Source organism: Onychomys torridus, chromosome 13 (genome assembly GCF_903995425.1).
Source record: "Onychomys torridus chromosome 13, mOncTor1.1, whole genome shotgun sequence".
Taxonomy (NCBI): Eukaryota; Metazoa; Chordata; class Mammalia; order Rodentia; family Cricetidae; genus Onychomys; species Onychomys torridus.
Window position 1 is genome coordinate 65,606,213 of NC_050455.1, and position 288,358 is coordinate 65,894,570.

The 288,358-nt window shown below is 46.7% G+C and overlaps 2 protein-coding genes across 5 annotated transcripts in view; one reads left to right on the plus strand and one right to left on the minus strand.

Annotated features, from left to right (window-relative positions):
• Positions 1–7,846: 7,846 nt before the first annotated feature.
• Loxhd1 (lipoxygenase homology domains 1) lies at positions 7,847–166,900 on the plus strand. 3 transcript variants are annotated; one of them, XM_036205229.1, is made up of 41 exons: positions 7,847–7,976; positions 12,225–12,339; positions 20,085–20,165; positions 22,147–22,331; positions 42,683–42,781; positions 51,632–51,780; positions 54,379–54,502; positions 56,008–56,258; positions 60,729–60,864; positions 61,249–61,409; positions 62,376–62,462; positions 63,056–63,191; positions 77,782–77,936; positions 79,168–79,328; positions 82,700–82,776; positions 84,676–84,872; positions 86,945–87,137; positions 89,311–89,471; positions 92,193–92,664; positions 93,138–93,292; positions 95,669–95,802; positions 102,955–103,121; positions 103,860–103,964; positions 105,885–106,013; positions 107,318–107,482; positions 111,447–111,628; positions 114,397–114,513; positions 115,127–115,289; positions 118,791–118,945; positions 122,767–122,976; positions 123,101–123,236; positions 125,049–125,257; positions 126,087–126,272; positions 128,830–128,957; positions 131,710–131,827; positions 133,335–133,509; positions 135,246–135,431; positions 149,984–150,154; positions 154,086–154,218; positions 155,259–155,417; positions 166,420–166,900. In XM_036205229.1, the coding sequence occupies exons 1-41, from the start codon at positions 7,847–7,849 to the stop codon at positions 166,898–166,900; spliced, it is 6,834 nt and encodes a 2,277-aa protein (XP_036061122.1). The 3 variants fall into 3 exon arrangements, with proteins under 3 accessions (XP_036061122.1, XP_036061123.1, XP_036061124.1); XM_036205230.1 differs by lacking the exon at positions 126,087–126,272; XM_036205231.1 differs by lacking the exons at positions 92,193–92,664; positions 93,138–93,292.
• Positions 166,901–182,618: 15,718 nt separating this feature from the next.
• Positions 182,619–288,358, minus strand: part of Rnf165 (ring finger protein 165) — a 115,230-nt gene continuing 9,490 nt past the window's right edge. Inside the window, exons 1-8 of one of the 2 annotated variants that reach the window (XM_036204818.1) lie at positions 214,872–214,890; positions 213,823–214,138; positions 202,532–202,642; positions 195,353–195,482; positions 193,495–193,599; positions 193,112–193,207; positions 189,024–189,130; positions 182,619–188,618 (exon numbers count right to left, since the gene is read on the minus strand). In XM_036204818.1, coding sequence (XP_036060711.1) covers positions 188,501–188,618; positions 189,024–189,130; positions 193,112–193,207; positions 193,495–193,599; positions 195,353–195,482; positions 202,532–202,642; positions 213,823–213,998 — 843 coding nt within the window. In that variant the 5' untranslated portion in view covers positions 213,999–214,138; positions 214,872–214,890 and the 3' untranslated portion in view covers positions 182,619–188,500. Of the gene's footprint in view, positions 188,619–189,023; positions 189,131–193,111; positions 193,208–193,494; positions 193,600–195,352; positions 195,483–202,531; positions 202,643–213,822; positions 214,139–214,871; positions 214,891–288,358 lie in introns of those variants that run through there. The other variant, XM_036204817.1, reaches the window with a different exon arrangement.

The following is a 288,358-nucleotide window of genomic DNA, read 5'->3' on the forward strand; positions in this document are numbered from 1 at the left end:
GGAAAGCAAAAGACTGCAGCTGGCTGGAGATAAAACCCAGGAGCTGGACAGAGGACGAGTCTGAGGCGAAGAGGTGCACCAGGTTCACAGCGTCGACTCAGAGTCAGTTGGTCTTTGACACAGGAAGAGGGCATCATCAGGTCGCCTCTGAAAAGCTCACCCTGGTTGCAGTGTGGGGTGCAGGATTGCTGTGACATGGCCATTCAGGAGGTTCCTGCTGGTGGCTAGGTAGGCCTGTGGGGATGTGGTGATGACCAATGGAGCAATGGCACACAGGGACAGGATGATACACCTAAGGGATAAGTGGAGAAAGAAGACAAGTCCATAAGAGAGTGAGGTGTGACTAGGGAAGGTAGTGTCAGTGACAGCAGTGGCTTCTGAGGGGAGGCACAGATCTTAAGTCTTTGGCCCTCCCCAAGGGTGGTATTATTTGCTGGAGGAGTGAGAGATCTGTGTGGCAAGAGAGAGTCTAGACCTGGCCAAACTGCAGAGGATGCTACTTCCCAAAGGAGGCACTGGACCATGTACAACATTTCCAGATGGATGGGCAGAACATCAGTGAAACTGCTCTTGGGCCCTTATCTTGAGGCAAACACATAATAGGAACGGCAGAGCATGTGGAATTATTATTATTATTATTATTATTTTTTTTTTTTTTTTTTTTTTTTTTTTGAGGTGAAGTCTCACTATCTAGCCCTGGCTAGCCTGGAACTTGCTATGAAGACCAGACTGGCCTCACTCGAACTCACAGATCTACCCATTTCTGCCTCCAAGTACTGGGATAAAAGGTGTGTGCCACCACACCCAGCTAGAATTGTTTAATAAGAGCTTTAATGGAAGGAACTGTGCAGCGAGCCCCCCACCCCCCGTGGGAAGGGTGGCAGTGGCCTCGTTATGACAGTAGCTCTTTCAGGACCAGCCAGAGCAGCTATGGATTCCCACAGTACTGGGACCTGATTCTTGCTCAGGACACCAAGGTGGCCCAGGTGACAGACAGCATTGGGATGATAGAGGGCCATGATTCTGAGGTTTGGTTTCTGGGACATATAGCACACAGATCATCCTTGAGTCATTTAAAGTGGGATTTTGGAAGAAAGTCCTCTCTCAGGGCAAAGAAGACTTAGGAATGGAGGTGGGGTGCACAGTAGGGGAGAGGTGAATTAGACTTGCTATCCCAAGGGGTAACATGTCCATATCTAGGGAGTCTGCTTGGAAGAAAGCCACAGTGTCATGGGAAGAGCCAATGTAATCATCTGTGGGGCACATGGGCAAGTCCTCTGCTGTGGGATGGTCTTTCTGTACTCTGTGAATATGTTTTGCTACCATTGGTTAATAAAGAAGCTGCTGGCCTATGGCAAGGCAGAATAGAGCCAGGTAGAGAATCCAAGAGAGATACACATAGAAGGAAGAGGGGGTTGGAGGAGACACCAGCCCGCCACCCAAGGAGCAACATGTCAACAGACTAGTAACACCATGGCCACATGGCAAAACATAGATTAATAGAAATGGGTCAATCTGAGATGAAAGAGTTAGCTAGCAAGAAGCCTGAGCCACAGACCAAACAGTTGTAATTAATATAAGCCTCTGTGTGTTTACTTGGGGCCACATGGCTGTGGGACACAGGAAAACTTCTGCCTACAGTCCTCCTGTGAAATGGCTCAGCTTTGCGGGAGGGGCAGGCTAGTGTGTGTCCAAACCTGCAGTAGAGGGCAGGCCAGTGTGTGTCTGAACCTGAAGTAGGGGGCAGGGTAGTGTGTGTATGAACCTGCAGCCCCCAAGATAGAGAGATTGAGAAGGTAGAAAGCTGCCATCTCTCTAAGGACAAAGGAAGACGAGCAAATAGTCTGAGTCTCCTGTGTATTGTGGCTCCTGTGATGAACTGTAATGGGCTGTTACTGACAGGAAACACTGTCATCTGTTGTATGTGCAGAACTTCAAAACTGATAGTGAGCTACTTAGTCACAAGTCTGCCTCAGACTTCAGCTACCACCAGGGATCGAACTACCGACGTCATTTCCCCGAGTCTTGCTTGCTCAATGAGTCGGTCCAGCAGTGATTTCAAAGTAGTAAGCTGTGTACAATCACAGAAGCAGGAACAAGCAAGAGGTTTGGGGCAGTTGCCAACAGTTTCACAGGTGTGAATGGTAACGGGGTCTTAGATTCTTGATTGGATCTATCTGAGAAGGGCAGGGCACCGGCAGGTGTATGGGATAGGGGCGTAAGAGTTCCGAGTGTCGTCATGTAGGATGGGTGCAGAGGACTGAGACAGGGCTCGAGCAGTAGACAGCACCAGGTACTGGAGGCCATAAACAGAACCGTGGAACTGACATTTGTTTTCTAGGAAATGGAACAAAAAGAGAGTGAATGCTGTGTCATTTTCTGGAAATGTTGTTCTGTCAGGAGGCTGAGGAGGTGGGTGGCCACCAGGGGGTGCAGTCTCTGGTTGGGACCAGAGACACACAGGGGAAAGGAAGTGAGGAGTTTGCCTTTGACAATGGGGTGACTGTGTGGGCTTCCCGTCAGGATGGTGAGCCATTCAGAAAGAGGAGTAAGGTGTAAATGGGCCACATGGGAGCCACTGTGCTTGTGGGGTGGAGAGTGAAGAGAGAGCCTGCGGGATTTGGGAGAAATTTTAATTCTAAGGGTGTGAGACATCATTAGAGTATGTAAGCTGGGGAGCGACTTGACCTGGCAGAGATTCTAAGTAAAATCCTGTACTTAGCACAGGAGCTCGACAACAGAAGTGGAAGCTTTAGATCTTCTCAGACAGATCCAATAAAGAATCCAAGACCCACTTACTTACCATTTACACCTAGGAATCTGTCCTCAACTGCCCGACCTCACCCTCTACCTCAGGCAGCTGGAGCCAGTAGGAGGTTGGCCTAAAGTGGGTGTGGGAGCTCACATTTCCTGGGGACAGAAAGGCCACCATCCTGCAGTACTGCACTTAGCATTCTCCCCCCACCCCCCTAGGATAAGAGGGCATGAATTCTGAGGTAGAAGACCGGCTGGTACCTTGAGTGAGAAATTAGGAGCACACAGTAAGTCGGGGCCCAAAGGTGGGAGACAACTGTAAGGCTTATGTTCATCGTATTTATGCATGCTCATCTACTCCTACTCCACACTTGTGGTCTGCTCACTCCTTTATCCTTCCTTCCTTCCTTCTTTCCTTCCTTCCTTCCTTTCCTTTCTTTCTTTCTTTCTTTCTTTCTTTCTTTCTTTCTTTCTTTCTTTCTTTGATACAGGGTTTCTCCGTAGTGCCTGATCTGGATTTTGCTCTGTAGCCCAGGCTGGCCTCAAACTCACAGATATCTGCCTCCCGAGTACTGGGATTAAAGGGGTGCATCACTACTGCCTAGCTCCTTTATCATTTCTTGAGAGCAAAATTCTTTCTCTGCTAGGCACTAGAAACTCTCAAGTTAAGCTGGAAGGAACTGCAATATTGGTGATGGTGGGGGTGGGGAGGGGCTCGTGCTAAATCTAGATAGGAGGGTAGTACACTGGGCACCAAGGCCTCCTCTTGCTTTTGCATGTGTAGACTTCAGTTCTGCCTGAGATGAGAGGTGGGTCTGCAAAGCATACCCGAAGTGCTCTCTCCTGCCAAAGGTGTGCAGGGTCCTTAAGAGCCTTGGGTGAGGATCCAGCCAATGGCCAGGCCGGTATCATAGACTAGATCTACCTAGACTGGCATGGGGAAAGTCAGACAAAACAGGACACATGACAGAGAGACATGAATGGAATCTATGATCTGTCTGTGAGTTGTGCAGTACCTCCTCAGGCTTTCTGATGGTCCATCCCTGCCCCCTGCTCCCCACCCTTGCCAGCCTCTGGCCACCACTGGCCTGTTTTCTGCACCTATAGTTTTATCTTTCTGACAGTATTACATAAATGTAACCTTACAGCAAGGGCCTTCTGCATTCCTCACTTAACATAATTCCTTTGAGATTCATCTGTGTAGCATGCATGCCTACTTCTCTTTCTCCTCTTGTTCTCTCTGAGGTAGGATCAAAACCAGGTCTATGCAGCATCCTACTACAGAGTCACACACCAAGTCTAACCTATTCCCTTGCCATTTCCCAGCCCTGCTTATTCCCCTTCAGTTCCGAGCAGTATTCCTCTGTACTGATGTATCTCAATTTGCTTGCCCACTGGCGAATTGATGGACATTGAGATGCTCCTGGTGCTGTTGCGAGTGGAGCGCCTCTGAATGCAGTCATACAGATCATGGACACTAGTTCTCATTAAAATGTGTTGTATTGACTTTTAAGGAACTTCATCCATGCATACAATGTATTTTGTTCATATTCACCCTCCCTCCCACTTCCAACTCCCAACTTCCTCCACCCCTCTCTCTCATAACCTACTGAATCCATTTTGTACTGCCCATATACTACTGGACAAGGTGGGACCATCCACTAGAATGTGGTCAATTTTCAGGTGGCCACACCCCTAAAGAAAACCAGCTTTAAAAAAAGTGGAAAAAAAAGACTAAGCCAGGTGGTGGTGGTGGCGGCGTACGCTTGTAATCCCAGCTCTCGGAAAGCAAAGGCAGGTAGATCTCTGTGAGTTCAAGGCTCTCCTGGTCTACAGTGTGAGATCCAGGACAGCCATGGATACATAGAGAAACCCTGTCATGAGAAACAAAACAAAACAACAGAAGTGAAAACCTGCTCTCCTTCCCCCAAAGGCCATCAACTGTTCACAGCACCACAGCTGGGGCTGGGGACCCATGTGCAGGCAGCCATGGCTGCCGTGAGTGCATGCACACAGCGTCCCCAGAAAATGGAGTGCAGTTTTGTCTGTAGGTAGGTGTCTGGTTGTGTGAATGTGCTTGTAGAACCCCCGTATAGGAGAGCCGTGCTTCTTCCCAAATGTCAGGCACACTTTATGTTCCCTGGTCCAGTATGGCAGGTTCTGCTTTATGTCCAGGCCAGTGTCTGGTTTTGGTTCAGCTCATGATTTTTTTTTTTTTAAATTCACATGTTCTAACGCTATGGGATTCTCTAGAAATACTTTAATTTCTGTCATGAAAAACATTCCAATAAACATTTCATTTGAATGGTATTTCATTAAAAACAAGTTTTGTTACTGTCTCTGACTAGATCCTCAATCATTGTGTGTGTGTGTGTGTGTGTGTGTGTGTGTGTGTGTGTGTGTGTGTGTATGTGCATGCGTCACTACAAAATGAGTTTTGGTTATTTCCAATCTTCAAGGCTCCAGAGGTCAAACCGAGTGACACCAGCAGGGGGCGTATGTCATCTACTATTAAACCACTCTTCATCCGGCTTTTCCACTGTTTCTGATTCTGGGTGTTCCCTCTGCAGAGTAAGGGAGGAAATAGCGTTGCACTTTCCCTGGTGAAGATGTTTGGGGTCAGAGATGTCTTCCCTTGGTAGGGATCTGGGTACCTTAAAAGGACAAAGTGGGAAAGAAGCGTCTCCAAGCATGGGGGAAGGTTCCAGTACTGGCTGCTGTTCCGATGTCCATTCCTTCCATCTATTTGTGAATGGCCCTCTCTTCATTACCCTCTGAAATGTGCTAAGGAATGACATCCATTCTAGAACACTCATTCTGCCTTAAGGTGAGTTCTGTCCAGCCCATACTGCTTTTCTCCTGGGTTCTGAGCCTTGAACCTGTTTGTGTTATTGACTTGCTTGCAATCTTCATCATACATGCATTTCTCTGTTCCATGAACCCAATTTATACCAGGTACAGCACAAGCCCTAAGCATACTTTAGTGAACATGACATGGGCTCTTCTACCCTCAAAGACCTCACAGCTGGGGTTGGGAGGGAGCTGTGTCCACAAGTAATGGGTCCCTGCCCCCTAGACCAGAAACTGGAAGGAAACAGAAGCTCAACCATACACTCACAGCCTGTTCTGGGCTTCCGTGGGCTTGGAGAACTGATGATGTGGAGATACAGAGAGTCACTTCCGGGATGCAGTTCCTTAGAAGCCATGCATGCTCCAGATGACAACTCCTTACCCATGCATATGCAGGCCACACTAAATAGACTCAGGGGACAGTCAATATTTTAAAAATATCCATCTTACTTTTTGAAAGAGAGTCTACCACTGAACTTTGAGCTCATTGGTTTGACTAGACTGGCTGGCCTGCAAGGCCCAGGAACCCATCTGTCTCTACTTTCCCTGTACTGGGGTTACAGATGCATGCCTCGAAACCTGGCTTTTTATGTGGATTTAAGGAGACAGAACTCAAGCCCTCACACTTGCACAGTGGTCTCTTTGCTGATTTACGCATCTTCCCGGCTCCTGGCATCCCTTTTTGCAAAGCACTGATCCATAAGCATCCCACCTCCCTGACCTGATCTCCCTGCATGGGCCCCACCTCCAAGCCTCTCCCAGATACAGGGATTTTTTTTCTCGTGTCAATATTCAACATACAAAATGAGAGAGAAACAGACATCTAGTCTGTTGCAGGAGTTAAGACGCCGATTAACCTTTAATATTCTCTAGAAACTTCTGGTTGATGAAGAGTTTTTCTCCAATGGCCAAATACTCAATAGTGGGTTGTTACTGCCCCTTTATGGATGGGGAAATGGCCTGTGTTCCAGGCTGCACAGCCAGGAGGTAGCACAGATGGGGTTAGTTCTGTCCTTACAGTCACCTGCAAGGGCAGAGGAGCCAGAGTTTCAAGTGAATTGGAATTTTTCTAGCATCTTAATATCTATGTAGAAACCTTATAAGCCTGGGGAGTAAGGTCTCATGGGCATAGGAAGTTCTGCCTGCTGGCTAAGGGTTGGAAAGGATCTCTGACCCTTGTTCTGCCCTGACTCAGAATTCCCCAGTGTTGAGGGTGAAGAGAAGAGGGCCAGGCAGGGGCGGGGGGCTGGTTCTAAAGTGTAGAGAGCAGCAGAGTACCCTGAGGACACTTAGCAGAGTACCCTGAGGACACTTAGCAGAGTACCCTGAGGACACTTATCAGAGTACCCTGAGGATACTTAGCAAAGTACCCTAAGGACACTTGACAAGGCCCTGCAAGTGCATCTTGGCTTATCTGTGCCCCTTCTGTGGCCACCTGAGGACAGGTGGACTTCCTCAAGGTCCTAGGCTCCAGGCTGACTGTGGTGGTAACTCATAAATCAGTGAGCTGCTTTATGGGCTAGCCACATGCCTTGAGGGGCAACAGGCTATGCCTGGAAGAGGGTCACTTCCAGAAGAGAGCATTCTTCTGGGAGATGGAAACAGAGAGCAATCTAACAAGAAGCTGCCCTCTGGGTAAGATGATCAGCACTCATGCATAATGGAGAGAAACTGAACCTCTGTGCCCAGGAGCTTGGTGGATTCCCCCAGCTCTGCCCTCCAGGACCAACCCTGGTCAAGGGCATTGTCCAGTGCTCTCATGGGCTGTGGAGCTCAGGTGTCTCCTTAGAAGTAGGCCGCTACTTGCCCTTGGAGTGGCCTGGAGGGGTCCTGAGTGCCACCCTCCCCACTGTGAGGCCAGGTGGGGTGTGGTTGCTGCGACATCTTGTCACTTGAGTCTCTGCAAAGGGGCATGTGGGAGGAAAGAGGACAACCTTCTCGGTTTCATCAATAAGTGATAGGGCTCAAGGAGAAGCCCGAGGGCAGGCACAGAGTAAGAGCTTAAAGAAAAAGAAAAAAACCTCTGTGTTGGGCTGAAGGGTCAGAGAGGAGAAGAGTGGGGTAAAGCTTTGCGTTGGGGACCCTGGAGACCTAGGGAACAAGGCCAGTGTGATGCATCCTGACCTGGAGTCCTAGGAGGGGCTGAGGGCTCTGCAGTTCTCTGAGTGAGAGGCACAGGTCTAGAGAAGGGATGGAGTTGGACCCGTGAGCTTACTGGGTCCCAGAAGAGGCAGGCGGCAAAATGATGCCCCAGAAGAAAAAGCGGAGGAAGAAAGACATCGACTTTTTGGGCCTGTACGAGGAGGAGCTGCTGAACTACAATTCAGAGGATGACGAAGACGAGCTGGAGCACGAGTACTACAAGGCCAAGGGTAAGGTTGTGGGGGCTGTTCCATCCTCTGTGGAGGGCTTTGCAGGACCAGCCCGCCGCTTACCAGTTCTCTCCACGGCCTGTGAGTCGGGGTTGGGGAGTGCAGGGCCCCACAGCAGCAGGAGATCAGGCGACTTGCTGGTTGGCAGGGCTCCCATGGAACAGAATAGGATTGAGGTGTTGGAACTGCCTCGCCTTCTCAGCTAGCTGCACTGATCTTTTTGAATCAAAAACAAGTCAGACGGAGGACTGGTATGCACACAATATAGGATGCAGAAGTACCTAGAAGAGAACTTAACCTGGAGATATGCATGTGGAACCGCTGATTTAGATCAGGATGGGGCATTTACAGCCCCCCACAGAGCTCCTTTGTACCTCTGCCGGACCTAACAAGTCTCCTGAATCTATCTCTACAAACCGCTCCCCCCCCCCCCCCCCCCCCCCGTTCTTTAACTTCATATAAAAGAAGTCACACGGTATGTACTTTTTGGGGAGCCAGGGTCTCAATATGTAGCTCAGTTCATCTTACTGTTTACTTACTATGTAGACTAGGCTAGCCCTCAGCTCTCAACAGTCCTCATGCCTCAGTTGCCTGGTGCTGGGATTACAGGGGTGAGCTCCGTACTTTGCTGTGTGTATACTTTTGGGACCATTTTCTTTCTCGATTAACATCTTGCCTGAGAGGTTTGTGCAAGCTGTGACGTGAGCCATATTTTGTTCTTTTTATTCACAAATATGATTGCATTTTATAACTACATCACTGGTGATTTGACCATTTCCCTTCTGCCTTTATTTTTGTTCTATTGTGAACAAAGCTGTGCAGGTCTGGGACACACACACACACACACACACACACACACACACACACACACATTTCTCCTGGATTTGTAATTGGAAGTTGAAGTTCTAGGTTACAGGGTGAACATCTGTTCACCTATCAATGCCTATAGCCTCCTGTGCACCCCCATTTTGTAAGAGAGGGACAGTATTTTCGCATTCTGCCCATGCTTGGTATTGCCAGTCCTCTTTATTCCAGCCATTCTGATGGGCATACAGTGGCATCTTCCTGGGATTTTCATTTCCCCGATCAATGATGGTGCTGAACATGTTTATTTGTGTGTCTCCTGTATTTGGTGGTCATTTGAGTATCTTGGGTGACACATTAAGATGTTTTCACACTTTTCAGCATTACTAAAATTTACTATAAAGTACATCTATTTTAAATGTCCTGCTCGACTAGTATATATGACAAGTCAATATAAAGAATATTTATATTAGCGAGACTAAGTTTCCCTGTGTTGCTCCCAGCCAGCTTCCTATTCCCAATTCCAAGAACCACTCTTCTGCCTCCTATACAGTAGGTCATATTTGCTATTGATGGCTTCACTTACATAGCATTGTAAAGAGTAGGTGTTTCATGACTGTGTGATGTGCTACATAGCGCATGTCAGTAGCTCACTGCTTTTCATTGCTGGGTAGTAGCCTAGGGTGTGGAAATACCATGGCTTGTTTACCCATCACCCATTCACCTGCTGACAGACAGTTAGGTAGTTCCTCATTAGGGTCTACTTAGAATAGGTTATTATGAACATTGTGTTCACGGCTTTGTGTGTATCTGTTTTTGTCTCTCTTGGGTCAAAAACCTAAAACTGGAAGGTTTTGATCTTATCATAAGTGACTGTCTATCTTTTAAAGAAATTGTGTATTAAAAGTATGCAGCCTCTGTCTTTCTTATTTATCGACAGGAATTATTCATACTTTCTGGGTGTGAGTCCTTTGTTGGGTGCCTTCCAAATGCTGTGTCTTCATCCATGACTCACTCTGTCCTTCTCTTGATAGCCTTAGCTGTAACCAAGTTCAGATGAGCAACTTCTATATGGCAAGTGTCTGACTTTGGGAGTAGCTGTGTACTCCTGAGTGAGCTAGTGAGTCAGCTCTCCCATCCCTGTTCTGGAGCCTAGATCTTCCTCTTCTCTAAGTTAAGCCCCTCAGGGCCTCTTTCCACAAATTTCAAATGATGTGGCCCTGGCATTTCCTTCAAGCTGGCCATTCTCCTGTGTCTGTTTGACTCAGAGCTGCCCTGTGCTCACACTGATGATGCAGGCAGCACTCAGGGCTGCTGCTGAGCAGGCCCCCTGGAGTGGAGGCTGTGCTGATTCAAGCCTGTCACGAGTCTCATTAGAGACACTCATAGGCTACTTTCTTTCCCCATGCATGGCTCCTCTGCCAAGCTTTGTCAGAACCAGGGATATCCAGTGTTCCTATCACCCCCAGAAACTGCAGATCCCATTCTTCACAGGCAAGGAAGGACCACATTAGAATCAGAGATGCTCCTGAAGGGCTTCAGAATTAACTGCACACTGTGTTCATGGTGCTTGTGCTAATACACTGTCTGCCAAAGGAACAGGTGTCAGCTCTTGGATGAAATGGGCTTTTTCTGCATGAACAATAGCTTCAAAGGAGAAAGGCTATTTATTATTTTTTATGTACCATGGCCTCTACACCTTCAATTCCCAGAATAGTTTCACAAAGCAGATATTAATATCCAGTGTTATAGGCAAATAGGTACTTGTACAGAGCCGTCCTGGTTCCAGGTGGTTACCCCTAGATCTCTGTGGCACTAATGCTCGACACTTTATCCCAGAACACAGAGGCTTATGGGTTTGCAATAGGATGAATAACAATTGGAATGCATTTTTCACAGGCCCAGAATGCTACAGGTGCTCAGAGGGATTCTTACTCTCCACCTTCCACCCTTCAATTTTGCTCCTTTGTACATGGGACAAAACCTTCTGGTAGAATGGGCGGCCAGTTGATAGTTTTGAATAATGAATGTTTAACCTCCAAGTAGCAACCCGATCACAAAGACCTCCTGAAGAGAGCTTAAATATATTCTGCAATGGGGGACCTGTTCTAAAAGGCAAGAAGTAGGAATGAGAATAGGTTCGCAGCAAAAATCAAGTATGATAACGTGCATGAAGCCCCTAGCTCAGGGCTGGGCACTCAGTAAGTCCTCAGTCATTGTTGGTTATGACACAGCACCAAGCATTGGTGTTTGTACATTTCCACAATGTTGTGGACAGCTGGCACATGGGGATTTCAAATACCCTTCCCACATTTGACCAGCTCTTCACATTGCAAATTCCTCCTTCAAAACACAGTCATTTCCTTTTGGTCAGCCTCCCTCACTGCACACATGTGTGGTCGGTTCCCTGAATCAGCGTTTCCAGCCCACGACTGATTCAGAAGTGAGTCTCTTCATAAAACAGGATGGGGACACACATTTCATTTGGAGGTAGGAATAGCAGCTGGATAGGTTGGTGTGTGGCTGTTCCCACTTCTTAGCAGAGGTGATGTGGCTTTGGGGGTGATTGGCTGCAACAACACTGCCCGGGCTGGATCTGTGCTTGATTCTGGGAGTTGATTCCAAAACTGGGTCCAAGACACATTCCTTCAGTGTTGCTTAGACTCCTGGCCATCAAATGCCTCTGCTCATCCTGCTCAGCCTCCTTGGTTATAGCAGATCTTAGTTAGAGTCTCTATTTCTGTGAAGAGATCATGGGATCACAGTAACTCTTATAAGAGAAAATATTTAATTGGAGCTAGCTTACAGTTCAGAGGTTTAGTCCACTATCATCATATCAGGAAACATGACATGGTGCTAGAAAAGGAGCTGAGAATTCTATATCTAGATTGGCATGCAGCAGGAAGAGAGAGAGAGACACTGGACCTGCGTTGAGTTTCTGAAACCTTAAAACCCACCCCCAGTGACACACTTCCTCCAGCAAGGGCACATCTACTCCAACAAGGCCACACCTCCTAATCCTTTCAAACAGTGCCACTCCCTTTGAGTCTGTGGAGGCCATTTTCATTCAAACCACCACACTGCCATCTCTAAGAATCTCGACAGAGTCTCCCTCAGCAAGTATGCAGGTACCGACACCCTGGCACGGAATGGTGTTAGCAACAAGCCATGCAAGCTTCAAAGGGACCAAGAGAGAGGACTCAGTGTTCCTGCCAAAGACTTGGGGCAAACTGCATACTCAGCCCTTAGGTGGCTTACCAAGGCAGAATGAAGCCGGCCTTGTCCCTAAGCTTTCAGAGTCCTCTGCAAAAGCAGTGTCTGGCATTGACAGTGAGCTTTTGATCTTGCTGCAGCAGGAGTTAGTGTGTATTTGACCTAGGTTCAGGGCTGTAAGAATGGGATTCTGGGTTCCCTTCTGAGCCTGCAATCTTTTTCCTTCTCCAGTGTATGAGGTGGTCACAGCCACAGGGGATGTTCGTGGTGCAGGGACAGATGCCAATGTATTCATCACAATCTTTGGAGAGAATGGGCTCTCTCCCAAGCTCCATCTCACCAGCAAGTGAGTACCACTTTGGCTTATTGGGGTCCTGGGACATTAGTTTGTTTGGCCAAGTTCTGGAACCTAATGGTGGCCTTCTTCTCTGTAGAGATGGGACAGTTGGACCACAGCCATGTTGAATGACAAGAGTTCTCTGTCAACAATCTGAGTATCATCTTGAGGATTGCCCAGTGCTTTCCTTCTAATTCTTCCTTGTCTCATTCTAGAATTTGTAAACAGCAATGTTTAGTTTAGATCTCCCAAGGGATACATAGGAATATCCCTTGATACTGGTGAATAAGCAATCAGTACCAAGAACCCTGGGTCTAGGACTAGCTTTGCTGCCCTGCTCCATGTAACTTTGCCAAAATCTCAGGGTCTCCAAGGCCTCAATTTCCTTATCTACCATCCTTGGGCAGTTAAGATAATGAATGTCATACATTTGTGAGGGAGCCATGGTCTTGAGATGCTCTATACTGAGATCTCATGATGGCCAGCATCACACTAAACCTGCCTGGGATCCATGTACTCTCAGTCACATGTCATGTGTATGTGTGTGCTCTGCATACCCCTGTGCCCTTCACTTTTCCATATCCCTTGAGGACAGAGACTGCTGTCTACTCTTTGGTCTGCTCCCTCACTGCACACATGCACAAGCAAGTGAGCACAGAAGACCCAAGAGCGTACTGCAGAATGATAGGATTTCAGAGTTGGCTAGGGGTCTTAGGAGTGGTCTTGCTCACTGGCTTTCACTCAGCCTGTGTTGTCTGGGCAGATGTGAATAACTGGGTCTAGGTCCACTATGCCCTCATCTTTCAGAGCAGCCCCACTTCTCATTATGTGACCCACTGGGTTTCTGAGCAGGATTCTAACTGAGGAAAAAATTCCACAGCCATTTAAATATATGGATCTGTTTTACTCCATTCATAGGAAAACTGAGGCCGGGAGAGAAGCTCACAGTCCTTAAGTGATTCCGTGGGAAATCTGGTCCTTCATTCACATTTGTGGTATAGACATTTTAATTGACTACATGACTTTGTGGCCCAGGAGTATGCGAAAGACTCCCTTCTGGAGCCACTGGTACCACATTGTTGTAGTCTCTAGAGTTTATGGCCTGGTACCTCTTGGGGGAGAAGGGGAAAGTCTGGAGAGGTGAAGTGGCCGTGCTAAGAGCCTGGAGACACTGTGCTTTGCAGGAGACTAGTCTTGTTATGTGTAAGTCCTGAATAAGAGCCCTGGCACCCATAGAGCAATGTTGAGATGGGAATAACACGCTATTTTGTCCATTTCTGCAGAACAGGGTACCTGCCTCCTTGTGCTACTCATGCTAGGCGTGACCCTCGCGGAAGTCTTTCCCTCCTATGATGTGGGCACGGTAAAAGGAATACATGAAATAGTCATCCTTTTTGCCATGCCTCCTACTAGAAGGAGATGCTACTAGCCCTGGGAAGGTGGCCAGCTGGTTTTTGCAGTCTCCAGCCTGCCTTTCAAGTAAAACCATCCTTTTATCTTTTTGTAGTGGGCTCTCAGTTTTCCCTTCTTTTATGTAGCCAGAATCCTTTGCTTCCTTCCCCCCCTGCTTGTCAGTTTACCAAACTTTCTTTCAGGGAGGTCCAGATCACTGATGTAACACACTGGGAAGGGTTGTGGCAGAGTGCCCACCACCAGGGAGCCTGGTTTTCAGCTTTCCCCCTCAATGGGATAAGAACAACTAACTACCTCGAGGCTCAGGTAGGAAAGGTATGGGTGGGTTGACAGAGCCAGGAGGGCATGGGAGCCAGCTTCTCCAGACCAGCCTAGGGACAGGAGTCAGCAATCCCAGAGACCACTGAAGTCTGCTGGGGAGGCTCCTGGAGAGAATCTCTGCGTAGATCCGTGTCACACTGGAAAGCAAAATCATGTGAGTGGATGGAAGCTTGATCCGCTACTCAAGGCAGCTCAACAGCAGCATGAAGGTGGGCATGGGTGGGGATCCCAGCAGGGTGCTGCTGACACCAGAGAGGACTGTGCAGGGAAGTGACGGCTCTGAAGTGGAAATGGGTTTCCTGAGCCTCTGTACTTGTCCTGGGTCATAATGAATAGGCAGAACTCAGCAGATACCTGAAATATCATGTGGCCAGAGTGACATTTCACAGGGAAGGGTATTATGTAGGCTTTTGGTGTTGAAATGAACTCAGATAAGAAAGGAATACAAAAGATAGGTTAGACCCAGAGAAACACTTTGCAAGGGTATGGACAGTGGAGGTTCCATGGGTGGACCCTGCCGGCCCTGCCAGTGAGAGCCATGTTGTTGTGTTAAGGCATATAGGAAAGGCTGGAGGCCAGAGTGGAAGGTTCTGCCTGAAATCCAATCTGTGGATGCTGAGTTCACCATGGCAGCTGATGTCATCTCACTAGTGAGCATTATGGAGGGGAAGCAAGAGGCCAGAATTTGGCCAAAGTAAGAAACAGAGGGAAAAGACTATAAAGAAAACTGTGTAAAATTCTGCCTATGACCTCCCTGCAACTCAAGCTGGACTGAGTTGGGTGTGTGTGTGACTTTCTGAGGGTTTGGGATGCATCACACATGGGTGGCAGCTGAGGTCACCTCTGGGTCCCCATGTAATGCACGATATGCTGCCTCCTCCTCCTCTGTCTCCCCACACTTCACTGTCTGCCAGTTCCTCTCCACACTCAAACCAGCTCTAGGCCTAGCCCTCTGAGTTACCTGCAGCACAAATCCTTGTATACATGCACACATGCACAGACACACACATGCACACACACTTTCACACACACATGCACATGTGTATACACACACACACACACACACACACACACACACACACACACACACACGAGCGCGCTTTTGTATGTAAGACTTCTCTGATGGCTCTGGGCTCCAGAAAGCTTTCACATTGCCCAATGCAAACAAGTCAGTTGTAGCTCTCCCAGTATTAAATTTCAACCTTGATCTTTCTTGGCACACTCCTCCTAAACCCTTTCCATGGCCTCTGGTCATGTCTCTCATCTCTTGTCTCCTGTCCTCCCTTTTTCTGTCTCACCCAGATTTGAGCTCATTCTTGTGCCCTTTCCTGTGTCCTAGAACATAAAATCCCACATGGTTTAGCAGGATTCACCCCTCACCCAATATAACACAATTCTTATTTCAAGAAAATCTTTGCTATCTGACTCCTAGGCAGCAAAGACGATGATGTTCACTTAGTTCCCACATGAGAACTCTCACCCAATCTCCAACCCAGTGAGGTCCCTACAAAATGATTTCCAGAGGGAGTCTCCATCCTCTGGGTTTCCTGTTTTCCCTCTGTTGCCCAGGAGGCTACATGTTTAAGATATGGCAAAAGGATGAGATTTCATGTATTTTATGGATGTTGTTTTTCCTGCTGAGAAGTCACACCCCAGTGTGTGAGAATGTTCCTGGCATTTTAGTTTGGAGGCTCTGCCTAGTTGGTGTCTAAAATGCCAGGTGCAGCCTTCTGAGACTCTCTCTGGGGGAAGTCCCTGCTGAGTGGTGATATGGGAAGTGTACTTTATTTGAGGAAGGTACAGGAGCTATGATGGGGCCCCGCCTCCCCCTGGAAAATGCAAAGAACTTGCATTTCTGTTTCCTTTGGGATTTATAACCTAGCCTTGGTCAGTTTTCTACAGCAATTGTATTCTGGCTTTTTAGGAATGGACATTTCAGACTCAATCCCAGAGCGGGTGGGGCTGGGGATTTGTTTGGTATAGTCCCAGTCTTTCCCTGAGAGTGGACAGTCAGCCACATTTGTCTGTAGCCCTTTCTTCTCTGAAGATGGAGCTTTCCTGTATGCCAAGAACAGGTTGGTCTCTATGGCTGAAGTTAGCATCACATCTGGCCAGGAACCATATCAGCCCCCAATAACATGGCCTTTAAATGGCCTAGAGTGTCCCTGGCTCTGATGGTCAGGTGTATCTTTCCCCTGATTCTCTGCTCCCCACTACAGTGACTGCAAAGTAGCATGGGCTGATTTTTCAATAAGCACAACAGAGCATGACATGTGTTTAGGGTTCCTCTTTGCTGAAGGAAGCTCTTAGAACTTCCAGAATCCTCCTCAGAGGCACCTTGGAAACCAAGCTGCCTTCCTTCATACTCATCTGCTACGGGCCACAGAAATATGAAGTATGAATTCAGCCAACTATGGCAAAGCTACACCTGGAAGAAGCCAAGGGCCTTTCCAGAGGATAAAGCCAGAGCTTAAGGAGTCTTGGTGATATTGGCTTTTGAATATTAGCCTTTTTCTGCTATGAATTTCTCGTGTGCTAGTGTAGCTTTTCCATTCCTGGAACAGTGTGTTTGATCATTCACTGGGCACAATTTCCCCTGGACAATTAAAGTATTTGGATATACATCTCCCTCCCAACTGTGCTAAAAGCAGTCACACAGCCAGGCCCCAAATTTCAGGCCTTTCTGTAATTATTGTCATTAGCAACTTCTGGCCAGGACCTTCTCCGGATGAAAGTATCTTATCTGAGATACTTCACAGACTTTCTAAGAACAGACTGCAGCATCCAGACTGTTAGTTCCTGAGGGAAGATAAAAATCTACAATGAGACAACTTCTCAGGCCTGGCAGATGTGCTAATTAAGCTTAACCTTCTTTCTTCCAAGTGCTATCTTAGTTCTAGATCTTCCTTTAACCATTAACCCAGAACTAAAGGGCTTTTACTTACCAGGTACATCTAGCTTTGATGCAGGTTGCCTAGCTACCGAGCAGACTTGCCCCACCCAATGAGAAAGTGGCAGAGCCAGAGAGCTGTGGGTGGTATGTGTATTTTAAACTGGACCGGGGAGAGAGAAAAGAGAGGATTAGAAGAGAAGACTAGGGGAATGAGATGGAAGATGGAGAAGAGCTAGATGGTGAAGAACAGGATGGGAGAATTAAGATAGAACTTAGAGATATCAGCAGAAAATAGTAGAGAGAAATCAGGCAAGAAAGGTGCTAAGTACGAGAGCAGAAAAGACACTGCAGAGAGAGAGAACTGACTCAGAAGAATAAAGTGAATGGATTAAGGAGTTTCGTGTACTTAGATCCACTCAAGAACCCCTCAGATTAATTAATCCACCACTGGTAGCATCTCTTCTGGAACTCTGGGAAAAGGCTAGAGAGAGGCTATACCTCAATAGTATTCATTACTCATTATTGGCTAAAATGGTCTGGAGACATTTCTCTCCTTGTCCTTTGCTTCCTGTAGTCTGTTTCCCAGGTTCCTTGTACCTTTAGATGACACTTACCATTCTCAGACCTTCAGAGACTGTGTCCTTGGCAGCCTGTGGGCTGGGTTGGGTGTTAGGAGAGAGGTGAGGGGCCCTGAAGCGTGGGGAATCACAAAAACAGTATGTGTTTCTTTCAGAAAATGTGGAAATTCATATAAACAAGAACAAATAAGCCTTTATAGTCTTAGCCTCTAGACACGACATTGTATATTTGTATAAATTATCCCACTCATTGTTTTGAGATGACGATGGTGTCCCATTTGCATTGATTGTTCTGCTCACAGATTCCATCTTAGCATGTTTTTAAGCTTGTATTATAAACTTCGTGTTCTTTTTATAATAGGATTCTTAATAGCTACAAAGCATTCAATCATACAGCTTCCCAGAGTCTATTCCTTAGGGCATTTACTTAATGCAGAAATTTTTGTCGATTTATTCTAAAAATCTGTTACTTTGTGTCCCGTGTTGAAAGAGAAAATACCATTTATTCACTTTTTTTTTGTTTGTTTCTGATTCACAAAATCTTAATGTGAAGAATTGATGTCTGTGTATTTTCCAAGTTATTTCACAGCTGCTGGGACAGAACCAGGGGTTGGGGTGTCCTGTTATTCTCCACAGATGCAACCCCTACAGCAACAGACCTTCATAGCACTGGTTTGGTTTGATTCCATTTTCAACACTGGATGCAGAAACTTTATTTTCCCAGGAAGAAGACTAGCTCGTTCTCTGGAGGAAGCACTTGGTCTGCGCACTTAAAATGGCATTGCTTGGCCCCTCCCTTCCTGCTTGGACGACACCCACTTGGGCTCAGACCCGTGCCACCAGCCTGGGAGTCTCCGTTTCTCTACAACTAACCTAGCCACTCATCACTCCTCTCCCCATTCTCTGTCCCCAGGTTTCTCCTAGGGTTCTCTTTTCCTTGACAAGGCTGTCTTAGTGTATGTCTTCACGGGCTCCGCTCTTTCTTATGAGGTTTGGACCCTGCCCTATTGTGCCCCCGCCTCTTAAGGAAAGATTGTTCCCCAGAGTGGGTCCATTTGCAGAATCCCAGCTTCTGGGCCCTGAAGAACTTGGAAAGACCTCTGTGCCTGACCTTCAGCCCATGGCCTGGGGTAGAAAGCCCTTCACCCCTTTATTTTGAAGAAAACAGATGACCAGTAGTAATTATAAGCTCAGGTTATTTAACTTTCTGTGGCTGTAACAAATACCTAAAATAAACCAGGTAAAAAGAGAAAAGGACTATTTTGCTCTGAAGTTTTTGAGGATCTGGTCCATGATCAGTTGGCTCCATTGCTTTTGGGGACATGGCCAGACAGCACCAGTTGTGAAGGAAACTGTTCAGCGCAGAGCAACCAGGAAGTAAGGCGAGAAAGAAGAGTCCCCATGGGGTCCCAACATCCCCTTCATGGGCCTGTCCTCAGTGACCCAACTTCCCTCCACTGGACCCTACATTCTTTATTATACAGTGCTGGGAATCAAACCCAGGGCCTCATGTATGTCAGAAAAGTGTTCTGTAACTGAGCTACACCCCCATCTCCAACATCTTAAGGTTTCCAATTGGTGACTGGGTATGCATGGGGAATGAGACTTATGTGGACTATTTGAGACACATTTAATGTGTAAAGCATAGCATAGGCAAATGTCTTCCGTGCTTTCCTCTTTTCTGGCCATGTGCTGGCCCCATGAGCCCTGGCTGGAAGGAAGCACAGTCTCTCAACAGAAGGCCCAGCTATGAGACAGTCAAAGCTACTCAGAGGTCTGGGCTCTCATGGCTGGATTCTTAGCCCACATGGAAGATGAAATGGATTCTAGCATGAGACTTAGGTGTCCGCTCCAGAAGATACTCGGACAAGGTGCCTTGAGCCTTCTGTGTGTAAGCGACTTGAGTTTAGGACGTGAAGAAGCTGGGACTGGCCTGGGCGCTACACTCCCTCACGCTTCAGGCGTATTTCCTCTGACTGCACTTTGGCAGATGGCAGTCATGATTACGCTATCCGCTCCCACCTCCACGGTTGCTGGACTAGGGATGGGACAAAGCTTTCCCCATTCTCTTTGGAATGGCAGGACCACAGGTTGCTGCTACCTGAGGTCTGCATTCACTTTGGGTCTGCCATTGCAATTCTCACAGAAAAGGGCAGGTGAGGGTGAGCCGAAAGGGTCCCTGCAGGCAAGAAGTTCCAGGCATCCATCACACCCTCCTTCTCCTCTACCCTGAACAGACCCTGGTTCTTCTACTGCCTAGTGGTTTGCATGTCCACACAATAGCACTGGTCTCACCCACTATGCTTGTGTTAGTGACTCACAGCAATAATCAAAGGCACACCTGGATGTGAGCCTAAGCATGGAGCCTGCCTGCCCTTCCCGCCCGCCTCTCAGACTCTGCCAGAGAGAAAGCTCAGAATGGTAGCTAGTTGCATGCAGCTCTTCCCATGACTGGGCTAAGGAGGGAGAGGAGAACACCAGCCTTTGGCTCTGCTCCTGGTCCCGTGCGACACATTGTGAGTGGGACTAACTGCGCATGTTCACTGCAGGAGTGAATCTGCTTTCGAGAAAGCCAACGTTGACGTATTCCGGGTGCGAACCAATAATGTGGGCCTCATCTATAAAATCAGGTGAGAGTTTGCCCCTGACCACAGTGGTGGTGGGATGATCAAGATTGGCACTTTCTGGATGTTTAATACTCAACTGGCTGACATTTGAGGAATTACTAAGAGCCGGAATTGTGTCCCGTCTTCCCATCCTCCTGCCCCCATCCTGAGTCACAGAGCTCCAAACTGCCCCGCTAGAGACTTGCTTTCACGGGATAGGACAGTTTGATACAATTCTCCATACAGTTAAGACATAAGCTCTGACAGACACTGACCCATGGCAATTGGGAGCAAATCTCTAGGTCCAAGTCCAAGGTCTTGCAAGGCTGGTTTTCAGCTGTGGGATTTTAGACAGTTTATCTTTCCATGCCTCTGCTTCCTCCTCTCTAAAAGTGGTGCTTCATCTATATAATGCTAGGACTCACTGAGTCAGTGCATAGAACAATCACCAAGCACTCAGTGAGAGCTGCGTGGCAAGAAGCCTTTGGATGGAGCATTCCCCTGATGCTGTTCTCGCTGGGGGCGTCTCCATGAATTGTATGAAAAGGGGTGACTTCCAGCCTGCCTCCAGAGGAAGAGCATTCGGTCTTTCTCTAACCACCCCTATTCAGCTTATGCTCACTTGGGTCATCTGTGGTCTGACTGCCCCTAACTGGGGCCTGGACAGGGCTCAAATGCAGCTTTAGTTCAGTCCTGACTTGTCTTTCTCACTAGAAAATTTGGGACCACAGAGTCCCTTTGCTGGGAGAGGAAGAAGACACTAGGGCCACAGGCACTGTTTGTGTGCAGGGGAGGGGATATAAGCAGGGAGGGGGCTCTTGCAGAGAGGTGCAGAGCAGAAGCCGGTATGTGGGAAAGTGACCAAAGTCTTCCTGGGTGTCCAACTCTGTGCCAGGCAGAGGCATGTGACCCTGTAGAGGACAGGCCCAGTGTATCCGGCTGGTCATCTGTTTGTTGGGGTCATGGGCTGTACCGGATGGTAAGTTCCTGGGATAAAGCTTCGAAATGATGGGCCAGGATGAGATGTTCCATGTACCATGATATCATCCAGTGGCCATGTTCTAGAGAAGAAATTAGGCAGAGGTGGGAGCTTTAGGAAGTGAGAAGATTTGGGGCATGGACTCAAAAGAATCTGCATCTGTGTCACCCAGTACAGGAGGCATGTGCCTGTTGTGCATTTAAAATACAGCTGACTCACACCAAGTGTGTTGTGTGGATAAAACAGACACCAGTTTCGTTTGTTTTTGAGACTTAGCAAAAGAAAAATAACGGACAACATATTGTTAATTTTTTACATGGTTATGTGCTAAAATGGTAAGTGGGAAATACAGCGTATTATTAAAATCCACTCTATCCGTGTCTTCATATCTTCAAAACCAAGGCTAGTAGAACAATCTAGAATTGTATGTTTCACTCACATGAACTTTCCATGGGACAGTCTTGTTCTAGAATGGGACCCTTGGATGATGACACTAAGGATGGTGTTGGGGTGAGAGTCACTGAGAGAGGGATTTGATCGACTCAGAGTGAGGGGAGGGGCAGTTTACCCCAAGGGCTGTGTCCTGCCAAGTCCAAAGGTCTAGGTAGCTCCTGCTCTCTGCTTATTCCTTTATGCCCCCCTTTAGTAAGGACTGGATCAGCTGCCTTTTCTATCTTGACTTTGATAGAGGTGATGTGTACAACTCAGGTTGGAGCAGAAAGGGTGCAGGGCTGGCAGAGATCAAGGTTAGGACACAGCACAGGGCCTGGCAGGCACAGATCAAACTGAGACCCCTGGGGACTTGGATTTTCCCATGAAAGAAAACATTTCCCTGTGGCAGTGTGACAATATGACAGTCATTAATATGCGCATCTACCTTGCAAAATATCCCCATTAATAGGAAGCTTAAAGCCAAAGGAAGCAAATGACTGGCCCTCTCTCTGGAGTAACCATTGGGTGCCCTTGTATGGAAGGGGTGACACCCTGGTTCTGCCAGTGAAGTGTGGGTGTTGGCTTCTGCCCCAGGATCGAGCATGACAATACAGGCTTGAATGCCAGCTGGTACCTGGACCGGGTGATAGTGACCGACATGAAGAGGCCCCATCTCCGCTACTATTTCAACTGCAACAGCTGGCTGAGCAAGGTGGAAGGTGACCGCCAGTGGTGCCGTGACCTCCTCGCCAGCTTCGACCCCATGGACATGCCCAGAGGTCAGTAGATATCTTTGTCTTCCCATCATCCCTCCCTGCCTGGGCCTGGCTCCTTACTGTGCTCTGGAAGTCCATCTTCCCCCCACACCATGCTTTCCTCCTGAGTTAGGCCAAGTGAAATCCCATCCGTGCTGGTTAGTATTTGTCTGTGGAAGAGGAAGGGACTTTGGGGCAGGAGAAGAGAGGCAGTTTCCCCATGGCCAGTCATTCAGCAGAGCAACACATTAGCAAAATCGCTGCCCTCTGGCATATGCCCATGCTCTCTCCAGGTCTCCCCCACCCCCAGTCCATCCAGCAGAAGTAAGCATCGCTTCTGGTCACTAGGCTGTGGCTTTCCGTTTCCCTAACTACCTCAGTGTTTCCACCTCTTAAGCAACTTTGATCCCCAGGCATTTCCGTCTATAATCCCTATTGCACTAAACTAGGAACCTCATTGGTTCTTTCAAAAAAATGTTATCAAGGTTTTATTTTCTTATAAAGCCAAATTTCATCATTGCACAAAGTTTAGAAAATAGACACATGAAAATATAAAATAAGAATACTTTAATCCCATCACCTAGAAAAATACCACCCACCAGTGACAGATGCATTAATTTCTAGTCCTTTCCATGCGTATGTGCTATGAAATAATAGGCTGGCATGTCATCTGTTCTATAGCATGGTTATTTCTATACCATTAAATATTACTTAATATTCCTATTTCCAGTGGCCGTGTATGGTCTAGAACAGTGGTTCTCAACCTGTGAGTTGCAATCCCCAAAGACCACCAGAAAACACAGATATATAACAGTAGCAAGATTATAGCCATGAAGGTCATGAAGTAGTAATGAAAATAACTTTATAGTTAGGGTCACCACAACATAAGGAACTGTATTAAAGGGTCACAGCATTAGGAAGGTTGAGAACCACTGGTCTAGAACATGTCATTTGGTCACTGAATCTCTCATCATTGGATATCTATGGTGTGTTTCTCTTCTAAAAAACACACCCAAATGCATTGTTTAGATTTTAAAGCTCTTTCCCTATGATAAATTCCAAAGTGGAATTTCTAAGTCAAACAGTATGCCTATTAGTTAAAGCTTTTAAAAAATTTTATTTGGAGGCCGGGCAGTGGTGGCACATGCCTGTAATCCCAGCACCCGGGAGGCAGAAGCAGGTGGATCTCTGTGAGTTCGAGGCCAGCCAATCTACAGAGCTAGTCTAGGACAGGCTCCAAAGCTACAGAGAAATCCTTTCTCAAAAAACCAAAAAAAAAAAAATTATTTGGTATTTGTGTGTGTGTGTGTGTAGTGCATGTGTGTACAAATGCAAATTTGCCATACTGCCCATGTATGTGGAGATCACAGGACAACTTGAAGGAGTTTATTCTCTCCTCCATGTGGGTTCTAAGAATCAAGTTCACATTGTCAGGCTTGACAACAAATGCCTTGGCCCACTGAACCATCTCACTAGCTTGGTTCAGGGTTTCGATGTGCATTTCCAAATGGCCACAGGAAGTAGATATTGGACCAAGCGCAGCCCCATAAATGCAATACTACCAATACTTGGTTAGTATAGTGTGACTTTTCAGCTGGATCATAAAAGGGCCTTTCAATGTTCTTCTTTGGTTACTAGTTATGATTGAACATTCATGTTCATTGATAGCTGTTCATTTTTAAACTTTTGTTTTTGATAAATTCTTTTATGTATATTTGAGATTTACATGAAGTCATGGAGTTCTGAGATATGTATGGATAGTAAAATGATCTCTCTCTCTCTCTCTCTCTCTCTCTCTCTCTCTCTCTTTGTGTGTGTGTGTGTGTGTGTGTGTATGTGTGTGAGAGCACACTTGAGTGCATGCTCATATGCATGTGGGACTTGTCTGTTCATCGCTCTTTCCTGCCTTTTCCTCTGGGGTGAATTTCACAGATTCTCCTCAAACTGTACACATCTTGAGTTGTCGACAGCATCTGTCAGGTCAGTCCACATCAAACTATCACCTCTTCCTCTTCTCTCCCTCTGTCCTTGAAATTTTCCCACTTTCAGCTTCTCATCTTACCTCCTGCTCTGGCCACACAAAAGTCTGGGGTAGCACCGTTGGAAGAAAAGCTCCTGGAAAGTCCCCCACTAAGAGAGAATGGATGCAGCTCAGTGGCCCTCCAGCTTTCCATGAGAGCCCTGTGCAGCTGACCTGATGCCTGAGCCTTTGAGTGGGCCCAGCCTCATCCCCGGCTGTAGGACACTTGGTCCAGCCTCATCACTGGCTGCAGGACATCAGGCTTTGGTACTTCCAGGCTAGATTCTAGCTAAAGAAATGAAAAGGGGGGAGGTTGGGGATTTAGAGTGCTTGCCTAGCAAGTGTAAGGCTCTGGGTTCGGTCCTCAGCTCTGGTTAAAAAAAAAAAAATGAAATGAAAAGGATCTTCAAATACTGACTCAACTATACCAGCTAACAAAAGGTTAAGGCTTTTTGTTTTTCACCTGGAATCCCACCGACTTGGTACTTGGCTGCTACTGGAGGCCTTTAATGATAAAAATGGGGAAGAAAATTAATTTTTTAATTATTTAAAATATTTAAAACTTGGGTAGTAGGGCAGTAACAGGACAGAGGAAAGGGAACAATTTCAATTTCTTACCGCTGACCCCCAGCACTGCCCAAGGAGATGGTTGTCTCACAGACCTGTTACTCTTTTCTCCACCCCCAAGGGGGGACTGCTTCAAGTTCTGACTGACACTCAACTGAACCTTCTTCTCTCCAGGGAAGGCAGGTGTTCTAGGATGTCCCTGGGACCCTCGGACTCTCGGGCTGAGCAGATCAGTCAGCAGGTAGCCATGGAATGGGAAGGCAGGATGGAGCAGGTCCTGGGAGATCCCACTGGCCAGGATCAGTATTGAGTATCAGGCACAGGAGAGCTTTCCCTGTGGGTAGTAGTGGACCCGCGACAGGGTCTCAGAAGGTCTTTTCCTCTGTAGCTTCCCTTTAAATGCACTTCTCAAGCAAGTGCCCAACATGTTCCCAATGTTCAGAGAGACAGCCTTATTAGTTAGAACTGCCTTCTCCTTCCCTGGAGCCCAGTGAGTAGAAAGAGGACGTTAGGAAAGGCAGAGGCAGGAGGTCACGAAGGAAGTAGGTAGATATTGATCAACCTCACAACTTCATAGAGAGAGGACCTTAAGATGGAAGACCTTACCACTGAGTTCGGTTTCTCAGTTGATCTCAGCAGGTTGAGAAATACCCCGTATGGCTTCTTAAGGAAGTCAGGCAGCACAATCCACCCCAAAAGCCTGTCCTCTGCTTCCCTGAGCCTGGCTGTCAGGCTTTGGGGACCCACAACAGAGGCTCAATTAGGCAGCTCCTTCCCCAATCCACCTGAGGGTCCCCCAACCCTAGTCAGTCCCATTCCACCTTCAAGGGTTTTACCTCCTTCAATCACCATGTACATAAGGCATCACTCTTTCTTATCCACCTTTTAATATCCTTGTGAGCTTGCCTGAAACAAAAGGCATGGCATAAATACTGCTCTCTACAGCTATAAATATCAGCTACACACCAGTACACAGTAATGTGAATACACCTCCTAAGATGATCCTCCTCTATGAATACTGGGATCTCCCAGACCACCCAGTGTACAGATTACACCTGGGGAAACAGCACTGGCTCCTTCTGAAAGCAGAGGAGGCAGAGAAAGAGGAAAGGCAGGAGGTGCCAACCATAATTGCCTCTCTTCTTAAGTCCTTGCTTAATTGGTCCCACATCTTTGAGGATGAGGGTGAGGTGAAGAAGGTCCTCGCAGGAGTTAACTATACCGAAGTTCATCCAAGGCCAATTGAATACTGCTGAAAGGGCTGGGACTAGAGTGGGGGTCAGCCTATCCTCAGATGAATCGCCTCCTGCCTGTATCTTGGGCAGGGCAAGATCAAGAGCAAATTAGTCTGGCTCTGTGAGAGCTCTATGGAGTCATGGAAGCCAGCTGTTCCAACCTCCTGCTGTCCTGGGTGGCCCTCTCCCACCTTCACACCCTTATTGAGTGGCAGACAGTTCTCAGCCTCCCAGGGTGACCCTGCCACTGCAAAGCAGCATTGATGATAAGAAAGCTATGTTTTGAAATTGAACCCTTAGCACTCTCCCTGAGTCTTCTGCTTGTCTGCTCCTGGCCTTGCTTGATAGACAGTATCCGGCCCATACAGGACTTCAGGGAAGTGTTCTCCTGGCTAGAACTCAGTTTTAGAGAGGGGGAGGGGGGTTTCTCCAGGTCAGGTTGAAAACTTCTTTGATTCTACCGTCTTTTTTTTTTTTTTTTCTTTTCTGTTTTTAATTGTAGGGCAACGTGCATGAACAAAAATGACCATTTCAATCATTTTAAGGTTATAGTTTAGTGGCAGTAAGCATACTCAAGGTGTTTTTTTAACCAGCCCATCATCTGTCTCCAGAACCTTCTATCTTTCTACACTGAGACTCTGTCCTTATTAAACTTGAGCATATAGCCTCTCTCTTCCCAGGCCCCAGTCACCTCAGGTCTATTTTCTGTTTCTCTGAATTTGACAATTCTAATAACCTCATGTAGATGGAATTATGCAATAATTGTCCTTTCATACTTGGCTTATTTCACTTAGCACAATGCCTTCAAGCTTCATCCACCCAGTAGCATACGTCAGAACTTAATTTCTTTTTAAGATAAATAATACTTAATTGAATATATACTGAATCTTCACTCATTTTATCTCTGTCTCTCTATATATTGGGTTGTTAGTACCTTTTGGTTGTCACTGATAAAGCTTCTGGGAACATGGGGGTACAGGTTGAGTTGCTGCCTTTCAGCTCTGCTGGATGTACACCAAGGGGTAGGTTATACTTAGGATTAGGTCAACCCTGTATTGAATTTTGAGGAATTCCCATACTGTTTTGGATGGTGGTTGCAACATTTCTGCATCCTCTCCTACAGTGTTGAGAGTTCCAACTTCTCTACATCATGTCCAATGCTTATCATTTTGATAAATACTATCCAGTAGACACGAATTTATATCTCTTTATGGTTCTGACTTACATTTCCATAATGATTCATAATATTGATGATTTCTTCATATGTGCTTCTTGGTCATTTGCATATTTTCATTGGAGAACTATCCATTTAAATCCTTTGCATGCGTTTTAGATCTCAAGTTGCTTGGATTTTGTTCTTGTTGAGTTGTAGGAGTTATTTATTTTTCTAAATATTAACCTTTTATCAGACATAAGATTTATAAATATTTTTCTTCCATCCATCCAGTTGCCTTTTACTCTTGATAACTGACTGTATACTCACAGGTTATTTCTGTTCTTTTTCTATTGGTCAATATATTTATTCTCAAGTTAGTACACTCCTGTTGCTCTAAAATAAGCTTTGAAATCAGAAATTGTGAGACCTGCACTTTTATTCTTTTTCAACATTGTTCTGTCTATCTTGATGATCTACTTCTTTTAATTCATTCTGGATGGTCATTAAATGTTTTTAAACAATCAATTACATCATGTCAACTTTGCAGTCAAAGGTCTCTGTTCACCTGGAAAAAAGAGAGCATCTGCTGCACTCCAAGTTTTTCAATTCCTGCCCAGGACTTAAGGCCACTGGAGAAATATTCTGGGTCCTCCTAACATGTCCCCACATGAACCAGCAGCAGTGGGGTCCCTGTATTGGCTGGCTTTCCCAGCGTGCACTGGGATGGTCCAGGCAGGCAGCACACACAATTAAGCAATTCAGGCACACGTGGAGCTTGCAGAGGGACTTGGCAGCCATCTCTCTGATTGTCTCCCACTTAGAGAGGGTACCAGGGGACCTGGCATCTTCTGGAATTTATGGAAGGCTGGCAGCCACCTCTCCAGCACATTTGCATTTATCATCCCTAGGAACACAGGCTTAGCTATTCAACTGCTTCAGAGGAGCTGTGAATTTTCTGTCCTTCCATCTGCCGCTTGGCATCCCTTCCATTATCACGCATGCCCGACTCTTCCTGGAAGGTTTTCAGTGTCTGGTCTGGAATGACTCCCCCTCTTACAACCTAGAATCAGAGGGGCAGAGCAGCCATGGTGCTGTCTCCAGACCTATGGAAGCCCTGGGCCTGCAGCCAAGTTCAGGCTCCCACTCTCCGAGACACAGCATCCTCCTTAGTAGCTGCCAAAGCAAATCTCTCTGGCTGACAGCGTGGGATGCAACTCCCAGGTGTTTTGAGATGGATAAATAGCTAAGAAATGCCACACTGCAGGGATGGCTGCTTGCCTCTTTAACTCTAATGGCCAAATCTCTCTCTCTCTCCCTCCCTCTCCCTCTCTCTCCCTCCCTCTCCCTCTCTCCCTCCCTCCCTCCCTCCCTCCCTCCCTCCCTCCCTCCCTCCCTCCCTCCCTCTCATCTCTAACTAAGCTTGTACCACTCCCAGAGTAACACTGGGGTGTCTACCTGCCTCCGCCCCACCATCTGCCATTTCCATTGATTCCTAAGGACTTGTGTGAACATCGGCTGGCAATAGGTTTGTGTATATGGGGGACATGTTGTGTGTGGTGTTTATAAAGGCGGCAATAGACAGGTGCCAAGAGCTTTCTCCTGGGAGGCAGAGCTCTTGGGTCTGCGATCACATTTCAGCCACTGTGTGACTTTGGGCAAGTCACTTGTAACTGTCTACATTTCTGCTTCCTTGTCTTGCCAGGAAGCCATACTGGATGTCCCTTGAGGTCCCATATGATGCTGGTTTTCTCTCACGTTGTCTTTCTTGCCTGTCCCAGGTTTCTCCACTCACTGATTTCTGTACCTCTAATGTAACGTTGTCACGTTTGTTGTGACATTCCCAGGCACAGGACCTACATGCAATTGGTAAGCCTGATGCAGAGTTACACAGGCTGAGATCGCAGGGCTGATAGGCCGCCACTGACCCATTTTTGAGGCTGAGGTGGGGTGTAGGGTAATGCTGAAGGATGCAAATATAGAGACATCAGAGCTTGATAAGGTTTGACAAGATAATGATATCTTTGGGGTGCCCCAACATTGGGTCTTTTAGCGTTTGCCTGGGGGGGTCTGTGTAGTCTGGCAGCATGAGCAAGACCTATGTAGATCAACCCTGGCTCAGCCTTTTCCTGCCAGCATGCTGTGTGTTACTCCTAGCTTCTGGCCAGTCTTGGCCCAACCCATACAGTCATCCATCTTGAAAAGTAGAGATGATTGTGTAGCTTAAACTAGTACCTATCCTACACCATATCACTTTGGGAAAGCTCAGCCATCTGAGCATGGGGCAGGCCTCTGAAACCCAGAGTCATATTCTACCCAGGCAGGGAAACCATTCACTGCCCAGGCTGTCAGAACCCATGCTTGATAGCTCACGAACGTGTCACACTTGGACCCTGTCACAAATGGTGGGAGAAAGCCCCTATATCCAGAGGACCCAGGCTTGCCCCTTTCCTGGATCCCAGCTGGCACCTCTTTCCTGGGCTCTGTTAGGAACAAACCTTCTAAGACACATTTAATATTTGATAGATTAATGGTAGGGACAGTTGTAGCCCATCTTGCCGCATGCTTCATAGAGACCAGGAGATGCTGGTAGAGAAAAAAGTTCTCTCAAGAAACATGAGTGTTTTCCTCATCTGAACTGCCAGTCTAATTGCCCTCCACCTTTTGCTATGCCCAACGGCACAGCCAGTCTGGAGGTGGCTCAGGCCCTGGGGACAGGTAGAAATGGACTGTGTTTATTCTCAGCACCAGGACCATTTCTCTCAGGCATCTCCTCAGGTATCTAGGTTATGACTTCATTGCAGCCTGTGCTGTGCCTACACCGTGGTTGGCGCACTGAGTTACAGATGTTCACGACATCTCATTAAGACCATGTCAGGCGTGGTGCCCCACCATTTCGTGTGTCTGAGAAGAGGACAAAGTAAGTGGGGGTTGTGGTTAGCACAGGAAGGCTTGTGTGTAAACTATATTGACCAGCAGTGGATTATGACCTTCCAGAGGACTGTGTGGCACCAACACCCACGCCAAATGACAGTGACTGATGATGGATGACCTGTGACAATAACAGGTCATCTATGCCAGGGGATTAATGCAAAGAAACAACCACCTGGCTCTGCCAGGGAATCCAGTAGTTATGGCATTTCTCATGTTCTTCTGGATACCATTGAATAATTAAACAGTTGTATGGGGTACCAGAGAATAACACCAGAGAGTGAATGAATCATTACTTTTAAAATGCAACACTCTGGCTCAGAAGGCACATGAGGCTCCGAGTTCTGGTTCTGGCTTTCCCAAGCCAGTAGCAATAAGACTTGGGAGCAGACCACAGCTCCTCTTCCATCCATGTCTCCTCTGTAGAATGGCTGGACCGGGTGGTCTGGGGTCCAGCAGGTGTAGGGCAGGGGAGTAGGGCAGGAAGGGATGCCTTTGGTGCCTCTCTTCTGCTGTAAGCATGTCTCCCTCATTTCTTTTCATCCTCTTACCGAGTGACCCCCATACTCTGTGGTTAGAGCCTAGCTGGACCAGTCTACCATTTGCACACTTAGCAGACACTTGAGCGTTGTGATGTTCTCACTGGAACACTTGGCGGTGTTCTTTGAACCGGAAATGTTCCCCCCAGTATGATATTTTGAACACTTGTTTCCCCCAGCTGATGCTGCTGTTTTGGGGAGGCCACAGAACCTCTGGGAAGTGGGGGCCAGGCTGGCAGAGGTGGGTCGCTGGAGGAGAGTGTTGGAAGGTCATGCCTAGCCTCTGCTTTTCTGGTTTACTGTGATGTGCATAGCCTCCATCGCATGATCCTACCTCCACGTTCTGAGCTGTGCTTCTGCACCTTCCCTGCCATGGTGGGCTCTAAGAACCCTCTGAGATAGTGAGCCCAAAGAAACCTTTCTTCCTTTACACCATTTCCATTAGGCTCCATGATCACAAGGATTCAAAGGTCGCTAATACAGGGGCAGTATCAGTTTCTCTCCTCTGAGGTCATCCTGGGACCTGAGCATGAAGCCTGGATGTGGCTTCTCCTACATTCTGAGCTGTCCTGGTTCTTGTGATTGAGATACAGACGGCAGCTTCTGGCCTCTCAGACTTAGAAAGGACTATCAGTGTCACCATCCCCTCTAGGATCCAGGCAGACTAAAGCGACAGCTGTGGATGGGCTCTCAGCCTCCACAACATCTGGAGTTTGCAGGGAGAACCTCCCTTCCCTGCTTTCCTCCCTCTCTCCGACATTTCCCCATCACCTAGCTGCAAACTTTGCCAGTGTTCTGTTGGCTGTGGGTGTTGTTGAGGGGGGATCACCATTCCTTATAACCCTGTGGTAGGGGGCTCCAGTCCTACAGGGACAGGAAAAGGGCCTGGACCTGGAGGGCTGGGGCCAGGCTTGAAACATTCACCTCTTCTGACTTCACCGCTGCTTCCCACCCACCCCATCTGCTCCCACCTAGCACTGCAGAAGATCATCTCCGGAAAGAGTGGGAAGAGAGAACCACTCACAAGGAGGCTTTGCTGAGGCATAAAAGAGAATTTTAGGACTAAAAGGGATTTCATCTACTCCTCCTCCACTTTACAGAAGAGAAAATGGAAACCCAGGGGAGCCAAGTAACCTGCTGTTGGTCGCACAGCCCGACTGTGGTGCTTAGCGGGAGCCCTGGGCTCATGCTGGCTCACATTGCTCTTAAGCATATTCATTCAGTGACTTGATGAATGAACTGCTTTGCTATTTCCATGCACCAAATCCTGTGCACACCGGGGATGTGTGCAACTCTTTCTCTGCAGGCTTAGAGGCTTCAGAAGACAGAGTCAATAACCACAGGGCAGAGAAGAGAACTCCTATGCTCTAAGTGGGGATGGTTTAGGCTAATGGGAGCACAGTGGAAGTGGAATGAGGAGGGATCCATGAAGAAGCTGAGCTCAGGCTGAATTCATGGTGGTGGTGGTAGTGGTGGGGACTTCAATAGAGTGAGAGCCCTTGGGAAAACAATGGGGGCTGTTGGCTGTGTCTTGCCCACACTCTCCACTCCAGCATCACTGAGGCTTCTGCTCTTACCAGGACCACAGCCAGCCACAGGCTCTTCATCTGAGCAGCTGGAACCTTTGGAGAAGGCATAGAATCATAGATTGTCTCCAAACCTGGTTATTTTGATTCTTAAATGGGCATTTTGAAAATAACTTCTTCATTTATGGAAATAGAATATTTTCTATTCCACATTTTGTACCCAAGAAAATGGGAGCTCTTGATCATACCCTGCCTTGGTCCCAACCCCACTGTGTCCAGTCCAGCACCAGTGGATTCCTAGCAGCCCTCCCCTGGATTCCAGGTGTGGTTTGGATTGAGCCCAGGGAGAGTCTCGGAAAGGTACCTACTTCCTGAGTCCACCCCTGGCCTTCGAGCCTCTCTGTATTCCACATTCATTCCTCAATCTTCCCTCTAGCCTCCTGGAGATCTTTGGTGCCAAAGCCAGTACAAAGGCACAGGAAATTGGCAAAGGTTCTCAAGGGCTTCTTTCAAACCAGAGGCTGAGGCTTCCTCCAGTATCAACCCTAGGTGACCTTATTCTTTAGTTCCAGTGATAGGACAAAGCATGGCCAACAAACTCCAAGTACTGAAAAATGTGCAAAAAATAGCAAAATATCATAATTATATCATCTGAAGATGGTGGTAGGTAATTTTTGTTTGGCGCTTAATCATGACAGGCATAATTCTTAACAAATTGTCTACTGTCTGTCTGTCTGTCTGTCTATCTGTCTATCTACCTCTCTCTCTCTCTCTCTCTCTCTATCTATCTATCCATCCATCCATCCATCCATCCATCCACCCACCCACCCACCCACCCACTAACCTACCTACCTATCTATCTATCATAAACTACATTTAATATTCACAATGACCCATGAGGAAGGAATTATATTACTACCCCCCACTTACAGGTGATGTTTCTCAGAGTTACCACTTTGTAAACACGGAGCCAGGAGTTAGCCCATTGCTAGAAACCAGTCCCTATGTAAGATTTCTGTGGAGTGACCCCTTAGTGAAGGTCATTCCCATTCTTTTTCCCCCAAATTTCAATTAATGAATATATTAAACATATTAATTTAGATTTAGATTTGTAACCATGTTTTCACTTAGTACTGTCACACAGTGCAGTCATTTTGAACACATTAATAATAAACTCAGAGTCATCAATAATACACTGGTGTCACATTATGGATAGAAATCAATAAAGCAAGCTGTTGATATCCTTTGACCAAGAACGAGATCAGATCTGAAATCTCTATTTGGCTTTGTCTGTGGCTTCTGATGTCCCCATCTGTCTCTTGTATGGGTCTGAATCTGTCAGACACTTGCCCCATTGCTGCTTTATCTGCCCTTATGTGTCTGTGTGTCTGTCCCTAACAAAGGGCTTTGTTCTCTATTGAACAGCACAGAATGCGTTGTTGAACACGGAGAAGGACTGAACACTTCAACAGTGTTTCACAAGTTTTACAAGTCATTGACTCCAACTGACGACAACCGACCCAGATGACAAACAAATCGATCTTATCAACTAACTGATATCCATATGTTCATGTAGGATATCCAACATTGATGATGCATATTCATTTTATAAGGGTTTTCAACCTATAATTACTGTTCGCAGCAAATGATTATCATAATACACATACATACACATACATGACCTTTGGGTCTGGGGCATGGAAGAGTTCACAACTTAAGATTACAGACACACCTTTACTTAAGTGGTAAGGACTGATTACATGGGAAATCCAAGGCAAGTAAGGTTGGGTTCTCTTAAGGCAAGTTAAACAAATGGGCTGAGCACATAGTAGGATAGCAGTCTTAAAGTCTTCAGAGAACTTCACTGTAGGGCCCAGCAAGAGTCCCAGTCTCTTACAATATAGATGTATTTTCATCACAATGTGTGACCACAGTACAGCATTACCTAATTCTAACCATTTATTTTAAACAGCAGCCCATGAGTGGAAGAACATCACAGCTCACCCATAAGTCTCCTATTTTGGATATTTTAGCATGATTAAGCATTCTGTGCTTGTAGGCACACTGAACAGGACCATTCCTTTCCTGTAAACTGTTATGTGCAGGGATCCCACAGTTGGCATGTGTTCAGACTTCTGCATGTATAATATGTCAGCCACTTGACTCCCAGAAAGGCTGAGCAAAGCTCTAGTTCCTCCTGCTGTAGGTGAGCAGTGTCTGGGAAGACAAACAGTAGCAATGGAGGGAAGCCTGGGACAAGTGGGGCCGTGGATCCCGGGGAAGGAGTGGAGGTGCTTAGGAAAGTTTGCTCAGAGCAGGAGCTGTGGGAACAAGTGGACACCAAGGGACACATGAAGAAAGCTCTGCAGAGCTTGCTGATGAGCTGGCTGAGGTGGGGAGAGCAATGTGAAGCTTCTATACTGTGTCCTACCATGACAGCTTATTACGGAGAAACACACTGTGTATTTATAGAGGTAATGAGGGGGTAGATGATTGTACACAAACAACTATTAGAGACCAAGCATTTTATTCATTTTTTAAATTTGTGTGTGTGTGTGTGTGTGTGTGTGTGTGTGTGTGTGTGTGTGTGTGTTAATGTCTGTGCTGGTACATGTGTGTTCATGTGCATGTAGACACCAAAGGGTCTCTTATTGGCCTGGTACTTGACAACTAGGCTAGGCTAGCTAGCTGATCAACCCCAGAAATCCACCCATTTTTGCCTCCCAAGCACTGGATTGCAAGCATATACTACCATGCCTACTTCTTTTACTGGGTCCTGGGGGTCAAACTCAGGTCCTTTCACATGCAAGGCAAGCACGTCATTGAGCCATCTCTCTCTCTCTATCAATGTACTGTCAACCAGGCTGTGGTGAAATTAAACCCAGAGCCTGTGTTTGAGCATGTAAGTGTCAATGGGCACCCCAGACACCAGTTCAGGAGTGGGTGCACTGTGGGCTCAGGAGTGGGTGCTTTTGAAAGAGCTTGGAATGTGAGCTGATAGAGTATGTGGGAGAGTACTGGTTCAGATCTCTTGAGTTTCAGTTAGACCTAACCATTTCTCAAGTATAAACTTGGTGCAGTTTCTTAGCCTCCTTTCTCCCCATCAGTCAGATGGTGGCATAGTCACTATTTGGCCTGTAGAGTTACATTCTCAGACTGTGACAGAACACATGGCAGTAATGACTAAAGGAAGGAGGGACTGATTTTGGCTCATAGTTTGAGAGGACACAGTCTACCATGGCAGGGAAGACAATGCTGTAGGTAGCCCCATGGCTTTTGGAGGCTTTAGCAGTTGCTTCTCATATGGCACTGACCAGGAAACAGAGATGGCTCAGGCCAGAACCAAGGCCAAGCTATAACCATCTAGCCCTACTGCTACAACCTTACATATTCCAGCTAGGGTCTGCTAGGTAGGCGCCATGTTCAAAAGGATCCTCTACCCTGCAGAATAGCTGGGGCCCAACTGTTTTAAAATACCAGAGTCCACATACAAGCTGCAGTGGGACCCATTGCTGTGAGGACAGAGGTGACAGATGTAACAAGAGGCCCTTGTTTGGGTATGTCTACAATAGCAGTGACCATTTAAAGGAAAATGGAAAACACTGCTCCTATTTGCCAGACCGGAAGAGAGAGAGAATAAAGAAGGGCATTGTGGAGAAAGGCAAAGGAAGAGTTTGCGGGTCTCTGAACTCAGGAGTTCCCAATGCCCATCAGAGGCTCTGGGGAGTATGGAGGAGTCTGGACAAGGAGGGGAGAGGAGACCGGACCTCCCAGAGATGGAAGACACTGGCTCAATCAGGAGGGGCAGGGGCAGGGGCAGGGGCAGAGATAAGGGTCTCTGGGCTGAATTCTCAGGCCAGTGGCCAGCTGCCTACCTGATCTCCCTGACCTGAGCAGGAAGGAGTCCTGTTAGCCTTGTCTGGCTGGGAGAGAACATCCTTACCTCCCAGGAAGCCCTCCATGCACGCCACCTCCCCCTCCCAATCTCTCCCACTGCGTTTTCATCTCCTCCCCCGCACCTCCTGTGATTTCTCTCTTCTAGCACCTCAGCTGGTGTGAGCTACAGGCTGTGGGGTGAAATGACACCACCAGCTTCCCCAGCCCTGTCACAGTCCCGAAGGCTGAGGCTTCAGTCTATGTACACACAGTCCAGGGATGCTTGGAAGGAAGAGAAAGACAAGGTTTACCCGTGACTATTTAAAAACAAAAACCAAAACCAAAAAAACTGGCCATGTGCACAGCTCCAGCCTTGGCTCAAGTGGTGTTGGTGTGAGACAGCCCTCTTCTAGGGCTGCAAAGTTCAGAGACAGGCATGTACTCAACATGCGGCAGGAACATGCCTAGCAGCTTCTCAAGGTTCACCTATACATGCAGACCGAGATCTTGGGGGCCAACTCCTCATCACTGAGCCTCCCCCACCACCAGGGTGCTCTCTGGAGACGTGTTGTGTCGCTGCTGTGTGCTGACTGTTCCAGACAGCGCAGGGGAGGCTGTGGGGGTGGCTGGCACACCAGGCTTAGGCAGCTAGGGCCTGCCAGCTTCTGCCTTTTCTGGAAGCCCACGCAGGCGCTTCCGCTGGCCTCCAGGGACACATTTCCTGTTGGAAGGATGGTAGCCCTTGTGCCTCTGCCTCCAGCCTGCAGAGAGGAAACCTGTGCAAGGCCAGGCATGTGTCTGCATCCACTGAGCAGGACAAGAGGCCATGAGGCACAACTGTCTTTAAATGGAATCTCACTCCACAGCACAGCTTGGGCTGTGGTTGCTTAGTTTTGGAGGGCACTAGGCCGGCTCTGCATGCCTTCTTGTGTGTTGTTCTGAACTTGCACTGACCTTCAGCAAAGGGAGGATGCTGCCCTCGTGGTAGGGATGCAGGCTAAGATGTATTCTTACCACCACACAACTTTAAAAGGAGACACTTCTTATCAGCTAGAGGTTTGTGTACTAACACGATTGTCCAACAGATGGCACCAGAGTGTCTTGAGGAAGGGATTCTTTCGAAATGTGCCTGCCCGGAAGGGCTTATGGTAACCCTGCTGAAAGGGCAGAGTCAGTTTCAGGAGAATTTTTACAAACAGCATGCCTAATGGGCAAATCACAAGCCAATTCTAGAGCTGGCTCAAGAGGCAATCCCCATAGTTTGTCCCTAGGCAGGTTTTTCCACGTTGGTCACTCTCCTTATCCAATTTGACCTTCCCATTCTTTCTGTCTCTGCTCTTTGTCAGCTCAGAGCCAGGCCAGGGATGAAAGGCACGTGTGTGTCAAGTGGGGGTGCACTGGTGCTGTAGTTACGTGTCCTACCGTATTTCTAGGGCCAGCTTACCCTGGATGCTGCATGGTGGACAGAGAGAGCTGGCTCCAAACTACCATCACCCCAGGGACAGGCTCCACACCTGCAGAGAAAGGGACTAGTTTCCAGTCTCTAGAGTCCTGGGCTTCTCCGTCACTGGTTCAAACACCTGTTATCCAGCAGGGACAGCTCACTCTGTGACAGGACAGCTGTGCTCTCATCTGAGGACTGGAGGACCTGAGCACACACATAGAGACCTGGAAACAGCTGAGTGTGTTGATGCACACCTTTAATCTCAGCACTCAGGAGGCAGAGCCAGGTGGATCTCTGTGAGTTCAAGGTCAGCCTGGTCTACAAAGCGAGTTCCAGGACAGCAGGGCTATTATACATGGAGACCCTGTTTTGAAAAACCAAGGGGGCAGGGGCACAAACCTAGCTGTCATCAATTACGTGTGGGCAAAGAATGATTTATATATATTTAAATGATTGAACCTAAAGGAAGAATTCTACGCATGCTAAACAAAATTCTGAGATTCCAGTGACGTGTCAACAAAGAACACTTTACTGGGACACTAGTGCACCCATTTTGTTCATGTAGTATGGTCTATAGCTACTTAAAAACTTTTAAAGATCTCATTGAGGTACAATGCACACTTCAGTGTAGTTTGGTGACTTGGGGAAAGGCACAAAGCCACATAACCACTACCACATGCAAACTATTTCCATCATCCAGAAAGGTCTTCACGTTCCTTTATGGTCAACTCTCCTCACTTACCTCTGGTCTAAAGCATGTGGTTGAGTCATTGCAAAAGAGATCAAATGGTCTACAAACGCCTAAAGTATGTTCTAACTGGCACTTTCTAGAAAAAGTATACTGACCCTACACAGGGCAGGGGAGGCCACTGTGTCTCTTAGGAAGAACCCTGAGTCCAAAGGCAAGAAACGCATGGTTGATAGCAGGTCACCAGGCCATGGGAGTTCTGGTTTCCTTGTCTATAAATGACGATATCAACTGTGCCTGCCCTACCTGTATCACATGACTGACTTCAGAGATGTACAAGTGCTTTGTAAGCTGCAAAGGCCTGCACAGATGCTTAGTCTCGCTCACCCAAGAAAGTGGGTCACTACTGTTGACATGGATGAGATGTGACCTTTCCCTGGGAATCCTCTTCCAGCCCTTTCTTCTTGGCATCTTTCTCCCTGCTTTGCCACATCCTCCTGGCCTTTGGGGAGGGTTTCCTTAAGCCCTCAATGTATCGCCCCTTCACTCTGGACAGTTTCAGGTCACCAGGTTACCAGCCTCAATATGTGTCCTTCATCCAAAGCTGAGGACATCTTCCATCTTATTGACGAACAGATTTTATGGCGAATTATACATACAACAACCCACGTGTGTTAGTTATTTTGTTACTTTGCTGTGACAAAATCCCAGTCAGAACTAAGTTGACGGAAGAAGGGCCTCCAGGCTCCTGGTGTCTGGGGATTTCAGCCTGTCGTGGTAGGGACGGCATCAAGGAGTAGTTCGATGTGCTGGAAACTTGCACACAGCTCCTGGCTGGGAAGCAGAGAGCTCGGGTTAGAATCAGAAGCAGATACCTATCACTCTGAAGACTGGTCCCCTCTGATGCACTTCTGCAACCTAGTGGCCATGTGTCCCCAAGGTTTCATAATAACCTCCCCAAACAGCCCTACCAGCAGGGGACCAACATGTAGGGGACATTTCACATTCAAATGTAATGACCGAATGACCAAATCTGCCTGTGGAGGAAGGCTCCACACACCGCACTGTTTGCTTTTGTACAGATTTGCTTTGTCGATAACACCCCAAGTCACTGGTTGCTCTGGGGGCACTGTGCCCTTGGGCCTTGTTTTGGAAATTGGCAACTTAGATATAGCAGGGAATTATGCTGAAGAGGAAGTGTGTAAAAGGAGGAGGTGGAAAGCAACTAATAATTCTCATTGCCCATTTAAGGGGACTTTGAGAATAACGGCATTGTAAGGTGAACCTCTTTGTTCCTGTGACTTCTCTCATCCTTTCCTTGGTGTGACTACCAGTCACCTAATATCAAAAGTCTGCTGTCACCCAGAAAACCACCTAGAGACTGATAACCCCGTCTTGACCTAGAAAGTTCCAAAGGCCAGAAGAGAGCCCACCCCTTTCTCCAACAGCGCCCACCTAATCTCCAGATCCCTTGGCCCAGATCCATTCTCACTTCAGCTGGAAAGGCACTGAAGTGCCTTTTCTCAGTTCTGGGCTCTTGAACCCTGACCCTGACCTGCTTCCGCTAGCTTCATTCTGGCTTGATACCCAGACTCTCCAGGATCGAGCACAGTGTTTCTGAAGGTCTCTTTCGGCTCCTGCATCTCAGGCTTTCCTTGTGTTGGCCAAGTCATTGCAATGGAGATCAAATGGTCTACCACTCCTACAACATGCCCAACTGGGTATTTTCCAGAAAGATTTTCCTGTGGTTCCCTGGATCTCTTGGCCTCCCTCCTGAGCCAGTGTCAAGGAGTCTGGTGTCTCCACAATCTTTCACCAACGGCACTTCTGCTATAATGTCTCTGACAAGATGAGTCTCCAGCCGACTATGTAATTGCTCAGATGTTGCTAGGAATGGGGCACTCACCCAAAGGGCACCCCATTCCTTTGTAGCTATTTTTTTTTCCTGTTCAAAAATCTTTACGAGTTAAAAATTTCCTCGTATAATCTGGCCTGGTGACGTCAAACCTGTGTTCAATCTGTGTTCTGGAATGATGCAGAACACACTCACTATAGATGTCTCCCTGCTTCTCTTATCCTACCCCTGCTCCACATTGCCTGCGTCCCTGTGAAATCCTTACTGCCAGGTGCTTGGAAACGGCCTCTAGATGCCCCCTGGCATGCCACTTGGGTATTCCCAGCTGCAGTGACCTGACATCTTGCCTTCCTTACGAGGGGTCTTTCTTGCCTCTGTGTGCAGGGAGCCCTCGGGCAGTGCTGGGGAAGGTTGTATGATGGTTTGTGTGAGATGTCCCCATAGACTCGGGCACTGGAACTCTTGGTCCTCAGTTGGTGGAGCTGTTTGGGGATGCTCAGGGGGTGGGGCCTTGCTAGAGGAGTTATGAATTATGTCACTGGAGGCAGGCTTTGAGAGCTTAGAGAGTCGTGTCATTTCGAGGTAGCTCTCCCTGCTTCCTGCTTGTGGTTTGAGATGTGAAGTCTCAGCTGTTTCTGCCACCGCTGTCAGAATTCCCCGTCATGATGGACACGTATCCGTCTTGAACCATAAGCCCACATAAATTCTTTCTTCTGTAAGTTGCCTTGGCCATGGTGTGTTATCACAGCATTTGGAAAGTAACAGATACAGGTTGTGCGTTAAAATAACGTCCCTTCTGACAAGGAGAAGGTAATCAAGGCTATTCGGAGCCTCTGGAACTTGCAAGTGGTAAGAATAGAAACAACTGGCTGTGGCTAAGGTCTTCCTGATGCTTACAAACCACAGGACCTTGAAGCCCTCATGAGAAATATGGTGTCTGCCTTTAACCTATGCTCCAGGCACTCAAGGCCCAAGTTTCAAGCAGTTCCCCATCGGCTTCCCAGGCCTGGCCTCTTCTGAAGGGCTCTGGTTCCAGCTGCTATCTCAAGGGGCATTTGTGGTTAAGAAAGACGAGGTGAGCTCTGATAGCAACTGTTCCTCCTAGAGCCTTCAGCAGGGGACAAGGATCGGAGGACCCCACCCCTGCCCCTGTAGGCTTTGCTGAGTGGAGAAGCCTGGAACATCTGTTATAGGCTTGATGTTCTCATCAGCAAGGAACCAACTGCCAGGCAGTGGAGGGACAGGGGTGTCCTCTGTGCACCCCTTTCAGACACTGTGGCAATCACCCCTCCAGGCTGATCCTGTGCTTCAGAGAGTACCAGAGACGGGAAGCAGGCAGACTTACCTTAGTCCTTTGCTCTCAATGACTTCCTTGGGACTTCATGTTTTAGGAAATTGAATTCGGTTTGCATTCCAACACATTACCCATAGGGCCAGTGGTACACTAGGGGGCTTGGAAGGGAGAAAAGAAAGGAGGAAGGAAGTCCTAAATATATCCCCCTTTCTAAGTGTCAGAAAAATTAGAGGCTTTCTTTCAGGCAACAGCAGACAGGACGAATTAGTCGGCAGCAAAACTCAACGGCATAACACAGATGCCAGCAGAGTTGGAGAAGACAGAGGGCAAATCCCTTTGGAGCCTGGAGGGGGAGGACAGGGAAGGGTCTAGGGAGGAAGTGGGCAAAGGGCCCTCGGCTAGAATAACTAGTTTTTAATCGGCTTAGTGAACTCGGCATGACATATCTGAGGATCCCTTCTACATGCAAACTAGAAAGCCACATAGGAAGGGAAGGGAGACTCATCTCGGTCCACATGTTATTGACACCCAAGAAAATCTGGGAAGAGTCTCCATGCCCTAATCATACACATAATCTTCTGGCAGACTCCTAACGGTGAGGCCTGGTTGAGCTCAACACGCTGTCAAGTCTGTATTGACCCCATCCTATGAGGCCATGACTTAGGCTGTGTTTGGGGTTACGATGAATTGATCTTTGTCCACTGAATGCAGCAATAATATAGGAAGCAGATATGGGTCTTTTAACATGTATTTTGCTACCCACTTTCCATGATTTTAGTCTAGCCTTTGTGTTGTCCATGGCCTTGATATATACAAGTTTTATTTTCATCTCCAGAGTCCAGTCTCCTCAGTGAACTTCAGTATTGTTATACCATGTGGAAAAATGGACAGGAAAAGGTGATAGGGGTGTAGGGGACCCAGTTAGAATCACTTCAGAAATTCAGGGGAGATATGATGGTAGGTGTTGTTTTGGGGTGGTCCTTTGGGAATATGTTAGATGAAAAAAGGAAGTCTCTTACCTATGACCTAAGACTAAACATGGAGTTTAGTGATGACCTTTTGGAGCCAATGTTGAGTGACTTCTGCCCTGTTATTGACAGTAATGATAGTGATAGTGATGATGATAATTCGTTATTATCTGGACATTCCATGGGAAGGATGGATGGTTCGGCAACTATGTATGTACCTATGGCTTTCTCTTCTCGAGATCCTAACGAGGCAAGATTTTTCTCTGTCCTTATTCCCAGGAAACAAGTATGAAATCAAGGTATACACTGGTGACGTGATTGGTGCAGGGACAGATGCTGATGTCTTTATCAATATCTTTGGAGAGTATGGAGACACAGGTAATGAGTTTGAATCGTTTCCTCACAAGCCATACCCAGAACTGCTTCCTAGAGCAGCTGTGTTCTAGAATTCCCAGCTGAGGACAGCAGCTTGAGCCCCTCCCCTTTTGGTCCCTCTGCTAAGCATCTCTCTTCTCTTCTTGTGCTGTGGTTTGCCATGGTTTGTCCTGAACAGTAGGTTGTCTGTCTTAGGTGGTCAAATGTATATATATGCAATAGCTTTCCAAAACACTCTCTCTCTCTCTCTCTCTCTCTCTCTCTCTCTCTCTCTCTCTCTGTCTGTGTGTGTGTGTGTGTGTGTGCAGTGTGATTTTTTTTTTTCAGAATAAGTTATGCCGGTGTTTCTATTGATTAAAATGAAATGAAATAAACCCAAATTTCCCATTTCCAAGAATTTATTCTCACTTAATTTCTTTATTGCCGTAAGCCCCGTGCTTATGTGGATTGTAGTGTGGTATAGACTAATGCAGTGAGTGAAGTGGGATGATACAGAGCGGGACTAAAGGGTAGAGAAGCACTTGGCCTCCCAGGTGGAGTGGAAGCTGCCCACAGACACAGCACAGGTGCTGGAGGAAGTTCAGGTCACAGGCTGGTGAGGGTGAATTTCCTCACTTCTGCCAATTTAGCGGAATAGCATAGGAGACAGAAAAGTTACAGAGATGTGTAAATCTGGGGTGCACTACATCAAAGAATTCAACGTAGATGGCTGAATTATAAGGAATGAAAAAGAACTCTTCAGGTAACAGACATGAAGGAGAAACTCAAAAGCAAAGTATTAGCTATGAATCAAGACTGTGGCTCTGAGAAGGAGCTCATCTATCTAGAAGACAGGTTTTCATGCTCATTGGGGGTCAGAAAAAGAGAAATAGGTCCTGAATGAGGCAAGAGGTTGGAAATTAGGACCGCAATGAGGTCAGGAGCCCGAGTCATGTGGCAGCATCAGTGAAAGGCAAAACAATGGCTCACTGGCACGATCACCATGTCTCTGCCAGAACCCAAAATTAAAAACAAGACAACTGAAAACATATGCAACCCAGGGACTTGAGGTCTGATTGTTACATTAGATGTATGATTTCAGAATCCTTCTCCTCCCACATAGAATATTTGGTTCGGTCTGGGTGTGGTGGCACACACCTTTAAACCCAGCACTTGGGAGGAAGAGGCAGGCTGATCTCTTTAAGTTCTAGGCCAACTTGATCTACATAGTGAGCTCCAGGTCAGTTGGGGCTGTATAATGAGACCCTGTCTCAAAACAACAATATGCAAACAACAGCAAAACCAAATTAGAATACTTGGTTCATAGCAAGTAAATCTCCATTAGCATTCTGCAAAAACCTTTCTAAGACTGCATGAGATTCCCACCAGAGGAAGCGTTGGGGTGAATTCATTTTTTCCCAAACTATAAAACACGTAAGGACACAATCCAGCTCGATGAAGCCACAAACCACACAACAATTGGAATGAAATCCCTAGTGGTTTCAGCTAATGGAGTGACGTGGGGGCAGCCTATAACTTACATATTTTTTTTAACTTACATATTTTAAAGCTGTTAACAGCATGAAGGAAGGAATTGAAGAAGGTAGAGCACCATTAAAAACAACACATTAGGAAAAATAAACAAAACCACAGGAAACGAAAGTATGGCTAGTAAGGATAGACCCCTCATAGGTGAGCTAAAAATGCAATTGTTTATCTTCCTTTAAAGATGGAGGAGAGAATCAGTGAGCAAAGCCCTCAGAGGGAACGCAGGGAGAAAGTGTCGGAAGGGGACAGGAAAAGCCATGAGAGCAGGGGAGGGGGGCGAGGTCTGATAGAGGATGAGCAGGAGTTCTAGAAACAGAGGATATGGGGCACAGGCAAGAGGAAATATTCGAAGAGCCAATGGCACGAGGTTTTTAAAGATCCAACAGATTGAAATCGTCAGTTTAAAGTCATTGAATAGAATCTATGAAGAAACCAAGTGCCGAGAGAAAGATCTTAGAGGCAGTCGATTTGGCAGCTCACTTTCTACAATACCATGTAGCTGGATGGAAGACTTCATCAACAACAGAGGTTATAAACCCACATAATCACAGCTTCAATATTCTCAGCAAGAATGTATCTCAACCAGTAATTCCATACCAGAAAAGCTATCATTCCAAGTGGGGGTGGGTTGGAATTAACAACTGTTTATTCTAGCAATGAGAAATGGGATTTATGTGTCCTACACTCATGATTAAAACAGCCACTACTATATACTCTTGGATGTGGTGGCCCATAACTGAAAATTCCAGCACCTGGGAGACTGAAGCAATAGAAACAGGTGTTTGAGGTTAGCCTGGGCTACACATTGAGTTCAAGACCAGCCTAGCTTACATATGAAGGAAGACCTCTGTCTCTCTTTCACACAAAAGTGAACAACACTGATAGCCATGTAACAAATTTAAGTGAGCAGTAATTTAGCATGAATCTTAAAGGTACTTGTTAATAAAATCAAACCTGGAGCCAGGAATTGAGGTGAATGATGGAAGGTCAGAGAAGCAGAACAAGCCACAGCTTCCTCACCTTGGCAGTTCCTCAGCTGATCCTGTTTCCTCTGACTGGAAGCCTCTGAGTCCTCATCCAGAATGAATCTCAGCTGAACTGCTGCTAGAAGCTTGAACGCTTAACCAGTCAAAATGCTTCTAGTTTCTGGTCTTCACACCTTATAAATCTTTCTGTTTCTGCTGTTACTCCCTGGGATTAAAAGCTTGCTTTCTGGGATTAAAGGTGTGATTCACCACGCTCGGCTGTATCCTTGAACAGATGGATTTCTGCCTCTGGAATGCTAGGATTAAAGGTGTGTGCTACCACTGCCTATCCTCATGTTTAATATTGTGGCTGTTCTGTTTCTGACCCCAGATAAATTTATTAGGGTGCACAATATTTCAAGGAACAAATACCACCACACAGTAACCATAAATGTAACCGTGACTAACACAAGGGGCATGAGGAATGTTTACCCAAAATATTTAAGATCAATATTTGAGAAGGAAATTGGACAAAGCATTATAAAGATTGTCTGTTACCCATCTCCCCATCCCCAGATGAGTTCAACTGTCAACTGCAGACTTCATTAAGCTAAGTGTGAATATTAAAATCATAACAGCAAACACCCAAAGTAGAAATGTATAATCCATAAGTGAGCAGAATGAATAAAAGAGAACAAAGATACACTCAGTAGATCCGAGTGAAGCAACGAGGAAACCCGGCTGACAGCAAACGTAAATACATTGATTATCACGGGACTGGGGAAGTCTTTTAACGAAGATCAGATGGTCTGGCCAGACACACATAATCCCAGCACTTTGAAGGTGGTCCAGGAGAACTGGAGTTTGAGGCCAACCTGAGCTACTAACATGATTCTCTTTCAAAAAAAGATATTCTCATATTATATCAAAATAAAGAAAAAATACAGCTTAACCATATGAGAGGAGAAATTTGGGGATGGATCAGGCAACATGAAGTATTCTGGGAAAATCTCACCAACAGGAAGGAGGCTGGAATAACACTATACATATTCACCAATGTAAAGATGTAAGCAAACTGCTTTGTTAGAAGAGAGAAGTTGGTCAGTGGTGGCACACACCTTTAATCCCAGCACTTGAGAGGCAGAAGCAGACAGATACCTGTGAGTCTGAGGCCAGCCTGTTTTACAGAGCGAGTTCCAGGACAGCCAAGGCAGTTACACAGAGAAACTCTGTCTCAAAATAACAAAGAAGAAGAGGATGAGGAGGAAGAAAAGAAAGGCATGTTACTGATGTCATCACTACCACCACCATCATCATCATTATCACCATCATCATCTGGTACAGAATATGTTGCAAGATGCTTCACAGTGCTGATAGCAGGTGTGGAAGGAAGCCTCTGACCTCTGCCTCATTTTAGGCTGTCTAGGAAGGATGTAGCCAGGTAAGATGGTAGATTTTGAAGAGGGGTACTAACCTAGGGGTTGAGAATATTCAAGCTGCATCATTGGAAAAGCATTTCTCTCTGTCCTGGAGTCAGAGTCTCACAAGGGTATGACCTGGAAGAATCTTGACACCAATTCCAATTTTCTGTGTTAACATTCATACCTGGTAAAGCACAAGGCTCTCCCTTGGCATGATAAGAAGTTGGGGTCCATGCCCTGTTAATGTCACTGTATGTCCTTAGCCTGGTCCTTCATCTCAGAATCCTACAAGGTTTGCTTGTCTCAAGGACTTTCAGAAAGCCAGTTTTCAGCACTAGAGCAATGAGAGCATCCATTAAAATTTAATCAGAACTCCAGACCCACTAATTGTTTATGTAAAAAACTACCAGATATTCAAGAAATAGTTAATGTCCATCTACCATAAATTATTTTAAAGAAAAGAAAAAGAGGTAATTCATCTAGTTCATTTTATGAATTTTGATGAAAATATCAGGCAGATAAAATTAAGAGAGAAGTAAATATTCATTTATGAAAAAACTCCAAATCCTAAAAAAATATTAGCACACTAAATTTCTAAATAAACATATGAATAAGTGATAATGTTCTGTTTTACAAGTTTTATTTCAGGAAGTCAACAGTAATTTAACACTAGGCAGCCTATTCATTGATTTTTATCATAGTAGCATATTCAAAAAGAAAAAAATAGAATTATCTTAGATATATTTGAGCTAATTATGATTTGTATTCATTACAGTCCTAGAAGGCCTAAAGCTAGGAAAAAAGACAAGATTATGAAATAAAAGTTAGACTGGATGGTGTGGTGTGCAACTTTAATTCCAGCACTTGGGAGACAGAGGCAGGTAGATCTTTGAGTCTGAGGCCAGCCTGGTCTGTCTCAAAAAACCAAAAAAAGGAAAGAAGGAAGGAAGGAAGGAAGGAAGGAAGGAAGGAAGGAAGGAAGGAAGGAAGGAAGGAAGAAAAGCAATAATGATTGAAGATGAAAGAAGAGACTTGTTCTCCTCCCCCTCCCTTCCCTTTTCCTCCCTTCCCTTCCCTTCCTCCCCTCTCTTCCCCTCCCTTTTGTTCTTCCTTCTCTCTCTCTCTCTCTCTCTCTCTCTCTCTCTCTCTCTCTCTCTCTCTGCCTTGTGATGTAACAGAGATGCCTTCCGAATGCTGGGATTATAGGTATGTGCTACAACAAGCTATTAACAAGCTTTTGTTTTCATAAGCAGCGTCACCCACCAAATCCAGGAAGATTTATATAGGTTAAAGATCATCAGAACTAACAGAAATCAAACTTTACTAAAGACAGTAGATTAAAAATTAGTAAGAAAAGTACTAAAACAAACAACTTAAATACTTAGTGTAAAACATGCTATTTACATTAGAAATTAGTTCATAAGAATGAGTCTGGAGGGAGGTTTTTGAAAGATATGCAGGAATATACAAATAAATGAAGAGATGTGTCCGTGATGAGAAAAGACCTGCACTCACTAAGATGCCATGCTTGCTGGTTCTTTTTATAAGAGCAAAGCCAACACATGAAGCTTAGGCTACTATTAAAATGTAGAGCCATGAAGAGTTAGATATTGCCAAGATAGCTTTGAAAAACCGGAAACCATATCAACAGTGTCGGTCAGTTGACTCAGCAGGTAACAGTACTTGCCACCAAATTGGACAACCTGAGTTCTATTCCTGAGACCCCCACAGTGGAGAAAGACAACTGACCCCTGTAAGTTGTCCTCTGACCTGTACAACGGCACACACATACGGACCATACTGTGCTTGCTTCCTCTGCACACAAAAAAATAAATGTGATGTGTAAAAATAGAAAACAGTATGAACAACAATAATAATGTGAGATGTTTACCCTGCTAGAAATTAAGATAGTGTAGATATTTTTAAATTTTAAGCTACAGTTATTCAGTTTGTCTAATGTGTGTGTGAGAAACACGTGTGCTGTGGCACATGTGTGGAGGTGGGAAGACAACTTTTTTGAGTTGGTTTTGCCTTTTCATCACGTGGGTCCCAGGAATCTAACCCAGGTTGTCCAGCTTAGCAGCAAATGGCCTTATGAACTGAGCCATCTCACCAGCCCAATCATAGATCTTTAAAAACTAAAACAGGCCAGGCAGTGGTAGTGCACGCCTTTAAGCCCAGCATTCAGGATCCAGAGGCAGGTGGATCTCTGTGAGTTTGAGGCCAGCCTGGTCTACAGAGAGAGTTCCAGGACAGGCACCAAAACTACACAGAGAAAACCTGTCTCAAAAAACCAAACCAACCAACCAAACAAACAAACAAACAACAAAAACAAAAACATTTGTGTGAAGAAGGACAAATAAAATTGTCCAATGGAGCAGAATAAAGAGCCTAGAAATACATAGAAAGATAGCATTATAAATTATAAATCTGAGGGCAAAGAGAAGATGTTTAATTACTGGTGTTTGAACAATTGTCTAGCCATCTGAGAAAAGATGAAATTAGATTTTTATCTTCCCCAATGCACAAAAATAACTTCCAGATGGGCTAAAGACTTAAATGTGAAAAAAATTATCAGAATTTTTGAAAGAAATTCTAAGATATTAATTTTTAATTTTAATCTTAATTTAGGGATGCAATTTAATAGACAATTTACCAAACATGCACGCGCATGTGCGCGTGCACACCCACACATTTACACGTGTACTCACATGCACATACACATGCATGTGCATGGACATGCATCAAAGAAAATAACAAATGGTCTAAAAATTTTTTCAACACAGAGTCTCTCTGTGTAACAGCCCTGGCTGTCCTGGAACTCCCTCTGTAGACCAGGCTAGCCTTGAACTCACAGAGATCCTCCTGCCTCTGCCTTCTAAGTGCTGGGATTAAAGGCATGTGCCATCATCGCCCGGCACTTTTTTTTTTAGTTTAAGAAATTTTTAAAAAACGGAACAAAAGATATGAGAAAAATGACTGAGCCACATTGCCTAAATGACACAGAATATCTATGTATATATGTCATATGGTCAAACTCTCAAAAAAGTAAGGGAATATAAATTAAAACTATAATGAGATAGCATTCTACACGGAACACGAATTTTAAAGCACAGATCTTGGGCAGTGGAAATGCCTGTACATTGTGGGTGGAAATCAGCATTTATTGTAAGCATTAAAATGTAAGCATTTTAAAGAGCTGTGTTACCTGATAAAGTAAAGGTGAGCGTACACCAGATCAACAACTGTCCCTGTGTATGAGTGTGCAGCACAGTTTTTACCAGTGTGCAGAGGGAGGGCACAAAGCCAAGCTGTCCATTTCGGTGACATTTGCAATAGTTAAGTCAGGAACAACTCAATGGCATGCCCGGAGAAGAAAGCAGGGTGGCTCTTTGTCACTTGGCTCCAATAGGACGATTAATGAACAAACTGTCCCCAGCATCCACAGGGCACTCTCAGCAGCCTGCTGCTAACTGAGAGAATGAGATTCCACAAAGAGGGCAGCAATCCTAGCCACAGTGGCATGGCCACAGTGCCTGCTGTGCTTCCGGGCTGCCCAACATGTGAAAACGCAGATCTCACTCACAGACACCCTGTGACACAGTCACTGTTGTTAGCCTCACTGTGAAGATGAAGGGCTTGAGGCGGAGAGATGTGCTCTATGCCATCATTTATGTACAAATCAGAAATGGCCACAAGTGGCCTATGTCTCTTAGAGATGCTAATGTATACATGCTAATGATTCTGGGATGATGTATACCAAGATGAGGGGCGAGTAGGAGAGAGAGATGAACAGGGAAGCCTTGCACATGCCGACTGGGTTTGCTTCTTTAAAAAAAAAAAAAGTGAAAGGTCTGAGAGCCAGAGAGATGGCTCAGGGCTTCAGAGCACTTGCTGCTCTTGCAGAGGACCTGAATTCTGTTCCCAGCACCTATATGGTGTCACAACCCTCTGTGACTCCAGTTCCATGGGTTCTAGCACCCTCTGGGGTTCCCTTGGGCACCAGCCACACACATAGTGAATTTACATACATGCACTCATGCACATAAAATAAAAACAAATAATTCTTTTGGAAAGAAAGAGAGAGAAAGGAAGGAAGAAAGAACGAAGTATCTGGAGCAAACTAGACAAAATGTTAACAATTGCTACACCTCTCACATCTGGGTGGTGAGTACCTGAATACTGGTAATTATTTTCTATATTTCTTGATGCCAAATGTAAATTTAGAAAGATTTAAGCAAAAAGTTGGCACTTTGATGGGTTGAGAAAGCCTAGCATGTGCACTCATGGTCACAGGGATGTGACCGCAGAGAATGGCAGAGGAACAGGTTAGAACGGACTCGAAGCTTTGTGTCCACTGCCCACATGACTTCAGACAAATTGTCCAATTTCTAAGTCTCTGTTTCTTCATTTGTAAGACCAAGATAATAGTGCATCCTTGTTGGGTTATAGCTAGGAGTATGAGATAAAGACCCGTGTCAGACACCAACAGTGTCTGCTGATAGTTGCTGGCATTGTGTCCAGGACAGGGGGAGCAAATGGGGCCAGGCTCCCAGCAGCAGCAGCCCCAATGCCAAGGGCCATGTCCACTGCTCCAGTTTAGGACAAGCAATGGACAAAAACAAGACGGGACCTCAAGTCTTAGGGTAGGGGTACAGCTTAGACCATAGGGGCAAAGACCGCAGAATAAGGTTGAAATGAAAAACCCAGTTATGAGACCCAGGCACCAGCCACACAGGAGGCAAATGGGCTTTGCCAGAGGCTGGATGGATGTAAGGAACTGTTAGATCCCAACAGGGAGCCGCCCTTGACTTTGTAAGAGCTCTTTCAGTGGGTGGACGTTAAGGCCTCCAGTTCTCCAGTTCTTCTTTCTTCTCTTCTCTTCTGTTTTTTTTTTTTTTTTTTTTTTTTTTTTAACTTTCTTGCTTCTGTGAAATCAGGAGAGCGTAGGCTGGAAAACGAAAAGGACAACTTTGAAAAGGGAGCTGAAGACAAGTTCACACTGGATGCCCCGGATTTGGGGCAGCTGATGAAGATCAATGTGGGCCACAACAACAAGGGAGGGTCTGCAGGTTGGTTCCTGTCCAAGGTAGGTTCAGCAGCTTGTCTGCAGTCCCTGAGGTGGGAGGGGATGTCTGGCTTTTCAGAGGCCTAAAACTGAGCCTAACTTTCCATCTCGATTTGCCTGCCTCTACTCTGTTGTTTAAGTCCACTGGCCATCGATGCTGCCCCCCTGGAGGCCAACAAGATTGACCTTGTTAAAACTTTTAGAATCCTGCCAGGCCGTGGTGGCGAACGCCTTTAATCCCAGCACTTGGGAGGCAGAGGCAGGTGGATCTTTGTGAGTTTGAGGCCAGCCTGGTCTACCGAGCGAGATCCAGGAAAGGCACAAAGCTGCACAGAGAAACCCTGTCTCGAAAAACAAAACAAAACAAAAACAAACAAAAAAAACTTCTAGATTCCAGTTCTCCCCTCTAACCCAGTCAAGGCCTAACTCTCCTTTATGGTTCAACTTGGAGCTCCTGACCTAATTGCTCTATGTGTGTGGTCCCCTCATCTGTACAGAACAGAACCCTGGTCACTAGGCTGGAACAGTGAGGGAAGTGTTCCATCATTCTAGCACTAAGTGTGGAGGGCATTTAGTCACAGTTGACACTCTGGATTGGCCTGAACATATTGACTTCAAGCCCACTCCATTATTTCACTCTGGTGTCCTCAGACTGCGTGGGAGGAAGGGAAGGCTGTGTAGACCAGGGTCAGGGAGGAAGTGAGGGCTGTGTAGACCAGGGTCAGGGAGGAAGTGAGGACAGTGTAGACCAGGGTCAGGGAGGAAGTGAGGACAGTGTAGACCAGGGTCAGGGAGGAAGTGAGGACAGTGTAGACCAGGGTCAGGGAGGAAGTGAGGGCTGTGTAGACCAGGGTCAGGGAGGAAGTGAGGACAGTGTAGACCAGGGTCAGGGAGGAAGTGAGGGCTGTGTAGACCAGGGTCAGGGAGGAAGTGAGGGCTGTGTAGACCAGGGTCAGGGAGGAAGTGAGGGCTGTGTAGACCAGGGTCAGGGAGGAAGTGAGGGCTGTGTAGACCAGGGTCAGGGAGGAAGTGAGGGCTGTGTAGACCAGGGTCAGGGAGGAAGTGAGGGCTGTGTAGACCAGGGTCAGGGAGGAAGTGAGGGCTGTATAGACCAGGGTCATTTGATGCATCTCTGGCCCATTTAGAAAGGATAAACAAGAAATTACCTGTTTGGTAGCTTCAGCCTTTCCTCTCCATTTTAGGGGTGTCTTACCTTTACCTTTTTAGTCTTTACACTGGTGTTATAAAACGGCATTCAGTGGCTTTGGGGGGTTTGAGCCAAGGTGAAAAGACAGCCATACATATGGGTGGCCAAGGGGCAAGGCAGAAAGTTACTGACACCATGCAGGCAGGGCATCCATGTGGAAAGGTTTATTAAAGGAGGAGGGGTGAGGGGATAGAGAGAAAGAGGGCGGGGGAGAGAGAAAGAGAGGGAGAAGGAGAAAAGGGGGAGAGAGAGAGAAAGGGAGAGAAGGGGGGGTTTTCCGTTAAAGGGGACCTTGCATAAGATGATGTCAGGATGCTAGGTGGATCCCCAGGGGGTGGGACAGGATGCTAACAATTGGGAAGTCTTGCCCTGTGGTATGTTGTGTCTCTGCAGCCACAGGATAGAGTTAGCTCCACTGTGAACAGGGCCCATCACCATAAACAGGGCCATTCACCGTGAACAGGCCCCTTCCCTTTTCTGAACTTAGTCTCACCTATAGGGACTCATCACTCTAGCTTCCTCTTGCCTCTCAGAAGATCTGCTTTTCTTATGAGTTTGTTGGCAGGTGGAGAATATTCCTTCTGAATAATGGCTCTTGCTTTTCAACATGAACACATGCACACACATACACACACTCACACACCACACACACCCACACACACACACCACACACCACACACACACACACAAACCACACACACACACACCACACACACACACCACACACACCAAACAAACAAAACAAAACCCTATGGTATATTCTTTCACTATTCATAATAGAGTACATTTTTCTTTCTGCTCTTGTTTTGTAGCTGGGTCCATTTTGGGAGGTACTTTCAGTTCTCCAGTATGTTCTAAAAGTCATACCATCACCAACCGAGCTTCTGGTTGTTTTGCTGGGGAGGCTTCATTTATGGCCACTTACATTTGCCTAACTGGCAGGGACTGATGCTTTATGACATGACTGTCAGGTCCCAGGATTCCTTGTGCCTGGTTTCAGTCCACCGTTTCCCCTTGCATAGATTCTGCTTCTCACCAGTAAGGTCAGAAGTCCGACCTTCAGCAGGGGGGGAGCAATCATCTCATATGCCAGTCTTCAAATCCCCACCCCCAGTTCTTTCATCCCAACCCACCAAGCATACCCCGGTACACTTCTTGCTTCAATTTTCTAAAATGCCTCCAAGCAGTGGAGGATTAGTGGCTGGGATTCAAGGAGGGGTGACTGCCAATCATCCCTGGATGGCTGTATGAGGATTTCCTAGTAGCTGTGTTCTGTGACCAGCTCTCCTTGAGGTATGAGGAGACTCAAGTGTGTTCTCAGTGTATACTCCAGGGACTGGATGAGGTGGTAAATTACTGGGTGTGCCCTCAGTGACACATAAGCATGTTCTTTCTTCTTTTCTCCTTCTCAGATTATCATTGAAGATATTGGGAACAAGAGGAAATATGATTTCCCTCTTAACCGCTGGCTGGCACTAGATGAAGATGATGGCAAAATCCAAAGAGACATCTTAGTGGGCGGGGCCGAGACCACAGGTAGGCTGGAGAGCAGTGAGGCCCCAGCGGAATCATCCTTTCTTCTCAGGGGTCAGTGATCATGTCTGTGGGCTTATGACTGTGGTCAAGTGGGAGCCATCTGGGTTTGAGGACGGCATCTTTGATGCCCTAGAAAATGGTCTGGTTCTCTAGGTTGCAGCCGAGGCTGTGGATATCGGAGGATACAGGGTGATGACCCTAGGCATCACTAGCTATAGACAGAGGGAACTAAAAGAAGCCAGAAGGGGAATTCGTGACCCTCTTACATTGTATATAATCCGTAGAGCCACCTACAGCATAGGCATTGTCTTGTTCCCAACTCACAGATGAGAAAACGGAGACATAAGAAGTTAAGAAAGCTGTCCAGGGTCACATAGCTTGTTGAAGACAGACTGGGTATTTGGTCTGCCTCCTGAAGTCCCCTTACCACAAGTTCCACAGGAAACCTCCATCCCTCAGCCTGCCTGAGATGGTCATTGGGGTTCTAGAAAACTTGTGTGTGCTTTACAAATCTGAGAATTTGCTTGTCTGCCAAAGTCCATCTCTCCCTTTGACTGGAGACACAGGCAGAGTTGTACAGTGTAACATGTAGATTGCAACACAGATTGGCTCCGGGTGGCCCATCAGGAGATTCTTCAACACTCTTTTCCCATCACTTTGTAGTCCTTGCATTGCCCCTGCTGCACCTGCCCATGACCACCTGCCCATGCTTCATCCTAATACCCATACCTTCTGCTCTTCTGGACATCTTCATCTGAGTATCTGCCCCTCTCCCTCTCCTCTCCTCTCCTCTCCCTACCATGTCTGCTGTTTTCTTTGTTCTTAAGCCCTGGGACAGAACAAAAGAATGCCAGAAAGCCCTTCACAGAACTTCCGGTTCAAATGCTGCTGCTCTCTCTTTTTTTTTCTTTTTGCCCTATTTAGGAGTTTACTTAGCCCTGGGTGATTCTTCTGCATAATTCCAAGGGCTCACAAGGCCTCCTGACTGATCAAAACCCAGGATGACCCAACTTATAGTGACCCTCACTCTTCCTCAGCCTGGGTGGGAAGGGAGATGTCAGTGCCCTCTCTCAAAAGTTATATTTTCCAGCAAAAGAGCAAGCTAAATGAACTAGATAGGTCAGATATAAATCTCCATCAATGGACTTGACTGTTATAATTAGATTAGACATAAGAAAATTTATCTAGCAGCTATTAATAATGTACACACGGTAATTAACATTAATAATACGGACTGTTCTTAGAAGCTCAACTTCCTCCTTCTCTTTGTTTCTCATAATCAGTGCTGACAGTTTCCTGAAATAACAGGATCCCCAAACTCACATATACTAACACACAACGTTGAAAACCAAAATGAGGTTGTGAGGGGCACTGGATGTGGTCTGAGTGAGTGACACATCAGGGACACATGGGTGTGTGGTAGAGTAGTGCCACAGACAAGATAGAAATGGGGGTATTGTGACGCAGTCCACTTCGAACCCTCTCTGCCTCTCTTTCCACGGCAGCCATAACGTATGTTGTCACCGTCTTCACTGGGGATATCCGTGGAGCTGGAACCAAATCTAAAATCTACTTGGTCATGTATGGAGCCCGAGGGAATAAGAACAGTGGGAAAATCTTCCTGGAGGGTGGCGTGTTCGACCGGGGCCGCACAGACATCTTCCACATCGACCTGGCTGTCCTCCTCAGCCCCCTGAGCCGGGTCTCCATAGGGCATGGCAATGTAGGCGTCAACCGAGGCTGGTACTGCGAGAAGGTAAGGTGCCAACATGTGAGCATTCTCGGGTTCAGCTGCTTCTTCAACCTCTCCGTACAAACTCTACCCTGCATCCCTGTGATGGCTTCTCTCAGTTGTCAACTACATCGGGAATGAACTAAAAGCCCGTGCCGCCCGTGCCGCCGGGCACACCTGTGAGGGATGTTTTAGTTAATTAGATAATTTGAGGTAGGAAGGCCCATCGTAAATCTGGGCCACGTCTTCTGGAGGCAGCCCTTACACAGGACAAGGAAGAAGGAAGCTCTGCTTGCCTTCACTCTCGCTAGCAAATCCATTCCTTTGCTGCATCTTCAGGATTCCAGTGTATACTGAAGAGCAGTCGATACACTCAGCCGTGTGTGCTGCAAAACCACTGATTCTTGGACTTCCTGTTGGTAGACAGCCATTGTTGGGCTGTCTGGGCCACAGCCTATATGCCACTCTAATAAATCCCATTTATATGTGTGTATATACATGTATGTATATGTACATACACACATATACCTATATAATCATTCCGTATATAATCATTCCATCAGTTCCCTTTCTCTAGAGGACTCTGACCACAACAGTCTTATTTTCTACTTTTCTTAAACCAATCAGTTGTAGAGGATATAGTACTCCCTTGTACAAGATCATGCCCATCTTTATTAGTCTTGTTGGTAGGGATTTATGGGAGTGGAGGCTGTCTCCAAACACAGCATTGGTTAACATAGGTGTATACCCGCCAGTTACAGATGACATGTGGCGGTGTTTCCCCTTGGCTTATGAAACAATTAACAACAATTTTAAAATGTATCTATGGGACCTGTACATTGCCTTGAGTCCAGCCTGGCCTGACAGAAAGTTCTCATTCAATAGGTCCCTGTCTCATGAAGAAAGAGAAGGAGAGAAAGAAAATTATAATTTAGTTAATCAGCTTTTCCCTTATGTTTAATGCTTCCTGTATTGTTGGGGAAGTCTATTTATCTTAAAGCTATGAAAATACGGGGATGGGGGCTGGAGAGATGGCTCAGCAGTTAAGAGCACTAGCTGCTCTTCCAGAGGGCCTGAGTTCAGCTACCAGCACCCACATGGTGGCTCACAATCATCTGCAACTCCAATTCCAGGGGATCTGACACCCTCTTCTGTTCTTCAGGCTGCCCAGATACAGTGCACAAACATACATGTGGACCAATACTCATATTCATTTAATAAATAATAAAAATTGTTTAAAGATATGTAAATATACTTCTACATTCCATTCTGAACACGGTAAAGTTTGGCTTTCCTAGCCACGTTTAATCTGCTTGCAATTATTTTTTGTGAGGCAGATTTTTTCCATGTATATATCGAAATATTTTAGCCATATTTATTAAAGGATTTACAAACTACAGTAAAGTTCTAGGGCTAGAGAGATGGCTCAGCAGTAAAGAGCCTCACTGCTTTTGCAGTAGGCCTGGGTTTGGTTCTCAGCACCTACTGGTGACTTACAACTGTCTGTAACTTCAGCTCCAGGGATTCTATTGCCCTCATCTGGCCTCCACAGGTACTGCACACACATGGTGCACATAAATACATGCAAGCAAAACACTGGCACACAAATAAGCACATTTTAAGAATAATATACCTGAACTTCAACCCAGATGTACTGAGTCAGATTTTCCAAGATTCTGGATATTTAACAAGTTTTACAGATTTAGGTGGGAGGATACAGGGGGCTAAACTCAGGGCCTCATGCAAACTATGCAGTGCTCTGCCACTGAGCTATATCCTTGGTCCTTATCTTCCTCTCCCTCCGTCCTCCACTCCATCTCTCTGTCTCTCTGTTTCTGTCTCCCTCTCTCTGTATCTCTTTCTTTGTCTCTTTTATAAGTTTTGAGACAGAGTCTCACTGTCTTCCAGGTTGGCCGTGTACTCACTCTACATCCCAGGCAGACTCTCCAGTAACTGAGACTACAGACCAGTACTGTCAGGACTTAACTTGATAGTTCTTGTCATTAAGGATGTTTGGGAAGCGATGATTTAGTTTCAGTGGGAAATGAAGCTTTGTTTTTTTCCCATTGAAAGTAAAATCAGTGCTCTCCAAAACAAACAAACAAACAAACAAACAAAGCAAACAAAAACCAGCTCCATTATGCTTTCTACTCTGTCCCATGTATTGATTTAGTCTGTTTCTGTACCAATACAGCATTCACTGTCTTCATTATATATAGTTGTACCATTTCTGCTAGGGCAAATTAAACACAGATTATTCCTATTTCTCAGGGGGAGATTGACATCTGTCCTCATTTACTGCCCCTTAAGAGTTTTAGAATCTGCTCCCCAAGTTGATGAAGTGTCAACTGGATCTACAGAGTCCTTTGGAAAACTAATATTTTCAATATACCAACTCCCCTTATCTTAAAATTTAGGTCTTTAGGGTTGGGGATTTAGTTCAGTGGTAGAGCACTTGCCTAGCAAGTGCAAGACCCTGGGTTCGATCCTCAGCTCAAAAAAAATTTTTTTAGGTCCTTAAATTGTTTTTCTATGTAGTGTTTTCTTCTTCAAGAGAGTATATGTCTGTGTTGGATATAATCATATAGATCTTACAATTTCTGTCATAAATGCTCTTAAAACTTATCTTTTCTAACTATGTGTTGCTGATTAAATATCCATGTACTGAGCTTACATGTAACCATCTTTTAAAGGTTGCATTAATTTTAATCACTTCTCCATATATTCTTTGGATGTCTTCTCTGTCAGCAGGTCTTACAGAGCTTGGTTGGTCTTCAGGCTCCTTGCCCACAGAGAAGCTTACTATTTCTTCTTAAATTTTGAACACATAGCCTCACATCTACAGTAGAATGTTGAACAGAAGGTTGAATAGTGTATGTCACTGTTTTGTTTCTAGTTGTGTGTGAGATTGTGGGTGGGCATCAAGCCTAGGGCATCATGCACACTAAGCTCTACCTCTAAACTGCATCGCCAATCTTTGTGTTTTCTGTAAAGGCGACTGCTTCTAATGTTTTATTTCGTTAATTATGTTTGAAGGTTTCGGTATGTGTTATTAAACTGATTAAATGCATTCTTTTCTGTTTCTTCAATATTGAGTTGTTTTCTGAGCAGGTGTTGAGTTCTCTTTAATGCTGTTTTCTGTCTGTAGTGAGTTAGTCCTGTGATCTTTCTGTTCCATTAAGTTGATACATTGTACCCTGGATGACTGCACTCTCTAATGCTTAGGCAACACTGCACTGCTTCTTTAGGCTAAACTCAGTGATGGCGGGTTGGATTTTACATGTTCTTGTCACTGATTTGCCAACACTTGATATAAAAATATTCTATGCAAGTGACACTGACCTCTTAGTTTCCTTTATTATCACTGCTTTTAATAATAGAAATATTATTTTATTAAAAATCATCTTTTAAAAACATACTTTAATATGATTTTACTCATAAAATACATTCTATATGATGTGCTCTTAAGTGGTGGAGAACATTCACAACATGCATTGCACCAACAAATGAATTTAAAAGTTTGGTTTTGTTTATTTGATTGTAGTAGTTATCTTAGATATTTGAATCTTCTATATCCTTGGTGATATTTCTTCTTTATTTTCTTTCTTTTTTAAAGTCTATCAATTGCTAAGAAAATCTTCTGAAGTTTCCCACCTCTATAGCAGGTACTTCAGTTTCTTTTCCTAGAATTAAGCATCTTTGCTGGGCATGGCTTGAGGCTATTAGACACAGACAACCCTTCCTTGTTAATTGAATCCTTACCATTGTCTAACATAAGGGTTAAGAGTCCAGTTAAGGAAGGTACAGTCAACTGCGGTCACTTCAACTGACAACAGGAGCCACTGAAGTGATGATACTAGATTCTCGAGCAGTGACTCTTAGCCTAGAGAAGATTCTGCAGTGTCCAGGATGTTCCTTCTGATGGCTGCATTGTGAGGGCTGAGAGGGCAGGACTCCATGTTCTAAACCCATACACTCTGAGTATGGATGGTAAAGGATAGGGGACAGGATTTAAAGAGGAAAGTCTAGGGGAAGGCATTTGGCTCCATACTGCATTTTAGATATGAACTGATTAGCTTTTGTATGCTTCACTTTTTTTCTACAAAAATTCATCGGGTGGTCTAGGCCATTTGGTTTACATTCACAGATTTTATGGCTCACATGCATAAATGTGGCATCCAAAGAGGATACAATATATAGAAGAAAAAGATTTAGGATCTAAGCTGGTGAGTTGGAGGATAGATGACAGCTACTTCGAAAGACTTTTCTTTAAAATAGTAATTTTAAAAAAGTATTCTTCATCTGCAAAATATGTCTTGAAAGAGGTATCTTTTTTTATTAAGACTTGATGAGAAAGGTAACAGGGAAAGTGCCATTCTTTGAAGGTTCTAGCACAGATACCTGTGCACTTGGTGCTGGGGAGGCCACTAAGCACTGTGAGCGGATCCTGTCAGTGGACCTAAAACAGGAGACTCTTGCCGTCTGTCTTGCCAGGTGGTGGTCCTGTGCCCCTTCACAGGCATCCAGCAGACGTTCCCCTGCAGCAACTGGCTGGATGAGAAGAAAGCAGATGGGCTGATCGAGCGGCAGCTCTATGAGATGGTGTCTCTGAGGAAGAAGCGGCTGAAAAGTAAGTGTGAGGGACCCAGAAGTAGGTACAGTCCATGCACTGTTGGGGAGAATACTCCAGTATCCCCAAACTGAAGGAGCTGCTGTAATGGACACAGGGTTAAACTGAGTGATTCACTACAATGAACTCTGAATATACTAGTCATAGGATGGCGGACTCATCTCTTCCCCACTGCTAAAATGTAGTAAGTCTTTAGGCATTAATAAGACACTTACCTTATTACCTGTAATAGCAAGGGACTCAGCTTTATATTCGGCACTTGTTTAGTGGGTTCTAAGAACAGACACAATCGTGTATAAACTCCAGTCCTAATAATTTGATTTTTTCCCCTCCTTCTCCTCCCCGACACTTGGAGTTCATGATTCACCCTGGCCTGTGTTGTAGAATTTCCTTGGTCCCTTTGGGTCTGGACGACTGATCTGAAGAAAGCTGGTACCAACTCACCCATCTTCATCCAGATTTATGGGCAGAAGGGGCGGACAGATGAGATTCTCCTGAATCCCAACAACAAATGGTTCAAACCAGGCATCATCGAGAAGTTTAGGGTAGGAAGGGGATGGGATGGGAGGGGAGGGAGATGGGAAAAGAGATGAGAGAGATACAGGACATGAGGATTCCAGTTTTCCATACCAGATTTTGGACCCAGTTTAAAGACAAAAAGGTACCTCAGAGACTTTGGGCAGCAGTGACAAATTTGATGATTTATAGGCAATTTATTGAAAGCAATACAATCTATGTCTGCCCTTCTATCTGAAATAGTCTAAGGTGAAGCCTGTGGGTGGGCAGAGCAAAGGATAGAATGCTTGGAGCATTCAGGAGTAGCGTGAGTGGGGCAATCGTGGGCTCAGGGAAACATGTTAGATGGCTCAACCTGGCTGCATTCAACATAAGGCCCGACTTTTAAGGGGAAACATGAATTTTAGAGCATATGAAAGAAAATCCAGCTTTGAACTTTGCAGTATGTACACAGAGCAAGTCTTTGCCCTCAAAAGTGCTGCTTCGACCTTTGGGGAGAAGAATCTGTAATTGGCTGCTGTCCTCTCTGAGCGCCCCACTGATACCTCTATTCTACTATCAAATTCATTGGTCTTTATGTATTTGTCTTCCCTGCCAGACTCGGGCCCCTGGGGAAAGGGCATGGCTGCTGTATTGATCTTTTTGTCTGTCTCGGTGCCCAGTAGACTCCTGGGGCTGTGGCCCTGTGCTAATTTGCAGGGCTGCCATATGAATTTTGTTCCTGGAAGATCTCTTGGCTGAATCCCACTGTGGGTCAGTTATTTTTGTTCAGTTTTGCCAGCTCAGACTGAACACTAGTTTCACATAGCCATCTTGGTCCCATGAGCCACTGGTTACCAGAAACATGAGGGAATAGAATGAGTGTAGCTAGAAAGCAAACCCATCCTTACTAAGAAAAAGCAGCCAAAGGAGCACCCACCTACCTGTAGTCAGTTATGAGGACAGATGTATTTCCATGACAGCGTCCACACAGAATGTTTAATTTTTCCTTGTAGATGGAGCTCCCAGATCTCGGCAGGTTTTATAAGATTCGGGCATGGCATGATAGGCAGAACCCTGGCTCTGGATGGCATTTAGAAAAGGTAATACCTCAGAGGATTGGGAAGAGCCACAGCCATACTCCTTCATGATTATGCCATATATATTTACCTCTGTATTTGTTAGGATTGGAGGTGGGAAGAGCAGACATGGGCTGTATGTTGGGGACAGTTAGAGAGAGGTCTTCCAAAGTAAACAGAGAAACTGCTCAGGTGTCCATAGGTTTACATTCTGCCCTGTAATCCAGAAGTTAGTTGAATGTAGACTTCTAAGAAGCCAGGGAAAGAAAGAGAAGGCTGATTATCTTGCCTTCCCCAAGAGTCAGGTGAGGAGATGATTTGGCTTTCCCTAAGATGAGCTAGCAGAGAAGGTGTGGTGGCGCACACCTTTAATCCCAGCACTTGGAGGCAGAGGCAGGCTGATCTGTGAGATGGAGGCCAACTTGGTCTACAAAGAGAGTGCCAGGATTACACAGAGAAACCCTGTCTTTAAAAAATCAGACTAAACTAAACTAATATAAAACCAAGTAAACACAAAACTTAAAAAAAAAAAAAAAGACAGTAGAATGAGGATTCCAGGCCATGGGTGGAAATCCCTGGTAGATCCACTCGCCTACCTCAAGACTACCTCATTGTAGATGACCCTGATGAATACTCTGAATAAGGACAAGTATAACTTCAACTGCAATCGCTGGCTGGATGCCAATGAGGATGACAATGAGATTGTGAGGGAAATGACTGCAGAAGGCCCAACTGTGCGGAGGATCATGGGGAGTAAGTATGGAGCTGCTTGCTGTCCTGAGGAGGTGGCAGGGCTTTACTTGGTGGGCTAGTGGGGACCTGAATTCTTGTCTAGTGTGCATCATCCACCGTCTCAGAATGCTACAGTGGACTAATTAGGTTCCAGCCTCAAGACTGGCTGGAAGCATCCATTCCAGACCATGGTACTAGGAATTGTCTCTGATGAGTATGATATGGGGTAAAGGAGATGTATAGGTCTTTGAGCTGGTCATAAGAGGACAAGGGGAGTCTGCACTAAACAACAGTTACCCAGAGCCTCCTTGAAATTAAAGGGAATAACTTCTTCAAATTGTGAGATTTGGTGAATTCTCTCCACACAGTAAGGCTGGATCTGGATTTTTATGACACACTAACCACAGAACACTCATGTCCAAAAGACCTAGTAACAGCTCAAAGTAGAACTGGGGAAGCTCCTGCCTTGGTCAGACAGTTGATTATAGGCAGTCAGACCTAGAACAGGTCTTTAACTTATTGGTTCAATGACTGTTAATCCTGAGATGCTACCCCTACTTTTGTATATTCAGTAATATTTGTTTTGAAAACAAAACTATCATCTCTCTTTACATGAGATAACATCAAATGGTTTCCGTCCAATGGAGGCTTGGTAGAATGCATAGTCTGTCAAGGCAGAAATGCATCTGGTCTTACCTGATCTGTGTGTTTATGCCAGCATTGTGTCTGCAGGTCTCAGGTAGAGGGTCCTGGGACCTAGTCACTATCTGAGTCCTTCGAACCAGCTCTTACAATTTTAGCTCCTTGTTTTCCTCTCCTGAAGTTACCTAGCACTTCAATCTCTGAGCATTTGGTGGGGAGAGGTTGCTTTTTGAAGCTTTTCACAGCTTCAAACCACCTTTCTCAGGGTGCCTTATCTCTTATCTTACCAGGGGACTTGTTGACCTGCACATTGCTGGGCTCTGGGATAGAATTTCCAATTCATTGGGTCTGCATTAGGACCCCAGAACATGTTTGTCTTAGTTGGGGTTTCGATTGCTGTGAAGAGACACCATGACCACAGCAACTTTTATAAAGAAAAGTTGTTAATTGGGATGGCTGATTTACAATTTCAGAGGTTTGGTCCATTATCATGATGGGGAGCATGGCAGCATGCAGGCAGACATGGTCCTGGAGAAGCAGCTGAGAGTGCTTCATCTTGCAGGCAACAGGAAGTCAACTGACTGTCACACTGAAGGAAGCTTGAGCAAAAGGGACCTCAAAGCGCCCCCTCTTCCTCCAACAAGGCCACACCTCCTAATAGTGCCACCTTTGGGGGCCATTTTCTTTTAATTTACCACAATGCTTACCCAGCAAATTTTGAAAATAGCACTGCATAACCCACTCCCACTCCCCACCAAACCACACTGAGAACCACCATCACTGAGGATGTCCCATTTCTCTGCTGTTTTAAATTCCAGAATTTTCTTGCTGTTTCTGTTCTTGTCTCTTCCATCAGACATTTTGGTTCAATCTTTAAAGTCATTTAGATTCTCATTTTAGTGAGGTTATCCAAAGGAAACATCTGCCAGTTTAACCTAGAATGCCCAGAATGTTCTTTGGTCTGTGCCTCAATTGAAGCATGACTTTCTCTCAAGAATCCTCTGTTTTTGGTCATCAAAATCCATGGGGGACAGAGTAGAGGCACATCCTCTCGACTCACTCTTGCATCTCCAGACCCTTGCTGTAGGCTCTTGGGACCCTCCTCCCCCAGTGAAGGTAGTGACATCAACTTTTGGTGTCCCATGGTCCTAAGGTCATATGTTGGCTTTCTGGGGCAGCTGTAACAAAACGTTGAATTGTGAATTTGGTAGCTTACACAACAGGAATTTGTTTTCAAGTAGTTCTGGGTGCTACAATCCAAGATCAAGATGTTTTCAAGGTTCATCTCTCCTGGCATCTTTCTCCTCCACCTAGAGGCAACAGTACTTGGGTCCTCAGGTCTTCTGGGTGCCTGCTCATCTATGTTCTTGTCTCTTCCTCTCACAAAGATGTCAGCAGAATGGATGAGGTCCCACCCATACAGCCTCATTTTACCTTAATTATCTTTTAAAGTTGCCATCTCCCAAAGGTCTTAGAAATCCTAGGGGTTAGAATCTCATCAAATGAATTTGGGTTTCAGTGCAGCCCATAATAGGCAATATCTCTTAAAGCATGCTTAAGGGTCAATTTATATGAATTTCCCCATGGTGTTTATTAAAATGCTGGTTCCTGGGCCAAAACCCAGCTATGCTAATTGTAGTCCTAGGGCTATGCTTGGTGTGTTAGTTAGGAAAGAGTCCCAATGAGCCATTATTTTGATCAGGTTGACCTGTGGACACGTCTTTTGGGATTTGTCTTGATTGTTAATTGATTAGGAACATCTATTGACTGGGTCCTACACTGTAAGAATGAGCAGGAAGCCGCTAAGGCTTGTTTATTCTCTCATTGCTCGTGACTGTGGATGTGGTGTGACTAGCTGCCTGAGTTCCTGCCTTGACGTCCCTGAAACAATGGACCATAACCTGGAATCATAAGCCACCTAAACCCTTTCTTCCCAAAGCTGGTTTTGATTAGGGTATTTGTCCCAGCAACAGAAATGGACACGGCTAATGAGAATGTTAGATAGAGCACCTCTTGCCTTTCCCAGCCTTTGTGGGACCCGATCCATCACCGAGTCCCTCTGGCACCATTGTCTCCACATTGTGCCAGGGTCATTCCATTCTCAGTGTGAGGGGATCAGTTTGAGAATCAAATCCACATATGATTATCCGTGCAGAGAAAAAGCTCTAAAATCAGGTAGAGAATGAGTGGACTAGACAGATGATAAGCTCATTATATCACTTGAAAGGGGAACTGCAGGGCGTGGTGTGTAAATGCCATGGAAACCAGCTGTGGTAAACTTCCCACCTGGGCAGCCATTGTCCGAAAGGCAAAGTCCATCCAAGCCAGGGCAAGGAGTCTCACAGTAGAGGTCGTGGGAGGAGATGGTTTCCACAGACTCCATATTGGCTGTGCATAGAATGCAGGCTTTTGTGGCTGTAATTTGAGTGTTGTGCTGTTAAAGAACCATTTTAATGAGGAAAACAAAATAGTGATTAATATAGACAGAATTGCCGTCTGTCTGTCCTGGCTATAAAGACAGTCTGATGCCCTGTGCCAGTTTTTGGTGGTTCTTTGGCACCTCTGCTAACTCAAATTCCTTGAACTCACTTGCTCTTTTTGGCTCATAAAAATTTCCTTTCCTGCTTAGAGCACATCCCTGTCTTTTCTCAGATCTCCTGTGGTCCACACTGTTCCTTGGACCACTACTCAGAGCCAAAGGCAATGTCCCATTCCTCTAGTAGGTAACAAATAATGTGCATGGCTGGGCTGTGGTGGCACAGGACTTTAATCCCACCATTTGGGAGGAAGAGGCAGGCAGATCTCTGAGTTTGAGGCCAGCCTGGTCTACAGAGGGAGTTCCAGGACAGGCACCAAAGCTACACAGAGAAACCCTGCCTTGGAAAAAAAAAATAATATGCATGGTTTCCCAGAGACCTTTAATGGAGAGTCTTGCAGTCATGTACAAAGAGTAAATACCAATTTAAAATCAATCCTTAGCATCTGAAGCTGTGTGTTCCCAGTTTACTTACAAAATCATGGCCAGCCAAATAAGCAATTAATGTCATGCCTGGTTGTTCAGAGGATATGGGGAGTGATCGTACTGATTAGAGATGAGGAAAAAGCATGCACCAACTCACAATTATTTCCACCTAGCCTTTCCCTCAGGAGATGGCAACATAAATGAGATTCACTTTCTCCTCTTTGATTACACACTCCTGATGAGTGGGCAAGAGTCTGTTGGACATGAGTGTTGAATATTGTTGCTACTCGTTAATCAGATTGAGCCATAATTTTTAAATTAAAGCCCAAGAGGCTCTGGCACTTGCCCATCTGTTTACCATCTCTCACTGCTGATGACTAGCAATGTAATTATGTCCAATTGTCCACAGTGTCTTGCCAGGCAGAGTTTGGGACCTCAGTGTCTGGTGGGCTCAGAGGGACCCTTTCAGAGTAAGGGCTTGTCAGGACTTCCAAAGGAACAGATCTTAGACCTCTGGGACAAAGGGGATGAGGATCCCCAGGATTGGGATTTCTATGTTTGTTACCATTTTGCTTTCGGGAATTTTCCAGCAACATGACTACAAAAGCAAGACTAACCAGCAAATCAGGCTGGAACAAGGATAAGGTTGGAGGTTTTGATTTTCCCTTGGTTTCTTGTGTTGGCACACAACAGCCAATCTGTCCATTCCTCTTGTTATCATATCATATCACTGAGAACATGTTCCAGTCTGCTTTCTGTCAGTGTGACCAAAAAGCTGAGTTTAAACAAGGTAAAGGGAGGAAGTATTCCTTTTATCTCCCAGTTTCGGAGGGTTTAGTTCATGGGTGTTCCCGGCATGTGGGGAAGTGGCAGGAGGCATGTGGCAAACCAAAGTCACGTGGAAACTAGGAAACATGGTAATAGAGAGGTGGAGATGGAGAAGAAAGGGGCAAGTACAAAAATATAGCCTTCAAGGCATGCCTCCCAAGATCTATTTCCTCCAAGAGGCCCCACCTCACAAATTTTCCACCACCTTAGCAGCCTAATGTAGGAATCCATGAATGAATTATGAGACCAAAATCCTTATGGTCCTGTCACTCCCAAAGTCCTTCCTCTGAACAACACTGGGGACTGAGCTTTTGACATATGAGATTTTGGTGGTACACATAAGATCCAGACCCTAGCATAACATGTACAGCACTACTTATACAAAGGCATGTAGCATTTGAATTTTGAAAGTTTCCTGTGGGAGGCAGGGATGATTTAATTTTGAGAAATGTGATTCTGTGCGGGAGGTAATCTTGGGGGGCAAGAGATGTTTTCCTGAACTTCAACCATGCTTTAAGTGTCTACCAGAACCTGTTTTACTCAAGGCAGGCCTCCATGTACAATGCTTTTTCGCCTTCTGACAAATGCTTTGGCACAGACACCACATCTTCACGAGCCCACATGGTTCATGGTCAGATTGATTTTTCAGATGTCCCTATATGGAAATGAGTGCATTATTAAAATTGATTTTGTGCACTGTACTTCCCAGTGATTTGTCTCACTTCTGACATATTTCATATTCACTCTAGGTGGAGTATCAGTGAATAATGTTTCTTTTTAAAAACAGCTTTATTGAAATAAATTCATGTGTCATTCATTCCACAAACTAAAAGTTCACAAGCCATGACTTTTGATCTGTATTCGGCGGATCTGTACATCCATCAGCACCGTCAACTTCCAGAACATTTTCAAAGCCCTGAAGAAACCCCATGCCCATTAGCAGCCACACTTTCCCCCACTTAACTCTTGCCTTTGACAACCACTAATCTGGTTTGGGTTTCAGCAGCTTCGTCTCCTCTAACAAATGGAGTCACACATGTTTACTTCCATTAGTGTGTGCTCGAGGTCCCCCATCTTACAATGTATTGGTGTTTTTTGTGTATTTATTTAGTGTATGAGTGTGCAGGTTTGTGCATGCCCTGGCTCACATATGACCATTAAAGGAGAATTCTTGAGAGTTGGTTGTATCCTGACACTTTGTGGGAGCCAGGGATCCAATTCATGCCACCAGCCCTGTGTACCAGTACCTCTACCTACTAAACCGTATTTCTGGCCCATCATTTCCTTTAATGGTACTCCATTGTGTGGATGTAACATGCTCAACCGTTGAGCACTTAAGTTGTTTCTGCTTCTTGGTTATTGTGAGCATTGCTGCCCTGGCATTCATGCTCGTGTTTTTGTATAAACATGCTTTCTGGTCTTTGGATGTGTAACCTGAGTCAGATGGTAACTCTCCTTGTAACCTTTTGAGCAACTGTTGAGCTATTTTTCAAAAGATAGGCATATTTTCACCAGTATCATGGGAGGTTCCTACTTGTCTAGATCTTGCCCACTCTTGCTGTCTTCCTTTTTGAGGGTTACTTTGCCATGTTACATGAGTTTGAGGAAAATCTTATCAAGTTCGACAAAGAAGTCAACTGTGATTCTAATAGGGATTGCATCAGAGTAGTTCTGTTTGGGGACTATTGATGTATTAACAATATTAAATCACACAGTCCATAGACATGGACATTTCCATGTCCATTTATTGAACCTTTAATCTCAATACTATTTTGTAATTTTTAAAGTATAAAATTTTTACTTGTTTAGCTAAATTCATTTCTAAATATTTTGTTCTTTTAAAAAGACATTTATTTCCATTTTTACTTTTATGTATGTAAGCACGCATGTGTACACATGCACATCATATGTCTGAGTGCCTGTAGAAACCAGAATAGGCATCACAGGCAATTGTGAGTCACCTGAAGTGGGAGCTAGGAACCAAACTTGGAGCTTCTGGAAGTGTAGATTTCTGATTTTCTCACCTCTACTTCTCAAGTGCACGATTACAGGCATGTGCTGCCACATCCAGTTTGTGCAGTGCTGAGGACTGAGGCTTTGACCTTGTTAGTCAAGGACTCTTCGAACTGAACTACATCCTCAGTCCAGAAATGGTTTCTTAATTTCATTTTCCAGTTATTTATTATGAAAGAGTAGATTTTATACTCTACGACTTTGCTGAACTTTTGGAGGCTCCCTTATGACTCTCTAAATACACAGTCCTGTCATCCACGAGGAGACGCAGCTTTCCTGTGGCCTTTACACAGCCTGGATGCCAGGGTAACTTCGCTCATCTTATTGCCTTGCTCGAAGATTTCTAGAATCATGTTGAACTTTTAAGTGTAGGTGTTTCATAGATGACCTTTATGAGCTGAAATTCCCTTTTGTTCCTTTTTGAAAATGGGTTTTTATCATGAAAGGGTATGTCAACTTCTTTTTGTGTGTCTATTGAGATGATCATGTGATTTTTGGTTTTTATTCTATTAGCATGACATATTACATTAATTGGTTTTTAGAAGTTAAACCAAGTTATAATCCTGGGATAAATTCTATCTTGTCATAGTGTCTGATTCTGTGTGAACTCCAATTAGGCATTTTATTTTATTTAACTTCTTACTATATCAAACATTTCTTATTTAAGTTATACATTTGATTCTTATTGAAAATAATGTATACAAAATATTCTGATCATGGTTTCCCTTCCCTTATTTTCTCCCAAATCCTCCCCACCTCTCCACCTATCCAATTCTTTCTTTCTTTCTCTCTCTTTAGAAAATAAACAGTATTGTAAAATGAATAAACCAGAATTTAAAAACACAAAGAAAAAGCACAAGAAACACACACACACACACACACACACACACAGAGAGAGAGAGAGAGAGAGAGAGAGAGAGAGAGAGAGAGAGAGAACCAAAACCCCAAAACATAACATTGCAAAGTATTATATACAAGCAAAAGACTAACAAGGTTAAAAAAAACAAAAAACAGCAATGCAGTCTGAGACAAAAAAAAAAAAAAATCTCTAAAATCACCATTCAGGTTGTTTTGTGTTGGTTATCTATTGCTGGGCATGGGGCATTCCCTCCAGTCAGACTCCATTGAATAAAACTGATTTTTTCCTTTGCATGTATTTGTCAATTGGAGATAGCTTTTTAATTAGAAATGAGAGCTTATATTTACTTCCCCCTCTCAGTGCTGGGAACCCCTCTGGCCCAAAACTGTGTAGTCTCTGTGCATGCTGACACGTCTTTGTAAGTTCATACATGTAACAATCTTGTTGTGTCTGGAAGACACTATTTTCTTGATGTCATCCATCCCCCCTGGCTCTTAGGATCTTTCTGTCTCCTCTTCTGCATAGTTCCTTAGCCTTGGTGGGAAGAAATGATGAAGGCATCTCATTTAGGATTGAGTGTTCCAAGGTCTCTTACACTCTGCACATTGTCCAGTTATTGGTCTCTGAATTAGTCCACATCTTTGGAAAGAAGCAGCTTCTCTTATGATGGCTGAGTGAGACACTGATCTATGGGTATAGCAGAATGTCATCAGGAGTCATTTTATTGTTATGTTCCTTTTGTAGAACAATAGTATTTGGCTTTCCCCTAAGCCTGTGGCCTATCTAGTCTCAGGTTCTTGGTCACCTGAGAAACTTGGTAGCTTCAGGCTTGGGTTCCATCTCATGGAATAAGCCTTAAATGCAATAAGACAGTGGTTGGTTATTCCCACCTTGTTTGTACCACTATTGCATCATAGTATCACGCAGGCAGGTCACCATTGCAGATCACAGGGTTTATAGCTGGGTTGATTTTTACCTTTCTACTCTGGTAGCATGCAGAGTACCTTCCAGTACCATAAATGTTAGTCAGTAGGGGAAACGGCTCTAGTGAGACACCAGCTCAACTTCTTCATGTTCAGGGAGTTGTTATGTAAGTGTTGTCTTTAGCACTAGGGCCTTGCCGTCAGTTCGTGTAGAGTACCAATAGCCTTAGAATAGTCTTGAGTTGTTTGGGGATTTTCATGGGTTCCCCTTAGCCAACAATTCAGTTATATGTAACTCACTCCTGGAACTGGAGGTGTCGCTTTGTGGCAAAAGATGTCTAGTTGGGGCTTTGTCTCTTCTGCTATTTGGTGACTCCATTTAGATTTCATATCTAAATGACATTTCTATTGTGGTAGGTTTCCATATGACCTCTAAATGGTATCAGTTGTTCCTCTTCATATTCTCTCTCTTCCCTACTTCTTCCCTCCTTCTCTCCATTTAATCCTTTTGTTCCAGTCTCTCCATAATGATATTTTCTATTCCCCCTTCCTTTTGAGATCCTTCCTGCCCCCAGTCCTTGCTCTACATCTAATCTCTGTGATTATACAGATTGTAGCATGCCTATCAAAGGCTTAAAAGCTAACATTCATATAGAAGAGAATGAATATTATATTTGTCTTTTGGGGTCTGGGTCACCTCACTCAGGGATTTTTTCTAGCTTTATATATTTACTTGCAAATTTCATGATTTCGTTTTTAAACAGATGGATAATATTCCACTATGTAATGTGTCACATTTTCTTTATTCATCTATTGATGGACATCTAGGTTGTTCCCAATTTCTGACTGATATGAATAGAGCAGCAATGAACATGGGTGAGCCAGTGTCTCTGTGGTAGGATGCAGAGTCCCTTGGGTATATGCTCAAGAGTGGTGTAGCTGGATCTTGAGGTAGATCTATTTCCAGTTTCCTGAGAAACCATCACACTGATTCATAGTGTATAATTCTTTTTAAATTAACATAATTTCTTTATTGATTCCTTGGGAATTTGTTGTTGTTGTTTTTTGTTTGTTTGTTTGTTTTTTGGAGCTGAGGATTGAACCCAGAGCCTTGCACTTGCTAGTCAAACGCTCTACCACTGAGCTAAATCCCCAACCATGCACCCTAATTCCACTCACTTCCCAGTCTCCCAATATTCTCCCCTCACCCCTGCAGTGTCTCCACAGAAGGAAATTTTTAGAAAATCAAACCAAAACAAAGCAAACAAAACAAACAAACAAACAAACCACTCTTCACTTCTCCATTTTTCCCCTGCCTCTCCAACACCTCTTCATTTGTCCTGGTGACACTGGGAGTGATCTCACATAGTACCCCCTTTTGTCCAATCAGCTTTACTAGCAAATGTTCATTACAATGAGTCATTGGTCTGGTTCAAGGCCTCTGGTTTCTGCTATACCATCGTCACTGGATCCTCACCAAAACTACTCTAAGATATCCCACAGCCACCCCGAGTCATGGAGATGCCTCGAATATTGTTCTATAGGACCAATCCCTTCACGAGCTCCAGCCGGTCCTAGATAATGTAGATGTTAGGGAGGGCCAACCCAAGGCATGACTGTGGGCCTGGGTGGTAGCTGAGCTGGTCAGTCTGGGCCACTGGGTTCCTCAGACACCTGCCTGAGCAGAATTCCATAGTGCATAAATCCTTATCTGCATTGCAATATTTGGTTTACAGCTATTGTGTTGAGAATTTTTGCATTTATATTCATAAGAGACACTGGTCTGTAGATTTATTTTCTTATTATGTCATTGCCAGCTTTGGTACTAAGAATGTGTGGGCTTCATAAAATGAATCCCCTAAGATGATTACTACCCTTTGTTACAAACTTGGCTGGAATGAGTCGCCCAGGAGAGTGAGATACACCTCTGGGTATATCTTTTAAGTCATTTCAAAGAGGATTAACTAAGAAGGAAAGGGTCACCTTCATTGAAGAGATGTCATTCCATGGGCTTAGGGCTTAGATGGAACCAAAGAGGGAAAAGGAAAAGGTTGTCTAAGCATTGGCTTGTTGCTCCTGTCTGTGCCATCAAGTCTGAACAGGAAGCCTCACACTCTGGCTGCCACCGCCATGAGCTGCTGCCACGGGCTGTATTCTCCTACACTGTGAGCTGACATAAGCCTCTGCTTCATGAACTTGCTTTTGTGTTTGGCTATAGCAATGGGAGAAACAACTAGTAGAGAACACTGGCACTTAGGAGTCAGGCTGTTGTTGTTGTAGCGGGAAACCTGAGCATGTGGTTCTTAAGCCTTTGGAACTGGTTTGAGGAAGGAATATGGGTGAGTTTGGAAGTGAAGGCTGGGGAAGCCCCAGAATTCTGTAAGCTGTTTCAGCAGGAGAAAGGAAGACCAGGCTGCCAGTAGAAACGTTAACGGGCAAGGTTATACTTAGAAGGGTTCACAAGGAAATAATGATGCTATCAAGAATGGAGCTAGAGGCCATGCATGTTCTGTTCTGACCAAGAAACTGGCTGCATTCTACCTATATCCTGAAAACTCGGTTGGGGCTGAATTAAAAAGCAATGGAGTAATTTACTTCATGGGAAGAAACTTCAAACTTGAGTGGAGCATGCAGGCTCTGGCATGGTTTACTGCTTACTGCGTTTAGTGAGGTCTGTAGTGAGAATTCAAAGCATAAAGTGGACCAGAAAGAAGTGAGAAAAAAAAAAAACCCACATAGTTTGGAAAGAAAAGGAGTGTCGATCCAGTTAAGGTCACAGGCAAGGCAGGTGTGGACAGTGTGGTATTATTAACACTAAAGTAAATCAGGGACCTTACACCTGGACAAAAGTAAGTGTGCCTCAGGTGTGAGATCCTACTCACAGAATTGTAAGATTGTGGTACTGCTTGGAGTTTGACTGGGTACATTTGGCATTATGAGATGAGCATAGATAGGTCTTTTGGTCAAGGGTAGAGCATTATGGATTACAGAGTTGTGTTTAAATGTCAAGTTGACAAGGATTGGATTTGTGATGATTAATCTTCATCATCAATCTGACTAGGTTTAGAATCACCATGGAGACTGACATACACTTCTGGGTATGTCTTGAGGGTATTTTAGAGGAGATTAAGGGAGAGAGACCTACCCAGATTGAGAGAGGCCCACACAGAATGATGTGGAACCATCACATGAGCCAAGGGGTAGACAGAGCAATAGAGGGAAAGGAGGAAGGGAACAGAACATGAGCACTCACATCGCTGCTCCTGAGCCCATTTGTGGATGAGGGAGCAACTTCATGCTTCTGCGGTCACAGCTGAAAGCACTCTTTCAAATGCCTTCCTGCTGGGATGGGCTGAGTCCCTTTCACCCCTGAACCAAAATAAACATCTTCTCCCTTAAGTGTCTTCTCATAACTCGAAGAAAAGTAAATTAATATACCGACTCTTCTCTTGCTACACACTCTTTAGAAATTTTTTTTCTTTACATGTATAGTAGCTTTCTGCAGTAAGACATGCAGTAAGGGCACGGGCTTTTCTTTGTGAGTAGTTTTTTTTGTTTGTTTTTGTTTTTTAAATCATTCAATCTTTTTACTCTATGAGTCTGTCCCATCGCAAGTCAGTTTTGGTGGTCATTCTTTACCTTCAACCTACTTATGCTGCAGGATCTAAAGTACATCTCTTTGTGGGGAGATATTTAGATCCATATCCATTTGGACAGTCTCTGTTTAGCAGATTCCCTTTTGATGTTCAACGAACGACAGTTTTCAAACGTTTCGTCTTGTCCTTTCTGCCTCACACCTAAGCAGGCTGGTGGGAACACATGGGCCTCTGTCCGTCGGCCCTGGTGGGAATTTTGTGCTACCTGGATTATTACAGGATCATTTCACCCCAATCTCACCCCTTACCAACCATAAATCCTCAAGCTCTTCGCTGCCTCAATACATCTGTGGACCTTCTTCGAAGCCTGTGAAGCTCCCAGAGGCCCTCCTTGTGTCAACAATGCATCTTACGTTGGCTGGCTGTGCGTAGTGTCATTGGCCTCCGTCTCTGCAGGCTGCCCACCGTAGTCTGATGTTTTTGGTTGAAACATTAAGTGCATTTCCAAATAATACATCACATTTAATGTAATTACCAATATGGTAAGATTTACATCTGTTATGTTTTCTATAGCTTGTATTTTTGGCTCCCTCAGTTCTTACATTATTATTATTATTATTATTATTATTATTATTATTATTATTATTTTAGGATAGAAGAGGTACCACACTTAACCATGTAGGGATAGTGTTGTTGGTTATTTTTTACTCTTTCGGGAGGCCGACCACCCAAGCTCCCAAATAAACAACACACAGAGGCTTTTTCTTACTTATGAAAACCTGGCCTTAGCTTGGCTTGGTTCTTGCCAGCTTTCCTTAACTTAACTTAGCCCACCTACCTTTGGCCTCTGGGCTTTTCCCATTCTCTTACTTCTGTAAATCTTACTCTTACTCACGCTTGCTGTGTGGCTGGGTGGCTGGCCCCTGGAGTGCTCTCCTTCTCTGGCTGCTCCTTTGTTTCCCAGATTTCTCCCTCTATATATTCCCTCGGCCTGCCAGCCCCATCTATCTTTTCTCCTGCCTTGCTGATTGGCCAGTTCTTTATTAGATCATCAGGTGTTTTAGACAGGCACAGTCACACAGCTTCACAGAGTTAAACAAATGCAGCATAAACAAAAGTAACACACCTTACAATAATATTCCACAATAGGAGAGGCACTTCTTTAACATTACATAGATTTTATAAGCACCATCTCTCTTTCTTTGTTGCTTCTTTTACTACATATTATTTCAGTTACTTTCTAAATAGTCTCCCCCAAATTACAATCCACAGCTTAACTTAGAACAACATAGTTCAAAGTAGCGTCAACTTAATTTTAGTAATGTATAAACTTCACCCCATGCACTTTCCTACATACAGTTGTTGTCATTTAAACTGTGCCTTTGCCTGGGATATGTGACACCCTACACGGAAATTTTGTATTTTTACATATGGAAGACGCATCAGTGCGTTTTTATAGCTATTATTCTCTGCTGTTGTGTTTTTATATAAACTATGAGAAGACATGTTTAAAATGGAAAAATACATGTACAGTATCATCGTCATTATTGCTTTATCTTTTCTCCTAATACTCCAGTGAATTCAAGTTACTGTCTAATGTGAAGATCTCCCATTAATACTTGTTACAGAGAATGCCTTTTATTGACGGAAGATTCCTGAAGTACTTGTTCGTTTTGGAATGCTTTAATTTCTCTTTCATCCCCAAAGGGTAGTTTTAGTGGATATAGAATCCTTGGATAATGGTCATTTTCTTTCAGCTTATTGAAAGCATCCCACTGCTTTCTGGTTTCCATAGTTTTGGATAAAAAGTTGTTGGTTAATTTTTATGGCGTATCCCCTGTGCTCAATTTCCTGCTGCTCCTTTTTAAGATTTCTTCTTTGTCTTTGGCTCTTAGAAGTTTTATTATGATGTGTTTACAAGTAAATCTCTTTGGATTTTTTCCTATTCAGAGTTCATTTTATGTAAAATGTCAAATATACAGATTAATGTTTTTAACTCAAATTTGGGGAGTTTGGGACCATTTTATCTTCAAATATTCTTTCAATCCTTGTCTACATCTTCCTCATCATTGCTCCCACCAGATTTCATGGCTTTAAATAGAATGCATCTGCCTATGATGACTAAAGTCTTATCACCAGACCTGGGCCCTCCAGATGTATTTAACTGCCATCTCGACTTCCGTTTTGTAAACATCTAACTGGCATCTCAAATGTATAGTGACCAGAACAGAACCTTGATTTCCATTCCCAAACTCACCCCTACCACAGCTCTCCTCCACCTTATTAACAATTCTATCCACTCGCTGCCAAGACCAAAACATGGCTTCTCCTTCTCTTTTTCTTGATTACCTATCTGGTCTATCACCAAGAAGTGCCTTCAAATTACACCACCTGCCTGTTGCTTTCTCTCTATTTCCACTGAACTAGTTCTAGGTGCTGCTTTTCTTCCCCTCGGACTCCACAGGGAGTTCATCAACAACTCAGTTTTAAGAAGGGTCTTCCCTCTGAAAATTAAGGTGTGGGAAGTCTGAAGCCGGCCTCAGAAATTTGAATTCTTGTAAACATTTCCCATGGGTTTCTGATGATTGACAGACATGAAGGGTCTCTCTGGTTTGTCTAAACCAAGGCTTAGCATGAGTTAGCTCCCAAGTGGCTCACTGCAGTGGGGTTTGGGAAATTGAGTTGAGGGACGAGGTCATCCCAGGTAACAGCTAAAAGAGGTGGATGCAGAGGTTAGGTACAGGAGCAGAGACAGACAGCCAATGGTGTCCCCTTTTCTGTCTGTCAGTGGCCCGATACCGTGTGACTGTATGCACAGGGGAACTTGAAGGTGCGGGAACAGATGCCAATGTCTACCTCTGCCTTTTTGGTGATGTGGGGGACACAGGGGAGCGACTACTTTACAACTGCAGGAACAACACCGACCTGTTTGAAAAAGGCAATGTAAGTTGCAGTGATGAGCTGCCTTCCTCCCAGCCCACCCCAGCTTTGTCTTCCTATCTTCCCTGTTCTTTCAAAGTAGAGCTAATGGCTGGTGTCAGGACCTCAACAATGAGGTAACATCTGTCCTGGGTGAGGGGAGTGGGGTCCTAGGGACTCCAGGTAGGAGCCACTTGAAAGACACAGAGATATCTGGTTGATTGAATCCTTGAGCAAATTTGGCTCACTGTCATTGACGGCAACTACAAGGCTCCCAGTATTATGCACCTAGAAGCTGGAGAGCCACTGTGGAGAAATTGTGGTCTCCTACCCTCCCCTCAGGTTGGGAAGGATGATGGGCATCTCAAGTGTATCCTAGAGGAACCAGGCTGGGAGAAAATAGAAGATAATACACATTTTCTATTAGACATGGTCACTGAGGGAAGCTTGTTCATATCTTCCTTCCTTCCTTCCCTCCTTCCTCCCTTCCTCCCTCCCTCTCTTCCTTCCTTCCTTCCTTCCTTCTTTAATTTCTTCCTTCAAGAAACCAAGAAAAACACCAGACATGGGTGTGAAAGAACTGAGATCTATTGCTAGCCACAATACAGTGTATCAGGTATCCCCCTAGGTCACCACAACCATCACGTGGCTTTAATCTGGGCCAAAGGGCTGCAAACAAGTGGAGAAAGTGTCATATAGGTCTAGGGAAAGTCAGCCTTGGGCCACTCACGGCCCTCTCCTATACTTTGCTTGTATCTAAATGAAGGCAAGGATGCCAACCTGTGCCTCACCATTGTGGAGGTTATGGAGGACTGATAGACTGCACAGGGTCAGATGTGGTCCTCAGCACACAGTAGATGCCCAGGAAAGGGTCGTTGTTCCAGTGATGTGAAGTGGGGGATGTGTGGGTGGAAGGGATTTGTAGATTCTCTGTATCTCCTTCCTCCATTTTTTCTTGGCACGAGAGAATTCAAGTAGAAGACTGAGACAGCTCAAGGGTGAGCATTTGAAGGCTGTGCTGGTAAAGCCCTTCTGAGCAGGAAACTGTAGGTAGGCTTTGCTCCACCTGGGGAGGGGTAAAGAGGCCATGGTTGCATGTATTTTATATTTCTGTTCCCTATGGTAGCTTGTGTGTCCCCGTGAAAGAATTGTAGCTCATCTTTTCAGCTCTGCCCTTGCATTTCTGGAGTATGCTGGTGTTGGGTCTCAGGGGAGTCACTGTCTACGTGACTTTGCTGTCTTTTCTTTCCCAAAGGCTGATGAGTTTACCATTGAGTCTGTCACCATGAGGAAGGTGAGGCGAGTGAGGGTCAGACATGATGGCAAAGGCTCCGGTAGTGGCTGGTACCTGGACAGGGTGCTGGTGAGAGAGGAAGGGCAGCCCGAGAGCGACAACGTCGAGTTCCCCTGCCTCAGGTATGCGTGTCCTCTGCCTTCCTATCTTCCAGCTGGTGTTAGAGAAAGACTCATCCTCTCCCATGGAGCAGTGGGGAAAACAGTGGTTCAGAACGGCACTCGGTGAAGGAGTGAAGTGGCCTTGTAGGAGGTGTGTAGACCTGAGCCTCACATTTCTACCCCACCCCTGCTGGGCAGAGGCGCTCCAGTGGACATCTAGTGCCAACATGATGCTTTTTCTCATAAAAACAAACAAACCAAAAAAGCCCTGACATTTCTTTAATTTAAATGATTTGTTAGAGGGTTAGCCAGATGTAGAATGAAATATGGATACAAGTTGGATTTTTTTGTTTTTGTTTTGTTTTGGTTTGGTTTGGTTCTTTTGTTTTTGTTTTTGTTTTGTTTTTGGGGTTTTTTGGTTTTTTGTTTTTGTTTTTTTGTTTTTTTTGTTGTTGTTTTTTTGGTTTTTTTTCCGAGACATGGTTTCTCTGTGTAGCTCTGGCTGTCCTGGAACTCACTCTGTAAACAAGGCTGGCCTTGAACTCACAGAGATTCGCCTGCCTCTGCCTCCCTGAGTGCTGGGATTAAAGTCATACACCACCACCGTCTGCCTGGATTTCTGTTTGAGTAATCTGATCACATTTCTTGCCTGGTTTCACCATTTCAAGGAATCTGACTTTGTTTGCATTTCCTTCTCTCAAGAGCGAGGAAAAGTTTCTGCACTATTTTTTTTAAAGTGTTCCTTGCACAACCAGCAGCTCCTGGTGATTCCTAAAGTTGCCAAAAGAGGCATTTTAGAACAAGGAGAAATATCAGTGTTTTGTGAAAACCCACTGGCTCTCATTCACCTGTGTTAATACCTAGGAGGAGCACACTGCCAGATTAACTTGGGGCCTGAGACCACACACTGATTCATTTTTCATCTGAGCTGTGTAACTCCCATAGTAGGGAGGGCAAAGTAATTCTGAGCTATTTTAAGTGTGTGTGTGTGTGTGTGTGTGTGTGTGTGTGTACATGCCTGTGAGCTCCAGGGAAAGAGTCATGGAGCTACCAGCATGCTAACATCCATTTAGCAGCACCTCATGACAAAACTAGGTTGAAGCATTTGAAGCTGAAAGGAAACAGCTTTTTAAAACTATATCTATTAATACTTCTAAGTATTCAGGTAGCAACAAAAGCATGTGTCATGGTTTCCTTTTACCTCTTGGGAGGGGCTAGGGATAGATAAATGGAGTTGACAAGGAATAACAGGTGAGATTTTCTGATGACTGCTGGACTATCTGTTTCCACTCATGGCCAGACAACATCCCAGCCATCCCTCCTATGGGCTCTGTGACTATGGGAGCCATCAGTGACCTTAGCAAGACAGAGAAGGAGAAAGTCCCAATGGTTCAATTTAAGGGACGGTAGCTAACAGTCTGTGGTTCCCAAATCCTCTATCACCATTGCTGGGGATGACACCATGAATCTGAATCTATGTGTCTGGAACATCTTTTGCATCTTTCTGAACCACAGCCCTATAGCCTACATAAATGAGCAGCATTTTAGTGTTTGCCAATACAAGCCGACAGCAAGGTCCCTGGGGAGTGGGAGCCCTTGGGATTTGGGTATGAAATAAGTAAGAAGAGCTGAGGAAAGCATGGTTTTATCTCACTGTCCCTGGGAAGGGGTCATTATTCAGGAGGCCCGAGCTACATGCCAGAAGGGGCAGAGAGGAGGTGACACCTTGGCTTCCTTTATGAGCTGTAGGCCCTGGCTTCCTTTACAGGCTTATGTGTTGGTTTGAATGCATTAACGACAAATTCAAGTCACCAATAATGCATAGGTGCAACATCAAGGGAAATAAATTAAAAAGCTTACCCTTTGCTGGGATGTTGTGTATGCTGTGAATGAGTTGCTCTGATTGGTTGATAAATAAAAAACTGATTGGCCAGTAGTCAGGCAGGAAGTATAGGTGGGATAAACAGACAAGGAGAATTCTGGGAAGAGGAAGGCTGAGTCAGGAGATGCTAGCCTGCTGTCCAGGGAGCAACATGTAATGGCATACAGGTAAAGCCACAAAACACATGGTGACATATAGATTAACAGAAAAGGGATGAGTTTAAATGTAAGAGCTAGTCAGTAGTTAGCCTGAGCTAATGGCCAAGCAGTTATAAATAAGCCTCTGTGTGATTATTTTATAAGCAGGGACCAGGCAGCATGGGAGAAACTTTCAGCTACAACCCTTGGCATAATTTAATCTATAGAGAGACCAGTTTGAACTCTTTACTCCCTCTTCCCAGTTTTTCCTGTTGTTCCAGTCTGTCTGTTGTGTGGGTTTGAATCTGCAAAGCACCGCTGCTGGATTTTCCACCCTTTTTTCTTTAAGTTTGGATTGTGGTGCACCAGAATCGGAACCTCTTCACTCTTTCCCAGTTTCAGAACTCCCACATTGCATCCCATGGCTCTCTGTAGGGTCATGCTCCACAGTTTAAGAAGCCAGACCCTAGAGAGCAGTGACGGGCACTAGGTTACAAACTAGCCTACCTATGGGATATATATAACGTGTACTTGCACAACAGGCTTACTTTTCCGGCTTGGCCTCTGAGTTCTAAGGGAAAGATGCCTTGCAGGTGGATGTCCCCTATTTCTTCCTCTGACGAACAGCCAACAGAGGGCTGGAGCCACTGCTCAGTATGACATATTGATGAGACATAGATATCAACCCCAAGCCCTGAAAACCAGACTGGCCTTTTCCTGAGGTCAAATCTCATCCATCTTTGGAGATTCCTGTTCAACTTCCTTGCCACAGGTCCTTCTCCTTTCTCTGAGTCCTTACAGCACTTCCTTTGTTCAAGCCTACCCTCTGTGCCTCATTTAGTCTATGCTATCTCCTTGGTCATGCTGTGGGCTGTCAGCAGCCTGAGCTGTGTTATCCTAGTGTCTCTCTTTCTGCTTTCTCCCAGATAGAGCCCCGTCACAGCGCCACACACAGGTGACCCTGAGAAGATGTGTTTGACAATAACAGTGACCTTTCGTCATGGTCCTGTGGCCTGTCCTTGCCAACCTCATTTACCGGCAACTCTGTCTCTCACTTGCTGTATTCCATCTACATGGGCCTTTCAGCAACTCTTGGACTTCCATCCCAAGCTATGTCTTTCCCTCGGGATGCTCCTCTCTCTTTTCCTGGCCAACGTCTTGTCATCTTTCCAATCTCAGCCAGCCATCAACCTTCTCCAGAAAGTCTTCCTCTGGTATACATTGGAATACTTTGCTAGGAGATCTCAAAGACCCACTTTCTTTTGCTGAACTCAAAACTCTGGGCCTCTTGGTGACTCTGCATGAGGGATGTGATGGTTGGAGTGTTGCCTGTTCCATTCAGAGAACTAACAGTCCACCTCATTTCTCCCAAGGTGGCTGGACAAGGATAAGGATGATGGGCAGCTGGTTCGAGAGTTGCTTCCCAGTGACAGTAATGCTACACTCAAGAGTGAGTTGTCTCCATGACCAAGTGATGGGTGTCCCGAGGGCATGTCAGGTGCCTCTTCAGCTAAATAGGACCTAGACTTTCAGAGAAGACACATCTTCACTTTGTTTCATGAAAACAGCACAGGGTGGTGGAGAAAAGAGGCATTGATGGAGGTCTGGAAACTTCTCATGTGTCTGTGTTTGAATGCTCTGTCCAAGCATGGCCATGGTGTTAGGCCCTGAATGAATATGAGTCAGCAGAGCAATAAGAACAATAGCACCAGCTGATGGCACCAAGCACGGGGACCCTGGTTTGTGAGAAAAATGCATTTTTTTAAAGCTGAGGCTCAAACCCAGGGCCTTGCGCTTGCTAGGCAAGCGCTCTACCACTGAGCTAAATCCCCAGAAATGCATTTTGAAGGGACTGTTAAATGAGGACTTTTAAACTGCTGAGCATTGTCCTGGAGCTCTGGAGTTTTCCTTACTAGTGATATGTGTCCAGATGCTGTGGTCTAACCATGCACTTTAGATAATGTTTAAAAGGGACACACCTCCAGAGTCCAGTAGCGCAGCACTCCATGTTTCCCTGGTGTAACTCATCTGAGCCCTGCAATAACTCCAGAGGGAGGCAGCTGTCCATTTGTCGTAAGGGGAAACCAAGGCCTGGAAGATGTAGATACTAACATTTACCTTTACTAAGGTCAGATCACACAGTTGAACTAGAACATCCAGTGAAGGGCTCAATGTCACAAAGCCTAAGAACTAGAAAGAAGCTCACGAGGAGAGGTCACTCATGTTTACAATAAGAGGATATGTGCCCCATGACCGGAACACTCAGGCCTGTGGTTGCTGATGGAACCGGGATGAGTTCCCAGAACATCTCTACCTTAGATTGCTGTTCCTCCCACTGCAGCAGGCTCCCATTCCACCGTGTAGACAGACTCACCCTCCTGCTCTCCTAGTCAGAGCCTTGGAAAGGTTTATATAGGAAAGGACATAAGGAAGAAGTCTTCTGGTTCTTGCTGCATCTTCAGCAGCAAAGTCATCTGTTTCTCCTAGTGCCTGTGGATGTCCCTGGTGGAGCTGAGCTGACAGGTGGCTGCAGATGGCCCCAGGGGAGCTCTGTTGCAGATGGGCCCAGGCATGGGGTCTTGCCTTATTTTCTCTAGACTACATCCTAGTGGGAAGAGCCTACAGGAGAAATGAATGACTGGCCTTTAACATGCTCTTTGTTGTCTAAGAAACACACCCTGGAGCCTGCTGGACAACTAGAGCTTGGCTGGTGTTGTCCCATAACTTACGTTTTCCTCTGGTGTTCTTCATTCCACACACAGGCTGGTGCAGAGATTTCTGGGAGATAAAGTGGGATAACATTGCACGGTGTCCTATAAGGGGAGGGAGCAGCTTTAAATACATACCAAGATTTTATGCCTGGATGGTGACTTTATTGTTACCATCTTGTGTCAAATGCCTGACCTTCTGAGCTCTACATCCCTTGCCTGTAAGGTTGGAATGAGAATACTTAGCAATAATAGCATAGAACGTTTGCCCAACGTGATAAGTACTGGAAAGCTCAATTGCCTTTAGTGCTGGTTCCTCACCCATCAGAAGCTGGATCAGAGGATTTCTGGAGATGCTTTGAGACTCTAGAGTGTGGGTGTTCTTGCCTAAAACTTACTTTCCTCACGGTCATCTACTACAGAACAGGAAGAGGCAGGGCCCTGGTTTTATAGATGAGGGGGCTCCACAGAGATGGAGGGAGCCCCTCTACTACCAGTTACAGGATCCGGGCTCCAGGTCCCAGTGTCCTGACTCCTAGCCTGGGTCTTCCCTGGCTATAGATTGTCCCCTTCTTTCCAACACCTCGATCCTTGTACAACCTGCACTAACTTCCTGTCTCTCTCTGCCTTGGCATGTTCAGACTTTCGCTATCACATCAGTGTGAAGACCGGGGATGTCTCTGGGGCCAGCACAGATTCTAGGGTGTACATCAAACTCTACGGAGAGAAATCTGACACCATCAAGCAGGTTCTTCTTGTCTCCGACAACAACCTCAAAGACTACTTTGAACGTGGCCGGGTAGATGAGTTCACGCTGGAGACTCTGAACATTGGAACTGTAAGTGTCCATCCCAGAATCAGATGATATTGTGTCCCCATGTTCCTACATTGGCCCACATGTGTCCACATACACATTCACATCTGCACTGATGTGCACATAGGTGAGCCCATTTTGAAGAATGAGAACCACACTCTTAGTGGTTGCTAGAGAGTATCTTGTTTCCCCCATGGACAAATAGCTGCAGATACATGAGCAGTAGTTATGCTTGTAGAGCATCTTTGAGGCTGTAATACACATTTTTAGTAACATTACCCCCAACATTTTTACCTACAGTCCTGGATTAATATAGATGGAGCATGGATGCTGAAGAGGGGGCGCTGGATTCAGGGAGGGAAAAGAAAGAAGGAAGGACCAAAGGGAGGGGATAAAATATTTCCCAATTCTGGATTTGAGTGTGTGTCTCCAAATGTCACTTGATGAGCACTGGGGTGGGGCATGCCCTTTGCAAACTCATCCCTGCCTTTCCTCCCCTGTGGGCTTCCCCCTCTTTCATGTGAACCCTCTTCTCTCATCAACCTGCACTCTAGGGAGAGGTCTTGTAGTCATTACCCCTTGAGGTGAATTAACTCCAAATAGATTTACATTTTAAGCTGAATTAATAATTATGAAATGATAAATTTTTCCCTTTCCCGAAGGATTTCTGGGTGCCCGAGGGGAGGGGGTTGACAGTAGAGGACCATGGAGACTTGCCCTCATGTTAGTGAAACTCTCTCAGTGAAGAGTGTGGCCAAGAGCTTGGGAGCCTAGCATTTCCAGACTCACCATGTGCAAGTTATTTAACCTTGTCTTTATCAATTGTCTCATTCCCAATGATGGAGATGCCATGGGGATTAGTATTAGTATTAAATTTGTTAGAATACCCACACACGTACAGTCAGGCCTCAGTACACACTGCTGAACGATTACTCCTCTCCAGTCTGAGGGGATGTAGAACTGAGTGACAGCTCTTGTCTTCTGGGAGCTTCCAGTCATGTCTGACAACAGACACCTGCCCTTGTTCTAACCCTTCCTTTCTCTCTACCTGGAACTGTGACAGTCCCGGCACCACAGAAAAGCAATGGCATCCCCCTGACTGGTCAGGCATCCCGGAGGGCCGTCAGGCTTTATAAACTGAAAACTGAGCAATTTCAGGGACTCCATATACTCAGCTGTGAGAGCTGTGACGGTGTTTCCCAAACAGCTGCAAAGAAGCCCTTAGCATGTGTGAGAGCAAAAACCAGGGCTTGAGTGGACAGTTTTCTAAATGTGGACTTTGAGCATCAGACATAGGTAGTGCCATCACCCACCCAACCAACCCATAAAGCAGCACAAAGGAAGAGTCAAGGCTGGAAGGGTTCTTAGAGGCCATCTGCTAATCCCATCTACTGTTACAATTAACCTGTATACAACATTTCCACAAGAATGACAGCTGTTCAAACCCCGAGAAACCAAATACACATAAGGACGATGATGGGGCCATCTGAGCTCTCATCCTTAGTTGCCCACAGGCGAAGATGTCACCGTGTCAAATATCGAAGCAAGTGAAGCTAGACTGTTCACAGACAGAGAACAATGTTCCCTGGGTCCGAGAATAAGAGGAGGATTCGGCACAGAACCACCCTGTTAGGAGAGGCTGTCTGCAAATTCTCTCACCCTACAGGGAGGGAATGACAAGGTGATGATGCAGAAATGTGCACCACTGTCTGACTTCCAATCAAAGCAAAGCAGTGATAGTTGTAGGACATGTGGAGCACTTAACTGCTCCTGCGGCCACAGGCCTTTTTTAAAAGTACCTAACAGAGTCCAAAGTCTTTGTCAACTCTGCCCACTACTCGCTTCTCACAGCTGACGGTGGAAGCGAGTTAGACTGAAAAGAAGAGGGTAGAGCCTCTGGGCAGGAATGACCACCTGAGTAGGCTGTTTCCCAGGGTCCTCATTGCCAGGACAGGCAGGATCAGAGCCCTCTCCCAAGGTGCTGGAGGCCCTAGTTGAAGGGAGATTTTTGCACCAGTACCTGGAGAGATGGAGGTGGAGGCATGAATATTTCTGCACACTGCTGTTCACACATCCTTCCTGGAGTTTCCTTCCAGATCAACAGGCTGGTGATTGGGCACGACAGCACAGGCATGCATGCAGGCTGGTTCCTGGGCAGCGTCCAGATCCGAGTGCCCCGCCAAGGCAAGCAGTATACCTTCCCTGCCAACCGCTGGCTGGATAAGAACCAGGCTGATGGGCGTCTGGAGGTGGAGCTTTATCCCAGCGAGGTCGTGGAGATCCAGAAATGTATGAAAGAGGCTGGGTGGGCCCTGTGCACCTCAGCATTACTCCCTTGTTCAATGGGGGAGGAGGAAGGATGGAATCAGAGGATGGAGGGGCCAACGGAAAGCAGGCCATGTGGTGACTGAGTTTTGTCTCCCTGTGGTGGGGAAAAGAGACACAGTGGTGTGTGTGTGTGTGTGTGTGTGTGTGTGTGTGTGTTGGGGGATGCATTCCTGTGGTCTCTAGCACTGTGTTTTTGGGAGGCAACAAGGGTTTGTTTCACAGATGACAAATGAGAGGACCCTGTGGGTAGAACTTTTATCTTGGAGAAATACAGAAGAAGAAAAAATAGGAAATGTTTATTCTCAACCCTGTGGAGAGCTGTGGGACATAATCTACATCTTTCCTTAGGAAAACCAACAGAGGAGGTCGGACTTTTCTTTTAATAAATGTCTATTGAGGTTTCTCCAGCCAGTCCCACCTTGGGCTTTGTGAAGGTAGCTGTTAACAAAACAGACCAAAGTCGTGTCCTTGTGAGAGAGAGAGTGAGCAGACTGTCTAAGTGGGAAGTGGGAGCTCGGGGGAGGATGGAGCAGTGAGAGAGTGGTGGTAGGGTGAGTGGACAGGCCTTGTGAGCAGCTTTTTCTGAGCAGCAGAAGGTCAGGATGGCCCTGGCCCTGTCTTCCAGTATCTGTGAGTTGAGCCCTCACTCATGGTAGGGCGGAGGCTCCCAAGGGTGCCCAGAGGCTGTGGCCCACATCCCATTTATTCACGGCCACTCTATATCCATATCTCTCCTGAGGGCAGATGTTTGTAGCTTTCTTCCCACAGCCTTCTTCTCAGGAATTCTCTTAAGAAGCAACATAAAGCTGAGGCGACTCTCCTTCAGCCAGAACGGCATGTGCTTGCTGACCAAACATGGCCAGCTGGGTTAGGATCCCCAGCACTTCCCAAAGAGCTAGGTGTGACGGTACATGTCTGCAATCCCAGCGCTGAGTGGGTCAGAGGGAAAGGAGAACAGCGAGTCTCGTGAGCTCGCTGGCCAGGTAGTCAACTGGCTAAGTTAATAAGCTAAGGTTTTGGTAAAAGACCCAGTCTCAAAAAAATTAAGGTGGAGAGTGAGAGAGGATGACACTCCATGTACACACACACACACACACACACACACACACACACACACACACACAACCCACAAAACAAAACAAAACAAAAACTAGCTTTACCTAAAAAGCAATCCCGATATTGTCTTCTACCAAGTCTTGGAGTACTCCTATCAGTAGACACATGGTGCCATAGACCTTTAGGGAGACACATCTACTCCATTTGCATGCCTCTAGTGCTACCTACCGTTACCATGTTTCCACTACCCTCTAATACCTTGGTAAATATCATTTCAAAACACGCACAGCCTCTTCTGGGCAGGACATGTTCTGAAAGGTGCTTCTATTTAAATGAGCACTATTGTTCCAACCGCTTGTCCTTTACTAAAATGAAGGAAAATAAATGCAACTTTTGCTTCCTCCTGCCCTGTTGTATCTGCCCAGCATCAGCAGCTTTGTAATTTAATTTAATTTTTGTTGCTACAGTGTAGCATTGCAATAATATAGTAGTAGTAGTCTATAGTATTTTAAATCATATGAATTGGCTAACAGTTCTATACTCCACGAGTTCAGTACTAATGTACTGGCATCTGATGAGAGCTCTCTTGATGCATTCTAACATGGCAGATAGGGATGGAGAAAGAAGGGGACACACTCAGTCTCAGCCAGAAGGGTTGAACCCTCACAGCCTGATCACTTCTTAAGCCTCTATATCTTATAATAGCAATTAGATTTCAGTATGAGTCTTAGAGGGAACAAACTGTAGCAGGCAGGCAGATAACAGTGCCAGCTGGTACATGAAGTCCCCCTCACTTCTGATTTCCAAGGACACATGTGTTGCAATGGATGACTAGATGTCACAGTCGATTGCATAGGTTTGCCATTTTGACAACCCACTCAATTCCTCTAAGCCTAAGCTTGTCCATCTGCAAAATGTAGGCTCCGTGCATTGGGAATGTTAGAGAAGACGATGCCTGTGAAGGATCAGGCATGCGGGATGGCCTTGGGAAGTGCATGTGGGAAGGGTGGGGAAATGGTTATTGCTATCATTGTTGTCATTACTAAATGCCCCATTTCTCCTGCATGTGTCCACCTAGTGGTCCACTACGAGGTTGAGGTTTGGACAGGGGACGTAGGTGGTGCAGGCACCACTTCCCGAGTCTATGTGCAGATCTATGGCGAAGAAGGCAAGACTGAAATACTCTTCCTCTCCAGCCGCTCCAAAGTTTTTGATCGGGCATCCAAGGACATATTCCAGGTGTGTGAGAGTGAGGCAACAGGGTGCCAACAGAGGACTAGCAGTTGATATGGTGGTGCCCTGGGTAGTCTTATTTCCTCACCCAACACCCACTGGAGAACAGGTTGCCTCCCTGGAGCTGAATGGGAGATGTTCCCTGGAGAACTAAACTTCCCTTGGGTTCATGGGGGATTCTTGGAAGCAAGGATCAGTGTAGAGTTTTGAACGGAGAAGGAGCAAACATGGATGTTTGCCCATGTTCTACCTTGTGCCCATGAATGGTAACTTCTTTCTTGGACTTGAGTTTGAGGGCCTGCAATGACTAGGAGTCCTTCCTGGCCTTATACCTGAGTCACCTGGTGATCTTTGAGAAAAAGTACTGCCTCATTCATACTAGACAAATCAGTCTTTGGAAGTGGGTGTGTTCTCTGAGATGACTTTCTATTGGAAGTTCAATCAGTGATTCCAATACACTGTTCAGTCTGCAGTGATTAGTTCTTTCACCCAGGATGGCACCAGGGCTGGTCCCTCTGCCCATTCCCTGTCTATGGCTCTGATTCTGAACTTCTCCCAGGCTGGTGACAAGTCCATATTTCTTAGGCAGGCTCCTGAGAGGTAGCAGGGTTTGCTAATGAGTTTTTAATGTCCTTGAGCCTCCTCTCTCCACACTGCAAGTCTTTGCCTAGAAGGAAAAAAAGACATAAATGTGAGCATATTGTTGGTAAGGCAAGAGGTACAGAACCACTGCGTATTTTATGCTGGATATGAAAGCATTTGTGTATGTATATATGTGTACAAGCACATGTGTGCATCACAGACATGTGTGTAGAGGAAGCATGCTTATGCTGGGTGTTCCATGTGTGTTTTTGTACCACAAACACCTTGGTCTTTGGTGAAAAGCCTTCTCCAATGCCCAGGAAAGGTCATGAGTTGGGGCCAGGCCAGGGTCACAAATGTCTGGAAGATTGCAGGCACAGGGCCCTCATTGGGTCACATGTCTTCATACACTAATGAGAGGCCCAAGCCTGTGTATCTGACCTTTTGGGACCTCCTCAGCTTCCTCATCGGTATAATCCAGCTTTGTAATTACTGCCTGGCTGGCTTCACAGTCCCCATAGCAATAAGAAGAACCAGTGTCAGATATGCAGTCATAGAAATGTAATTGAACAGAGCACAGTTCCCATCCCCTGAGTAACAAGAGAAAGTCTGCTCCTTACAAAGGTGGGTTAGCTCCATTGTGTTTCTGAATGTGAAGCCAGGAGAGCTGTGTCTTCTGGGTCTGGAATTAAAGGGTAGGACACTGAACCATGGGGCAGCTTTGGGCCTCAGATCATTGGCACTCAAATGGGAGGACTGGTGGAACTTGACTTTGATAAGAGTCCAACATGAAGACGGCTCAATGTCAAGGTGCTCCAGAGAGCCAAGCACACTTCATGTTGAGCTCCCCACAAAGTCTGAACCTCAGACCCCTCTTCCTGAGAGTGCGGGACCCATGACACAGTGACAGTGAATTCGAGGTGGAGCCACTGTGCCCTAGGCCCACCAGAAGAGACTCCAAATGATGATCTGTGTCCTTAAAGGGAACTCATGGCTTGTATTAATTTCTTTTCTCATTACTGTGACAAAATACTGGGAAAAAAAAATCAACCTAAGGACAAAAAGGTGTATTTCTATTTATGGTTTAAAATTGATAGAGTCCATCACGACAAAGAAGGCATGGTGGCAGGGGTGTGAGGCAGCTGGACACATTGCGTCACAGTGGCCAAGCAGAAAGCAGCAGGGGAAGTGGCTGGGTTATAACAACTTGAGGTCCACTCCTAGTCACTCAGTCCCTTCAACAGGGCCTTACCTCTTAAAGGTCTCACAATCCTCCAAAGACTGCCAGCTGAAGACTGGGTGTTCAGGCCTAGGAGCCTACGGGGCTCATTTCATTGTCAGAACACAGCACAGCTCCAGAGTATCTGGGTGGCAGGATAGAACCAAGGCCAGCTAAGTCCTGGGCCCCCTTTGAGCTCAAGAGTCTGGTAAACCAAGGTTATGTGATTGGGAGGGATAGGGACCTCAGAGAAAATGGGTGAGGATTTTGTTTATTTGTTACCAAAAAGAAACATACTTCTTTGCTTCTTGCTAAATGGTATCTTCCTAATTGTGTTCACATGAAGATGTTGTCTGTGGTTTTTGTTTTTTGTTTTTTTTAATTTTTTGTTTTCTTTTTGTTTGTTTGTTTTTGTTTTTGTTTTTGTTTTTTGTTTTGTTTTGTTTTTTTGGAGGCAGGGTTTCTCTGTGTAGCCCTGGCTGTCCTGGAACTCACTCTGTAGGCAGGTTGGTCTGGAACTCACAGAGAGATCCCCCTGCCTCTGCCTTCTGAGTGCTGGGATTAAAGGCATGAGCAACCACTGCTGCCAGGCTCTTGTCTGTGTGTTTTTAAGGTAATAATGAGGCCCAGGATTGTGAATAGGAGGTAAGAAGGGAATAGCCACAGGCCTGGCAGGATGAGGGAGCTGTATGAGCCAGGATACAGAAGAAAGAGTAGGGCGAAAGAGAGGAAAAGCAGGGAGATGAACTCCACAGGAGTTAGAAACGTTTTTCCTTAAGCCTGGGGAAGGGCCAGACACAGTGGGAGAGAGGGAACTTTCAAACTTCTGAGCGGGAGCCCAGACCTCTCTACACTGAAGCTCAGCACTGGGGGAGGCAGGGAGGACGGCAGGGGCCATGTCAGCCACCGCCCTGCACTTTGCACAGCTGGAAGCGGCAGATGTGGGCGAGATCTACAAGATCCGACTGGGACACACAGGCGAGGGCTTTGGGCCCAGCTGGTTCGTGGACACGGTGTGGCTGCGGCACTTGGTGGTGCAGGAGGTGAACCTGACACCCGAGGAGGAGGCCCGGAAGAAGAAGGAGAAGGACAAACTGCGGCAGCTGCTGAAGAAGGAGAGGCTGAAGGCCAAGCTGCAGAGAAAGAAGAAGAAAAAGAAGAAAGGCAGCGATGAGGAGGATGAGGGCGATGAGGAGGAGTCCTCGTCAGAAGAGTCCTCATCTGAAGAGGAAGAAGAGGAAGAGACAGAGGAGGAAGAGGAAGAGGAGGAGTTTGGGCCAGGGATGCAGGAAGTGATCGAACAGTACAAGTTTGAAGCCAACCGCTGGCTGGCCCGGGGCAAGGAGGACAATGAGCTTGTCGTGGAATTGGTCCCAGCCGGTCGGCCTGGTCCTGAGCGTAAGCCTGGAAAGGGGCGGGGGGGGGGGGGGGGGATGACACATTTCCACTAAAGGGACCAAGGAGGTGGCAGGGTGACTCAGTGTCTCTCAGGTAGAGACTGAGTAGGTGGGACCCCACTGTGGTTCACAAATAGCTCTCCTGACCTGCACCTGGAAAGCAACCATTGACCCCTCTGTTTGGAGCTAAGCACTACCTTGACCTGTGCCTCTTAAGGGGAAACATTGGCTTTGTTAGGGACTTTCACACATCTTGATATATCCAAATATGGGGGTAAGGTAGGAGGATTGCTGAGGCCCAGTAGCTCTTGGTGTCATGGCAAGTGCAAGTCTTGGATGGGAGGAGGGTACGCTGGTATGGCCATAGCAGTAGACCCTTCCAGCTTCCAGGGTCTACCTGGTTCCAAGAGCCCGGGCCACTGCTCTACCTTGTGTCCCTGGTGTTCTCAATGCTGCATCTCTCTGTGTCTCTAGCCAATACCTACGAGGTCCAGGTGATCACAGGGAACGTGCCCAAGGCTGGCACTGATGCCAACGTCTACCTGACCATCTATGGTGAGGAATATGGGGACACAGGGGAGCGGCCCCTGAAGAAATCAGACAAGTCCAACAAGTTTGAGCAGGGCCAGGTAGAGTGAGAGCTTTCTGGGCCTGGGTGGGTGAGAGCCTGATAGGGAACAGTTTGCCCACAGCAGCCTCAGCCAGTATTATGTCTGCTGTGTGTCTAACAGGGTATTGCATTCAGTCTAGTGAGGCCGCAGCTAGCCTTCTGTGGGCACCAGTATTTTGTGGAGAGTTGTGAAAACACTCTAGGTAGAATCCCGTAGGCTAGTTGGTCCTCAGGGTCAGCTAGAGAATACTGTATTTAGACACGAAGTGAGCTTTAATATACATATTTATTTATGTTTTTTGTGTATGGGTGTTTTTGCTTGCATGTGTGTCTGTGCACTGTGTGCATTCTATTCCCACAAAGGTCATAAGAGGGCATTAGATCTCCTAGGACTGGAGTCATAGGCAGCTATACACTACCACGTGGGCTGGGAATCCAATCAGTCTTCTAGAAGAGGGACGAATGTTCTTAACTACTGAGCCATTTCTCCAGCCCCTGAGTTTGAACCCAGCCTTGATTCAAAATTTTTTCTTTGCTTTTACATACCAACCCCTCCCTCCCCTTCTCCTGCTCTCCCCCTCACGTACCCCCATCCCACCCCATGCCCTCCTCATAAGGGGTAAGGCCTCCCTTGGATAGTCAACACAGGCTGGCATGTCAAGTTGGGGCAGGACCTAGCTGCCCCTCGTTGCATCAAGACTGAGTGAGGCATCACACCACAGGGAATGTCACCCTCCTATTCTTGCTCCTCTCTCCAGACCAGGTTCTCTTGTCAACACAGGAAGGGACAATAAATCAAATCTATGAAAATAGTTTCCAGCTCATGCCGTAAGCTTTTCCTTACCCTTTCCACCCCATGCTTCCTTTCAGCATCCCTCCCACGATTCAGTACTGGGTTTTGTTTCTGCATCTTAGTACCTTACCTTGGCAAGTTACAGCCATTGTATTCCTGGATTGGGGCATCACTGTAGAGGGCAGATGGGTAGAGTTGCTGCAATCGGTGTTAACACTGCATGCGTGTTGGATAATAGAACAGCCATGTGCCATGTAACATTTCAGTTGACAATGAATGGCATATGTGATGTGGTCCCCTAAGTGTATATCACCCAGTGACATCACACCATCTCAATTTGTGTAAGCACATAGTGTGATATTTGCATAGTGACAAAATTTACCTTGCAACATGTTTCTCAGAACATTATCCCTATTCTTAAATGCCCATGACTATATTGTATTGAAGTTAACACAAGTTTGATCATTGTATGGTGTTAAATGAGAATGTCCTTGTTATTAGGGGTCCACATTGAAATATTTAGGAATAAAGGATTATAGTATTTACCACCTGCTTTAAATTGATGTGAAAAAAAGGGCAAAGAAAGTAAGATCATACGAGAGAGAGACAAAATAGAGTAATCCAACTAATGTTGCATGTAGGGGCAGCATCTAAGAGAAGGCAGGCCATGGTTATATCTATTTCTGAAAGGTTTCTGAAGTTTTGAGATCTTTTTTAAAATAAAGAGTCCAGAAGATCCCACTCACTTACTGGGTCTCTGTTTTACCTCCTTTCTCTGATGCATATGGCGACCCACAGAAGTCTGTGAACCACAGAATACATGACTCACATTCCACTCATCTTCCACCAAAGTGAGGGGCATGTCCAAATCTTCTTTTCTGTAGTCTCCTTGGGTTTTCTCAGGACTGGCTCATGGAAGAGGTTCACACAAACAGGGCTGAAGGAGATTGTGCACATATGCACACTAAGAATAGGGTCTAAGTATACCCTTCTCTGATTCTTCCCAAATGTGAAATCCATCCAAGCAGTCGAGGCACATGCCTTTAATCCCAGCACTTGGGAGGCAGAGGCAGGTGAATCTGTGAGTCTGAGGCCAGCCTGGTTTACGGAGCAAGTTCCAGGATAGCCAAGGTTACACAAAAGAAACCCTGTCTGAAAAACAAAAACAAACAAACAAACAACAACAAAAACCAAACATGAAATCCAGCTCACTTGTCTCTCTTCTGCCTCTCTCAAGGCCATTGTCTTTCTCCTTCCATTTTCTTTAATACAGTGCAAGTGAGAAAATGTCCTCATAGGCCCTGTTTATAAAGCAACAGTGTAAGAACTGGGCATAGCAGTGCACACCAGTAACCTTAGCTCTTGGGAGGCAGAGGCAGGAGGATGACAAGTTCAAGACGAACCTAAACTTTAATGCGGAGCTCAAAAAACCCAAAAAGTATGGTGCTAACAAGACCAAGGAGCTGCATTTTCCTCACCAACCCCTGGTTGCTTTGGGTTCTATGATCTTCCTTTGGGTACTTGAGACAGGAGCTGAAGGCAGTGGTGGGGGGAGGGGAGGACATGTGTTGCTCCTCTGAGTCATGCTTTCTCTACTCCTAGACAGATACCTTCACCATCTATGCCATTGACCTGGGGGCTCTGACCAAGATTCGGATTCGCCATGACAACACAGGCAACAGGCCAGGCTGGTTCCTGGACAGGGTAGACATCACTGACATGAACAGTGAGATCACGTGAGTGGGACTGAGGGGAGTGAGAGGAGACACTAGTGCCTGGCACTAAACTGGCCCTAGAGAGAGGACCAGGTATTGGGAGGTGATGTCTGAGGGTGAGGGTGGGTTGGCCAAGGCCAGGATGACCATCAAGGAATCATGGTGGGCATTGCCTTTCTTCTCTCCCTCCCAGAAGTTCTTGCCCTGTCAGAAAACAGTCCTATAGAACACCCACTTCAGCATCTCACCCAAACTCTCCATGGAGAAATCAACTTACAGCACCCAGTTTTCATGCTCTAGGGGCCAGAGATCAGCAACATTTTCTAAAACATTTCCAGTTTTGAACAGCATTCGATCCCTGTAGAAGGCTCTCTGCTGGAAAAGCACAAGCTGAGCCTTAGCTGAGCATACTGGTGCACAGCTTTAATCCCAGCACTCAAGAGGCAGAGGAAGAGGCAGAGGCAGAGGCAGAGGAATCTCTGTGAGTTCAGTGCCAGCTTGGTCTACAAAGTGAGTTCTAGGCCAGCCAGAGATAGTAAGACCCTGTCTCAAAACAAAAAAAAGCAACCTAAAATGATGCTGAAATGGGAAATCTTGCTGTCTGCCAATCAAACTTTATTTGTGCACACTGAAATTTGAATTTCATGCCCCCAAATGCTATTTATCTTTCTACTTTTTCTTCTCAACCAGATGCAAAATCCATGGTTAGCATGATGTATGTGAGCAGGTGGTAGACTGAACTGGTACCTGTTGGAGACTTGTAGTAGTTACCCTCTGACCTAGGCTGGGAAGAAGGTATTTGGTCCTCCCTATAGACAAAGGAGCTCTTGCACCCTGGGAGGTTAAGCCCTAGCCCCATATCTTAGTTAGGATTTGTATTGCTATAAAGAGACACCATGACCATGGCAACTCTTATAAAGAAAGCATTTAACTGGGGTGGCTCGCTTACTGTTTCAGAGGTTCAGTCCATTGTCATCATGATAGGGAGCATGGTGTTCAGGCAGACATGGTGCTGGAGCTGAGAGTGCTACATCTTGCAGGCAACAGGAAGTCAACTTAAGGTCACATTGAGGGAAGTTTGAGCAAAGCAGTCCTCAAAGCCCGCCCCCACAGTGACACGTTTCCTCCAACAAGGTCACACCTCCTAATAGTGCCACTCCCTTTGGGGGCCATTTTCTTTCAAACTACCACATTCCACTCCCTGGTCCCCAAAGGCTTATAGCCATATCATAATGCAAAAAAATGCATTCAGTTTAACTTCAAAAATCTCCATAATCTATAGCAGTCTCAAACTTGTTACAAAGTCCAAAGTCTCTTCTGTAATCCCTCTGTAAAAATCAAAACAAAAAAGCAGATCCTATACTTCCAACATATAATGGTACAGGACATACACTACCATTCCAAACCTCAGGGAAGGGAGCATAGTGAGGAAATACTGGAGCAAAGCAAGACTGAAAACCAACTGGGCAAATTCCAAACTCTTTATCTTCATGTCTGATGTAAAAACTCTCTTCAGATCTCCAACTTCATTCAGGTTTGACTACAACACACGTCTTTCTCTTGGGTTGGTTCCACTTCCTGTGGCAGCTCTCCCTGGCATGTACTCCCCAACTCTGGCATCTCTAACATGTTCAGGTCTCCAAGGCTTCAACTTCACAGCTTCTCTACTAGGAATCCATTCAGGGACATCTCTGACATATGTCTGGCCTTAGTGGCTTTATTCCAAAGCTCTTTCTTCTATCCTTGACTCTAAAGCCAGAACCACGTGACCAAAGCTGCTGAGTTCTGCTGCTTACAGGGGCTGGAACATGCCCCCCCTCATTCGATTACATCTACACCAGCTTTCTGTCCTTCACTGCTTGGCTGTCCTGAAACTTGCTCTGTAGACTAGGCTGGCCTCAGACTCAGAGATTTGCTAGCCACTGCCTTCCCAGTGCTGGGATTAAAGGTATGCCCCACCATACCCTGCTCTAAGCTTCTCTTAAGTTCCCTTTTACAAGTTGGAAACTTAACTGAGTGGGATCCTTCCCAAAGGTCACCACTCCCTTTATTCCACTCCTTAATCCATTTTTCTCCTTGAACAGAGGATTTATCTCCATTCCACTTTCTGGTACTTTTTTTCTCCTCAAATATTTTCCCCTGCTTAGCTTGCTCCTTTTCATTGTGAATCTTCATTAGAGTTACCATTAATATTCATACAACTGAGTCTATACTAGGCTGTTTTGAGATTTCTTCTGCCAATGGAATTAATCCAAAACTCTTCACTTTAGCCTCAGCAAACTTTTTGGACAAGAGCAAAAGGTAGCTACTTTCTTCGCCAAAATACCACAAGAACAATCTCCAGGCAACATACTAAAATTCTCCTCTGAAACCTCTTGAGTGAACCCTCCATAATTCAAATAACTCTTAGTGCCTATGTCTTCCATGCTTTTACTAGTATGGTTCATTAAGCAGTGCTTAAAGCATGCCATTGCTTTCATAACCCGAAGTACCAAAGCCCAAATTCCTCCAAACCAACACATGGTCAGGCCTATCACAACAATGCACTCCTGGTACCAACTTCTGTCTTAGTTAGGGTTCTATTGTTGTGAAAAGACACCATGACCATGGCAACTCTTATAAATAAAAAACATTTGTCTGGGGTGGCTTGTTTACAATTTCAGAGGTTCAGTCCATTGTCATCATGATAGGGAGCATGGGGGCGTGCAGGCAGATGTGGTCCTGGAGCTGAGAGTGCTACATCTTGCAGGCAACAGGAAGTCAACTGATGTCACACTGAGGGAAGCTTGAGCAAATGAGACCTCAAAGCCCAACCCCACAGTGACATGTTTCCTCCAACAAGGCCACACCTCCTAATAGTGCTGCTCCCTTTGAGGGACATTTTCTTTCAAACCACCACACTCCAGAACCAGCTGGTGCCAGAGTAAGGCCTGGTATCCAGACCACTGATATGAGCTGTGGTGTATTTCCTACCACTAGGTCACACTGCCTCCTGGATGAGGGAATCTAGAGTAACTGAGCTGAAAGAAGGTTCTTCCATGTGGAGTTAAGTGGTAATAGGGTAAAAAGCAGGCTAGCTCTGGAATGGTGTCAGGACTGCTGAGGGCTGACAGTATGTGAAATTTAGTAAGCACTTAATAACTAAATGTGTGTTGGATACATTTCTTAGACTGCAGCTTGCTGTCTCATCCTATTCTCCCCAAACCCTACCTGGTCATTTCAAGGGCACCTGACGCACACCTCACAGATAACTCAGTATTCTGGTTGCCAAAGCAATCCTGTGATGAAGACCACAGGGTCCTGACCTGGGTGGATCCCCTGCCTATCCATGCTAGGGTACCCAGCACATGCTGCTGCCTCTCTAACAAACTGACTTAGTGGTGCTGCCCTGCTTACTTCCCAAGATGCCCCTGCAAGTCAAAGGCAAAAGCTCAGAAAGGACAGGCTGGAGAGAGACGCACCCAGCGTCCCATCCGGCTCAGTCAGGGTTAGTTTCTCTGTTCCGTTGATTTGACATTTCTGGCCCAGCCCAACAATTTAAAAATTATTGTAGCTTTGTAGTCTATTTGAATGTCTGTCAGCACGTGTCCTCTTTCATTATCCTGTAAGAATATTAGCTATTCTTACCTTTTCCAAATCAAGACATTAAGTGATTTGGAAGAAAAAAAAAAACCGAAAAGCTCTTCTTGGGAGTTTGATTGTTCTGCCATTAAATGAATGTGTGGGGAATTGTATATTTAGAAATTAAAGTGCCACCCCCTGGGTACATCCCTTCTCCTGTCCAACTGTTCCTTTGTGCGCCTCAGTCATTTGCAACCATTTTCTACTCTGACGGCTGCGGGTTCTGGTTAAGTCCATGTCCCGGCAGAGTGAGTTTCTGTCTCTCACTGGTCTTTGCTTCCTTCCTCATCTCTCCGTCCCGCCCCTTGTTTTTTCTGTGCACGAGTCTCTGGTTTGTTCTTCATGAGTGAGAAGCCCTCTTCAGTGAGGGCTGTCATGAGCTGGCTTCAACAGCCTTCACACTGACGATGAGCAGAGCTTCATCTAGGAGAAAGAGAAATCAACAGAAGACAGAATCACAGCAGTGGATCTCCCGGAAACACTGCTTGCCTTGAGAGGTCCCAGCACCTTCCCTGGGCTCTCCCAGCCTTTACAGGGCAGGGAAATGCCCAGTAGTCAGGGGGTTGAGAACACTCACGCCATCCTTACCTGACTGAGGACCGAGGTAGCAACCTCCCTTCCAACTGGTTCTCCTGGATCCCTCTTTCTCACGCCCACCCCCAACCTGCTAGCTGAATGTGGTGGCCCCTGGCTCAGATGAGCATGAATCTGAGTCTGTGGTGCCATTCTGAAGATTAACCCTTCTGGTCACAACCTCCTGACTTGCCATCTTGTGTCACCCAGACCAGAATCCTGCAGGCCTTTGCCATAAAACCTACAGAGGCTCCTGTCTCCTATAGGATGAACAAACGCATGTCCCGGCTGCCTTCTATACTCTCTCCATTCTGGTCCCAGCCTGCCCTGCCCCCTACCTTCATTTTGCTCAGTTCATGTTATTCCTTGAGCCAAACAAAAATGGATCTTCCTGGAGCCTTTACATTGGTGGTCCCTTCTGCTTGGCATCCCCCACCCCCCAGCTCCCTGTCCCTGTGTTTAGTCAGGTCTCTACCCAGGTGTTACTGCTTTGTGGACCCCTGGCATGCCCTCTCTAGCCTTTCCTCTGGATCCCTTTTTATCTGGCCTATTTAGCCGTTATCATTTCTCCACAGTGGCACATGTAAGAAGTGACTTCCTCTCTGTTGTCACTATTGTGGTCCCCCAGCATCCAGAAGAAAGCTTAGCTGAGTAATGGCCAAGTTCAAAGTTTCTGAGTTCTAGACTGATGCTATTGCCATTAGCAGCACTATCTGCTACTTGTACTTGATATTGTCCTGTTGTTAGCTTACACACAAAACTGGGAAGTACCATCTCAGTCCATTTACTCATTTGTTTGGGGGCATTCATTGTACAGCAAGATGTATACTTAGCCTTCTTCTTGCTTTTAATTTGAAGCCAGGTCTCACTAAGTTACCTGGACTTCTGATCCCCCTACCCCAGCCTTCCTGGTAGTGGGGATTCAGGTTCAGTGCCAACAGGCCCTGTTAACTATTTATACCTAACAGTGCTCGACTGTGCAATCTCTTTAGTCAACTTTTACTTTCAAGTAAGGTGTGTGTGTGTGTGTGTGTGTGTGTGTGTGTGTGTGTGTAAACGGGTCCCAAGCTCCAATTCCATGTGCCCCTCCTATTCACTCAGCCTGGAGCTCCTTCCCGCCTCCTCCTGGTCTGAGCTGTGTGCTTTGCCTCTCTGATCCAGAACACCTGCTTGCCCTGTGCTTCATTTCTTACCAGTCTTTGCCTGCTATGTATTCTGGCTCCGGAGACCTGCTTGAGCCAGACTTCTGTGCGAGGACAGAAGGGTCACTAGGGCCAGTACCCCTGGACTTACATGTGTGGTTATTCACCCTGGGAGAAAGAAGGCTAAATATCCCATTTCCAGCCCTGCCCTGGCTCCGGCTGAGATCTGCTTCTTCCTGTTGGAAGCAGATTCCAAGGGGAGGTCTGCTGGCTGGCACTGCAGCCGTGAGCGTGGCGGCCTTCAGAATCCTGCTGCAGGTGTCTCAGGGACAATGGAGTCCCACCAAGTGGAAGCATGTGGTGGTGCAGTGTGAATCCAGCAGGTGCCAGTGAGAGGAGGGAGCCTTTCCTTTCTAGTTTCTGCTCCCGCCCCCTTTACCTCCTAGACTCTTTCTCTGAGAGTCTGTCTGTCTGTCTGCTTCTGCCCTTGCCCTTGCTGGCTCCCATTGTTTCTGTCACAGCCCACCGCTCCCTTACTTCTCTCTGCCGTAATTTAGAACAACAGCCTATTATCCTTGAGTCGTCTGACTGAGTGAAAGTTTAACCTGCGAACCCACACATTTAAAGCTTGAGAAGCAGAGTGGTGCCCGTCTCCCACAGAAGCACCTCCATGGCTGTCTACTCCGTGTCTCCCCAGTGCAGCGACTCTTGCCCCAACCCCCAGTCCATCAGTATAGAATGGTCTTCCTCACCCATCTGAGTGCGGGGCTGACATCACACCCTCTGATCTTCTTCTCTAACATTTGGAGGTGCTGAGGACACAGACAGCAAGAGGAGACACTTTCTGGGATACTGCCCACCCCAGAGCTGCACTAGTTCATAAATGGCCCTTTTGTTCACATCAGGGCAAGGAGACGAGGTGCAGACAGAGAGCAATGGCCCCCAGCTTGCAGAGGGGCTGCATCCTCAGATCCCTTGAGCTGCTCTGGAGCTTACATTGACCTACAGCCTCCAAGGGAGCCCTGGAGTGGCTGAGGAGAAAGAAAGGGAAGGAAGGAAAGAGGCAAGAGCAACCAATAGTGGTTGAGTTAGCAAATTCCTACAGAGAGCCTGCCCTTAGCCACACAAGCATGTTCCAAACAGCAGGTGGAATACACACAAAAACACCATCCATTGTTTGTGCAAAATCCAAACGTGACTGGGAGTCCCTGGCCCTCCATGAGCTAAATCTGACAATCTAGGAAGGAATTTGCTCAAGATCACACAAGGATTAGCTGGAGTCGGGCGACAGGAACCAGAGCACTGAACTGTAGAAGTGAGTCCTTAGTAACCCACCTACCCCTCATGCTGGCCCATCCTCTCCAGGCCCCTCCATTGTACTGAGTACTGCTTTTTCCATGGAGGAGTCTTCATGGACATCCTCTCCCCTGATGGCTGCGAGGTCACTTTCTACTCCTTAGATACACTCTGTAGCCCCCCAAAGCATACTTGGTTTATGCCATCAAAGCCCATGGACCCCATACATGGTTGTGGAACACCTTCCTTGGGCAGCCCCGTACCAGAGGAGCCGACTCAGATTGCCCAAGAAGGGGTGATAACAGTTCTTACAAGCCCCTCTCTTTTTAGATTTCTTCACCGAGTGTATCATGGACTGAGCATGTCTCTGGGTTTATTATTTATCTCAGGCAGACTTGTAGGTATCTCCTAGACTGGGAAGAATGGGAGAGCAATGCTGTGGAGGTCAGACAGGGGAGACTCAGCCCCATGGAGGGCCCTCACTCTTAGCCTGTGCCAACATTACAAAGACACCCCAATCTTCCTTACCCTACCCCCACAGGTACTACTTCCCATGCCAGCGGTGGCTAGCAGTGGAGGAGGATGATGGCCAGCTGTCCAGGGAGCTGTTGCCAGTGGATGAGTCCTATGTGCTACCCAGCGAAGATGAGGAGGGTGGGGGACACGGTGATAATAACCCCCTTGACAACATGGCCCTGGAACAAAAAGGTTTCTTATATTAGAGATGATTTCTCCCATCCCCCATTGTCTCTTCTCTCCTCCCTCCATTTCCTCCCCCGCCTCCCCACTTCTGTCTCTCTTTCCCTTTCCCCTCCTCTGGTCTCTTCCCTACATATGGGCTCTGGGAACCTCCTCCTGTTACTCTAGCTGCCTGTCCTCTCCCCCTCCACGGAGAGGTTGTAAGGTTGTGGGGGGCAGGCTCCCCTGTGGTTAGCACAGGGCCTGGACTAAGGAGATTGCTATTCAGAACAGAATGATTGAGCTGGCTCCCACTTATCTTTTGCCTTCCCTCCAGGCACATGTCTAGGCTCCTGAGGGAAAAAAAAGTATTAGCAGAAGCTGTCAGGAGGCCCATGATGCTTATCTCCAGCTCTGAAGCCCCACCCACGCTGGAGAGGTCAGGGAGGTCAGACTCCTGCTATAGGAGTCACCTCCTGTCTCCTTGACCGTGTCCCACCTCTACAGACCAAGGGCTTGCTGTAGGCAGGGCAGGGACATTTCTATGTCGTTAGGGAGTTTCTAGAAAAGGAACCAAGGAGAGCCGTTTGCAGAACTGCCCGTGTGAACCGATACTTGCTTGTTGCTGACCGTGGCACTCACAGGTGCAGACCCGACATGGGAGGAACTGGAATGGCAGAGCCACAGTGGATCGAGGAGCCTCCTCTCCCACTTCTTGGGATTGCCAGGTGATCCACAGTTCACGTTTCTGTCCTCTTCTCCTGGCAGATAAGTCAACTACGTTTTCCGTGACCATAAAGACTGGGGACAAGAAGAATGCGGGCACAGATGCCAACGTCTTCATCACGCTCTTTGGCACCCAAGATGACAATGGTAAGAAAGGAACATGGCATTTTTCTGGGAACCCTGGCAGACTTAGCAGAAGGTTCCCAGGAAGTCCAGGCCACACCCATCCTTCAGCAGAACATAGTACTGGGTCCCATGAGACAAAGTCGGGGGCTGCTCCTGTTGTAGCAGCAAAGGAGCCCTTGCCCTAACTGTACTCCAATAATCACCTGGAAGAAAGAACTCTTTCAAATCCAATAAAACCCAGCCCTGGGGGTCCCAGGGTCCCCCACTCTAAGGTCTTCAGGGAGTGTCAGAATTATTCCAGAAGCTGGATGGGAAGTCAGCGGAGGTGGCATCTTCAATTTGGTATTCTGCTCCATCTTCCCTGGGCCATTCTGCCTGAGTCTAGAAAGGAAACAATTCTTCAAGCAGTCTTCATGCGTTAGCTAGAGGCTTTGTGCTGAGTACCTCTGAAGAGGGAATGAGGTTAATCCCTGACTGTGAGGAGTTTCCATTCTAGGGCAACGGTGGGTGTGCTAATACAGAGCATGACTCTGAAGCCTGATTGATTGGTTCAAATTTCCATTCCAGAATTGGCTGTGTGATCAGGGACAAGTTGCTCAGGCACTCTGTGCCTTAGGTTTCCTCATTTGTGAAACAGAGATAAAACTCTATGTGGGTGTCAGGACTGTGAGTTGCATTACATAGAACACTTACAATCTGGGGATCAAAGGTCATTCTATAAACATCAATTGTCACTAGTACTTAGTAGGTTGAATAAAGCAAATGGTATATAACGAATAAGGTCACAGCTGATCATCAATGTGCTTGTGATGGTTCCTGAGTCATTTTCAAGGGAAGTGAAGGGCTCTGGCCACTGTCCTTCCTCCCCTGTGGCTTTTTGTTATCAATCACATTCCTGAGCACTCAGGCCTCACAGTAGCCCTGCAGGGAGAGCACCAGGCCACCTTTCTGACATTTGAGGAACCCAAAGCATAGACAGCAGTTTCCCAGGACCACTGGACGGCAGGAGGCAGAGCTGGGCCCCAGGATCTGTCTGTCTGTCTGAGCTCTCAAGTCAGTCTTCCAGAAGGTTTTCTGCGTGGGGGACTGGACCTGGGGTGATGGGACCTCAGGGCGGCATGGTACCGAGGAGGTAGGAGAGGATGGTGAAGATGGGGCCACCTCAGGTTTCAGGCCGACACCATAGCTAGTCCCCAATTCAGTGTCAGGGACAGCCAGTCTCTCTCCTGAGCCCAGGTGAATCTCCAGAGAACTTTTGCACATTGCATCCCCACAGGGATCTCTGATAGTCCGTGAGTGTGGGGAAGGTGACTTTGTCACTGGCTCTGTCCCCATGCAGAGAACTGCAAGGCTTGTGGAAGAATCCACGCTGGCTGCAGCCCTGCGGCTGTCTCCTGGATGAGCATGGAGATGGCTTTTCTTTAGATACAGACTGGGAATTGCAAGTATACATGAAATGGTTTTTTAAAGATCAATAAAAGAACACACACACACCACACCACACATCACACACTATACATGCATACACACATCATAGACATACCACACACACCCCACACAAACACCATACTGGCATACACATATATACATATACCCCAGGCACATATCATACACACATACACACACCACATATCACACATACACACACGATACACACATGTCACACACCACACATGCATACACACACCATACACATACCACACACATACCACACACCACACAAACACCATACTCACATACATATATATACCATACACACACACACACACACACACACACACACACACACACACACACACACAGTGGGAGGTATGACACCTTTGATGGTTTGATTGAGATTCAGAAGTTTCGCCATTACAAGGAAGAAGAAAGGATAGTGGGTGAGCCAGGTTGGGAAAGTCTCAGAGCCATTCAGTCACGCTAGGATTATCTGGTTGGCAGGAATAACCCTTCTGAAGTCCTCCAAGACCAACAGTGACAAGTTTGAACGGGACAGCATTGAAATCTTCACTGTGGAGACGCTGGATCTGGGAGACCTGTGGAAAGTTAGGATCGGCCATGACAACACAGGTCTGGCTTCCCTCCCTTCCATCCTCCGGCAGAACTAGAGAGCCCACAGACAAGTCAGGGTACACAACTTCCACACTAACATAGTGTCTCAGTCCCACTCGCCTGGTGGAGCCATGGCTGCCGATCCTGGGCTTGTTGATGTGCACTGGGACCTGGACACAGGCGACCTGGGAAGCCTTCCTCCAGATCCCACCACAGTAGTTTGAATGTGTGACTGGATTTGAATGCCCCTGAGACAGCTTAATGGGTCTCTAACCTGATGGTGCGCTGAAGTCACCCAGAGTGGGAGGGGATATTAGAACATGGCTCCTAGCTCCAACTTGGGGCTATGAGAATGTGCTTACCTTTCAAGTCTCTTGATCATGCATAGTTGTTAGCCTAGGAACCCCAGTTGAGGAACCAATGAACCATCTGGTCCTTCATGGAATCCACTGACAAAGCAGCCAGAAAAAGGGTGTGTCTATATTTTTTTTATGGTAAAGTAGGACTTTTTGCTGTCCCCCCAAACTACTGCTTCTTAGCTTGAGGAAGAGATCCCATTCTAGAAGCAGGCGCTGTTGGGACTGTGAGATAAGGATCTACCTGGTTTCCATTTCCTTCCCTAAGCTGAGGTCTGCTGCCCCACTTTTATGCATCACAAACAGAACCAGGAAACTGTGAACATCACCTCCAGCATATGCTGAGATGATAAAGTCTCCACAAACACAGGCTTCCTCTGCATCCCTGAGCTCCTTGTTTGGAACTTTGCCCACCCTGGATAGCATTTTGCTTCCCTGGTTCAGGCTTGCATGCCCTTCTGTTACCTCCTCCCCATGCCTCTCCAAGGCCAGCAATGTCAAGTGCCACTCTGCTTTTCTGTCACTGTCCCTGGTTTCACTGGTCCAAACCGGAGTGTGATGCAGTTTTAGCCATGCACACATCTTCATAAGAGTCATCTTGCACACATCTTCATAAGAGTCATCTTGGCAATAGGACTGACGGAGCTCTGGGTGACATCATCAAGAAAGGAAGGGTGTGGGAGTCTCTGAGCTCACCTGCAGGAAGCCATATTGAACACACTCTTTTTTTTTTTTCAAGACAGGGTTTCTCTGTGTGGCTTTGCACCTTTCCTGGAACTCACTCTGTAACACAGGCTGACCTCAAACTCACAGAGATCTCTGCCTCCCAAGTGCTGGGACTAAAGGCATGTACCACCACCACCTGGCACTGTACACACTCTTAATGGGCTCGCTCTCTCTCTCTCTCTCTCTCTCTCTCTCTCTCTATCTCTCTCTCTCTCTCTCTGTCTTTCTCTTCATCTACAGGCAAGGCCCCAGGCTGGTTTGTAGACTGGGTAGAGGTGGACGCTCCATCTCTTGGAAAGTGCATGACCTTCCCCTGTGGCCGCTGGCTGGCCAAGAATGAGGACGACGGGACCATCGTCAGGGACCTCTTCCATGCAGAACTCCAGACAAGGCTTTACACACCATGTAGGAATCCTCATGGCAAGGCTGCCTCTCTTGGGGGACCCCAGAACCTGTCAAGCCTAGCCCCAGATCCTCCTCCACAGTTGACCTGGGACCAAACCCACCTCAGAGATTCCGTTCAGCTCTCTTGGCCCTTCCTCAAATGTCCTGAGCTCTGGGGTCAAGGGAGGAGTACTGTGGGTCTAGTCCTGAACCCCCCAAAAGATAATAAGGGATTTATTGTAAACTCAACCCCATGCCAGCTGATGACAATATGTCATCTTGCCTCTTTGGGACTCAGTTTCCTCATCAACAAATAGGGACAGTGATGCAGGGTGACGAATATTGAACTAGTGGTCATGAGGAGCCACGATCTACCCCATCAATACTCATTCCATTCTGTTAAGCCAGAAACATGCCCACTCTGAGAGTTTCTGCTGTGTGTGTGTGTGTGTGTGTGTGTGTGTGTGTGTGTGTGTGTGTGTGTGTGTTGGAGGGGGGGTTGAGAGTAAATGCAATCCCTTTCACTGGACAAACCAAAGCAGGAGATGGGTGAGTTGTGAAAATGCCCACACCTAATGTTCATGTGCATATAAGTCTGCCCTGGGTGCTGAGACCCAGACCGAAACCAGACAAACTGAAAATCTGTCAGAATTTGACGAAATCTGAAACCAACATGGAGCATTCAATATTTTTTTTTTCTAGCTAAACAATGAACGACACTAAAACATGTTCCTCAAATAACTCAGCTCCCAGCATGACGGGTCAACCAAGTTTCACTTTGCTTAAACAGTCAAAGTGGGAACCAGCAGGCCAAACCAACTTTCCAGTCCAAAGCCTGAAATGAAGTGATCTTTCCCATAGTCAAGGCTTGGCTCTAGCTACCGCCCCAGTGGCCTGAACGTCAGACTGGACTGAGGCTCAGAACCGACAGCAGGATTGAGTGGGGTTCTGTGAGCAGGAGCACCCCTCTCCCTTCCTGCACCTGACCAGGCCATGTTTTGTATTGCACCAGTTTGAGATTTTTTTTTCTGTAGTCTGACAGAGTACACACTGTCCCTTGTATCTTTGCGTATTGGTTCCAGGATCCTTGCAGATGGCATTAGATGTTTAGGTCTTTGCTGTGACATGCTGTAACATCTACAGCAGGTGAATCTTGGACTCATAGTTGCTTTCTTTTTAAAAATGGGTGGCATGTGGAAAGAACTGCAGCCTGAGAGGGAGCAAGGAAGGAGGGATCTGATCAGACCTACTTCTAGGGTGAGGGGGACCCACAGTCAAGGAGCTCCAGGCTGCCAGGAAGCCTTGTTCCTAGGGAGCAAACAGCTCTTTCAGTCAGGGGTCTGGAAAAGTGTCTCAGAAACCAGACGTCATAGTTGGTCAAGATTGCCCTATACACATGAAACCGGGAAGAACAGACCGGCACAGCCTACATAGGAGCCTACAGTTCAAGTCAAGCTGTTTCTGAATATTCTTGATAAACATACTCATAACAGTCCATACTTAAAAGAACAAAACCATAAATCTAGCTAACCTCACCATACAGCTGAGAAAACAGAGTCAGAAGTACACAGCTCGGACAAGAGCAGAGCCAGGAACCAGGGACCGGGAACCGGGAACCAGGAGCCAAATTTGGGCCCAGGCCTGGAAAAGGATGGGCTAGGGCCTGCTGGACGTCTCTGCAGCCTTTCCTTCTGCTGCTGCTGTTGGCAAAGCCCTAATCCTACTGCCATCTAGCTCTCAGGCTCCCAGGCCCTAGTCCAGGGATAAGGAAGGCCAGGGAAGGACCTGCATAGCAGACAGGACCTTCTTCACTCCTGAGGGCCTGGCAAGGCTGGGTTTCTATTTCCCAACAAGCTGTAAGTTTGTCTTTTTCAGCCTGGTGGGCCCGTGGTCACTTCTACGAACCACCTCACCCCATGGCTTGTGGTTAGGTTGTGGTCATTTCTTCCAGTTCAGCCCAGAAGCAGCTCTAAAGTCAGACAAGTTTGGGCTTGGGTTCCACCATATGACCCTGAACAAGTTACTTCATCCCTCTGAACTTGCTTTCTCTGCTGATAAAATGGGTGCAGTAATACCCACTCCATTGGATGAAAATGATGGCCAAGGGTAGTGTTGAATACGGTCTACAACATGTTCTCCATGGCCGAGACTAACACTACCACAGGTATGGATGCCTCTGTCCTTCTTCAGGGACTCCCTTTTAGTACACTGAAGCAGATTCCTCCTCTGGAGAAGGTTAGGATCAATCAAGACTCAGTAGCTCCTAATATGGATGGCTTCCTTTAAGACCCAAGAGTGTTAGATACTGTATATTTCCTGAGAACTCCTCTAGGGTTTTAATGAATGTTTCCTTCTTCCCTTCCTTCCTTCCTTCCTTCCTTCCTTCCTTCCTTCCTTCCTTCCTTCCTTCCTTCCTTCTTCTCCTCCTCCCTCCCTCCCTCCCTCCCTCCATTATATGTGATATTCTCTCTCTCTCTCTCTCTCTCTCTCTCTCTCTCTCTCTCTCTGTGTGTGTGTGTGTGTGTGTGTGTGTGTGTGTGTGTGTGTGTGTGTGTGTGTGATGGGATGTATTTACTTGATAGTGTAGGTTTGTGTACATGTATGTGGCTGCATGTTGAGGCCAGACATCAATGCTGTGTGTCTCCTTAATTGCTTTGTACCTCTTATTTTTCAAGGTAGGGTCTCTCACTGAACCTGCAGCTCATCAATTTGACTAGGCTAACTAGCCAGTGAACTTCAGGGGTCCACCCTTCTCTGTCCTAGCCCCCTTTCCCCTGCTGGTGTCAGGGATAGGCATGTGACCCACTGCCTAGCTTTTTGTGTATTCTGGGGATCTGAATTCAGGTCCTCATGATTACTTGCATGGCAGACATTTTACCAGCTCTCTTCCCAGTCTGTATTCATATTCTCCCTCCCCTTCCCGCTCTCTTTATATGTGTGTGTGTGTGTGTGTGTGTGTGTGTGTGTGTGTGCCTGTGTGTATATGTGTGTATGTAGATAGACAGATAAATAGATAGGTAGATGATATAGATATAGATTTCTCTGTGCCCAGAAACCTAATATTCATTCATATACCTGGGATTCAAACAAACATGTCAGGCTGTGTGGTATATCATAGTGTTTTCTGTTCAGAATACTACTGACCACTCATTAACCTCATTTCATAACCTGCTAATGAATCTCACCCTGTAGCCGACACTGTTGTTTTAGCTTACTAGCTTCAAACTGTAGTATAAGGTGTGAATTAGACCCGCCACACAGACAATCTGAAGAGGGTCTTAGGAATCTTTACTTATTGATCCCTCCAAGAGCTCCTGTAGTGAAGATCCTCAGCCCACATGGAAACATGCTGGTCACTTGTCACGGAGCACTTGTACCAGGAAGTCACTTGTTAGCAGCCCTAATGTGCCAACCGTCCTTTAAGGACAGATAGTCCTATAGCTGCTGAGTAAACCTGATGAATCCCTCTCCTCCTGGCCACTCCTCTCTACGAAACAGCTATAAAGCCAGGGAAGCTGATTGAGAGGCCAGGTGTGACACAGACTGGTTCAAGGGAGCTGGAAGGTTTGGAGTCTTGAGGGTTCTGAGAGCAATGAACAGGATGAGAAGAGACTAGAATGTCACCACTGCAGCCTGGCTGACCTGACTGGCGATTCACCTCTGAAATCCAAACCTCCGAGTCCTGCTAAGCCTTATGCTGAGGACACTTTAACGGAAACTAAGACTCCTAAGTAACTTGCTCCAGGCCTCACTGATCAAGTTAGGTCCTATATTTGAACTTGAGCTCCTCAAATTGCATAATCTGTATCTTCAGCCAGTCTGATGTAGTAGCTCCACTGTCTGAAGGATCAGGGGCTGTCTATGGACACTAGGCAAGAGAAACTCTATGAAAGGCCACTGGTACTGTCAAGAACTTGACCTCACCTATGCCGTCTTCTGTTTCCTTCCTGCCACCCCGGGCCTTGCCCTCTGCCCTCCTTCTCAGTTGTCCCTTATGAGATCACCCTCTACACCAGTGATGTCTTTGCCGCTGGGACCGACGCCAACATCTTCATAGTCATCTACGGCTGTGATGCTGTGTGTACCCGTCAGAAGTTCCTGTGTACCAACAAGAGGGAGCAGAAGCTGTTCTTCGAGAGGAAGTCTGCCTCCCGCTTCATTGTGGAGGTACCTGGCTCCGTGCACCACCACAGAGGGGCTGGGTCAAGAGTAGCCTTTCGTCTAGATGGGCCACACACAGCTAATGGGGGACGAGCAGTTTGTCCAGCCAGATGGGAGGATGATAAAGCTAGCTGGACCTTCTTGGAGAGATGTCAGGATTAATGGTGATGACAAGTGACCAGGACCCGGGGAAAGAGGAGGCATACCAACAGGATATCTTCCTGCTTCTACCATGCATGCAGCATGGCTTCCAGGCAGACAGGAGCTGGGGTGCTGGCTGGGTAGTCCCAATCTCTCAGAGGGGATCACGCGGGGCTGTGTCTCCCCCTTGGCTTTAGAGCTGCAGCAACTGGACACAGACCTGCTATGTGTTTCCACAGCTCCTGTCAGGCCTGGGCAAGGGGTTCCATCATCTGATGTTTACCGGGATGTGGGTTCCAGCGCCGTGGAACTCCCACATCCCTTTTTGGAGAGCAGCTCATTATGTCTTCCCTGTCTTCTTTTGTGAGCTAGCTTAGGCGGGAGACACAACAGAAGAGCCCAGACTGCCTGCAAGGAAGTTGTAGTATAGTTGGGGAGCTAAGTACTCTACACAAGATAGAAAATCTAGTGACTGTTGCCCCCACTGGCCCTGAGGGGCAGAGGCACTAACATATGGGATTTATCTATGTTCACTCACTGGACCCTTATAACAATTCCGTACTATCCTGGAGAGACATCCCTGGGAGGTAAGTGCTCAATGGTCCATGGATGGAAACAGGCAAACATGGAGCTTGAAGTCACAGGGGAATGTGAAGGGACTTAGGAAGAGAGTAGCAATGACACCAGCCTGGGAGAGAAGCCAGGAACCCCGGAAGCCTCAACTCTCTAGGTAATGGGGACCAGTGCTGACATGTCTATATATTCTGGTGGGAAACAAAGTGCCTAGCTTGCTCTTGTTGTCCTCAGCCAGCTGCTGCCCCAGAGATATAGCTTCCTCCCCACCCTCTCTAGGCAGAGTCAGCTTTGGTGGGAGGTCTGTCACAGTAAATTCAGGGCTGGTTCACTTGTCTGTACACGGCTAACATCTCTCTACAAAAGGTGATATGGTGGTTGTATCACAGAGTGTGACATCATCAGTGCCCAGCTCAGACCTCAGCCGGACTTGTGCTTTCATCAGTGAGGTCCCATTAGTAGGCAGCTATAGTTTGCCAGTTAATTTGCTATTGATTTTTTCTCAACTTTCTGGGTCTTAGGGGAACATGGGAGCTTGGAAACAAAGGAAAAGACTTTGTCTCCTAGCCTGTCTTTCCTGCCTACGTCTTTCACCTCTCTACTCTTTTATGATGGAGCCTCAGTCCACAACTCACCTCCTTTCGGTCCTGACCCTGCGTTAGCCAGTAGCAAACTGTTCCCTCTCTCTGTAGCCCACCCTGAGGGGTTGGATGGGAGAAGAATGCAGACAGAAACTCCCCAGCTCTTGGGAAGCATCAGCTCTATTCTAAGCCCTCAATATGGACCAAGGCATTGGGTCCTCGTGACAGTTCCAAGAGGGCAGCAGCACATTAATCCCATCTCACATGTAAGCACCCAGAGCAAGAAAGGTTGTGACCTACTAAGGTGGCATCATGCAGTGAATCTAGGGTCACAACAGCTCCAGAGCTTTCTTAGGGCTTCACCCCTCCCAAGGAAGAATGTCAAGGCCTTTTCTGATGGCCAGGTCTCCTGAGCCCGTGTAGGAGGCCCACCACCCCTGACCAGCAGTCCTCAGAAAGCCTCTTTACTGTCTGAGGTGCCACAGCCAAGACAGTCCCCTGATGAAAACAACTCAGTGCTTGGTGTAGGACTAAAGTCACAGAGGTGTCATGGACATCACAGACCTCAAAGCCTTTGGGACAGGGAAGAAAAAAGAAGCCCTGGATAGAAGTGCCAGGGGACTCTTTATTTCCTGGCCACTTCAGGCAGTGAGTTTGTCAGTTGAGATGCTGGGGGCCACAACCTTCACTTGGGCATCTGTACTTCTCTGGCAGGTGATGATACTATCTATTAAAAATCTCTACAGCCCTGACATCACTTGGAAGCTCTGGCCTTTGTTCAGTGACTCTGAGTCCTTTGGGCTTGCAAGGCCTCTAAGGACCATTTGTAGCCATGGATTCTGTTCTCTGGTTCAGAGCAGGTGGCAGGTAGTGGAACATCTTGGAAGGACAGCAAGGTCATGGCAGCTGTGGCATCCTTGTCAACTACGGAGTAGCATGGTGCTCGGCCAGGCACTTAGAGATAGAGAACAGGTGACACAAAGAAACATGCTGGGGTCTTTGATCTAGTCATGACATCATTGGGCTGCCCCACCCATGACCCTGACCTTGGCTGACTAAGACACCATTTTCTGTAAGTTTGAGTGAGTAGAATTTGTAGGAGCAGAGAGAAAGAATTACTGAAAGGGAGAGGCTCTTATGAGTTGGAGGATTTGGACATGGTCTATACTAGATCTCTTCTGAGACCCAACTCAATTCTCAGAGAATGTGCTACTATAGCATCAAGTCATGGAGGATGGGAAAGAGTCGGACACCTCTGAAGGATCTGAGCACTCAAATCACATCAGTTAAGTCAAGACTGAGGAGGGAAGCATTAGCATGGTATGTGCAGAGGAGGGTCTTGGCCTAGCTGGTCAGCAGAAACTTGAGGAAAGCAATTAAACTCCAGAAGTTCATAGGGACCTGAAGATGCATGCCCCAGGGAGACATGATGTGACTGAAACCCTTCTGCTAACACTTAGTGCCTTTTTCTTTATAAAGTTAGAAGATGTTGGTGAAATCATTGAGAAAATCCGGATTGGTCATGATAACACAGGCATAAACCCTGGGTGGCACTGCTCCCACGTGGACATCCGCAGGCTCCTCCCCGATAAAGACGTGAGTTTGAGATGTGACTGTCCCACTGCTTCATCCATCTTTTTCCAGAATGAGTTCACAGCAGATTGACTTGATGTTTGCCTCAGCCTCCAGGGCATGTTAACTAGCTCAGGTCCAGGGCAAATTCTTCCGGTGGTCAAGGAAAAGAGTTCAGGCAATCTAGTCTGGTCTGTGTTTCTGCCAAAGCCACAGGACCAGTGAGTGACCAGCATGTCCTTGCTTCTACTCAGGGTCAACTCAAGAGGAAAATCAACCCTGAGCAACTCAGAAAACATGCAAACTTTCACAGTTAAAAGACAGTGACAAGATGAATTTAAAAACACAGAGCCCTCTATTCACCCACTGACCCCAAGTGTCAGAGACAGGGTACAGATATTTATTTTTAAGTGACCCAGGAAGTAGATCTTGCAAAAGCTAATGCCTCCTGCTGTGGTTGTACAAGTATCTCAGGCTAGGTCTCCTGAAACCAGGTCAGGAAGGTCCCCTGTCTTTTCATATTTGAAGGAACATCTTCTTTATCTTTGGTTCCCATAAACATGAGCATGCTGGTGAACCCCTGGAGCTGGTGTCTCCCACCTCACAGACTAATCTTCCTCCTTTCTCCTCCCCACAGGGCACAGAGACCTTGACTTTCCCATGTGATCGATGGCTTGCCACCTCTGAGGATGACAAGAAGACCATCCGAGAACTGGTCCCTTATGACATCTTCACCGAGAAGTACATGAAAGATGGGTCCTTAAGACAAGTCTACAAGGAAGTGGAGGAGCCTCTGGACAGTAAGTGTGTATGGGAGGGGTGGCCTTTGTCACACAGGCAGCTCCAGGACCACATCCCTCCTCGCAGAGCATCAGCCCCTGCCAGTTGAGCATCCTCACACACGAGGATGGTCTACATTATCACTGGACAGCTAAGGCTCATAGAGGTTATGTAACCTGCCAGGTTCACACAGCTGGTAGATGGCAAAGAGTCCTGCCTATTTCACTGTGAACTTCGCAGTCCCTTCCTGCCTCTACAGCATGGCACATCCCAATGGGTCATCCTCCCTGGATTATCCTGCTCCTGGCTTTCTGCATGCTCGGTTTATTTGGCCACTAGTTGCTGTGGTGTGGTCCTTTCGAATCTTGCAGGGCAGCCTAGGGCTGGAGTGCAGCTCAGGGAGAGAGTATTTGCCTAAAGTGTGAGGCTCTGTTTTGAAACCCTGTATCGTAAAAGAAGATTTTTTTAAGACATAAAAACAAGGTAGAAATCTCCTAGCAAGGCATGTTTAAGGGGTTAGGTCCAGCTCCTGGATGTGTGTGAGTTCACAGGGTTTTATTTTCTGTGTGAACTAGTCACTGTCATCTGTGGATGTTATTTCTAAGCAGGATTTGAATCATCCTGACCACCCACTTCTTGTGCTTCTTCCTCCCTTTGGTCTCTGTGACCATATTCTGGTTATCTTCCTCCCTCCCTAAATAGTCTGCTTAGTGCTAGGTCCTTTCTTGTGCCTACTGGCGTTCAAGGTTCTCTCCTCAGCCTTCTCTTCTTCCTGCATGGTGGCACACACATGTGCATGCACACACATGAATCCTTCCTTTACCACATGGATAGCATTGTCCAGGTTGCCCCCTGTGTCACTCACCAGCCACTCAGCCCTGAGTAAACTTTAACGATTCGATAATGTCATCTGTAAAGTTTCTACCACTGATGATACACAAAAGATACCCATAGTCCTCTTCAACTGGGCAGTCTACACAGACTACAGAAAATCCAAGAACTTGGAAAACTAACCCAAATTTATGGTGTCATAGTTTTTGGAAAAAACTGGAGTAAAACCCAGGATTCCAGTAAAATCTAAGATTTTCTTATGAAACTGGTGGAGGCGGGGCCCAGATCTTCCTGTTGGTGAGAGTCAAAAGACAAGAGGCAAACATATGTCCTTTTTATGGAAAACAGTGGCAGCCCCTGATTTCCTTTCACCTGAGCCATCTTGCCCAAAGTGAGTCTCTCTCCAGCCATATCGCTTTCTCTGAATTTTCGTTGCTATTCAGTCAAGGAGATGTGTCTCTTTTTCACTTGGACCCCAGATGGACACCCTGGGCTGCCGTTCCCAGCAACACTCTTGAGATGTTCTCTATAAATCATACTCCACAGAACCCACTCTGAGGTTTCTAAGGAAACACCTCTTCCCTGACAAGCTGGGTGGCCTGGGTGGGATGGGAGGGAGGAGGATCCAGAAATAGCTGGATCCCGCATCCTCATATTGCTCAGCATCAGAAGCTGAATTGGTTTTCTTAGTTCCCGAAGGACCAGAGGGAAGCAGCAGGAGGTGGAGTGGGGGTGTTAGAAGGCCATCCAGTCAGCCCCAAGGACGCAGCATCCCACTCTGGGACAAGGGCTCCTAGGAAAGACGTTCTAACAGGTCCACCCACCCATGACAATTTCAAACGTGGAGCAGGCTTGAATGCAGCCAGAAGTGAAGGGGGATGCGGGGAGAAGCCCGTCATCAACTGTTGTGTCTAAGCTGTGACAAGATTCCTAATGTTGCCTCACATTGGTGTTGGCCTGACAGACTTGGGGAATGCTGTCTTCTCATTTAAGCAACACAGAGACTATTTCATCATCAGTTACTGAGGCCCATGACATGCTTGCTGGTTCTGCACCAAGCTGAGCATGATGGAGCTGGAGCCAATGGGACTGGTCCTGGACCCTTGTCTGTATCAGGGGACATGCCTCTGACCATCAGGTCTTATGAAGCACCAGGGGCTTTGAAGAATGAGTGACTATGAAGAGGGGGAAGGTGAGGGTGGCTTTGGAGAAGGGGATAGTACAGGAGGGATCAAGTCCCACTCAGATGTGGGAATGTGTGATGCTGGGGTCTAGTCTCAGTGGAGGTAGCCTTTGGGTGATAGGAGCTAGAAGTTTGAAGCGCAGGGCCCTGGGTTGAAGATAAAGACTCATGAGGTCAAGGGAAACAAACGCAGGCTGTGAAAAATGAGAGAAGAGGGAGCAAGGTGGAAGAGTTTAGTGGCCATGACTGCGTGGAAGATGAGGAGCCCAAGAGAGCCAGAAGGAAGCACTGTGCTGTGGAAAAGAAGAAGGGCACACCAGGAACCATGTGTGGGTGTGAGCGTGTCTGTAACTGTGGGTGCAAGCTGCCCACAGCACACTGCTTTGCTACACTGAGTTAGAGGTGGCTGTGGGCCCACATGCAGGGATTGGAAAGAAAGCCCGTCTCAGCCACTATAAGAAAGAACCATTTTCTAAGGTCTTGTAAGTCCCTGGGGTCCACAGGAATGGCTCTCAGTCCAGTGTAGGTATCACACCGTCCTAGTCCTCCTACCATCCAGTGCCAGTGCACTCTGGATCTGTGTCAACACTCAGGGGTCATTTCTCTGGGTGACTAAAACCAGCCCTTCAGGAACACTTCGTCCTCCCAGATTCCAGCCACTACTTGAAAAGCTTCCTCCCCATCCTGTTCTCTTTGGGACAGTTCAGCCAAGTCCTGTGATCCTTGGCCTGAAATTCCAAATTCCCCAGGTCGAAGGGCTACAGAGAAGGGAAGGAAGTCTTCCAAGGGTCTGTGGAAGCATGTGGAGGACTTGCTTGTCGACAGGTCTGGAGGCTGGGGACACAGCTCTCTAATTATAACAGCTATCTAATAGCTGTCCTTGCTGAGCCAGAGCAGCAGAACAAAACCAAGACACCCCAATCTCCTCAAGATCTCTGTATACTAGTCACCCCGATACTGAACTCTTTCCTAGGCACCATGGGGTCAAAGGATAAAGCATCACTCACTGGCTCTGGGAGAAAGAGTTTGCCTGGGGTACTAGGACAAGGTGAAGTGTACCAGTAGGCTGAAGAATAAATCAAAATAAAGAAGGAAGGAGGGTGATTGAAACTACTACTACTCCTCACACACACACACACACACACACACACACTCTTCAGTTGTGTCAACACTAATTAGATGGGAAGGTTTGCCTCAGTGCCATAGTGATGACATACTTAAGGTCCTTGGAGTGGACCCTGTGGGTGGATGGTTTGGGGGACACTCCAAAAACTCCATCTTTTGCTTCTCTGAGAGCCTCCCGAGTCCAGATCTGATGAGTGACTCCTGAGTGATGGCCCCATACAGTGTGCAACTGACCATGCATAGCCAAGTAGCGAGGACAAGACGCTGCTGCTTCAGGGCCTGGACCAGACCTTTGTGTACAAACAAACTCTGCTCCCTAGAGCTAATGTGCTGCCGCCCTTCTCTTCCCTCTGTCTGTCTGCCTGTCCAACTTGATGGGCAGTTGTGTTGTACTCGGTACAGATCTTCACAGGGAACGTTCCTGGGGCAGGGACAGATGCCAAGGTCTACATCACCATCTACGGAGACCTCGGGGACACTGGGGAGCGGTACCTTGGCAAATCAGAGAACCGCACCAACAAGTTTGAGAGAGGAACGGTAGGAAAGACATGCTTGGTTCATACCGCCTGTCTCCTCTCTGGGTCTAGTCATCTGAATGCCAGATCTTCTGGTCCTGAGGGGGTCCTGAAACTCTGTGGGGTGTCTTACATCCTCCTTTGGGCATTTTGACAAATATAGTGCTATTTGTCGCGCATCGCTATAAGGCATAAGATGTGGGGGTTATTGTCCCGTATTTGTGCGGGCCACTCCAGCCAAGTGCATCTCCTCTTTCTGGGGTACCTCAGCGTTTTAAGTTACTGGCTAGGCTGGCGCGTGCGATGTCGGGAGAGCCTCAGGTACGGCATTAGCGCCTCTAAACTCTAGGTCCTATGTGTCGCCCTTGGCTTATTATGGTGTCACGTGTCTTCTAGAAGGGAGCCACAGTTGGTCCATTGTAGTATTGTGCCATTTGATGCACAGTGAATGAAGACGGCTCAGAGTGCTGTTCAGGGTGGGCTGGCACGTCATTGACCGATGAGTCTTGATTAGGAGACAGCTGATAACACTCTAGGGAGTTTGCTTGTACCCTTTGGCAGAACTCGCGTCCTGAGTACTGCATTCACGCGGCGTCCAGTCTGACCTGGGGTTACGTCTAGATGTTACAAGTAGTGGACACCATCTAGGGATGGAGAATCAGATATAAAGCGTGTTGTACAGAGCAGAGGACCTCAGGAACAATATAAATAATACTGGGGAGCAGAAGGGCTCCTCACTATCACCCAGGTAGACTCTCCTTGACCAGGCCTGTGTATTGAGAGCCAAACATGCTCTCTACCAAGGTTCTGTGACTATTAAACGGCTGGGAAGTCACGTGGCCAGTCAGTATCTGCGGCGCTTCTGGCTCTGATGTGCTGTGATTTACAAGGAGGACAAGTCCATCCAAATCTTCCCTTCATGCAGCTCAGCTTCCCTCTCGCACCGCAGCTCCTCTCCCTGCTGCGTGCCCCACCACACCCTTGACTTGATCCTCTGTTCTCTTCCTTTATCTCCATGTGCCTAAGTCTACCCAAAACCCCACAGGCCAGGGATCTCCGAGGAGAGCAGACATGGAACTGGTCTGGCTGCAGTCTTGCCCATGGCCATGCGTGTGCAGTTACCCATGCATGCCCCCAAGGGCCTGACTCTCAGCCAGACAGGCCTTTTTACTGAAGCACCTGCTACTAGTGAGGAGGGAATTAGCCCTAGAACAAATAGCAGGTGTCCTGTAAGTGGATCTGTAGTGCCTAGTGGCCCCACGTGCCAGGCTCTTAGAAGGAGCCTGGCCTGGCTGCTGGGTCCTCAGAAGGTATGTCCCAACGTTCTTATTAGTTGTCTAGATAAAAACCGCCAGCCTTTAACTTCAATGTCTTGCTTCTGAATCATGAATAATAATGTGATTCCCAATTAGACCTCTGTACTGAGAAAGAGGAAATGTACATCATACCAGGGAAGATAATTTACAAGTCTCTCTCTCTCTCTCTCTCTCTCTCTCTCTCTCTCTCTCTCTCTCTCTCTCTCTCTCTCTGTCACACACACACACACACACACACACACACACAGAGAGAGAGAGAGAGAGAGAGAGAGAGAGAGAGAGAGAGAGAGAGAGAGAACGAACAAGAGATGCAACTGTACTTAGGAGAGGACCTATCTTGCGCTTTCCATTTTGGAGAAACAGAAAGCCAAAGAGGCCAAAGTGGATTCCTATGGTGTCCTTGGCTCTGTACTAGGGTCACATTTGATCAAGTACCCAGACAATAGGCTCAGATCATCTGGACTTAGATACTAGTTCTAATACTAATTGGTTATGTAATATTGGGAAAGTTACTTAACATCTCTTCATCTCATAAAATAGTTTTGAGTGACTATGAAAGCCAGCTGAGTTAAACCATGAAATACCCAACTGTGCCCAGTTGGCTCACCATGCTGTGCCTTGTTAAGGCTTGGGAGAGCTCCCCTGCCCCAACCTGCCATGGATGCCTGCTGTTGATGTCTGGTAAATGTATTGATATAATAGCAGTGTGTCACATGTGGCTGATGGACAGACTTTTGTTCATGCCAGAACCTGGCAAAGAATAGGTGCTCAACAAATACACACAGAATAAGTGGGCGAAAATAATGGTATCTATTCTCAAAGTTCAAATTCAGTGCTCTCTCTCTCTCTCTCTCTCTCTCTCTCTCTCTCACCACTATAACGAGTCTGCCCCATCACATTCTCTTTGCTTCTTTTGGTTTTGGTTTTGTTGTTTGGAGTTTTTGCTGGTTTGTTTTGCTGGGGTCTTTTGAGACATGGTCTCGCTCTATAGCCCAGGTTGACTCAGAGCTCCCTGTGTTAACCGAGCTGACCTGGAACTCATGACAGTCTTCCTGTCTCCACTTCCCAAGTGCTGGAACTACAGACATTGGCCACCACGCCCAGTTCTTCTGATTTTGTTGCCCCGGAAGAAGAACTGAAGGTGCACCTTCCTGGTTTCTTGTGCAATCCTGAATTCATTGCTGAGGATTCGAAAGCTTCCGTTTCTCTAGCCACTCACTCTGGGAACCAGGAGTCATACTTTTTTGTTTGTTTGTTTTTTGGGGTTTTTTTTGTTGTTTTTTTGTTTTGTTTTGTTTTTTCAAGACAGGGTTTCTCTGTATAGCTTTGTGCCTTTTCTGGAACTCATTTTGTAGACTAGGCCTCAAACTCACAAAGATCCACCTGCCTCTGCCTCCCGAGTGCTGGGATTAAAGGTGTGCGCCACCACTGCCTGGCCAGGAATCATTCTTGATGCCATCTTCTTATCAACATCCTTTCCCTGCCCAGATTCAACCAGTTGCCTGATCTGAGAGAGTCTCCCATGAGCATCCTGCTCCATCACCACCAGCCCCTCTCTCATCTGCCTCTGCACTGACCCCATCCTGGTCTCCCCAGAACATGCTACCAGCCCACCAGTCAGCCCATCCAATGCTAGCAGAGCCCTCACTACCTATGATCCCCCAGGGACACACAGATTGTGGGTATCACCAAATCTGCCATGGTTATCTGCAACTTTCAGGACCTGCCCTGCACAGCCCACCTGCCATGTCCCCAGCAGGCCACTAAACATATTTTGAAGAGTAGCCACACAGCCTCCTCTATGCCTTCCCACATGTTTTCTCTGTATTCATGCCCATATGCCATAGACGCTCCACGTGGTAGTGCAGTGGTGTGGTTTCTCCTTTGCCTACAAGGCATAGTACTGTGAATGCCTTTCATCTTGCCTTTGGCATTTCGGTGGGATGCAGTGGAACTCTTTCTACACCATGATATTCAAACAGAGATGGGGCTGGCTTTTCTTTGTAACCACACACAGATCCACACCATGGAGAATGTTGTCCCACAATTACTCTGCTCTTCCCAACAGGTGAGGCCCCAGATGGCCTCTGATTTCCCTGTATTAGAGCTGTCCTTGTTAAGATCTTCCTTTCACACAGAGGCAACCAAGAGGAGGGTGTGCTCAATTTAACTCCAGTGAACTCAATGGTTGCAGTTTCTGGTTAACAGAAATGGGCCAATATCCCTCATCTGCATTGGTCATAGCCTTCAAGCATTTCGCATGGTTTGTGAAACACTTTCTTCCAAACACCCATAGGCTCATCCCGAGAAAAGTCTTGGCAAAGGCAGTTTTCCCCAAGGAGGGGCACACAGGAATGGACTATATAATGGGGGCAGTTAGGAAATGAGCCTTGAACTTGGATTTCAATTTGGTTCTAGAGTGGATCCCCATCTGGGAATGTCTACCCAACTCAGTAATTAGGTGGATGTGGTTGGTGGGGCTTAAAGTGAGGTGTTCCTGCTAAGTCCCCATGCTTGGACTCTCCAGGCTGACACCTTCATCATTGAGGCTGCTGACCTGGGTGTCATCTACAAGATCAAGCTCCGCCATGACAACACCAAATGGTGTGCAGACTGGTATGTGGAGAAGGTGGAGATCTGGAATGACACCAACGAGGACGAGTTTCTATTCCTGTGTGGGCGCTGGCTATCCCTGAAGAAGGAGGATGGGCGGCTGGAGAGGCTCTTTTATGAGAAGGTACCACGAGGGGTACTGGACCTTCATGCAACCACAGCCTCTTGTCCTTTCTATGCCCAGGGAAGGTCCTTGGAGCGGAAGGTGCCAGTGCTGCTGTGAGCCCAGGCTGTGCTTTTCCTTGCAGGAGTACACGGGCGACCGCAGCAGCAACTGCAGCAGCCCTGCTGACTTCTGGGAGATTGCCCTGAGTTCCAAGATGGCAGATGTGGACATTGCCACGGTGACAGGACCCATGGCTGACTATGTTCAGGATGGCCCTGGTAAGCAGAGCAGGGAGCTCTTTGGAAGACGAACAGGCACAGGCTTCAAACTGTTCTCAGACAGGCTCTGGCTCCAGCCCCACTGTTACTGGTGAAGTGGGTCTTGAGCTTTGTACTTTGCAGCGTTCACATGTACAGCAGCTCTGTGAGGTGAGCAGGCAGAGAGACACCCCCTCCAAATGAAACAATGGATAGAGTTTTGGTGATGGTCTCCTTCATCCACCAGAAGGGTATTGTTCTAAATTCTGCCCTCATCCAGACTCTTACACCATGATTTCTGGCCAGGTGAGCTGGGACAACCCAACAGATAGCAGGGCCAGCTGTGGAAATCTGCCACCCAAAGTGTGATGTAGTATGTATTGGTGTCCAGGAAAGAGGTCCCAAGCTGTTATTTGGGGACTTAAAATCCATTCGGACAACAAACCAGCTTTGGATAGATCATTCTCTTGGCCTTTGTGCCTGTACCTCCATAAAGCAGTATCATAACTCCTAGAGAAATTCATTTTACCAATCATATTTTTGAGATAAGACCATGCTATGCTTATTTCCTGAACATTTAAAAACCCTGCCTTCTTAGATTTAAGAGTGTCATGAGCACAATGTCTCCCTCTAGGAAAGCGTGGCATAGGTCTATGGGGCCAGCAGAGATTGACATTCTATCTACATGCCACCTTATCACTGTGTGAAAAATGGCAGGATCCACAAAGTGGCTGTCCTGAGATCACCTGTGGAGAGGGCAGGGGAGCTAAATAAGGCATATGCTGGTAGAGAGTCCCACACTAGTGACTCCAGCCAGGAGAGGCTGATCTGGACAGCTCTCAGAGAGATACACAACCTAAACCTACTGCAGCATGGCCATGTCTCCTGTTAGCTGGGATGACAGGCCAGAAGACAGGTTCTTAACTTGTTGATTCCTGACTGCAAATGACAGGGACCTGGAGACAGTAACCTAAACAGCTTCAGAATGTTTCTAGTACATAAAATCAAAGGCAATCCATCTAAAGCTAATGCAACAGCTCTGTGATGATACCCAGGGAGCTAGGTTCCTACAACCTGCTCACTTTGAAACCTCATAAAAGGCTCCTAGGTTGAAGGCCACCCAAGGTCACCTTCCAAGATGAGAGCTGAAGCGCTACCCATCACATCCACAACCTCAGCAGAATGGATAGAAGGGCATTCCAGGAGAGCCAGACCTTAAAACAATTACCCCAGAATCCCATGCAGCAATCACTAGCTTACCTATAGGACCACCCCTAGTGGAAGGAAAATGGGTTTTGGTTGATGTTTAGAATCTAAGCTACATGACCTAAATGAATTTGTCTGCTGACCACCCTAACTGGTTTGGTTTGGAAATGGATGCCTTTTAGGACTTCCCTCAGCTGTGTTACAGGTATAAGACACTTGGGTTAGTATTCCCCAATTTCCACTTTCTGTGAGACCTTCCTTCTCAACAGTGGTTAGTGTTTTTTTGGCATCTAACCCCCAGGCCTGGTAGAAAGTTGCCTTTATACTTCCTTGCCTGGTAGGGAAAGAGTCAAGTAAGATAATTGGCCAACCAGGCTTTCAGAAGCTTGACACTCCAAGGGGCACAAAGAACATTCTCTTGGGTCTTCCCATTGGGCATGACTGCCTCATGCCTGTAGAGCAGACGCATACCACCATGAACTTGCAGCCTCTCTGGAAGGCTTTGTTGTACTTGGCCTCTGAGCAAGGAAGGAGACAACCCTCCCAAGGTCATTTCAAGTCCCCAAGCGCATAGGACAGCACCTTTGCCCATGGGGCCCGTTGTGACGTTACCTCCATCTCTTGCAGTGATTCCCTACTATGTGTCAGTGACCACTGGGAAGCACAAGGATGCAGCCACGGATAGCCGAGCCTTCATCTTGCTCATTGGGGAAGATGATGAGCGCAGCAACCGCATTTGGCTGGACTACCCTCAGGGGAAGCGAGGCTTCAGCTGTGGCTCCGTGGAAGAGTTCTACGTCGGTGGCTTAGATGTGGGCATCATCAAGAAAATAGAGGTGCTGGCTCTAGATCCCCATGATAGTGACTGCCCCTGGGAAGTGAAAAAAAACAAAAAAACAACAAACTAGTCAGCATGCAGGGGTGGGGAGCTGAGAGCAGACAGAACAGAACAAAGATCTTAGTTAGAGGCAGCTCTCCAGCCTCCACCATCAGTGTGTGTGTGTGTGTGTGTGTGTGTGTGTGTGTGTGTGACCTCAAGTTCCCCATTTTCTGCTCATTCAGTAGAGATACCCTGTGTTCTCATTTTCTCATTGCTATGTAACAAATTACCACCAAGTTGGTGATGGAAATTAACTCAGGTGCATGCACTATCCTGGATCAGGAGTCTAGCTGAGACTTTTCAAGGGCTCCTGAGTTGAGAGCAAAGTGTGACCAGGTCTATGATAGTTTCTTGAGTCTCCATCCTTTTCCAAGCCAACTAGCTGTTGCCCAAATCCATTCTCTTGCTGCTGTAGGACTGAGGCCTTTGGTTCCTGTCAGTCCCTGCCTTGAGGCACTCACCAAAACCAGTCAGTGTTGATCGAGGCCAGTAGGAGACACGATCTCTCTCGCTTCCAACATCTCTGACTTCTTCCAGCCTTAGCATCCATATTCTCTCTTAAAGAGCTCACCTCATGAGGTCAGACCCACCCAGGGTCATGTTTTGATTAGCCCAGAGACCTGCTCAATCTCCTCTGCTCCGAGGAAGGTCCTCTGGCTGGTGAGTGTCCAGCATATTGGGAGGAAACACTGAGGGTAAGAGCACAAGACAGGCAGAGGTCACTGAGCAGGGAAGACTTTTTTCTCAGCTCTGCCCAGATCCTCACAGGGATGTGTATCTCACAGCTGGGCCATGATGGAGCCTCCCCTGAGAGCTGCTGGCTGGTAGAAGAGCTGTGCTTGGCGGTGCCCACCCAGGGTACCAAATATACACTACGCTGCAATTGTTGGCTTGCCAAGGACCGAGGCGATGGCGTCACCTCCCGTGTCTTTGACCTCCTGGATGCCATGGTGGTGAACATTGGGGTGAAGGTATGTGTGTGCCCTGCAAGTAGGAGACACAAGAAAGATTAAAGTGAGGGGTATAGGAGAGTCATCACTGGGCCTGGAAAGATGATTGGACTCACTTATCTCAAGCCAGGAGACTGCTCTCTTTTGGTCTGATGTTGTGTGACATCAGGGAACTCTCCTGGTGTCTCTGGGCCTTGGTCTTCACCTATGCCACATGCAGATAAGATTTCCCTCCGTTGCCTGTTCTGTGCTCAGTTTTGGCCAAAACTAATGAGATCACTAACCATCCCTGAAGAGCTTTGGATGGTGTCAGCTTTGCCCAGATATGCATTTTTATTGCTCTTCACACCCACAGCATAGCATCAGGAGCAAAGGACCCCAGAGACTAGGGCCCTCTGGATCTCACAGTATAGAGGAACTGGTCACATGACCCATTGTAGCTAGAAAATCCAAGATGACATGAGTTTTACTTTCTGTCTAATGGGTTACATGAGCTGGTGATCAGTGTCAGGCAGGAGGCAGGTAGCCCACAGACACATATCTAGTTGGTGATCCAGAGACCTCCTGGTCACCTGACCCTGTGCTTCTCTTTCTCCCACATGAGCTGTGGAGCCAACAGCAGCCCAGCTCTATTCAGTCAGGCCACCTATCAAGGTCAAGGCCAAGAAGGCCTCCTGTTCTGTGATGGGAGCAGCAAGAGGGGATATATCCTGCACCCCAAGCCTCAATAAGGCTCTATACCCTAAGATCCTCCACAGGAAATTGTGCATGTGCTGGCCCATCCCCTGCAGACACGTGGGGGGGGCACTTTCTACAATGTAGACATCTTCCTTTGTGGCCAATGGATGGCGTGAGTGAACCTTCTGCTTATCCCAGGCTTCTGCCCTGACCCACTTCCCAGCCTCTGAGTGTCTTTGAGGCACGCCCCCTGACTCACACCATCTCTGCGCAGCCCCAGCTCCTCCCAGCTCAGTCTAGGAAAATGAAGATCCACACCCCGCCATTCACAGAGCAAAGAAGACAGGCTAGCCACTTATACAAACTGCAGGGCCCTTTGAACTGGCCTCTCTCCAGGACACCAGCCATTATGATAGGAACCCTGCTTCCATCTCTCCTTTGGAAACACTCCAAGGACACAAAGAGGCACGTGTCTGTGAATGGAGAGAATGAGGAGCACAGAACACAGGGGCTAGCAGGGCATGACCTCAGAAGCTGGTCTCTTCCAAGCCATCAACACCCTCACTTTGACCTTTCTATGTTTTGTGCCTATGTGGATAAGAGCAAGAAGGGGTCAGGTTTCTGCCCACTAGGCCTACCTGTCCATGATCCACAATGATGCCCTGTGCTCTACTGTGAGCCAAGCTCTCCCATGCTACTCCTGCCCTTGTTGTGCCTTGGAGAAGAGGCCGGATACTGCCAAAAACAAACAAACAAACAAACAAAAAAGCACCTATCTGGAGCAGTGGCCAGGACGTGACTACAGCCACACAGCACAGTTCACAGTCCAAGCCCCCTGAAGAGCATGGGGATTAGGCAGTTGCTCAGGGAAGACAGAAGGTGGTGGGTTTGCCGTCTCTCTACCTCTCCCAAACTCTCAGAGCTACTTGTTGGCCTGTGGGTACCTGTCATAAAGGGATGAGTAAAACCCAGGACCCCAGCATCCAACACACAGGTGATACCTTCACCCAGAGCCACCTCTCAGGAAGAGCCTCTGAAATGCTTCAACTCAGACACCCAGGAAGGGCAAGCTCCTCCCTCCCTCCAGGGTCTGAAGATAAAGGGAGTCTGGTCCTTTAGGAGAAAAATCCCAATCTAAAGTGGAAATTGTATGAACAGGTAGTTTCCCACTTCATACATGGCTTGAGGCAAAACTCTCCAGGCCACCCTCCCCACCATGACATTCCTTGCTCACAGACATCAGGGGCAAGCTGGCTGTGGCAGGAAGTCAGGGACACTTACAACCACTGCAGTACCCACACATGTATGGCCTTATCATGCCATATCATACCCATGGCACCATACCACACAGATGGTGCCATACTGTATACATGTATGGCTGTATCATACACATGGCACCATAGCATATACTTGTAAAGCCATACCACACATGTGGTAGGCCCTGCACCAGCACCAATGGTATCTGAGCCACCTATGTATCTCATGATTCTATAAGGAGTGTCTCCACATTGCTCTATAGAGGGAGCAAGGATAGGGTATCTGTCCCAGGTAAAAAGCTAGTGGAGGGCAGACCTGGATTTGGATGGAGCTCTGAATGCTCCCAAGACCACTTTCCTGCCTTAGCATGCACATACATGGATGGGCTCACAGAGAACTAGTGAAATCCATTGCCTGCCATGTCTCTGCCAGACCCACCCCCCCCCCAGCTGGGTGAGTGTGGTGGGACCAGGAATGGCTGGCCTGGCTCTGCTTCCTCAGACATGTCCAGTCAACTGTGCTAGATTCTGCTCAGAGCTGCAGGGCTTGAAGGAGTGTCTCTTCTCCCCGGGGACACTGAGATAGGATGGGTGGTTTGGTGGGTGGGGCTGAGGGTCAGGAACTCATCCCTCTTTCATGGCAGGTGCTTTATGAAATGACAGTCTGGACTGGTGACGTGGTCGGGGGAGGCACTGACTCCAATATCTTTATGACCCTCTATGGCATCAACGGGAGCACGGAAGAGGTGCAGCTGGACAAAAAGAAGGCCAGGTACCCAGACGGGCCTTAACCCCTCGCCCTGCTCACACCCAACCTCCACCTAACTTGGTCCTCAGCCAGACTGGCTCTGCCCCCCCTACTGTACACCACAAGGCCTCTTAACTGCTTTACATTGGTTGCTCTTTTCCAACACTTTTTTTCTTTCAAGAGCCAGATAATATCCCTCCTCCAGGAAGTCTTCCTTGACTACCAAAGCCATAGCAATTTTCCTCCTTAAAACAAGCAAACAAAAAAACTTTATTTTATTTTATGTGCATGAGTATTTCACCGGAATGTTATGTTATGTACCACCACGTGGGTGCCTAATGCCCATAGAGACCAGAAGAGGGTATTGGATATGCTGGGACTGGAGCTACAGATAGTTGTGGACTCCCATGTGGATGATGGGAATAGAACCCTGGTCTTCTGGAACAGTGGCCAGCATTCTTAGCCTCTAAACCATCTCTTCCACCCAGTTCTTTCTTTCTTTTGTTCACCCATTTGGTCTCTCAAAAATGTTCACCTTAAAGTTGACATTGCTGCGTCATTTCCGGGTTCTGTTCCATGCGCTGTCCATGGGAGAAACCCTCAGTGGGAGAAGGAGCATGAGGGATGCATGGAATTCTACTTCTGTGACTTTCCTGCATCTAAGATGATTGCAAAATAGAAGTGATAAGCTATTAAAACATTATCAAATGGTCTGGGAGGGCGATGATGGTCGTGATGAAGGTGACGATGGGGACTGGGCTACTGAAGTGATAAGGACCAGGCAGATGTTTCTCCCCATAGACAGAGCAGCCCATCCTTGGGGTCTGGTAAGGATCCTTCCCCCTTCTCTTAGAACTTCCACTTTCTTGTCCTGCAGTTCCCATGGTGACAGCCTTGGGAATGGCTGATGTTGAGTACCCACTTCATGCCAGGCCCTGCTGAAAGAGCCCTGCCACTTATTTTAATTCAGGGTACCCCTTTGCTCTGCACTGTTAGTGTCTCCCATTTATAGTGAAGTCCTGAGTCGCAGAGAGATGAAGCAAATAGTCCAAGGACACCAGGGCTTGAACTCAGAAAGCTCAGGAATAAACAAAGCCCAATGGGAACAGAGGCTATTTACTTAAAGCTTGCTGTAACAGAGGCCAGGTGACATAGTCAGATACGGTAAGGTGGGAAGATGGATGGTGAGGCATCACTGAGGCACGGGGAGAAGAACTGGGCATCTCATATGACTGAATTACAGTCCTAAGCTGGGAAACTGGAACCAAATCAGGAAGATGGTCGTCGCTGAACAAGTGGCCATTATGAGCCAGGTGCCAAAGAGGCTGTGGGTTGGACCTTGATTTCTAGGCATGGGCTGGCTATGGCCCCAGCATGTTTGGTCTCTACTAGTCTCTTCTCTCTATTCCAACACTAAGCCTCACCCAACTCCAATTTCTGGGATTTTCCCTAGCTGATTCTCTTGTTCTTATGTTCCACCCAATCTTCAGGTGCCCAAAGTCTAATTGCTAATGGAGGGTGGGAAGGAGGGGGAACACCCGCAGGAACAAATTCCAGAGCTGTGGCTTGCAGTTCTGTCAGAAAAGAGACCACGCTATACACGCTCCGGGACCTGGTTAGGTGAAAGGACTTTCTCTCTCGAAAGGTTATACTGAGAGAGGAGCTGCATTTCCTACTTAATCTAGTATAAAGCTCCTCTCTGAACCATGCTTTGCTTTGCTGCATCTGCTCCCAGGAGGCATTGCACCATGCCTGAGAGGCCCTGTTGGGGGTGTCTTGGTGGTAGATGAGGACAGAAAGAGCACTGGCCATGAGGTACATATACATCATGGGGCTGGGTAAGGAAACACCCCAAGAAAAGCTGTGTGGCCAAGAGGGAGGCCAGCAGACACGTGCGTATGCACATACGTGGACAGAGGAACTGTGGGAGTGCTTGAAGTACTCAAAAAGGAGAGGTGACCTGGAACGAACGCTGTCTCCAGGACGAGCAAGGCCTTGCTCTCACTTTGTGGTACTCAGGGTCTCACTGCACGGGGTGTGGTCTTGTACCCAAAGAAGCAGAGCAGTCGCCCTCTGGAGCTGCTTCTTTGGGAGCACCTGCACCACCCCAGGGGCCCTTGAGCAGTATCATCAAATCAGTCCACAGCTAAGCAAGCAGTCAGGCCCTATGGCAAGGACGACAAGACTAAAGAGGACATCTCTGAGACGATGCAGCGTGAGACAGGAGAGCAGCAGCCCCCAAAGCAATGCTAACTTCAATTTGCTGCCTCTTTACAACTGGCGGGAATATGGACCAACCCAGAGCCACCGTGCTCAGCTGTACAGTTGCACACAGAGAAACGAGGCTAATCCATCTTCTAGCGTTGGGCAGTGTATCACCTGCTGTACCCTTCAGGCAAGCTTGTCACTCATAGACTGTCCCCTGAAGCTTTTCCAGTGTGAACTTCATTTTACCCTTAAAGTTGGCATCACATCCATTGGCTCTCTGGGATAGCTTTGTGAAATCGCAGGGGGAGTGTCATCCTCCCCAGATTACAAGTGAGGGATTCCAGTCCCAGAAAGGAAGGTCAGAAACTAGCTGATGAGAACAGAACTCAAATCTGGTGACTCTTGGTTCAGGGCTCTATCTATCATCAGCCAAGCCTGCTTAACCCAGTCTTCTAGGATCCTAACTGGTGTGCAGAAGATAGGCAATTGGGGAATTGCTGGGAGTGATAGGTGTCTGGTCTATGGCCAGGGCCAGCTTACCAACTTCCTTTCTTTGCTCCACCCCCAGGTTTGAGCGGGAACAAAACGACACCTTCATCATGGAGATCCTGGATATCGCTCCCTTTACCAAGATGCGCATCCGCATTGATGGGATGGGGAGCCGACCAGAGTGGTTCCTGGAGAGGGTAATGTGATGCCCTTCCTCTGTCCCTGCCCACCTCTTCTCCATGCTATTGGGTTATAAGTGACCTTGTAATGCCGCTATCCTGACCATGGACTTTGGTGTGAATTAATCGGGGAGTGAAGCTTTATTTGTGTCTCATAAGAGCTGAATTACTTCCAGAGAACACAGCACAGCGGGCAGAGCCTGGGATAGGGAAGGTTCGGGGTGAGTTAATACTCTGGGACAAGAGATGTGCAGGGATTAGGAGAGAAGCAGACGAGTCAGTGAGAGCTGGGTGGGCGGTGGGCTTTCCGTGTCCCTGTAATTACACAGTTAAGTAGCTTTCTTCCTCCCTGTCTTCTCCCTCTGGAGGAGCCTGAGCCCACCAGGCAGCCAGGCTGTGGCCCATCTCTGGGCTCCCGGGCAGGCTGAGAGCTTTCTGGATGGGGATGACAAGAAACTTAAACAACAACAACAACAACAACAACAAAAAAAAAAAAAAAAAAAAAAAACAGACTGTGTGAAGTCTGTTTTACCTCCATCTCTCCCACCCTCATCACACAGCATACAGAGCACACCACACACCACACACCACACACAGCTGCAGGCTCAGCTTCTCCCAAGCAAAGAAGGTGGCTGTGTTTCCTCATCACCATTTGCTTAACTCCCCTGGCCTTGTAGGACCCTGACACTGGTCGACACTCACTGTTGTGGAGCAGAGGGCTCCCAGCACACAGCTCGGCTTGCTATGTTTTCATGAGATACAGATGACAGCTCCACAGGCATGCCCCTGTGTCAAATGGGCTGGCGCTGGTGTCAGGTGACCGTCTTGTACAGTGTGAGACAGTTTCTTGTAGCTGTGTAACAAAGATCCAGAATTCTGTGGGGAAGAAGAGCAGGAATCAAGGTATGGACAGGCCATGTGCTCTCCCAAGACTCCACAAAGGATCTGACCTTGGCTGTCCTCAAGCTCTCCCAGCTGCTAGACAGCACTCTCGCCGTGTACACGTCCTGTTTTGCTTAGAGCCCACCTTGTAGCCTCATCTTAACTGATTACAACCCTAGTTTAAATAAGTCATACCTTGAGATGATGATTGGGACTTCAATAGACACTCGGGATGGGAGGAACATGGTTGAGTTTATAATAAAATCCTTCGGCAAGCTTGTCCTTCATTCACCAAAGGCCGACTGTCCTGGTTCTCCTCAAGCTCCCCCTACCCTGTGGAGCCATTGCAGACTTTCCCAGAGCCAACAACATTGCATCCACACCACCCTGGCAAACATCAGTGTCCTGCTCCCAGGCTGACAATGGCTTGATTCAGCAAACATTTTCTTCTATACACATTCTAGGCATTGCTGTGGAAGCCTTTTCAGATACATTTCCAATTTCCAGATCACGTGGGACTTTCAGCAAAACACATAAGCAGAGCCCTTCCCACACCCAAGAGTCTGAATCAGGGGGCTTGGGATGGGGGTTCATGGAATGGTGCTTGGGTAAGAGAGTGCATTTCTTCATGGCCCCTCTCCAGATCCTGCTGAAGAACATGGACACAGGAGACCTGACCATGTTCTATTATGGAGACTGGTTATCCCAGAGGAAGGGCAAGAAGACACTGGTGTGTGAAATGTGTGCAGTCATTGACGGAGAGGAGATGATGGAGTGGACCTCCTACACAGTCTCTGTGAAGACCAGTGACATCCTGGGTAGGTTGTGGCCTCTTGCCTCCTGTCCCCTTGTCTTCCACTATTGAATCATGACTTGAGACTGGATTCTGACCAGGGCATTTTTCTTCACATAACCTGAAGCCAAATCATCTCCACAGCATGTCCCTTTCTGTGGACACAAAGTATTTCTTCACAGTGGCCAAAGTGGTTTCTTCCCTGCCCCCTCACAGAAATGGAGAAGGTAATTTCAGGGACACAGCCTCTGCTTGGCTCAGAGCCCTGCAGCTTCCTGCCACTGCTGGATGCCTCTCACCCAGTGCTCTGCACCTTGGCAATCCATACCTCACAGTCATCTATGTTTGACTCTGGCCTGGGGCCTGGGGATGGAGCTGTGACCTCCAGGGCCCCCACAAATCGGACAGTCTGGTGGAGCTACCACACCATTAGGTGAGGTCAAGACAGATGTTAGCCCAGACACTTCTGGGGAACCAGAGTGGGGAGCCTTACCCATATAAATCTGGGCAAGAGTCACAGGCGTATTCCAGAAGTCAAAAGTCAAGTCCAGAAAGACAAATGGAGCCACTGAGCTGGTAGGATGCCCAGAGGAAGGGCTTCTAAGCAAAGAGAGGGAATGCCTCTCATCTAGTCAGGAGACAGTGCCTCCTGCTTTTCTCCCTCCTCTAGCCAAGGCCTCTCTCCAAGGACCGTTAAGAAGAATTTGGCAGACTCATTCACATCCACCATAGATGACTCATTGATCTTGGTAGCTTACACTTTCAACAGAGCAGTTTGCCAAAGAGATGGGTCAGTAAATCTGGCAGAGTTTGTTTCTAGCATGCTCCTTCTCCCTTTCTCCCCATAGTGGACCTTCCTCTTTATTGCTTGAAATTCCCAGTGTCCACATGCTTTGAAGGTCCTCTTTTCATTCCTTCGTGATGTGCTTTCAGGAAAACAGTGAAATTCATTGGTAGCAACAGATGCGTAGCAGAGCAGCCTCAGACACCTCTTCCAGGACCTCTGGCTTCTTAACAATGGCCACTGCCTATTTGAAGCACTTCCCTGGGAACAGGTGCAGTTTTTGCTAAGCATTCATGTTGCTCTGATTGCAGTTGGACCAACAGTAACTGCAACATGCAAAGAGAAGGCGAGGGATAGAACTGGACACCTTGTAAGCACCAGCACTTACCTGATATAGCCAATGAGAAATGACTTTTAAGCAGACCAGGATGGAGGGGTCTCAGCAAGACTGAGGCTGAGACAAGTTTATTCCCAGCATCATACTCTTATCAGAAACAGAATATAATTACAGTTGCCACTGTACAATACAATGGAAGTTGCCAGGATATGATGATGTTTGCAAGCTACACAAGGAACGTATGATTAATGTCTGAGACCAATTGTCCTGTCAAGCTTCTGTGTACCTCATTGACTTTTAGGGGACACAGAGAATCACAAGGCAGCCTGAATGCTTCACTGCCTGAGAGGGTGCCTCCGTTTCTTAGAAATTTAAAGGCACACAGTGCCCCAGGAGCTATGGACTCTAAGCTAAAAAACCTATAATGTATGTCTCTCAAGGTAGCTCGACCAGGCCAACTCCATGGTTCCCTGCAACACCTCAGAGGTCCAGACCACTTCCAACCTTTCTGGTCCTTACCCCTAGTTTCATGGATTCTAGACTCTGTCCCCCTGTGCTCCAGGAGTCTGGGAATAAGGCCATAGCAGAGGGCTTTGTGAAGAGATCCTGGTTCCCAGAGCCTCACCTGTGTATTTCCCAGGAGCAGGCACGGATGCCAATGTGTTCATCATCATCTTTGGGGAGAATGGGGACAGTGGGACCCTGGCCCTGAAGCAGTCAGCCAACTGGAACAAGTTTGAGCGGAACAACACAGATACCTTCAACTTCTCTGACATGCTGAGCCTGGGCCACCTCTGCAAGCTGAGGGTCTGGCATGACAACAAAGGTAGCTACTACCTGGCACCAGGGTGGCAGAGGGTAGCCCTTCCTGGGACAGCGCTCCCCAGTCCTCTACATCTCTGGGCGAGTAGACCCTGATTACCCCAGCAGGAAGTCAATTCAGCCATGGATTGCACCATTTGGGGGGACCATCCATTAGACGTCCTGTGTTCCTAGGCCGTTCTTATGCCTGGAGCTTAGTTCTTCCTGCTTTCTCCGGGGGGGGTGGGGTGATGTGTCTTCATTTTTGCAATATCAGAGTATGAATTCTAGTTAGTTCAGGCATAAAAATTAAGAAGAAAAGGGATTGGGCTGAGTTAGTAGCTCAAGTGTAGCATAATTGCTTAGCATGTGCAAGGCCCTGTATTCTATCCCTGGAATGGAGTGGGGGAGTAGAGAGGAGGAAGGGAGGGAGGGAAGAAAGGAAGGGAAGAAAGAAAGAAAGGAGGGAAGGAAGGGAGGAAGGAAGGAAAGAAAGAAGAAAGGAAAGAAAGAATTAAGGCAGGAAGGAAGGAAGGAGGGATGGAAGGAGGGAAGGAAAGAAAGAAAGAAAGAAAGAAAGAAAGAAAGAAAGAAAGAAAGAAAGAAAGAAAGAAAGAAAGAAAAAGAAAGAAAGAAGAAAGGAAAGAAAGAAAGAAGGAAGGAAGGAAGGAAGGAAGGAAGGAAGGAAGGAAGGAAGGAAGGAACCTCACCGAGTCCACTTTCTATGGATTTTCTATCAGTCTTACAACCCTGAGTCTAAATGTAGCTATATTCGCTTGTAAATTTAAGTAAGATACAAGCCAAGTGAGAACTTTACTTTGTAACTCCAAGGTGCTTAGGGAGACTTTGTCCATTGCTGTCATGGTGTCCATGGCCTCCTCACTCCTTTGCTCACTGTTTTGTTCTCTACAGGCATCACATCTCTTTACTCTGGCTTTGCACCTGCCACTCCTACTGGATATCAGAGTTGAAGGTTCATTACCGGACTTACCCACCTCTATGCTTGCGGCTTCCCCCAACTCTCCTCTAGTGTCTGGAGTCAAAACTAGCTTCCCCTAAGCTGCCCACTCCAGGCCCTCTCATGCCTTTGCTGTACCCTCACCTCCCACAGAGCTGTCCTGAGGCCACCTGCCTCACTTCACCTCCTCAGATCTTGATGTAGCTCATTGCTGGCAAACCCAGTTCAGCCACTGGCTGAACCTCCAGGAGGAGCAGTGATACTGATTCCTTTCAACATGGGGTCACAGTCAAAGCACTTCCCATGTGGCAATAAGCTGAGATGGAGCAGAGAAAGCAGCTGCTCTTTAAAACAAAGACATGATGATGAAGATGTGCCCAGCAATTCACAGTTGTCAGGTTTCCTGTACTTATTCAGTCATTCGTGACCTGAACATCTAATGTGTTCCTGGTGGACCTGGGACCCTGTGAGCTAGGGAGAGCTGCAAACTTTTGATCATTTGGTGTGCCTTGTGACTTTATGTAACAAAGACTTGCCACTGACTCTCTACTCTGTAACCAAAGAACATCAAGGCCTTAGTATGTCCACTCCAGGACCACAGAGCAGCAATTGGATCAGCCAGCATCCGCAGCAGGGATTCTGTTGCTGCTTCGACCCACCATGTCCATCCTGCTGATCATAATTCTGCGCCTTTACTGCCCCATGCCAGAGAGCCAGGAAGGGAGATGGTGGCATAAGGGATATCATCCTCTACCTGTTTGCTTCTTCATCAGAGTGTATAGGTAGGGGTCTCATTCTCACAAGGTGCAGTGCTGAGGAACTCTTCTTCCTCACTTGTCACTGTGACGAAGTATTTGACAAAACTGAGTAAGGGAGGAAGGATTTCTTCTGATCCATGCCAGAGCCTTCAGTCCCTGCTCACTCAGCCAGCTCCCTTGTGAGGAACATTATCATGGAGGAAGGGTGTGGCCAAGGAAAGTTGCTCATCTCACAGCAGCCAAGAGAAGCAGAGAGGAATCCAGGAAGGGGCCTAAGCACTTGTCTTCCAATAACTTCCCCCAAACAACCCACTCTTCTCCACCAGGCTTCGCCCAGCACAGACCCACCACCTCCCATACACCTGTTCACATTTTAAATTTATTCATTAGGTCCAAGACTGTGCTTTGTTAACCTCCTGGTATATTCAGTTTTAAATCGAGATCAGTCACCTCAGGTGGCATCACAAGTCTTTGGAGAGATGCGTACCTGTGAGACTGTCTCACATATCCATAGTAAATCTCTCCTCTTCCACAGAGGAGCCATCACAAAGATTCCAAGTATTTTCCTCCACTGCCATCTGTCATGATCGTCCTATCAGTCATTGGATAACAGTCCAAAGTCTGAATGAATGAATGAATGAATGAATGATGCCATCCATGGTCTCTAAGACATTTTGTTCCAGATACTTCAAGAGATCAGGCTCAGCCTCTATCATGATAAGCCACAGTGACTCACTCAGTTAAGACAGGTGTGAAAACCCCAAGCCACATGTGTGTATGTGTGTGTGCACAGGCCTCATTAGAAACACCTAGCAGACTAGACTGGTGGGGGCAGCATGGAAGGGGAGTGTGAATGCAGTGGGAACTGGGTAAGCAACAACCAGATGTCTCAGAACCCCAAGTCCTCCAACCCTGTTCCATCATAGCCTCCATCTCAGAAGCAGCAGCACCAACATGGCTGAGGAGGAAGGGTTGGGATCCTTGGCAACCCAACCTATGGGCCACACTGTGAGACGGGGTTCCTTGATAACTCCAGTCAAGGCTGAAAAGAAGGCAGAGAGGAAATTTGTGTCAACTAAACCCATTTCCTATTTTCAAAAATGGAAGACCACACCAGGACCATTACAATGTGTGTTTCATTTATGGGACTAGGGCAGGGGATGACCAGAAAGACTGGGGATGTTTAGGAAAGACCACGCTTTTGGAGAAATCAGCTCTCTTTTGGAAACCATGTAACTGTCCAAGGTACTGACTTCTCTAGATTCAGTTCACTCTGGATTCTAGAGCCTGTTAGGGGGTTTGATGATGATTTGTTCTTCTTGTTCTTCTTCTTCTTCTTGTTCTTGTTCTTGTTCTTCTTGTTCTTGTTCTTGTTCTTGTTCTTCTTGTTCTTGTTCTTGTTCTTCTTCTTCTTCTTCTTCTTCTTCTTCTTCTTCTTCTTCTTCTTCTTCTTCATCTCCTTCTTCTCCTTCTCCTTCTTCTCCTCCTCCTCCCCTTCCCCCTTCTTCCCCTTCTTCCTCTTCCCCTTCCTCCTCCTCCTTCTATTTCTCCTTATCCATTTTCTTTTTTGCTTCCTTCCTTCCCTCTTTTGTTTCTTCCATTTTTATTTTTGTTAGGGTTATTTGTTTGTTTGTTTGTTTGTTTTTGAAGTCTCACACTGTTGCTCATTCTGGCAGAGAACTCACTGTGTACTCCATTCTGGCCTGACAATCCTCTGGCCTCAATCTCATGAGTGTTGGGATTACAAATGTGACTACATCTAGGTGTGGCTATCTTCATCCTGGCCTAAGGTACTCAGATGCTTGGCAAGGTGGTTCATATCTCATGCATCCCACCCCAAACTGACAGTACAAAGGGCACAGGACTGCTGGCCCATTGTCAGAGATCACACCTCTGTCCTCCATACATAAAAACTCCATCTTATCCCTATATACCTATTTGCAGGTATGTAAATCTGAGCACTATATATCTATTATTTCTCATCTATTTTCTCCTCATCTATTTTCTTCTATCCCTGTGATGTCTTCTTCTATCTTCCTTCACTGTGTGTTTCTCACAAAGAAACTTCTAGAGTCCTCTTGGATGTTTCTGACTTCATGCTATACCCTTCCTTCCAACCCAAGAAAGTAGAGGCTCACATCTCTGATAAGAATATTAGGTCTTACTGGAGCATTTCAAGAGTCAAAGATAACATTTCTTTCTAGTGTTGTCCAAGTTTACATGTTTCTTTTGGTTGGGGGACAGGATTAATCTTCATTGGTATGATCACTCTTTAAACAAATGATGAGCCCAGGCCCTTAACAGCTCTAACAATCCCCCATGATTTGAATGTTGATGTCAGTTCTTAAATTGGCTAGCCAATGTCACTAAGTACTTTTGTGAGTCCCAGTCTATGACTGACTGACCTCATTGCTTTACAACTGTGACAAGATGGGACATCATGGCAGGAGTTATGGCTGAGCAAAACCACCCATATTAGAACCCAGGACACAAAATAAGGAGCCCACCATCCCCCCCCCAGGAACTTCATCATGTCCTACCTCTTAAAGATTCCACAGCTTCCCAATAGTACCACCATGGGAACCAAGCCATCAACCATGGGTCTTTTAGGAAACAGTTAAGATCCAAACAATGGCAGGATTGAAGCCATGGATAAGGTTGAATGAGAGAAAATACAGCTCAAGCAGAGCCAGGGTGGCTAAGTGAAGGTTGTAGAGAAGTCGAGCATTTGAGTTGGATAACTAAAGGGAAGGAAGAGAAGGGGATGGAGAAATTATCTCTACAGCTTTGGCTTCTAAACTAGAATGTGTTTGGGAAGGAGGGATCCATCTAGGGGACTCCACTGCTGAAGATTACCCACTGCTCCTGAGAGCCCAAGCTGGTTCTGACTCCATAGTTTCTTAGACATAAATTTAATAGAGGAAATAGGAAGCAGCATTTGTTTTCAAATAATGATGCAGTTTAAAATGTTTTAAATGTTTCTTTGGGGCAGGAGATAGTTCAATGGTTAAGAGCACTTGCTGCTCTTACAAAGCACTCAGATCCAGTTCCCAGCACCTACATGGCATCCCACAACTGTCTGTAACTCTAGTTCCAGAGGATCTGATGCCCTCTTCTGGCCTCCATGGGCATGAAGCATGCATATGGTACATATGCATACACAGATGCAGGCAAAACACTCACACACCTAAACTAAAAATAAATAAATCCTAAAATAAAATATCTGTTCCTCTCTACAAATTCCCAGAATTCCTGCATGAGAAGTTTTGTTACACAGCAACATATTTCAGGCCTGCAATGGAGAGCATGAAGATGGACAGGCTTCTGTGGTTTATGAATTCAGGTTCATCAGACAAAAGTGTTTCATTTGTCTCCTGAGAGACCCTCTCCACCCTACACAAAGCCAGGGAATCCCTCTCAGAAAGCCACACATACTCTCTTTGCTTTTTGGCCTTGTTATCATAGGGAATTGCCTTTTTATTTCTGACACTTCCATTCCATTCAGAAAATAATGTAGTACATTTGAGTTTAAGTGATAGAAAGGTTTTCTCTTTTCTCTACTCTTCCTTTTGACATCACTCAGTGTTTGTAGGCCAACCCTTGTTTAAATACTGTCTTGCATGATTTTGACTAAATCAAGTTTTTCATACATCGATACCCAAGAGATAGTTTCATATCCACAATTCCCTTCTTCTGCTACGCTGTTATGTGTCCCTCAGAATCCAGGTTAGTTATCAAGTTCTTTGTAAACTTTCCCAACTACCCTAAATGAACTTAGATGCCCTCTGTTCCCACTCCTCTGCTTTCTACATATACCTCTATTTGTAGTGTGCTGATTGTAACTGTCTTTCTTGCCAATTACCATCGACAGATTTCCTATCTTTCAAGGATGGGGACCTTGTTTGATTGGCATTCCCAGTACTAAGTTTGTACTTAGTAGGTCCCTAATAGTTATAAGAGTGAGCAAACAGGTCAATGTTCTACATCAGCTTTTTGCAGCTTCTGGATCTGGGATGAATGGCTGCAGACCTTCTCTAGTCATCCTTGGAGATCTCTTTCTCTTTTCTAGGTATTTGAACAGTTTCCAGATGTAGTGCATCAAACCTGATATTTAGTAAAGTGTTTGTAAGGGCAGCTTCTCTTGGGTGTTGTAGACCCAATTGTGTCTTCTGTTCCCCCAAATTCTTGCTCACCCAGAACCAGAATCAGGACACAATGGAGTCTTTACAGATAGAACTAGTTTTAAATGATATCATCATTGATCTAGAGTGGATCTGAAACCCAAAGGTGATGTGTGTTCCTACAAGAAAAAGAGAGATCATGGAAGGACTCAGAAACATAATCATGTGAGGCAACATGGGATCAGAGGTGGAGCTAGCCAGCAGTTACAAGCCAAGAAACATCAAGGATTGCTGGGAGTCACTGAAGCCAAGAAAAATCAGAGGAGCTTTGTCAAAGACAATAGCCAGGGACACAGCTTACCTTCAGAATTCTAGTCTCCAGAATCATGAGATTATACATTCCTGTTGTTTTTCTAAACATCAATCTGTAGTGATTTCTCTGTGGTAGCTCCATGAAAATAAAACAGCAAGGATGAACCTTTAAGGGCCAATGAAGATTTGCCTAGGGTCTCAGTTCAGTCATGGGCCCGCTGCAGAGAATCTACTTCAGGATCTGCTGATGATGAAAGAGAGTCAAGGCCACTAGGACCCAGGAAAACACAGAAAACCAGAGTTCCATCATGAGAAGCTAACTATCACAACTTAACTACAACAAAGGTTGAATGGTTTAGTCAGAATGCTTAAGATGATATCAACTTTTGTAAGTTGGGTCTCCACAGTCTTGAAATCAATGTTGTGGAAACTGGGAGACAGAAATGAGCTGTTCTCTAAGCTTGAAAAAGGGAAACAGTCATCATTGACTAGCTTTGACTCCCACTCTGGACGTCTCACTTAATTCCAGCCACAAGTATTCTGTTTTATGTTGTGATCCCAAGCATGCATCCAGCCATAACTGTATTTCCTTTTTGCTGGTTAGAAAGCTCCTTTATGTCTTCACCCTCTCACTGAAACTTATTGTCCAGCCATGTATGAACTCCCTCAAAAACAGTTGACCAATATGTGACTGAATTCTGTCTCCTTTAATTGACTACCTCATTTAGGGTTTCCATTGTTGTGAAGGAACACCACGACTAAAATCAACTCAAGGAGAAAAGGATTTATTTCAGTTTTAGTTTCTATCACCTAAGAAATTCAGGGCAGGAACTCAAGGCAGGAACCTGGAGGCAGGAACTGATGCAGAACCCATGGAGAAATGCTGCTTAGTGCCTTGCTTATCATGGCTTTCTCAGCCTGTTCTCATAAAGTACACAGGACCACAAGTCAATAGGTAGTACCACCCATAGTGAACTGGGTCCACCCACATCAATCATTAATCAAGAAAATGTACCATGGCCTTGCCCTTAGGCCAATCTGTTGGGGGCATATTCTCTGTTGAGATTTCCTTTTCCAAACTGATTTTAATTTTTTGTCAAGTTGCAATAAAACAAGCCAGCATTCTTGACTTGCAGCTCCATGAGTTCCATCTTGACCATTGTTCTTACCCTGGCGTCAATCCACTACCTGTTATATAACAGGGAATTAATATGGTTCAGTAGAATTTAATTACACCTTTATTTAAGGCTCTCAGATCCTTCCTTGTATGTCTTGCCCTCATCATAAGAGATTCAGTTTCCTCCAGGACTAAAGATTTCTTTGTATAATAATAATAATAATAATAATAATAATAATAATAATAATAATAAGAAGAAGAAGAAGAAGAAGAAGAAGAAGAAGGCCCTGGCCATAAACCTCAGCTGAGCTCATAATTAAGTCCTCTAGATGCCTACATCCCTTATACAGACAGTTATTACATACATGTCTAGACTGTCTTGGCTGTCTTGATTTATATTCTATTGTGAAAAACCCAGCATCCAATTAGCCAGTTTCTTCTCTCTCATTGCTGTCAAAAGCTTTCAAGGGGAGGGAGGGCATTCAGCACTGTGGACAGCGCCAGCCCCTGTGCACAGTAACCAGATGCTATAAACTTTCATTAGATCCCAGAGTCCCCAGAGAGCTTGACACTGATTCTTGCTTTGGATATCAAAGACTATCTGATGGCCCTGTCCTATGCTGACTCTTGGATACAAAGAAATTCTGAGTTGTTGATGTGATCCTCTTCCCCTTGTAGGCAGAGAGAAGAGGCATCCTTTCCAGCCAGACTTTGGTCCTGAAAGCAGGCTAATACCATGGGCAGGTGAACCTATGTAGTTGGGACACAAGTTCTGAGAAAAAGCAGGTCCTCACCTCAGTTCCTCTCTGCAGGGACTTTCTTTTTCAAGGATGGAGATTTAGATGTTCATAGGTGCTAAAGCTGCTGAGCATGTCATTAACAGCTCTCTATGCCATGCTTTCTTCATATTAAAATTTCCCCCCCAACTCCATCTTTTCCTTGCATAGAAATTTTTGAGGATAAATGGGTTTTGTCTGAGATTCCTCCACCAGAGGGTAAAGATTCTAAACAAATATATAAGTGAGGTTACAAATGTTTAGTTAACTTAAATCATAGTGTTCTTCTCATCCCTAGATCTGTTACTGGGGTTGTTAAATTAGTAAAACTTTTGAACTCCTGGCATGGTTGTTCAGTCTAGTGAAAACTTTTGAATATGCACAAAAGTGAAGAAAACACAACTTTACCTTTTGGTTTGGTCCTCCATTCTTGACCCCTCTCTGGCTGCCAGAGGATATGAAGCTAAATCCTAAACCCCATGCCACCTCACCCCAAACACATTCACATGCAGTGTGTTTCTCCTTTGGAAATGGACACTTTTCTGTAAAACCACACCATCGTCATCCACACTTAACAATGATTTGTTTCAATCCCTACTGTATAATACATTTTCCCAGTGAATGTCATAGGAAATCTTACTCGTAAACGCATGTGGGGGACACAGGGAAGTATACTGAATATTGAAGAAATGCTACATATTGATATGGTAGTATGTGGGAAGAAGTCTCGCTCACACTGGTGCTAGCATTACATTCGGGGTTCAGTATCGCAAGCCTGGTTGCTCCACTGTAAATGTCCTTTGTAACTCTCTATCTAATGGCTTCATCTGGTGATGATCAATTAGAATTCCAAATGTGATGTTATAATTCTGTCATTTCTTTTCCACTTAGCAGCTAGGGGTTTTGTTTTTAAAAATTTGTCCTTAGGCTATTTGATTGCCATGAAATACAGTTTGAAGAGGAAAATCAAGATAAATGATTTGTTCTTCTACTTAATTCTAATTACCCAGATAGCTTTTACAGTACTGAACAAATTGGAAAAAAAAGTGTTTGTTGTCTAAATCATCTTGCTCTTCTTGCTTCCTCTGGTTAAATGAAAACTCTGCTTAGTAAAAAATTTTTAACTACAACATGATAGACATTGTTTAGTACTATTAGATCCTAGAAATTGGAAGGACCTCAGAAATCATCAAAGGGATGCTGCAGTGTGCTCACTTAGGCAGATGCACTGAGAGCTTAATACAGATCTGCCAGATCCCAGGGGTTTGCCTGAGGCAGCCTCCAAGATGAGGCCCTTGTGAGTGTTTGGGGAAGATAATAGCTAGAGTCTTGTATTCTTCCATACCTGGTGCTCTCTGATGGCTCCATAGCTCACTTTAAACCACCCATGATCTTGCTAAGGAAATGTGAATCACCCAGATGGGCTTTTTGCTTCTTACAAGTTATTTTTAGGGAAGGTGTTGCTTGGTGAAGTGAATCTTTCTACCTGAGAAGAATCTCAATGGTTTGCACTGGATAAAAATACTGACAGTTGACTTTTTGAAAGTGAAAATAATTTATCGCTTCTGTGATCATTGAATACTAAGTAATATGATTAAGAGGTCATAAGACATGTTTCTCAACCCATGAAGTTATAGAGGTAAGATCCGAATATAAAAATAATCTTAAAAGAGTTAAGGCATAGTTACAACCCCAGCAGCAAAGATTTCTCTGGATATCAATGTTTATGACCAAGAGAACAAACCTGTTATGGTTTGAATCAGAAATGTCCCCCATGGGCTTATATTTTAAACAATCTCTAGTTAGCAGAACTATTTTTAAGGCTGTGGAATCTTTAGGAAGCTGGACCTGGCTGGAGGAGATAGGGACTGCTGCCATTTTTTCTGAGTCTGCCGTCCTGTAAGAGTCCTTACTATCCTTCCCTGCTGTGAAAATGCCACCATGCCTTCCCTGCTGGGAGGACCCCATCCTCTGAAACAGTGGGCCCAAATGAACCCTCCCTTAAGTTGTTCCAGTCAGGTATTTGGGTCATGGTGATGATCAAAGTATCTAATACAGTGCTCAAGGAATGGTGTGGGCATGGGGACAGCTGAGAGGCTCAGGGGCATTGAGAGCCATGTTGTGCTGAGAACAGGCAGGTACTGAGCACAGGGGAATAACTTGGAGCCATAATGAGGAGAGAGGAGATGCCAAATGCATGCCTAATGATTCTACCTCTGAAGGGTTGATTGAAATGGGCTAAAGGAAGAACAGAGCCCTTCATCCCACCAAATGTGGAAAGCCACTAGACTCTCGGGCAGTAAGTAGCATGTGGAGGTCCATACTGTTGCCAGCCTTCCTCTCCTTCCGCCTGTCACCTCCTATCTGGAACACTGGGACCCCACAGTAGTTCAGAGTTGCTAGACTTTTTACTCAAAGTGAATTGTAGGACATTGGGGGTATAATACTCAACAGTACTAGGACAGACCATTCCTCTGAGGTAAATCCCTCTTCCAGAACTCTCACCACTGCTGTCTTCCTTTCCCTCCTATTCAGGCTTGGTGTGGGCTCCTATCCATGAGGTTTATTAGATAACATGTGTAGATCAGGCCAGCCGTTTCATCTCAGGGTCTTGTAACCTCGTTGACGGAGACAAACAGTTGCACTATAAATGACGTGAAAACACAATGACTTCAGATTATCTGGTGGTGAGTATATGGAGACTGAGAGCAAGTGGTGAAGCATGAGGAAGTCCTGCAGCCAGAGCACCTTCCCAGAGACCTCAGGGGGCAGCAATGGCACTTAGAGCCTGGAGACCATCACATCAGACAGTGGATAAACAAGGTTTCATTGATCAAGGTATCGGCAGTGCAATACAGGTGAAGAAGTGGAAAGGGATCCAGTGTGTCACTCTACACAGCTCTCTGTGAGCAGCCTGTGATTTTTTTTTTCTTGGACTGATGAGAAGCCACTGGTGCATTTATGAGGTGAAATGGCAAAATCTGACATGTGACTTTAAAAGATTGTTATATGCAGGGTGTTGCTAAGAGCACCATGCACAAGAGAAAAAGTTGGGGAATTCGGCAGCTATCCAGCAGCAAGGACAAGCGTTTTGTTATCTGTGCAGCTCTGACAAAAAAAAAAAAAAAAAACAGGACACACATCTGCATTCCACTGTGGCAACCTGTGGAGAGCCTTTACTCTCTGCATGTACAAGCATGGGGACATCAAAAGAGGGACTTGGCAAAAACTGAGTTCTTTAACACTTAGTTTCAGGTGATTCTCTATGGGTCCCCCAGGGAACTGGTGTTGTCCATCAGCTGGGCATTACAACATTTCCAAAGCAGGGTAAGAAAATCAACAGAGAATGCAAGTCTTCTTTTATATTAAGGGGGTTGGGGTTAGTCTATTGTTTAGTGGAAAGAATTGCATTGCTTAATTCTAATTGGAAAGGGGAATTGGGTGTGGGGTGAGACAGCCTACACACACACACACACACACACACACACACACACACACACACACCCTACTCATGGCAAAACAGGGCAAGGAAAAGCCCAGCTTCTCTTCCATTTGGATCTCTTTCAACACCACCAGCCATGTGTCTTCTCTTCTCTGCCTGCTGCCTCCTTTCTGCATTCTAGTGAGAAGCCTTGAGAGAATGACTCTATCCACCTCATTTCATCATCTCCATGCTGCACGCATGGAGGCTTGCTAAGTTCTGTGATCAGCTCCATGGTACTACCAGGAACCATCTCTAATATGCAGCCAATCCATAAACTTACAGATGGTACTAGCCCTAATTTGTAGAAAATTGAGAAAGATGTATCAAGTGCAAAGAAAGTTCATGAACAAACTAACTCACCTCACTGCTGTATAATGCAACAGAAGTGTTAGCTCTCACTGTTTCCTTCTTCAGTAAAGACCTGATTTCACAAAAAAAAAAAAAGAAAAAGAAAAAGAAATACAGTGAGAGATAAACAACACCGAAGGCCTTTGAAAAAGCCATATGGAAACCTACAGCTGCAGGAACTTCTTGAAATAGACACACAACTTATAAAAGGAATCTGAATGGAGTTACCTCGCACCAGGAAGTAATGCCTCTCCAGGTGTCATAGGCTACGAAGCACAAGGCCCTGTGCTAAGTGTGGGTTACTTCCATTCAAGCTATGGGTAAGTGGAGGTTCCATAAACCCACAAAGTAATACAAACTATTGCCCTTGCCAATTTGATACTAAGATCTTGCTTTGGAGACACCATATACTTGAGTCATATAAGGGCCAGAGAAATCAAGGATGTGCTAACCTGGAGCCTTCCTCCCTGGTGGCTAGTTCTCATAGTGACAGAGGTGCTGTGATGGGAGAGAAAAGTCAACAGCAGTCTTACCCAGCTATGAACACTGAGATATTGAATAATGACTAGCGTGGCATGATATTCCCATTGCTACAGTGGTGGCACAAGTGTTTTGAGGATAACCAACTGCTTTATTAGATTTAAAACCTATTCCTCAAGACAGAACTGATATCTGATACTATGAACTGGGCCAAAAACCCAGGGCTGGGCAGGCTAGAAGTCCTAAGGGAGAATTCAGCTTAATGGACATAGTATTAAATTGCTCCCTCAGTATTTGTCTTTATACAAATAGATTAGTACATTGCTCAGCCTTCATCAGAGAAGTATCTTTTTACAATACATGTTGATTAATACAGAGGCTAATAACAAAAGCACAGAGAATATGTAGAGTCCTCAATCTTTCGTGTGGCTCAGGGATTGTCACAGAAGATGAAGAAGGAAGATTGTGAGAGCCAGAGGTAGTAGAAAACTTCTGTGAAACAGTATCTTATGAATATGACTGGGGTGTTGCACACATGAACTCACAGGGGCTGTGACTTTATGTGTAGGACCTATGTAAGAGCAAGCCAGGCCAAACTGCAGCATGGTTGAGGAGGAGCTTACAAAGCTCCAGCTCCAGAGCTATTGGCAGTTGGTGGATGCCAGGGAAGAGGGAGTTAGCTTTCTTCAGTTCATCCCTGATCAGGCTACCCATGTTCCAGGGCATGGCCCAACACCTGTTTGCATAGTGGCAGCACTAAGTATACATAGTGCGTTTCTGAAAAAAATCTCTGAAGTTGGGAGGGAAATATGGTGAGGAGTGTGGATGGGGAATATGTGAGGGACAGTGATGGAGGGGTGGGGGTAGATTGGATCAAAACACTTTGTATTTATGTAGGGGATTCTCAAACACTATTTTTGAAAGTTTGAATAGTGCCAGCCTATGTATCCCACCCATGAACTTAGCACCCTGGACTCTATAACACTTTTATATACTCTTGGGAGCAGGGAAGGATCTCTAGCAGTGTTGCTTTGGACAATGTCTAATCTGAGAGAAGCTTTTTTTTTTTTTTTTTTTTTTTTTTTGGTGATAGTGGAACTGCCGCCAGAGCCCTAGGTGGCCTGAGAGACAGGGGTGTAGGAATAAAACCCAACTGTGTGCTGCTGGTGGGACTGCCTTGTGGGTGTGTTATGAGTAGCAAACATCATCATATAGCCTGCCAGAGCTCTGGGGTTGCTTTCTCTGTGGGGCCTGTGATGCTCCACGATCCTAATGAGTTTGAGTTAGAGGGTGCTGAAAACAGTGTAAGTCACACACAGCTGTCAAAGCAAACCCACATTGGCCCACACTGCCAGCTCTGCTGTGGTAGGGACACTTCTGTGCTCACTGTCAGCCCAAGATATGTCAAATTCAAGAACACATCCCAAGAAGTGGCAGCTTCTGGGCCCTTCAATGACTACAGAACAGTTCAGCCAAGAACCCTCAATGCAAGCTATATTTATTCATCCAGCATTCATTGAGCAACTAGTGATCTGCCAGTTATAGGCTGAGCCCTAAAAACCCTATCAAGACTCAGTCTGCACTCAAGCATCCCTGGTCACAGGGAAGAGACACATGTAAATAAGAGCAGCACAAATCTGAAAGTGTGTACCCAAGATAGATGCAGAGTACCACAGAGCATGGGCACTCTTGATACTGCCCCTAGAGTGATGTGGGGATGGGGGAACATCAGGGAAGGATTCCTGGTGGAGATAAAACCTCCTGGTGGAGATAAAACCTGAACTGATTAGGAAGGATCATTGACAGGAGCTTGGTGAACACAGATCAGAAAGCAACAGAAGCCATCCTTCAGTTAAGAGGCTCCCAAAAGGTCTAGAATACCTCCACCATGAATCAGATGGAATCAATAAGCCTTTTTCTTATGGAAATGTCCATGTTGGATAGATTCTCAGTGAAAGATGTTTGCAGGAGGGAAGTAGTGCAGTTTCTTGGAGCCCACAACTAACATTTCATATGTAAGACCTCTAAGCATTTTGCAAAGACCCCTGTGTTCCTCAGATTGAAGGAGTCCTTAAAACTGCCTAATCCAACTGGTCATTTCATCAACCAGAATACCAGACCACAGAGAGGACAAGGAACTTGTCCAGGGTCACATAGCTATGGATGTGGGAGGTCTTGACAGGGAGAGGGGGCACTTCCCACCTGCAGTCCTTTCTTCCACAGGGATATTCCCTGGCTGGCACCTGAACTATGTTGATGTGAAGGACAACTCCCGTGACGAGACTTTCCGTTTCCAGTGTGACTGCTGGTTGTCCAAGAGTGAGGGTGACAGACAAACCGTCCGCGACTTCGCATGCGCCAACAATGAGATCCGTGATGAGCTGGAAGAGACCAGTACGTGGTGGGACTGTGTGGGCCCAGCCCACTGTGACATCAGGGCTTACCTTCCTAGTTGAGGGAGGGCTTGCTCAAGGGGGTAGGGGGTTGAGTAGGAATGGGAAGGTTCCATGTGACTACAGGAGAAATTCCTCAGTAAACCCCCAAAGAGTGAATTCTTAGAACTGCTGAGATACTCATGGCCCTGAATCACAGGTACTAATGAAAGAAAACCCACTGGGGATAGGCTCTCCCTGAGCCAAGGGCTGGGCAGGGCAGCTGTGACACTCTCTCAGGCAATGTTTATGTCATGGATTGTTCCAATCGATGTGTGTGATAATGACTGCCAACCTAGAGTTTCTAGAAACAGAAGTCAGGGAGAGCCAGGGTCCCCACCAGCCACTCCCTCCCACGGAGGAGACAGAGAAAGAGTGAGTGATCAGTCCCTGGGGTGAATGGCCATCAAACTTTAGAAGACACTTCTTTAATACCCAAGACAACATCTGGGCCCCATGATGAGAAGAAAGCTCACCCAAAGGCAGAACCCAACTGAAGAAGGGTTTTTCAAGCAGTTATTAAGGCAGCTCCCCACACCTCAGCATCTTAGCACCACACAGTTTCTTTCTCACTTCTCAATGTATAGTCCAGTGTGGGAGTGAGGTGAGCTATCTTCTGTAGTGTGATGTAGGGGCCTAAGCTCCTGCCATCTGTTTCTCTGCCATTTCTAAGACGTGGCTTCCACATTTTTCCCAAAAGGGAACTAGAAGACCCTCTCCTCTGCGGTCCCAGCATGCTAACCTGTATTTTACTTGGGAGAACTAGTCTCACAGCTCTGTCAGCTGAAAGGGGACCTGGGAACTGAGCCCTGACTGGACAGCTCTTTGCATAACCACTATATACTGTAAGAGGGAAGTGAGCTTCTTGACTTGAAAACTACCTCCCATCTCTGGCGGGCCATCCAAATGGCCCCAGGGTCAACTTAGCTCTCTTGAGAGGTGGTGAACATTGTGAGCTTGGGAGCATCCTCAAATGGAAACAGTGCCCCTTTGCTGAGTTTTCTGTAGGGTAGAGATCTCACACCAGAACAGAGGATGTGTTCTCCTCTGCTGTAATTGTACTTTCTAAGGAGTTATTGGGTGCCCAGTTTGGTTTTGGATGCTGTGGGTGATACACCTTGCTTTGTGACCTATCCAGATCCAGGGTGGTGTCACCCTATGCAGTACTGTGGATCTTGGAGCTCAGTGAACTGATGCTTGGTAAATATATGTGGTGCTCTCTTTGCACAGAGCCTTGTGATGCACTCAGAGGGGGGAAGCTTAAGCTCCTCACACAAAGCTAAGATGAGCAATGGAGACTGCTCAGACCATTGGTGTTTAGTAGAGGAATACTCGGCAAAGCCCGTCTCCGTTGCCAAGTCTCTCTCTCAGATTTCCAAACAGCCAAATAGCTGCAATTACTTGCAGGATTTGGGCTCTTGGGGGAGGAGTGAGTTCTGTTGATGTGGGAAATAGGAGAGTATGCGCAGGGAGCCAGGAGAGGGCCTGGACCCACCTGTCAATACTGTGAGTGTGCAGGGAGCAGCATGGAACCATCTGTGCTGCTCACATGGGGACAGACAGGTAGCTATACCTTTGTTCCCAGGTGGCAGCTGGCCCTGGAGGTGTCATGCACTGAACTTGATCCCCACTCTTAGCTGCTTTTTATTTAATGTTGAGACAAATCCATACTGAGCAGTTTGAAGTGCCATGCCTTACTCTGACTTCAGAAGACCCTCCTGGACTTTGCCTGCTGGTGACCCTGGGTCATTTTGGGTACTCAGACTATGAGTATAAAGAGCCCCTTGGTCTTAAATAAAGCCTCATCTGTGTGAAGGCATTCTACACCACACTCTCCTTAATCCCTGGAAACCCCACATCTACCCTAAGGAGAAGGCAGGTTGCAATGTACACTTCTGTGTCAAAAAGTAAAGAAAACAGAAATTCAGAATGGTTATGCAAGGCCCACTGCATGGCTCTAGGATGCCTTCTCCCTATTGGGCTTGGCTGGCACTGCTGATCTATCAAATGCCCGTATCAGCCAGCATCCCATTTACAGGCTTCATCTCCAATGCTCTGAAGTACCCCCAGAAGCTGTTCCAGCCATCTGGCAAGCATTCACCCCTGTAGGTAATGCCAACATACACCCAGAGCCAAGAACCACCAGCACTTTTCATGTGTAAGCCTAATGCCCAAGCCTTCAGGCATTGCATTATTTTTCCAGGGTCTGGCTGAATCAGTGCGATTGCATGCTCATGTGTGCAAATGTTCACAAGCATACACCTGGGAGGCCACATTTCTCTCCTGCTGGAACACCTCAGGCTGAAGGGTGCCTTTGCCTTCCCAGCCTTCCATTTTCCTACCTGCTACACTTAACACCCTTTAGGTTTGCTTTGTCGGTTTATTTGCACTGTTTCTAGCTCCAGTACATTCCTCTGCTGGCCAGTCCCTGGGGATGGAATATTTGCTGCTCCGCCAGGCGGTAGAATCCACCCTCACATGTGTCCGTGAAGCATCCATCCTCCAGTGGTCCTAACAGAAGCTGCTGGGATGGCATACGTTTAAAAACTGTATCTTTGCTGTATTTGGTCCCAGAACTTGGACGCCTGACATGGCTCTGGCTCCAACTTTACTGTCCCCAGAGGTGCTGCTGATATCAGTGTGACTCCTCCTTTCTTCTCAGCTTGATTTCCCCCATATGTTAACTTAGTGCAAGTTTCCATGGACCCCAGGAAGATGGCTGCTGGCAGCATCAGCCTGGATTCTTAATGCTCAATAGCCTCAGAGAAAGAGGAAAGAGCATGTCCGTGGGGCTCAGTCCATCCCAGCATGTGGCAGGGAGTTCTCGGGTATATAAGAGTCCTGACAATGGGAGGCAGTAAAGTTTTGCATGCCAACCAGAAGCACACTGTCCCCCCCCTCCCCCTGTCATTTTCCCATGGCTGTCATGTGTTTCTGTCCAGCCCCCTTTTCTAGCATCCTCAAGCACTGCATGCACATTGTGCATAGACATACATGCAGATAAAATACCGTGAACACAAAACAAAAATAAATGAAATTTTAAAATGTATTCACTAAGGGCCTACCATGTGCCAGGCACTGTTCTTGGCAGTTGGAAATTTGTTAATGACCATATCTGCCCTTGTGGAGTCTGTACTCACTCAGGTAGGGGGAGGAGGTGCAATAAGCAATCGTGGATACATGAAATGATGAGAACAAGAGGAATTAGCAGTGAGGCAAGGCAGACCAGAAGTGTTGGAGACCAGGCTACCCCTTTAATTAGGGCACTAGCATAGGCCTCCCTAAGAAGGCGATATGGAAATAAATGAAAGGCGGTGAGGAGCTAGTGGAGAGAGGGAGCGTGGCAGAGCCCTGAGCAGGAGCTGGGAGGTCAGGTGCTGGAGATAGGAAGAGAGTGCATCCTAGGAGCCGAGATAGGAGAAGGCACGAAAACAGCTTCTCTCGGAATGCAGCAGCATCCTGGTCCTTGGCTACAGAGCTATTGTGTTTTGTCTTATGGATGGTCAGTGTTGAGCTGGATGCCTGGGGCTAGAAAGTGAATTCTAGCCACCCGTCTGGTACTCCCGACACTTGGCAGCCTCTATACAAGGATGGTGGACACGTGCTAATGTTCTATATAGCATTTCAGTAGCTCATCGGCTGTGAGAACCAGACCCCAAGGTCTCCTAATCCCAACTTCGTGATTCCTTCACTATGGCAGCCGCATTCCCATGTCTACCAGCAAAGGGGCTGCCCACTGCCATCCCAGGTCACCAGTCCTGGTTACAGTGCCCGGGTCTCAGCAAGACCCAGACTGTGGTCTAAGGCCAGAGAAAAGTCTCTGAGAGAAAGGAACTGGCTGGTGGCAGGCAGCTGCTTCCTACTGCTGACCCTCTCCCACCTCCTCCCTGCAGCCTACGAGATTGTCATAGAAACTGGCAACGGAGGCGAAACCAGGGAGAATGTCTGGCTCATCTTGGAGGGCAGGAAGAACAGATCCAAGGAGTTCCTTGTGGAAAATTCTTCCAGACAGCGGGCCTTTCGGAAGTAAGAAGGATGCTTGATGGAATGGGGGTGGGGAGGGTAATCCAGAGATCCCAGTCACCTCCCCCACTGAGTGCTCTACAAATGGGTCTAACCAGAAAGAATTTGCTGAGTACCTACTATGTGCCAGACCTGTAATTCCCTTATAAGTATTCTCCCACATCCCAACCCAGAGCTCTCCCCCTGCTTCTCCTGAGGCCTCAGCGGCTGTGTTCACTTCATCTCTGTCCCTGACAGAACTTAAGTCTCCATTTCCCTCCGCTCAGCTTCCTTTATCTCAGTCCATTCAAGCCACCCTATGAAACTGGGTGCCTTACAAACAACTGACGTCTCTTCCCCATGTTCTTGAGGCTGCAGATTTGGTATCCACTAACACTCGCCTGGTTCACAGATGGGGGTCTTCTCACTGTGTCCTCATGCAGCAGAAGGGATGCAGGAGCTCCGTTGTTTTATAAGACTCCATTCACAAAATCTCCACCCTCACCACTTACTCACCTTCCAAAGGCCCAGCTCCAAACTCCATCACACAGGATTAGGTTTCAACGGGCAAACTTGATAGGATAGCCCATTCTGTTTACCTCAACCTTTTATTCAAATCCCCCTTCCATGAGGACAGAGTCTGTGCTCCTCAGACCAATGCCAACGGACTGCCCACACCCTGCCTTCTCATTACCATGTCCTTATGGGTTCAAATTCCATCCAAGTAGATCTCTGAATACCCAACTACTCTCATGGTAAGGTTTTTCAAAAACAGGAGGGTTCTTCCTCCTCTCTCTGCAGTTCCATACCTAGCTCTTCACCCTCCTTCAAGGTCCAGGCTGCTTAGTGGGCCATTTACATGCTGGAACCAGGCAGCTGGCAGGGCTTTTCCTTTGTCACTGTCTTGATTTAAAACTAGCCTGGATCCCTCAAGGAGTGCTACGCTGGCTGTGGTATTGCATGTTTCTTCCATATCATCCTGGAATACAATAGGCTTTTCAATAAATGCTTGCCTCCATCACCAGGCATGGGCAGCACACTGATCACATCTTGGTTTTCTGCAGGGGGACCACAGACACATTCGAGTTTGACAGCATCTTCTTGGGAGACATTGCCTCCCTCTGCGTGGGCCACCTGGCCAGGGAGGACCGGTTCATCCCCAAGAGAGAGCTAGTATGGCATGTCAAGACAATCACCATCACTGAGATGGAGTATGGAAATGTGTATGTACAGAGCTGAACCTGGGGTGCAGTGGGAACTTCATGCATGGGCGAGAGGGCAATGTGTGGGAAGGCGTGTTTTTCAATACCAAGGTTACCCTATTCATGAATATAAACCTGTAAGACAGGAAGGGAAGAAGCAGCTGTTATGTGCTAGGACAGTGGTTCTCAACCTTCCCAGTGCTGCTACCTTTTAATACAGTTCCTCATGTTGTGGTGATCCCCAACCGTAAAAGCATTTTCATTGCTACTGCATAACTGTAATTATGCTACTGTTATGAGTTGTAATATAAATATCTGTGTTTTCTGATGGCCTTAGGTAACCCCTGTGAAATTGCTGTTCATCCCCCCCAAAGGGTCAAGACCCACAGGTTGAGAAACGCTGTGCTAGAGTTATCTGAACTATGTATGTATCTACCACCAGAGACAGCAGATAGACTAGGTGACCTTGGGTGTCTCCTGCCTTTTAATCCAGGGAGATTTCTTTACAAGAACTCCAAGAAAGGCACACAGAGGCAGATACAGGAGCCTTTTCTTCCTTCCTTCTATCATTTCTTCTTTTCTTCCTTCCTCCCTCCTTCCCTTCCCTTCCCTTCCCTTCCTTTCCCTTTCCTTCTCCTTCCTTCCTTCCTTCCTTCCTTCCTTCCTTCCTTCCTTCTGCAATGACACAGCAATGATGCTCGCATGCCCATGGCTTAGGAGATCCCTATGAGGATGTCTCTTATGGACAAGAACAAGCCAGCCAGGCAATTCAGTAGCACACTTGCCTGTGACTTTGCATCTCTGCCATCAGGGTCTTCTGGAGACTTAGCCATTTCTGGGAGAGTAAGAGCCTTAGTTACCTAGGCAACACAGGCACAACTGACAATTGGTATAGTTGAAACCACTTGGTACTGTCACAGCAAGCCAGGAAAGGCCCTAAGGCAGTGGTCCTCAAGCTGTGGGTCTTGACCGCTTTGGGGATTGAACTGCCCTTTCACAGGGGTCATCTATGACCCTTGGAAAACACAGACATTTACATTACTATTCATGAAAGTAGCAAAATTATAATTATGGAATAGCAACAAAAATAATTTTGTGGTTGAGGATCACCACAAAATGAGGAACTGTATTAAGGGATCACAGCATTAGAAAGGCTGAGAACCACCAGTCTAAGGCACTGGAAGGCCTGGGAGAGGCTGAGAGGAAGCCGGGGAAGCCTAGTGGGGAGAGCCATGGCCAAGGCTTACCTGGTGGGATAAGATAGAGTTATATGTGGGCCATAAGGCTAGAGTGCCACTGACTGCTTGTAGGCCATCTCACCCAGGGCCACTGCTGGCCTTTTTCCCACCATGTTGCTTCCTGGAACTGTCCCTGATCACTCCACACAGTCCCTCCTTTCCCTGGGAAGGAGGTCACTGCCCACACAAAAGCAACAGCCAGGTAGCTCCATCTCCTGTGACTCAAGTAAGTAGTGTCTTCAGTAATAGGCTCTCACCATCTTGTTTCAGTGAATGAAGATGAGCAATGGCACTACCTTGTATTGTTTGGGGGTCTAAGGGACCCCAGTGACCAACACCTGCATTAACCCTCTGTATTGGGTAACCTTATTAAATATATACATATATATATATATATATATGCAGTGTGCTTTTTATTCTGGGGATGGAACCTAGAGCCATGTGCACGCTACGTAAGCATTCTGTCTGAGCTGCATCACCGCCCTTGGCATTCTTGCTCATCATTAACACCCACAGAGTTCCCGTGCAAGGACACACAGAGAGGCTTTTATCTATTTTTTTAAAAAATCAAAATCATATACTGTTTGATCCGAATAGTTTATCCAACAGATAATCACTATAAAATTCAAATAAGACCAAAGAGTGGGGAAAAGACAGCACCATTTCCCTAGGTCCTACCCATCAGAGGCAGCCATCGGGAGCATGTTGAGGAGCTCATTCTCCCCGATACTTTCCTGATCCCTGTGGACACAGTGTCCATAGAAGGCTGACTGTGCTATGCCTGAGTTTTAAGCCAGTTCATTTCTTTTATGCTCACTGTTTTCACCCTTAGCCTCACAGGCTCTCCCCACATCCAGCCAGAGTCCTTGACCCCACTGGCTTTGAGTCCCACATCTTGGGTGGTGTCTCCAGTTCTATTAGGAAATGTGTCCTTGTATCTGTACCGGGGAATTTTTTTAGCCATTTAAAATAATGATCTAAATGTGTACCAGATGACTTGGAGCAACTCCCAGGAAGTATTATCAAGTGAGGAAACCAAGATGCAGGAAAACACGTTTTGTACGACGCCTTGCAGAAAAGAGAACACTGACGTCCCCATATGTCTGTGTGTACGTGGGTCTGTCAGAAGGGGTGGAAGGGAGGAAGTTTGGCAGGCTGCACCCTCGGCTGTTATGTGGGTTATCTAAGGTAAAGGTGCTGCAGTAGGAACCAGAGAGAAAGGAGATATAGCCAAACAGAAAGGAAGAGAGAGACCACGTTTGGAAACCCATGTATGTGACCATACAATTTGTGCATTTACATCAAATTATGGATATTCCTGAATCTATGCAAAAAACACCACATTTTAAAAGAATTTTAAACTGAACAATGAATGTGCATCTCCTTTGAAGATATTCTGGTATGTTAAAAAAAATCCAAATACATCAAGAGATAAATCTGTGGAGGAAAGATTTCAAAACAACAAAAATTTTCTGTGAGGCACCTTCATTTTTTTCCTTCAAAATTTCTTCCTTCCTTTCTTTCCAATTAAATTTTTTTTTATTGGCATCAAGGGCCTGAGAGGTGGCTCAGCAGGTAAAAGTACTTGTCACCAAGCCTGCTAACCTTAGCTTTCTCCCTGAGCCACACCAGGTAGAAAGAGAGAGCTCACTCCCACACCTTGTCCTCTGACCTCCACAGGGACAGCACGGCAGGGGTTTGCCCTCATTCAAGCACACAGATGCAAAACTGTGTTTGGTTCTTTATTTTCACCTATTCACAGCATATGGTATTGGGTTTCGTGAGGTCAGTTTCTTTCAAATAGACCATGGATTGTTACCGTATCCACCCTCTTCCCCTTCTCTCTGTACCCCTTTCTGCCTGTCCCTTGCCTCCCTCAGGCTTCCCTCCACCTCAGAGACACACATAACTGTTCACGTATCTATTTTATAAAGAAAAACCAGGATCTCTAAAGGAGGGGACATGTGAATTTTAGTAGTTTGGAGTTTGGCTTATTTTTTTAATATGATGATTTCTGGCTGTGTCTGTTTCCCAGAAAATGACTTTTCTTCGTGGCTCATGGAAACTCCATTGTGTGTGCATGCCATATTCTTTCACCCATTCACATCGACAGGTACCGAGGCCGATTTCATAACATGCTTCCTGTGCACAGTGCTGTGGGGAACAGTGGGGAGCGCTGACTTAGAATCCTTGAAGTTTATACCCAGGAGGAGCCATGCCTGGGTCCTGTGATGATTCCATTTTCAGTTTTGTGGGCAATCCTATCCTGACTTTCACAGTGGCCAGACAGTTTGCATCCCACCAGCAGTGTATAAAGCTCCCCTCCCCCACAGCCTCATCAGCTTTTTGTAGCTATTTGTTGTCCTTGTTACAGCATTTGGACCAGATATGGAGTCTCAGTGTAGTCTTGATGTCATTTCCCTGATGGCTAAGAGTGCTGAACACTTCCTTTATTTCTGGGCCATTTTTACTGCATCCTTTAATAAATGCTTATTTTATTCCTCCATGTATTGACTAGGTTGTCACTTCTTTGGATTTAGTGAGTTTTTTTTTAAGTTCTTTATATATTCTGGATAATAATCCTCTGGCAGATGTAAAAGAAACAAAGAGTCTCTCCCATCCTGTGTGGGCTGTCACTTCTCTCTGCCGATCTTTTCCTTTGTGGTACCTTTAGATTTATTTTACTTTATTTTATATTTTATTTCATTTTATACATGTGAGTGTTTTGGCTACATGTATGTATGTGCACACATGTGTGCCTAGTGCCCACAGAGGTCAGAAGAATGTGTCTGATCACCTAGAACTGGAGCAACAGATGGTTTGTAAGCCGCCATGTGGGTGCTGGAATTGAACCCTGGGAATTAAAGACTCTGAACTCTCAGAGCCAACTCTCCAGCCCCTGCTGAACTTCTAATTTCATGTGATCTCACTTGCCAGTTCTTGGTGTTTGCCCCTGAGCTACTAGAGACCCTTTGAGAGAGTCCCTGCCTGTGTTCATATCTTGAAAGCCCTCCCCTCCTGTCCTCTAACAGTGTCAGAGTTTCAGGTCTCCCAATAAAGTTTGCATCCCTCTGGAGATGATGGTGTGACATGGAACTCTACAATGCCATCCTTCTGCATATGAATATCCAATTTTCCTAGCACAGTTTTCTGAAGAGGCTGTCTGTTCTCTGATGTCTGTTGTCTGGTAGCTTGTTAATAAATAAAATTGGGTGTCGTCTACAGCTGTAGATTTAAGTCTGGACCCTTAAATCTTTCCCACTATGTTTTTTTTTTTTTTCCCCTGTGGGTACCGAACAACTTTTGTTACTGTGGCTCTGAACTGTAGCTTGAAAGTGGTTGAGTATAACTCGAGCATTTCCATTTTGCTTGGGGTGATTTTGTGTGATCCAGGGCCCTCTGTGTGCTTCTGGGTTAGTTTTAGGATTTTTTTTTTCTATTTTTGTAAAGAATGCCATTGAAGTTTGATGGGGATTGCAACAAATCTAAATCCATTTTCACTAACTTGATCCCACTGATCCATTCTTCCCTTGCCTTCACTTCCTTTGCTCCTTTTAGTTTTCCTAGCAGAAGTTTTCAGCTGTGTTTTTTTTTTTTTTATTGTGCTACTTTGCTGACAGTGCTTATCAGTTCTGAGTGTTCTACCAGAGTCTTGGTGCCCTTAATGTACAATATTGTAGCATCTGCAGATATGAATAGTTTGACTTCTTTCTTTCATGTATGTCTGTGTTCCTTTTGTTTTTTTTTTCTCTTGTCTTGGTGCTCTAAGACTTCAAAGACTGTATTGAATAAACATGGAGAAAGCGGGCACCCTCGTCTCATTCCTGACTTTAGTGGGAATGTCTTGAGTTTTTCCCTATCTAATGCAATGTTAAATACAAGTTTGTCATAAATAATCCTTATTACATCATCCTATTCTTAGTTTCTTCTGGGATTTTTGTCATGAAGGGATGTTGGAATTTGTCAGAAAATCTTTTCTGCAATCACTGAGATGATTATGTGATTTCTATCCTTGAATCTATAATGTGGCGTATTATATTTATTGATTTATGGTGTTGAATTACTTTACATCCCTGGAACAAGGCCCACTTGGGTATGGTGCATGATCTTTCTGGTGTATGACTGGATACAGTTTACAAGTAATTTGTCTATATTCATCAGGGAGATGAGCCTGTGGGGTGTGTGTGTGTGTGTGTGTGTGTGTGTGTGTGTGTGTGTGTGTCCCATCTGGCTTTAATTTCAGTGTAATCCTACCATTTTAAAATGAGTCTGGTAGCTTTCCTTTCCTTTCTTGTTTATGGACTACACTGAAGAACAACCACCTTAGCTCCTCTTTATATGTCAGGTGGAATTTACCAGTGAATCCATCGGGGCCTGGCCTTGAGAAACTCCACACTTATGCTTCCATCTCAGTGCCTGCTATACATCTATTTAAGTTGTTTATATCATCTAGGTTTAGTTTTTGTAAGTGTGTGTGTGTGTGTGTGTGTGTGTGTGTGTGTGTGTGTATGTGTGTGTATGTATGTATGTGTGTGTATGTATGTGTGTGTATGTGTGTGTATGTATATATGTGTGTGTGTATGTATGTATGTGTGTGTGTGTGTGTGTGTGTGTGTGTGTGTGTGTGTGTGTGTGTGTGTGTGTGTGTGTAGGAACTTGTCTGTTCTGTATTTTCATTTTTTGAATACACACAGAGAGGAGGAGCTGGGGGAGAGTTGGAGGACAGCTTGTGGAAGTCGGTTCTCCCTTCCCACCAGGTGAGTTCCAGATATTGAACTCAGCTTGTCAGGCCTGCTAGCAAGCACCCTTACCACCTGGCTATCTTACAAGTTCAAATACAAGTTTTCAAAGTATGCTGTAGTAATCTTCTGAATTTCGTTGGTATCTGTTGTAATATCTCCCTTTTGATCTCTAGTTCTATTGCTTTGGGTCTTCTCTTCCAGCTGTTTGCTTGGCTAAAGGTTTGTCAGTCCTGTTTATCTTTATGAACAACCAACTCCTTACTTCATTGATTCTTTGCATTATTTTTTTGGTTTTCATTTCCTTTATTTCTGCTGTATCTTTTTATTTCTCTCTATCTACTGATTTGGGTTTGACTTGCTCTGGTTTTTCCCTGGCCTTAGGGTGCATCATTAAGCTCTCTGTATTTGAGACCTCTCTGATTTTTTAAAAGTAAGCATTTGCAGACATAAATATCCCAATCCTGCTTTTATCATGTGCCACAGGTTCTAGTAGATTATAGTTTTGTTTTCATTTGATTCTAGAAAATTTTAAATTACCCTCTTGGTCTTCTGGATGCCTCTTTTATCATTCAATAGTGTGTTATTCAATCTCTATGAGTTATGTTCTATCATTTCTCTTGGTGTTGATTTTATTTTGTTGTAATAAGACAAGACACAATGAAGAAGAATGGGGAGGGTATATGTTAGGGTTTGAAGTGAGCACGGGAAAGGAAGAAGTGTTGGAATCAAATTATAGTCTCAAAAATTAAAACAGATAGAATATAAGAAATTACTTGACTTTTCTTGTACTTTTAAGGTTTGTTTAGTGTCCTCAAATGTCATCTATTTTAGGGAGAGCTACATGGGCTTCTGAGAAAAATGTGTTCTGCAGTGTTTGGGTGGAATATTCTGTAGCTGTCTGTTAAGTCCATTTGATCTGCAGTGGCATTTAGCTGTGATGTTTCTTTGGTGGCTTTTGTTAGTTTAGTTGTGTCTGTCAGATGACCTATTGATTGGTGAGAGTAGGGTACTATATTGTGCTGAGGTGAAGCTGTACTTTTAAGTCCATTGGTGTCTGTTTGATGAAGCCAGTGTGTCAGTACTCAATGCATATAGGTTTACAATTACAATATCCTCTTGGTAGACTGTGCCTTAGTACACAAGGTTTACAATTACAATATACACTTAGTAGACTATGCCTTAGTACACAAGGTTTACAATTACAATATACACTTGGTAAACCGTCCCTTAATCAATACAAAGTAACCTTCATTGTCTCCTCTAATTAATTTTGGTTTGATGCCTACTTGGCCAGCTATTAGTATTACTGTGCCTGCTTGTTTTCTAGTTTCTTTTGTGTGGAATATCGTTTTTCATTCTTCCACATTGAAGCTGTGCTCATATATTCCAGTGAGGTGGGTTTCTTGTGGGCAATAAATAGATGGGCCTGATTTTTGAATTCAGTCTACCAGTCTGTGTCTTTTGATTAGAGGATCAAGACGGTTGCTATCCATAGTTATTACTGGAAGCTTTGCACTGACTATTGCCTTCTGGCTACTTTGTGGTAGTTGGTACTTCCCTTCTCCTTATTGCTTATATGCCGTTCTAGTGTAGTTTGTTCTTTCCTGTGACCGCATGGATATTCTTTCACTACAGTAGAGAGACTCCTTCAGATATCCTCTGTAGTACTGCCTTAGTGGTCATTAATTTCTTTAGCTTGTTTTATCATGTAAGCTTTTCTTTTTCTTTAAATTATAAAGGGTAATTTTGCTGAATGTAGTAATCAGGGTCAGTAGTTATTGCCTTTCAGACCTCAAATATACTGTCGCATGCTCTCCTGGGTTTCAAAATTTCTGTTGAGAAGTCTGCAACACCAATGGAGTTGCCTTTCTATGTGACTTGGTCCTTTTCTCTTGAAGCTTTCAAATCATCTCTGTAGACTTAATGTTTTATTTAAAGTTTGATGTAGGAAATTTCTTTTCTGGTCCTTTATGTCTGCATTCTCAATGGCTCTTATGTCTTGTTGGTCATCGCTTGCTTCAGGTTAAACAGCTTTCTGCTGTGCTTTTATTCACTATGGTTTCTATGCCTCTAGTTTGAACCCCCCCTCTTCTATGTTCATGTCTTTGATGGCATCTCTTAGGCCTCGGGTGTTCTGTTGTGCTTTCTTATTATTTTATCTTTGTGATTTTCTCACTGTTTTAATTTGTGTACTTCATATCCAAGTCCTGATATTCAGTCTTCCACTTAATTTATTCCATTGGTGAGTCTCTCCACTGAAGATTTTCTTCCTTAGTGAGCTTTTCACTTCCATTCTCCCTCTCCCCATTTTTTATAGTATTTCTCTCTATTGAATTTCACTTTACTATGCTGTATTGACATCTTTATTTTATTCTTCAGGGTGTGTGTGTGTGTGTGTGTGTGTGTGTGTGTGTGTGTGTTTACTCTTTGTGATTATTCTGGGGTGTATTTGTGTCCCCTTTGAGTTTGTGCAATGTTCTTATCATTTTAATTATTACCTAAGATTACATCTCATCCAAGTTCATTATAGTACACTATGGTGGAATCAGTGATTTTCAGGAGTTTCATTGCTGTTTTGTTTTGTTTTGTTTTGTTTTGTTTTAAGATATATTTCTTGTGTTTCTACATTGGGTTTTATGCATTAGGTTGAAAGTTGGATGCTTTTGATCTTACTTTGAATTATTTGTTCAGTCTAACTATTTGGAATATTCAGGTAGTGGTAGGCTATGGAAGGGTCAATATGTCATTTATGCTCACTGACCCAGTTTGTATGCTTACACTCCAGCTTTGCTGCAAGAGTAGAAGCCTGTCTTCAAAGTGACTGCAAACAATATATGGACCTCTGAAAATACAGTAGCAGTCCAATAAAAACAATCACCCTTCAACATCAATAATTTGGAGGGAATAAGAAGCACAGATAGAATGTCATGTCCTAAGATATCAGTTACTTCAGGTAGGGAGGGAAGTAAACCAGAGAGTAATGCTAGAAGTTAGTATTAGAGCAATGGAGAAAATACAAGAGGAGATACATAGGAGAACAAAATGGATAAGGGAGATGATAAGGCAGCTCCAAGTGACTATCAAGTCAAAAGGAGATTGCTAAAGAATGCAGTCGGGGCTGAGCAATGGCTCAGTCAGTGTTTGCCATGCAAGCATGAGGACCTGAGTTTGATTCCCCGAACCCACAGAAAAGCCTGGCATGGTATCACCCACTTGTAATCCCACTGCTGGGAAAGCAGAGACAGCCAAGTCTCTGAGGTCCAGTGGCCAGCCAACCTAGTCTAATCAGTGAGAGACCCTGACTCAAAAAGAGACCTACTCAGGTAGCTCAGGTAGGTAGCACCTGAAGAATTACATCTAAGGTTGACCTATGGCCTCTACATGTGTGGGCCAACATATGTTTGAAGAGAGAGAGAGAGAGAGAGAGAGAGAGAGAGAGAGAGAGAGGCAATTAGCAGCCTAAAACAATCCCAATACTTGGGAAACTGAGGCAAGGAGACTCCCAATCCCACACCAACCTGTGCAATCTATCCCTTACAGGATTTGGGTGCTGACTCTGCCGTGTGAGGACTCCGGAGTTTTCATAGAGGAAGGGCATTGGTGCTAGTCATTTCGGGGGTGGCTCACAGGCAGAGGACCTTCCTGTGCGTGTTCTGGTGTGCCCAGAACATGAGTGATGCTACTGCCTCTGTGGGCTCTCACTTAGGAAGATGCTTGGCACAGGTGCCAGCCTGTCCTGTGTGTGTTCTCACAGGAGTGGGGTGCTGGTATCAATCCTTCCTCTGAGAGGTTCTCCTGGAGGTACAGCAGGTGCAGGTCCTGCCTCTGTGATGGTCCTGTTTCTATGTGTCCAGTGGGGACTGTGGCTCAGACTAAACTGCCCCTTTGCAGAACACTGTGCGATTTTGAGTCACAGTTTCTTCCTCTATCTGATCTAGAGGTATTCTGCCAGCAACATTTCAGTCTCATCCTGGACACTTGCTGTGGGTTCCCAGTGTGAACTGAGCAGCTGCCCCAGCGGGGATCTCCTAAAGCTGACTCCTTGCCACTGCTACCCTAGAGTGCCTCTTAGGCTGGCTGCTCCCCAACTGCCACGAGGGTGTTCACCTCCGGGCACACTCTTCCACTGTTGCATTCCTGAAGTCATTAGCAAGCGCCAGGACTGCTTATTTCAAAATCTGCTGAATTATTAGTGTTGTGAGACTGTTTCCTGGGGAGATGAGCAAACAGCTCTTCACTCCAGATAGGAAACCAATGGCAGAAGGAAGAAAAGATTCCATCCATGTCTAGACTGGTCAACCAGTGCAGTGAATTTAACTGGGGTTACTTAAGGGAGCACAGGAAAGTGTGAGCTGCTAAATAACTGGAGAGAAACTTTCTCCCCCAGGAATTGATAGCCTAACTCCTCAGAGAGAGGTAGGGCTTCATGAGACCCTCCCCTCTGAACCATTAACTGCCTATAAAATCTCAAAGAGGGGCAGGATCTTATTAGCACCATGCCTCCAGCAATGGTTAACTGCCTATAAATGCTCAGGAAGGGCTGGGACCTGCCGTGTCCCTCTCCCACTCCATGGTGGAATGATAATGGGCTTCATCTTGTGCTGGTCTCCTGTGAGAGTTCAAAAGGGGCTGGAAGACAGCAAGCTACAACAATCTGCACTGGGAAGAACCCATAGCAATTGTTTATTCCAAACCTAGGGAGCAAGAAACACAGAGGCCAGTTAGCAGGCCCCTGATGTTTATCCTGAAGAGGATGGTGATTTGGACCAAAGCAGAGATGCTAGGGGATGGGGTAGGGGGACAGACTGGCTTGTTCTAGTTCTAGGTACCTTTGAAAAACAGGGCCAACAGGTTTGGGTTACAGATTGCATGTGGCATATGAGGAATGAGGAAAGGGTTAGAACAAGGAGCAACAGGAAGGATGGGGTGTCCAGCCTTACTGGGAATCTTGGGTGGAATGATGACTGGAGGCTATGTGAGAACGGTGACCCTCTGCAGGCGTCTCCTGAGCTGACTCCTGTCTGCTCCTTAATGCCCTTCCAGGTACTTCTTTAACTGTGACTGCCTCATCCCCCTCAAGAGAAAGAGGAAGTACTTCAAGGTATTTGAGGTTACTAAGACAACAGAGAGCTTCGCCAGTAAGATCCAGAGCCTGGTACCAGTCAAGTACGAGATCATCGTGACAACCGGCTACGAACCAGGAGCAGGCACAGACGCCAACATCTTTGTGACCATCTTTGGAGCTAATGGGGACACGGGCAAGCGGGAACTGAAGCAGAAAATGCGCAACCTCTTCGAGAGGGGCAGCACTGACCGCTTCTTCCTGGAGACTCTAGAGCTGGGAGAGCTGCGTAAGGTCCGGCTGGAGCATGATGGTAGCGGCTACTACTCAGGCTGGCTGGTGGAGAAGGTGGAGGTCACCAACACGAGCACTGGAGTGGCCACCATCTTCTCTTGTGGCAGGTGGCTAGACAAGTCTCGGGGGGATGGACTCACCTGGCGAGAACTCTTCCCATCTGTCTGAGATGCTCGGCCACACCTTTTGCACCCCACCCTGTGTTCATCAGCCATCTCCCAAGGCCTCCAGGGGTGGGGCTACGGAAGAAGATCTGAGGTCTCCACTCATCAGAGGCTGATCCTTGAAAGTGACTGTGGGATCCTCCACTTTTCTGTCTCTCAGACATACAAGAATTATATTTGTCACAAGTCATAATCCATGACTGTACAAACTTTTTTGTTCTTCAAGACAGGGTTTCTCTGTGTGCCTGTCCTGGAACTCGCTCTGTAGACCAGGCTGGCCTCGAACTCATAGAGATCCACCTGGCACTGCCTCCTGAGTGCTGGGATTAAAGGCATGCACCACTGCCACCCAGCAAACTATTTTTTTTAAATTTCCTTTCCTTTTAATAGCAGTGGTGCCCAGGCTGGGGCTTGCTGTGGGGTGTGGATGGAAAATCGGGGCTTTACTCAGGGGAGATAAGTGGAGACGAAGAGATTATCAAGATGTGTATTTTAAGCAAAAACTAATTAACACTTTTTTCCCAAAAAAGCTGAGCTAATTAAATTATTACCAACCACACCCCACAGAGAGCTCATCTGAGCATCTGTGTGCTAAGAAATGTATGTTTCCCCCCCCAGTTCCAACAAATCCAGAGGCAAATGCACAAAAACATCAGGAGTAAGTAAACATTGAGGGACTTATGAGCCTGTGAAGTAGATAATTATTTCCACCACTTAACAGAGACCAAGAGAATGGGTGCTCTCAGCTCCTGACACCTGATCTTCCCCACCTCCACCTCCATCTGTCTGTCTCTCCGTTTCTCTACCAGCCCCCTGTTCTGCTCCTCTCAGCACCCCCAACCCCATCACAATGTAGAGAGGATCCTCAACTCAGAGTCCACACCACTTCTCTGTCACATCCCTCTCACAAGAGCTCCGTGGTGGTCTCACTGTGGAATGTGGCATCTTTCTCCATCCCTGTCTCAAGGGAAGGAAGCATCTTGTGCTTTGTTCTGTTAATAATGTGCTGCCTAACTCTTGGCTTGCTGCTCTTGGCATGAGGCAAGCCAGGCTCCACCATGTACAATATATAGCCAAGTTTCTCGTCATCTTCTACCTGCCCTGCTTGCTTTGTGTTCCTTAGAGGGCTTGTCAGGATCTGAGGAAGCCATTACTGGAAACTCCCAATTAAACTATTGATGTTTTTGTTCACTTGGGTGTACGTTTGCCCACCCCCACCTCCCCCACCCACCCACTCCTCAGGCTCCTGAGACCTGGACCACCTCTAGCTTGGGAAAGTCTTACAGCTCTAAGCCCAGAATGCAGCTCTCCAGCAGCGCCTCACGTCTGCCTTCCCTCTTGTGCCCCACCCCAGGCTCTCCTCCCTGCTCTACATTTCCTTGCTACCCATCCACACCTCCATTTCACCAGGCCCTGTGTTTTATGTTCTTCGTTTCAGTTCAAGGTCTTTATTGACTGCCATGAAATCCTTCCATTATCTCTCCCTCAACATGTATCTGGGAGGCCAATGAATGGTATGTTGGGGCGGGGGTGCCTCTCAAACTAGACCATCAGTCTTCAAGAAGGACCAGAAGGTCTAATTCATCTCTGTAGCCCTAGAACTTATAACAAGGCCTAGGGCATGGTGTGTGCATTAAACCTATGTGGCACTGGAAGAGTAGTATATGGAAGGAAGAACAAGTGAGTGAATACATTCTTGCTTATGTAAATAAGTGGGTGGTAGATGGAGGAGAGAGAGGATGGATGGATGGGTGGGTGGGTGGGTGGGTGGATGGGTGGATGGATAGGTGGATGGGTGGATGGATGGGATAGTGATTGGTGGATGGAGGAATAAATGGTTTGGATAGGTAAATTATCAGTGAATGGATAGGTGGTTAGATGTGCTGTTCAGAGGGTAAATGGATATATATGAACAGTCAAATTAGTTTCAGAGCTTATAATACCCTCCCCTCTCTGCTGAGACTTATGTTGGCTCAAGATCTTGGAGATGTCCAATTCATCACTTAGAGTCAGAATTCTTTCAAGAGCAAACCATTCTTGATCTTGATCCTTCAACTACTCCCCATGAACCCTTCCTAGCCAGTCTAGTCATTTCTCCAAAGATCTGTTGCCTAATTTTTTTTTGCAACATACCTTACCATTAATGGAATTCCTAAGTACATTAATACCAGATTAAAAATTGTACTTGAAATATGCATATTATATATTAGCTGACAGTTTCCACAAGCTTACCTCTGGAGTGTATGAAAGAAGATTGTTCAGGGGAATCCCATATTAAGCCCTTTGTCTCAGGGAACTCTTGTGTATTTCTGGGGTTGGAGAAAGTGAATACCAGAAGTCCTGGTTCAGTCTTGAGCTATTCATTTCTTGAAAACTGATAGAAGAGTTTACTGGGCTTATAGTTTCCCAGGGTGAGTCCATGACCATCATGATAGGGAGCATGGCGGCAGGCAGGCAGGTATGGTGCTGGAGCAATAGCTGAGAACTTACATGTTGAGATAACAACCACAAAATAGAGAAAGAGGTAATAGGGAATGATGTAAGCTTTTGAAACCTCAAACCCTGCCCCGTGACACACCTCTTCCAACAAGGCCACACCCCTAATCCTTCCCAAACAGTTCCACCCACTGGGGGCCAAGCATTCAAACACATGAGCCTAGCTATGAAGGCCATTCTCATTCAAGCCACCGTGCTAGGCAATGCTGGGGAAAGAATGGTAAGCAGTAAAAACTCTGACCTCCTGGTACTTACAGTCTATTAATTAACAGACACCCCTGGAATATGATGTCAAGACTTGAATATGGGGTAAGAGTCTGGGTCAAATCCTGTGTCCTCCTAGCTCTATAACGCTGGGCAAGTCATGGAAATTCCCTCTGCCTCCATTTCCCTTGGAACTAGGAACTAGGAACAAAGCCAATGTTTTAAGTACCCAGCTTAGCAGGTTTATGTGAGGGCCTAGGAAGTGTGACTTCCCCATCCTCCAGGAGCTGGTGATAGATGCTCGGTCACTGCTTTCATGCTCTACCCAGCTATGGTCTCTACAGGAACAAGAATCAAGCCTAAGCCTTTCTCTCCTCAGAAAGAGGCTACATCCTGGAAGCCACCCTACCACCGTGGAGGGAGAGGCTTCCTGGGAGTTACCAGGATGCCTTCAGCCTCAGGAGTAATCAGTGAACTAGGGGCCAAACTATAAAGATGAGCATTGATTTCAAGGTCGGCCATGCTTCCTCTTCCCTGGTATTCCCAGCCAGCCTCCTGCCCAGCAAGCACACTTTTGACTTTGTCTCTGCTCTGTCCTCCCAGATCTCTGGGCTCCTGCCCATGCACCACATCTTTAGCAGAAGACTCCCATGTCCAGGGAGCTGATTCCTTATAACAGCTGGTGAGGCTGAAATGCATCCTCCTCCCACCCCACCCCATCCTTCTGGAAATTACAGAAAAAAGTTCTGTAAATGCCTTAACGTTACAGAACCTTCTGGAAATGCCTTTAATCACACCTGCACCAGGCAAAGGAACATTCCAGCCCAGCGTGGTTGCTGGATTTTGCTCACAAACTAGGTCTTCCTCTAGACCTCTCACTCATGCTGTCAGCATTCAGGAGCTAGGTGCTTCGACCCCATACCCTTTCTCTTTCAGAATTGTCTTGACCTCTGCCCAGAAAGCCACATCTTCAGTCCACTGAAGGACACCAGCACTTGTGTGACCCTGTTGGCTTGCTTGGGGAATTCTGAGGCTCTTATCTTTTCTTCTGATCACTGGTCCCTATACCCATGCAAGAAATAGAACATACTCCCCAAGAGTAGGCGAGAGTGGACGTCAGAGTCTTAGAGTACAGAGCCAGGACTTTCATGTTCAGGTGTGCAGCCAAGTGAGGTAACTCAGGCCCTTAGCCCCAGCACTTGGGTGGCGGGGTGGGGGTGGGGGTGAGGGTGGGGGGTTTGGCAGAGGCAGAGGCAGATAGACCTCTGTAAGTTTGGAGCTTTCCAGGCCAGCCAGAACTATACAGTGAGACACTGTCAAAACAAAACAAAACAATAAAACAGCAAACAAAAAAACCAATAAGGTGTAATAAGGTGTGCAGGTCTTGTTCCGCCATCCCTGAGGCGATGGTCCCTGGTCCAGGGTGACCCATCAAGCTTCTCAGAAAGCAGATGAATCCTTATCAGAAGCATGGGCACAGAAGCACTCAGGAAGGCCCAGCAGGAGTGGTGTGGGAAAAAGCCCAGGGCTCTAACTGCTCATTAGACTGGATCAGCTCACCTCCTTGTAGGTGCCCACCCCCCACCTCCCTGGGGACACTCTAGTGTCCCTTGTCCTGGAGATGCTTCGTCACACTGGCTCCTTGATCCCTAAAATGTGTTAGTTTTCTTGGCCAGTTGGTTTCATCCCACTGACCCGCTTCCATCTTGTGAGACTTTGAGACATCTATTGTCTCCTACACCAGTAGATCAAGCGTTTCTTATTGTGTGATCCTTGGCCACAGTTTTCAGAGAAAACAAGTTTTAATCTTCAATTTAAGTGGAGTTATCTCCAAGTTTTGCTTTCCATATTCTGGTTGTAGATGAACAATGAATAAATTCAGACTAAACATCGCCCTAATTAGAACATTTGAAATCCAAAGTATTCTAAAATCTGAAACTTTTTGAATGCTGATATGATACCACAGGTGGGAAATTCCATAGCCAACTTCCTGAAGGGTTTCTGTCAAAATACAGGTGCACTAAAAATATGGCACAAAGTTACCTTTGGGCTGTGTATCTAAGGTTCATATGAGACATGAGTGAATTTTTATGTTTTAACTTGGGTCCTATCCCTAAGATATCTCATTATGTATATGCAGATATAATGCAAATGTCTGAAGTACTTCTGGCCTCCAGCATTTCACATGAGTGACGCTGATGCACCCAAGTACACACATGCACATACGTGTGTGTATATAAAATTTTACTTCATGTATTATTGTCATTAGCTAACTAAGTCAGAACCACTAACTATGGTGGTGTGTTTCCTGTAATCTCAGCACTCGGGAGACCAAGGCAGAAGGATTGCTAGTTCGAACTCAATCTGGCCTATATGTGATAAAACCCTGTGTCAGAAACAAAACAACAACAAAAATAAAGACTCCTCTCTTAAAGTCATCGATACAGAAACATAAATAAAAACACATCTCTAATTTTTAATAAAACATAAAACACCGGTCTCTAAACAGGAACTCAAATCCAATGCAGATTTAAATAAGTACTAATGAGAAACCAGAGACAGACTCATCTGCCCACCCTCCACATGAAAGCTAGAAGGTACTCAACTCTGCTGATGGACAAGCAGCTCTTTCATGTCACATGGATGCTTCTGTTGCCAGGAGAAAAGCAGGACCATAGAAGGTCTATTACCATAGGTCACATGGGCCCCTACCCCTCATCACTAGGCTCCTTTCCCACCTCCTTTGCTGCTGCCCAAGTCTTGTTCCATGTCCCATACGGAGACCTCCACAGTGTGGTGAGCATTAGATGCCTGGTACCAACCCACCTTTGAGTACTCACAATGCTGTTTTGGATTCCACATCATCAGAGCTGAGAAAACACATATCTGGACTAAGCTGGGTTTACTTTCACCAAAATCTTGGATGAAAAGAGCTTTCTAGCCTGCCACCTGAGAAAAATCAGCCAGGGAGGCTTTGGTTGAACCTACTTAGAGCACAAGTGTTTTCTAGGCTTCATGCAACCGTTTATGTGTAAATAGCTTGTGCTAATAGCAGAGGGTTTTTATCTTTAAAACAGACCCCCAGGGATATTTATTTGGAAATACTTTGTTAGGGATTATTCGGAAGCAATTCAACTATAGTTCTCTCCAAATAGACTTGAATGCAGAATTGTTCCTAAATTGTTGAGGAAGGATGGAGCTCAACCAGCCACCCCTGTAAAAGAGAGAGAGAGAGAGAGAGAGAGAGAGAGAGAGAGAGAGAGAGAGAGAGAGAGCTTGCTACCTGTGTGAGCCCTCATTCCCCCAGAGATGCTGGAGTGGAATGAGCAGCTGGGGAGATGGAAACTCCATCTTCCTTTTGTTTGCTTGACTATCAGCTCTAGTGAGGAGCACGGCCAGAGAAGAGATGGCATACTAACCCATCTGCCCGTTACAGAGCAAGTCCAGCAAAAAACCCGGGGCCCTGTCACTAGCAGGGAAAGATGGGTGCGAAGGGAGCTTTTTCCCAAAAGGCACTGTTTTCCCTTCCTGTTGGACTTGGGATTAGGACTGCTGTGGTGCAGAATCCCATGGGAACTGCAGATAGAAGAAAGTCTTCTTGTTGGGGCCAGGACTGTGGTGAGGTCGGCAATATGTTCAGGTGGGAAATGGAAGAAGGCCCCCATTCTTGTGAGCCAGGCTTGCACGTGCTTGCACCGAGGTTGGACACCTCTTTAATTTTTGCATCCTGAACCTGACCTTGTCCCAGTGGCCCTGCTTTTCACCTAGCTTAGGGAAGGGGCTTATTGAAAAGCAAAGCAGGTGGGTTGAGACCCAAGGCCAGGCCTTTCCCTGGGAGCTTCTCAAAGGTGTCCTTCAATTCTTTCTTAGGATGGAGAGAACAGGAATAGGTGCACCAGCCAAGCCTGGACGCAGTAGCCTGGCGATAACCAAGTGTGCCAGAGCCCCCCTCTTCACACGCTTTCATCCCTCGGGACTTTGTTGTCCTGCTTCTCCACCTGTGGCCTCAGCCAGAGAGAAGGCCCACAGGGACTCAAACAATAAAACTTGTTGAGGAACCCCTAGGGGAGGGTAGTGGCCAGCCCACAGAAGCTAGCTCTCCCTTTAAAATGGAGGAGATAGAACCACTTGGATGGTCAGTGCCTAGAAAGGGGAAGAGCTACCAAACGGCAGAAAATGATAGAAGGCACAGAAAACCTAAAAACATTGAAACTCTCCTAGCAGAATTTGGAAAGAAATCTTCCTCTTTCTCCAAGATGAAGTCTTGTCTTTCCTTGAGATTCCCAAAGAGAAAGCACAAACAAGACGTGTCAGAAAATTAAAGCACAGAGCACAGGGTTGTTCACCTGATATCACAGAAAGAAGCCTTGGGATCAGTTGCACATCAAGGGTCCACGCTAGAGAGAGACACAGTGTGGAGCAATAAATCTCTGTCCTGTGTTCTTGTTCCATATGCCGTCTGTGACAGGAAGTCAGCACTGTCAGAACATGAACCACAGGACAGCACTCCTTGTGCACACTAATGAGGAAGACACCTGGCCCCTGGCAGAACTGTCTCAGGCTCCAGACAAGCCATACACTGCCTCTATTGTCTTGTGGTTAGTTTCAAGGACATCTTGAAAAAATATTGATGTCAAGAAATCTGTGTAAGTTTTTACACAATGAAATGCTTTTAAGACATCCCCTTGATCCTTTACATTGAACCTCAGAATGTGGGGTACCCACATCTCTGAAGGAAAGTCAAACCTGTGTCCTACAGAACTTTTAAGTCACACACACACACACACACACACACACACACACACACACACACACACACACTAATGAGACTGTCTTGGGCAGAATTTCTCAGAAGACTCTAGCAGAAGTTTTTGGGTTTTTTCCCCCCTTTGGAAGATGATTTTGTAATCGAGCACTATGAACTTTTGCTGGTAGAGCTAAAGTGGGTGAGATTAGACCTCGCTGGATCTGGAAGAGGGTGACTCTCCAGGGGAACCTTGAAGGCAGCTCCTATATGACTTGCATCCCCATACAAAGGCCATCCGAATGTGTCACCTGAGCAGTGGGCAGAGAGGTGTGGGCAGGCCTGCAGAAGAGAAAGCTGATCACCTCACAGAAAACATGGACATTCTTCCTACCACGGGAGCAGTTTGCCAGAGACAGGGAGCAGAGCAGGAAATTGACAAGGGACAATAGCGACAACAGCAAAGGCCTCCACATTGAAGCCGAGTTTCAGAGAAAAGTCTCATCAGGGCTTGGAGACGACGGCTCAAGGTGGTAGGACTATGCAGCTGTCCAACATCAGGAGGGAATTCATGCTCAGCTGGGGTAAACCGAAGGCCAAGGTCCATCGGTTGATGCCCAAACGTCAAGCCCAAACACAAGGATGAAGGTGTTAGATGCTGGCGACGGGAAGCAGAGCTGCGGCTCTCTGTGTGATAACATGCCTGAGGGTGAAAATGAAAGCAGAGCTCTGTGGGCTGAGGATCAGAAAGAAAAGACTCTCCAAGTGCAAGGGACACCTTTATACTAATAATCCAGGGAAGTGTGCTGAGCCAAGCTCGGCCAATCTAAGGTATCCAGCTAGTTTCTTTATTTTTATTTATTTATTTATTTTTATTATTATATTTGTGTTTTAATTTTACACATCAGCCATGGGTTCCCCTGTCCTCCCCACTCCCGCCCCCACCTCCACCCCCTCCATCCCTTCCCCTCCATTCCCATCTTTCTTTATATAGTGCAGTTTCCTATGTGTGTAAGATGCCCATATAGGGGACGATGGGGGACCCACACAACTATCCTTCTACAGAAAACCTGCCCCATTTATCATGAAGAACCTCCAACACCCTCTGATGTGGTCCTGGGATCAAATTCTTGTGGTTCTACTCTTTCAGTTGATTTTTCTCCAGAAACACCTACAGTTGCCCAAATCCTAGTGTCTCACCATCTGATCCAATAGAAGTCCCTCTTGTTGAGCTCGGTGCAAGGAGACAGGAAGACAATTCGGGGTCCCCAAGGAATAGGAAAGTCATCATCATTCCTCCAGTGGGTTATTTGCCACATAACACAAAATGCCTCTCTAGTTACATGTACAAACTTGAAATGCATGGACCGTCACGGACTGGGGATGCTAACAGTAGCCCCCTAGGCAACTTAGCGGAACACACAGCCTGTCAGTGTGCGTCCTTCCGAGACCATCACAGCCCAGCTTTCTTCTTAAGTACTTTCTTTTCTCAAGTAGTGGGATTGCTGTGAGAATTCGTCTCTGAGACTGAAGACAGGAGAATGAAAGCCACATTAAACCTTCCTGGCTGTGTTTGTCAGTGCCAAAGCAGAACCTTACCGCACTGTAACAATCTGTGTGCTTCTAAAGTGTGTGAGCAATGAACCCAGTGGAAACACCATCGTCTCCAACTGCGTCAGATGAGCTCCATCATGGCCTTTCAAAGGCGATGTCATCTGGAAACAACAATGGCTTTTAGGGATGCATACGCAGTAATGAACCTTTCTGTAGCTTCCTATCCAACCTGATGATTTTGACTCAGTTGATCCATTCTAATTTGACTCATTACAAAGCACTGAAATGCTGTACAAGAGATGTTTTTCAAGTTATGCGTAGTGTGTCTCTTAATAGATACTATAGGTATCTACATACAGATTTGAACACAAAACCAAAGAAATACTTTTTAAGCAACTACTTCGAATCTAGGTCCTTGGGATAACATTTATTATTATTATTATTATTATTATTATTATTATTATTATTATTATTATTTTAAAACTTGTCTTTTAGCCTGCTTCCTCTAAACCCTCATATTTTAAACCCAGATCCTAAACTGCAGTGGACTGGACAGTTACCCCTGGTTTTATTAATACACATCTCACAGAATCTTACCAATTTCCTTCAGCTTCTGCCATTTTGTTTCTACCTGAAAATTAAAAACACTGGGGTTGGGGGGGAGGCTGAGCATTTAATGGTGCTTCAAAACCAGGGCAGGAGCTTAAAGGTGTGCCTCGGTCAGTAGAGAATTTCCCTACCCTTCACAAAAGCCCTGGGTTTGATCCCCAGCAACACGTAAGCCAAGTTTGGCGGTGCACACCTGCACCTCAGCATTCAGGAGACAGAGGCAGGAGGGGCAGAAGCTCCTTAGATACATAGAACATGTGAGGCCTGCCTGGACACACGAGACCCTGTCTCAGGTATATATGGGACATAAATGTTACGGCCCAAGGCACAGACTCACATCCCTAGTCTTAGTCTTTTTGTTCCTTTGATTCTGGTCTGGCCGAGACACACCATCTATCTGCTCTTCCTTACCAGTTGCTAGGGATGTGAGGTGTCACTGACTCTGCCACGTTCATCAGCAGAGGCAATGAGGTTCATCTGCAATCAGGACTGGCATGTGATGGCTCCTCATGCTGCCTCTAGGATTTACAGGGCTCACTGGGACGCCCCTCCCCAGGTGGAGTGTTTAGACGGCCCTTTTCTGGCATTCATTCTTTACAGAATGTAGTAGGGGGTCACTGCTGCACTTTACTGGACCACTACAATATCCGTGTGAAAACCATGCCAAGTACTAATCGTCATCTATGATTTGATCTTTACAGAGAGTTCCAAATATTTTTCTTTTTCAGGGAAAACAAAGTCAGGTTCATGGTAAATAAAGGTCAGTGCTGTCTTCCAAGTATTCTGTTATCCCAGTGACTGCAACACCAACAAAGCTTTGGGAACTCCAGGATGGTACAGCTGTGCTACTTTAGGGCTTGTTTCCGGTTAGCCTTAAAAGTAGGAACTATTACACGATGGTTCCTTCTATTGCAAGTTGAAGCTTTAAGGTTTTGAAGTATTGAGATCTGCCTATAAATGAAGGCAACATTCATTTACTTAGTGAATGTGACAATATTTTTATGTGTGTAATGAATCTAATGTCGTTTTAGTGACTTGGTAATGATGTTGTGAGGTAGGTAACACAAACTTAGATTTCAGTTAAACACCCCACTGAAACCCAGAGTCCTGACAACATGTCTGGGCTCTTGATTTAGATCACATGGAAGCCATTTGCTCTACTCATAGATTGGTGCCTAACCCAACTGTTATCAGAGAGGCTTCACCCAGCTACTGATGGAAACAGATGCAGAGACCCACATCCAAACATCAGACAGAGCTCAGGGAATCTTTCAGAAGATGGGGAGAATTGTAGGACCCAGTGGTGTCAAGGACACCACAAGGAAACTCACAGAATCAATTAACCTGGGCTCATGGGGCTCACAGAGACTGAACGGACAACCAGGGAGCCTGCATGGGACTGATCTAGGCATTCTGCATGGATGTTACAGTTGTGTAACTTGGTCTTCGTGTGAGACTCTTAACAGATAGGGTTTGTCTGTTGACTCTGTTGACTGCTTTTGGGACCCATTCCTCCACTGGATTTCCTCATCCAACCTTGGTGAAGAAGGGGGTGCCTGGTCTCATTGCAGCTTGATATACCTTGGCAGGCTGATATCCATGGGAGGCCTGCCAATATCTGAAGAGAAACAGTGGAGGAAGAGTGGGTGGGGTGTGGGGAGAGGAGGCAAGGAGGCTGGGAAGGAGGAGGGAGGGGAAGCTTTGGTTAGGATGTAAAAACAAGAAAAATTTTTAAAAAGAAAAAGAAAAAAAAAATAATGACATTCCAAGAATGGGGATGGGGTGGGAATGTAACTGAGGAAACCAGGCATGGTGGTGCTTTTAATCCCAGCACTCAGGAGGCAGAGGCAGAAAGAGTTCTGTGAGTTTGAGGCCAGTCTAGTCTACAAAGCCAGTTCCAGGACTGCTAGGGCTGTTACACAGAGAAACTCTGTCTTGAAAAACCAACCCCTCCCCCCAAAAAATGTAGCTGAGGGCATTCATTCTGATTTTTAAACTATGATTCTATAACCAAACTGACCAGTTTAGTTTATGGTTGTCAAAGCTATGCTGTTCCAAAAAGTTTAGACATCAACAGTAGCAGACACAGTAGACACACATATGTAACACACACACACACACACACACACACACACACACACACACACACATACACACACAGCATTTTTATGACACCTATGTCATTCTTTTCTTTATACTTATTTGATGTGATTGTTTTCAACTTGCTTTAAAAGTTTAAAAGTATAAAATAAAGGCCAATGAAACAGATACTATTAATTATTCCAATTTCAATAGATGGAGAAAGTGAGGCCTAGAGAGTTTAAGTAACCTTCCCAAAGTCACAGAGCTACCAGGTGAGATGGGATACCCACAGCAAGGACTTTTCATCAGATGAAATTTAAGAAGAAGACTCCCAGCCACAGTTCAAAAACAGTGTCACTATTAGGTCTTTGTGAAAAACTCTCCCCTTCCGATGCCAATGGGGATTGAAAGCCCAATATGGCCAGCTTTGGCAAGCATTAATGTAAGCCTAGGAACTGCAGCCATGTGGTTGGATTCTCCAGAAGGTAATGTATGGCAACTGCTTTTTCAAGTATGTTTGAGAATGTGTCACCCAGACACCTAGGAGATTAAGGATAACACTGAGGATCACTGACCTCCATTTATTAACAGTAGCATGCCAGCTAAGCATTTTCATTCTCACAATCCTATTCAAGCTGGAGTAGTACCTACTTCAGGAGTGGCTGTGTGCAACATTTTTTGGCCTCCTAATATTCATTTAGCCCCCTTTGAAGATACCTTAAAATTTGTGAGTCTGAATGTAGCCATTATGAGACCATTAGTTCTGCTCCTTGTGAGCTGCCTGTTTTTTCTTTATGGTTCTTAGTTGTTCTTTTGCAGAGCTGCCAGCTTAAGTCATGCTGGGATCAAGAATAATGGGCCTCAGCGGTTTGTGTTCCTAGAGTTCTGTCCATGCCAATGGATACCCACATGCTCCAAAAGAGAATTTGACATCACTGCTGCCATTGTTGCTGGTATAACAGTGGCGACCACTGCTATTACTGTTTCAGGGATTGCCATCTCATAACTGGTTACTACAGCTAGCACAGTGGGGACCCTGGCAGCAAAGGTAGCTACCACAGTTAATTAATCTTTCATTCTATTGGACATGACAAATTTAAATCAATAGTTATATACATTTCAATTGGCCTTGAAAGGTATAAATTTACAAACTCAAGTTCCATTTGCTCTCAGGATACCATCTTACAAGTAAGACTGGTTACGGAAGGGAATGGCTCAGTTGCCTTTAACCTACCGGCTATGAGTGGGTTAAGACTTCTGTTGGTCTTTTCTGTGTCAAACACACAGATTGCAAGCCCAGCGCCACTTAGAGATCTTTGGCAACAGTTAACTCTGCAGCTCTCACACAATTGAGCCTGTATGATAGTGAGTATTCAGAGATGGGTAATGCCTGGGGGGGGCGCTCACCAACCTAAGACAGAGCACCTGTGTGACCTGGACAGGTGTCTCCATGATGGGTAAGGTGACCTGCTGATGTCCCATGCAACCTAAGTCAGAAGCTCATTTTTTAGTAAAAGGGGGGGACCTGTAGGTCCCTAGCCCGTTTTGGGTAACTGTTGCCTTGCTTGCTGACCTTGACCTTGATATCCTCCCTATGCTAATTCTCTGAGAGATTCCACCCTCCTGAAAGCTTAAGGGAAGCTCCTTGTCTGTGTATCCAGCATATTGGGCGTTAACAGCTTAGATGAAAGATTGTAAAACATCAGGAGCAGGGGGTGGGGTGGGGATTTAGCTCAATGGCAGAGCGCTTGCCTAACAAGCACAAGGCCTGGGGTTCGATCCTCAGCTCAAAAAAAAAAAAAAACAAACAAAAACAAAAACAAAAACAACAACAAAAACCATCAGAAGCAAAGTTCTGCCATCCGGGGATCCCCCATTGTGCTGTAAGTCTATACGTATTTAAGACCTCCTCCCTCCTTCAATAAATAGCATTGGACATTTAAAAAAAAAAAAACAGAAGAAGAAGAAGAAGAGGGGGTCAAGAACATGATGGGGAAACCCACAGGGACAGCTGACCAGTGCTAGTTGGAGCTGACTGACTCTAGACCGACAGCTCGGGAACCTACATTGGACCAAACTAGGCCTGCTGAATGTAGGTTACAGTTATGTGGCTGGATCTGTTTGTGGGGTCCCTGGCAGTAGGACCAGGACTTATCCCAGGTGCACGAACTGACTTTTTGGAGCCCATTCCCTGTGGTGGGATACCTTGCTCAGCCTTGATACAATGGGGAGGGGCTAGGCTCTCCTTCAACTTGGTATGCCAGACTTTGTTGACTACCATGGGAGGCCTTACCCACTCTGAGGAGTGGATGGGGGCAGAGTGGGAGGGAGGTGAGGAGGCAGGAGAAGGGGAAGGAGGGGGACATGAGGTTGGTATGTAAAATGGAAAAAAAAATTAATAAATCAACATATTTAATTAATTAAAAAAAAACAGTGTCACACATGTGTGGGCAAAGACACGTATTTGCCATGTCTGAGACAGGAAGGTACCCAATATGAGAAGGATGAGAACAGAAGGGGCTTCTAGGACTGGAGAGCGGGCACAGCAGAAGCTGGAGGCAGGGTGTGTCCTGGAGGCACTGAGGAGGCCCAGGAGTAAAGACTGACTCTGCTCCTCCATAGTCAGAGTTCATGGAGCCTGGAGAGAATTCACCCAAGTGCTTCCTGAGAAACCACTTTCCTCCCACCTGAGCATCAGGAAAAACCAGGAAGGCTCAATGGGTGTTGAGTGGATGTCAAGTCCAGGAGGGAAGCTGATCCCAACCCCTACTGATGCCACAACCCTGCCCCTGCTCCATCTAAAGTATAAAAAGGAAGGAGCTAGAAGGAGCTAGGTCTGCAGAGACCTGGACTAGAGCTAGACCTAATGAGCCACTCTGATGGCACCGAGGAGAGGCAGTGTTTCGCCCTTGTTCACATGGCAGGCGTGGCAGCTGGCTGGTAAGATGAGGCCTAAGGCGCCTGGCTCGTGGTTCCAAAGGAAAAGAAATGCAAGGAAAACAAAAAAAAAACCCACAGACAGAATTTGGCTCATCTGGTTGAACATGAACTATGAATTTAAATGGCTCATTAACATAATGTAACTTATGGGCTTTAATAACAATGTGTCAATATTGGCTCGTGTACTGCACTAATGAACGCTGTTAACACCAGAGCAGGGTAGTGGGGGGGGTGGGGCAGTAGCATGGATATTCTCTGCAATTTACCCGTATTGTTTCCTATGAACCTAAAACCACTCTCTTAAAAATGTCTATTGCTTAAAAAAAAAAATAGAAAAAAAGTTGGTTGTTATGGTCTGTTTGTAGCTTATGAAATAAAGTGATTTTTCAGGCCTCTGAGACCACACACTTTTGGAAATAGTCCCTGGCCCATGAGCTTGGGCTCTTCCAACAGGGTAGAAACCCACCCCAGCTGTGTAAATCAAGCTCTGTTTTGCTGCAGAACAAGTAAATAGACTCAGTTCAAACATATAACAGGGTGTTTGAAAGTTGGTCAAAACTGGGACCTTCCCCTTTGAAAATCTATAAAGTTTGGAAAACAGGTGGTTGATGCCCGGCCACAGGAGAGACGCCACTGAGAAACAAAGAGAGAGAAAAAAGGAACCTGTCAGTCAGCTTTCTTTTGCTGTGTCAAAAGGCCTGGGAGTAATCAATGGACAAGAAGAAAAGGATTACTCGGGCCCACAGTTTTGAGGGTTTGGCCCACAGTTGCCAGCCTGCTGCTTTGGGGCCATCGGGGGAGCAGGACCCCTTGACAAGAGAGAGGCTGAGGGAGTTACTGCAAAGGTGGCTTGCAAGGAGAGAAGAGGAGGCTAAGTTCCCAGGACACGGCCAGGAGGCCCCAGCCACCATAACCTAACAGCCTTCCACCAAACTCCACCTCATAAAGGTTCCCACTTCTCAGTAGCACCGAGCTGGGAACCAACACACCACGTGAGCCTTCACAGGACACTCTGGGCAGCTGAAGCTCTTCTGCCGGTTCCCTCCCGCATGCCTTAGGCAAGCCCAGAGACAAACACTCTGCACTCATGGCGTGTAGTTAGCAATGCAGTTCATTTTTATTAGTTATAAATAAAGTACAAAAAAATCCACCCAAAGTGAATCTAAGCATTTACACAACTCCTAATGTCTCCGCCTGTTCATTGATGCACTATTGCTTCAATAGTCATAATAAATATTTTTCTAGCTTTCTGCTATAAAATAGTCTATGTAGCAAAATGTTGCACAGCACAACAGAACAGAACAGCAGGAAAGTTACAAAAAAGGGACAATCCACACTGGAGATAATCCTTTCACTTACCTGGGGCAATACATGACCCCTTGGAGAGCCTGGTGTGGCCCTCTCCACAGCTGAGGGGGGGAAGACCTCATCCCAGAGTGGGGAGGCTCAAGGGCAGGTCATAGCCAGCCAGAGCACAGGGCCTGTCCTACTCTGGCCCCACACAACAGCGTAGCATGCCCATGCAGAGCCCTGTGGGGCAGGGGGCAGTGTCTGCCAGGCCTGGCAGTGTGGTGATTGTGCTCCACCAGCGTGGTGGGTGGCTCCACAGGCCATCTCCGAGAAAAGCATGGCTCCGGGGTAGAGGCAGAAGAGAAGCTAGACAGCAGCAAGCGAGAGGCCCCACCCCAAGGGGTGGGGCTGAAGGACCACATCTGGTCTAGCCACACAGGTGAGTGGTGTGGCGACCCCAGGTCGTCTTTATTTTCTCTCCTTGCGGGAACTATGCAAACCCACGGGGCCTCCTGTGGAGGGTGGAGCTACCCACCAGGCAAAGGCAGTGATGTCAAGAGCCAAGAAGGGGGGAGGGGGGAGTTAGGAAAGAAAGGAAAGAGGAGGGTCGGCATGCCAGGGTTCCAGCCCACTCACAGGCTTAATCCAGGGCCCACTTCCTCAAGGCCTCCTTGCCAGCACTCTGACACAGATTTGGGAGGCTGGAGGCAGTGCTCTAACTGCCCAGCAGGTTCTCCTGTCTGCAGCCTCTGTGGAACACAGGCAGAGGGGGTGGGGTGGGGAGAAGGCATGACATAATTCTGTATCTCAGTCAAATAGGGATGTCCCAACCATAAAGGCTCCAGACAAGCCTGGGGGAGAAAGGATCCCAAACACCATAGTCTGGATCTTCTATCCGCTCCTTCTCTCGGGCAATAGGACAAGGATCTTGGCTCAGTCTTGGATTGACCACCTAACCTCGAGACAGTCCATGTTTCATACCCAAGGATGTTATCTACCTAACTGGCCTCCTTGCCACCTGCGGGATGCAGTATTGAAGTGGACCCTGTGGGTGGCTGCTCTGACCAGATCTCTAAGGTAATTCTGAATGGTTCCCTCTGCTCTCCGTTTCTCTCCTTCCCCTCCCTCCATCCTTCCCTCTTTCATCTCTCCTGAGAGAGAGAATCATCCTTGGGGTCTTGCCTGGGACTGTATCATATTCTTTCTGAATTGGGGGACCCAAGAGATCACCCATCTTGTCCCCCTCTCTAGGAAGAGAAAACTGGCTCAGCCACACCAGGGACTTGCCCTGGATCACAGGGAGCCTGCTGTGGAGCTGGTCTGAAAGCCAAAGCCTTTGCCATTAGCCTCCACCTAATACCACAGGCTCTTTGTCTTTCAGATGACATGCCTGCTGTGTCTGAAGGACCCCAATTCTGGAACTTCAGTGAGTGGGAGCCCAGGTATAGCCAGTGACCTCCCTTGCCCTGAGACTGTCCTCAGGGGATGGAGGAGGAGTGGGCTTGAGGATGGGGAAGGGGGAGGGAGGGACGGAAAGCAGGCTTGAGGTGGGAAAGAGGGCTGGGGGAGGGGGCCAAGGGTGGCAAGTGAAAGGATTACCCCAGCCTGCTGACGAGTGCAAATTATATTCATATATGTGCTAAATACAGTCACTATATTGGAGCTTTTCACTAGATCACAGCATACAGAATCAAAGGTTTGCATTTCGTATGGAATGTACCCAAAGAGGCCAGCACCACAGTAGGTCAGCTTGCAATCACACACCCTGATAGTTTGGACGAAATAAAGTTCGCAGACTTGTATTTAAAATGGGTTGTTTTTTTTTTCAGTTTGTTTTCGCGGTTGTCATCGTACCAATGCATGCAAAGCATTCCACTCCCAGAAACGACGCCAAAATGAGGTAATAGGAGCAATAAAAAACATTAGTATCCTTTCTAAATAAATAAATTATAATTAAAAATGCAAAACAACTATAAAAATAATTAAATAAGAACCCACGATATCTACAAGTTAGTCATAAATTATGATTGTTAAATATAAGGCATTTAAACTCACAAAACCCTGTAAACTAGCAACGTGCCATGTTTTTTATTTTTTGTGTTTTTTTTTTTCTTTTTTTGTTTTTCTATCAGCTGAAATCGCTCTAGCATTTGCTCTACGCGCGCAGGAGATGAAACACAAGAGGACCTGACAGGCGTTGCTACAGCCCCACATGGGGAACATCTGTCCCGCAGGAGGGGCGGCTTGGGGGATTTCCTCAGGAAAAAAAAAAAAGTCTGGTGCTTTTTCTTCACCATTGAAAAAACTGTGCTTGTTCGTTAGGCGTAAAGAGTTAAGAATGCTTGCACGGAGGCTGGGGGCCTTTGCAGAGAGGAGCTTGAGGCCTGTCACAGGTGGTGGCAAGGGTGACTGGGGGGGGGGGGTGCTGGGGGCTTGACCAGGTGGAGGAATGTGCAGCCCCTGCTGCCCTCTGCCTGTGCCCAGCTGGATTCGTGGCGTTGGGTTGATTGGTGTCCTAGGTGGACCTGCTGCGCCATGGCTGCGGTTGGTTAGGAGGCCCAACTTGAACCTGAGGCCGCTGTCAAAGGCACTCATGCGTCTCAGTCAGAAAAGGGTCTGAGTCCCTTGAGTTGAGCAGGAGAACTACATATGTCTCTCTCCTGGAGATGGTAGATGTGAGATGCTGAGGCCTGGCCCTGCTTCTTCTCCCCCTCTTTTCTGGCTCCCTGGCCAGTCTGGGGACCAGGAGCAGAGAGGTATTAGCTTTCCTCCACCCAATCAGCAGTCCCGAAACGAAAACTGGAGGGTTCTAAGTGCTACTCCAGCCCCTACCTTCAGGGCTCAAGGACCCTAGGTAGGTGGGAAGGGGAGGGGGTGGCAGGATCAACCCCTTCCCTGCCCAGGTCCTAATGTTAACCTGGGGCATTCAAAGAGCTTGCACAAATGGGAGCAAGGAGAAACCATCCTACCCTCCCCCTCAGCCTGCGTGCCTCAGCCTCTGAAGCAGATACACGTGGGCCCAGAAGGCCTCTCAGCAGCATGGGCAGCACACAGCTCTACAGCTTGAAAGATGTGTTGATATTAGAAAGCATCACAGGACGTGTGCATTGGGAGAAATTTAGTGAGCATCAAATCCAACCTCCTTAGGTCGCAGCTGAGGAAGCTGAGGCCCAGCAGGGTAAGGGGTGTGGGTGGAGGTCTCAGTATTTCCCAGTTTGCCAGTGAAGAGCCAGGACTAGAATCGGGAACATTGGTTCCAGTTCTCTCCTGGGTCCCTGCCAGTCTCCCTTCCCTGCCAGCCTTGCAGGACAGACTCAAAAGAAAGACAGAGAATGAGCGGCCTTGGAGAGCAATGGCCTGCCTGGACCACCCCAACCACCTCTGAGCCACAGCCATCCTCTGGTGAAATCTTGGTTTTGATACAGCCCTCGAGGAGGGAGGAACAGGTGAGAATTCACAAGCTCTGGTGGCTTTTGGTCAGCAGCTCCCTGACTCATTTCTTCCCCACCTGCTGGGTATCCAGCCTTTGCACTAGAGACATTGTTGATGCAACTGGAGTTGGAAAAGACCACGCTCAGCAGTAATCTTCGAGTGGGATGTGTCCCGCTCCTCTGGTCCTTTCATAATCCCATCAGGCAAAGACATCGTCTTCATGATCATCTTCCTCAACACTTGCCCCAGTAGGCACTCAACAGAGATTTTATGAGACATTAGAAGATGGATCCTGGGAGTAGCCTTCATCTGGATAGTGGGTAGGCAGCCATTCCTTCATGATGGTGTCAGTTGTGCTAGAAGGATCCCCCTCAAATCCAATTATCCTGTCAATTTTGGTCCTGATTCATCCTCGTGGAATTTCTTCCTTTATCTGACCAGCACCCTAGTTCCTTGATAAGAGGGCACTGAGATTGCCTAGGGGTTGAGGTCAGGGTAGATTCTGAGGACAGTGCAAATGAAGGATGAGGAGGAGGGCTGTGGGCAAAGGAAGGTTGCAGAACACCAGGTCACCTGGCATTTTCTGCACATGATTAAGAGCTACATTTGGGTTAGAATTTGGCAGAAATTTGCCCACCTCCAATATTCATTCCATCCTTTCATCTCTCTGAAAAACTGTGGAGTAGTACAGAACGCATGCTGTACCACGGTGTCACTGTAACTTTCCATCCCCTTCTCTACTCCAACCACTACACCCTCTGAGGCTCTCACGAGACGGGAGAGAGCAAGCACACAATTGGCTGGATAGTGTTAATTCTCAGATCTGGGTGAAGCAGAAGGAATGGAGGTCATGGGGACACATTGTTGTCTCTCCCCACTGGAACTGAGGCACCGAGAAAGAAAGGGACTTTCCCAAGATTACAGAAGAGCCAGAGGCTCAAGAGGGCGGGGACACAGCCTCCCAGCATAGCCAAGGAGTCTCATAGCAAGGGCCACCTCTGAGGGACTGACCAGGCAGGATCATGAAGGACACTCAAGTTACTCCCAAGGCTATGGACTTGACCTCAGCCCTGAGTGCTCGCTGAGAGCGCTTTGGCCAAGTGTATACTGCCAATGCTATTTCATCTGTATCATCTGGTTAATTGTTTGCATAGGGAGGCAGTGGCTACATTGCCTCTTTGTGGCAAGATGAGAGCTCAGGATAAAGTTAGGAATTGGAGTGTGCAGGGGGCTGCCGGCTCCCAGGAACATGGGGCAGCTGTGGCTGGAGGCTGTGTCTTCCCTGGTTCAGTGTGGAACCTAGGAAGACAGCTGGGGCCAAGCAATGGGCCCTAGGACTGGGGAGCCCACCTTGAAAAGGACCCCCTTCACCAGCGAGAGCTCTGCTCTCTTCACCTTGCCTAAAAGCCTCCGAAACCCAGTGAGACCACACCTGTTCTTTTTAAGCCCCACCCCTTCTCAGACGCCCCTCCCACACTCCGTGCACTGTAAACATGAGAAAAACAAAGCCCAAGGAAAACAAAAACAAAAACAAAAAAACAACAAACGAGAACCCCCCTCCCGCCTCCCAACCTGGGTGAAAAATTATCATCCTTTTTCACCGTAAACAGGATTTGGCTTTTTTTTTTTTTTTTCACCTTTGATTCCTTTTTTTTTTTTTCCTTTTCGCTCATAAAGACGGGAAGATTGGGGCTGTCGTTGGTTGGTTGGTTCGGTCAGGCACCAAAACAAGAAACTCAATGAGAAATATTTGGTGCAAGTTCGGTAATAGCGACATGTCCACCACAGATGACTAGAGCACCACACACGACATTTTTCTTAAGCTAACATGCTCCGGCTGCCATCCACAGAATAGCTAGAGACCCCTACATGGTTTCTACGTGGTCAAGAGGTATATACACAATCCTTCAAAGGACAGGATTGAGGGGCCGATCACCAGCTAGTACCCTCGAGATCACATCTAGTTCTCAGCAGCTGGGCCCCCCCTTCCCGCCCCTGCTCTGGGCACGGCCAGCTCCCGCCCCCTGCACAGCAAGGCGATGAGGCAGTCACCATTCTGGATGGGTGGGTCCTCCCCACCCCTCCTCTCCCTCAGACACTGGTACCAACTCCTCTTTCCACAAAATGTGCTTGCAGGCTTCTTCTCTACGTCAAATGGCTCAGAAGGCAAAGTTTGGCTGCAAGGGCTATGGCCGTGGGGGAGGGGGAGGACCTGGTGAAGGAAATGGGGCATTCACTGGCTAGCTTCCTCCCTCAGCTGTCGGCTCCCAGCTGTGTCTCAATGTCCACTCGGCAGATGGGGCATTTCTTGCTCATGGCGAGCCACTGGTCCACACACAGTTGGTGGAAGAGATGCATACAAGGTAGACGTCTGGAAAAGAGGAGAGTCAGGTGACCAGCAGCGGGACAAGGTGTTGGGAACCACTGGGGACTTGATAAAGGGGGCTCTTGGAACCCAGACCCTGGAGTGAGGCTGTGGCTGAGACGGAAACCATGACTGGGAGTAACTCTCAAAATATTCTTCAATAAAGGCCTTGGCTTTGTCTTAGACCACCCAAAGCCATCACACTTTGTCTCCACAACCCCATGTTCACCGTTACCACATCAAAACTAGTCCACACTCTGCTTTACTAGTATAACCAGGAAACACTGTAGCATGGTTGGCACCCTAAGGTACATGCCAACTAAGTGCTTCCTTCCTTGAGCATGCAGTGCAGGGACAGGTCACTAACACCCATGAGAGAAGGGGCAGGAACTCAAAGAAGGGGCCTCTTACCTCACATCTTCTCCATCCTCCAACATAGACAAACAAATGGTGCATTTCTCATCTGTATCTGACTCCTCCCCCTCGTCTCTCTTCCCCTTGCTGTCCTGGGGTCTTCGCTGTGAGTAGAGGGAAAAAAAATATTGAGTTGCCTGGTACAGACTCCTGATGGCCACTGGCTTTCGTCCACAGCCTCCTCTCACTCTGGTAGTCTCTGCCTTCCCTAGAGGTCAGTCTCTTCAAGTACTCATCCCTAACTCCTCATTCTTGCTTCTGGAGAGAGAAGGCTAAAATCAAGTGAGGAAGAGGGCAATAGACTGCTGCTGGTTGTCCTGGACACTGTGTTTGGAAAGGAGTCGGGATCCTAGTCATTATGTGCTTTGTAAAGCTACAGTCTGTGAATTTTGGCTTCCCCTGTCCACTCCCTCTCACACCCTGCCCAACATGTACCCCTACCTCTAGGTCCAGAATGCTTCATTCATTCATTCATCCATTCATTCACACACATTCCTCATTCACTCTTTCCACTGATGTCCATTCATCTGCTCTCATTATTTCTCCACCACCCTGTAATTTGTACCACGTGGTTCTAAACTGTTCTCTATAGTTGTATTTCTCTCCCTAGCCAGAAAGTTCCCTTAAGCTACTGAGGGATAGCTCTAGTATAAGGTTAGACACTGTGTTGCTACTGTGCAACTTCCTGATTTACACATTTCTCTCCATAATTCTATGTTAATTATTATTTGACAACAGTTAAGCGCTCTGCAGAATGTTTTCAAGTGATACATGTGGCCAAGTACAAGGCATGCCATTGCTGTTTAATAAATATTCTGGGGAAGGAAAAATCTAACCACTGAATTAATTCTGTCCATCTTCCATGTCCCCATCCCCACACTGCAGACATCAGATCTAAGTCTGAGAGTAACCACAGATAGAAAATCATCCATTCTTCCCTCTCTCCAGGGGCAAGCAAACCACAAAGTCATTTTGCAAAAAGATACGTGGAGTCACAGATGAAGACCAGAGAATGACATTGGGGCCAGGCCTAGATGTCAGGACTACCTACTCTGGTTGGGAGCTCAAAAGCTCCCTGCTCTGGTTTTGTGTGGGGGTGCTCTGCCCCAGCTAGAACATACAAGGAAGCCTGTCGCCTCCATGTGATGCCTCTTTCATGTGCCCCATGTACCAGCTGCAAATGATGCCAGGCTTCTGCAAGGTCCCTTTATCCAGAAAGCCAAGCTGTCTCCATTGTCCTAGGTGTTTGCCATGCATTATTTTTAGCATTAGTAGGGTCATAACAACCTGCCTGCTGGAGGGGCAGCAGTTTTTGGGGTAGGACTGGCCCTACTAGAGAAGAAATGACCAACAAAACAATGTTAAGCCCCAACCATATTCCTAGTTTCTATTGCTTTTCTCCAGCGTTTTTTCATGATTTCCTTTGTGTCATAACTTCAGTTCAACAGTATCTTGTTTAGCTATTTCTAATCTGTATTTTTCTCTCCTTTTGCATCACATTTCTCATTTTCAATCTTTAATCTCTCAGATATTTCTTTTTCTCCATTATCTACAGAACTTTGTGTTGTGGAATATTATTTTAACGAGGCAGTGATGTCTCACATTTGTTTCTGCTGTGGAATATTTCTTTAACTGTGTAAAGGTGTGTTACATTTGTTTCTGCTGCCTTTGTTTAATTCTGTAAAGATGTGTTGCTGTTTCATCTTGGCTGCCTAAGACACCTGGTTGGCCTAATAAAAAGCCAAATGGCCAATAACTAGGCAAGAGAGGGATAGGCGGGGCTTGCAGGCAGAGAGAACAAGTATGAGGAGAAATCTGGGCTCAGGAAAAGAACAAAGAGAGTGAGGGAGGAAGAGAGGGACACACCCATGGCCAAAAGCCAGACAGCTGCCAGCCAGATGTGGAGATAGCATGAATGTTAAGACACACAGAAAGGAAGGAAGGAGAAAGGGAGGGAGGAAGGAAGGAAGGAAGGAAGGAAGGAAGGAAGGAAGGAAGGTAAAAAGTCCCGAGGCAAAAATGTAGATGAAGAGAAACAGGCTAAGTTATAAGAGCTAGCAAGAAATGAGCCTAAGCTAAGGCCGAGCACTCATAACTAATATTAAGTCTCGGTGCCGTGATGTGGGAGCTGGTTGGTGGCCCAAAAGAAAACGCCTGCTACAACTTAGATTTAACTTCAACCTTTTTCAGCATTTATTTAATATTCACTATTCATCTACCTTCACATTTCATCAACGTTTCTTTATAACTTTGATAATCTTAGTTTTCTGTTGTTTTTGTTTTTTGGCTTTTCAAAGTAAGGTCTTACTGTGTAGTGTTGACTATCCTGTAACTCAGAGATTCCCCTGCCTCTGCCTCCCAAGTTCTGTGATTAAAGGTGTGCACTTCCAGGCCTGGCTTGATAACCTTGATTGTTTTGTACTTCACTTTCATTCCCCTTCCTATTCTTATTTCTTTCATTTAGTCCTATTTTAATGTCTATATAGTCTATTTATTATTAGTTAAAATATACTTTTTGTTTTATACTATTTTAGTCTGTTAAAAATTTTAAATTGTTTTAACATTGAATTTGCATTCTAAAGTTTATGAACATTTTCTTATCTTACATTCTTCCTATTTCTTCTCTACAATATTTTCCTCATGGTTCTCTCTTGAGTTTTAATCCTCCTAATTTTTTTTTTCTCACTGATTCAGCCCCCTAAGCTCATATATAGCCAGGGTTCTAGGGCACAGATCACAAGCAGGAGGTGGCCCCACCTCACAGCTTCTCCTTATATGAATATCTCATCTTATATGGTAGACTTGTGACAAATGATGAACCAATACTGGCCATAATTAGCTGAAGCCCGTTAGTTTCCAGGAGTTAAGGGCTGGATCTGAAATGTTAAAGGTTTCACTGCACGCTGACGGCTTTGAAAAGTGACTGGATCCTCAGGGTGGTGGTCTTATTAATTGATTAATCCACTGATGCATCCTAATTATAGGTGATGGGAACTAGGAGATAGGACCCAGTTGGAAGAAGTAGGTCATTGGGGTGTTCCCTGGAAGGGTATACCTCTTTCCCAGAATCTGCACCTTCTCAGTTTCCTAACTACAGGCCTCGCCATAGTCCCAGAACCAGAGACAAGAAACCACAGACAAACTTCTCAAACTTGGAACCCAGATGAACCTTCCTTCATGACAGTTGTTTTTCTCAGGGATTTTGCCACAGTGACAGGCAAGCTAACTAACTCAGAGATCCCATGAGCCTTGTGTTTTTGGTAAATGCATAATGTCACCTGTTTGCGTTAGGATGCCATATAGAATAATTGGCTGCGCTAACAAAATCCCTGGCACTCTGCCTATCCCGCCCCCCACAATGGCAACCCCTCATCTTTCCTCTTTTTATTCTTTCTGTATGTTGTTTGCCAGAATGCCAAATAGTTCAGAGTATACAGTTTACAGCCTGTGGGGCTGTCTCCTTTCACCTTTTAGTGTGTACTTAAGCTCCCTCCACATCTTTTCATAGCTCATGAATTATCTCTTTATGGACACTTATTTATTTACTTATTAAAGAACATTTTGGCTTCTTGCAGGTTTTCATTGAAATCACGTTTTAAAAGCTCATGTTTCTGGGTGCCAGCCTTATAGATTCTACTGCTAAGGTCAGTGGGTACAGTCCATAGTTCTGAAACTTTCAAATGCCCCCAGAAGAGCCTAATCCCACACCATTTAGAGGCCTTGTTTATCCATTTGTTCTTATGAGAGAGGACTTTGAATTATTTTCTAAGGCATTTTCTATTACTCTTGTGTGCAGGAACCCCTTTGCCCCCAGACTGATAAAAACAATGATTATCTATACACTGATGCATGCACAAATACACACGCATGACCACTCTAACCAACACACTCAGCCTTTCTCCCATCCTCCCTCCTGACCACACCTGCTGTGAGCCAATGAGACAATCCTGAGGAGCCATCTAACCAGAGCGGAGGCTTCTGGGCTTTAGATGGTGTCCCCTGCAGATGGCCAGGCTGGCTCAAGCAGACAAGCTGACAACTCTCTTCCCACCCCCTGCCCATGCAGCCGGTCTCCGCAGCCTCACCTTCTTGTACTTGTGGGGGAAGGTGAACCTCTCGATGGTGTTCTGTACGGCTCCCCGAGTCACGTTTCCCAACCTGTCCTCGAGCTGCAGCAGCTCCTGCAAAAAGGAAAAGACAAGCATGTGTGCTCGGCGTGTACAAATACATATAAACAACATGAGAAGGATGAGCAAGCGGAGGATGTGTGCAGGACGCAGTCACGCTGCCAGCCGGAAGCACTTGTGTCGTGTGGGAAGCTGCACTTTCTCTTCACGTCCTCTTTCTCTCTTACTTTCCATCCCAGGACTTCCCACCACCCGCGTCTACCCACCGACAAGGGCAGGCAGAGAGAACGCCTTGTGAATGGTAGCTCGCCAACTAGTCAGTGCCATACAGGGCAACATACCTCGTAGCTCTCCCGAACAGCAGAGGTGTGTCGACTAGGATTTAGCCCCTGGAGAGCGAGGAAGTGAAGCTGTGGGTAAGGGTAGTTTCGAATTTCATGGACAACCTGAGAGGGAGAAAACAGTTTTGGAGAGAGTGAGCATCCCAGGCTTCTCCAGGGACCAACAGACAACTCCTCCTCCCTCAGCCACCAGACAGCACTCCCGTGACCTACTGCAGACAGCAGGGTTGTCCCTCCCCTCTCCTTTCCTGCCCCACTCCTGAAGAGCCAAGCTTGTGCGTAGACACTGATAACCATCAACACAGGGGCGCTGACCCTGACTGAGCTCCAGCTGCACCCTAGCGCCCTGTTGAAAGCTCCCTGTGACTAAGCAGTTTAACTGCCCCCCCCATGGAAACTGCAGGTCCAATCATAAATCCCCATTTTTCTGAGGGGGATGACTAAGGCACAGGTAGATTAAACAATCAGCTCATGTCACCCAAGCAAGTGACAGAGTCAAGACACAGGCCTCAGCAGCTAAGTGTCAGGAACTTCCTCTACTCTACTCAAGAGCAACAGGATGGCTACCGGTCGGTGTCAGGGCCAAAAATGTCAGTAACCAAGGTAAATAGTATTGGAACGCAGTGTGTCTAAGTCAAAATGAATTTTTACAAACCCATGAGGAACAAAACATTAGTCTTTTAAATGCAGACTCTAGCCCCAACCTGGCTGATCTCTGGTTGTTTTTTTTTTTTCAGCCTTCCATAACCCTGGCTAGGAGTCAAGCCAGATGCCATCAAGCTTCCCATTGCACACACTGGGGCCAATGATCTAAACTCTCGAGGCCTCAGTTTGCCAATGTGCAAATGGACATAATGCCTGCTTGTACGGGGTACTGGCAGGAGGAAGTAAGACTAGTTCTATGAGATGTTCATACTCCTGTCTGGGAGGTACTAAGTGCTCCTTCCCAAGCCACGGGCGGGGTGGCTAATGAGAGAATCCAGGGCTGAGGAGGGAGATTTCTGTTTGGAGACAGCAACAAGAGTTTCTCTTGGTATTGTGTGTCTCTTGCAACCCCAAACCCAACCTGAGTTTTGTAGCACATTCGGGGTTCTACAGCCCCAAGAGGGCTGCTCCTGGGGAGGGGGTGGCCTGAGTCTACAGGGAGCCTGAGTCCCTCTAGGCTCTCTTGTGACCCTCGCACCAACCCTGTGAGAGTCACACAGAGTGGTGTCTACATTCCGTCTCACAAACAAAGTAAAGTCATGCTCAGGGAGACAGAGGTATGGGGGCGAGGGGAGCAGGGGCAAAGGTCAGGTTCAGGTGTTGTTCCTCCTGAGCTGCCCTTTTTGTTTTATGAGACTGAGGTTCTCAGTAGCGCACCATCAGCTCACTGATAAGGCTCGGCTGGCAAGCCAGTGAACCCCAGGGATCTGCTTGCCTCCACTTCCCCAGCTTTAGTGTTAGAAACACACACCATTATGCCTGGCTTTGTGTGTGTGTGTGTGTGTGTGTGTACTGGGAATCAAACTCAGGTCCTCATGCTTGTCCAGCAAGCATCTTACTGACTGAGCCATCTGCCCAGCCCCAGGGCAGTGTTTGCGCACTGGGCATTTCCCCAGACGACAGCCTGCCATCTGCCTCTTCTACCCGACACCCCTCAGCAGTGCTGGCTTTTGGACTAGTCACTTGCTCCGTTTCATCTTTCTCAAGCTGTAACAAGCTCTGGGGCTGAGAGTGGAGGGCAGCTGCTGGTCTGCCTGGAAGCCAGGACTCAGAGGACCCTGGGCACTGGAGAGCCGTGGCCTCACCTCACCACTAGCATGCAGTGGGCAGTGAGCAAGTTCATATCCCCCCGCCCCAGGACTCTGTGACTTACCATCTGTGTGGAGGAAGAGTTTCTGGGGAAGTGGTGCATTCGAGGAGTTGCTAGGTAATGCTGATAGTGCTGAGGGATGGGCCGCACCTGGAACTGGGCAGGACTCAAGCCGGCATCCACACTGAGATCCCTGTAGAGACACAGCCTCGTGAGCTACAAGTTGGGGGAGGCACCAACCGGTTTCAGAAGAGGTCTCACACACCACCTTGGGCCAAAGGCAGAACACACGCTTCGGACTCTGCCCCTCCGAGTGGGAGAAAATGGCGTTAATAAATCTTCCTACAAGCTGTTTACCCACAACGAACTGTCTCCATGTCCCTCCTGGACCTGCATCTAAGACCTTTCAGTCTGAAGCACCTGCAGTGGCCCAGAACCACAAGAACCATTTTTTCAAGAACCATGTCTAATGCTCCCTTCCAAGGAAGAGTCTAAATGGATACTAAGAAAAGAAAGCCAAGGCCAGACTGAGGATGGGCAGTGGCCATATTTTCACCACTCAATAAAACCACAGGTGAGGGACACCCCCCACACACACCACTGCTCTTCCTACAGTCTAGAAAGGACTCCTAGCCCACCCTGTCACTCCTAAAAGTTTAGAAAAACTCACTTCATTTAAACATGAGTTTCACTAAAACATTTCCAAATTTGATGGAAACTATAAACCTACAAATGATTAACAAATTTCAACAGTGTCATGCAAAGAAAATAACCCCAAAGTACATAATAATCACATTTGAAAAAACAATAAAGATAAAAACAATTAAAATTAACCTGAGATTAAAGAAGAAGGCCCCTCAGATAGAGAAGCTGGGTACTAATTATCATAGAAGCAGCCAGGAGAGAAAGAGATGGCATCGATAAGAAAAAATAAACTATCAAGCATAAAGTCTACACCCAGCAAAAAATGATTTTCAAAATGAAGGTGAAGTAAAGCTTCTTCGGCTGAGCAAAGGCTGAAAGGAGGTAGTACCAGTGTCACAAGAAATAGTCAAGTAAGATCTGCAGACAGGGAGAAAATGATGCCAGGTAAAAACTTAGATCCATACAAAGGAACAAAGAGAAATCGGCCGCTAACGAGAAATAGAGCCAATTTTGGATCTGTGGAGAAAATGCAAGAGGAGAAACTGGAACATTCTGTCGTAACCAAAGGAAGGAACGCTACTGATGTGCACCAGGGTCACGGCAGAAAGAATCTTCCAGAAGAGGCTTCCAGGTTTGGATAACGTGCACAAGTCAGTAATTATAATGACAAAAAGATATTGAAGCCTGTGAAATATATATTAAATGTGGGCTGAGATGATGCTAGACAAAACCATCCTCTCTGAAGGGTGCTGAGGGACCAGCTCCTAACCCAGGAGACTAGTAAACAAAGAGAAGACACAAGCGTCTGCCTTGCCAAGGTACTCAGAGTAACCAAATGGCTGATGAGGGTCATTTCTCATAGTGAAGTTTTCCAGCACGCATCTGAATAAGGAATTATTAAATTACCTGTCACCATTTTGCATCTTCCAAAGAAATAAAGACCCAGGCAGAGGTCATCAATTTCTGCCAACATTACAGAAAGACAGGCAGCCGCACAGAGTACTTTCTGGTAGAAAAACAGTGGTGTTTCCAAAGTGTTTCTGCTAAGAAATAAGAGATGGAGAGGGAGGAAAAGAAAGGGAGGGGAAGGGGAGAGAAAAAAGAGAGAGGGAGAGGGAGAGAAAGGAGAGAGAGAGGAAGGGAGGGAAAGAGAGAGGGGGAGAGAGGGAGAGAGAGATATCTGGGAACTTTTTTTTTGCCCAAGAAGGTGTCCAGGCCAGAAACACACACTGGTGTTTGAGAAAGACTGGTGTTCTCAGGTGGAGGACTCGCTCACTTCCTGCAGGGAGCTGAGGTCTCTGACATTTGTGGCACAGTGTCCTGAAGAGGAGGTCATTGCATCAAATGAGAGTTCCAGAAGTCTGTGGTGTCCTCTTGAGTCTTTACTGAACAGTAAGTTAAGTGGTTAGGGCATGGTTTCTCAACCTGTGGGTTGCAACCCCTGGGCTGACCCTTTTAGAGGAATTTGCATATCAGATATCAAATACCTGTATATCAGATATTTACATCACAATTCACAGCAGCAGCAAAATTACCATTGTGAAGTAGCAACACAAATAATATTAGCCAGGCAGTGGTGGTGCACGCCTTTAATCCCAGCACTTGGGAGGCAGAGCCAGACGGAACTCTGTGAGTTTGAGGCCAGCCTGGACTACAGAGTGAGTTCCAGGAAAGGCTCAAAGCTATACAGAGAAACCCTGTCTCGGAAAAAAAAAAACAAAAGAAAGAATTTTATAGTTGGGGTTCACCCCAACATAAGGAACTGTATTAAAGGGTAGCAACATTAGGAAGGTTGAAGACGGCTGTGTGGGGTGACATCCCACCGGATGAGCAAAGTACCCATGGAAATAATGATTCCTAGAATTTAGACAGATCAAAAGACATTTGAATTCTGTTTGAGAATGAGACTTCTTGCTCATCACTAAGGGCCTTTGGTAGACTTCAGAACACTCTTTTAAAGCTGGCCTCTAAGCTTTATTAGGGCAGATCTAGAGTACTTGCTGATTTAGGGACACTTGAGTTCTGCTGTAATAAGACTTAACAAGCCTCCAAAGACTCCAACAAATCCCCAAGTGCTATTTACCAGAACAAAACCCCATATTCCATAAATGACCAAAGAAAATCCAGTTACTCAACAATCTATAGCTCACAATGTCCACAATTCAGCAGGAAATAACTGGTAGTGATAAAAGAGAAGGATAATATGTCCTACAGTGGGGGCGGGGGGATCAGACCACAGAAATACCCCGACACTAGAAAGCGACAGTGGTGGCCGAATTAGCAAATAAAGACGCCAAAGTAGCTATTATAACCACATCCAAGTGCATAGAGAGAACCACAAACATAGGGAAGAGGTTTCAGACAATGGCGTAAAGGAGCTTTTTGGGATGAAAAATGCAATGTTTAAAATGAACTTCCCTGGGTTGGGTCAACACCAGGTTAAGACTAGTGATTTAAACACCCAGCAATGAAAATAGTCTAATGAAGCATACAGACAAAAAGGAAGAGAAATTTAAACCTCAGTGACACTGTCGAGTGAGCAGCCTGATGGGTAAACAAGGATCGCCCTCTCCAAAGGGCCAAAGGAAGGTTAAAGAAAAGAAACATGTTAGAAAAACTTGCAAAACAGATTTCCAAAACTGCTGAAAAGCAAAAGGACACAGATTCAAAACCCTCAGCATCTTTCAAGCAGAACTACAAAAAGAGAATCTGCCTAAGATACATAAATGCCTAGAAAATACTAATAAAATTCTAACACCAGCCCAAGGAAACAGAAGAACCATGAACAGAGAGAAGAATTTCAGATTTTTTTGTTTTTGTTTTTGTTTTTTCAAGACAGGGTTTCTCTGTATAGCTTTGGAGCCTGTCCTGGAACTTGTTCTGTAGACCAGGCTGGCCTACAGAGCGAGATCCAGGTCAGGCACCAAAACAACACAGAGAAACCCTGTCTCGGAAAAAAACAAAAATGAATTTCAGATTTTCTACTAGTCATAAAGCAAACCAAAAAACCATGGAATGATATTCTTAAAGAAAAAAATTACCGTTAACACAGAAGCCTGTACACAGCAAAAATGTCTTTCAGAATGAAGTGGAATAAGATATTTTAAGACAACCAAATTTGACAGTGCCGCTGACCAGCATAAGAAGAAATAATAAAGGAAATGCTCCAGACTGAAGAAAAGTACAGGTAGAAACTCAGATCTAATCAGAGGAATAAAAACTTCTGGATATTCAGATTATATAAGAAATATAAAAGGTTCTTCCCAGCCATTAATTTTTCTCTTTGAGGTCTGGTTGTTTAAAAGTGGGCACTAGCGAACATTTTCTATAAAGAGTCACATAGTGACTATTTTAGGCTTCAAGACCCATATATTCTCTAGCACAGCAACTAACTATTCAAAAGCAGCCATAGACCATTTGTAAACCAATAGGCATGGCTGTGTTCTAACAAAACTACTTCAAAACAAAACAAAATAAAACAAGGATTGGGCCAGATTTGACCTATACTCCATAGTTTGCCAGGCAAACTGGTTTAAAGCAAAAATTATAGCAATGTATGTGTCAATTATATATGCACATATTCATATATGCATGTGTATACACCCATAGAAGGAATAAGAAACAATATAAAAGGAGAAATGTAAGTATACCGTTATTAGTATATGGTTCCATTTCACACAAAGCGGTATAGTCTACTTAAGGTAGAGTGACTATATACATATTTATAATTAATAAGTACATTGATAAAATAAACAAAATAGTGACACAACTGTGAATCTAGCATTTATTTTTAACACTCAACCAACCCAAACTAAGGTACACAATAGACAAAAAAGACAAGGCAATCAGAAAACGAAGTACAAGACAGTAGATTCAGCCTTAACTATATGGATAATTATAATAAATGTAAATGTTCTATATATGCCTACTAACAAACACAGACTTTCATCCAGAAAACAACAGCCAACTATTTGCTATTTTTAAAACAAAGTCATAAAAAAGCAAAAAGTGGCTGGGCATGGTGACACCTGACAAGGATGGAGACCTTGGGCCATGGCTCACGTTCAAGGTCAGGTTTTAGACAGGGATAGTCTTAGGCCAGGACATCCACTTGGAGAACTGATGGGGAAGGTATGGTATCCCAAAGTAAGACCAGGATAGCCTTAAACATGGGACTGGACCAGGCCTGAGGCCAATTCCTCAGAATGACCCAGGGCAGAATTCAGTGGCTTCTGATGGCATGAAAGGAAAGGACTGGGTAGGTGGTTGTTACAGACAACTCCTTCCCTCCCCAGAGAGCTCTCCAGAGGGTTAGAGGAGCTTCCCCTATGGTGCATTTCCTGTCATCTAATTACTAGGCTGTGTCCTAGAAGACAAGCCTGCTCCATAGAGAAGAGAATGGGGATACAGTTAACATGAATAATTGACAAGACAAAACAAACAACAAACAACAAACAAAAACAACAACAAAACTTCCAGGAAAAAAAAAAAAAACCTTCTCACCATTGGGTCTACCCTTGTGGAAGCAGAGCTCATTACAGGGAGAAGAATCTGCTGCCCAGAGGCGGAGGGGGGGGGGGGAGTCCACACGAGACTGTGGAATATGGACCAGCCTCCCGGATTCCTATTCTTAGTGTTTCTCAGGGTAGCAGGGAATGCAGAGAGGTTGAAAAGAGAAATAAGACCAGGTTTGGATGGATAAGCAAGCTAAGGACAGGGATTAAACATCGCACTGCTCCTGACTCCTCCTGCTGCAGAGTCCCACATGCGTGTCAGCCCCTGTGTTTGTGTTCAAGGGCTCCGGGTGCTCCATGTGTGCTGAATTGAATCAAACTGAATTGACTTGACTGCTGAGGGATAGAACTGAATCCAGACTGCAATTAAATCTTCCTAATTTGAATCTACTAATTGGGAAAAGGCTGGGCGGAAGTGGGCAGTAGTGTGATCCATCTTTCAAGAGATTGTTCGGTTTTAATGGGGAGTATCTGAGGATGCTGAGGATGGGAGTCGACAGAACATGCTTACAGCACTCTTTCTGGCCCCCAGAAGCACAGGAATCAGTTCCAGCTGTAGAGGAAGGGGCTCCCAAAGCCGCCCTGACCTAACCAGCTTTCCTGGCCCAATGTGCGGAAGACATACACTGGCGTGGCAGCTTTTAAAAATAGCCGGGCGGTGGTGGTGCACGCCTTTAGTCCCAGCACTCGGGAGGCAGAGGCAGGTGGATCTCTGTGAGTTCGAGGCCAGCCTGGGCTACAGAGTGAGTTCCAGAAAAGGCTCCAAAACTACACAGAGAAACCCTGTCTTGGGGGAAAAAAAAAAGTCATTGCTCCTTTTCCAATGAGGAATATTCTCCCCACCCCCTCTTGTGTTCTTTATCTAAAAGTTGAAAGAAAAGCAAAGAATTCCAGGATACACTTCACCGACATTCCCCACAAAGCCACCATTACAGCCTATCTGTTTTTCTCTGTGATTCTTTATGTGCACATGAGAATACACACACATACACACACACACACACACACACACACACACACACACACACACACACACACGCTGATCCCTCAGATCAGCTGTGCCCACTTGAGCATCAATCAAGATAGGGCCTGTGGACTGTGGACATTCCCTCAGAGAAGGAGGGATGGAGAGGATCCCTGAACTTCCTTCCCACTGAAGCTGCTTTGGGGTCACCTGCGTACCTGTAACCAGCTCTCCACCTGTACACTGTAAGGAAACCAATAAACTCGTTGGTTCTCAAGGGGAAACTTTGGTGAAGTCAGACTTTTCATTTGTCGTATGGACCTTGAAGGAAGTGAGTAGACACTGGTCCATTTCCTCAGGAGAGGAATTTTAGCAACAACTCCTCAGAAATCCACTGCAGGCATGATGAAATAACCAGTGATCTTCACGTCTTCTTAAATTATCTGAAGGAGTCTAGTCTGACTCTAGTTAAGACCAGCTCTTTCCTGGGTGACAGCTGGAGAAGTGAATGGGCTACCAAATCCCAGAAGCATGGGTGACTGGAAGACTTCCTAAGGGCCACCTGTCCCTAATACACAACACCCTCCCTCTTCCTCTCTAGTGCCTCTCCACAGTCCCTCCCTTACCTCTGACCTCAGCCCAAGTCACACCCCCTTTACTGTCTTGCCGATAAGTTCTATCATTTCTCTGTGGATTCTTACTGACCACCCCCTCCAGGAAGCCTTCCCAGACCACCCTGGCACCTCTGTGTTCTCCTCCCAAGCTGTCCTCTAGAGTCTACTGGTTTGTAGCCCTACTGAGCTTGGGAAATGCTTCACATACTGTCTCCCTTCTTTCTGGCAGGGCCATCAAGCCTCGCACTTGGCCAGGCTAGTGTTCGGTTACACTGAGCTCCTACCTGCAAACTGGCCCTGTGGGTGACTGAAAGGGACACCAAGGCTAAGTAGACTGGGGTCTCACTTGCTTCATTCAAAAGTGAAGACTGGGTCTAGCCTGCACCATTGGAAAGTGATACAAAACAGGAACTCCGTGGGTCTGGCGTGATCTCTGTCCTCCCTCCTCCACTCCCCAGCATCCCACTCACCCACCCACTCACCCACCCACCCACTCACTCCTTACCAGTCAGTGCCCTCAGCCAGATACCGGGGCTGAGGGGTCTGCAGTTGGTGGCCAAAGTCAAAGCTGGGGTGGAGACGGTGGGGGTGAACAGACACTCGATCCTGACTCCGCCTGCACAGAAAGAAAGACACCTTTGTGTTAGAGGCTGCCTGGGCCAGCCGGGCTCCTAAAGCTCTGAGTGATGCTCCCTCCACCGACTGAGGATGCCCCCCCTCTGCCTCCCCCACAGAGACTAAAGTTCTCAAATGCCAGGGAATTTCCCAGGTGAGCAGACTGTTCCCCTGAACACTTCCTCTGCCCCCACCATTCTCTTCTCTCTGCCACACTCTTCCAAGGCCCAGGTCAGAGTTCTCCCTCTCCAGGAAGACTTCCCTGAATACCAAATCACTGCAGCCTTTCTCCTTGACTTCCCACAACACTGTCTGGCTGTCCCAGCCATCCCAGACATCTAGTCACCAATGTTTAAGGACCTATCTGTCACCGAGCCTGAGTTCTCCCAAGCACCCTTGGGAGTCAGTGAAGCCCTTTAGGTAGCTTGAGAGGGAATTTTTTTTTTCCTTTTCACTCTCTTGAAAGCAAACAGTGGAACTTTCCAGAAACTTTGTGACATAGGACTCTTCAAGATCTAGTACAGAAGCAGACGTGAGGGTGCAGATAAGTTCTGTCAAGCTGTGCATCACAGAGGCTTACAAATCCATTTTGAGTGGTTCTTCTCACTAAACTGATACATGGCCATTTTCCATAAGAATTATTTTATAGCCCTGGGAATGCACAGGTCACTCCAGCTAGGGAAGCATGCAGGCCGACTGCAGATCTCCACTCTCCCCCTCTCTCCAGATCCAACCCCTGGGTCTCATCCCCAGCTCTGTAGCAGACCACCTGTTGTGCCTTGCCCTCACCTCTGTCCCATTCCCCAGGGACAAGCAGATCCTGGTGGAGCACTCTGCTATCCTCCCTCCTGTGGACTCCCTTAGCATCCCTACCTAGCCCATTTCTAAGGGTCAGCTCCCAATACTAGAAACACATTTTACCTGGAACCCCCAGTGGCCACAGCTATCAGGATCCCAGAAGAATGTCCTACCAGGCCACACACAGCCACCACACTCTCCTAAGAACCAGAGAGGAAAAAGGACCCAAGGAACAAAACACCTAACATAGACAAGACCAGATATCAGCACCTAGAATTACAATCTTCCCAAACCCAGATGCCTAGATACTAGTGTAAAAACACAATCAGTAACAGCCAGGATGATATGTCTTCACCAGAGACCAGTTCCTGAGAACTCCAAAATAGCTGAAACAAGACAAAGACCTTCAAACAGCCTTTATGGGCATGATAGAGGCCTTTAAAGAGGAGATTAATAAATTCCTTGAAAAATTCTATGAAAACACAAACAATGGAAAGAAAAGAAATAAAACCATTCAAGATCTGAAAGTGGAAACAGATTCAATTAAGAAAACCCAAACTGAGGGAATTATGGAAATGAAAAATTTAGGAACTCAAACAGGAGCCTCAGAGGCAAGCATCATGAACAGAATACAAGAGATGGAAGGGGAAATCTCAGGCACTGAAGACCCAATAGATGAGATGAATACCTCACTCAAAGAAAATGTTAAATATAAAAAATCCTGGCACAAAACAACCAGGAAATCTGGGACACCCTGAAAGAATGAAATCTATGAATAATAGGAATAGAGGAAGAAGAAGAAATCCAGGTTAAAAGGTTCAGAAAATATTTTCGTCAAAATCACAGAAGAAAATTTCCCTAACCTAAAGAAGGAGATGCCTATCCAGATACAAGAAGCATACAGAACACCAAATAAACTGGACCAGGAAAAAAAAAGTTGCCTTGGCACATATAGAAAAAAAAAAAGAAATAAAATTAAAAGCTACAAGGGGAAAAAGACCAAGTAACATATAAAGGTAGACCTATTAGAATTACATCTGACTTATTAATGGAGACTTTAAAAGTTCTATAAACACTAAGAGACCACAGATGCCAGCTCAGACTACTATACCCAGCAAAACTTTCAGTCACCATAGATGGAAAAAATAAGACATTCCATGATAAAACCAAATTTAAACAATGTCTCTCTACAAATCCAGCCTGAAGAAGGTGTTAAAAACAAAATGCCAACCTAAAGAGGTTAACCACATCCAAGAAAACACAAGAAATAAATAAACCCAGACCAGCAAATCAAACACACACACACACACACACACACACACACACACACACACCAGGACAGCCAGAAACACATGGTGAGATCCTGTCTTAAAATAAGAAGAAATAAATTTCTAGAATTGAATGAAAATGAATATTCACAATAACCAAACTTAGGGGACACAATGTAGAAGGTTCTAAGAGGTATGTAAGTTCACAGAACTAAATGTCTACATTTAAAAAATTGGAGAGATCCCACTAGTAACTTAACAGCACACCAGAAAGCTCTAGAACAAAAAGAAGAAATCACACTCAAAAGGAGTAGATGACAAGATATAATCAAACTCAGGGGTAGAGTCAATAAAATAGAAATAAACAACAAATAAATAAAAAACACAATACAGAGAATTAATGAAACAAAGAGTTGGTTCTTTGAAAAAAATATATGACTGGCAAACCTTTATCCAAATTAAAGTAGAAAGAATATCCAAATTCATAAACTTAGAGATGAAAGGAGGAAAGAAGAATATTACAACAGACACTGAGGAAATCCAGAGAATCATAAGGACACTTTAAAAAATGTACTCCACTAAATTGGAAAATCTAAAAGAAATGGATCATTTTCTCAACAAATAACACTTGCCAAAGTTAAATCAAGATCAGATAAGCAATTTAAACAGACCTATAACTCCCTAGTAAAATAAAAACAGTTATTAAAACTTTCCCAACCAAAAAAAAAAAAAAAAAAAACCTCAGGGCCAAATGGTTTTGGCACAGAATTCTACCAGACTTTCAAAGAAAAGTTAATGACAATACTTCTCAAATTATTTCACAAAACAGAAACAGAAAGGACATTGCCTAATTTATTTTATGAGGCCAGGGTTACCCTGACACCCAAATCACATAAAGACCTAACAGAGAAAAGGAATTGTAAACCAGTTTCTCTTATGAACATAGATGCAAAATTTTACAATAAAATACTTGCAAACTGAATCCAAGAATACAACAAAAAGATCATCCACTATGATCAAGTAGGCTTCATACCGGAGATGGCAGGGATGGTTCAACGTACATTTAAAAAAAAATGCAATCCACAATATAAACAAACTGAAAAAAAATTACATGATCATCTCATTAGCTGTAGAAAAGGCCTCTGACAAAATCCAGCATCCTTCATGATAAAAGTCCTGGAGAGATTAGAGATACAATGGACATATTTAAATGTCATAAAGGCAGTTTGCAGCAATCCCAGAGCCAACATCAACTTAAATGGAGAGAAACTCAAAGCAATTTCATTAAAATCAGGAACAAGACAAGGTTGTCCACTCTCTTCATACATATTCAATATAGTATTTGAAGTCTTAGAATATAAGACAACTGAAAGAGATCAAGAGGATACAAATTGGAAAGTAAGAAATCCAATTATCTTTATTTGCAGGTGATTACAATAGGCTGCAATAATGACCCTAACAATTCCACCAGGAAATTCCCAGCTGATAAACACTTCTAGCAAAGTAGCTGGACACAAAATTGTTTGACAAAAATCAGTAGCCCTCCTATATACAAATAGGAAGTAGACTGAGAAAGAAATCAAGGAGAAAAATACCATTTCACAGTAACCTCAAAAATATAAAATATCAGGAACAGATGCCAGGAAATTACCAAGTTGAGAGCTGAAATCAATAAAATAGAAATAAAGAGAACAATACAAAAAATTAATGAAACAAAGAGTTGGTTCTTTGAGAAAATCAGCAAAATAGACAAGTCCTTATCCAAACTTACCAAAAGACAGAGAGAGAGCATCCAAATTAACAAAATCAGAAATGAAAAGGGGCACATAACAACAGACAATGAGGAAATCCAGAGAATTATCAGGTCATACTTCAAAAACCTCTACTCTACAAAATTGGAAAATATAAAAGAAATGGAAATTTTTCTGGATAGGTACCACATACCTAAGTGAAATCAAGACCAGATAAACCATTCAAATAGTCCAATAACACCCAAGGAAATAGAATCAGTCATTAAAAGTCTCTCAACCAAAAAAAGCCCCGGACCAGATGGTTTCAGTGCAGAATTTTACCAGATCTTCAAAGAAGACTTAATACCAATACTCTTTAAATTGTTCCACACAATAGAAGCAGAAGGAATATTACCAAACTCCTTCTATCAGGCTACAATTGCCCTGATTCCTAAACCAAACAAAGATGCAACAAAGAAAGATAACTGAAGACCGATCTCCCTCATGAACATTGATGCAAAAATACTCAATAAAATACTGGCAAACAGACTCCAAGAACACATCAAAACAATTATCCACCATGATCAAGTAGGCTTCATCCCAGGGATGCAAGGGTGGTTCAACATACGAAAGTCCATCAATGTAATACACCATATAAACAAACTCAAAGAAAAAAACCACATGATCATCTCACTAGACACAGAAAAAGCATTTGACAAAATCCAACACCCCTTCATGATAAAGGTCTTGGAGCGATCAGGAATACAGGGAACATACCTAAACATAATAAAGGCAATCTACAGAAAGCCAACAGCCAACATCAAATTAAATGGAGAGAAACTCAAAGCAATACCACTAAAATCAGGAACAAGGCAAGGCTGTCCCCTCTCCCCATACTTATTCAATATAGTACTTGAAGTTCTAGCCAGAGCAATAAGACAACATAAGGTGATTAAGGGGATACAAATTGGAAAGGAAGAAGTCAAGCTTTCCCTATTTGCAGATGACATGATAGTATACATGAGTGACCCCAAAAATTCAATCAAGGAACTGATACAGCTTATAAACACCTTCAGCAACATAGCAGGATACAAGATCAACTCAAAAAAATCAGTAGCCCTCCTATATACAATAGACAAACAGGCTGAGAATGAAATCAGAGATACATCGCCCTTTACAATAGCCACAAATGATATAAAATACCTTGGGGTTACTCTAACTAAGCATGTGAAGGACCTATATGACAAGAACTTTAAGTCCCTGAAAAAAGAAATTGAAGAAGATGTCAGAAAATGGAAAGAGAGAAAGATCTCCCATGCTCATGGATAGGCAGGATTAACATAGTAAAAATGGCAATCTTACCAAAAAGCAATCTACAGATTCAATGCAATCCCCATCAAATTACCAACACAATTCTTCACAGACCTGGAAAGAATAATACTCAATTTCATATGGAAAAACAAAAAACCCAGGATAGCCAAAAGAATCCTCTACAATAAAACAACCTCTGGAGGCATCACAATCACTAACCTCAAGCTCTACTATAGAGCTACAGTAATAAAAACAGCTTGGTACTGGCATAAAACGCGACATGTGGACCAATAGAATCGAATGGAAGACCCTGACATTAACCCGCACACCTATGAACATATAATTTTTGACAAAGAAGCCAAAAATGTACAATGGATAAAAGAAAGCATCTTCAACAAATGGTGCTGGCATAACTGGATGTCAACATGTAGAAGGCTGCAAATAGATCCATATCTGTCACTGTGCACAAAACTTAAGTCCAAGTGGATCAAAGACCTCAACATAAATCCAGTTACTCTGAACCTGATAGAGGAGAAAGTATTCTTGAACACATTGGCACCGGAGATCACTTTCTAAATATAACACCAGTAGCTCAGACACTGAGAGAAACAATCAATCAATGTGACCTGTTGAAACTGAGGAGCTTTTGTAGAGCAAAGGACATGGTCAACAAGACAAAGCCACAACCTACAGAATGGGAAAAGGTCTTCACCAACCCCACATCTGACAGAGGGCTGATATCCAGAATATACAAAGATCTTAAGAAATTAGACATCAAAATGCCTAACAGTCCAATTAAGAAGTGGGCTATAGAACTAAACAGAGAATTCTCAACAGAGGAAGCTCAAATGGCTGAAAGACATTTAAGGAATTGCTCAACATCCCTAATTGTCCAGGAAATGCAAATCAAAACGACTCTGAGATACCACCTTACACCTGTCAGAATAGCTAAGATCAAAAATGCAGAAGACAGCTTATGCTAGAGAGGATGTGGAGCAAGGGGAACTCTCCTCCACTGCTGGTGGGAATGCAAGCTTGTACAGCCACTTTGGAAATCAATATGGCGCTTCCTTAGAAAATTGGAAATCCATCTCCCCCAAGACCCAGCAATAGCACTCTTGGGCATATACCCAAGGAATGTTCAATCATACCCCAAGGGCATTTGCTCAGCTATGTTCATATCAGCATTGTTTGTAATAGCCAGAACCTAGAAATACCCTAGATGCCCTTCAACTGAAGAATGGATAAAGAAAATATGGTACATATACACAATGGAGTACTACTCAGCAGAGAAAAACAATGACATCATGAGGTTTGCAAGCAAATGGAGGGATCTAGAAAAAATCATCCTGAGTGAGGTAACCCAGACTCAGAAAGACAAACATAGTATGTACTCACTCATAGTAGGATACTAGATGTAAAACAAAGATGACTAGACTGCTACACAACTCGAGGGAGGCTACCTAGAAAACGGGACCCTAGGAAAGACACAGGGATTGCCCAATGATAGAGAAATTAATGATATCTACATGAACAACCTGGACGACAGTAGGAGTAATGAAGGGCAAGGTTCGAGGGAAAGAGAGCTTAGGGGATCAGGAGATCCCAGCTGGATCAAGAACAGAAAGGGAGAACAAGGAATAACAGACCATGATAAATGAAGACCACATGAGAACAGGAAGAAGCAAAGTGCTAGAGAGGCCCCCAGAAATCCACAATGATACAGCCACTGTAGACTACTGGCAATGGTTGAGAGAAAGCCTGATCTGACCTAGTCTGGTGATCAGATGGCCAAACACCCTAATGGTCATGCTGGAACTCTCATCCAATAACTGGTGGAAGTGGCTGCAGAGATCCTCAGCCAGGCCCCAAGTGAAGCTCCAGGAGTCCAATTGTCAAGAAAGAGGAGGGATTGTAAGTGTGTGAATTGTTGAGACCAAGATGGGAAAAGCACAGGGACAAATAGCCAAAATAATGGAAACACATGAATTCTGAACCAAGGGCTGTGGAGCCCCCAGCTGGACCAGGCCCTCTGGATAAGTGAGACAATTGAATAGCTTGAACTGTTTGGGAGGCACCCAGGCAGTTGGACCCAGACCTGTCCTTAGTGCATGAGCTGGCTGTTTGGAACCTTGGGCTTACACAGGGACACTTTGCTCAGCCTGGAATGGGGGGATTGGACCTGCCTGTACTGAATCCACCAGGTTGAATTGAATCCCTATGGGAGTCTTGGCCCTGGAGGAGATAGGAATGGAGGGGAGGGGCTGGGGGGGAAGGTGGGGGCAGGGGTAGGAGAGGGGAGGACAGATGAACCCATGACTGATATGTAAAATTAAAACACAAATATAATAAGTAAAATTTGAAAATATCAAAAAAATAAAATATCTTGATGTAACTCTAAGCTTGTGTGATAAAAACTTTAAGACATTGAAGAAAGAAATTGAAGAAGATAACAGAAGATGGAAAGATGCTCATGGATTGGTAGGATTAATATGGTAAAAATGGTCATGCTACCAAAAGCAACTACAGATTCAAAATTCCACAAAATTCTTCACAGATCTTGAAAGGATAATTTTCAGCTTCATATGGAAACACACACACACACACACACGCACACACACACACAAACCAAAAAATACAAAACAATCCTGTATAATAAAGAACTGTAGGAGCTATCCATATCCCTGGTTTCAAATTGTATTACAGAGCTATAGTAATAAAAACAGCATAATACTGGCACAAAAACAGACACATTGAACAATGGAATTGAATGAAGACCAGACATGAATGCACACACCTATGGACACCTGACTTTTTATAAAGAAGCCAGAAATACACACTGGAAAAAAGACATCATCTTCAACAAATAGTGCTGATCACTGGGGATGTCTGCTTGTAGATGAATACTTATCATCCTGCACAAAACTCAGTTCCAAGAGGATCAAGAACTGCAATATAAAAACCAGAAACACTGAACCTAACAGAAGAGAAAATGGGTAACGCCTTGAACTCATTGGCACAGGAGACAACTTCCTGAACAGAACACCGATAGCACAGGCACTAAGATGAACAATTAATAAATGAGACCTCATGAAACTGAAAAGCTTCTGTAAAGCAAAGGACACCAGTTTTTGGACAAAGCAGTAGCCTATAAAATGGGAAAAGACTTTGTTTTTTCAACTACACATCTGAAAGAGAACTAATATCCAAAATATATAAAGAACTAAACACAAACAAACAAACAAAAAACAACCCACAACTAGTTATCAAGAAAACAAATAATCCAATTAAAAATGGGTACAGATCTAAACAGAATTCTCAGTAAAGGAAAGTTGAAGGCTGAGAAACACTTACATGTTCAACATCCATAAGTCAACAAGGACATGCCAATCAAAACTACTTTGAGATTCCATCTCATACCAGTCAGAGTGGCTAAGATCAACAAAACAAGTGACAGCTCATGCTGGTGAGGATGTGGAGTAAGGGGAACACTCCTCCATTGCTTGTACAGTCACTATGGAAATCAGTGTGGTGGTTCATCAGAAAGCTGGGAATCAATCTACCTCAAGATTCTGGTATACCACTCTTGTGCACATACCCAAAGGATGCTTCATCATACCACAGAGACATTTGCTCAGCCATATTCATAGCAGCTTTGTTCATGATAGCGAGCAATTGGAAACAAACTAGATATCCCTCAACAGAAGAACAGATAAAGAAAAGGTGGTACATTTACACAATGAAGTATTACTCAGTGGTTTAAAAAAAATAGATCATTAAATGCTCAGGTAAATGCTTGGAAGTAGAAAAATCATCCTGGGTGAAGTATCCCAGAACCAAAAATACAAATACAGTATGTATTTACTTATATGTGGATATTAGCTCTTAAGTCAATGATAACCAAGATACAATCCACAGAACCACAAGAGGTTAGGTATAGAGTAAGGGACTAGAGGGGTCAGACAGATCTCACTAGGAAAGAGAAAGAATTTATGGATGGTGGGGTGGGGGCCTGGAACAGGAAAATCAAGTGGAAGTGGGAAGAAGGTAATGAGGGAGAAACAGCTAAAATGAAGGGTCATTTGAAGAGTCGTACGGAATCTTAATACAGTAAAAGCATCCAAAAATACATACATATATGAGGGCAACCTAAATGAAACTGACAAATAGTGGGGGAGACAGAGCCCCAGCTGGATATCTCTTATCACAAAATGAAGCTTCCACTACCAGGACTGGGTTACATATAATTGAGTTGTTGGCCAAAGGGGTCCCATGGGAGTCCCCAAACAACCCAGGCTGTTACCAAGACTACAGGTTGTTCTCCACAAAATGAAAGCAAGGCCCCATTGCAGAAGACACCTACACAACTCATTGAACATGGAGAAGTTGAGCTGGTGCCTACATGGAGCCTTCCTCCTATATTCTAGTGTTTCTGGCACAGGAAGGTACTCTGCAGGCTACCAAAAGTGGACCATAAACACCAACCCAGCCACAAACCCTTTCATCTACCATGCTGTCCTGCCTGCAAGATATGCTATTGCAATGGTGGCACAAAGCTGGTGGGAGTGACCAACCAACACCTAATTCAACTTGAGGCTCACTCCATGAGATGGAACCCATACCTGACACTGCTTGGGTGACCAAGATCTAGACAGTCCTGGGACCTAAGGTGAACTCAAATACTACTGTTTTTTTAAAAAAAAATAATAATAAATTAAAAGGCAATAAAATGACTCCTAATGACATTCTACTATACGCATAGATTGGTGCCTTGTTCAGCCGTCATCAGAGAAGCTGTCTTCTGCAACAGATGGGAACAAATGCAGACATCCCAGCCAGACATGAGAGAGAGAGAGAGAGAGAGAGAGAGAGAGAGAGAGAGAGAGAGAGAGAATGAGACAGAGACAGAGAGAGAGACAGAGAAAGACTTTGGAACACACAGCTCTAAAGGGACCCTGAGGAAGAGGAGGTGGAGAAGACACCAGGATAACAAGGCCCTCAAAATCAACATGATCAAAGCTCGTATGAACTCACAAACTGAGGCAAATGCACAGGGCCTGACCTGGTCTGCACCAGGTCCTCTGCATATATATTATGGCTCCTAGGTTAGTATTTTTATGGGATTCTTGAGTGGGCGTCTGATTCTTGTGTCTTTTCTTGGGCTCTTTTGTTCCTGCTGTTGCTCCAATTCTGACTTATTGTTTGTTTTATCTTATTACATTATATTATATTATTATCCCTTAGAACCCTGTTTGTTTTCTAATGAGAGACAGAAAGGGAGTGGATCCCGATAGGAAGGGAGGTGAGGAGGAACTTGGAGGAGTAGAGGGAGGGGAAACCATAATCGGGATATATGATGTGAGGAAAAAAATCTATTTTCAATAAAAGGAAAAGAATTAAAAATTAAAAAGAGAACATTTTACAAATTTAGCGTGAGGAGTCTATTGTTATTTTAATGAATTAATAGATACTTTAAAATTTCTAACTTGGTAAACCCATATAAGCAGAAGTTTTTCGTAGCCATTAACTTCTAGTGTGAAAAGGGCCCTGAAACCCAGTAGACTGAGAGGCACCCGGCTGTGCGCATCCACTTCTTTTTCTTTACAGCTGAGACTCAGAGAAGGGTACTGACTTGCCATCAGGACTTTTGGTCACTGCTAATTTAATTCGGTGTCATGGTGTACAGACAGTCTCCAGCTCTAGCCTCCAACTAGACGTTGGCCCTTGGGAGACTAGAGCTGCAACCAGTCCTTTACCTTTGGTATTCTGGTTTGGTTTGAGGAAAATCAGAATCAGGCCACCATGAGAGCCGCAAGGGACTTGAGAAACCTTTAGTCAAATCTCCTACGCTGCAAACGTTCACCATGAGCGTCACTGCTTACCAAGCCTCTGACCCTGAACCTGGGTGACTTGAGTAGTAGACTCTGGCCTGAATGAATGCCACTCACTGAGGCAAAAACCACCCCTGCAGAACCACTTGCGACTGCATCCAAGCTTGGTTGAAATAAACCCGGGTCCCAGCCCTTACCCCCTCCACGGCCCCGCCCTCTTGCCTCGGCCCCGCCCCTGCCGACCTGGGATGGGAGACGAGCCTGCGGTGCTGAGCTTCCAGGAGCTGCTGCTGCAGCAGGTATTGCTGGTGCAGGGCCTGAGGTAGGAAGGAGGGACCTGTGACGTCCTGGAACTGCAGGGTGGGCAGCGGGGTCAGCGACTGGTGCAGCGCGCCGCTGTGCTGGTGGGCCGGGGCCATGTGGGCGCTGAGGCCCGGCTGCGACTGCACGGGGTGCGCCAGCGGGAAGTCCGGGGCTAGCTGCTGCGGCTGCGGGGGACCCAGGTGGAAGTGGCGGCAGGAGGTAGCGTGAGGATGCTGAGACCTTTGAAAGGGGGCACCTGCAAAGGCAAAAGACAAAGGGGTCTCGGTGAGGATCTACAAAGGGCTCTCCCACCTGAGCGGGGTCCCCGCCCCTGGGCTACCTGAAGCTGATGAAAGGCAAGACCTTCCTAACACCTAAAGATGGTGTGCCACCATCTTTAACGCTCCCATGTTAAGGTTCTGGGTGCGTTAGCAGGGGGAAGAGTGTTTTAATGAACAGAGAAGCGACCTTGTTTATAAATAGCACACGTGTTAAAGGGGTTTAACGGCCCCTAAAGCCGGCCTGGCTTTCTTGAATTAGACTCCTTCCATGCAATTTCTTATGTGCACATGGAGAAAATTCAGGGTGACTTAGCTAAGCCCTGGTTTGATGGAACAAGTTCTATTCTATCATAAGCAGCTAAAATTTTGTGTTGCAGTTTTAAGCCAGGAGGGATCACAGTAAATGACCTTTGAAAATACCGATCAAGCCTGGCGTTGTTGGCTCAGGCCTTTAATCCCAGAACTCGGGAGGCGAACACCAGCCTGGGCTACATAGTGAGTTCTAGGACAGTCAAGGCTATGTAGAAAGACCTTGTCTCAAAGGGGGGAAAGGGGCAAAATAAAAAGTTTAGTCAAAAAATAAAATATCAATCTGTTTATTATAAAATTAGACTTTACTTAGAAGCAAACAAATCCAGATATAAACTAGACTCCAGTTATATCTAACTGAGGACCCAGTATTTTGTGAATAGAATTGAGCTTAATTACAAAGTTTTGCAGATGCTGGGATGGACAACGGAGCATCAGCACTAGAGAAGTCCTCCCACGAGGCAGCCAGCAGATTGACACTACAGAAAGATCCTCAGGGGAATTCCTGTTAAAAGTGATAGATATAGATTCAGCCGGGTGGTGGTGGTGGTGGTGGTGGTGGTGGTGGTGGTGGTGGTGGTGGTGGTGGTGGAGCACACCTTTAATCCAAGCACTTGGGAGACAGAGGCAGTCAGGTCTCTGTGAGTTCAAGGCCAGCCTGGTCAACAAAAACGAGTTCCAGGACAGCCAGGATTGTTAAACAGAGAAACTTTCTCTTAAAAAAAAAAAAAAAAAAAGCCCACAAACAAACACCTAGTAGCTTCAATACACATCTGCCTCTTCCCCAGACTCACTAACATAAGAACAGAAGGGTAGGGACAGAGAGAACAGGAGAGGTGACATCATTTGACAACAGACATCAACAGAATTTGGAAAGCAGATGGAGGAATTAGCAAAACTGAGAAACTGGAGACCCAGCACCTACCAAAGGGTCAAGGTCAGTCAACCAGCCGTAGGCAGATGCCCTGTGAGGCTGAAGGGTCAGCAATGGAGGCACCAGCTGCTTTGGAAGGCGGAGACTAAGCAGAGGGGGAGGGAAGCTAGGTGGCTCCCTGGGCAGCTAACAGGCACAGCGCCTCCCCTTTCCCAGCCTCCCAGAAAGGTCCCAGTGCATGGGGGAGGGACCCTAGGCACAGAGGCAGGGGCACAAAGCCAGACAGGGCCAAGTGGAAATCTACCCAAACTGACGGGACTTTGGGAACCCACTTTCTTCTGTCACCAAATACGTGATGTCGCTCTGCACTCAACACAGGTACATCGCCGGGCTGGAAGCTGGGGGCTGCTTCTTCAAAGGAAGTTGTTGGTCCCGTAAGTGCCCTACAGGTGCTTATGGTTCAGAACACCCCAATAAAATGTCTAGCTCCCCAGCAGCCTCTGTATCCTGAAGCCCATTTACTGGAAAATTATTTCTCCTACGTGTGCACAGAGCTTCTAAACAGCGTTTAATGACCTACTCTGACATAACCAGGCTATCCAAAGGTGACCAGTCTTCTGAAGAAGGCAAAAAGTGAAGGGAGAGAACAAACCGACTTTGATATGAGAAAGAAAAAGAAAATCCAGGAGAAGAGAGATAATACAAAAAAATTCCAATGTCTTTTGTGAAGTAAGATATGGGATCCGTAACAACAGGAAGTGCTCTCAAAATGAACAATAGCAGAGATGGAGAGAGCCTGGAAATTAAATTCACACAGGGTAAAATCTGGGGTAGAACAGAAAAGTCCTCCAGAGGGCCTGCCGGAGGGAAAGCCGAGAACACTTCCCAGGATGCAGATGAGACAGAACTCTGCACTTCACTTGTAAGGAAGAGGACAGCGGGGATACTGAGGAGAGGATTATGGGGGAAACCGTTTAAGAAATACTTCCCAGATGGAAGGTCTGCTTTTCCAGCTAGGAAAGGTGGTCTCAGTGATGACAAGAACCGCACACTAGGACATACGATGAAATGTGCAATCAATAAAGACAAAGAGGCAGTTCTAGAACCCTCCGGAAGGAGAGTGCACAGACCTGCAGTCACAGGTCGGAACACCGTAATGTACTCTCAAATATGTTATGGTATGATACCATTAGATATTAGAAGATTAAAAATTATAGAGCAAGGGCCTTCAGGTATTTGGGGCAGAGATTAGACGCAAAAGCTAGGATTCTGTGTCTGGACAAACCATTAACCAACTGTGAGGGCAGAAAAAAGCCACCTTAGGGTTTGTTTGTTGACAGAGTCTCATGTAGCCCAGGCTACCCTCTGTTGGAAAGAACAAAAATGGAGAGGTTTTTTTTCTTAACAGATATTGGTGAGACTAAAGCTCTGCCGTAGAACTGTGTGAGACACACAGGTAATTTTTAAAATTTCATATCAAAACAGACAGGTAAAATATTTTAACTCTCATAAATTAAAGAGGTTCAATAGAAATGAGCCGAGGTGAAATTGCTCTTCAGGTGAGCTTTATTGGGAGAGAGAGCCTTGCAAACATGGTGGCCATGACTGGGCTTAAAATGGGAGCACGCTGGAAGAGATACAGCATCGCTGCATAAGCAGCATCCAGGGGCCTTGAAGCCCTTCCAACCTGGAAAACTAAGAGCATTTCTGATTCTTACAGGTATTCAAACGGTGCATGGACTCCATAGCACATGGTCTAGCCTGGCCTACTTGCCAGGAGTTAGAAGGCAGGAAGGCACTGGGGCTATAGTTTAAACTTCCCTTGGACCTGGATAGCTAGAGGGGAAGGCTAGGCTTGTCCCCCACACACCTGCCACCCTGACACCCTCTGTGGAGGGCTGTGTGCTCTCAAGGTGCCGGCCAGCCCTTTGTCCTGAGGGACAGATTGATGGGCAGAGAGGCAGCTGAAGGGTCTGTGACCTCATTGTCCAGAACAGTAGTTCTAAACCTATGGGTCAGGACCCCTTTGATGATCACCTAGGACCATCTGCATATCAGATATTTGCATTACCATTCACCACAGTAGCAAAACTACAGTTGTGAAGTAGCAACAAAAACAATTTTATGGTTGGGGGTCACCACAACAACAAACTGTATTAAAGGGTTGCAGCATTAGGAAGGTTGAGAACCGCTGCTTTAGAACTTACTGTGTTCAAGGATGACCTTGAACTCCTGATCCTCCTGCCTCTGTCTCCAGAGTGCTAGGATTATAGGTATGCACCACCATGCCTGGTCCAAACTTTCTCTCCTCCTTCTGTAAAAGGTACTGACACATATTTAGAATAAAATAAAATAAAATAATGAAATAGGAGGCCATACTCTGAACAGGTGGGGTAGTCCCAAGCATACAGCTGCTCAGGACTCTGAACAGGCTGGAGAATCTAAAAAGTTGTCTGGGAAGAGGAAGATGGAAATAGTATTTGAAGGAATTTTACACATTGATTAGACTTCTATAAGAATTGCATAAATACCGTAAGAAGCGAGGCAACCATAAAGGGGTGGTGACCATCTCCAGGGAATAAAAAGTTATGTAAGCAAGTGTAATTATTACACACTACTTGTACACAATGAACAATATATACTAGCCATAAAACAAATAATAAGCTATATTAGAACAAAAATAGTGTGATTAACATAAGCAATGGTTAGGAATGTTAAACAAATAGCAATCACATGGTTTAGTTCAAAATTTACATAATAATGTACATAATCAGGAAGTAAATGTCCAGCTGGAAAGGGTTGGAAGCATAGGGCCCTGGGGAATTTGACTCTAGAAGAGAAGGTAGAGGCAGACAGTAATTGTTTGGCTAAAGTTATCTCAGATGGCAGTACGATGCATATCTCGTACATTTTTTGTAACCTACATATTTGAAAAGTAATACGAAAATTAAAATATATTCCTCCAAGTCTGTCAGAGAAGATTTGCCTAAAACATCAATTCCCATGAGCATTTGGATAAGTCAGGTCCCTCAGCCATATGAATACGGGCTTCAGGGTATCCAGAGACTGGAGCCTGGGAGGGCAGACGCCAGTTCCTCCTTCTCCAGCCTCCATCCATCATCACACACAATAAGAGGAGTAGCAAGCCAGCAAGACAGAGGGAGAGGGGGCCTGAAGAAGGAATAAAAGGTGCTCTGAGAAGACTCAAGGGCTGAAGACAAGTGGGACTACCCAGGGAAGAAAGAAATGTTAGTTTTTAAAGGATATTGGTGAGACTCAAGCCAGCTCTGCCGTAGAATTATGTGAGACACACACAGGTAATTTTAAATTTTCACATCAAAAGAGACAGGTAAAATTAATTTTAGTAACATGTAAAAACATACCTCAAATGGTCTTTTAATGTGTATTCAGTATAAGAGTGTTTTGACCTGTGTTCTGTCCTGTTTTCACACAAGTCTCCACAGCTGGCTGTGTGTTTGCCCTTCCAATACCTTCCATCCAGTGTAGTCTGAGGTGTGTGACTTCCCTGTGGACAGTGCAGCTATCAGGGAGAAGCCAACACCACAGAGCTCAGCCCTCCAGCCTTTCCCAGATGGGATGGGGATCCCTCTCCCTCCTGCCTGAGAAACCTGCATGTCATAGCCAGGTGTTAAAGTTTCCTTCTTCGAGTCTTCCTAAGTCTGTATGGTGTGGATGGATGCTCAGTGGATGCCTGGAGGTCTGCCAGGTTACAGGAGGAAGTGAGCGGGGAAAACAGAGGGGCTAAGGGGCTGGGGCCCACTGAACTCAAACCTGCTCAAAATTGACCCAGACAGAGAGGAGTAAGGAGGCCCTAGATGAACCATGGGTTTAGTAAGGGTTGGGCGGGGAAGATCAGGCCAGCTGGCCAGTGTCTTCTACCCCTGCCCTGCCGGAGTCTGTCTTGCCGTCAGGAGCAGCCGCTGCCCTCCCATCCCATAGTCCCTCCTGCTCCTTGACGGGGGTTCACACTTCTGCAGCCTCTAGCTGGCACACGTGAAAGGGAAGACAGATGCTCATCTCCAGAACGCACAGTATACTAAAGGAAGGTGGACTAAAGCACCTGTCCAATAACACTAAATGCAAGCTTTGCCTGCAGAGGACTCTTCTGTTGTGGGACCAGGCATTCCCAGTTCACCCCTATCCCCAGGTTGTTCCTGGGCCTCATCACCTACACAAAAGTACACAGAAGCTGGGAACACCCCAGCTAAGCCCTATGTCATGTAGTCTTCGTGGCAGTACTGTGTAACAGCTGCTCAGTTTGGTCTCCAAAATCAACAGTGAAACTCAGGGGAATGTGGAGTCTTTGACAAGCCAAAGGCCAGCGATATCGGAACAACCCTGACATCTTCAAGTCCCCCGCCCTTTAGTAGACAACCCACATTTTTTCCCATTAGAGTCATTCCATGCCATTAAAAAATAATTTCCAGATGTCCCTGATTATTCTATGCATTTATCATATTTCCCCAGGGTTAAAATGCCACCAACTGAAAGATTCATCATGAACTAAATAACATTTTCAGTGAGTGAGGAAATAAACAAAATAAACCCCACCATATTAAATAAACACATCAATTATAAGACACAAATTACAATCAGAAGGGGGAGAAATGTATGTCTTAGGATTGTGGAAATTGATGTTGACAATTACCACCTCTTGAGACTTGGCCAGGAGCAGTGCAACAGTCGGGGGCTGAGCCCAAGTGCTGCAGGAGCAGGGCTGGGGGTGGGAAGCTCAGGCCAGGCCTGAACAACTGGGACCAGGGAAGCCCACAGGTGTGTGGCTCACCTGCTGCTCACCTGGTACACATGGGACATGAGACAGGTGTTCCATAAACGCCTAGAAACTGATTGCTTCATGCCTCCCAGGCAAGGAACCCAAAGAAGGCAGCAGCTGGAGAGTGGGTGGATCTGAGGGCTGGAGAATCCACACAGCCCCAGTGGGAGGGAGGGAAAGAGGCAGGAGATTTGGAAAACACAGGGCCAAGGGCTTGTGGAAAGATAGACAATGGTGGCAAGCTCTCAAGTCTAAAAGGTCTGCTAATTTGCATAGGACACACCCCTCAGAGTGAGTGACAGATGGATAGTTAAGTCTCGATGTCTCCTGAAAGCCAAGGTGAGAAGACAGGGCAGAAGCCAAAGGAGCTAGGACCCTCGACTAGCAGTCAAAGAAGCTGTGGTCTGAATGCCTGTATCTTCAAATCCCAACTCCCAGTGTGGTTGTATTAGGAGGTAGGGCCTTTGGGGGGTGATTAACTCTCATAAAGGGATTGATATCTTTTGAAAAGAGACCCCAGAGAGCTCACTGGCCCTCCACAGTGTAAGGACACAGCTAGAAGTCACCATCCATGAAAAAGCCTCCCCAGACAGTGTCTGCCAGCGTCTTGACCTTGGACTGCCAGACTCCAGAACTGTGAGCAATAGATGTCTGTTCTTTACAGGTTACCCAGTTTATGGTATTTTGTTATAGTAGTCCAAGGGGTTCAGGATGGGCCCCCAACAGAGGACAGTTGTGACAGTTCATCTTTATTGTCAACTGGTGCACTGAGAATCACCGTGTAAATAACCCTCTAGATTGGCTATGAGGAGTTACCCAGATTGGCTTAATTGAGGTGAAAAGCCCCCCTCAAAAAAGTGGGTGGTGCCATTCTATAGGCTGGGGTCCTAGAATGAATAAAAAGGAGAGAAGAAAGCTGGGCATGGCATTTGTCTCTTTGTTTCCTGATTGTAAACACAATGTTACCAGCCACCTCTGTTCATACCATCATGTCTTCCCCTCCATGATAAACTGCATCCCCTTGAATTGTGAGCCCAAATAAACCGTTCCTTCCTAAATCACTTTTGTCGGGTATTTCGTTGTAGTAAAAAGATAATTTAACTAATACAAGGGTGATGCAGAGACAGGAAAAGGGTACTTAGAGGATACCCTGCTTTGTCTGAAGCCCTCTCTGAACTGTGTGTGAAGGCAGTGAAGGCAGAACTGGACCTAGGTGGGAGTGGAGGACCAGAGTGCTCAGTACTGAGGTCTCAGAAGACCAACAGAAGTTCCTCCAGGCGGGGAAAAGCCTGTATTCCAGGGGCCACTACCTCATCTTCCTAAAACCCAAGTTCTGAGCATTCTATTGCCACCAAGCTCTCTCCCTGCTCCTCTCTCTGCCTGTGTCATCTTCTTTCTCATCTTTCAGGTTCCCCCCTCCCCCACACTACCCACCCCCAGGGTCCGTGCTTGCCTCTGGCCTCTCTATGACTGCTCTGTATCCCAGACAGTGGCACCTTCCCTCCTAAGCTGTCATATCCTGTCCACCCTTAACTACCAGGGCAGACAACAAGTGTCCTTGGAGCCCTCCAAGCTCTTCCCTAATCTCGAAATCAGCCTTGGGCTTGACTTGTGGGGTTCATCTGCCGTACGTGGCATTTGTTTGAACAAGAACGTCACCTCCGATGAAAGCTATGGAATGATTGTTTTCAGGGCAAATGGCATTTGGCAATTGTACTTCCTCTTTAGAGGCTTAGACACATTCGATGAGGTAACAGGGAATAAGAGAAGGGAGAAGAGGGAAAAGCAAGGGGGTAGGAAAAGGGAAGGAAGCAGAAAAACCTCCATTATCTTAGAGAAAGTGAGGACTAGGTGTCCAGCTGGTAAGGAAATCAATTCTTCATGATACCGTCAACTATTCCAACTAAATGAGGCCAAGATGGTGAGGCCTTCACTCCAACGATGAGGAAGGGCCTTGAGTCCACAAAAGCTGGGATGGTATGTCTTAGGGCTCTCTGACACTTGGAACCAGACTTTAGACACACTGAGTGCCCTGCCTGTCCCTCTACAGAATCCTCATACACTCATCCATGTCCACACATGATCATCCCAGAGATGAGTTCTCCTGCAGACCTGGCTGCTGAACAGGAATAGCCTGCCTGGGCCCTGGGGGCTCCATCTCCCCTTCCTTTCCCATGCATTTCCCAAGCTCCCCTAGGAATACATCTATTCCAGCCTAAGGAAATAACTGTGAGTTGGCCAAACATCTGCCTCTAGATGTCATGTGGAAAGATATAGAGGTGCCACAGGATGGCACACAGTGAGATGGTGCAGGCTATGCTGGTCAGCAGCTCCAGGCCCTTTCTCTGGCCTGAGATCAGGGACAAGTTCAAGAGCATGACAAAAATGAGAGCCTCTCTAGCATGACAAATTGTACTGGATTTCCAGAAATCCCCACAGAAAAGGCTTCAAGGCCTTGCCTTTAACAGAGCTTAACTGACAGAAGGGCAGAAGCGTCTTGAGTTCTGGGAACCATTCAGAAACCTTGTATTAAGAAGGACATTCCAGGTGGATCTCTGTGAGTTTGAGGCCAGCCTGGGCTGCCAAGTGAGTTCCAGGAAAGGCTGTCTCAAAAAAAAAAAAAGAAAGAAAGAAAAAAAAGACCAACCCCTAATCCCTAATGATGGAGAGTGGGGTTGTGAGGCTACTCAAATGATGTGGCAGGAGAAATAGATGAAAATCTAGTTGTAAGCAGGGAAGCAGTCAGAGCCATCATCAAAAAGACAAAGCCTTCTGACAGGGAGATTGGGGTCCACATCAGGAGGGGCTTTGTCCCCCAAAGTTCCTGACCACTGAAAGTGCCACAGAGAAGGGAGTGAGTGCCAGCTGGGGGAATGCTTTCTGGACTCTCCAGAAAGATAGCACAAGTTCCCTGCATTATTCTACCCCTTGCTCCAATTTTTTGTGTGTAGGTTAATCATTGGTGAAGTTGCCAACTGGTCAACCCCAAGTACAATGGCGTTGGTGCTGGGGGAGGATGCAAGAAGCTGAGCAGTAGGGAGAGTAGCCTGAGGTCCTCAGGGGCTGAAAGCCTGGCACATGAGCCACAGCACGAGGAGATGCAAGCCCCTCTTCAGAGCTCCCTAACACCGATTCCACGAGCCCCCTTCCCCTGGGACAATACAGTCTGCAATCCTGTTTCCTATATTCTGACGGCATCCTGGGAGATGTTCAGATTGGACTCCTTAGGACAAGGGAATGTATCCCTTGTGATTCATTCAGAAGCAGATGCTTGGGGAAGTGCCACAGGAAAGAGGAGGAAGGGTACCCAGTGGAGAGTTGTGAATGACAGCCTGGGAGTCTGGGGTACATTTGGAAGTAACTTCATGACTACAGCCAGGCAAATTGGAGATGAAGAAAATGAAAGTGGGCCATCTGCCCAGAACCCAGCTGCCTAGGCCCCTCTTCCAGGCTCCCTCACCTCCAGGTAACTCTCTTCAGCTATTCTGCTCTGATCAGCCCTAAGAGACCTATTTCCAGTCTGAGCCTCTTGGGCGGCCAGATGTCTGCTCTCCTCCTTCTCAATATTTTGGTTTGCCTGTCCAATGGAGGCTTAGACAGGAAGTGATATGCCCAAAGGGGTCCTTTGCAGCCCGGAGCAGCTTTGTGATGCTTCCCCTGGGCCAGTCTTTGATCTCTGATGAAAAGCTCAGCTTCTCCCAGGGAGCTGGATTCCTTCTCTCAGAATGTTGCAGGGAGGGGACTGTGCAGTCTGAGGGAACCGATTTGTCCATGGTTTTGAGGCAACTAAGCAGTAGGCTTCCATCTAGCAGCAAGGACCAATGTCGTGACTCCATTTGCCAGAAGAGAGGGAGTATAGAGAGGTGGGTGGTCAGAGACAGGATGTAATCACAGAAAAGAAAACATCCTTTCTCCATTTAAAGACATTAAGATGTCTGCAAGTGCTCATTCCCACTACAGACACAGCAGAACACTTTCTGGAAGGCATCTGAGTCCAAAGACCATGCTACATGAGGATAGAACTAGGTCTGGCTCATTCACCTCCATCCCGGCATCTGGCAACAGATACCAACACACACAAAAGCCCCACTCAATGAAGAGATGAGTGAGGACATATGGACGAATGTGTGTAAGAAGTAACATTGGGCTGCAAATTTCAGGAGAGTTCAAGTCCACTCCTCCTGATGTTTGAACCCTGTGTGGATGTGTAGATGTTGGGGGTGAGGGAGGAGATGTCAGTCATTCAAATAGACACAGGCAGGGAGACTAGCCTTGAAGAAATGCAGAAAGACCATTCTTTGCAATGAGCATAGTCATGTGACCAGTGCACGAAGCATCAGTCAGTGTGAGTCACCATCAACTAGCCCAGAGAAAGAAGTGCTTTCAGAGCCAGAGAGGAAGCTTCCTGCTGCCACCATGGCAGAGGTAGAAAGCCTGTTCCACAAAGGCATTAGTTGGTGGTGTAGTTTAGAGGTGGCATCACGCCAAAGCCTCACATTCCCAAGGCAACGTTCAGAGACAGGACTCTCGGAAAGAGATTGGGTCAGGAGTGTCTAAACTCACCAGTGGACTTTTCCACTGCTGGATTCATCATTGGAGAGATGACTGGGAGGTGTGGAAACGGTGGTAAGTGGGGCATGAATGGAGGAAGTGAATTGCTGTGAGGGGGGTTGTCTTTGAGGGCTGTATCTTGTGCTCAGCCTCTGGCTGCTTCCTGGCTGACATGAGATGAGCAGCTTCTGTCATATGCTCATGTGTCTCTGATGTTCTGTCTCACTTCAAGCCCAAAGCAATGGAGCGAAGCAACCATGAATGGAAATCTCTGAAACCATGTGCCAATAAATAAGTTTTGCCTGCCTTAAGGTATTTTTCTCAGACATTTGTCACAACAATGCAGTGCCAGCACAGTCAACTTACATAAATCAGAAAGTCTTCTCAGGTCATGAGTTCAGAGAATTTCCTAACTTATATCCTTTAATAAAGACTCAAGCTAAGGCTGTGTGGTGGTGGTGCATGCCTTTAATCCCAGCACTAGGGAGGCAGAGGCAGGCGGATCTCTGTGAGTTCAAGGCCAGCCTGGTCTACAGAGTGAGTTCCAGGACAGCCAGGGCTACACAGTGAATAGTGAAATCATGTCTCAAAAAAGAGAAAGAAAGAAAGAGAGAGAGAGAGAGAGAGAGAGAGAGAGAGAGAAGAGGAGAGGAGAGGAGAGGAGAGAGAGAGAGAAAGGAAGGAAGGAAGGAAGGAAGGAAGGAAGGAAGGAAGGAAGGAAGGAAGGAAGAAAGAAAGAAAGAAAGAAAGAAAGAAAGAAAGAAAGAAAGAAAGAAAGAAAGGGGGAGGGGAGAGACTCAACAATATTCTTAAGAAAAAGGGAAACCTCCAAACCCAACATCTTCCCAGATGTGTCCACTTTAAACATCGCTCACCTTACTGTGTGCTCAGAGCAGTGGAGCAAGCTCCCTCTGGAGGCTGCAGAGCATGGCTTATACACACCCAGGCCAAACTGACCCATGTGGACAGGACAAACAACAACATACTCCCTTGGCCTCCACTGCTCCCAGAGAATTCTGACTCAGATCACTGCTCCTCTCTCTGCCTGGATCTGACCACTGTGCAGTGATGAAGAAGGGTGGCAGAGATGAACTCTGGGGGTGTCTTTTCTCAGGGGAATCTGTTTCAAGAGATCATATTCTGGGATTTCAGACAACAGTCTGGTCAAGCACTGCTGTTCCAGCCTCCCGATCTTCAAAAAAAAAAACAAAAACAAAAAACAAAAAAACAGCTGAGGGGTGACGGGGTATCTGCTTGCCTTTGGAGGGAGCCAGAGTCAGTTAAATTCCCAACCAGTACCTCCATCTAGCACTCCAGTGTGTGTGTGTGTGTGTGTGTGTGTGTGTGTGTGTGTGTGTGTGTGTGTGTGTGTTTCTGTATCTGTGTGTCTGTATGTCTCTGTGTGTGTACAAGAGAGCGAGAGATAGAGACAGAGAGACACAGAGAAAGGATGTTGGTAGAAATAAAAGAGGGAAGAGAAAGGAAGGTGGGAGAGAGATAAGGTTATAAAGAACAGGAAGGGAGATAATAAAAGAGAGAGAGAAGGGAGGGTGGGAGGGAGGCGGGAGAGGGAAGAGGATACCTGGGAACCAGAGAGCTGAAGGTTTCTCGTAGCTGGCAGATCCCAGAGGCCAGTCTTGCAGCAAGGCCCATTTCTGGTCCTCTCATGTGACTCCCTCAGCCCTTTGGCTGTCTCTGGTTTGTACTGTGACTAGCCCTGTCTTACCTTTCCCCAAGCAGACCCATGTTAGCTGGACCTTGTTGCCTCTGCTAACCATTTAGAATCCTACGTAGTTATTTCAGGCCAGCATCCCTTCCACCAAGCCATTCACCTGGACCAAGAAGTCCCTCATGGTCAGCTTTCCTGCCCTCAGGAGAATAAGTGAGGCAGATACCTTCTTATCTCTGATTCCAGCTTCTAATCATCAGGGTGAGCTTTTAGCATTCTGTCTGACTGAGGTGACAGGGTAACACTGTGATGGATGTCTCACCAAGTAGAAACATTTCCAGCCTCTATTGGGCTAGCCCAGAGCTCCCTGCAGACACTGAGCTTGGGTGCCTTTCTGGAACTGGAGCTACCCCTGTAGTGGGTAGCCATTCCAGCATTGGCCTGGAAGTTCCAACCCCCATTGAGGCTTCGGTAATGGTCATGCCTACAAGGGGGGCCGAGAGAGTACACTGAAGACTCAGGATCCAAATGAGAAGGATCTCTTGGTGCCCGGACCCTGGATGTTGGGGGTAGACCGAGCAGACTATGCCATACCCTTCCCAGACCCTGCAATCTACCTATCCCTTCATTTGTAAGTTATCCCACAAAATAAACCTCCCTTTTAACTACATGGAATGGCCTTAATAATTTCACCAATATACCCCATATTATGAGAGCATCTATTCCTCTCTGCCAGCCCCCCTTTCAGTCCAGCAGACAGCAGTCTGCCAACAACAGCACCCCAAGCTGGTACCACCTTAGGGGAGACCTAGGGACTCCACTCTGGGGAACCATGGTGCTGTAAGAGCATCCCCAATAGAACCAAACACTCAGGGAGGAGATTGTTGCTTTGGATTAACTACTGATGCACTCATCCATTTTCAGAGTGGAGATGTGTAAAAAGGGGTAATACATTAAATCCGTACTGTGCAGGGTTGGGGAGTGGGAAACCATGGCAACCAACATCAAATGAGGTAGCAGGGCTGGGGCACAAAGCCTAGTTCCACCCCAGCAGCTGAGGAGCCAACAAAGTGCATGATTGCTCTCTCTGGGTCACACTGTCATGCCACAAAATTAGATGACACTCAGAACTTGACTTGCTCATTCAGAATAATAAGGTTATAAGAAACAAGAGGAATGTGATTACATGCCTACTGTGTGCAAGCAATCTTCTAGATGTAAGGAGTTACAGCCACAAGCAAAACAGTCAAAACCCTTGGCCCTGAGGAAATGTGATCTCCTGCTGTGCTCCAGTGGTTGCCACATGAGAAAGGTGGCTAGTTCAACAATAAGCACTGCATAGACTAGACTCTAGAGACTTAATATGAACTTACATAAAAACAAAACTAAAAACTCTTTAAATTGATTACATGTTCAAGTTCTATTTTAGATATAGTAAATAGTGCATATTATTAAAATTAATTTCACCTTTTTGTTTTTATTTTTATTCAGTTGCTATAAAAGTTTAAATTAAAAAAGTGTCTTGTATTATATCTTCAAGGACTATGGTCTAGACACTGAGTAGATACGGAAGAATTTAAGTCTCTTATTGATGATGGTGGTGATGGTGTAGCTATGCATAGACCAAAAGTAGGGAAGGATGAGACAAGGGACATCCAGTTGTAAACAGGTTGGCCAGGAAAGCCTTCACTGGGAAGGTACCTTTTGCAAAAAAAAAAAAAAAAAAAGAATGAGGCAGATGACTAAGCAGGAAGATAACCAAACAGAGGCAGATGGACTATGTGTGCAATGCCCCATGGTGAGAGTGGTCCTGGAGACATACTAGGAGATTTGTATGGTGGGATTTCAGTGAGACCAATCTTGGTGCTGGGTTTTGGATCATTCAGGACCTTATTGATTATACGTATTGACTCCCACTCTGAATTTGATTAGGAGCCAAGAAATGAAAGAATGTGATTGTCTCCAAGGGAAAAACAGCAACTGAACAGAAGATAATGGTGTCTTGGGCCAGGACAGTAATTCTGCAGGAGCAAGGACTGGCTGGGTCCAAAATATTCTGTTCTAGGTAGAGGTAGACAGCTTTATGTGCAGATTCGACACGGAACATGAAAGACAGAGGACAAGGAGAGTCCCTGATCTCTTTACTTGAGCAACTAAAACAATGGTATAGTTGATACTGCAAACATGGCTGCCTCCTCCCCTATGGTCACCCACCAAAGCTCCTCCTGTCAAGAACTATTTCCTATCTTTTGAAGCTAGTTTGGTCGTGTGACTGACTTTGGCCAAGAAACTATAGCAGAAGTGATCCCATGCCAATTCTGAGCCTAGACCTCAAAAGACTTTGAAGTTGTGTCTGTCTCTCAGTATCTCGTCTGTCTCTCTCCTCACTCAGCCACCACCATGAACATAAGCACGGGCTAACTACTGCAGAATGAGAGGTCACATGAGGCAGACGGTCCTAGTTGAGTCCACCTTAAGCCAGCCTGCTGTAGCTGTTTAGCAGCTGAGCACAGATATATAGGTAGGCCCAGATAAGATTGAAACGACTTCCTACACAAGCCATGTCCAAGCAAGTTGAACAAATAGTGTTTCTTCCTAGGTCAAACTTAACCATTCTGATGATATTGCCATTTAGTGAGGTGGAGATTGCATTTTGAGTTCTGTCCTAATTGGTCTGAACATTACATTAATCTAAATATTTAGTAAAAGCCTGCTCTTCATCTTCTCTCCATGAAACACCCAGATAATCCTCAACATGGAGCTAGACGGCAGATGGGGCATGTGAGTGGCTGAACAAAATGGGTGGATGGATGTATGGATGGATGGATGTATGGATGGATGGATGGATGAATGGATGAATGGATGGATGGGTGGATGGATGAATGGATGGTGCGTGAGTAAACAGATGGATAGATGGATGGGTGGTAGGTGAGTTGGATGGCTGGATTGAAGGATAGTGGGTGAGTTGATGAATGGATGGGAGAATGGACAAATGGCAGGTGAGTGGATGGATAGATAAGAGAATGGATGGATGGAAGGTGAGTGGATGAATGGATGGGAGGATAGATGATGGCAGGGGTAGATGAATAGATGGGAAAATGGATGGTAAGTGGGTGGATGAATGGATGAGAGGATGGATGAATGGCAGGTGGGTGGATGAATGGATGGGAGAATGGATGGATAGCAGGTGGGTGGATGGATAAAGGGAAGGATGGGTGGTGGATGGTTTATTAATTGGATCTCTGATCACTAGGGCCCTATCACCTTTCTCCTGACAGAGGGAGAAGGGCACATCTTGTCTCCCTGCCCACTGCTCTCTTGAATTTGCTGATGGCCCTTGATTTCCTAGAACTTTGAGAATGCAACTCATGAGCTAACAACAAAGTGTGAAACCTGCAGATCCCGAATTTTCTTTAGAACAGGAGTACTGACTTTTAGCTTGTTTTGACATCCCACACCCGGCCTCTCCCAGACGTGCTAGCAAACAGACAAATCAATTGTTTTGAATTTTTCTCCCTCACCACCCCCACACCATGTTAATTAGCAGCAAAAGTGCCTGCAGCAAAGTCAAGAAAGCTGAGGACAAAGCCTAGTGGGGGGCAGCCAGCCTGCACAGCACTGGGCTCCCTAACTCTCCCTTGCACTCCGGTTTTAGTGCTCCATGCTCAACCTCCCACCCAGGTGCTCCAGCTCTCCTGTAAACTTGCTCTGTGGTGGCCTCTTGATGGCACTGGGTCACTTGATGTCTTAGAAAGCTTTTGCAGCTCTGCTCCACAGCTATCCAAGGCAGATCAGCCCTATTTCAAAGACAAGATATAGCCTCATGGGGTCAGAGATATGAAGCCTGGGTCAGGGACTTGAAGCCTGTGGGTCTGGTTCCAAGCCTGCCTTTCATTCCCTGTCATCACTGTCAAACCTGTGCTCTGTGTAAAAGGTAGGCTGCTGGGGGGCTCCTGGAGACAGTCACTGGGGGATCACGGTTGAATCCTAATAGATCAAGGTCAGACGAGCACCAGTAGGGAGGACTCTCCCCAAACTGCTCCAGTACAGTGGAGTGATCTGACTTCTGTCCCCTCCCTGCCCCATCCTCTGGGCATAGGCTCCAGACGTTTTTGCAGTTGTGGGATTTCCCTGAGCCTAGAATAAAGGTCCAGCAGGAAGTGTGGCTTAGATGAGGCCCTGATCATTTACGTTCTCCTGCAGCCCTGGGTGTCTTCCTGGCTTCCCAATTACAACGCTGCAACAACATAAAATGGACCCCAAGCAAACCCGGTGTCTGTAGCCTCCTTCCCACCCTTCTGCTGAGGCAAGAGAAGCCCTGGGGATCTTGATTCCACAAGCTGTATATGACCTTCTGAACTCAGGGGTTGGGGTGAAAGTATATGTGGTGTGTGTGTGGGTGTGTGTGTGTGTGTGTGTGTGTGTGTGTGTGTATACAAACAGAAAGTGGATGGCCTGAGCATCCACCTATCCCATGAGACAGTCACCCTGCTTATTGGTAATGCCTACAGAATCCTAGGTTTCTAAGCCAAGGACTTTTGGGTTCTTAGATGGGGTCTCGTTATATAGCCCACACAGGTCTGGAACTCACAGTCTTCCTGCCTTAGCCTCCTGAGTCTTGAGGGTATAGGCTGCGACACTGTCCCTGGCTCCAATAACTTTTCAATTAAGCAACTGCTCTATGCCAGCACAATATAGAGGCTTCCTTGAGGACATGTCAGACTATATCTGCCTGGGAAGTCAGGCAAGCTGCGTGCAAGTCCAGCCTTACTCGCTGCTGTGTGACCTTAGCAGACACCTTATCCTGGCTGAACTGCAGCTTCCTGACCTATAGTGTGCTATCATCTCTATTCCAGGACCACCACGGAGTCCAAGGATACCTGCTGCGGGTGGCACACACATATGAGGCCCGATGTGACAGATGCTATCACAAACACTTACAACCCAAGAATTCAGTGGTCATTGGATGAAGTTGTGTGATCCAAATTTAAGCATGTATGCAGTAAATACATGAGAAAGACCCATGAGCTCTGAGCATGGAGGTTTCCATGAAGAGAGAACCCAGGTGGCTGGGAGAAGGGAATGTGGGTGTCTCTGGGCACTTACACCCTTTCCTACTACAACGTTTGTACTATGTGCATATATGATGTGATTCCTCAAAACATTAAAAAAGTAAGGCAGGAGGAATGGGAAAGGGTGTGTTCACCTGCCCTTCCTTGTCCCCCACCCCCTGGCCCCAGGTGCCCAGGGTTCCCACAACAGGCTCCTGCATCTTTTCCCAGACCACACCCCCTCCCCAATAGAGAAACACAAAATGAGGTTCAAGGGCTAGAGAGATAACTCTGTTGTCCGCTGGGCCAGAGGACCTGAATTTGATCCCTGAGACCCACATGATATAAGGGGAAGATCAACTCCCACAAATTGTCCTCTGACTTCTACCTGTGCACGTGTGGCTTGAACACACACACACACACACACACACACACACACACACACACACATAAATAAATAACATTTTTTTAAAAAAATGATAATTCTGAAGTTCAAAGCAAGCAAATGTCATTCTGTGACATCCCAGGCCACAGTTCTAGGTTGATCAGGGATCCAGGGACCTGAGGATGCCAAACACTGGGAGTATCCCACCCCTTTCAGGGCTGATGGGAATGCTAAAGAAAGGCTACCCCCTGGGAGTGTGAGCTCAGACATGTATGTGTGGCATCTAATCACAGGGTCTACTCCCTGACTGGGCTGAGCCGCCGTGGCACCATTTGTAAAGTTGGGACTCCGTGTCTTGAGCCGACGACCTGTAGACCCTGGAGAAAAGAGAGAGCCTGCAATGCTCTAACCAAACAGTTCTTCAAGTCAAGTTTAAGATCTGTCACTCAAAGTGACAGGGGCCCCAATGAGTCAGGGGCCCCAACACCATGGTTCTCAACCTGTGGGTCACAACCCCACAGGGTTGTATGTCAAATGTCCTGTGTGTCAGATATTTACATTATGATTCATAACAGTAGCAAAATTACAGTTATGAGGTAGCAATGAAAATAATTTTATGGTTGTGGGTCACCACAATATGAAGAACTGTGTTAAAGGACTGCAGCATTAGGAATGTTGAAAACCACTAACAAGGAGAATCCCGGACACCTTCAAGTTCTCAGAGTCAGGCTGTTTGTGGGTTTGGAACCATTCTTTGCACCCACAGGCCTCCTAAGTTCTGGTGGGTCTTCAGGGAGAGGGAGGATCTGGCAATGACCTTGGCCAAAGTCCCCGCTTTGGGCCTGTTTGACCTGTGGTAACAGAATGCGGTATCAGATGGCCTATGGATGTGCCATCTAGAGCATGGAAGGTGGTCACTTGATGTCAGCTGTGAGCAGCCGACTGCACTTCTGCGAAGGGACTCTGAGGTGACATGTCCACATCTAAGAGTGGTGAGAGGCAAGGACCACCAGAAACTGCCCTCATCTCTGCCCTCGGGCCCTGGGAACATCTCACAGGCAGCACCTGAGGTGGATCTGGAAGGAAGACAAGGAAGAAAACAGCCACTGGCAGCCTGTCATACCAGACAGCACACTGACCCTCAGAGCCCTCTGCACCTCCCCGGGCAGAGGCAGGACCCAGCTCAGCTCACAGCAGGAGTGACAGGCAGGAAGATAGCTGCTCTCTGCCCCAACTTTAAGCCTGACAGGCAAGCAGCTGTGAGCTGCCACCAAGAGATGCAGACAAAGAGGCAGACAGAGACACATCTGCTCACAGGCTTCAGGGCCAGCCTCTGGGCTGCCAGTCAACCAAGAAAACCAGGACCGTGGCTTGCCTCCAGCCAACCAGGCAGCAAGCCCACAACAAGATGTGCCACAGCACTGACCCCAAGACCCCCAGAGTCCACCCTTTCACAAACAAGGGCCTGTGGTCATGCAGGGTTCATGAGTGGTTGCCCAATTTGGGATCTAATACTGAAGGGTGGGTTGGGAAAGCTGTGGGGTGGGAGAGGGGGCTGTGCTTTGATTCCCTTGGCTGAGAGATGAGCCGTTCTCTCCCGCTGAGCTGTAGCTCTGCACTTGGGGAGAGAGGGTGTTTAAAAATAGCCCCAACTGACTTGAATCCCTCTGCTCCCTGCCTGCTGCAAGTCACATCCTATTACTCTGCTGACGAGAGGCTTTTAGCCTGGAGAGCTTGGATCATGGATGCCACTCCAGGGTGCCAGGCTCCATGGTGCCCAGTGTTCCACTGAGCTTCCATGGGCTCTGGAGAGGGCAATCAAGGAGGCAGAGCGTCCATGAACACAGCCCAGCCACACTGTACACTAGAACCTGCTTTCCTTGCCTCTTTGGCTAGCATGAGGTGAGTCCCTGACCAAGACTTCACTGGGGAGCCTCATGCCTCTAGAATATGAAGAGTTTATCAAGGTATGTCCCTAAGATCCAGTGCCTCTCATTTGGATGGGTTCCTGGTCATAGGCAGTGACACGAAACTAACAGACATATAGATTATCCCTTCCATGAGGCAGGACCTTAGCCATTGGCCTCACTGCTGCCTCAGGATTGTAGCTTACCACAGGTGTGTTGAAATGAATCCATCACTAGAGAAATACGTGGCAAGGAAATCCAAACTGTGGCCTGAACCTCCTCTCTACTGCATGGGTGAAAACTAAGTTGACTCAAAAGCCTGTGTCCTGATGGTCTTGTGGCATCATCTCATCAGGAGGGGTCAAGTTCGTGGCCCTCTAGGAAACCTTTCTCCAGCACCGCCACTGGAGTGGGGTTATCTTTTAACAGACCCACGCAATCCAAAGCTCCTTGTCGGTGGCCCCAAATCAACAACAATAGCCAGAGCAGAAGTGCTCTGCAGAAGGGCTCAGCTCGCCTGTCTGCTCTGGCTCACTACCTTCTTTAGCCCTTACAATTCTCAGATGCTCTGGGATTGCACACTCAGAGCTCACAGCAGAAGGTTCTGGAGCCCAGTAGCTATGCTTCCTGGCCTGGGTAAGACACTTGTCACTTTCCACACTGAGATTTGTCACGGGGAACTTTGTCCGAGAAGCCTCCCCAGGATTTAGACTGGGTCTTAGTTATCTGCAACCCTGGCCTGGAAAATGTTTGAATGATAAGGAAATGTGGGTGTATAGAGGGAATCTCATCAGAGTTGCACAGACATACATAGAGAATTCAGGGATTATTACTTGCTGGCCACACACACGGGCATGGGCAACTAAGGAAATGGTATAGTAAGGAAATCTATCATGAACCAACCAATTCGATGACAGCAGAAGCTGCTCTCCAGTTCAGGTTTCTGTTGGCATCTCCTTAGTAATGAACCTTCATCTCTGTGTTGGTCATTGTCTCTTGCCCCCCTCCCCCCATCATCTAAACCCAGAGACTTCGGTAGGGTGAGATTTTGGTGTTTGAAGGCATGGCTTCAGAACTAAGAACTAGGGCCTACCAGCAACTTCCAGGAGTGAAATCCCCATCAAGTGTCAGGAGCCTTGTGTAAGCTCACTAGTGGTGATACTCCTGCTGAAGGCCATGGGAAACCCAGGATGCTCCTTCGGCTCTTTGCCCCAGAGCAAGAACAGTGGGGTCCTGTCCTTCATCAGGCTACACTGGCTACATGTGACCCCAGCCTTGGGCAGCCAGATGTGTGTGCATGGACACAGTGGCAGTCACGGCACTTCTGTGCTGGGGCACACGGAGCTCCCTCCTTCTTCTCCCTCCTGTTCTCTCTCACTCTCTTCTGCTTCCTCTCCATAGCTAGAGAACAGAAAAGGAAGGACTGGGGCCTGGGGTGCAGGAGAGCAGCAGGGCCTGAGGGCCGTGCATGCTACCTGAAGGCTGGAGATACGCTAAAAGTAAATCAGCCCTGCGCACAGCTTGCCTGTAGTACAGCAATCCGGTGTGAACTCCATGAATGGCCATGGGCAGGGATGACCAGAGCCCTCTGACACCTGCACTGGGCATCCTGATGACAGTCACACACCACTTCATGAAGCTAGGCAGAGATGTGTGTACTGCAGCCGATAAGTGTGACTGGAGGGCCTTCACCAGAGGAAGGGAAACCAGGGACTACAATGTTCTCAACCTTCCCAATGCGGCAACCCTTCAAATACAGTTCCTCATGTTGTGGTGACCCCCAACCACAAAATTATTTTCATTGCTACTTCATAACTGTAATTTTGCTACTGTTAGGAATCATAGTGTAAATATCTGATATGTAGAATGTTCTTAGGTGACCCCTGTGACAGGGTCATTTGACCCCAAAGGGGTCACAACCCACAGGTTGAGAACCACTGCCTTAAAGCAAAAAAAAAAAAAAAAACAAGGTAAGATTCTGAAAGTGCCTTTTACTCTGAATCCACCATTTTCTAAATAGGGAGCCTCAGACCTAGAATAAAAAGAAAATGAATGTCAGAAATCCACCCTGTGCTACCCAACACCAGTGTGGTCCTGGCCCCCAGTACCAGCAGCCCTCCATGTCACCAGTTCAGCAGGGGTAGGAACCTCGATCCTCAGTCTCTCCTCGTAGGCCAGGGGTCCCTGAGCTGGGAAACTATCCTTAAAGTATCCTCAGATCCCTCCCCATCCCTTCTCAGAACATCCTGTCAGCCAAACAAGGATTGTTGCAACATCCTCCATGATGGTGGTTCTCAGTGTTAGTGTCTTGACCTGGTCCTGGCACTTCCTAGCATGTCCTCTTCATCCTGACCCTTGAAGTGTAAAATAGACCTGCAGGCTATCTTTCCATTGTCCTGGTTTCTACCCAGTGCTAGGGATCAAACCCTGGGGCCTTTCATGTGCTCCCGGGCTGTACCCAACAATGCCTGACTACAGGGGCACTCCTAATGGCTTTGCCTTGATGGAACAGCCTGGGAATGAGAACCATAGCTTCCTGGCTCGAAGAGCGAGTGTGTGCGGTCATCCCCAGGCTCCCAGGCATTCACCTTAGGCGATGGACCAACCTGACACCTGTCAGATGAGCTGGAGGCCAAGGTAGTCAGTCCAAGGCCAGCTCCGGCTTGGAGGCCAAGGTAGTCCAAGGCCAGCTCCGGCTCAGAGAAGAAGGGTATGGGGACAAGAGATGGCAGGCGGGGCCTGCTTCCAGAAGGATGCATTCACTTTCTTTGCGGCTGTCATTGTCCCTTCGAGCAGAATCAGATACTTGCTGCTCATCCTCCAAACTGACTTGGATGTCGCAGCTCAGCTCCATGGCCTCCTCCTCTAGGAAGGTTTCCCTCTCCACCTCACTGGATCTTTGCCACTCTGGATCCCTCAAGACACTGTCTACCCCGCCCCCCACCCATGCTTCTCAATAAGTCAGGCAGGCCTTCAGGGGATCCTGTGACACTGGTGATGATGTAACACCTGGGCTTTTTAGATGGGTGGATCTTGTAGGATGCAAATCCTTTCTATTCAGGAGTTACTGGATATGCCTCAAGGTTTAGAGTCCTATGCCGGCTCCCAGCAAGTGCTCCCTTGCTCTTAATTTAAAAATCCAGCTATGAATAACAGCTGTGACTCATTTCTTCCCATGCAAGCCACTGCTGGAGCCTCAGGTCTGCAAATGCCCTGGGCATTAGAGGGGATTAGCCTCCAGTGTAAAAAAAACAAAAACAAAAACAAAACACACTGAACTAAACAGGCCCTTGTCTACCTGCGGAGAAAATCTAGGTGGAAGAACACTGAGAGGCTAATGTGGACCCACTGGCTGATGGGATTAGAAGTGATACTTGTTACATTTCTTGATCCATGATTTTATAATGGGGAGAAGTAAAGGCCTGTAACTACAATAATAACAATAAACAGTATATCCCAAAGAGGACAATCACATGATCAAGCAAGAGTCAACCCCACGGCAGACATCAGCAACCATGCTTGAGGGAGGTCAGAGGGCTGCTAAAAGGAGGAAATAGCGCACCTCCAAAAGATCGGCAGGCGGTTGGAAGTGGGACGGAATAGGTCCCCCACCTTGTGGGATAAGGCTTGAAGTGGCACTGGAAAAGGCAGGCATGAGTCTGTGACACTAATCCCAGGATGTCAAACAGGGTCTCAAGTATGGCAATTCAGGCTGAATGAAAGCCAAACCAACTTTTCGAGTAAGACACAACGCTTAGGACTCATTTCCCACCCAGTAGAGGCAGGGGCGAAAGTCAAGTGCACGGAAGTTTTAGGTAACTCTCAAGAAGAGTTCTGTAATCATTTTAAAAGGGAAACTTGGCTTTCTGACAACATGACAAGGCATTGTCAGGAAAAACAATCACTCTCTACCTGGTCCATCCTTGTGTGTTCCTATCGGGTCAGGAATCCAGAAGGAAGGGCCCAGAGCCCAGAGCTCCCTGACAACACCTACTTTCTCTAGTATTTGCCAGCGGCCATCCTGTGGGGAGCACATGCGGCCCCACAGACCAGTGCCTGGCTCATTGCTGGTATGTGCCATGTGCCTCACCCTCACAAGTTGAGCCTGCATCTAACCCCAACTTGCCAGCCTGTCACTCTGAGGGCTTCTGCCTCAAACAAAAACATCTGGGGTTCCAGTCCCCAGCTTGTCGCAGCCTGGTAGGCCTTCACTGGACCTTGATCCCCTCATCTGCACACAGAGCAAAGTGAAGAGCCCTTTAGATTCGTACAGGTCTGAGATTTATTACATTCCAAAGCCATCTGGCCCGGTGGGTACCAGAGACCTAAAATTAGTAGACTAGAGTGCTTCAAGTACCACAGATGTGCCAGGGCAGCTCCTATCCCCAGCCAGTGTCCACAAGGTCAACAGCACTGGGGAGCTGGGCTATCCCACTATGGACCACTTGGCTGCCGTTGATGGCCCAGCCTCTCGGCACCAGTCCCGTAATAATGGCCACTATCTGAGGAGGCTGAGAGTGTTTGACTATATGGAACAAGAGCTGACTGGGACCTGCAGTGTGCACCAAGTGAGAGGCATATATGTATGCAGTATGCATGTGTGTGAGCGTATGGATTGTGAGTGGGTGTGGCTGTGGATGAGTGTATACAAGGGGGTATGGGAGTAGATACAGAGCTATGAAAGGCCAATGACTGTGTGTGCACATGTGTCTGAGGGGGATGTTCCATGGGAGAAGGAAGTGTGTGGTAGGTATGTACGTGTAAAGATGGTCCTGCAGGGAAGTTGTACTGACAGGGATTCCTCAGAGGGTATGCATATCAACATGTCTGAAAAGGGCTCCCCTAACAGCAGGACTCCCAGACTGTCACCCTCTCCAGACCTTAAGAAGAAGCTCTGCTCCGACCCCATGTGTGTTACCCTCGATCATCCCAAAGCAAACTTCTTTTCCTCCAACTTCCAGTTCTCTCTCTTGGGATGCAGGGCCCTGGATCCTTCTCAGCATTTGGTTTTGCTGTCTTGCCCTCTCTCTTTCTGACCCACTCTTCCCAGACTTTTAGGGTTTCTTCCACTTCCTGTAACCATCCCCATCAACCACTTCATCTCCCTGCCTCAGCTGTGCATACTTCCTCGGTGGTCCCACTCCCACACTGGCATGCTCGGCCAGTCTACTTCCAACTGCCAGCCTTCCCTGGCTTCCAGCAGCTGCACAGATGATCTCTCTGACCCCAGTCCCACCCTGACCCTGCAACGTGTGGAGATCTCAGTGCTGGAGAGTGACTTCCCAGTACTTGAGCTAAAAAGTCTGATATGGGATACATGACAAAGCCTTCGAGCACCCTGTGTTCCAGAGAACACACAACAAATGTGTCCAGAACTAATATGCTATCATTTCAGAACAAAGTCCAACCTAAAGGAAACTACATGATGAGCTTAATCTTAAAGGGAACAGGGTAGCCATATAATACTTGCTTGAAGTTAAGCTCTGCACCGTATGTACCATGGAAAGATAAGAAGCCTTGGAGCCCAACACAGCTGAATGTGAGTTCTGTGTCTGCCACATAGCCGTGCAACTGTGTAACCTGGAGAATCTCATCTAACTTCTCTGAATTTCTTTGGCCTCACTTTCTCCAGCTCTAAAATGGGACTAACAGTCAGGGTTGCTGCATTCTGTGAGGTAATGCAAGATATCCTGATGGTATCTGGTGTCTCACCAGGCTTTTGTCACCTGTCCTCCATCCTTGACCTTCACTCCCCACAACTCCCTAGTGAGAATTCAGTAATTGAGTGAAGGAGTAATGGAGCTGTTCAGCACCAGGCTACACCCACTTCAAGCATGTGCAACTGCCGTTCGGCGCCAGGAAAACGCTTGCAGATGTGCCTGGGTCCACCAAGCCATTCTGAGGAACCAAGAATCCTGCAGGAGCTGCAGACTATAAACTGCATTTAAATTTTCTTACAAGGAAAAATGATGAAATCCAGAACTTGCTCTGGGAATATGAAGCACCTTGACAAATGATGGAATTTGAAACAGTTTGTGATTGCTTAGAAAGAGGAGGCATGGAAGGAGACCAACGCTCACCAGGGGCCAGCGGAGCTCCCTAAAGCATGTGCCTTTGTGCTGGGGTCACCTAGGTTGGTAGATGAAGGACACTAAATTGTAATGAATCTCACTCTCACCAGACAGCTGGCACATTGCATAAGGAAGCTTTCAATATAGTCATTGAGAGGAATGGATCGGAAAATTGAAGACGCCTGGCCTGAAACGTTTATGGATAGATATGAGATGTGTTGTCTGGGTAACAGCTACCTCACTTCAGTCGGCTGCCCCATGTTGTGGGTTAAGGTTCACAAAGAGGGCAGAAGGCAAGAAGAACGGGGAGGGAGAGAAGCACCCATGGGCAGTTGTGCTGGATCATGTTTCCCCCAGTTATTGACTGAAGCCCGACAAGTCGGGTGGGTCCAGTTTGACTGTATTCAATCCTGGTAAAGTAAGGCATTTTGCTAGGTGACAAGCTATGACTCCCTGAATTCAAATGACCTGGAAGTATGACCAAACTGACAGGGTGAGCCATCACAGGGACAGCAAAGGCCAAGCCTGTGAAGTGCCCAGAGGTTTGGGAGGCCAGCCTGAAAGGAATCCCAGCAAGGGTAAGTCTTGAGCTTAAGAGCACTGAGATCAGCAGGAGCCATGGGACATGGCTTAGCAGAGCTAGCACAATTGTGACTACTGCTGGTGAGACTTCACACAGGGAGTAGAGGGATGGTGAGGTGGGCGTCAGCTCCCTGAGTCATGGACACACAGTTCCCAGGTCTTTGTTCTCAGACAGGGCTTACATGGAGCAGCCTTGTCCTTACCTCTAAATATGACCAAGCAGTTCCCAAGGGACCAAGCACACAGTATCCCTAGACTGCAAGCCTGTATCTGTAGGCAGGTTTCTTGACCCATAGCCACACTCAAATAAACACACTGAAGCTTATATTAGTTACAAATGCTGGACCAATAGCTCAGGCTTGTTACTAGCTAACTCTTACATTTAAATTAACCCATATTTCTTATCTATGCTTTGCCATGTGGCCCAGTACCTTTTCTCAGTAAGGCATGTTCATCTGGCTTCTCTGCATCTCCTTGAGACTCTCCTGGTTCTGCCCTTCTTCACCCCAGCATCCTCAGTTTGATTGTCCCACCTATACTTCCTGTCTGGCTATTGGCCAACCAGCTTTTTATTAAACCGATCTGAGTGACAAATCTTTACAAAAGGATTATTCTACAGCATTCCCCCTTTGTGTCTAAATTTAAAAGAAGACATTAATTTGGATTGCACAATGCTTTGCTGCCTTTAAATTTTTTAAATGCAAATGAAAAGGGAACAACAGCTGTAGAGAGAAATCGGATAATAGAGAGAGAAAAAGAAAACAATGAACTAAGTCAGTCAATATCCTTTAAAGATGTCTTGACTTCAGAATGGAAACCAGGATATATGTTACTGTGGGGAAGAGATTTTGCGTTTATTTCTACAAGAGAAGAAAAACTATGGATACCATCAAAATTGATAAAGATTTGATTTGAACAGGAGAGACCTCTTGATTAGGAGAGATGATAGTTCATCAACCAATGTGGCGATTCAACCTGACAAAAGGGAAAACTTACCAAATTAGAGTTGGGGCAGGGTTTTGTTTTTGTCTTTATAGGAAAATAAAAACATACAGCTGAGGAATCTAAAGACCTTTAGACAAATGAAGCATGGAAAAAAGAAGGGAGAACCATCAGAGCACAGCACCATCCATGCCCAACCTAGTCTATTCTTAGCTGCTTATGAGCACTACCCTGGCATCAAGAGTCTGTTCTCTCATCCCAGTTCCATCCCTGCTGTGTGGCCCTGAGCTGACCCTTCTAGATGCTTGCCTGTCCTCATCTAAACAGTGGGCAGAGCTGGGTCATCCCACAGGGTGCAAATGAGTTCTAAGGAGAATCCTACAGTTGAAGGTATTTTGTCAATCATAAGACTGATGCAGCTCCTCAGGACCTACTAAGACTTGGTTAACTGCACATCATCATGTCCCATATGAATTCTTATCATCAGGCTCTCTAGGACCACACCCAAGTTCTGCTCTCTACCAGATGCTCTTGGAGGCTTTTTGGTATAGTAAAATTTCTAGTCACTGCCCTCTCTGTGAGTTCTAGATGGTGGTTAGGTACATCTCTCCTAGAAGCAGTTAGTGGCATGCCTCCTTTGAGATGTAGATTAGAGAAGAAAAGACAGAAGCCACTGGCAATGGTCTCCATAAGATCTCTAGGAGCTTAACAGCAGGCTCTTGGTTCAACAGCAAGTGATTGGTGACAGCTATCCCCTACCATCTCTGAAGTCCCAGCCCAGCTGGAACCCACCTCTGCCCCTCCCTCCCTCTCCTCTTCAGGTGCCTCAGCCCTCAAGCCCTGGCCATTCCACTGCATGTTTCAAAGGACACCACCCAGCACCCTTGGCCATTGTCCCACCTGTGTCAGGCTCGTGTCCCCACCATTAAGCACCTGGGGCTGGATCTAAGATGCTCCTTCTGGTCCATCCATGGTTTTAGAGAGGCTCAGAGCATCTGACAGACACTTAGCAGTCATATCTGGTCTCCTGGCATTTGTTCTTCTTACCTTCCTGCATGATTTCTTCTTTTACCATCTTACCACAACCACATATATGTGTGTGTGTGCACACACACACTCCCCTTAACATCTCACTATGACTACACACATCCACACACACACATCTTCCTGTCTCACCATGACCACACACACAGACACACACATACACACACACACCCTCCCACATCTACACAGACTTTCCCACAAACACACTTTCTCATCTCACAACACATGTGTGAAAACTTTCTCCACATACTGTGAACATGCATATACACACATCTCCTCCTATTGTACTATCATTACACAATACTCCCTGTCTCTGCTTCTGTCACCCATAAGAAACTGCACACCTTGGTCCGACATGCTCTGTCCAGGACTTGGCAACTCACTTCAACCAAGCTTGATTTCAGTAGTCTTTGCTACTGACTGTTGCCCACTGAATTCAGCTTCAGCTGTTCCAAGAGGAACAAAGGACAGTGTTCAGTTCATAGTTTAGCGGCCAAGACCACATCCAAGGATAACCATGTTCATTAGGGGGCAGCAGTATGACCCCAAATTTACCTGGTTTCCTCCACTCCTAATGGCAGCCCCCACTTCTGTGCCCAGGAAGGGCTACAAACAAGGATGTGAGATGGGAATGACATCTAGTTAAGGCCTTTCCCTCATCCTCCAAGCCGGGCTTAGAGAAGCAATGTTATCTTTGCCACAGGCCCTTCTGGCCAGCACCAAGCCTTAGCCCAGGCCTGGCCCAGAGGAGGCGAAGCTCACTGGCTCCTGTCACAGGCAGCTTCCTGCTTCTAAGAATCTGGACTTTGAAAGGCAGCGCTTCTCTAGCTGCCTTCACACAGACTGCATTGTGGTGACTCTCAAGCCTGTCTCAGATTTCCCTTCCAGAGCTCTCAGGCTTTCAAAGGAAAGGAGAGCCAGCAGGCTGCTTCAGACACCCGGTGAATTTGGCTGAACTAAGCCATCTAAAAATCCACCCAAGCCACATCATGCCAAGACCTTGCAAAGAGTTTCCAGAGACTTGGCCTCTGCCACACCCTTCTCCTGATGGTTTGAGCAGTCTCAGCTGAGTAGAGTATACTAGGCCAGCATTACAAAGGCTGCTCAAATCACTTTCCTATAGCCCCGTAACAAACATGATTATACTTGGACATGGTCTTGACAGCCAGACTGAGGTCTGAGCTGAATCCAATAGACAGCAGGTACTAACAAGGACCACTGCAGTCAAATTACATTGAAATGAGTTGGTATGAATGAACTGGATTAAGTTGACACTTAGACACTATTAACAGAGACTCTACTGTGAGGCAGGCACATTATAGATCTTAGTGCTTACATGGTGGGGATGAATGTTGGGAGACAATGACCATACCCTCACAGAGCTTACATCCTGAGAGGTGACAGGGATCTGTTTTGTGTCCAGGTGGCAAGAATCTCTGTAAAGATGCCTATGCCCGCTGCTATTTCCCTGTCCTCTCACTGATGGACCCTGAGCTTCCCATGGCTAAGTCGGAAAGCCAGATTAGCACTGTATCAGGACAAGATGACTTCTGAGACAGCCCATCCCCAATATAATGTGACTCTTCATCATCTCTGATCAAGAGAGGAGGTCTATTCTCTACCATGAAACTTGGTTAGCTTGATAACTTACTTGTTCTTCTTACTTTCTCTTGCCATCTTCAAAGTAGAGAAGGGCAGAAATTACTCTACTTCTGAGCCTTGGCCTCAGAGCCTCCTGGACCATTCCTCTCTCAGATTCCTGCCCTTGACAGCTGAGTGAGGCTGAGCTCACCTACCACACCAAGGAAGCCACAGGGAACAAAGCCAGGCTGGCCATGCCAAGTTTGTAGATACCAGAGAGAGTCAAGTCACTATCATCAAGTCACGCCTGCATGAATGAGCTCCACTGAGTCTAAACAAGTCTGAAAGGATGAACAATGATAATAAAGGTGTTCTTAGCCATGGATTATTGGATAGCATTATCATGACAATAGTTACCAAGCTGCACCCAAAGCTCGACAACCTACTGCAGAAGAACACACCACCATCCTCTTCCTCTTCTCACCATTTGGCCCTGGAAAGACCCAGAGGAAGAGAATTCAGAACCTGGGGCTCCTGCTCTGGACACTAAGTAAGCCACATCTCCCCAATGCAAACCTAAGCAGGTTACTGGGTGCACATGGCTGAGATCCTCTGCTCCATGAAGATTTTGTGTGTGGAAAGAGCTAGGAATCCCAGTCAAAATAAACAAACTTTGGTAGAGAGCAGGAGATCTGGCTTTGTGTCATAAAGTTCACAGTATGAACCAGAGGGGAGCAAATTAAAAGTAGTGATGTTGAGAAAGTCATGATTTTCGTTCCGCAATGTGCCCAATGCCACTCTGTGGAAAAAGGAGGCAGGATCAAATCTCCAGTCTGTTTGGATGGAGGACAGGCCAGGCCACTGGATTCTCTCACACAGATGCCACAGAGAACACAGGCGTCATCTGCAGAGAGGATACACTGATGAGTAGTTAGAGAATCCCAAACAGTACATCCTGGAACAAAAATTACCTCTCCTGGGACTAAAAGGGAGAAAAGGGCAGGCCTAATTAAAAGTCTACTAGTGAGTAACAGCTACTGTCTGATTCATCGTAAAACAAAAGCCCGGCGCCATGTAACGTGTACCACAATTTAATTCACCACCAGAATTCAGATCAGGAATGGATGACAATATTTTTGCTGGACAGTCCTGACTTAAGTAAAATCGGCTTATAGTAAGTTAATAGGATCGTTGTTTAAAAATAGCAATTCCAGTTCCATAAATACTATTACTTCTATCTCATTCTAAAGATAGGGGTACACTTAATTAGTAATATTTGACTTTCCACAAACATGGGAGATGGCACCTCAAAATCTACTGAATATTGGTTTTATACTTATATCCATATGAAGGTTATGTAAATATATTTGAGGGGTGAATCTCTTCACTCTCTCAGAACCAAACAAAGTATTGATTGGTCTGCGCTTCAATTTGTAATCATTTACCTTTATCGGTAATGGCTAAGAATAAAGAGGCAGATGTCTCCATTGTTCTTGACTATGCCAAATTAATTAGAACTCTCTAGTACTAAAAAGCATTTTACTACTGATAGGCATTTTAGTGTGGCTATGTACAATACCAACAAATGAAGAGTATTTAACACACACACACACATATAAAAACCACAGACTTTAGCATCTGGAAGACTCAGGTTTGGGTCCCAGGTCTGTCGTCTACTAAGTGCAGAGAAGCAACCTAACTTATTCAGTCCTGACAGACTCATCTCTATAGCAGGGATGGGGCTGAGCTGAGGCCTCAAAGCCTTGCCATAAGGATTTCATGTAACATGTGTGGCTAACAGTATCCATACTGTACACTCAACTAAAATGAGATGACTTGGTCCCCAGAGAACATCTGAGAATATCTAGGGACATTTATAGCTGTTGAAACTGGGGCAGGTATACCATTGGTATGTAGTGAGGAGAAACCAGAGATGCTGCTAAAAACACCATGATGAACACCGTAGATCTCCAGATCTCCAAAGAATTTCCCAGCCCCAGTGTCCAGGGTACCAAAATAAACAAATTCAGTCCTTGGAGCACAGTAAAACATAATAGAGATGGCTGTGTAGCTCTCTGGAAATGTGGGGCTTGGTGATCCCAGCATCCTTCCTGGGAGACTCAAGGTATAATGACAGCAAATATGGTACAGCAAAGAGCTGACTTGCCTTCTGTCCTTTAATTCACCCACCCCAGGGCCTGAATTTAGGCGGGAAGCTTGAGCTCTGTCAAGGAGGTGGTACATCTGAGTTTTTAACAGCCAGGATTTTGAGTCTCCACAAGCTGAGTGAGGCTTTGAATGGAATCCACAGCACACCTCAAGCAAAACACATACATAAAATGCCCTGGTTCACTGAATGCTCCAGGTTCATAGAGCTCCCCTGGCACCCTCCACCAGGGCATCTGTTTTAAAAAGAACTATGCTGTAACTTTATTGAGAAAGCCCTTGGATGTTGAAGAAACAATGTGGGGACCATTTCTGGGATCCACAGCTGCTCTTGCACAATGATGGAACATGGAGGGGATCTGGATTTCATAATCGTTGGGATTGGGGATGGTGTAGGGAGAGGTCGTCAAATTGGAACAAGTATGCCTCAAGCTGGTTAAAAGTGACGCCATTTGACCAATCTGGGTAGAAAGCTCTTCTGCGTCAGTAGTCACAAGGTGATAATGAAATTAAACTCAATGCAAGGCCTGGCCACGGAGAGTAGAGGCTAGAGAGCCGTGATCCGCAGCAGGGAACGTCTCCAAGGACCACGCGGGCATCAGGCAACAGACTTTTTGAGAGGGAGAGGTATGGCAGGATTGAACCCAGCACAGTTAACTTTCAGGGACAGCTGGCAGGCTAGATGGCTTAGGCAGGAGACATGACTTGCCAGGGCTACAGATGCCCAGATGAGGGCTGTACTTGCTATCGTCCCAGAAATACCATGCTGCCACAATGACATCAGGGAGCTTACTGTCACTTCAGGACCCCGTTTTCACCCTGTCTCAAGTCTCCGTCTGCAAGGATGGGGGCTGTTTGTCTCACCATCTCTAGTCACTTGTTGCTAAGTGAAAAGAACATTCTGGAGGCAGGAGATTAATGGTGGCCTGGTCTTCAACAGGATGTGTACTCTCTATGGGGCAGCAGGAGGTTAGTGGGGAAGGTGGATCACCTAATTCAGACTCTATTTGCTTCCTATGGTGCTAAAGACAGCCCAGGGGAGCCCTCTGTTGGAGCCTTCTGTATCCCAGCCAAGCACTGGCGTCTTATCTCATTGGGCATCCATGAGGGTTAGTATTAACTGTCAACTTGACAGGATCTAGAGTCACCTAGGAGATGGGCCTCTGGGCATACCTATGGGAATTAAGCTTGGTTACATTAATTTAAGACCCACTTTAATTGTGGGAAGGAGCATTTTCTAGGTGGGAGGTCCTGGGCTACATAAAATGGCGAATGGGGACTCAGGGCAGTATGTATTTATTGCTCTCTTCTGATGGCTTCAGCTGCTTCAGCCTGCTGCTGCCTTGACTGCCCGCCATGGTGGACGGTGCCTCGAGCTGTGAGCTCAGAGACATGTTCTCCCTTAAGCTGCCTTTGTCAGAGCATTTTATCACAGCAGTGTGGAAAGAAACTAAGACAGTGTGACAGCATCTGGAAGGGTTACAGAGCCACACAGCTACCCAGCAGCAGACAGGCTTTGCTTTTGGCTTTCCAGATTCCAGTCTGGCTGGGCCATAGGAGCGTTTATGACTGCTAGTCTCTGCCACACAGGTGTTGTGTCTTCTCTACTTACAGGCCATTTCCCCAGGGACCACTACAGAGCAAGCAGCCAGTGCTCCAGAACACTGGAGTGTGTCTTCCCAGGTAGATGCATGAAACACCTGGAGAATTCATCAAGGTTGAGAGGCATTTGGAGTGGGTGACAAGGGGTCACACAGTGTGAGGGTGAGCTGGAGTGTTGCTAGATGAAGAGCAAGGTGTCATGGCCCAAACAGAAAGTGAAACTATGAAAGAAAAAGCGAGGAGCCCTCCAGTTGCATTTCTAAAGCTCTGAGGAAAAGGAGGATGCTGTATGAACTTCCAATGTGTCCTTCTATTTGGGCAGTCTGACTCTTAAAGAGAGCCCTTGGGGGGTTGGGTGGGGTCTGGCCAACTGTCCTTCTCACCTGAGCCCTGGAATGTCCACAGACTCAGCACAAGGTCTGGGAATGTTCACCCACACAACAGGAAGTGGTCAGGAGAAATCGGGTTGCCAAGCTCTCTTGCAGAGATTAGCACTCATAACACAATGCCTTTTCTGAGGAGTGCTTTTATTTATTTCTAGTTTTCATTTAACCCAGGCTGGCATCAAACTCCCAGCCATCCATTTGCCTCGAGGGCTGGAATTACAGGCGTAAGCCACCACATCCGACTCCCTAGTGCAGCGTTTCGGTATACACTCACAATGTAAGTGGAACAAACAAATCTGCATGTGTGGGAACCCAGGAGAGTTTGTGCATCACACACTCCAAAGGACTCATTCTGCCACTAAGTGGCTGTGGGCCTGAGCAGCTCTCTGTCCCCTCTGGGCCTCTACACCAAGGAAGAGCCAAGGCTCCAAGTCCATGTCTCTTGTGTTCCTAGAAGCTGAGCGCAGAAGTAATCAAAATGAAGAAGACTCCCTCCATAACAGCAGCCCATGTCACCTGGTCAATGCAGCTCCACAAAGATGTGCTATCTTCTTCATCACTGAAGCAGCAGTGCCTGTCCCTTCTAAAGGCCCAGGCTAGGAAGGCTGAGCAAGGACAGTATCATAACTCAGTCTGAGGTTAGACCAGACTTGACCTCAAGCCATGGGTTGTCCCCAGTGAACTGACCCATCATTCCCTACATGTTCTCCCTGAAGCAGCCCACATTGAATCCATGTCCACTGCCCAGCCACAGGCCACAAGGAGACATGGAGCCCCTGCTAGAGCGGTTTTTGTGGGCTGGCAAACAATAACATAGTATGTATGCCCTGCCTACTTCCACCAAATATGGCCAGCAAGGGACTGAGGGCCTTTACTGGGAAGTTTATGGGGTGGACACATGAACCATGCAGGCAGAAAGAAGCCCCAAGCTGGATCCTATCAAATGTTCCACTGAGCATCCGGGAAGCCAAGGAATCGCCACAGACTAAAGTAATGCAAGTACCTTTGGGAAAGACGAAGGAGCAAGGTGGGGGCCAGGAAAGGCAAGACAGAGGACAGTGGCATGAAAACAGGAAGGGGTGGGAGCTATGTGTGGAACTGCGGCATCGTGTGAGTGAGGAAGCCAGCCCTGGAAAGGGGAGATGGTCACATGTCACAGCTCAGGAAAATGCCTGGTGACTATTAATTAGTCATGTCAAACCTCTCTAGCATCCACAGACCAAGAAAAGCACCTCACACTGAGGACACGTGGGAGAGCCTACTGCTCAAACTGGCCTTTCCTCAAAGGCAAAGGAGCCCCCGGAACCCAGGACTCCTCAAGATTCACAGCACAGAAGAGTTAATCTCCCACATAGAAGAGGATGGGCGTGGAGCAACAGCCTGACATTGCCAGTTCCCTTAACTAGAGAGCGTGCGGTGATGCCAGCACCACACTCAGCCCTTAAGCCTGGCCTCTGGTTCTCAGAACAGCTTCCAAGAGCTCATCATCCTGGCTGGATGCAGAGCCTGGTACCATCTGCTCCTCACACCGCTACGAAGTAAAGCTCCATTTTGTGAATGAGGGGAAGGAATTAAATACAAAGATGGAGAGCAACAGCAGAGAGGTGGTAAACAGGCCAGGCTAGAATTCAAAGTCACCATCACCCCACATTCCTTCCTATCTCCTCGGTCACTTTGTTTACACAGCAAAAGTGCTCAAGAATTGTGGCTAATGGGCTTACTGCCTTATCAGAGTAAAATTAGAAACTGGTCTCTAACCATCACTCAGAAAAGGGTCATGGCTCCCTTCCACAGGAAATTGGGACTCTAAAAGCTATAAATTTAAGTTCCACTGAAAACAGAATGTGTGTGTGTGTGTGTGTGTGTGTGTGTGTGTGTGTGTGTGTGTTTCTGTGAGGTGCTGAAACAGCACTGTACCACCCGAGGACACAGGAGCAGTGACACATCTCATCACTGTCATTGGCTCTGAGGCCAAGGATGGCTGGTAGGCCCTAGAAGACCCATTATCCATCTCAGCCTCCGAGATGCCCCTTTCCTGTGCTGGGGCCACCTTTGGGACCAGGAAGTGCAGAACCACAGGGTCTGAAGATGATAAAGAAGGCTGTGGGGCTTTGTTGCAGCCAGGAAAGATGGGTCTACATATTTAGACAGTGATAGGCAAGGGGAAGCAGGGGAAGCCAGCATTCTGGATGAGGATTCAATCAAGAAGGATTCAGGCCACATCCTCTCCAGACTCAACCAGTGTGGCCCAAGCCACCAGAAAGCATCAGAAGGGTTGGTGCAGGCAGCTGTGGGAGACACAGGGGAGAAGCAGAGAACAGAGTAGTCACTGGTTGGAAATAGTCATTTTATTTCTTGGAAACAGCTGCTCTGGCTTGAATAAAGTCTAAGGCGAATGTAAGAAAGTCCCTGGACAGGCCTACATTGCCACAGCCAGGAAGTCCAAGTTGGCAGAGTTGGACAGGAGCAGGTGCAACAGCCTCCCCACCACAGTTACCCTTGACAACAGCATACTCTGGATCACGAGTGGGAGACGCCCTTTGAACCTTTGGCTGAGTGGTTCCTCCTGAGCCCTACATAATGTTTCTTTGCCTACCAAACATAAGAGTTGGATTAAATAACTGACATGTATTGTTTTCTATAACGTTTCGTGTATCATAGGAATTTGTCAAAATCATCGAGAATGTATAGGGAGTGACAGCGTGTTTGTCAACACAGTTGGGGGAAAAGTCACGCAAGCAGAAACACACTTGTTTAGTGTAGAAAGTCTTCCTAAAGGCTCACTCTTGCTTGTCCTTGGCTCCTTGGGCACGGATAAACATGGTGGGCTTGTTTCTGTGGAGTCTTTATTACCTAACTTTGAGCTATGAGACAGGGGAAGTAGGTATGAGTCCTCTGTTGTCAGTTTTGGGGTCCCTAAGCCTGTGACTCCCCTTCCAAATGATTGTTCCCCATTGGTTGTGAACTTTGAGGTGAGAGGCAACTCCAGATCTGGTGGAACTGCCCGTAAGTTGGAAGTCAGTAAACTGCAATGGAAATCCAACAAATTGTACCAGAGCCAGGAGCCCAGGCTTCCACATCAGTGCTCTCTGCCCTTTGCTATTTACCCTCTGCATTCCTGGGTCTAATCTAATATGTTCACTTTTTGTGAGGCTGAAGGCTGAACCCAGCTAAGCACATTTTCTATCACTGAGCAACCTCAGCCCTTGGGGCTGTGTTTGTGACGTGTAAGGGGCGTTACCATGCCATTCAAACTCTGCACACAATTACATCTCTCCAGATCTTCCTCATCTATTCCTTACTCTAGGAAGTGCAACTTTCTTTGGCTCATCCTAAAAGCACCTTCCCAAAGAGTCCCTTATTCTTGACTAGGATTCAGTAAGCCATAAAGATCCCTCACACCCCAGATCCTGATGAGGGCAACTTTATTCAGTGCTGATATCATGTGATTTCCTGAGTCTGTGACCGTGGGCAAGGCAGACTCTGGGAACGCATATTGCCTTGTACCTGTCCTCTTGGCCAGAGGGTTCCATGCCTCCCAGTACTGAGTTATCCCAAAGCAGCAGCTTCTGTGCCTGTGGGGGTCCCCAGGACTAAACCCACAAGGACACACCCAGTTTAAGGAATTAAACAGGTATTCCTGCCAACTCTCCAAGTCCTTAATGCATCACATGAACTGTGAGCCTCTAAACGAAGAAGCTGCTCTGAAGGGAACTTCTCAAAGTTACCCAGCCAGGGAACCCAAGCTCCTCCTGAAAACACCACCTTACTAAGTATCTGCCTGCTTTCCCCTCTCAACTCCAATTTGTAAGAGTCATGTGACACTGGGCAAACCATCTCTCCTCTCAGGTTTAGATTCCTCCCATGTCAGATAATGGGGTAGAGGTCCAGATCAGAAACAGTAAAGAGGTTTACCTGGGCCTCAAACTTGAATTTTGGACTGTGTTATGAAGAGTTCTGATGCTACCTTCAACTTGGGGTGCAAATATCATCATCAACTAAGCTGTTTTCATCCTAAGAGCCAGGTTGCCAGCCTGAGAGCCCAGCGTCAGCTTCCGATGTAATAGATAAGCCTTCAGGTTGCCTTTGTGTATACCAGGGTAAGCTGGCCCTGGGATCTCAGAAGTCGCCAGTATTTGCCTCTCAGCTATCACTTTGGTTGTGGAAGCATCTGCTCTGTTCTCACTGACTGGCCTATCGCCTCAACAGAGCTGCTGGCACAGTCTGGATCCCCCCCCCCCAATTCACAGTGTCAGCCTGGTTTCCCAACTTCACGTCTGCACAGAGGTGGTGCCAAGTAGCACAGGAGTGTTCATGTCCTGCACAGCCCCGTGGGGAATCTGGAATACTGAAAGTCCTATTGCATACCCTGTCCCCAGAGGACATCTGGATGCTGGATTCTCCCAAACTCTTCCCCCATCCCAAGGAAAAGTTGCTCTCCTTATTTCAGAGTGGTACCCAGTGATGCTTGGGAACCAAGGAGGAGCTTGTTTTAATGCAGGTCCCCAACCCCCAGGTTTGAATGGAACTCACTGGACCAGGTGGAGCCTAGTGATCTTATTTCACCTTTGCCTTGGTGAGAAACTGACATTCAAGGGCCATGGGACTTCAAGAAACTTGTCTCCCCAGATGGCCTGACCTGTCAGCGTTCATTACCATGAAACTTCCAGAAATCTGTTTCCCTTGACCTGCTTACTCATCCAGGTCACCTCTCTCCAGCTGTTGTGAGGAATAAACTAGACAAGATATGTTTGCAAAGGATCTGATATGGCACCAATACCCTAAAAACACTGTGTTCTCCCTCCTGTCTGTAGTGTATAGCTGCTCTTCCGCCCAAATCCCGCCTGACATGCTGAAGGGTTTGAAATCAGAAGCTAGAAAGCCCCTCCAGGGTCCCCCATCCAGTAGCTCAGGTCAGAAGGAAGAGCCAGGTGGTGTGAAGGCACCATACTGTATTCCTCCAAGAGTCTCATGTCCAAACTCTCTCAGCACACCCTATTTAGAGACAGCATGTTCCCTGTGAAAAGACCCCAGCGGAACACACAGCTCCTATATGTAGACAATGGCCCTTTGTATTCATTACTGCTACCTACATGGTTAACACAAAACACTCATGGAATAATTGCCTGTTAGGTGGGATGGGTGTGTAGATGGATGGATAGATGGGTGGGTGGGTGGGTGGGTGGATGGATAGACAGATGGGTGGATGGATGGATGGGAGTTAAGACATAATGCAAAGCCCAGTATAATGGCACATGCCTTTAATCCCAGCACTTGGAAGACAAAAGCAGAGGGATCTCTGTGAGCTCAAAGCCACTCTACAGAGTGAGCTCCAGGCTGGCCAGGCTACACAGTCAGAACCTATCTCAAAAGAATAAAAAAAATAAATGAATGAATAAATAAATAAAAATAAATGGATGGATGGATGGATGAATGAATGAATGAATGAATGAATAAATAAATAAATAAATAAATAAATAAATAAATAAATAAATAAATAAATAAACATAACACAGTCTAGAAAGGAAAATAGATTCAAGTTCTGGCCCCAATGCTTGCTGCTCTGAAGAGAAAATTGACATTAATCTCTGTAAACCTGTGTCTTACCAAAACAATGACGATTATAACTGTCCCCAACTCCCTCACAGAGAGAAAACATCCCAGGGAGATGACGGTGTATACAATAGGCCTTGGTAAACTGTCACACTGTACGTAGGTCAGAGGCAATGGGGATGGTGATGCTTCTGATAAAGGAGAAGCCAGGGAGTCAAAGTTCACAGCATGTGGACAGAGAAGGTTTCGTTCACCTCAGGAGCCAGGAGAAGGAACAGCCATAGCAGAGTGTGTACCCAACCACAGTCTCCTCACTCACCAGGACATTCTGTCTGAACAGATGAGCCAAGGCATTTATTTGCTGCTGAGGCCCCATGGAGTTGTGAGTGAACCCAAGAACCTCCTTTTTAGCAAAATAATCGAGGAAGACACTCAGATGTCCTGGAAGCCACATTTCCTGCAGACAAGTGACTCATGAAGCCAGTGTACTGGGACTGGCAGATGCCACCATGAGGCAATCAAGCCCTACCATCTCATTTTATGGAGACAATATTACAATCTCCTTGGCATGGATTAATGAAAGCAGTTCCTTCCTCTGGCCCTAGACACCTCACCAGGCTCCACTGAAACACTTATCACTTACGGATGGGGAAAGAGCATTTTTCCAGGAAGAAGACAAACACTGATTTATTTATTAATTCCTTCCAGGGGGGTCCTGCCAAACTGCAGGTGGTGAGCAAGAGGGAGGCTGGGAGGCATAGAGAAGCTGTGGGAAGAGGTGGGGCACTTGGCTCACATTCCAAGGGTGAGAGCTGACACTTCAGATCAGGGCTGTGGCCTGTGGTGAGATTTTTCTCTGTGTGCATTTGAAAAGCAAGCCTTGTTCCAGCTGCCACCCATCAGCAGGAGGGGCAGCACTGGGGAGCTGAAGGAACAGAACTGGGGGCCTAGGGAGGCAGGCTGTCCTATGTCCTCTAAAGTCCGCAGAGCCACCATGGAAAAACCTTCCAGTCTCAAAACTGACATCCTCGGTTAGACATCACCTTCTGTGCCCCTGCGCACACACACACACACACACACACACACACACACACACACACACACACACACACACACACAGAGTCTGGCTAGTGCTTGGAGCCCTCCAGACAAGACAATGTGTTGTCCGTATTTATGGCCACTTGTGATGACGAGCCTCCACATCTGTTCCCCAAGGGAACTGGCAAAGTAACTCACATTACGGAGCTATTGGATTTGGACCTAGAAAGTAACCCTTTAATTCAGACACAGGATGGCCTTCCTCTGGCCCCTGACATCACACATCCTCTTTGGGACACCGTCTTTTCCAGCCCACAAGATAAGGTTGGCAGCAGCTCGGTGAACAGGACCCTTGAGGATACACACCATTGTTGGTTGGGCCATCTTCTGATCAATATTAGAGAGGATTGCCAACTGAGCATTTGAGGGGTCCCTGGAGAGCACTCCAGAAACCTCTGGAGGAGGGTACAAAGCCACCATTTATAGAGGTGCCGCCTGCTCCATGCACCAAGGTATCCAGTAAGGAGCTAATGTGAATGAAGCCCTGGCTCAGGACCACCTCCATGAAAGGAAAGGGCATTTCCTAATTTGTGCAAAGGCATAGGGACAGGCTAGCCACAGCCCACAGAGAAGGGGCAAATGAGAGCCTCTTTGGCAGTGTTCCCCCCCCCTGCTGCCACAAGACCTCTAAGGAAGTGGGTTTGCTCATGGCAGGGGTCATGTATGTACCTGCCATGTGGTTGGAACTGAAGCGGGTATCCATGAGAAAATTTCAAGGAAAAAGCAACAGCCTTGGAAGAACATGGAGAACAGGAGGCAGTCAGCTCTAGCTAGGACTCATTCCAAAGCCATGTAGCAAAGGGTCTGCCAGACCTTCCTGAGGGTCAGCCTGCAACATCACTTCATTTACTGACAGCTGAGTTGAGCCAAACTGTCCAGTGAAGTGCCATCACCGGAGAATGGATCTGGCATCCATCATTTATATCCAGTGACACTGAAGACCATGGTTTCATCGCCCTCCTGGACATTAATCATCTCCTATGTAATCTCACAGTGGCATCCCAGCATTGTTTTCCTGTGTATATGCGTTTATACGTATACATGTTTTTTTTACATCTTACTTTCAACTAAGAGAATTACTTTGCTGATTCCTTACTTACTAGTGAATAAACTTCTACCTACTTGTAAGATAATTATATTTTGAAATCTTGCCTTTGCTCTTTATCATGCCTGACCTTCTGATTTCAGCCCCCCAAAACCCACCGCCCTCCTTGGCTGGCTGAAGTCTGAATCATCTCCTTTGTAGGCATCTTAGGATCAGGCCCGGTACCCTGCATCCTTTAGGATTGATCTTAGCCCAACTCTATGAGAGGGAAGAAAGCACCAGGTGGGTTCTGTCTCTCACCTCAACTGATCTAGGGAGCTGGTGTGCGCATGCAGTTCCGGGCCCAGGGCTAGGTTATCTCAGGATCTCAAGCTCTTCCCCTGTTCTGTCCTCTCCTTTCCACCGAGAAGGCAACCTCACCCTCCCCCGTCCCAGCTTGAAGGCTCTGCCACCCCTCTCCCTGCAGGCACAGGTCATCACACTAGCATGACCTCGTGAGGCTGAACCCTATTCCTCTCAGTGGCTGACCTGAACACAACCGATGTACACAGGTCTGCCCTTCTCAGGAGAGGAGACAAGAGGGCAGCAGACATCCCTGCTCCTGGGAACCAAGTTGTCCAAGGCCAGAACTTGCCATACTGAAACCCTTGTAGCCTGTCATTTAAAAACCATGTCCACAAAGCCCGCCCTTTGGTGGCATTCCCAGACTGACAGTCAGAGGAGATTTTGCACCAGTCACACAGATGAGACCAAGTAGCACCTGTTCTTGAGGCTAAGGAGGAAGAACTCTGTTGGTACCTAGGCGGAACCAGGGCCACAGAGCACCTCTGTACCTGTTCCAGGAGACACCTGCAGACTGTTGGAGAATTGTTCCTGCTGGAGGATTCCTGGCAGAGGACACACAGAGAGCACAGGGCTGATGTTCCTGGTGGCCTGGGCTGGGACAGACTGTAATCTGTTGGGACAGACATGTGGAAGACAGCAGAGCAGGAAGGAGGACAAGGTAAAGAAACTCAAAATGATCCTTGGCCAGGTCACTGTTCCCTGGATCTGGGCTTGCCTGTGTGGCTTCAAACAGAAGACTCTAACTTCTCAGAGATCTTGGAGGGGACAGCAAGACAAGGTTGGAACCAGGCATCAGCCTCAAATCATGTGCTTGCCTTTCTCTCCATCTTGGCGGGTGAGAAGAACAATGTTGCCTTAATTCTGAGTACTCTGATACTTCCCCCAATCTCAGTGGGGCTCAGGGACAACACTGTCCTCATTTTGTGGCTGAGAAGTTGAGACATAGCAGTGGGCACACCCAACCAAGGCTTTGACACTGTCTCCGGCCTGTCTGTGGATGTAAGGCATGAACCCCTGCCAGAAGGCCAAAGATTGTTTGAGTGGTTTTTGAGAGAGAAGCACCCAAGACAGCCTTCGCTCTCTACTGTCTTCCTTGGCCCCTTCCTTCCACATCTACCATGAGTAAGTTCTGGGGTTTCCAAGACCTGGAGGAAGGGCAGCCAGTCTGTGCAGGACAGCTGCTCCCTCCCAGCTCTCTACGCTTGGCAGGTACTGCTTGAACATCCAGCCCAGGACACATGGGCTAGATTCAAAGCTCCAGAATCTTACGATACTGGATGCTGGGTACCTCAGAAGTCAAAGCTACCAGTCACGGAGGACACTCCAGTGCCAGCAACAGCATGGTGTCTCCCTAAGGAGGTATGTTTTCAAGAATCGAACACTAGAGCCAAAGGAAGGACACAGGTCCCCTGACAGAGTTACAGAGGTGAAGCACTGTGGACAGTTCCTGATCCAGCTCACGTGCCAACGCAAGCATCACCCACCATCACCATTACCATTAATGGCCTGTGAGGAGATGTCATTACGACTTTCACTTCTCAATGAAACCTTAAGCAAGCTTCACCGGGCCTCCTCCAGAACAAGGGATGCCGCCTGCACACCCTGCCTACTACGTCAAGGGAGGACAAAAAGAGACAGTCAGTCTGGGCGCTGTTCCCTCAAGCCCACTTCAGGTCCGGCCAGGGTGGGACAGACTGGCTGCAGCAGAAGAGATGGGGAGAGCTAATATGTGCAGAACCCTTCCAACCCCAGCCTCCCACTTTGCATCACAGGAAACCGAGGCAGGGGCAAGGGTATACAAGGACAGCCTAAGTTCGAGTTGTCTCCTTCTCTGCTCTCTGAGTGAGCAGTTTTTAAAGGTCACAGAGGAGGTGGTTAATGTAACAGTCCCGTTCATTTGAGGTTGGTGGTCAGGAGGGACTTGAAGACAGGGAAGGCCTTGGCTGGTGGCCCACATTCTAACACAGCACAGTTCCACCTAAGATGGGAAATCACCAGGGTGGCAGAACCCTCCATGTGGGCCAAGGCAGGAGTGGGCACCCCAGAAGGCTCCTGCAGGGTTCAGTGACAGGAACATACACAGGCTAGCCTCCATATGCCCCCCCCAGAGGGACCCTGAACAGACCCTTCGCTTCAGACACTTCAGTCAAAGGCTTAGAAGCCACATGTCCCTGTAGCTTGGGAAAATTCATTAGCTCCCTAGCGAAGCAGCAAACCATCTCTGCTGGAGAAGCCTGTGGGGTTGCTGGAGAGAAAGGGTCCCAGACAGAGCCGAGGACAGAGCTGCTGGCCAAACCACAGTGAGGGTTTGGAAGCTTGCTTGCCTCTCCAGGATTGTTTCCCTATCTACAAAACCGTGAGAAGGAGCAGTAGATATGGAGATATGGGGTTTCCTACAACTTAAAAGAATGTGGTCTCAAGCCCATGTTACCTTACAGAATTGACCTGTTTTTTGAAAATTTCAAGTCGAGTGTTAGAAGAGGGTCTAGAGTCTGTCAAAGTACAGCTAAAAAGTTTTAGAACTCTAAGCTGGATGCCCCAAACAATATATAAGAGGGTTGTCTTTGCCTGAGTCACCAGTTAGGACAATAGTGTCTTAGCAACTCTTTTATGATTGGGCAAAATCAGACATCCTCCCTTATACTGAAGACCAGATCCAACAGTGGCCCTCTGAGTGCTGGACACTGGGGCCATCCCCTTACACACAGTTGGTTTCAGATGCCTGTTCCTGTGAACCACACAGGGTGGGGGTAGGGGTAGCAGTAAAGACCCTAAGCCTAACTGACCACAGGTTTCCATGTCCTTAGAGCTGACATGGGAAGTTACAGGGAGCACAACGCTTCTCTTGTTATGGTGTTGACAGGGAGGAGGGGTCCACAGTAGTTGTTCTCAGCCCTTTGATACAGTTCCTCTGGTTGTGGTGACCTCCAATCATAAAATGATTTCCATTGCTACTTCATAACTGTAATCTTACTACTGTTGTGAATTGTAATGTAAATTTGTTTTCCGATGATCTTAGGCAACCCCTGTGAAAGGATTGTTTGATACCCAAGGGGTCTCAGCCCACAGGTTGAGAACCACTGGTTTAGAGGTGTTTTCCAGGCTTAGAAGTCGTAGAGCCTGGCTGTCAGCCCCGCACTGACCTGCCCTCCACCCACCCACCCAGTTATCCAACCCTCGACTTTCTCATCTTTATCTTGCTTTGAATACCAAGTCCACAGTTTTGTTTCCTGGCACAAAATGATGAATGGTGGGAGAGGGCTCTCTGGGAGCATGAATGAAGTGTGTCAGGAGCTGGCAGAAGAGTTAGCTCAACTGTGAGCTCCAAGGCCGTCTTTCATGGGCATCAGTTCAGCTACGGTGAGGACTCAGTTGGCAGTGCATACTTCAACTCCTAGTTGTATCCTGAATCTACTTTGTCTCTCTGCATCTCCTCCCACACACAGCCAGATGGTACCCACAGTAGCCCTCCTGCCACAGAACTCACCTCTGATGCTTGCTCACGTCAAGCCCCACCCACCTGTACCAACATCTGGCTCACTGTCTAAATACACCACGCTTTTATTGGCTCAAGCCGCTTCCTCTGTCTGAAATGGTCTCAAACTTAGCTTAGTGAGCTCCTAGTCATCCCACAACATCCCAAATGACAAGTCTAGAAAAATTCTATCTCCATGCCTCTGCCCTTGAACAAAACTAGTGACACCCTTTTCCAAGACCTTGTCTACAAATGAACCTTTTTCTCAGACATCACCTCTCTCCAGTCCCGTATCGGTATCACGCTCGGCCCCACCCCCACTCCCACCTGGCAGACTCTATGGTTTTCTATTACTTCTTCCACAGTGCTTCTCACAGCTGGTCTCTAGCTGGTCAAGACATTCTGGAACTGGGCTGACACTGCCCTTTGTGTGTCCTGCCCCACCGACCTCACTGAAAACACACATTACTGTGGCTAGTACAATGCCTGGGGCATAACGTGTTCCAAGAAAGAGTGGGGGAGCACATTTGAATATCATCTCCAGTTTCTAGTCTTAGTTTCATGAAACATTCTATTCTGTCCCCTGAAATCTACTTGACAGTACACGGTTGGCTGGTTAGAGTGTTCAATTGTTTGTTTCAGTTTTTTGAATGAGGAGCTTGTTATATAGCCCTGACGGACCTCAAAATCATGATTTCTTGCCTAACATCCAGAGTGCTAGAGCTCTGGTACCACAAGAGCACTTCCGTGCCCAGCTCTGATGTCGCAAGTTTAAATGTGACTTATTTTGTACCATCTTAAGGTCTGGTATGTTCACCACTAGAAAAAAAAAAATCCATGGTCAGGCCATCTGCTGCTCTGGGGTTCAGACAGAAGGACATACAGAATCTTTCCTCAGTACAGAGTGATGGCAGCCATCTCCTTCCAGGAGCCTGGAGGCTCTCCAGAGATGGGGCTGGTTTTGCCTTGGAATCTCTCACACACTCTGCACCAAAGTGACCCTTAGCTGGTACTTGCTAAATGAGCTTCAGATGAACTGAACTGAGGCCCCCCAAAGATGTTCCTATCCAAGTCACGAGGGCACGGCCCAGCAGCATCCTACAATGGCTGGCCTGACAGTCCCGTGCAGAGCTGGCCTCTATGGTACTATAGGGTCCTCAGAAAAAGAAAAAAATAATAATAACCAAACAAACAAACTAGGAAATACATCCCTGTTGTGCTTTGGATCTGAAGTATTCCCCAGGAGAGCAGGTGCTGAATGGAGACTGCTCTGCAGTGCAGCTGTGCTCAGAGGAGGTTAGCTAGATTGTGAGAGCCCTGACTTGCCCCCAGCCCCTTCTCTCTCTCTCTCTCTCTCTCTCTCTCTCTCTCTCTCTCTCTCTCTCTCTCTCTCTCACTCACACACACACACACACACACACACACACACACACACACACACCATGAGGTGTGCAGTGTTCTTCACCCCACTCCTGCCATCATGAAGTTCTGCCTCAACGAGGCCGCAAAGCAACCGAGTCAACCATGGCTCGAACCTATGAGCCAAAACAAGCCCTTCCTCCTTCCGGCTAACCACCCTTCAGCATTGTCACAACAACAGAAAACACTTTCCAAGGAGGCTACACTTGCCCGTTCCCTTATGCCCACACTCCTCATTATCAGTGGCCAAGAGCAAAGTTCTGTCTGGGTCTGTTTGGGTGGCCCTAGGCTTGCTCCTTGCCCAGCTTGTCTGTAAAGTAAGCAGGATTGCCTACAGATAAGGTGCCCAGCACATATGGGTCCTGTGCCACCTGCTGCCATCTGAGAGAACTGAATGGACAGATAACCACTTTGTCACTAGGCTGGTGGTAAAAGTCAGGGACCAACAACAGGTATATGGGGGAACCTGCTGACCCACGGCCCCAGACAGGAAACACACTAGCAGCCAGCCAATGATCTCTGTGGCTAACACTGGCTCCGAACAATCAATTCAATTAGTTCACTAATTCCCAGACTATAGAGTGAAATGCTATCAGCCCATTTTGCAGATGAGCAAGTGGAACAAAAGAAAACAGAGTAAGTAGTCCCAAATTACAGACTGTTGTCAAGGGCAAGGATTAAGCCTGTTCTGGGTGCCCTGAGTACAGGGCTGGAACTGCCATCAATAGGCAACAGTTTGGTGTAAGCAGTCTATGGCTGCTGGGATGAATTTAGGTCTCAATAGATCCTCTGCCTTATGTGCTATTCCTATCCCATAATATTGCCCCTGTCTTGTCCATCATGTCGTCTGAAATTCCATATGCCATCTGGACATCCACAAGAACCTTCTGGATCCAAGCGTTGTCTGATGAACACAGAATGCCCAGCAGTGCGGTTCATACCCATCGTGAAGCATACGGGCCACTGGACAGGTGATGGGAGCTGAGAATGGCCCTGGGAAGCTTTGAAGGAATGGGAGTCTCCAATGCAAGCACAGCCCAGAGGATGTAGGAGACAGACAGTGAGGTACTGTGGGAGGAGTGCTGAGACCAGATCAAGCCAGCCTGGACAAGATATGTACAGAAAAACCTCAAGTCCGCCAGGCAATGGACACTGAACTTCTTTCAGGACCTCTATTTGGGTTAAAGGGTCTAGGCATCTGGCTGAAGCCTGAGATCAGAAGAGAACATAAAGCAGGGGATGCTGGAAGAGCAGCAGGAAGACATGGCTGTAGCATGAATCTTAAAGGTATGTATTAATAAAATCAAACCTGAGGCCAGTTATTGGGGTGAATACTGGAAGATCAGAGGAGCAGAACAAGCCACAGCTTCCTCACCTCGCCAGTTCCTCGGCTGGTCCTGTTTCCTCAGACTGGCAGCTTCTGAGGAGGCCCTCCACCTCAGTGCCCACAGTTGGGCACTATAACCTGAGGCCAGTCAAATAGCCTGCCTCCCTTTCTCCAGGACATGTGGAGGTATCTCTAGAGATGCCAAGGTTGTGCTATGGAGTCCCCATACACCACAGTTCAACAAAGACCCTCTGCTTTTGTATGCCCTATTTCAGAGCCTCCACGTAGAAGAAAAGACCTCAAGTCACCTGGCTGGGGAAGAAATTTCTGATACCTGCTATGGCACAGATGAACCTTGAAGGCATTATGATGGAGGAAATAAGCCAGACACACATTTAGGTGCTTATGCAGGTCTACGTCTATGAGGGACCTGGAGTGGATAAATCTGTGGACAAAATGTAGAATAAAATTTGCTGAAGAGAAATGGGCAATTAGAGTGTAATAATTGGTAGAGCTTTAGTTCTGGAGATAGATGGCAGAGAAAGTTGTACAAGCCTTGTGAATGTACTTAATGCCACTAATTGTGGTACTTAACATGGTTTTTAAAGCCAAATATACATTCTATGTATTTTACCACAATAACAGTATAACATTTTAATGAACTAAGAGTCATCTGGCTGGTACCCAAGTCTCTTAGTGACCCCTGCAAGCTTCCCATGGCTGGTGCTCTCATTTGTGAGAAGGGTTGTCCTGGGTAGGGAGGGGATGTGGGGGACAGGGTAGGGGACATGAATGGCCCTGGCCCAGCTTGCGCTCACACCATGAGAAGAATAGAACACCAGGAGTAATTAGAAACACGAGGGGCCTGAACTTACCATGGGAACTGTAGCACGGGGCGCCATAGCCTCTTTGTGGGAGCCTCCTTCCATCTGCTTCTGGGAAAGCAGGCAGCTGCCAGGAGGGATCAGGGTACAGGCAGGTCTGGGAGCCCAGTAAACCCCAGCTCTGCTCCCTTAGGCATCGAGTTACTCTGAGCTCAGCATCCCTGTGTGTGATGGAGATAATAGCTCCTTCTATTCCCTTGGAGATCCTTGGAGGGCTGAGTCCCAGGAAGAGCCATGTAAAGACACACCTATCCACCTCAGTGGTGTGCTGTCCTCGGAAGCCCAGAGGGTATATCTGGATGTTCAGCCCTCATCCAGGTTTAAGTGGGCAGGACTTGTTAAGCCCTTGTGGTGAGCACTTTGTTTTCTCTCTTGCCTCGTCACTTTCAACAGGGTATCCATGGCCAGTGGTACCATAGCAGAGACCACTCACCCCTCTGCCAACTCTGCCAGCCCTTCTGCCCCAGGATTTGGGGGTACTGGGACTCAGGAAGCCTGAAGAGAGCTCACTACTCCCTAGCCCCTCTAGCCTCACTTTCATCATGTGCCTGGAGGACTGGTCACCTTCCTTGGGACACCTCTGGGCATGAAGGGCAGAAATAGAACCTTAGCGGTACAAGTGCTGCCAAGCTCAAGGCCCTGAGGTCTCAGGAAGCCTTGGAGGAGAATACAGATTTCCAAGGCTTTCCTAACCAGGGCAAGAAGCTCTTCTGCTCACCTCAGTGTGTGAAGTGGGAAGGGTGAAAGAGCCCCGTGTCCGTTTGTCCCCACTGGTGTTTAGTCCACTGTGCACATCTTACACACCCTCACATATGTACATCTCCTTCCCCCCCCCACCCCCCATGACACCACCAAGATTTGGAATGGGAGGGTCCCCTCCATCACCACAGCCGCACTGGCGCCCTTAGGACATTATGGGAAAGGGGAAAAGTGAAGGTGTGTGGTGGTGAAGCCTCTCTTGCCTGTGCCCTGATGGCTTCCCAGACCCCATGCCGTCACTGTGGGTCAGCATTGCAGCAGAAGGTCAGAATAAGGTCTCTCCAAACGTTTAAGGCTGAACAGTATGGACGAAACAGCCTGGCTGGGGGCAGCTGCTCCCTGTTTCCATAGCGAAGAAGAAGGCTCCACTCCCTCCTACTCCCAGATCCTACTAGGAGACACCTCATACTAGCCCTATTTGAGACCCCCATGAGGTCAGCACCCACACCCTTGCTTGTTACCATGGCAATGTGGACTGGGTTCTACAAATAGTGAACCCTCCATTCTGGGAACTCAGGAAGCTGAAGGAAGCTGGGAATGAGACGAATAACATGGCCCCACATAGTGGTAACAAAGGACAAGGGTGTCCTTTATGTCACATAGCACAGGTTTCAGGCTTCACTGTGTACATTACTCCTTTGGCTCCCCACATGGAGCTCTGGAGGTGTGGTGGCAGGTGTATCCAGCTGAGGGATGATGGAAGCCAGGCAGGAAGGAGTGAAGTGAATGATTAAGTATGCAATGAATGGATTGTGACATCACATAGCCTACCACCCAGCTAGTGGTGACTTTCATCAGTGCCCTCTGAGTGGGCACCACTGAGGCATGCCACATTATGACTATTAAAGCGACCCCAGCCACCATCACTGCCACTGGGCAGACTTCTGAGTAGATGTCAGTCCCTTGGTCTACCCTAAGGGCACAATACCTTCTCTTGACAACACTGTCTGACACGGGCCATCCAGGGCTCTGTACTCAGCTTGCAGCAATGACCTATGGTCAAATCCAGTTCACTGTGAGTCAGTTTATAAAACACAGCTGTTGGACTAGTACATATGAGTCAACAATGAACAAATGGGTAACCCATCCACCTCTGAAATATATATGTTCTGCAGCCTTGCTAAAAAGAACGCTGTACCTATCTACCCCTTCCTCACTGTGACTCTGGCCAAATGCTTGCTCTCTCAACTATACCACTGGGAACAAACTCTATATAAAGCCAGGATATAGCTTTCAGATAAACACCAAGACTTCGTAGAGGGGGGGTCCCCAGACCATGATTTCAGCTGTCCGTTCACACATAAATAAACTAATCCTGCTGTCTACTCAATACCAGATACTAGATGGGGGCTATATGCCCACACCATCATCCAAACCTTTGGATGCCATCTTTGTAAAATACCTGATCCCCTCAAACTTCTCCCTCTCTCTCCTAACCAGGGGGCATTGCTGAATTTTACATGAGTAGTTGAGGATCTAGCAAGGACTTGTCTCTTCCCTCAGATTGTCCCGTGGTCACACCCACCTACCCCCAACCCAGCTGTTGCCCTTCCCACTCACTGAACTCCACGCCCCGTCCCTCCCCTGCAGCCGTCCCTCTTGTTGGCTAAGGACTTGCTAGTCCAACTCCTGCCATTGATGGTCTCCTCTCTTCCCAAATGCCTCCCCTTTCCTCTACCAAATTCCTCCTAGTCCCTCAGAGCCCGCACTAACTCCACTCCCAGAGTGCCACGCCACAGTTCTCTAGGCTGACCTCTGCCGTGTGAAGGACCCTGTCTCCTCACAACTGTCCCTCCAGCCTTGTCACTAGAAAGCGACTCCAGAGAATGATGGGTTCCTTTAGGGCTGGCAGGGGGCAGGGTTTGGAGAGGCTCTCTCCCACATCTGGAATGTCCAAGCTCAAGATGGAAACAGAGTAGAGATAGCGAGCCAGGAGCCTGGGGCCGATTCTTCAGTGTGAACATGATTTTTTCTCTATACCCAGGGACAGAAAAAGTGTCAAGAGACCGGCTGAGGGAGTAGTCTTTCCCAGCCTCCCTTCACCACCACCACAGCCTGGCTCACAGAACTTGGGCTATGTGAAGAACCAGGTCGTGACCTCTGAGCACTGATCTCCTTCACACCAATTCTGCCTCTACTCCTTATTAGTAGTCTTATCTTGGACAAGACAATGAGCCACTCCTCAGTCTTCTTCTCTGTGACATTATGTCTCCCTACCTTCCCCACAGAGGATGCTCTAAGGATAGATGTGAAGCACACTGAACAAGACAAGGTTGAGTCATTCTAGTCTGTCTTTTATTATTATTGTTGTTGTTGTTGTTGTTGTTATTGTTATTATTCTTATTATTAATTTCATTTTTTTTTTCAAAAGGGACGGGGTAGGGGGGCACCCAGGCAGACAGTGCTGGAAAGAGATGCTTCCAGGGAACAGGAGCAGCAAGAAATTTTCCAGTTCCTTCCCCTCGAGGATAGTCCCAACAGCAAGATGCTCCCCTGTCCCCAAAGGCCCAGTCACACCATGTCCACATCCAGACTGTGAGTGCACACTTGTACGTGCGTGCAGACCACCAACAGCTGTCCCTGGGGTGGAGCGCTTGGGCCATCTGCAGCAGGTGGGCCCTGAAAGCACCAGGTGGGAGGCAGACACAGGGCTCCCCGGCCTCTTGAGGAAATGCAGGGGTGAAGTCTGACTTTGTCCACCGGAAACTGAAGCACTTGGAGAAAAGCTGAGCAGGGTCCAGGGAGGCTGACTAGAAAACCATCCTCATGTAAAGCCAGAGCAGTCGCCAGGCCAACGGTCTGAGTTGCACACAGGTTACTAGGGGAGGGGAGTTCTGCCCTAAGTACCTAAAGCAACACCCCAGCAGCCACCTGCTGAGGCATGTCCCGCCTGCCTTGGCACTCACAACTTGTGTTCAAACACTCCCAGGGGCTTCCATGTCTAACCCCTCCACATACCACTTTCTCCAGGTGTTATCTTTATCCAGTCCTGTTACATGTGTACATGTGTACACACACACACACACACACACACACACACACACACACACACACACACACCAGGCTTCTACAAGCCTCCTGCTTCTCCATCAAGAAGCAGCCCCTGAATCAACCTAGCCCACAGGGACATCATCTTATGTGGCTCTCTAATGGTTCACAAGTACATGTCAACTACATGCTGGCTCCACATACAATTTTAAAACTTATTTTCTGGTTTTACACAGAACAGTCACAGAGAGAAGGAAACACGTGGACTCTTTAGTCACAGAAGTCTTAGGTTTGAATCTGTGCATTTTGCTTCCACGCTGTAACCTCAGCCATCACACAGACCTTCACAGCCAGCGTTGGCACACACACTGCTCCCTGACTCCCTAAAACAGAACAGCCCCCATAGAGTTACCCTAAAAAGCAGAACAATACTTCCCCAGAGCAGAGCTCATGTGGCTTCACTTATATGACCAATGGGGACACTAACAAAGCCCAGGCCAGGTTTTGATGAAGGTCACATGTGTACCCCTGACTCATAAGAAAGCTGGGGGAACCTGTGGGCATCTTCACTCTCCTGGGTCTCACAACCAGTCCTTGACCTGGGAATTTGGGGCTCCCACTCCATAACCACAGGTGTTCAGGGAGCGGGTAGAGGAAGGAAGGGAAAGAGGGAGGGTAGATATGTGTTGTGTTGGTTTAACTGAGAATACTCCCATGGGCTCATATGTTTGTGTACTGGGCCCCCGTTGACAGAACTGATTGGGAAGGATTAGGAGGTGTGGCCTTGTTAGACTGAGTCCCTGGGGGTGGGCTCTGAGGTTTCAAAAGACTCATCACATTCCCAGCTTCTCTCTCTACCTTACAGTTGAGTGTGGATCAAGATGTGAGCTCTAGACTGTTCCATTGCCCTGTTGTCATGGACTCTAACTCTCTGTGACCATACGCCAAATTCAACGCTTTTCTTTATAAGTTTTCTGGGTCATCATGTTTTATCACAGCCATAGAAAAATAACTACAATAAAAGTGGAGCCCAAGGAGTGGGCTACTGCTGTGACAGGCCTGAATGTTCTCTTTTTTGGAGGAATATGCCAGACTTTAGGTAACAAAGCAGTTGAGTGCTGTAAGTGGGTCATCCTGGGCCATCCTTGAGGGAGCTTGGAAGACAGTGGTGCTCAGAGCCATGTGGATCATGCAGGCCCAGCTCAAGAGGTTTCAGAGGGGAACAACATCAGCAACTGGGCTAGAGACATTTTTTGTGATATTTTCTCAAAGAATGTGGCTGCTTTCTCTCCTTGTCCTAAGAATTTGCCTGAGGCTAAATTGAAAATAATGGACTCATTTCATAGGTAGAGTAGGTTTCAAGACAGCCAAGTACTGACTGTCACGTGGTTATCAGTAATCACTCTTATGCAGGTTTATGGCAAAGAGGAGAAAACGAGACAAAGAGAAATACAAGTGTACAGTCTGAAAAGAAAAAAGCTCCAGGAAATCGAAGAGCCAAAAGAGATGAGGAGAGGACTAATCCTACATGGAATAAAGAGAGGGGCAGCCTCAGGGAAAACCCTCAAGCCGCTGTGATTCCAACTTGTGAAAGGAAAGGCCTAAGAAATGTCTGCCCCCAAAAAGCAACAGCAAGGGAAAGTGGCTTCAGATGTGATTAGAGGAGACCAGGCTCCATCCCAAGCAGGCCGCTGAATGTGGCAGTGTTGTGTATGCTGTTCTAGCTTTAAAGTCAAGTATACACAAGTACACAGGGATTGTGAAATCTCCCTCTGCTGTTAAGGAGAGCTGCTGAGGCCAATGTGTGGCAGAGTAATCCTTGCATAGAACCCCTGAGAGGCTATTGTGTGAAGCTGGATTGTGCTGGAGACCCCGTGATGTTGAAGGTGTGAGAGTCAGAGCCATGGGCTATCTGCCAGGAAGAGCTATACTTGGAGAGTTAAATCCAAAAGAGAGATGTCAGCAAGGCCAGAAGGGCAGAGCCATCAAAGCCCTCTGACATCAGACTTGGAGCTACAGGCTTTGGAATGTACCCTACTGGGCTTCTGTCTCTCTGTGGTCCAGCCTTTCCTCACTATGCCTATATTCCTCCCTTTTGGGATGGTAATATATATTCTGTGCCATTGTATGTTAGAAGTATATAATTTTCTTTCTTATTTTATAGGAGATTACAGACTGCCTTGAATCTCAGAAGAAACTTTGGACTTTTCAACAGTGTTAAGACTGCAAACAGCTATGGGGACTTCTGAAGTTGGACTAAATGCATTTTGTATTATGAGATGACCACAAGGCCACCAAGGCCAGGGAGTAGGATGTGGAGGTTTGAATGAGAAGGGCCCCCATAGGCTCCTTTGTTTGAACACTTGTCCCAAATTGATGAGACTATTTTGGAAGAATTAAAAGATGTGGCTTTGTTGAAGGAGGTGTGTCACTGGGGGCAGGTCTGGAGTTTCAAAAGACTCGTGATTCCCAAAGTCTCTCCCTGCCTAGTAGTTGATTGTGGATCAAGAGGTAAGCTGCTCCTTCCCTCCACCATCATGGACTCTAACCCTCTGAAACCATAAGCCAAATTAAATGCTTTCTTTTTATAAGTTGCTTCAGTCACACTGTTTTATCAGAGCAATAGAAAGTAACCTAAGAGGTGGGGAAAGAGTTAAATGCTTTATCAAACACATTTTGTTATATATTTAGGTCTCTGGAACCCAAGTCTATCTCTCCCAACAGAAGTATAAATGTGCAATCTCTATCTCTAAGGATGAACCCACTTTGTGAATTCTAGTAGATTTATCACAGCGAGGACTCTGTCATCATCACAGGTTCTAGAGATTCAAAGAAGCAAGCAAGGTCTAGAGCACCCCACTGTCAGTGTACATCAGAATGGCCACATTGGTTCTCAAGTGCAACCTTACAGATTCTAATCCAGTAGCTCTGAGGATAGGCCCAGAAATCCACCTGTTTAACAAACTCTACAAACGGGAGTGCTGCCTAGGAGATGACACCTAGGGACCCAGTGGTCTCAGGTAATGGTTCTCAAGCCTAACTGGGCAACAAAATCATGTACCAAGTGGTTAAAGGTATAGATATCTCAGTAGGAATGAAGTGAAAGTACATTTTCCCAAGAAGCCCCAGGAAAAGGTGACATTTGAGCTGGGTATCAAATAAAAAGGAAGGGTTTGATTGGTGGAAAAGTTGGAAAGGGTCTGTAGAAGACAGAACACCAAGTTCATAGAAAGGCAAGATTTTGCAAAAGTAACTGGCCTTGTGAGAGACTGGCAAGACTTGTAGAAAATGAGGTAGCAAGCCACGAACCAGGTGGCAAAACATAGAGGATGGAGGGATGCAGGAAAAGGAAATATAATACACCTGTCCCTAGCCCAGACTAGACTATAGTTGCTTGGTTTAATCATTGAATAGAATGCATGAGAACTAGCCTCTATCCAGGGGGATTAGAGTATGATCTTCGCTATAGTACAAAACAACAAGTTATGGGTAGAGTAACCTAAACCAGTTTGATAAAGTATGTTGCTGAGGGTTATACAACTTTCTCCTTATCAGTTTTATGCAGTGTGAGCTTAAGGACAACACAGAGGCCCATCTTTTCTCTGAACAATCTGATTATGAGGATACCAAGAAATGGCTCAATGAACCTATCTATTCTTCAGTAACCAACTCTCAGGTCAAGGTCTTAGCTCAAATGAGCAGAACTGGAGCTTATTTTGTCTCTTCTAAGCAGAAGCCTGCTGCCTGCCAGGCCACTGCTATGGACAAACGATCCCCATGCATGCAACTGGAGCTCAGATCGCAGGGTCTCCTGTAAAAACTCCAAATTGTTGAATTTTAAGGCAGACAGAATCATCAGGGATCATCTGGTCTGCCCAACATCTGAGAAGCAGATATGGGAGTCAGGGATAGAAGAAGCAGGCTTGAGCTAGCTGATTGAGATGCTAAACATCCTAAAAGGCTCTCAACAAACCTGCCAAACTCTGCCATTGTAAAAACGCAAAGCCAACAAAAACAAAAAATTCTCATGTCCCCCAGCAGACAGGCTGCCTGGCAGGAGCCTTTCATCCAGTCTGCCTGTGTCTTTCTGTTGTTTGCTTTAGAAGATTCAGAATGTTTTGCTTGGTCACTTCCTTCCTTTTTCTTGGAAGTTAAGTATATGATTAACTTCCTCTTGGTGTGAGTCCCAGCAGTGCGACAGGTCTGTGCTCTAAGCCACTGTTAGGAAACCTCTTATTTCCAGCAGGACACAGGACCTTTTCCCAGACTTGGATCTTCCCACTTCGAGATAGCTGTGTTTGCTAATTCTTCCCCTAGCCCAGTGCTGGATTCAAAGTAGGCACCCTGTCTGTGTGTACTGAGTACACGGGTGACCGAGTGGGTGAATGGACGAATAGGTGAGTGGAGCTGAACTCGCTGTGGATACTGAGCATCCTGACACAAGCTGCCTGCGGTTCACTGGCAAGCACTTGCACACTCTATGTCTAAATGCTGTGGGATGATCCTCCTGTATGCTGTGAATATGTGCTGTTCTCATTGGTTGATAAATAAAGCTGATTTGGCCTATAGCCAGACAGAATAAGGCTAGACGGGAAAGCCAAATGGAGATATAGGGAGAAGAAGGGTGGAGTCAGGAGACGCCAGCCAGCCAATGAGGAAGCAAGGCTTGTAGAAGATGAGGTAGCAAGCCACGAACCATGCAGCAAAACATAGATTAAAAATTACGGGTTAATTTAAGTGTAAGAGTGAGTTAGTAATAAGCCTAAGCTAATAGGTCAAACATTTTGTAATTAATATTAAGCCTCTGAGTGATTATTTAGAAATGGCTGTGGGACAAGGCAGGGTAGAAAAACATCCATCTACATATAATGCCCAACATGGGGCTCAAACCCAGAATCCTGAGATGAAGTGTCTCATGCTCTACTGACAGAGCACTTGGGGGCTTTCCTTTGTCCAACAAGAGGAGCCTAGCTGAGCCACTGTCCTTTTGAGTGGCTTCGATCTCACTCTGCAGGGCTCCTAGTAACCCTAAACCCTAGGCCACAAGGATGATATCTAGAACAGAAACCCAGGATTTAGTAGAGCAGCCCAAAGCTCCTGTGACCTGCCAGGCCTCCACAGCACTCTGCTCCACATCCCACTCCTTTATGTCAAGCCTCTTGAGAGAGGTTTCTTAGGAGCATCTCGCTGGCATGTAAACCCTGATGGGGAAAACTGACTTCCCCAATAATCCCCAATAATTTATTCCAATCGTCTGCTGGGCCCAGGCCGTGGCCTCTGAGGAGGAACTGCTGTTCACCCTAATCTGTTTCCTTACCTTGGACTTCCTCCAAGCAAACCTAGGGTGTCCCTGTGGCACTCCCCTCATGAGTGGGAGCTGAGAGCAGGAGGGGGTTGGTGCCCTTAGCAAACCAACCATAGTCAAAGTCTAGCTCCATTTTGCTTGCAATCTGGAAATGCCTTTGAAATCCTTCAGGGACACAAATGAGCTATTATCTTCAATGCCGCTCTATTTCTAATTTCTTTAAGTGGGGAAACGGGGCATGAAGTAGATAATAGGATCATAGAAATTTGAGCTAAAAGGGATCTCCAAAAGCGTATCACACGACCCCCTCTCCTGCTAGTGCAGAAATCTGAGGACTGGGGAGGGACAGAGAGCATCACCCAGGGGCACACAAACAGCCGAGGAGAGGGTGACTGGTCTCTGATGTTTCTAGCTTGTACTTGAAGAGGAGGTGGTCTTGACTCTGTATAAGAAGGACTCTTCTACAGAGAGCCAGCTTGTTGGCTTGTTTCTCCCTCATTCTATGATCGCGCATGTGTGTGTGTGTGTGTGTGTGTGTGTGTGTGTGTGTGTGTGTGTGTGTGATGACAATACTGAGAATAGCATTAACGGAGATCAAAGGGGCTGATATGGAGTGAGCATGACAATATTTGGAAAGGTCCATATGAAACCTTGGAGGGCAGCTAGCTAGCCCTGGGGAGGAAGAAGTGTTGCTTGTACACAGCGCCCACCCTGAGGATATTGTGCTATGTGCCTATAATTCCCAGTCAAATCTTAATGTGCACATACATAATGTGCACATATATATGCATATGCACATACTACACACACAGTGCCTTCTATGCCATTTAAATATAAGTATCTTAATACATTTCTTGACCTTCCTGGAAAAGCAAGTCTACAGGGAATGGATTGAAATTTCATTCTAGAGAGTGTGGCTAAGTGATGTTTTAACATCTGGAGCTAGAAGCAAGTGCCCATTCAGAGCACCTGGAAGCCAATCCCTGATCCAAGCAGACCAGAGGCAATGGGATGGGAGGGGAAGAAAAGTTTTGCAGTTCACATCAGGAAAAAGACATCCAGACACCACCTTCATCACCAGCTGGTGGCAAGAACTTGGATAAGCTGGTCCTCTTCCCAACAGTGTTCCATCTACCCTAAGCTTCTCTGAGATATCAACTGAAGGCTCAATCCCACCTCCAGATGCAGGATTCCATGGCAACCCCTTAGAAAGTGACATCAAAGATGCCTGTTTTGGAGTTAAGGCCCTGCTCTTCCAAAGCTCTGTAATCAGGGGGTCCCTGGGAACAGCCAAGGCTAGACATACATGTACTTCCCCTACAGAGTGAGTCCTGTGACTCTTCTGGTATTCCCAGAGATCCCTACACCTGCTTTGTGGCCCAAGGGAGCTGGAGAAGGCTAGGCGACTCTTCCACAACAGCTGAGCCTCTTACCTCCAGCGACACTGACAACTTCCCTAATACAATAGGGGCTTTTTCCTGGTCCTGCCTGGTCCTGCACTCCTCTCTCCTACAAAAAGGGGAAGGGAAGAAAGGAAAGGATGAGTTGGAAAAACTGTGATTGCTCTGGAAATACCTTTGAGAAAAAGATACAACCCACTTGGGTTTCAAGAGTGTGTTTGTAATGAGAGGTTCCAGATCCCAATTGCATTTTCCTTAGGAACCCTAAGTTCCCAGGGCAGTCTGAAGACATAAAAATACTGCTTTTTCTAACATCCCAGTTGAGCCCCCTGTAGAGACCATTCTCTGCGTTGTTCTGTGGTGGGTAGCCACAAACACATCAGTCCTCCTGCTCTTGTCCTAGCAACAGAGAATCTCACAACACCCTCAGTAAAGAATTCAGTCTCTGCAGAAGAGGCTGTTCTTGCACGATCCACATGAGTGTGTAGCATCCTAGCTTGAGCCACTGACAGAGTCGATGGACTCTTGATGCATCTCCGGCTAATCTGGACCTAGGGCACCATTTGTCAGCTGAAGTACTAAACCACTGACTGTGGTAGAGGTTTTGGGTTTCCTCCAACATGCTTCTTCTCCTTCCATCATAATAGGCACATAAATATCTGAGGTAAAGATGCTTTCCCAGCTTTAGGATTTAAGGGGAAATGGAAATGGTACTTACACTTTCTAGGAAATGCCTCATTTCTGAAGATATTCTCTTCTCTTTGCTGGAAAATTTATAAATCTAACAACTGCAGCTTTAGCAGCCATCTTGGTCATGAGTGACTTTGGGAGTGGATGTTACAAATAGCAGAGCTGGCCACAGAAGTAGAGGAATCCTAAGTGTCTGACAATGTGAACTATCACACCAGTCCCAGATTTCTATCTACAAACTTTTTCCTACATAAGTGAGTAAAATAAAATAATTTTCAACCAAATAGAATTATTAGGTGCTAATGCTTCTGGATGGAATACCTCTATATTCTCTGATGTCAGCTCTCACATTGTCCTTGCTCCAGACCCTAGTCTGGGCAAAGAGGCCAGGAGCTCCAGCCGCCCAGACATTACACCCTCTACTGAGAACTGTTTGGCCATCATTAGACTGCTAATGTCGCTTTACCTCCAGGTCCCTCTTAAATGAGAAAGACTACTTAATACTCCCCTCCCTTCTGTCCCCCTCCCCCCCCCAAGAGTTGCCCATACTCCCACTTTGCAGAGTTCCATCACTTTGTAAACTCCTCACCTAAGACTCACCTTTCCCAGCAGGCTGACCATAACCCATGTAGGCAGGGAGCAGCCAGGCTTGGCCACCTTGAGTCAGTCCCTGGGCCCAGGCACCACACTTGAATTGCTGGGTCAAAAGTCGATCGTAGCACAAAACTGTGCTACCCACTGCTAGCTTCTCATATCTGTTGGCTCTTTCATGTAAGCCTTGAGTGGATCTTCCTACCTCCACTTCACAGACGATAACCAAAACTCAGGAAGGGACCCAGACCTTGCCCATGATCAGTACCAGGACTGGGGCCCACAGTGGGTAGATGCCGGGGTAGGGACTGCAGCTGTGCTGGGGCAAGAATATGGAGTAGGGTGATTGATAGTCATTCCAACGTGTTGTGGTCTTTAGGTCAAAAGCGGAGTTCTGTGGGTGTGCTTGGAGCAGGGGCCATCAGTGGTGGGATGAGAGGGGTCTCATTCACCCAGGTTTCTCCTCAGACACACAAAGAGAAAAGGAAATGGAAGAGAAGTAGATCTGTGTAAGAACGAGGGAAGAAAGGGCCAGTCCCGGGTGTTCGGAGAATGTCAAGGGCCAGAGGCTCTGGGCTTGTGGAAAACACGTCAGCTCATCAAACAGTCCAGATTACAGTCATTCCTATTTCCCTTTAGCCACCATACCTGAAGTCCAGGCACTTGGAAAGGTCACAGAAGCATGTGCATGTGTGCGTGCGCGCGCACGCGCGCGCGCGCACACACACACACACACACACACACATCACGATGTCTCCTGCAAGGGAGGGGTAAATGGGTGACCTGCAGGATGGGCTGCAGCCTTCTAAGTTCTGTGGCCTCACTGTCCTTGCCTTTCAGATCTAGCAGACAGCTCTGAGGGGGGCAGGAGTCTGCCCCTGTGGTGTGTGAACTTGGTGCATTCCTAATTCTATTTCATCCATTCATATTCACTCTGCTCACCATCATCCTGTGTTGCTGAGCTATCCAACACTATGGGGATTCCTGTTCCTGGAGCCTACTAGGACCCAAGCCCCCGCTGTTGAGTCCTCATTGTCTTCATATGCTGCCGCATATCCAAGTCTGTACAATTTATCCTTGTGGGTTGAGCTGTATGGCCCCCAAAAATGGTATGTTGAAGTCCTAGGCCAAAGCCCGTGAATGGGAACTTCTTTGGAAATAAAATCTTTGCAGATGGAATCAGTTAAGGTTAGATCCTAATGATGACTGTATTATACAACCTATAGAAGCACTGAGACACACGGAAAAACACAGGTGGTAACAGAGGTAGAGACGGGAGTGTTGTGTGCACAAGCCAAGGGACCCAAGGACTGTCAGCATCATCAGACTGAGGGACACTGAAGGAGTCTCCCTTGACTTGAGAAGCAGGGCCTGCTGGCCCTTTGATATCCTCTAGGGCTGGGAGAAAATTTCTGTTGTCTTAAGACACAGCTTATAGCACTTTGTCACTATGGCCCAAAATAAATAAATAAATAAATAAATAAATAAATAAATAAATAAATAAATAAATAAATAAATAATAAAATAAAAAATTCTTTACTGTGGATGATGAATGTCTTCCTTCCCAATTTGATAGTGGCATCTGACAAGCATCAGGAGGAGTCTCGCTCCCCATGTACCCCAGGCTTCAAGCCCAGTGCCCTTGAGCGAGAGTAAATAAAAGACTGATGGCTTAACAGATGACCCTGAGGCCTCCAAAGTTCCCTCACAATTACAAGGAATTCTGGGAAGGTCAAGACATATATCCTGACTGCCACCTCCTCCAACATAGCCTCCAAAAATAGGTCATCCTTTCTGAAACATGTTCACATGAACATGTCTCTCTGTGGATCGTGGGCTTACTGTCGATTCTAGGAGGCTAAGCTCAGCGAAACTTTGTGCCGTGCCTCATGCTGGGCTGGGTACTCAATAAAGAGTGCTGACAAGCTGTCACCTCTAGGAAAGGAGCTGAGAGGGTAAGGGGATCAGAGGGACAGGAGCTAGCAAAAGCCCACTGTCCCAGTCAGAACCCAGCACTGCAGAGCCCAGCACTACAGCTGGAGCGGAGTGCTACTGCCCTGAGGCTCTGCTGCCCTGGAGGACACCTCCACACCCTCTGGAGTCCCAGTTTTTCCCTGGTGAAGCCTGTCACCTGTACCATGATTAGAAGTGACTAAGGTCTAGACCTAGGAGGCAGGACATAGAGAGGGTCCACACAGGAAAAAAAAAAAAAAAAAAAAAAAAAAAAGCCCATGACAAGGACTTGGAGAAGGAGAGGCTAGAACCCTCTTAGCCCTCTGTGGCCAGTGTCATGGCAGGACTCATGGAGGCTTCACTAGGTGTACTCTGACTCTATGTATGCTCAGAGTGACCATTGCTATCCTTCATATTGACTCTTGGGGATTGAGTTCCAGGATCCTCCTCAGATTCCCAAACCCAACGATGGTCAAGTCCCTATGTAAAGTGGCGTAGTATTGGCATGTAACTCATGCACAGCCTCTCATGTGTCTTAAGCCCCTTCTTGATTATAATAGCAATAAACACAAATTTGCTGTGTACGCAGTTGTTCAGTTGCATTGTTCAGGGAATAGTGACAAGAAATAAACGTCTGTCTGTGTTCAGTATAGAAATGATATATTTTCCAGTTCTTTTCTGTTAACAGAAATGAATATGGATAGGGAACCAACTGGTATAGAAGGCTGACCATACTGCCTTCTGAAGTGTCCAGTCTATTCACATAATGTCACACTCCGACAGGACCCAAGGCTCTTTGTTATGTCCACAGGGCTCCCTCTTCCACTGCCTGAAACTCGGGGGCTCTGTCAAACGTAACATCAAGGAGTAAGACCTGTTCCTGCATGTCAAACAAGGCAAGCATCTCTCTCCACCTCCTCACTGGAATCACATCCCCCTTTCCTGTGCCATTTTGCATGGTGGCACAAGTGACCTCTAACAGGCCACTGACCTGTCTGCTGTCTAGGGCAAGCTCCATAAAGTCGGCCCTGTTCACTGCTGTATCCTCAGCACTAGCACCTAGGAATGAGGCAGAGGCTGCCATCAATATTTGGAGAATGTGTGAGTGAGTGAGTGAGTGAATGAGTGAGTGAGTGAGTGTGTGAGTGTGTGAGTGAGAGAATGTGTGAGTGAGTGAGTGAGTGAGTGAGTGAGTGTGTGAGTGAGAGAATGTGTGAGTGAGTGAGTGAGTGAATGAGTGAGTGAATGAGTGAGTGAGTGAGTGTGTGAGTGTGTGAGTGAGAGAATGTGTGAGTGAGTGAGTGAGTGAGTGAGTAAGTGTGTGAGTGAGTGTGGAGAATGTGTGAGTGAGTGTGTGAGTGTGTGAGTGAGTGAGTGTGTGAGTGAGTGTGAGTGAGTGAGTGAATGCTTGGGCATTCATAGGCATTGTCTTTTTTAGCTTCTGCATAGTTCCTGGCAGAGTTGGGCCTTAGTGAACACTTTAGTAATAAATAAAGCAACAGTAAGAGCGATGGAAATCTGGACCATGGTCCAGTAGTGGCTAAGCTATGGTGGTGGCTAAGTGGCCCGGAGCTAAGGGACACTGAAATTCTGCCAAGGGAGAATCAGACTAGTGCCTGGCCCAGCAGCTCTGTCCCTCACCCCAGTGCAGAGCCCTCCTATGTGGCCTCAGTCACTGTCATCATCAACTACGGTGGTCACACCCAATGTGGCAACACCAATCCAGATATTTAGGTGGAACTGTCCTGCAGACACAGGGAGCCAGGCAAGGCTTTGATCGTGTGTGCAGAGCCGAGTTCGGGGAAGGTCTAGGGCAACCAAACACCTGAGGGGTAGAAATGGAGGAGGCAGTCAGGGACCTAGGAGACATTCCAAGATACTTAGAGGCCATGGTTGCTGGGGGAAACAAGAAAAGGAGGGGGCAGCATCCTCTTAGATCATCTGACTTCATCCAGGCACAGGTAGGAGACATGGTGACCAGTGTGTGGAGAGGAGGGTTGAAGTTAGTGCTTTTCCTGGGACAGTAATTCTGGGGTATGTGTGTCCTCTTCAAGCCTTCTTAACAAGGCGTGTCTTCTGAGATCCTCCTTAGGGGCTGTACGGTAAAGAAGAAAGAGGGTGTGCATCCCTGAGCCAGCAAGAACCTCTGGGCCACGAGAGAGGAGAGCCTGTCCCTCTGGGGGACTCTAGAACTTGCCCTTCCAACCCTCTGACTTCTGGCCTGCCTCCAAGTGCTCAAGTTAAATTACACACATCACAAGCATTGATGGAGGAAAATGACTATAGTGAGACAGAAACCTACATCTTAAAACCCACACACGTGGCCATGTTTGTTTGAGGATTCTGTGGATTTGTGGTCTCCACAGCTTTGTGTATGGAGGAGTCCACAATGAAAGGATGTCAAATGGCACCAACCCTACAAGGCCCTCTGCTTCACCATTTCTCTATGAGCCCCTGAAAGACTTTCAAGGGGATATTAAACTAGGGTACACCATCATTAGACCATAGTCTAGTTTCTAAGATGTGAAGTGTGAAAGGGTGTGTACTTTAGAATCATATGAGTGTAGCAGCTAACAGAACGGAATGTTCTTTGAAAACCCCAAAGAGGACCAGGTAGAGACCCAAAAAGGAGTTGAACTGACATCAAGTCTCTCATAAGGGTTTTTCCCATGGAGTCTACAAGATGGAAGAACACACCATCATCCTGCCAACACCACCAATGGCTTGAGGAATCACGTGTCCCGCTGTGCTTCCTGCTTGTTACATGTCCTGTGTTATGGTTTGGCTACCAAGTGCCTGACCCCCACCCCACAGAGCCCATGTGTTGGAGGCTTGATTCCTAGATGGTGCTACTGAGAAGTGAGGATGTCGAGTGCTAACTTAATAAGTTAATCCATTGATGACTTTACTCCTGAATGGGATACTGGGGGGTGGGGTCTGGCTGGAGGAATGCCTGAGAAGGCTCTGTTCTGCCCAGCCCCCTTCCTGATTCTCCCTCTGCTTCTGAGGTGAGCCATGCCTATCCACCAGGATGTTTCACTTCATTGTAGCTCTGAAACAACAGAGTCGGCCCAGCACAGAATGATCTTGTCTCCTTTCCGTTCTTTCTCAGTTGTTTATCACAGTCATAAAAGCTAACTCATATAGTGAGGAAGGACCCTTAGCTTCATTATCTTGGAGAAGGGATTGTCCCAGACAGCTGCTCCTTCACCCTAACCCTGGAAACTGCCTGACATTGTCCACACTCACCCTTCAGCATGCACCAGTGAGTTTTGGAGCTGGCATCTGAGCCCAGGCTCCTAATTCCTGACCCTGAAATAACTCACCACCACCTCCTTCTCCTCCTCCTCCTCCTCCTCCTCCTCCACCACCACCACCACCACCACCACCACCACCTGCACCACCTCTACGATCTCCACTATCTCCACCACAGCTCCACCATCATCACTGCCTCCTCCTCCATCACCTCCACCATGGCCTCCCCTCCAGAGGCTGCAGTCTTCCACCCATGGTACTTCTGCTGATGTACATTCCCGTCTCTGAACCACAGCATGGGGGAAAAACCAACAGGAAAATAGAAGCATCTGTAGTTGTGAGCAGAAGGGAAGAGAGAGTGACTGAGATTCCTGCTCTTCTGGGTCCATCTCTGCCGAGGGACCGTGGTCAAGTCCCTTCCCCTCTCATAACATGAAGGTTAAGTGGGACCAAATAGGTCCCTTCCCAGTCTACAAACCCTGAGAGCTACGTTCTGGTGGACTAGGAGACAGGGTGATCTGGGACCCATGCAAGCCACCATACCCAGAGGCCCTGGTTGCTATTCCAGCCCCCAGGCCCAGGTGTCTGGACTCTTACCATGGGCCTCTGGTGTCCATTTGTCTCTTCCCAAGAGCAGTCTCATTCCCTCAAAAGAGAGAAGAGCTGGGCAGGAGTGGAGGGTGGTGGACACAGTCCTAAGAAGCCAGAGTCCTGGCTGGCCCTGTCAGCAGCCATGTCCTGGTCTGTTGCCCTCAGAGTACATCCCTCCTTCACAGCTCACACGGAGTGCAGAGGCAGTGGCAGTGAGGCCAGGGACCACGAACAGGCTAACGCCGAGTCCCTACAACTAGTTAAAAAAAGGGGGATCCCATTTCATTGTCTCAACAGCTGGCTTGGGAGCCTTCGGGCCTTGGCTTTCACTGAAGAGCCTGACCCAGAGCCCAGACACTGTGCCAGCACTTCCTGTGGTCTCTCAAGGAATGCCTCCATCAACCCAAGGGAAATGTCACATTCCATTCCACTCCTCAGATGAGAAACTGAGGCACTGGGGGTTGCTTTGATGAGGACTGTGGTGTTTTGATGAGAATGGCCCGCATAACCTCAAAGATGTGAATGGTTGGTCCCCATTTGGTGGAACTGTTTGGGAAGGATTAAGAGGCCTGGAACTGTTGGAATAGGTGTGTTACTGGGGTGGGCTTTGAGGTTTCAAAAGCCCATAGCAGTTAGCTACGTGTCTCTCCCACCCCTACCCCCACCCCTGCCTAGTACCTGTGGATCAGGATGTCAGCTCTCAACTCCTGCTCCAGGCCCAGGCTGCCAGACTGCCTGTTGCCAAGCTCCCTACCATGATCATAGGCTCTAATGCTCTAGAACCACGAGCCCAGATAAACTCTCTTGTAAGTTTTCTTAGTCATGGTGTCTCTTCACAGCAATAGGAAAGTCACTAACACAAGGGTCTATTTATACTGACCCTGGGCTAGCACCTTACAATCGCCATCTTATGTGTTGCTCAGCTCTACAGAGTCACCTCCACAGGCCAAGCACTACTGGAGGCAGGCATGTAGGAGCCTGCATTCCCCTGAGAAAGATCTAGACTCTGAAGCCAGGGAGATGATTAGAGAATGGAGGGAAGTTTTGTATTTTATTTTAGCAAGCTTCCAGATAATTTTCATAGGGTGTAGGTTCAAGGAAGTGAAATTTCCCAGCCAGATGACACCCTCCCTAGGGTCTCTCCCCCAGCATAGATGGCTGAGTGTCCCTGCCTGCCCTGCTCTGTCTGCTGAGCAGTCCTCTTTCCAGGACTTCTCCTTGGCACACAAGGAGCAGGTGCTGGGGCTTGCCTAGCAGGAGCTCCCGCCCCCTGTCTCCATGGTGCCAGTGTCTGCCATGATTTATGGCTGAGACTCCCGCACATACTCCGGGTAGAGGGACCTGGAGGGCCGTTCACAAATTAAACCCAGTCCTCCTCTCCTCCCAGGTAATGGGTATATCCGATGATGGAAGAGCTTATAAACAGCTATCGTCAAATTAATCTCGATGTTGGAGAAATCGTAGTGGCCATAAAGAAGACTGAGTATGTCTGGCTCGCCAGCTTGTTAGGACACTTCATAAAACAAGGCAGAAGCATTAATAACATTCAGTCTCTTCTGCTCCACAGCTAGGGTGGCAAAGGTGAGTGGCCACCTCAGCCAGGGTCAGTTCCAATGCCTGGAGCAATGGGAGAAACACTAGTAATTGTTTCACTTCCGTAGACTGGGCCCACGCCTGATGCTCAGATCTTAGACCAGGGCCACAAGACGTGATAATTCTTCCTAATGCCCCTTACATTCTCTCAACACCTCAGTGCCTCTTTTCTCTCACTCCCTGCTGACTGAACCTCCATCCCAGCTCAAGATCCACCTCCTCCTGGATGCCCTCCCAGGACACTCCCCTCAGGATGTCTGCTTTACCCATAATGATAAAGACCACACCAAGTTAGCAGGAACAGCATCCTCAGCAGTGGGGCCTCACCTCTCCACCTATGCTTCACAAGGGTCATGGAGGCAGCAGATCCCTGAGGACAGTGACAAGTCGGTGTGTAGGTCCAAGTTCTGAGGCTGGCCTGGGCACGTTAGCACAGTCAGTATGGCTAGGCCTGGAGATGAACCTTTGCCTCTCTATTGGGATAACTATCTTGGGAATTTGGTGATGGCATGGTGAGGGCATCTCAGGGCACAGAGGACAGGTGGAAGAAAAGAAGATGGAAAAAAAAAACAATGGAAAACAATAACAATGATTGAAGCTTGAATTCCTGTGAATAATGTTTATGTGTGTGCGCACATACTCAAGCAGCAAGTGCTAAATGTGCAGGGCCCAAATGAGTAGGGTTCGAGACCTTACAGAAAAGATCCTCCTTCTTCATCCATGGGAAGTCACAGCAAAGGGACAGCTGTCTGGAAGTGGATACTCTCCACACCCCAAACCTCTTGATACCTAGATCCTGGATTCCCAAGGTTCCAGGACAGTAAGAAATGAACTTCTGTTTTGTTATTGCAACTGGAATGGACTCAGACAGTAGCTAAGGATGGGCCCTCTGAGAGGAAAATCCAGGTGCCACCAATCAACATGCCACCTCCCTCAATATAGAGAAGCTACCTTTGACCAGCCTTGAGCTAACTTCCTAGGCTAATATTTCCCATGTCATGTTCCAGGCATTGAGTTTAATGGATAGTTATAGAAGTCATACACTCTGACTTGTGTATGTGTGCACATACAGAACACACTTGTCTGTGGTTGGACAGTTTGGGGAATGTTGCTGGAGAAAACCAAAGAGCTCTTCTTATGCAGACCCTTGCAGAGCACTGAACTAACACAAGATGAAGCTCTTCAAGACAGGGGCATATGTGCAACCCTGCAAGATTGTGGGCATGAGTTACCTTCCCACAGAAAAGTCTTTTAGAAAGCAGCAAAGGGCCCTGGCATCTGGCAGAAAGGCGTAAGAGCTGCTGCTCCAAGTTCAGTCCCACCTGCATCTTCTAGAAGTCTCTCAGACATACACCACTGCTTCCTCTCCTTCATCTTCCACCCTCCCATCACTGAGTATGCTAACCCCTTACTGAGAACACCGCCCATCGCTGCTTTCTGGGAGACTGTGGGATCCCTGCATGTTCTCATGATCTGCTAGAACAACATCCAGCTCACAAGCCTGGGCTCGGAGTAGACTGTGGATGTCTGACTCCTGGGCAACAGGTAATACTGTTCTCTTGATGGTTAGGGTTGGTAGTGAGGCCTGATGGTACCCCAGGTCACCTCAACAGAGCCCTTTCCTTGCCATCTCTTACCTACAGCATGACCCCCCCACTGCCGGCCTGCCCAGTGTACATCCTTTAACCCTTGCTCAGCCTCAGCATCTCCTCCCCCAGCACATCTGTCCCCAGATGAAGAGAACCTTGGGCCTGTCCACCCATCCATTTCCCACAGAGCTCAGTTTCTTCAAGTCAGTCAAAGGACTAGGACCATGCCTGTCACAAAGTGAACATTACATGGATGTCTGCTGCTGCCTCTTGTCCTGATGTTATCTTTCTGTCCCCAGAACCTGGCATGGGGTTCCTGGATCAAGGGCAGAGACCTGCGCTCAGTGTGCGTCTGCTAGATGAGTCGAACAAACTCACACTCACTCAATCGGAGCCTCCTTATAACCCTGTTGGGAGGTCACTGTGATGGTTCCCATCTTACAGATGAGAATGCTGAGGCTCAAAAGTTTTTCCTCTTACCATATTCAAGGTGGCAGGAGGCGTCAGAGGGTGTGGGCACATGGCAACTCCTAGCCGGCAGCCACATGTAACTGTGGGGGCATCCTGCTGTGCACCAGGCGTCACGGTGGGGTGCGGTACATACCCAGCTTACTTCATCATGGCAGGTAAGAATGAGAACCTTATTGTTAGAGGTCAGAACCAGTGGCCCCGAAGGGTTGACCACTTCAGAGGGAGACCTCGAACATCCCATGACCCCTCACATGACTGGCTCTTTTGAGGACAGAGCAGCACCCCCCACAGAAGCACTCAGGTAGGTTCAGACCAGCAGAGGGACAGGACAGGAAGAAGAGAGACAGCAACAGAAATGACCAGGCCAGGGAGAGGGAGGAGAGCGAGAGTGGATGGAATGGGTGGGATGGCAATGAGGCTAGAGGGACCAAATACTCCAGAAAAAGAAAAGAAAATTCAGACAAAAGTGACGGCCACAGGACTCTTGACATTTACCTCTTGGATTGGATTTGGGCCCGTGTGGGCAGGGCAGGGGCGGGAACTGGCCTGACAGCTGCAGAGCCCAGATCTCCCTCCCCTAGAGGATCCCCAGACTTCTGTGGGATTTTTGTGGCCTCTCCCCATCCCTTGTGGCCAAAGAATGGTCCACACTGCTGCCCAGACTGACCACTGGCTGAGTTCTGGTTGTGGAGCCCGTCTGTGCATTCTCTACCCATTCAGGAATGTTCAGGAGTCCCCAAGGTGGCTGTGGCCAGAGGTCATCTGTGTTTCTGCTGCCCACAACCCCAAGTGGAGGCTCATGAACTGCTTAGACAATTAAGCTACCCGCAACATGCCTGACCCTGTCCTGTCTGCCCAGACCCCATATGTACTCTCCACACCCTCAGGACTGTTTCCAGCCTGGACAGGCAGGGGGTGCTTGCAGAAAGGGAGGGAGCGTGTGGGTGGGGCTCAGAAAATGACCATCCCTTTTTGCTCAGTACTTCCAGGACTTTGCAGATCTCACACTCCATATGCATCATAATTGGCTTCTGTCATCTTCTCACGTTGCTGGTATTAAATCAGCTCTACTCCATCTTTTCAGAAGAGGATATTGAGGTTCAGAGAAGAACAAATCACCCAACTGGTCGGCAGTAAGGCAGCTTGCCTGAGGGCAAAAGCTAGACATTCGTTGCTATCTGTGTGTATGTGGTGTGTGTGTGTGTGTGTGTGTGTGTGTGTGTGTGTGTGTGTGTCCCCCTCTCTTCTTCTCTTTCCCTACCCCTACCTCTCTCTCTATCACACACACACACACACACACACACACACACACACACACACACACTACCACCACCACCACCTCATTCCTTTCTGAAAGACATTCAGCCAATGCAGCCCCAACCCTACCTGGAAACAGACTCTTGGGAACTGGGGAAACTAAGGACAACTTAGTCTGTGATGATTGGAGAGAGGTTTGGAAGTAACAAATAGTGGTGACTGCGTAGTACTGTGTGGTATATGTAATACCACTGATTTAAAAGGCAAATTTTATGCAATATGTATTTTACCACAATAAGAAGACAAGAGTCCTGAAGATATCTCTCAGTGCATGAGGAACACTGCCAGCTCGGTGTCTCCTCAAAAGGCCTTTCTCATGCCTCAACCATGAACTCATCCCCAATTTCTGGCCTCCTTTTGCCCAGTTACATCTCTGGTGTCTTCAAGATTCACCCAGGCACCTCTGTAAAGCCACCCTTAACTGCCACACCTGGAGATGACACTTCTACCTGGCCTTAGGTCAACACCTAAGAGCCCACTGGCCATCAGAGTCAAAAGACCTGGCTCCCATCCTTCCTGGGACTTTGGAGGACAAAGACCCAACTCCAGCCACTAGACAGCTTGGGTCTCCAGCACAGGGAAGATGAGGCCTTGGGACAACCAAGTATTCCTCACCTGCCCCTTAAGTGCTCACATTCAGAAGGGAAGTGAGGTAGCCCCACAATCAGCGCATGGCCTAGACTGGGTACATCACAAAGTTCTGGCTTTTCCCTCAAGTTCATGTCAAGCAAGATCCCTTGCTTCATTTATCTGAAAATCACTTTCTCTACAAATTCAGAAGTGAAGGCTAGAAACTGCAGTTTGTCCCACCTTAAGTCCAGGCCCTTTTCTGGCCCCAGACTCAGAGTCCTGCCTGGGATCTTCCAAGCACATAGCTAGTGTCCCTGAAGTCTAGAGGTGACTTGAGGAAGGACACCCACTTGCCAGGGGGCACCCTCAGGGCACAGACCTGGAATACATGGATAAAGGCCCTGCTTAGAGGGGTTCGGGGGCAGTACAACGGAGCTAGCCTCTGTCACCCCTCTTGCCTCCACTTCCTGCTTTTGCTTTCTCCCGCATCTCTCTGGGAAGGCACAGGGACACTCCAGAAGAAATGCCACCCCAAGTCAGCACCCATGCTTTCTTTTCACCTCTTCTATCTGCCCTCACTTGCCAGGCATGACCAAGCTAAGGACCCCTCCCTCCACCCACGCCACAGGCCTATGCTCACCCATTCCACAGGCCTATGCTCACCCACGCCACAGCTTCATCCTTGCATCAAGTCTTGCTGTCAGTCAGTCCCCTGAGGCTCTGCAGCAGACGACACCCTGCAGTGAAGCAACTGTAGCACCCCTCACAGCGCTGGGGTGTCCCCCTCCTGACCTGGCCTGACTTCTTCCCCTGCCCACAAGGTGAGGCCAAGGCTGTGGCTTGCTTACTCTGGCATCCAAGATGAGGAGCTCTGGTGAACACTGACTGGACCAGATTTGAGGCCTGTCCAGCCACCTCCGTGGTCACCCTCTCCTGGCAGAAGTTAGATTCATTTTGGGTTGTGGGAGGACAGTGGTGCAGGAAGCTGTGAGAAGAGATGCCTGGGCCTGTCTTCCCATCTCTCTCCCCAGGAGCTTCAGCTCTGGTCAGGAGGCCAAGGCCTCAGTGGTAAAGAGTTAGGTAGTGGGAGGCCTTGTGGCTATTCACTTCAGGGAATGAGCCCTGCCAAGCAGGCTGAGGTCTTATGGAAGAGCATCTTTTGGCTACGGCAGGACAGTCCAGAGTGGGAATGGTCACATTAATCCATCCGTTCCCACAGAGCTCAGGCACAGAAGCTGTTACTCTGAGGTGGGGGTGGGCCAGAAAGGCAGGCAGCCCAGAGGGGGTCCCTGCGCTCTGAGGAAGGGGGTAAAACGGGATTCTGGCAGCTGAGGAGGAAAGCAACTTAAGCTGTCTGGAGAGACAGAGGGCAAGGCACCCCCCTTCCCCCAGCTCCCACATCAGAGGGGAGGGGAGAGAAGCGGCAGCTGCCCAGGTTTCTCCCATCCTTGAGACAGGTGCTAGCTAAGCCAGCCTGCTTCCTCCAGCCAGAGGCTCCTGCCCCTCCACCTCATCTCTGACACCTTCCTCTCCTGGGCTGGGGAGGCCAGCCCTAAGAGCTAGGAAGCACTCTTTGGCATTGCTGTGCCCAAGCTACCATGTAAGTGATGTCACCATCCCTTTCTGGATGAGGGGGCTACCCAGCCCAAGGCAGCACACCTCATTCATGGTTCAAGGAAAGTCTCCTCCTGCCCAGCACTGATCCTTCCCTGCTTAAGGCACCAGGTAACCTGCCTTCAGAAGGGCACTCGCCCACTGGGTACCGAGGCACGAGTGGCTGCCTCCCAGAGAAAAGGCAAAGGGGGCAGAGGAAATCATGGCTTTTTAGAGCAGGAAGGGTAATTAGGCCGATTATCTCCTTGGCAGACAGGAAGTGAAGTCAGAGAGCCCTCGGCTTTGGCCAGCCTCATAGGGCGGTTAGTGACAAAGAGGATGGAAGCCAGGTCTACTTCCACTGAGCTCTGCGAGGGCCTTTATTATTACTCTCGCCTTTGGCTGGCTTCTCTACACGCTTCCGTGTGACAAAACCCCAGAAAGCATGAACTACAGAGTCGCCATCTGA

Coding starts and splice junctions, on each gene's coding strand:
- Loxhd1 (XM_036205229.1), top strand. CDS start 7,847: ATGATGCCCCAGAAGAAAAAGCGGAGGAAGAAAGACATCGACTTTTTG. Junction 82,777..84,675: donor CAGTAATGCTACACTCAAGA/GTGAGTTGTCTC, acceptor TGGCATGTTCAG/ACTTTCGCTATCACATCAGT. Junction 126,273..128,829: donor TGGTGAACATTGGGGTGAAG/GTATGTGTGTGC, acceptor CTTTCATGGCAG/GTGCTTTATGAAATGACAGT.